This window comes from Heterodontus francisci, chromosome 13, assembly GCF_036365525.1.
Source record: "Heterodontus francisci isolate sHetFra1 chromosome 13, sHetFra1.hap1, whole genome shotgun sequence".
Classification (NCBI taxonomy): Eukaryota; Metazoa; Chordata; class Chondrichthyes; order Heterodontiformes; family Heterodontidae; genus Heterodontus; species Heterodontus francisci.
Window position 1 is genome coordinate 76,474,515 of NC_090383.1, and position 288,358 is coordinate 76,762,872.

Below are 288,358 nucleotides of genomic sequence, written 5' to 3' on the forward strand. Positions count from 1 at the left end.
GGACTTGATCTCCTGACACTGTTACTTTTAAGAACTTATGGGCGGTACAGTGGAGCAGTGGTTAGCACTGCAGCCTCACAGCTCCAGGGACCCAGGTTCGATTCTGGGTACTGCCTGTGTGGAGTTTGCAAGTTCTCCCTGTGACCGCGTGGGTTTTTGCCGGGTGCTCTGGTTTCCTCCCACCGCCAAAGACTTGCAGGTGATAGGTAAATTGGCTGTTGTACATTGCTCCTTGTGTAGGTAGGTGGTAGGGAATATGGGATTACTGTAGGGTTAGTATAAATGGGTGGTTGTTGGTCGGCACAGACTCGGTGGGCCGAAGGGCCTGTTTCAGTGCTGTATCTATAAATAAATAAAATTTAAAAAAAACTTACTGAATTTGCATTTTTTTTTATTATTCTGTCATTGGATGTGGGAATTGATGGCAAGGTCAGTATTTATTGCCCTAAGTGCCCTTGAGAAAGTGGTAGTGAGCCGCCTTGTTGAATCGCTGCAGTTTGCATGATATAGGTACACTCACAGTGCTGTTATGGCGGGAGTTCCTGGATTTTGGCAAGTGACAATGAAGGAACAATGATATAGTTCCAAGTCAGGATGGTGTGTGACTTGGAAGGGAACTTGCAAGTGGTGGTAATTGCCTATTTGGAGAAAGATAAGCCTGGAACTTAAAATCATGATGACATTTTTAACAACATGATGATTGTTAATTCAATGGCAATCAACCTCTTTGGTCCAGGAAGGTAACAATATAAACTGTTCAATCTCATTTCCACATGTAATAAATTCTTCTTAAAGATTTTATGAATGTCAAATTTAAAATTTTTAAATATTTTCTTATTTTTCCTGTTTCCTCTCTCTTAATCTAATCTTTATTTCCCTCTCTTCATTTCTCTTTCTGTACCTGATTTGACTTTAATTCACCCATTCTAATTCACACCCCCTTCTCCATTGTTCTTCTATTTCTTTCTCAGATCCTTAAATTTCATGAGTTAAAGAGATACACTGTTGGTCTTATCATTCACTAAGATCCCAGATGCCACGTTACTAGCACATGTCATTATAAACTTGCACTTCCAGCAAGTTACAGTGCAAAACATTTACAATCTTGAAGAGTGCAGGAAACAATGTAACACCACGAGATGCCTCACTCCAGCTCATTAACTCTGTTTCTCTCTCCACAGGTGCTTCCAGTGTTTTTCCAGCAATTTTTAAAGATAACTAGTTGGGTTCAAAATTCAACTTTTTTTTGAATATTGAACTAATATTAACAAAATGTCTCCCTCTCTCTTCCTCTCTCACTCTCAACTTAAAACACTTCTAAAAATTTATAGAACCAAAAACAAAAGGTGCATAATTGGAATGTGGTCATTTTTTCACTATCTCTCTCACACACAGAAACACAACAGGGAACTTAGAGGGTGGGAGAGGAGACAAGGGATATTCACTTCAAACGTGGCTGATGACGCATGTCAATGACCCACCAATAAAGCCCAACAGCGCTACAATTAATGCTATTGACCACCAGATGTGTGATTGAACAAGCCATTGGCATGCTGAAGATGTGCTTCAGGTGCCTAGACAGGAGGCACTCTTCAGTACTCACCAACCAGGGTCTCCAGAATGGTTGTGGTATGCTCTGCACAACATTCCACAGCAGTGACATTTGGACCTGCCGGAGAAACAAGGTGCAGAGCACAGATCCTCTGCAGACAATTCCAAGGAGAAGGAAAGTGATGAGGGCAAGGCAACACCAGCTGCTCACATTGCTGTCTGAGGTGCCAAGGATACCCTTATTATTGCAAGGTTCACTTAGGTAGCACCAGTGAACCAATGTCAGAACTACATGCACTGGCCACTCTTTCTGCCCCAGCCTTTGCCACCCCCCCCCCCCCCACTTCCCCCACCACCAATATGACTGAAACAAAGCAGTCTTGAAAACAATCAACCATCCACCGATTGCATATACCCCCATTGGTCCCTGTCAATTCAAGTCTTACTATTTATCATCAAGCGAGTTAAAATGCGACTTGCTACCCAGCAACCAAGAATGGGTATGATGGAAAAGCAGTGCAAAGTAATCAAATTTATGTGGTTCTACTAAAGAATGGAGATTTCATAATGTAACATTTTCTCACATGCCTATGTACATACTCTTACACAACTATAAAGCATTACTCCTCCTTTTCTTACCAGTCCTATGTAATGGAACCCTTGTGGCTTCAAGTTAAAGGCAGGCTGCTCTGATCCCTGCTCTGACTGCTGACATGCTGTTGCCTGCCGACAGCTGGGTTTTGGAGCTTGTAAGTGCCCTGCCAATGACTGCTCCACTTGCACCTGTGCAGGGAAAGACTCGGCCATTGGAACATGAGGTAGCATATTGGGTACATGTTAGGGGGATGGAAGCAATTCGAATTGAGTCTCCACTTCTATGACCCCTTTCGCCATTATCCCTTTCATGGACTAGCCACACTTCACTCATACGACTATCTGCAGATCAGTGAGGTGCTGTAAGGTATTCAAAAAGTGGCCCTTAAGTGTAAACATGGGCATTGGAATGATAATGAAAGAATGAGTTGGTGATGCAGAGGTTGTGGATAGGTACACAACTCCAGCAGTCTCTATCCATTCTCATTAATCCTTCCAATGCCATAGTGCCTGAGGCAGGAGGGCCATGAGTCATGGTCGGCCCCAACCCTGGCGTTAAAGTCCCCCAGCAGGAACAAATGTTCGGTATTAGGAATGCTACTAATGATATTATGGAGTTCCTCGAAGAACTGGTCTTTAACTTCAGGTGGGGAGCAGAGTGTTGGAGCATATATGCTAAGTAGGTGTACTGGGCCAGAGGCAGTGAGCAGTTGGATGGACAGGATGCGTTCCGAGCCATTTGAAGGTGGTTCTATCATGCTGAGCAAAGAGTTTCTGATGGCAAAGCCCACTCCCTGCTGTCTTGGTCCTTCAGGATCCCTACCCTGCCAGTAGAAGGTGTAGTCTTGCTCTCTTAGAGATCCGTTCGCAGGGAGGCATGTCTCCTGAATGTGCTGCAATGTCCACATTGAGTCTACTGAGCTCGATGTTAATGATGGCGGTCTTCTGAGAGTCGTTGATTTGTGTAAGGTCTTCCGACAGGCCAGGACACATAGTTCTGATGTTCCAGAAAAGGGTGCGAGGGAGGACGGGGTGGGGGGAGGGGGTGCGAAGGGGGAGGGGGTGGGGAGGGGTGTGAGGGGGGAGAGGGGAAGGGGGTGCAAGGGGGAAGGGGGTGCAAGGGGGGAGGGGTGGGGGGGGAAGGGAGTGCGAGGACGGCCTCCTCGATGTCGGCATCCTCCAGGCACTCCAGGCTGACGCAGCGCTTGTGGTCGCCATCCAGAGGTTTAGGGCCTAGGAAATGCACTCCGGCTGTGTCGGGATCCTGGCTCACAATCCGCCGCCTGGCGAGGAAAGCCAGTCCCTTGCCACCCTACGGGTCCATCCGATTAATGTAGAGTCTTAGCGATCAAGACAATTAAGGAGCAGTTAAATCACATAATTTCTAAATTGTAAGAAGTGCAGATCAGAGATTCATCTCATCTGCACTTTTTAAAAAGAATAAAATCATTTTGAAAAGGGAAAAAGGACTAGATAGAGGCCTAAGGAACGATTCAGCAATCTGGTATCTCCAGTAGGGAGCAGCACTGTCACTAAACCCTGTCACCAGCTTTCATGGAGACACCCAAGATCAAGTCGTTGGCACCAGTTGGACCTCATGGTCACAAGGTGAGCCTCTATAAACAGTGTCCAAATCACACGCAGCTTCCACAGTGTGGACTGTGACACCGACCACTCCCTGGTGTGCAGCAAAGTTAGCTACATCACTCCATGCAGAAGGGCCACCTGCGCATCAACACTAACAGAATTTCTTTTCCACAGCTGTTACATAAGTTTCTAAATTCACTTGAAAAAGCCCTTCAAAACACTCCTGCAGAGGATGCAGAGACGAAGTGGGCCCACATCAGAGACGCCATCTGTGACTCAGTAATGATCAACTTTAGCAAACGTGAGAAGCAGAATGCAGACTGGTTTCAATCTCACTTTGAAGAGCTGGAACCTGTCATAGTCGCTAAGTGCACTGCACTGTTGAACTACAAGAAAGCCCCCAGCGAGTTAACCTCTGTAGCACTTGAAGTAGCCAGAAGCGCTGCACAAAGAACAGCCAGGCGCTGTGCAAATGACTACTGGCAACACCTATGCAGTCATATTCAGCTGGCCTCAGACACCGGAAACATCAGAGGAATATACGATGGCATTAAGAGAGTTTTTGGGCCAACCATCAAGAAGATCGCCCCCCCCACTCAAGTCTAAATCAGGGGAAACGATCACTGACCAATGCAAGCAAGTGGACCGCTGGGTTGAGCACTACCTAGAACTGTACTCCAGGGAAAATGTTGTCACTGATACCGCCCTCAATGCAGCCCAGTCTCTGCCAGTCATGGATGAGCTGGACGAACAGCCAACAAAATCGGAACTCAGTGATGCCTTTGATTCTCTAGCCAGTGGAAAAGCCCCTGGGAAGGACAGCATTACCCCTGAAATAATCAAGAGTGCCAAGCCTACTATACTCTCAGCGCTCTATGAACCGCTTTGCCTGTGCTGGGATGAGGGAGCAGTAGTACAAGACATGCGCGATGCCAATATCATCACCCTCGATAAGAACAAGGGTGACCGTGTTGACTGCAACAACTACCGTGGAATCTCCCTGCTCAGCATAGCGGGGAATGTCTTCGCTCGAGTCGATTTAAACAGACTCCAGAAGCTGGTTGAGCGTGTCTACCCTGAGGCACAGTGCGGCTTTCAAGCAGAGAGATCCACTATTGACATGCTGTTCTCCCTTCACCAGCTACAGGAGAAATGCCATGAACAACAGATGCCCCTCTACGTTGCTTTCATAGATCTCACCAAAGTCTTTGACCTCGTCAGCAGACGTGGTCTCTTCAGACTACTAGCAAAGATCGGATGTCCACCAAAGCTACTAAGTATCATCACCTCATTCCATGACAATATGAAAGGCACAATTCAGCATAGCGGCGCCTCACCAGACCCCTTTCCTATCCTAAGTGGAGTGAAACAGGGCTGTGTTCTTGCACCTACACTGTTTGGGATCTTCTTCTCACTGCTGCTCTCACATGCGTTCAAGTCTTCAGAAGAAGGAATTTTCCTCCACACAAGATCAGATGGCAGGTTGTTCAACCTTGCCCGTCTTAGAGCGAAGACCAAAGTACGGAAAGTCCTCATCAGAGAACTCCTCTTTGCTCATCGACAGGATTGCCAACCTGCAACGAATTTGGCCTAGCCATCAGCCTCAAGAAAACGAACATCATGGGACAGGACGTCAGAAATGCTCCATCCATCAATATCAGTGACCACGCTCTGGAAGTGGTTCAAGAGTTCACCTACCTAGGCTGAACTATCACCAGTAACCTGTCTCTCGATGCAGAAATCAACAAGCGAATGGGAAAGGCGTCCGTTGCTATGTCCAGACTGGCCAAGAGGGTGTGGGAAAATGGCGCACTGACACGGAACACAAAAGTCCGAGTGTTTCAAGCTTGTGTCCTCAGTACCTTGCTCTACGGCAGCGAGGCCTGGAGAACGTATGTCAGCCAAGAGCGACGTCTCAACTCATTCCATCTTCGCTCTCTCCGAAGAATCCTTGGCATCAGGTGGCAGGACCATATCTCCAACGCAGAAGTCCTCGAGGCGGCCAACATCCCCAGCTTATACACCCTACAGAGCCTGAGATGGTTTGGCCATGTGAGCCGCATGGAAGATGGCAGGATCCCCAAGGACGCATTGTACAGCGAGCTCATCACTGGTATCAGACCCACAGGCCATCCATTAAAGACGTCTGCAAATGCGACATGAAGTCCTGTGACATTGACCACAAGTCATGGGAGTCAGTTGCCAGTGATCGCCAGAGCTGGCGGACAGCCATAAAGGCTGGGCTAAAGAGTGGCGAGTCGAAGAGACTTAGCAGTTGGCAGGAAAAAAGACAGAAGTGCAAGGAGAGAGCCAACTGTGTAACAGCCCCGGCAACCAATTTTATCTGCAGCGCCTGTGGAAGAGTCTGTCACTCTAGAATTGGCCTTTACTGCCACTCCAGGCGCTGCTCCACAAACCACTGACCACCTCTAGGCGCTCACCCATTGTCTCTTGAGACAAGGAGGCCAAAGAAGAAAAGAAGAGGAATGATAATAGGATTGTACAATACAAAGATGCAAGTAAGAAGATAATTCATTTATTTAACCAGGTTTCAGCATTTCCTGATGTTGTGTTGATATCAACTTTAGCTTGTATTTATTTAGAAGTACAGAACCTTGAAGATGTGCTTTCCATGGCACTGTTGTTAAGTATGGGAGCTGCCATTTATCTCCAGGAATGTAAATCAACTTCATTCATTTTTCTGATTCACCAGTGACCTTTACATTTTATAAATGTATATATGATACCCCTTGTTATTTATTATTATTTATTATGTCCCTCTTGGCTAGTTTTAACATAATCTTCCAAATAAAATGTTAAGCATAAAAGAAACTCTAGTGTGTGGTAATTTATTTGGTGGAATGGTATGCAAAACACATTTTATTGACATTTTAAACTGCATTGTAATTGCCACACCATTTAGCCCTACTTGTCGCTGTGCTGTCTCTAGGTCAGACAAACACTGGAAATTTTCTCAAAGCTTCTTCCGCTCTGCACATAAATGGGGTTTCTGCCAAATTTACAGATGTGGAGCAGAAAACGCTCCAAGGATGATGAAACTTATAGAATGGATTTGTGCTTGTCATGTCCTGTATCATATACTGCCTGGAAATTTGGTAATACTGCAGGTTGGCAAGAACTGCAGCAACATCTACATAGGAACGTAGGAACATAGGAGCAGGGGTAGGCCATTCAGCCCATCGAGCCAACTCCACCATTCAATTAGATCATGGCTGATCATCTACCTCAACACCACTTTTCCGTGCTACGATGGTCCACTAATTTTTTACATAACATTTTTATTAATATAGTAGTTAGGATATTATTAATAGTAACAATAAATGCATCATCATCTTTACCACATACTGATGTATTCTGAATGGAAACAAATATCACAGTGGAGTAATATTTGGTCCTCACTTGGGCTAGATCTTTTCTTTTAATGAAAAATGGCAAAATGCTCATTTTCCAACATAATGAAAGCCTGCTAATGAAATCGCAGAAAAATGCAGCTTTGGAACATGCAGTCTCTAAGAATGTGATCTTGATAGTCGGAATAAAAAATGAACTATTATGTATTTGCAGTAACCTTTTACTACTTCTTAAACGGAACCACTGCATTTATATAATTAAATGTGAGAAAGTTTGTTGATCCGGCTGTGGAGTGCACAATTTCTGGTGAAAGTATCTGAACACCAAGCTAAAAAAAAGTATCAATCAGGCTTTCCACATGCTAGAAACCTCTGGTACAGAAAAACAAACATTTTTAGTGGGAGAGGTCAGCCCCCGAAAATGCAAGGAGGCACCATGAGTGGCAAGGTCATTCACTGTAGTGTCAACCACTGAGAAGACTTGCCTAAAGAGAATGAAAGTAAGACAAGAATAACATTCAAGGCAAGTGATTTGTTACTGCCCAGTTCAGGTTAGCTAGAAGCATTTTCGCTGCCTTTGGGACTCCTTATGCTAAAGTGCAGTACTTGTGCATCAGATTGTGCCATGCACATTAAATGTAAACATTCATAGGATTTGTTCCAGCATTTCACAATGTGCTGAATTACTTGCCCTAAAGTGTTCAAAATGATGGGAGATTTTGATAAAGTAAATCAAGAACAGCTATTCCCACTGGTCAGTGAGTTGGTAACCAGAGGACATAACAATAACAACTTGCATTTATATAGCACCGTTAACATAGTAAAATGTCCCAAGGCACTTTACAGGAGTGTTATCAGACAAAAGTTTAAGATATCATCAAAAGACTGAAGAAAGTGACTAAGAGCAGATTTTTATGCGGAGGGTTGTTAGGATATGGAATGCCCCACCACATGATGGAAGCAGTTTTTAAAGGGAAAATGGATAAATATTTAAGCTTTTAAAAATGGGAATAGAGAAAGGGTAGCGGAATACGACTATATTTATAGCTCTTACATGAAGCAGGAACAGGTCTGATGAAGTGAATGGCCTCCTTCTGTCTTGTATGTGATGGAGCAACCATTGTCTACACTGTTGAGAAGATGGCAACACCAATGACATCTGCAGTGATGACTTCAGTTATGTATACCATAAACACAACAGGAGCATCTCTCATCAATGTTGCAATGAAGCCCTTGGATCCAAACACCACTGTGTAGCAACAGTTAGCTTTAACTTACATGGACAAGTTACAGGCAACTTTAAAGTAGGAATTCCAAGATGTAATTGATGACACCATAAGCATTATACTCACCAAAATTGCTGAACAGCAGCTGGGTGGGGATCCTAGTCATGGTTTAGCAACAACTAGTGATTTGAGATTCAGAGGGGAATATGTATCCCTTGTACAAGATGGAACATTTAAATGCTATATAACATATTCAGCACATCTATCATACACATTGACAATCTTTTCCAAGTTATTCTTCTATTAGGAGTATCCTAAAAGCATAAGAAATAGGAGCAGGAGTACGCTGTTTGGCCCTTCGAGCCTGCTGTGCCATTCAATATGATCATGGCTGAATTTCTACATCAATTCCATATTCCCGCACCATCCCCATGTTCCCTAACTCCCTTGGTTTCCAACAATCTATCAATCTCTGTCTCGAATATGTTCAAGGACCAAGTATCCACAGCTCTCTGGGATAAAGAATTCCAAATATCCACAACCCTTTGCATGAAGAAATTTCTCCTCATCCCAGTCCTAAATGGCTAACGCCTTATTCTGAGACTGTGACCCCATGTCCTAGACACCCCACTCAGGGAAACATCCTTCCAGCATCTACCCTATCAAGCTCTTTAAGATTTTTTTGTCTCAGTGTGATCACCTCTCATTCTTCTAAATTCCGGGGAATATAGTCTCAGTCTTCTCACTTTCTCCTCTTAGGGCAATCCCCTCATCCCAGGAATCAGTCTAGTGAACCTTTGTTGCACTTCCTCCAATGCTAATATACCCTTCCTTAGGTAAGGAGACCAAAACTGTGCACTTCAGATGTGGTCTCATCAAGGCCCAAGATAATTGCAGTAAGACTTCTTCACTCTAATCCTATTGTAATAAAGGCTAACATACCATTTGCTTTCCTAATTACATAAGAACATAAGAAATAGGAACAGTAGACCATTCGGCACCTCAAGACTGCTCCGCCATTCAATACGATCAAGGGTCATCCTCAGTCTCAACTCTTACTTTCCCACCCGCTCCCCATATCTCTCGATTCCCTGAGAGAAAAAAATCTGTCTATCTCAGCATTAAATATATTCAATGTGGAGCATCTGGGGCAGAGAATTCCAAAGATTCATAACCCTTTGAGTGGAGAAATTTCTTCTCATCTCAGTACTAAATGATCAGTTCCTCATCCTGAGACTGTGCTCCTGTGTTCTAGATTCCCCAGCCAGGGGAAACAACCTCTCAGTGTCTACCCTATCAAGCCCGTTCAGAACCTTGTATGTTTCAATGAGATTACCTCTCGTTCTTCTAAACTCTGGAGAGTTTCGACCCAATTTAGTCACCAATCACATGAGCCCTAATTTTCTGTAATAACCTCTTGTGTGGTACCTTAATGAATACTTTATGAAAATTCAAATATGCCACATCCACTGGTTTCCCCCTTCTCTGCCCTGCTCGTTACAATCGCCAACAGATTTGTCATACCTGATTTCCCTTGCATAAATCCATGTTGACAAAGCCCAATCATATAATTTTCTAAGGACGTGGAAGTTTGTCTGAACTCAACCCCATCAGCTGCTCATTAGTGCAAAACCTTCTTCGAAAATGTGCCTCACAACTTGTGCCATCTCTTGGAAATTAGCTCCGTGCCATTTTATTATGCAAATAGATTTCCTGTATGTTGCTCTTGTGAACTCTATTTTCCTGCATTAGTCTTCTGCTGAGATATCCCTTGGCGAAACATCTTATTGACTGGTGTAGGAAAGCATGGCCAGTGGAAAGCTCTGTATTCGAGGATCCTATCTGGCACCACTGTGAACCGAGACAGCAAAGTGCTACACGGACTGTAGCATTCAATCAGTACTTGAGCCGCTTTGTGGATGTCCTGTCCTGGCCACTTGCTTGCGGCCGGGTCAAAACAGTTCTCTGCAATATAAATGCTGTAGATCTAGATTGTGAACGATAAATATTTGTGCTGTAAATTTTAAAATCGGATATACCCAAATCAAAGCTGCGCGCTTGGTTAAGGGCGAGGAAAGGAGAATAGTGAAAATGAAATTAAACTGCCTTCTACAGGAAAGCACAGGCAGACCTCAGAACAGACGCACAGGAAGTCGGTGGCGGGGATAAGGGCATGAGGAAATGATGTAAAAAGAGTGTACTTTAGCGTAGGCGGTGCGGTTAGGGGTTGACAGATCATGTTACCACGGAAAAACAAAGGGGACTTGGCTCGTTTTTACACGATAACTGACCCGAAAATACACAGGAAAGGCTACACGGTTTATAAAGTGACGGCACGGGTGAGTTCATCGTGTGTGCATGGTAATTGATGAGGTTTCAAGTGCAGCCTGTTGGTGATGTGTGTCTGCGGGACGATGTTTGCAGCTGCCGTTCGCGGAGACAGAGCGGCGGGAGAGGCTGTGCTCGAGCCAAGCCCGAGCTTCCCCCGGGTTCTAAAAAAGAACGAGCCCGGGACATTGGAACGCGGACCCGGGGAGAGTCTGCAGACTGCAGGAAGAGGACAATAACCCAGCCACTCTCAATAGGCGAGCATGTCATATTACTGCCGCATTCTCTCAGAAAAAACTGTGAAGTCACCGGTGGAAGTTATGCGCGATCCATCTATGTATCATTTTAACAATTGTGAAATATGCTAGGAACTGATTGTAAAAAAAAAGCGTTTTTTCTAATGTGTATTTCAGATTATTGGTATAAGCACTTGGCGCTGCTGAGCATATTTATAGTTATTTTGTATTGACGTTTCCGTGTCGCTATGTTTTCAGCATTACGTCATTTACAATGCTTTGATCAATAATACTTGTTTAATTTCTGCAGCTGGTTTAATATTTTAATAATCTGTCTGTAATTATACAGGTTCACCCAGATGCGACATAAAAACAGAAAGTGCTGGAAATACTCAGCAGATCTGGCAGCATCTGTGGAGGAACAGAATTAATATTACAATTCAACGACCTATCATCATGCTTCCGTGTGTCTCTCCACAGATGCTGTTAGACCCGCTGAGTATTTCCAGCACTTTCTGTTTTTATTCCAGATTTCCAGCATCCACAGTATTTTGCTTTTATTTACCCAGATGAGGTTGTGCTGAAAGGCACCATCTGTGACTGATGTATTTTGAACAGACAAAATGTGTGGTTTGAAATTGGTTGTCCATAATTGATGGTATTTAGCAAGCTACTGGATGCATAGTGTTTTTCCGATTAATTAAGTATTTTTTTTTTTAAATAGGTTGTTTCAAGAAGCAATCCAGAGGAGGTCCAAGAGGTAATGAGCTATCACATATTGCCTATGCTGCTGAGTTAGATTTTGTGGTTGACAGTATTTTAAGTATCTGATGTAGCTTATTTTTTGTTATGGAGTGATTTTGCACAAAAGATTAGAAATAGCAATTGACGTGGATATTTAAGAAGACTAAAAATCATTTTGATCGCATTTAGAGATGGGACTAGGAAATTTAGTATTTTGTGTATGCAGCTGGAAGGAGGATAATAGCTGTCCCCTCCAGCTGCATGTACAAAAAGCCATAATTTAGTAGACAACAAAGGATTTCATGAGCTCTTCCCAAATTTGGTGCAGTAATTTTAGTTTCCTCTTGTCTGTGAAAACCAATTGTTCAAAATTATTATTTTCTAATGCATTTTCCCACTAAGAAGCAGTTGATGGTGTGATGGACCTCAGTAGCATGTCATGTACTGGCACAAACATGCAACAAATCATTCTGTGAGTACATACATTGCCAGTATGTATATGGCCCTGAATACATATTTTTGGATCATAAGATCATAAGAACTAAGAGCAGGAGTAGGCCGTCCGGCCCCTCGAGCCTGCTCCGCCATTCAATAAGATCATGGCTGATCTTTTCGTGGACTCAGATCCACTTAGACGCGCTCTCACCGTATCCCTTAATTCCTTTATTGTTCAAAAAGATATCTACCTTAGCTTTAAAAACGTTTACTGAAGAAGCGTCAACTACTTCACTGGGCAAGGAATTCCATAGATTAACAACCCTCTGGGTGAAGAAGTTTTAATTCAGTCCTAAATCTGCTCCCTCTAATCTTGAGGCTATGCCCTCTTGTCCTAGCTTCACCTGCCAGTGGAAACATCCTCTCTACTCTTGTATCTTATCTATTCCCTTCATAATTTTATATATTTCTATAAGATCCCCCCTCATTCTTCTGAATTCCAATGAATATAATCCCAATCTACTCAGTCTCTCCTCATAAGCCAACCCCCTCAACTCCGGAATCAACCTAGTGAACCTCCTCTGCACCCTCTCCAGTGCCAGTACATCCTTTCTCAAGTAAGGAGACCAAAACTGCACACAGTACTCCAGGTGCGGCCTCACCAGTACCTTATACAGCTGCAACATAACCTCTCTTCTTTTAAACTCAATCCCTTTAGCAATGAAGGACAAAATTCCATTTGCCTTCCTAATTACTTCCTGTACCTGCAGACCAACCTTCTGCGATTCATGCACAAGGACACCAGGTCCCTCTGCATAGCAGCATGCTGCAACTTTTTACCATTCAAGTAATAATCCTTTTTACTGTTACTCCTACCGAAATGAATGACTTCACATTTATTAACATTGTATTCCATCTGCCAGAACTTTGCCCTCTCACTCAATGTATCTATGTTCCTCTGCAAAGTTTCACAGTCATCTGCACACTTTGCTCTGCCACTCATCTTCGTGTCATCTGCAAACTTTGACACCCTACACGTGATCCCCAACTCCAAATCATCTATATAAATTGTAAATAATTGCGGTCCCAATACCGATCCCTGAGGCACACCACTAGTGACTGATTGCCAACCAGAATAGCATTCATTTATCCCCACTCTCTGCTTCCTGTCAGTCAACCAATCCTCTATCCATGCTAATACTTTACCCCTAATGCCATGCATCCTTATCTTATGCAGCAGCCTCTTGTGCGGCGCCTTGTCGAAGGCCTTTTGGAAATCTAGGTACACCACATCCACTGGGTCCCCATTGTCCACCTTGCTCGTAATGTCATCATAGAATTCCAAAAGATTTGTCAAGCATGACCTGCCCTTCACGAACCCATGCTGCGTCTGCCCAATGGGACAATTTCTATCGAGATGCCCTGCTATTTCTTCCTTGATAATAGACTCAAGCATCTTCCCCACTACAGAGGTTAAGCTAACTGGTCTGTAATTCCCCATCTTTTGTCTACCTCCCTTTTTAAACAGTGGCGTCACATCTGCTGTTTTCCAATCTGCGGGGACTACCCCAGAGTCTAGCGAATTTTGGAAAATTACCGCCAGTGCACCTGCTATTTCTCCCGCCATCTCTTTTAGTACCCTGGGATGCATTCCACCAGTGCCAGGAGACTTATCAATCCTTAGCTCCATTAGCTTGCCCAACACTACCTCTTCCGTAATAATGATTGTTTCCAGGTCCTCACCTACGTTCGTCTCTTTGTCAATTACTGGCATGTTATTAATGTCCTCCACTGTGAAGACCGATACAAAATACCTGTTCAATGCCTCGGCCATTTCATCTTATCCCATAACTAAATTCCCCTTCTCATCCTCTAAAGGACCAACGTTTACTTTAGCCACTCTTTTTCGTTTTATATATTTCTCGAAAATTTTGCTATCTGTCTTTATATTCTGTGCTAGTTTTTTCTCATGTTCTATCTTACTTTTCTTTATAGCTCTTTTTGTGGCTTTCTGTTGACCTTTAAAGTTTTCCCAATCTTCTAGTTTCATGCTGTTTTTGGCCACTTTGTATGCCTTCTCTTTCAATTTGATAGCCTCCCTTATTTCCTTAGACACCCGTGGCAGATTACCCATAATTTCTTCTTGCTGTAGCCTTCGATAAGAGCCCAGACTTCGTGGTCAGTGGTTAAGCAGTGACGCTTGACACTGACCTTGAAGAAACTTGCCCACAATGATCATCTCTGTGGCATGGATTCCCTTTTCCTAACGTTAGTTTGAATCTGGCACCAAGGGGATCTCCATGTGTCCAGCAACAGGGATGTTGTCAAGCAGGTTAGCAGCCAATCACATTGAAGTATTCTCACAGACAGCAAAGTAAAATGCACAGATTATCTTTCACCTTTAAGTAAATCTTGCAGAGAGCAAAATAAGTGGGACATACACATGGTATTAAGGTATAAGCTGAAACATCATAAACAAACTTTAACAAAAATATTATTTAAAATTGAGGAATTTTATCATAATGGAGAAATGTGATAGTGCACATATATCGAATTAGTTTTTCCGGGCCAGAGATCTTTTTCTGCAGTAATAAATTTAATATCCCATTAAAAACCTAGTTACAGCTCATTCAACAAGTTATAACGTTTTTAAGGTTTTTCACAGTGAGACAAATAGCATAAAAGGGCAAGTTCTCGTCAGTTCAGTGATTGCAGTCTGTGGGGCCTTCAACAGTGCGCACCCTCCGGAGAAGAATAGAATCACTGACGGCAGCTCTGGATTTCTGCATTTAACTGTGCATGCACAGACTTCAGAAGCTGCTGTCAGATTCAGAGGAGTAATAATGGCGAATGCTGACAATTTTGCCCTTGTTGCTACTGCAAAATCCAGGCCATTGCACCTGCTTCTGCTTTCCATAAGGAAAACTGCTTAAGAGAATACCAAAGTATGTATCTCAAATTTGTATTATCTACGTCAATGCTTCAACATTGCCCTCTCTTGGGTATTTCATTCTTGCCAGCCTTCTTGGGTATAATACTGGTACAATATATTCAGAGGAAATAATGAAATCGTTGTGTTGTTAGATAACTATGTTGCATTTTACTTAAATTGTGTAAATTCAGTTCTCAAATCGTCTTTCTATGTCCTCTGTACCCCTTATTTCAATATAGATGTATCAAACACCTTGTATACTTTTACTAAGAAATTAGAGTTTATTTACATATTTTCTTATAAAACTTTCCAGCTCTGAAGGGCTACCTACCTCTTCAAAGAAAAAAATCATTGTGCCCCTAATTTCTAGTTATTCATGAATTTATTTGTGATGGACGAAACACCTAATTACTTGCTGAAATTAATTATCACTAATCAACTTGTATTTATCCCTACAATCTCCGAGCTAGTTTACATTCTTTTTTTAAAAAATGTGACCAATTTATGATCAATTTGAATGTTAGCATTCTTCCAGAGTCAGACTTCCACTAGTTGGAGCAGATAGACACTCAGCGAGCCTTCCCATGATCTCAAGCATTGGTGCGAGAAACATCTCCATTTTGGGACTTCATCAGGGCCCTGAAGCACCAAATAAAATTCTGTATTCTGGCGGCATTTCCCTATCATAATTCCAGTGAGCTTATCTCAGTCCTTGGCATGTAGTCTCATCTTGTTGAGAAATATAATTTATCTGTTCAATAATATAGCTTTGTATTTCAAGATCTTCCTTGGCTCTGTTTGCCTGTAATTTAAGTCAGAGTCAGGAGTTATCCCCTTCCATAAAAAGTGTAAGTTTTATAAATCATTGAGTGTTAATCATCAGGAAAACTGTGTAAATCTCAATCTTTTGAGGACGCCACATGCATTTCTGCACCAAAACAGTATCTAAAGTAAACTGAAAGCATTAATTTCATTTGCCTAAAATTGCTCGCATCAAAAGTGCTTTTTTATTGGACTGATGTTTTCCAATATTGAGTACAAAAACATAGTGCAGTATTGTAGAGCATTGAAATTTGAATACAACACACCACAGATCTCAGCTGTATCATTGTGGAAAGTGGGATGAACAGGATAGTCAATCAGTCCAAGCAACTGCAGTAGTACACTTCCAATTGGCCAATGATAGAGGCGCATTGGCAGAGGGCTAGAAGCAGATCACCTGTTCACTCTTGGCCAGGAATGGGAGAAAAATAATGGATATTTTAAAAATAATGAACTATAGGTGAGGGGAATAATAATGCCATGTTAGGGAGAGGGAAAGGCTGAACATTGTGCCTAGGGTTTTTGTGTTGAAATCCTTATTGTTTCCAACTTGCGTTAACAACTCTGATTTAGAAGCTTAATGCAATCTGATCAATTAACAGATTATGGGCTGGATTTTATAGGGGCCTCGATGTCGGGATCCATGGCATAGGGGGCATGAAGATTGTTCCAGATGATGCCCGCCATTGACCTTGACTCCGGCAGGGCCTGTCCCGATCTTGCCGGCGACGGGACTATAATTTAAATACTCAAATTAATTTACTCATCTGCATTAATGAAGTTCCCATCACCTCCTGAAGTGCTGCCACAGTCTTCATCCTGGCTGCCGACACTGCTGTGCCTTCGAAACCCCGTCTGGGGAAACGAGGCACAACACCTGTGGGGAGGCGGGAGGAGGTAGGTTTCTTAGTGTGGGAGGGAGGGAGCAGGGTCACAGCATTCTGATTGGTGTAGGGGATGGTGGGAAGGGGCAAAGTTGAAAGTTTGTGAACTTTGGAGGGGGAAGGTCAGGTACACAAGGTGAATATTTTGTGGGGGGGGGAGAGTGCAAATGATGTGTAAGTTTATTGGAGAGGTGGGAGAGGGGCTGGGAACATTTATTTAATTATTTGTAATAAGTTTTAAATACATGTGTCTTTAAACATTTAAATTAAATGTAAGGACTTGAAGCCCTTTAAAAATGGTACCAGTGCCTGTGCAGTGGCGCTGGACGGCGTTGCCAGGGATGGCTTGCCCGCCCCTCCACGTTATTGGTGGGGGCAGTCTGCCCCGACCATGTTAATGAGCCGCCGCATATAAGATCACAGCGGCTCTGCAGAGTAAAACCTGTGTGTGCGGGTCGTCATCTTTTACGGCCGCTGCTGTAATCGGTGGCAGCGACAAAAATCCAGCCCTATATCAAGTGTTTGTGCATGGGGGGTGGATTAGGGTGTTGCGGGGATGGGGAGGAAGAACAGTTTAACCTAAGGAGGTGGCCAAAGATCTAAAAATACGTAGTTGGGTTACACGTGATAGATTAAATTTCACATGGAAAACTTAATGCACATCAGAAGAAAAAATGGGGTTGTACGTATTCCATCAATGGTGTCAAAATACCTAAAGGTGAAGTTAAGAGATTTAGACATATCAATTAATTCATTGTTTGATTCATGTGTCCGGTTACTGTGGGTACACCAGTCAACAAAGCTGATATGAATAGTGCTGAAAACAGTACAAGCCAGAGGAAATTTTCCTTAATCTGCAAAGTGCTTTGATTAAATAACACTTCTAGTACTGTATGCGTTCTGATCACCAAGAAACGAAAGAGAATGTCAAGTCCTGGAAGTTGTGTCATGAAGCTGACTCCCAGGATAAATTTAGGCCTTTAAGTTTTGAGAAAAGGTAACTTAGAGGAGATTGTTTTATAAGTATACACAGTAAAGATAAACCAAGCAGTTCTTTCAAAGACTGATGATCAATTTATGGAATGGACTTCTATGAGTGATAGTGGAATCCAAAACTTTTTAATTATTCAACAAACTGCTGGATTCTGTGATAGGTTGCCTGTAGATTCCTTCTGAATGGATGGGTTAGGATAGTCCTAATGGGATAACTCTACTGTTGTATTATTAACCTACAAGTTTTAGTTTTCCTAACAGTTCTTTGGTCGAGAGAATCTTTAGGTGATAGTTCCCCAGGCTTATGCAACTTTGTAACCAGCCAACAGGAGGTGATGGAAAGTGCACAGGCTCCATTGCATGCCAGTTTTCTGCATCTTCCCTGTGAGGAAGTGCTGGCTTATGTTTTGTTTCTTACCGATCTGGCTGATATCAAAACCCAGCTTGTAGGGAATGACAGGAAAAACCTAGCCCATTTTGGTTGCACTATGGTAGCAATGTACATATTTTATGCATGAAATTTAAGCAGTATTCCTGTTTTCAGTTGCAAAAGTTTAGGTTTCTTAAAATGTTTCCTGTAAAAATTACCCTTGAGATTCTATAAACAATATTTATTTGATTGTTTCAAAAGGACTGATGGCCAAGCAATATTTGCAATCCGCCCTATACTGATTCACCAGTCAATGCAATTGCCTTTGTACTTGTCTTCAAACTGTGGTGCACGAGGTTCATTTAATTAACTTTCTAAAAGTGAAAGTTGCATTACTTGCTTGTGTATATCTTGCGATCTAATCTATCGAATTTAAATACTTTGCTTACTTAAAAATTAAATATATAATACAAACAATTTTGGAGTTGAATTTTTTTCTGTATGCTTCATTTTTCCTATGCATTATTTACAAATCCTTGTTAATTCTGATATTTCCCATACACTAGATATTGCAGCTTTAAATCACTCGAGTATGTTGTTACAAGGTAAACACTGAGAATAAGCTTCAGTTTCTAGTTTTTAGTTAATGAGAACACCAAAGAAAAAGTATAGATTTGCATTAATGAGCCAACGCTTAGCTGATTGGGTAGTCAATATAACTCAATTTCTAAAATATGTGGTACAGTTCCAAGGGACATTTTTGCCATACAGAGGTTTATGAGCTGAAAACAGGATGTTTGGGAAAACAAACCGACTGTTTGCACTGAGGCTGATGTTCCGTTGGTTGCAGTTTTAATTTTTTGTAGTGCAGCTTTTTTTGAGTTTGATTTTCATTTTTATACCAATACCACAAAGATTGTTTTTAAGATCATTGCATCACTAGCTACAAAATGCTCCATTCACAGATTTGGGAAAAAATTCTTTTCTCAATTTTGTCACTTCTCTGAAGACATTAGTTCTTAGGCACTGAATACCACCAGGCTATTTGATCTTTGAGGGCGTCTCAGCCAAGTCCCATTCTGTGTTCGTAGGACTTCCCACTAACCAGTGCATGTGAGGGACACTGACAGCCAGAAGTCCTGGTTCTTTTGGCTAGTTCCTCCCCTACAGTCCAGGTCACTGAGGCCAATTGTAGTTGCTAGCTTGTTTGATTGACTTGACACAGAACCGGAATTAAACTTGTGGCCAGCTGGTTTGTATGGCTTAGTACCACATTGGTACATTTAGCCACTGTTAGAGCAGCTCCAGAACCTTGTATTAAGGTAATAATTCTTTTTTCTCTATCAATGTAGCTACTTTAATTTGCTATGTTAAAGTGCAAATAGTCATATTGGTTTGCTAATAACTGACTTCCCCCCCTTGTTTCAGATAGTAGTTTGGAAACGTTACAGTGATTTTAAGAAACTTCACAAAGAGCTCTGGCAGCTTCATAAAACTTTATACAGGCATCCAGAATTATTTCCACCTTTTGCTAAAGGAAAAGTTTTTGGTAAGGCAGTTATGTTTTATTTCTAACTGTTTACAAAACTGCAGTGCCAGAATTCTGTTTCTGCTTTTACTGCAAAACTTATAGTGTCAGCTGGAATGGACATTTCAGTTTATAATCATAGGGGAAAAAGTTGCTGTATTTGCATGAAGTACATTAATTTTGATCTAAAGATAAACCACTGCATGTGCTTTCAAGTTGGCAAAATTTGCTTTGTGTGCTATGGAAAAACAGTATGGTAAGATCAGAGGATGTGGAGTCAGGAGACAAAATAGCAGAATGGATAGAAAGCTGGCTACAAAATGGAGCGTATAGGTAGGGGCTAAAGGTACTTAGACTGGTGGAACATGGGAAGTGGTATTCAACAGGAATTGTTGCTGTTGTTTACCATTTAAAGAAATGATCTGAACTCTGGATTCAGAAGTACAATTTCAAAATTTGCAGATTATACCAAATTGGGGTGGGGTGGGGGGGTGGATGGTGGTATAGTTAATACTGAGGAAAACTGCAAATAATACAAGATGTTAATAAACTTACAGATTGGCTCTGTAACTGGAAAACACGTTTCAATATAGACAAGTGTAAGGTGGTGCATTTTGGGACGAAGAATAAGGAAGCCACAAACACTTTGGATAATAGTTTATGGGGTAGAGAACAAAGGGATTAAAGTGTACAGATGCACAAATCATTAAAAGTAGCAATGCAGGTTAGCAAAGCCATAAAAATTGGAAACAAAGCACTGTGGTTCATTCCTCGAGGAATAGAATTAAAAAGCATAAAAGTTATGCTAAACTTTTATAGAACCTTGGTTAGACCACCGTTGGAATACTGTGCACTGTTCTGGTCTTCATATTGCAAATAGGGTATTGAGACATTGGTGAAATTTCATAAAAGATTCCCAGGGATGATACCAGACCTGAGAGGTTATAAATAGTAGGAAAGACTGAACCAGATGGGACTCTTTTTTTTTTCTTCTTTAGGCTGAGGGTGACCTAATTGACGTCTTTATAATTATGAAGGGATTTGACAGCGTTGATGTAGGAAAGATGTTTCCACTTGTGGGGGCGTTCAAAACTAAGGGCCAGAAATATAAGGTAGTCACTAGTAAATCCAATGAAGAATTCAGGAGAAACATCTTTACCTGAAGAGTGGTTAGAATGTGGAACATGGACTAGTTGAGGCATGTAGCATAGATGCATTTAAGGGGAAGCTAGTTAAGTAAACAAGGGATAAAAGACTAGTGGGATATGCTGGCATGGTTAGATGAAATAGGGTGGGAGGAGGCTTAGGAGAAGTCTACGTACCGGCATAGACCAATTGGACCAAATAGCCTGCTTTAGTGCTGTGATTTCCATGTTCTTTTTTTTATGTAGTACACTGATACTTGAGCATGGAGTGACAGAAGTTGTAAAGTTGAATTTGTGTCCTGCATTCCTTACCTAGCAAGTTTCTTACCTCAGTTGTGCCATTGAGAGGAGGCATCAAATGCGGGATAGGCAGATATTACCAAGGAGGGGGAGGAAAAGTAAGAGGATGTCACCTTAGATTGCTCTCGTGCTACTCTTAGAGAGCAGCTGAAGGCTGGCCTAGCAGCAGGTTCCATTTGATCTGAAATAATGCATTGTTTAGGGCACCAAAAAAGGTGGAAAATTTAACTTTAAAACCATTCTACATGTTGCAAGTAACTTTATGGAAGGATTGATTTTAATTTCACTGACCCAACTTCTTGCTGAAATGCAGTGGAAATATCTAAACTTATGTCTCTTTAGAATTCTTACCAAGGTGAAATATATGAATGCTGGGAAACATGAGATTTTTCACTTTTTACAGCAGTGCAATGCCTAGTTCAGACAGGATTCAGATATAGCTTTGGTGTATGTTTCAAGCAAAACATTTCCTGTTGCACCGGTGTGATGCTTTTAATTTCTTGCACTACTCATTCTCTGGTAATAATGGCTTGTTTGGGTTTGCTTATTAGCACAGAATTGAAGTAGTTTTGTGTTGTAGCCTGTGCTCGCTAAGAACTAGGTTAAGACTGTTCAAACACAGTTCATATGGGACCCATTCACCATCAGAGAAGCTGATGTTTTTAACCCATTTGTTTGGTAGGATTTGGATCTAGAGTTGAAAGAACTGGGGAAAATCCATTTGTTTGCTCCAATCTCTCAGCTTTGTTTCTTTTAACTATTCATTTGATGACTTCAAGAAAAAAGCTGTGTGAATTTTACATAAAGTAGTTCAATTTCTAATGCTAATTCCTTCTCTGATTTTGATTTCCATTCAATTTTCCTTTCAAATGATTCTTAAATCTTCTTTTAAAATTCATAGGTAATGTTTGAGTGCTGTTCCAGGTTTTTCATTGCTACTTCTATCAAGAAGAAAGAGTATGCTGTTGCAGGTGTCTTGGAAGTTTTTTTTTTCTCCATTTAAAAACTTAAGGGGGTTTGTGTGCCTTTAAGACTGAGAGCAGTTTTTATATTCTCTGGGAACAATGTGTGATCTGCAGGCCTGTTTCCTAAGCAACAGCGAGAGAGAGAGAGATCACTTGCTGTTTTGTATCAGTTTGACTGTATGTAAAGATTGGCTAGAATCAGTTTAAATTGGCAGACCAGCGAAGCGTGCTCTTTTGAAGGAAGGAAGAATTTGTCTCTCTCAGCAGAAAATCTACATTGGCCTACAGGCTGTGTTTTGCTTAAAGAGGAAAAGACCCCGAAAAGGAAAATTTGCATTATTGGAGGTAGCAAATTCTTTGTTACTCCCGACTCTAAGAAGTCTTTGCCTCAGGTGTGACTCTCTGTTGTCTTTTTGTGTTTCTAGGAGTTTTGGAAACTCAGTAAAGTTTCTACTGATAGACTGCCAATTAAAATTCTAAATAGACCTGTTATATTCCTTGTTGAAAGATCTGTGTGACGCTGATGCCTACTGTAGCCGAAGTACCGTGAACGCCTATCCATTACAAAATGTTCATCAAACTTTGAGTGGCATCTGACTAATCGACTCTGGGCCACCACCGAATCGGGAATGTAACCCACCAAGATTTAGAACAAAGTTGTTTTATTATTGCTAAATTAAAACATCATTTTAGAACCAGTTAACCATTGGTTTTTGAATATATGGGCTGAATTTTACGAGTGTGAGTGATAAAGGGGAATGTAGCACTGGGTCAGAACCAATTCCCTCTTAGAGGGAAGGAGTGGGGAACCAAGGAAAGGAAGAGTTGGGGGAGAGGGGGCTAGTGGTGGTGAGGAAGGGTTGGATGGCTCTGGGCAAGAGTCAATGTGTGTCTTGATGGGAGGGAATGCTACACTGATCCAGGGCTCAATTTGATCTCTGTGGAGGAAGTGGAATGTGGGTGGTGGGATCGGGTAGCTTTTCTTTCTTGTCATGGGGTGGTGTAATAGAGCGTGGCTTTCTGGCTTAGGGTGGAGAGTAGTGCTGAGTTGCTTTTGTGTGAGGAGCTGAAATGGGTTTGGGGATCGCTGCAATATTTGCTAGGTGTAGGGAACATGATCCCTTTCGCAGTGGGGTGGGGGTTTATCTTTGTTCATTGGCGAGTTTGCAGTGTAGGGGTTTGAGGCAATTTCTGTTCAGTGGGAGAGATTCCTGCTCACTAGCTACGATCTCCGAGGTAGCATTGATAATTGAAGACAGACTATTGCAGCATTGCTTTAGGAAGGAGCAGTGAGTTCTGTTCAATGGAGGGGGAAGGGCTCTATATATTTGGGATTTCTGGGGGTTGACCTCAAACTGTATCTATTCAGTACAGTTGCTGAATTAAGTCTGAGTTTTCAGTGCTCAAAGATGGATTAAGTTTGTTGTCTTGCTTAGGTTATCAGGTTAGGAAGGCCCCTGGGATTTTTTTTCTTAGCCGGGGATGGGGGCGAGGTGGGGGGAGGGGACGTTGAGTGTTGGAAGGGGTGAGGTGTGCAAGAAATCTGTAGAGTTAATGGTAATTATTATCAAGAATTTCTGTCCCTTAATGTGTTTCCCTTTGTTCATGAGATCAATTTTATGTCTTTATTTTCTTATTTAGAAACTTTCCTCCATTGCTGTGGCTGGTAAGCATATGGTCTTGATGATTATGACTGCTTTGTCAGCGCTGTATCCTTCCTGTCGATGCCCCATGCATCATTTTGCTGTCTTGTTATCATAAAGGCTTTTGATTTGAGTAATTTTTCTACTTTAGGTGCACTCTATCTGGGCATTATACTCTTTCACTGACCTTTTCCCTTTTCATTGCAATGACTTCACTACAGATGAACATTGGTCAGGGGATATACATTAAACTTTAGAGAAGTGCTTACCTGAGCTTAGCACTATTGCTGTACATTGACAGGCACTTTCCAACCACTTTTTCATTCTGATACTCTGTTGTCATCACTTGCAAAGAACAAACTCACCTAAGAATGTGATTTGTTTTGTGATGGGGTACATTGGGAATTCTTCTGGCTGAGTAATGGGCTGTCACGTAACATTAAGTACTGCCGTTTTATACTAAATTCGTCATGTAGCATTATTTTCACATGGATGAACTTTTTTTTATCCTCTGATTAAAACAGTGTGCCTTTAAGACTGTCTAAAAACGGTGTACCTTTAAGACAGAGTGAGAAGATTCTTTTGAGAACAGTGCCGCAGCAGGAGAGTGAGGAGGTCACATGGTCAAATCAGCCTGGAGACTTCGAGTGGCATCTGATTATTTTTTATACTAGGATACCTCACCCACCAGGAATGTAACCCACAAAATCTAACAACCCAGTTATTTATTCTTAAACAGCTAATTTTTAAAGCATTTTTTAAAAATCGGTTAACCGTTAGTTTTTGAATGTATGCGTGTGAGCATGGGGGTTTAGGTTAAATAAGTTATAAGGTCTTTAGACATCTTCTTTGGCCTCCTTATCTCGAGAGACAATGGATAAGCGCCTGGAGGTGGTCAGTGTCTTTATGTCTTTAGACATAAATTTATCTTAATAGTGTTAACTATTTATTAATAAACTAAATCTTAATTTGTTGTTGTCTAAAGAGACCTGGTTTGGTGGTGTTTTTATTCTGGGGGTTAATCAAGTGTTTAATTTGGCTGTTTCCGGTTAGGTGGGAAAACTTTAATAACATGCTGCGACCTGTGGAGTGATGGGACTGAATTGACAGTGCATCACTCCTGCCTCAGTCGTAACATATTAATTGGAGGCTCATCCGGCATAACATATAAAGTGGGGTCTTGGGTCTGGGATCATATTAATTGGTCTCGCATCTGGGATCATATTAATTGGGGTGCTCGATTGTCAGGATCCAAATGTGAGGCCAATTACATGACTTATAAGGGCAGTAATAATTTGGAAAAAAAGGAACCGGGTTTCTTGTGTCGTAAGGTACAATCTGTACCATCGGAATGGCATTAGCAGTTGCTGCAGAGTTTCTGGGAAAGGAGAATGTGCCCCTCAGTGACTTGAAAACTTTAACTAAGAATAAACTAAAAGACTTGGCAACAAAATTGGGTTTAGAGTTGAAATCAGGTGCAAAAAAAGCAGAGATATTTGATGTAATAGTCCAAAATTTTAAAATTAGAAGTGGAACAGAAAGATAGTAAGTCAGACAGCGATGCGGTGGAATCGGCTAAGATTCAGTTAGAAACAATAAAACTTGAACAGGAAAAAGAAATAGCAATAAGAAAACTTAAGGCTGAAAAAATAATTATGAAAACTTGAACATGTAAAAGAGGAAAGGGATAAAGAGAGGGAATTTAGGTAAGAGAGATAGAACTAAGACAAAGGGGTGGTCTTGATTCCAGGAAACATTCGGGTCAGGAATAATCTGAATTCAGTCCAGGACCCAACGAAAAGCTCTTTAACTTTATATGAGCTCTTCCTAAGTTTGAAGAAAGGAATTATAGGCATTTTCATATCTTTTGAAATAATAGCCAATAGATGAAATGGCCGAAGGAAAGCTGGGTACTGCTTACACAAAGCACGTTGATAGGCAGAACTCATGAAGTTTATGCCATGCTTCCTGAAGGGGCTTCTGCAGATTATGAGATAGCAAAAGGCTACTCTCGCTGCAAATGAGTTAGTCCCTGAAGCTAACCATCAGAAGTTTTGGAACTTAATGAAGATTGGCTGGGCAGACATACGTAGAATTTGAGAGAGTGAAGCAAATTAATTTTGACCGTTGGATACGGGCATTAGAGATGGAAACCACATATGAGAACCTTTGTGAATTGATTCTCTTGGAAGAGTTTAAAAATTCCATTCCTTCGGTTGTGAGAACTCATGTAGATAACCTGAAAGTCTTGAAAGCTAGGCAAACAGCAGAAATTGCTGATGATTTTGAGCTTGTGAATAAGCCAAAACCTTTTGTCCGTCACCCCCATAAACCCGAGAAGGATAGAAAGTGGGAGAGTGAAAGGAAGGTAAGTAGCCGTGGACAAGAAGGGAATGCCCTAGGATCAGTTCCTCAGGCCAGAAAGGAAGGTGCTGAGGGTAGAAGTGAGATTCGCAAACCGAAGTTTTAGCATTGCCACAAAATGGGTCATCTGCATTCAGAATGTTGGAAATTGCGATGTAAACCCATAGGACTTGTTGGGGTACGCAAAGCTAATGCAGAGGAAAAGATTCTGACTGAGAGTGTAGCAGACCAGGCTATAACTTTAATGGCAGTTGTAAAACCAGATACAAAAACTAAAGTGAGTGTAGAGGTTAAGAATAAGATACCCAAAAGTTATAATGAATTGTTGTCAAAGGGGAATGTAACTCCATATCCTTTAAGATTAATATGATTGAATTTTACATTCAGTTTGAGGGAGAGAAGAGTGGGTCCAAGACTAGTATTTTAAACTTAAATAAGGGCAATTATGAGGGCATGAAAGCAGAGCTAGCTAAAGTGAACTGGCAAATCAGGTTAAGGGACAGGTCAATAGAGATGCAGTGGCAGACATTTAAGGGGATATTTCAGAATACACAGAATAGATGCATTTCAACAAGAAAGAAAAATTCTAAGGGTGGGACCCACCGTCCGTGGTTAACTAAAACAGTTAAAAATAGTATCAAACTTAAAGAAAAAGCCTATAATTGCGCATGGATGGGAGGCAGGTTAGAAGATTGATCAGAATATAAAAAAACAACAAAGAATGACTAAAAGATTAATAAGGAAGGTAAAATTAGAGTACGAGAGAAAGCTAGCTAGAAATATAAAGACAGATATTAAGGGTTTCTATCGAAATTTAAATAAGAAAAGAGTGAACAAAGTGAGCGATGGTCCTTTAAAAAAAAAATGAGTCTGGGGAATTAATAATGGATAATAAGGAGATGGCAGATGAGCAGATATTTTGCATCGGTTTTCACTATTGAGGATACAAGTAACATCCCAGTATTAGCTGTAAGTCAGGAAATGGAAGGGAGGAAGGAACTCAAGAAAATTACAATCACAAGGGAAGTGGTACCGAATAAATTGTGGAGCTGCGGGCTGATAAGTCCCCAGGTCCTAATGGACTTCATTCCTAGGGTGTTAAAAGAAGTAGCTAGTGAGATAGTTGATGCATTAGTTTTAATTTTCCAAAATTCCCTAGATTTGGGGAAGGTTCTGTTAGATTGGAAAATAGTGAATGTAACTCCTTTTATTCAAAAAGGGAGGAAGACAGAAAGCAGGAAACTACAAGCCAGTTAGAATAACATCTGTCTTAGGGTAAATGTTAGAAGCTATTGTTAAAGATGTTATAGCAGGACATTTAGAAAAATTCAAGGTAATCAGGTAGTCAACATAGTTTTGTGAAAGGGAAATAATGTTTAACCAATTTATTGGAGTTCTTTGAGGGAGTTCATGTGCTGTGGATAAAGGGGAACCGGTGGATATAATGTACTTAGATTTCCAGAAGGCATTAGATAAGATGCTACATCAAAGGTTATTGTAGAAAATAAAAGCTCATGGTGTAGGGAGTAACGTATTGACATGGATAGAAGATTGGTTAGCTAACAGGAAACAGAGAAGGCATAGATGGATAATTTTCTCATTGGCAAGATGTAATGAGTGGTGTGCCACAGGGATCTGTGCTGGGGCCTCAACTTTTTACAATTTATATAAATGAATTCAATGAAAGGACTGAAGGTATGGTTGCTAAATTTGCTGATGACACAAAGATAGGTAGGAAAGTAACTTGTGAAGAGGACAAAAGGAGGCTACAAAGGGATATAGATAGATTAAGTGAGTGGGCAAAGACCTGGCAAATGGAGTATAATGTGGGAAAGTGGGAAATTGTCCACTTTGGCAGGAAGAATAAAAAAGATCTAAATGGTGAGAGAATGCAGAGCTCTGAGATACAGAGGGATCTTGGTGTCCTAGTGCATGAATCGCAAAAGGTTGGTATGCAGGTACAGCATGTAATTAGGAAAGCTAATAGAATGTTATCGTTCATTGCGAGGGGAATTGAATACAAAAGTAGGGAGGTTATGCTTCATCTATACAGGGCATTGGTGAGATCACATCTGGAGTACTGTGTACAGTATTGGTCTTCTTATTTAAGGAAGGATGTAAGTGTGTTGGAGACAGTACAGAGAAGGTTTACTAGAGTAATACCTGGAATGGATGGGCTGTCTTATGAGGAAAAATTGGACAGGCTAGGCTTGTATCCGCTGCAAATTAGAAGAGTAAGAGGCGACCTGATTGAAACATATAAGATCCTGAGGGGTTTTGATAGGGTGGATGTGGAAAGGATGTTCCTCTTGTGGGAGAGTCTGGAACTAGGGGTCACTGTTTAAAAATAAGGGGTTGCCCATTTAAGACGGAGGTGAGGAGGAATTTTTTCTCTGAGGGTCATGAATCTTTGGAATTCTCTTCCTCAAAAGGCAGTGGAAGCAGAGTCTTTGAATATTTTTAAGGCAGAGGTAGATAGATTCTTGATAAGCAAGGGGGTGGAAGATCGTCAGGGGTAGGTGGAAATGTGGAGTAATCAGTTTAGCCATGAACTTGTTGAACAGCAGAGCAGGCTCGAAGGGCTGAGTGGCTTACTGCTGCTAATTCATATGTTTGTAAGTAAGTGAGGCAAGAAAACCTATCATTATACGCAGGAATACAGGAGCAACCCAAACACTTGCTGGGGAAAGATATAACGTTTCCACCAGGGAGCGCCTTGAATGCTAAAGTTTTAGTTAATGGAATTGGCGGGGAGTGTATACTCATACCTTTATGTAAAGCACACCTAGAGAATGACTTAATATCTGGGATGGTAACTGTAGGAGTTGTCCATAGTTTGCCAGTAGAGGGAATTTATCTACTCCAAGGAAATGATTTGGCCGGATCAAAAGTATCGGTTTTTGCGATAATTACAGAGGAACCAGGTGAAGTTAGGGAAACTGAGCAATTACAGGAACAAGTTCCAGGAATATTTCCTCTGTGTAGTTACCCGAGCTGTGGAAAACAGGATCCGTTGTTGGAGATAAAAGTGGCACCACAAACAGATAGCTGAGTATCTGAAACTTTATTTGGGGATTTAGATAATCCAAATGATATATTTTACAGATCTTCTATAATTGCAGCACAACACGCTGATCCAGAGTTATACCGAACAGTACAGATGGCTCTGACGGAAGCTGAGGTGAAAGGAGTTCCTGAAGGTTATTATATGGAAAACGGGGTTTTGAGGAGGAAATGGAGACCGCCTCATAGACCTGACGACGAAGACTGGACAGTTGTTAAACAGGTAGTGGTGCCATCTAAATATCGCCAGGGTTTATTAAGATTAGCACATCACTTTCCTTTTGCAGGACATAGGGGAATGCGGAAGACTAATTCACGTATAAGCCAGCATTATTACTGGCCAGGTCTTACAAAGGACGTAAAGCAGTTTTGTAGGGCTCAGGAACACCTTAAAGCATCCCAAGCCAATATGAAAAAATGGGCAGACAAGAATGCAAAAACCGGCAATTTTCAACCAGGGGAGGAAGTATTAGTGTTACCGTTACAGGGGGAACCATTAAAAGCACAGTTCAGTGGCCCATATAAAGTGATCAAAAGAGTGGGCAAGGTAAATTACTTGATTGACACTCCTGATTGCTGGAAGAAAAACCATCACTATGTTAAAGCAACATTATCACAGGGAGGAGGAAAAGCCAGTACAGGTATCTCAGGTAATGGGGACTTTTGAGAAGGAAAAGGATAGTGAGGATGAGGCAGAAGGAGGCCTAGACAATTCTCGGATTGAACCTCCAACTATCAGGTTAGCGAATACAGAATGGCTAGGAAAATTGGACAACATGCTTTTACACTTGGGCAAAACAACGTGAAGACTTAACCAGGCTTTTCACAATTTTTAAAAGAGTCTGTAGGGATAAACTGGGATATACAACTTTAGCCACACATGATGTGGATATAGGGGGAACCGTTCCTTTAAAACAGCATCCTTGGTGCTTGGGTCCAGCCAGATAGACCCAAGTAAAAGCAGAGATCCAATGCATGCTGGAGGGCAGCTTAGTTGAGCCTAGTCAGAGCAGCTGGAAATTGCCAGTGGTCTTGGTGCCGCAACCTGGTGGGTCAGCCCAAGTTTGTATAGAGTACAGAAAAGTCAATTCAATAATGAAGGCAGACTCCTACCCAAATCCGCGTTTAGAAGACTTTATCAACAGAGTGGACAGTGCTAGGTTTCTTCCCAAGATCTACTTGTTAAAGGGATAATGTCATTCCTTTGACGCCCCAAGATAAGGAAAAGTCAGTTTTTGTTACACTGGATGGAGTTTTTCAGTATCAAGTGATACCACACTGGTTAATGGGCACTCGAGAAACTTCTCAGAGAATAGTGGCCAGTGTTCCAAGCTATGCAGTTCACCTGGTTGAGGTGTTGGACTATAGGGACACTTGGAAGGAAAACATGAAACAACTGGGAGACTGGAAGGTTGCAATGGGCTGAATGGGACAACCTTTGTAAAAAATTTAAAGCCAAAATGTTTTGACCGAGTTTGTTGTTACAGCCTTATCATTTGAAAATTGCACATATTTCGGGGAAAAAAATGTTATTGCCGACACTTCGTCACCAATTTAACCATGTTAAGTTACATAGATGGCGATGGTACAAAGAAAATTCTGTAAATTATCAGTAGAGTGAATGGGGGCATGAATGGGAAAATTTTGTTTTTTTCCCAGTTTCTATTTTTTTTGCACTGTAATATGCATTTTAAGAATGGCGTTTCATTTTGCAAAGGGCGGAGGTATCACAGAACTTTTTTTTCTCCTGATTACAATAGTGTACCTTTAAAGGTACACTGTTTGTAGACAGTCTTAAGACAGAATGAGAAGATTCTTTGAGAACAGTGCCACAGCAGGCCTGTTCCTGAGGCAACAGCAGGAGAGTGAGGAGGTCACATGGTGTATTGTAACTTTTGACTGTGTGTAAAAACCAGCTTCAACCGGTTTGAACTAGAGAGTAGAGCGAAGCATGCTGAAGGAAGAAGCTGTCTATTTCTCTTAGCAGTAAACTACATTGAGTTACAGGCTGTGTTTGCCTATGTAGAGAGATAAATCCTGGAAAAGATCATTTGCGTTATTGAAGTAAAGTTTCAACTGAGATTGTCAGTTTTAAAATCCGAGTGGATCCGTTGCTCTCCTGCTTGTTTAAGGAACCGTGTGATGCCTACTGCAACCGAAGTGCTTTGAATGCCTATCAAGTAAAGACTGTTCATTAAATCCTCCTGGAGACTTCGAGTGGCATCTGATTAATTTTTTACACTAGGATACCTCGCCCATCAGGAATGTAACCCACGAAGACTTACAACTGATTTATTTATTTATTCTACAGAAACAGCGAAATTTTAAAAACATAATTTTTTAAAGAACGGTTAACAGTTTTTGAATGTATGTGTGTGAGCATGGGGGTCAGGTTAAATAAGAAATTATAAGGTCTTTAGACATAATTTTATCTTAATAGTGTTAATTTTGTTTTGTTGTCTAAAGATACCTGGTTTGGTGTATTTTTTTAATTCTGGGGGTTAATAAAGTGTTTAATTTGGCTATGTTCTGGTTAGGTGGGAAAACGTTAATAATATGCTGCGACCTGTGGAGTAATGGGACTGAATTGACAGTGCATTGCTCCCGCCTCAGTCGTAACAATGCCTATAGATGCAGTGCCTTTGGAATCTTGAGACCGCTTAACATTTTTAATATGTAATGGATAAAAGTCTAGGATTAGGAAAGCCCAGTCACCCTATTGCAGATTGTCCCATTAGTACTTCCAGCTCCCCCAGCCTGAAATCTTTGACTCCATTACCTTACATGGTAGATTATTCCAACCACTTATCACCATTTTAGTAAAGAAATGTTTTTCTAAGATCCGTTTTGTGTTTACTTTTTACTGATCTAAGTTTACATCCTCTCCATTTACTGAGTATGAAAGGTGCTACATTAAAAAAAAAAATCAAATTGTTTGTTGTCTTTCTCTTCCTTGCTCACTCTTCCTCGCTTTCAGTTCTATCTCATGCAGTGACCTCTGAGGTATTTGACTCAGCACCTCCTCTTAGTCTGTCAAAATTGCCTCCGGGGTCAGGAACCTGCTGTTGGAACCATTTTCGGGTCCCAACCCCGGTGGGGAGGAGGGGTAGTCACAGGCTGCAAATTTCCCCGCTATCTGCTGCTAAATGGCTGGAGGGTGGGTTTGGTGGCCAGTTGGCAGCAGAGGCAGGACTTGTAAAGTGTGGGTCTGATTTAAAGGCATCACAGCAGCCATTACTGTGACGGCCGTTTTGATTATATATGTAAGCTCCAGCTTACCAGGAGGAGAGGCAGAGGCCAGGCACTCGGGGCAGGGCTGCCCCATGCTTCATAAATGAGCTGCTGCTGGAGACTGAGAGTTAGGAGGGAGGTCTTGTTTCCAGAGGGTGACAGGAGAAGGCCACTCAGCCAAACAAAGCAGACCTGGCTGGAGGTCACAGAAGTAGTGAGCAGCCGAAGTGTTGTGTGGAAGAACTGGGTCCAATGCTGCAAGAGGTTTACTGACCACCTTCATTCTGACAAGGTGAGTGCAATGCAAGACCCAGATGACAGGCGTTCAGCTCTGCAGCCACCAGTAGACACAGCAGCTGAGCAGCCTGAGGCTTGATGATGCTCCTGAACATTGGAGAAATGTGTGCCTTGCATGATTACTGACCAATCAGCAAGGCTCAAAGTTTGAGCACTGATGCCTGTAGCTTCTTATGTAAATGATCCACTGGCATCGGTTAGAGAGGCCAGCAATGCTTTCTCTCTCTCTCTCTCTCTCTCTCTCTATCTCTCTGTCTCTCTCTCTGTCTCTCTCTCTCTTCAATGCAGGAGAAGAGGGCACATAATTTGAGGAACAGGGCTTGCACTCATCACTGCCATGGAAGAGGCAGTGGTGGAAGTTGCCAGGGTGGCCCTGCATGATCAAGTGGACAATCGAGAGATGGGAATACCTAGAGGAGAGGGTGCAAAGATATTGAGATCTATAGGTAAAAGGGATGGAGTGCACTCCTCCCTGTCTGACATAATGCCAAAGACTCCACTGCATTAGGAAGGATCAACACTGTAGAGGCATCTGTTCTCATTGGCTAGTCCTCATGATCTCCTTCTTATGTCTAACACAGGGTCTGTCATGGAGGGGGAGCACAAAAGTACAGCTGCATCACCGATGGCCCCTCAAGCATCCGAAACAGCAGACCAAACATTATCACGTTATTCAAGTGTACTCTCCACTAGCACAGATACACGGCGAGACCTTGCACACATTTAGAAAGGGTGGCGTTTGGTGAAGAGCATGGCACTAGTGAGCAGGAGGAGGTGAGAGAGGCAACTGTGGACAGTCTCCCTCGGAAGATGGAAGGCAGACACAGCCATGATCAGCTGGGTGCAGATGCAGGACCTCGGGAGTCGCAATAAAGGAGGCTCTACTTTTATCAGCAGCGGGAGATGTGTATCCACATGTCAGAGTTCCCTGAGGCAGTATGGAGTCATGGGCTGAGAATGGAGGAGTCCATTCAGCACCTGTGTACTGCCATGGCTCAGGGCTTTGAAAACATAAGCTCCTCCATTGAGAGAGTGGCCAACCTCATGGAGAGCCATATGTAACAGCACTCGGAGTAGATGTAAGGGCCATTTTGGTACCATGGTGGGGGCTGACACCTGATTTGGAGGGATTCAAACATGAAGTTCTGAGAAAGGTAGATTTGTGAGGCAGCAGTGTGCTCAAGGACTTTGGAGAGTAAAGGGAGATTGAAGATGGGGTGGTAGTTTGCAAGGACGGAGGGGTCAAGGGTAGGCTTTTTGAAGAGAGGGGTTATGATGGCAGATTTGAAGGAGAGGGGAACAGTACCTGAGGAGAGAGAACCGTTAATAATGTAGATAACATGGGAGCCAGGAAGGGAAGTTGGGTAGTCAACAGTTTATTAGAATAGGATCTAGAGAGCAAGAGATGGGTCTCATTGACAAGATGATCTCAGAGAGCACATGAAGGAAGTTAGGAGAAAAAGTACAGAATGATGCAAATTCAGGGTGAGGGCAGGGGGGAACCTTAGAGAAAGTTTGTCCCGCTGAGCTAGGGAAAGAGAGAGAAAGCAGCAGGGAAGCCTAACATAAAAGCAAAATACTACAGATGCTGGAAATCTGAAATAAAAACCAGAAATGCTGGAAATACTCAGCAGGTCTGGCAGCATCTGTGGAGAGAGAAGCAGAGTTAATGTTTCAGGTCAGTGACCCTTCATCAGAACTATTTGGGCAGCTTAGTAGATAGGCTTGATTTTTGTAGCAAAGAAGTCCATGAGCTCCTCACACTTAATGCTGGAGGAGGCAGAGGAGGGTGGTTAAGAAGATGGTTTGTGGCGAAGAGAAGCGGGTGTTATCTTTATATTCCTAGATAATCTGTGATTCATGGGTAGTTTTAACAATGGAGCGCGAGGTGAAAAGGACTCTGGAACATCACTGAATTGTAGTTCAAAAACGCTTGAAGTTAACACACAGGCTTTAGTGAAGCAGCACTACGCTTAAATGAATCATTCCAGACTTTTGCAATTCATATCAACATTTAATTCAATTAACAGTAATTCATTAAAGAGGGACAGTAGAAAAGGGATTTGTGCATGAAGATTGTATTCTCTTAAATGCTTTATTTTATTAGTTATTCATTTAAGTGGGCTTATTTATGTATGTGAAATTACACCCACCGCCCCCAAACCCCACCACATGGAGGCAGAATTTGGCATGATGAGCTGCCAGTGGCAGGAAGACATTGACAGACAGGTGGGACAAAGAGGTTTGTGCATAGATAGAATACTTCTGATTTCTGAGGCTTCAGCAGACAAAATGCACTCTCAGCCCACTGTGATTCTATTGCTGTCTGGAAGATTCAGGAGGACTTACTGGTGAAAGGCCTCATTCATTTCTGTTACTCTGCTTTCCATCCAGATAAAATGCCTCCAGATAAACCGATGACATGGAGGAAGGAGAGCCCTCCCACTGGCTGCTGCCCTGCTCTGTCATTCATTCATTCTCTCACTTCCAAATACTAACACAGAGATGAGCACCTGGGAGTTTCAGACTAGCAATAGGGAATGGAACGCAATGGGTGATGCACAGATCACGTGGCTGTGAGGATAGGGTGACAGAGGAAAGCTGATGATGATATGGAAGGGATCAAAGGCATCATGCATAGACTGTGGATCATTGGAATACATATCTCATGGGCCCTACATTCAATGAATAGTGCTAACAAAGCAATTAATCCCTGTTCAAGCACTGCAGAATGTTTCCCAAAATACACTGCATCTGTCTGGTTTACTAAAGGAGTCCATCATCTGCATGCGTAGGACCATTTGGGTGGTGTTCTCACTGCAGCAGTCCCTGGAGAGGGTGACCTCTCAAGCAAGATTAACAGAGGTTGTCCCATAAACAAACTTCTTGGACTGGTGTCTGCCTTCTGAGAGGCAGCTCCGACTGGAGGTCTTGGGTATCCACATTGAAAGGAGCATTGATGATATCTCAGCTCGGATTGGGACCATTTGGTCTGCCTTCCCACTGATCACTAGCTGCTGTTGGAATTGCTGTTGTTTATAACTTTTTTAAATGACAGAAGGTAGAATATTACCCAAGATCTCTTAGGTTTGCTGATGACCCCAAATTTGTGCCTTGGACAATGATGTTAATCAACCTGTGATAATCCATATTGGATCTTGTAGTATAAGGATGTAAAGGGTTAATGCTGAAGACAGTGAGAGCAGCCCCTCCCACTGTAGGAGTGATGATGTCATAGTCACGAAGTTAGGCTGGAGAGAAGAGAGCAGCATGTAGGATGTGAGCTTAGGAGGCTTGATGAGAGTGTATATAGTATTATGTAAATAATACAGTTCTTAGTTGACTTTATCCTGAGTCTGAAATGTTCTCCAGAACGTCCCTGTTATGCTACTAAATACAACAACACACAAGATCCAGACAAGGTTGGTAATTGAGCAGCAACTTTACATAAGTATCAAGTCGTAAGATTAGTAAAAAGAAGCAAGAATGCAAATTATGTATTAAATGGCTGTGCGTTTGAGGTAACAGAACTAGAAAGAGATCCAGAGGTTTTGATGGATATGTTAAAATTGCCAGTTTAGTGTTCATTGTGGTCAAGTAGCAAATAAAATGCTGGGATATGTAGCTAGGACTGTGACATTTCAGTTAAAGGAGGTGATTTTAAAAAGTTGTTTTTGGCCTTGGTGTTCAGTTTTGGTCTCCATATTCCGGGAAGGATGTAGAATTATTGGAAACAATCCAGAGGAGGGCTTTGAGGCTGATTTTTGAAGCTAAGAGGGCAGAATTTTCAGAAAAGTTGTTTACCCAGGCACTTTACTCAAGAAAAGGCAGATGGGAGAGGACCTATTAGAGGTCTTCAAAACTTTCAGTGAAATGGTAAAATTGAATCCTGCAAAGTTCTGGTATTGGACACAGGATTCAAGGACCAATGGACATAATTTAAAGTTAAAGATGTCAAAAGAAAATAAGAAATGTAGATACCTTTTCAATATCAGTGGTGGCAATGTAGATTGCCAGTGTAGTAATGGAACTGAAAACTATAGCGATTTTAAAAAGACTGGATGAATTCTTGCTGACCAATACAATTCAATACTATTAGTTTTAGAATCACAGTAAGGAGGTTTGCAAGTCTGGCTCTATGGACCAATTGTCTTCTTACATTATAATGCTACACTGTTACTATGTATATGGTTTTGATCACAATTTGCTTCCTGTGAGGATAAATATGAACTGATCACATTTTGAGTGGAAAACACCTTTCTGTTTCAATGATGACAGTGTTGTCACCAGCCTTATTTAGCAAATTAGATATAGAGGGCCGTATTCTTAATTCATCACTCAAATTCCTCCCAACAGGACCAGTATCAATGATAGATGTGTAATCATCAGTATCTTCCCATGATAACTTGGTCTACTCTACTTAGTTCCAAGATTCTTCATTAAAGTTATTTGATAATTCAGATTGTTTTTAGCATTAGTTTACTGTTTTATTTACATTGCTGAGCTCATTATTGATTAATTCAAACATTTTTGAGAGAAAAAAGTAACTGAGATAGTGGACATAGACAAGCAGTAATTACCCAGATTGCTTTCTTCAGATGCATCCTGTAGTGTTTTGAGAATTGCATTGTACATATTGTTCACCTTGAGGCTACCATGCACAGCAGCAGAGGGAACTGAAAGAGAAAGTAAAACAGAATAAAGACTCCATTATTCAGCAGCATGCTGCTGCTGCCTCAGTCTTTGCCTCATCTCTCTTGCTAAACTCAGCTAAACCTCACTCCAGTCCCAAGAACATCTCATAGCCCAATTTCAGAAGGACAACATTTGTAATTTGAGGTTTTCAGGTCAACTGTATACTGTATAAACCTTTTGCTCTGCACCATTACTGAAAACCTAGTGAGGAAAATGTGTACAGTGCAGCTGTATTTAAAAACTTTACTATTCCCTATATTATATTTAATTAAATTCCTTGAGATGTGGGATTCCTCTTTTCAGGTGAAATTATGGCAGGGCAGAACTTTTGGATGGCCCTCCTTATCTTCCCCCAGTGCTGATCCATTTTCATAGGTTGAGGCTAATTGCATATGCAAGGCAGGGTTACTGCCACAGAGAGGGGCTCTTCTAGTGTGAGTCAAGAAACTTCAGAAGAGTTGGAGAGACCTTTTAAAGAGTGTTATGACCAAGGCGGGAGGAATGCACTGTTAATTCAGTCCCACCATTCCACAGGTCATAGCATATTAGTAAAGTTTCCCACCTACCGGAAAATAGCCAAATTAAACACTCTATTTGTCCCCCCTGAATAGAGCACACCAAACCAGGTTTCTTTAAACAACAACACAATTAACTATTTATTAATAAACTAATTTTTAAACAATAATGAGGTAACTATATGTGAAAGGATTCTTTACAAACTTTTTATTCTTCCTAACCCTCTTGCACATACACATACATTCAAAAAATGGTTAACAGGGGAAAAAGGCTTTTCTCTTTACAACTGTTTCTTAGGAATAATAAAATAACTGCGTTGTAACGTTCCAGTAGGATATTTCCGGGGTGGTGAGGTGTCCCAGAGACGAATAGTCGGATACATTTGAAGTCTCTCCAGGTGAGGTTGATGAACAGTCTGTGATGGGTAGGCGTTCACGGCACTTCGTCTGCAGTAGGCGTCATATAGATCTTTCAGAAACGGGTGTTGCAACAAATCTACTTGTGTTTGACATAGCAGTCTATCGATTAGAAGTTTTCTTGAGCTTTCAGGATCTCCAAAAACATTAGAGGCAACAGGAATCACTCCTAAGGCAGAGATTTTTCAGAGACCGGAGGCAATAGCAATCTGCTATCTTTAAAATGCAGCAAATGAGCCTTTCTCCACAGAGAGCAGCAACTCTTTTCCTGGGTCTTTCCCTCTCTAGGGGTCTTTTTTCTCTCTCTAGGCAGGCCACAGCTACCACCTCAAACATAGAATTTGTTTTTACAAGAGTCGCAAAGCTTCTTTTTCAGGGAGAGGTCTTTTTCTCTGGTTTGCAAAAAAAAAAGTTCCCAGCCAGTTTGTTCTGCCTCCTACCTGTCCAGCTTACTGGTCTCCACAATGTAAAAATGAAACTGAAACTTGAATAATCAAGTCATGTGACCTGCCATTTCCCTTGCTGCTGTTTGGAACAGGTGTCTTGCATTCTGTCCCACTCAGTTCAAACACCAAATTTCAGCATTCAATATTCACAGAAAATCCTTTTTCTCAGTTTTTAAAAACACACAAATTCTTAACTTTCAATTAAAAAAAACCTCTTGTGACAAGAGGCAAAAGGGCCCCGAAATTCAGAAGGGAGACTCCCAAAAAGGCTTTGGCTGTGACTGCAGCCTTCAGTTGCTAAGTGTCTTGGGATGACTAGAAGAAGAGTAGACCACTCCAAAGTCCCCTCCCTCCAATAGATAAAGATAATCAAATGCTCGACAGGACATAATGTGCAGAAAGGGAAGGATGTTGGGGTTGAATAGTGCAGATGTTAATCTATATTCTGGAATATTATTTGATTATCCTTTGGAAATTGGCATTTGTTTTTTTTAAAACAAAACTTTTTTTAAGGAGGTAAATAAGTGAGTAGAACCTATGACAGTTAGATAGGCAATAGTAGATTATGTGGTTATGTTACTGGACTATTAATCCAGAGGCCTGGACTAGTAATTTAGAAAACGAGTTCAAATTCTGTTGAATGTGAGAATTTAAAAAATCTGGAAGTAATATCAATAAAAGTGATCGTGGAGCTGTCAGATTGTTGTAAAAATCAAACTCTTTCCCTTTTCGGGAAGGAAATCTATGCTTAACTGGTCTGACCTACATGTTAGAAGTGTCCTACAAAATCACTCCATTATAGGGATGGTGATAAATGCTGGCTTTGCTAATGATGCCCACATCTGAGAATGAATTTTTTTTTAAATTGTATTTTGTCTGTAAAAGAATCAGTAGATAAAATTACTAAATTTCTTATGCTTTTAAAAAGTACTCATCATCTCCCATCTTTAATTGGTTCATGGTAGAGCTGTGTTAATTTCTGGGCCTAAGATAAGTCATATTCTCTTTTTTATGTCTACTAATAAAATTTTCTTTACCTCTAACTTGTCTTTATTCCCTGCATTCCTTTGTGTTTCAGCTGCTTCTGTTGTTTGTGTTTGCCTCTTCCACTTCTCTGCCTCCAGCCTGCTTGCTATCTGCTGTGTTTCTCGCTGAGTAGTTTGGTATGTGGAAATTGTGGTGGTTGTTTTGGTCAGTCACAAAATGGTATAAGCAGCCTTATTCAAGGTGATCTTTAGTTCTTCAATTGCTCCTGCCATCAGCTTTCCTGTAATGACGGCTCATGCTTAAAATACAAAAATCAATACCTACTTACTTTATCTCAAAGTTTGAATTGTCAGATCAATGCGATATGGTAGTGTTCAAAAATAAACCAACAGAATGAATGAGGCTATAGTGCTCCATAACACTGTGGTGTATCCATTTAAAAAACAAATCTGTGCTTCAGTAAAGGATTGTGTAAATTCTACTGCTCAAAGGCACATTGTAATTTATTTCTTTTCTTCTCCATCTTTCTAGTTTAAGCAAAGATTTTTAAATGGCAGCGAATTGTTTCACACTTTTGACTTAAAACTGTTTTCCTAAATGAAAGGTAAAGTGTTGTAAGGTTAACATAGTTACAAATAACAATTTGAAGAAGTGCATGATTTTGCCACAATATTTTCTCTTATTATCCAATCTGCCCAATTAGTCTTTTCCACTTGAAGGTATAAATAATCATTGCTTGCACATTCAGCATTCTTTTCTTATTTCAAGTTGTCTGCCTATACATTGAGAGAACTGCATTTGAAAACTGCAATGCTGCATTCAGTCTATTGTCTTTCCACTGTGACCCAGTAGTCGGTATGCCTGAATTATTGTTAACCTGCACCCTACAATGCATCAAATCCCGGTATATTTTATTCAGTATTTTAAAGGTGTAGCAGCCCATTTTAGTGAGGTGATTTATGTTTTTGTCCTTTAAATAAATCAGCAGTAATTCTAATTATAAAAATAATCATTAGAAGACTTGCAAAGCAACTTTATTAATGAAAGGGGCAATTTATTACATTTCATCTTCTGTACTAAATCAAATGTATGGTTGCAGTGAAATTATAAGTTAAAATTGCATTACAGTATTTCTTTACCTGTTGCAGAGTGCTAAGCTTAAAAAAGGGTATGTTTCAGGTTTGTGTAAAAACTGGTTAACGTGATCTGCTGATGTTGATGAGCTTTGCTAAGTGGATGAAAAGCCCATTATTGGGATAAATTCATTACCCTTTTGATTTTCGTTTCTATAAAGCTCAGTGTGTGATATGCCTTGGTCTTACTAGAAGTGGCTACAGAGATACTGTTTGCATTCTTTGCAATCTTCAAAATTCCCTAGATTCTGGAAAGGTCCCAGCAGACTGGAAATGTAATGCCCATATTCAAGAAAGGAGGCAGAGAGAATGCAGGAAACTATAGGCCAGCTACCTTAACATCTGTCATTGGGAAAATGCTGGAATCCATCATTAAGGAAGTAGCAGGAGATTTAGAAAATCATAATACAATCAAGCAGAGTCAACATGGTTTTACGAAAGGGAAATCATGTTTGACAAATTTATTGAGTTCTTTGAGGATGTAACTAGCAAGATGGATAAAGGGGAACCAGTAAATGTAGTGTATTTGGATTTCCAAAAGGCATTCAGTAAGGTGCCACATAAAAGGTTACTACACAAAATAAGAGCTCATGGTGTTGGGAGTAGCATATTAGCATAGATGGAGGATTGGCTAACTAACAGGAACAGAGAGTTGGGATAAATGGGTCATTTTCAGGTAGGAAACTGTAATTAATCTGGTGCCACAGGGTTCAGTGCTGGGACCTCAGCTATTTACGATTTATATTAATGGCTTGGATGAAGGTAGCAAGTGTACTGTAGCCAGATTTACTGATAATACAAAGATAGGTAGGAAAGCAAGTTGTGAGGGGGACACAAAGTCTGCAAAGGGATATAGATGGGTTAAGTGAGTGAACAAAAATTTTACAGATGGAATTTAATGTGGGAAAATGTGAGATTGTCCACTTTGGCAAGATGAAGAGAAAAGCAGAATATTATCTAAATGGAGAAAAACTACAGAATGCTTCGGTGCAGAGGGATCTGGATGTCCTTGTACATGAATCACAAGGTTAGCATGCAGGTACAGCAAGTAGTTAGGAAGGCAAATGGAATGTTGGCCTTTTTATTGCAAGGGGGGTGGAGTATAAAAGTAGGGAAGTCTTGCTACAACTGTACAGAGCATTGGTGAGACCACACCTAGAGTACTGTGTACAGTTTTGGTCACCTTATTTAAGGAAGGATACATTTGTATTGGAGGCAGTTAAGAGAAGGTTCACCAGGTTGATTTCTGGGATGAAGGGGTTATCTTATGAGGAAAGATTGAGCAGGTTGGGCCTGTACTCATTGGAGTTTAGAAGAATGAGAGGTGATCTTACTGAAACATAAGATTCTGAGGGGCTTGACAGGGTAGATGTTGAGAGGATGTTTCCCTTCATGAGGGAATCTAGAACTGGAGGGCACAGTTTCAGAATTATGGTTTTCCCATTTAATATAGAGATGAGGAGGAATTTCTTCTGAGGGTTGTTAATCTTTGGAATTCTCTGTCCCAGAGAGCTGTGGAGGCTGGGTCATTGAAATATTCAAGGCTGAGTTAGACAGATCTTTGATCTACAAGGGAGTCGAGGATTATGGAGGTAGGCAGAAAAGTGGAGTTGAGGCCATAATTAGCCATGATCTTATTGAATAGCCTGCTTCTGCGCTTATTTCTTAAGTTCTTAGCATACAAACTACACATTCTTTTAAGGATAATGTCAACATTCAGTAAATGCTATTTGACCATGGTTTATATATCCAGCAGTCATGAGATCTGGGTGTAGTGATGCTTCGTACACAGTAAAATGTGGTAACCTGACTGAGAAAATGTTAAGGAGAATATTATGGATAAAACACAATCAGTTGTGACTAATTCTAAACCTTTTTTTAAACCAGTGCATTTTGCATTTGTAAACCAAATGCAGTCCTGCATAGGATTAAAGGAGCTGTAAATCATTGTTGAAATCAGTAATTGATTCCAGAACCTGTCTGAACAAATCAGTTTGTTTGTTGATTTGCAGTAATGATTTCATTGGGTTGGCTTCCCCTAATATTGCCAGCATTGCCTTTTTGGATTCTGAATTTCCAGCAGTCAGTTGTGCAGTTTGTAACCAAGATTTTTATTACAAGATCATAATTGACCATAGCTTATAAACCTTTTGAAGGGAAAAAATCTTGCTCCTGATGGAAACAGTTAGGAACTAAGCATTCAAACAATTCCTTCTTTACTGAATATGATTCATTTTACTCTTTATTTTTCCTTTCTCATTGGAGCATTTTGTGATTTGCATCACACGTAGAATTGAAACAAGATGAATGCCACTGCCAAATCAAATACAAATATTGAGCCATTTGCCATGAGATATCTAACTTATATAAATAATATGCTAGTTGCAAGAATCCAATTGTGTAAGGTGCCGATGGTGAGGTTTTCCTGAGAACAGGGGTTAAACGCTGGGCTGGATTTTGTGCTGGAGGCGGAGCTCCTGGCGCCGGGCTGAAAAGGCAGGGGATCCCCGTCTCTGTCTTTTCGCACCCCTGGAGCGACCCTCCAGTCTTTTTAAATCATAGTTTCAGGAGGTGGGATCCCCGTCCCTTTAAAGATGGGGATGCTGGCTCCATGAGCTGCCGGCCAATCAGAGGGCTGGAAGCTTAGCAGTATCGGCAATGCCACCAGAAGCGGTGGCCACTGCCGGTAACTGCAGAGGCCTTGGACCCAGGCCCAGCGCTGGAACCCCGGAGGAGGTAGGCGAGGTGTGGTCCGGGGCTAGTCCGGAAGGCTCTGGCGAGAGGGGGCTGGGGGGTGGTCTCGCAATCCAGGGGGTGGCTGGTCCCGAGGGGTGAATTGGATCCTGGTGGGGAACCTCCATGGGCCATAAATTGCCCACAGAGGAGGGACCACCCATTCAAGTCTGCATGGAGGGCGCATCATGTTACAAGTTTTCTTCGCCGTGTGGCGGAGGCCCCACCCCCACCAACAGTGGCAGGAAGAGGCCCTTAATTGGCTGTTAATAGGCCACTTAAGGGTCTCAATTGGCTTCTGGGTCGGCCTATCCCACCCCGCGAAGATTGCTGGGCGATGGGGATGCAATGGGCCCTCCTCCCCGCCACCCCGCTGCCACCCGTAGCAATACTCAGTCCCCTCCCCCCCGCCTCCAATGCCGCCTCATGGGGCCCACTGAGACCAGGTGCAAGACCAAGCAGGTATGTGAGAATTAATTCTTTTAATTTTAAACCAAGAGAAGAAATAAACTAAAGATTTAGAAATGACAAGACCAGGAGCTATTCTTATGATTTGTATGGCAAGTAAGGTTTGGAATAGCTTGAATCTGCAGAATTTCCAACGTGAATGTACGCACATGAAGCATCAGTACGTTGTGCTGTTTGAGCAAGGAAATAACTGAGCTTGAGGACCAGCTGGCTACAATTGAAACATATTTGTGGAGGAAAGGTTTCTTGAAGACACATTCCAGAAGATGTGCAACCCGCAAATAGAAATGAAGCAGAGGAAGAAAAGTGGGTGACTGCCTGGAGGATGAGGAGATAGGAGGAGCCTTAGAGAAAACACCTATCGGTTTGGAATTATCTAGTAGGTATACCCTCCTGTGTCTTTCCATCCTTGTTCTCTAGGATGAGAGCAAGGATGGAGGTATAGATGAGATTAACCAAGAGTAACACCATGGTATCATGGAGCAAAGGATTGCCCTTGAGGGAAAAATCGAGACAGTAGTTGATAGAATAGGAGAGATGCCGTTGAGTTCTTCTATAACTAGGGGAATAGATGAACTAATTTTCTGGCTATGACCAGGAGTCCCAAATGGTGTCTCCAAAGTCCTAGCATAAAGGATGAAAGGAGACTATTGAATAAGCTTCAGAAAAGAGAGGCGCACTAACACCCACCCTCCTCCTCTAACCAAAAAAAAAGGACTCTACTGTGGTGATAAGGTAAGCTTTTTATTTAAACAGTTCAGTCCGTCGGATTGCTAAGCGTACAAGTTTTGACTTTTTTTTTCGTTTGGTTTTTCAGTAGATTTATTGGGAATCTAGAATAGTGGGAATGGAGGTAAAGGCAGTTGTATGTTCCTCCTGCAGAATGTGGGAGGTAGGGGTCGCCAAGAGTGTCCCTGCTGACTGTATCTGCGGGAAGTGCACCCAACTCCAGCTCCTCGCAGACCGCGTTAGGGAACTGGAGCTGGAGCTGGATGAACTTCGGATCATTCGGGAGGCGGAGGGGATTATTGACAGGAGTTATAGGGAGGCAGTCACACCTCAGGTAAAAGAAGTAGGTAGATGGGTTACCGTCAGGGGAAGGAAAGGGAACCAGCAGGCAGTGCAGGGATCCCCTGTGGCCGTTTCCCTCAACAACAGGTATACCGTTTTGGATACTGTTGGGGGGGACGACTTACCAGGGGTAAACAATGGGGTGCAGGTCTCTGGCACAGAGTCTGTCCCTGTTGCTCAGAAGGGAAAAGGGAAGAGGAGCAGAGCATTAGTCATTGGGGACTCCATAGTTAGGGGAACAGATAGGAGGTTCTGTGGGAACGAGAGAGACTCACGGTTGGTGTGTTGCCTCCCAGGTGCCAGGGTACGTGATGTCTCCGATCGTGTTTTTGGGATCCTTAAGGGGGAGGGGGAGCACCCCCAAGTCGTGGTCCACATAGGCACCAACGACATAGGTAGGAAGAGAGATGGGGATTTAAGGCAGAAATTCAGGGAGCTAGGGTGGAAGCTTAGAGCGAGAACAACCAGAGTTGTTATCTCTCGGTTGTTGCCTGTTCCACGTGCTAGCGAAGAGAGGAATAGGGAGAGAGAGGAGTTGAACACGTGGCTGCAGGGATGGTGTAGGAGGGAGGGTTTTGGTTTCCTGGATAATTGGGGCTCTTTCTGGGGTAGGTGGGACCTCTACAAACAGGATGGTCTTCACCTGAACCAGAGGGGTACCAATATCCTGGGGGGGAGATTTGCTAGTGCTCTTCGGGGGGGTTTAAACTAATTCAGCAGGGGGATGGGAACCTAAATTGTAGTTCCAGTGGCAAACACGAGGGGACATAGCTTTAAGTTGAGGGGTGAAAGATATAGGACAGATGTCAGAGGTAGTTTCTTTACGCAGAGAGTAGTAGGGGCGTGGAACGCCCTGCCTGCAACAGTAGTAGACTCGCCAACTTTAAGGGCATTTAAGTGGTCATTGGATAGACATATGGATGTAAATGGAATAGTGTAGGTCAGATGATCGGCGCAACATCGAGGGCCGAAGGGCCTGTACTGCGCTGTAATATTCTAATTCTAATTCTAAAAAGCGCTTGGGAAGGAACCAATAAGGTAAGGAAGAGTTGGATGTAGGCTTTAGAGAGAGAGTTTGTGGAGTTAGGCTCTAGACTAAAGTGCAAGACTAGAAGGGTGTTAGTTTTATGATTAGTCTTGCTGCCATGTACTGGCTAAGTTAGAGAGAAATAAATTAGCCATGACAGCAAGTAAAAAAGTGAAATAATTTCCATTTATATGGGGATTTCATGACGTTAGGAGTTCCAAATGCTTTATAGCCATTGAAAGACTTTCTTGAAATGTAGTCACTGTTGGTATATAGGAAATGCAGGAGCCAATAGGTGCACAGCAAGCTCCCACAAACAGTAAGAGGTAATGAAAACAAGAAATGCTGGAAATACTCAGCAGTTCTGGCAGCATCCGTGGAGAGAGAAGCAGAGTGAACATTTCAGGTCAGTGACGTTTCATCAGAACTGGCAAAGGTTAGAAATGTAATAGGTTTTAAACAAATAAAGCAGGGCTGGGGCAAGAGATAACAAAAGGCAAGGTGTTGCTAGGACAGGGTCACAGAGCATAACTGATCAGAAGGTCGTGGAGCAAAGGCAAACAGTATGTTAATGGTGTACTGAACGATAAAGCGTTGGTGCAGAGAGGATGTTAATTGACAGAAAAATGAACAGCCCTGACCCTCCAAACCCCGCCTCTCGTAAGATCAACCGGAAGCAGGAACTCATCTGCCCACTGATCTGGTACACTCCCCCCATTCTATCTCCTTCCCGGTCCCACCTTCAAGCCCGCCTCCACCCGGAATCACTGCTATGTCGGCAAATGTAGCAGCTAGCTTTGTACAGCAAAGTCCCACAAACAGCATGTGATTAATGACTGGTTAGCCACCTTCTAAATGGTGTTGTTTGAGGGATGAATGTTGTCCAGGACACCATGAGAAATGTTCTTCAAGTCGTGCTGTGGGAAGAAGCAGACAGGGCCTCGATTTAGTGTCTCCTTTGAAAGACATGTACCTCCAACATTGCAGCACTCCCTCAGTATTGCACAAAGGTGGCAGCTTAAATTATGTGCTCATGACCTGGAGTCAGACTTGAACCCATGACTATTTGACTCAAATGCAATAAGAAATGGGAGCAGGAGTAGACCATATGGCCCCTTGAGCCTTCTCTGCTTTTCAGTATGATCATGGCTGATCTTCTGCCTCAATTCCACTTTCTCGTCTACTCCCCATATCCCTTGATTTCCTGAGATATCAAACATTCCCTGAGAAATCTCAGCCTTGAATATATTGGGGGTAGGCGGTGGCGTAGTGGTATTATCACTGGACTGGTAACCCAGAGACCCAGGGTATTTCTCTGGGGACATGGGTTCGAATCCCACCACAGCAGAAGGTGGAATTTGAAATTGGGACGCCGCAGTGGTTAGCACCGCAGCCTCACAGCTCCAGAGACCCGGGTTCAATTCTGGGTACTGCCTGTGCGGAGTTTGCAAGTTCTCCCTGTGACCATGTGGGTTTTCACCGAGTGCTCCGGTTTCCTCCCACCGCCAAAGACTTGCAGGTGATGGGTAAATTGGCCATTGTAAATTGCCCCTAGTATAGGTAGGTGGTAGGGAATATGGGATTACTGTAGGGTTAGTATAAATGGGTGGTTCTTGGTCGGCACAGACTCGGTGGGCCGAAGGGCCTGTTTCAGTGCTGTATCCCTAAATAAGTAAATAAAATAAATATTCAATAATGAAGTTAGGGACCTCTAAATGCAACTGTAAATAACTTAGAAACTTTAAAAAATTGGACATTGTTTCTATTTGTCAAAAGGATTTTATTCAAAGCCATAAATTGTCAAAATGCATTCGGACATTTGTCTAATGTGATGAAAATAACTGCTTTTCTGACAAAAATGGTTTATCAAGCATTTTTGTTTAAAATACTTTGTGACTTCCACATCAGGCACTGGGATGCTTTTGAAAATGAGTACAGTAGAACCTGTGTTTAGTTGGGAATTGAATAATAATTCTAGTTTGACTGTGTATTACAGTCTTGTTTACACTTCGCTAGTTGGTAGTGTCTTGTCTTGAGGCCCATCCAGGGAGCTAATGTCCCTGTCCTCAAAAGTGTTGGGGCATTCTATGTTGGGGTGGGGGTGATTGTGCTCTGGATTAATGAGGTGCAAAACTACTCTTCGATTTGCTTGCCCCAATGATGGATAAAGGCTTTCTGATCACTATTGTAAAGAGTAACTTCAGAGTTTTCCCATTTACCCCTTCTCAGAGAAACATTTCTTCAACAAACTTGTGCAACATCCTTGCAGGGTTCTGATGAGATGTGCAATCTAATTAGGGACCTGGTTATATGTTTCAATAAATAATAGTAATCTGCATGAAGAAAATATTGTAATCTAACTATTTTGATTTTTATCGTCACTATTTTATGCAGGTTGTAATAGTGATTTTTAGTTTTCTTTACTTCTACATTTGTGCAAAAAATTGTGATTTGTTGCTGTCTGCCAGCCACATTTTGCAGCCTGACTGCAACAATAGAATTAGTACTTGATGTGCTATTGAGTCCAGTGAACCAGTGATGTCCTTCAGGCCAAAATGGTGGTCTCTGTCTCATGGGTGATATACTATTTGCTTAAATTTGGCTGATGCTATTTTATGTTTGTGTTGTCTGGACTAAAGAACAGCAAGGTCTTTGACTGCAATAAATCTAGTCCACATAAAATCAGTGAATGGATTTGAATCATTTCACTGAAGTTTGCATTTGTCAAAGAGGATGTGTTTTGTCAAGTGTGTGCTGATATTTCTTTTTAAAAAAACCTCTGTTGAATGTTTACTCTCTGGAAATGTTAGGGCATTCTATGTTGGGGTGGGGGTGGGCACAGATTGTGCTCTGGATGAATGAGGTACAAAACCAGTCTTCCATTAGCTTGCCCCAATAATTGATTAATTAAATAATTAATTATTTAGCGTGTTTAATTTATAGGTGGAATAAAAGTAGGAAAAAAATATATAATTTCACATTCCTTTCTGATAACTACATATTTTGTTGCAGGTCGTTTTGATGAGACTGTGATTGAAGAGAGAAGACAATGCGCTGAAGATCTCTTGCAGTTCTCTGCTAATATCCCAGCCTTGTACAATAGTAAACAGCTTGAAGATTTCTTTAAGGTATATACCATTTATGCTGTATTTTTGCAAATGTAGTGTTGGACAAAGCAGTCTGAAACTTGATGTATATCGTAAAAATGCTGTTGATAATGAGAAATCTTGGAGGTGGGTTTTAAGGAGGGTCTCAAAGTAGAGAAACAAGGTGAAGAGGCAAGGGGTTTAGGGAGGAAATGTCAGAGAATGGGACCCAGGTAGCTGATGGCATAGTGGCCAGTGGTAAGTTAAAAGGTGGTGGGGGACAAGAAGGAGCACAAATGGCTAGAGTCAGAGAAAGAGCGTGTTGATGACTGTGGTTGTAGGACTGCAGTAATCAGTTGTAAGGATTACTAATGTGTACAATGTGATGACAGTCATTGAAAACCATCAGCTATATCTATCATGAAGGGCAGTTACTGAAATCACTTCACAGTTGTCTGAAATGACAGCTCTCTCCCTCATGATTGTTTTGTTGTGTTCAGTGTCAACTTGGAGAAATGAATGGCTTTAATGTTTGATCTTGATTTTAAAGTAGTCCATTTTCTTTCTCTGTTGATTACACTCCAACTTTTGATCACAATGTCAGTATGCAGCAAATCAGGACTGCAAACCATCTGTTCTTTTAGTGTGACTGCAGATCAAGTGTGCCCTCTGGTCCTGTAGGATGTTGCAGGCTGGTACTTAGCAACTGTGTGGTAACTTCAGTTTCAGCAAAGGTAAACAATGCTACTGATAATTTGAGCTGTAAAATGGTAGGGCCTTTTATTAATATTTAGCTGTCAATTGTGGCACTTAATGTCCTTTTTAGTGTTCTAGCAGTGACATCAACCAGAAAAGATCAGTTCAAGCCATGCAATTTTAGAACAACGTTTTATTCTGTTACCTTTTGTTCTTATAATGGGTCACTTTAAAGACCACACTAGATTTATGGGCTCAAGTGCATTTGGAATGCTTCCTCAATCTTAGACTGCAAGAAGCAAACTGGGAGCTGTTGTTTTGAAAAGAATGCCGATGCGATGTATTTTATCTGGTTTTTATGTCCTAATTGTCTTCTCTATTTTTAAATAGGAGAATCTGCAGCAGGTATTAATGCTTCTGTTTAAAGACCAACATTAATTTGGGTCTTATTTTGACCCCTGAAACTCCAACTTTGGAAATGTGAAAATCCAGGCATTGCCTGCTGAACCCCCAGTATTGATCTCCATGCCATTCCACCTTCTCGAATTTTAGAATAGTCTACTCCTGTTGTTGAAAAGATTCAATTGTTCAGTTCTATGAATTAAAGCAATTTTAATAAAAATTCACAGGCTTTTTTGTAAGATTTCAATTCCAGTGAGCAGAATTCAAATTAAGAAACTTTGAAATAAGAAATAAACTGCAAACAAGTAGGTGCAGAAGCATTTCAGCCAAGGCTATACCTTATTGGTTGACAATTTGCTAGCAGATCCAGGGGAAGGAATGCTGTAACATTTTGTTAGACTGGAGTCAAAAAGATTTTTGTTTGCTGCACATTGGGACTAAAGACTAGCTGTTCAGATTGTAATGGGTCCTTTGAAGTGAAGAAAGAATCCTATTTTATGAGGCAGGTGGCAGGGCACTGAAAACATAATATAATGAAAGTTCTTCCCCATTCTAGTTTGTATGCAGCCAGCAGCAGTGCTGTGGTTATGTCCTGCGTAGCCTACGTTTGAGTAAGAAAAAGTATTGTACTGAATCTGAAGTGTTTACGCGGGTGATGTATTGATAGTCTTTGTACTCCTAACTCTTGAAATTACTATTAAAACATACATTGTGCCAGATATACCCTGAGTTTTTTTTTGTGTATGTTTTAACCCTGTTTAAAAGGATTCACCACTATAACAGATAAGCTCAGGAATATTCAGAAATTTGCATTAGAATTGATCTTGGATGGATTTTATCCAAAGCTGCTTTACATTGTGGGGAGGAGGAGAATGTGTTCTACTCACTAAAATTAATGCTGTTGCACTCCAGCTGGAATATAAATAAGGTCCTAGCAGTGAAAGAACAGTGCTGTTTAACTCAGTAGCACTCGGTATTTCAAGGTACACATGGGGGTGAATTAGTTACATGCTTCATAATCTATTACGTTATAGTATAGGAAGTCGAACATTTGAGTCCGTTAATTTACAGCTGAGATGTCTAGTTCAAGTCTTGTACTAAGCATTGTGGTTGATCTGAAAGGTATGACTTAATTTTCATTTCATGTTGAGTACTAATTTGTGATTGTTTTGCTTATTGAATGCAGTACAGTATTTGTGCGTTATGTTGTAATCTTGGATTAGTATAATGATGTACAAGTTTAGTGGATAGAATGATACCATGCTGCATTTAAGAATTCTTTAATATATACTTGATGTGTGGTGAATGTTAAAGTTAAGTGGTCTGTTTAAAAGCATTCCTGTATGTCTTACCTGCAAATTGGAGAGGCTTGTCAGGGAACAGTTTCATAGTTATTGCGAAATTTAATTCCTGTGGAATGAGGTATAGGAACATAGGAAGATAGGAACAGGAGTAGGCCATTCAGCCCCTTGAGCCTGTCCCGCCATTCAATGAGATCATGGCTGATCCGTGGCTTAACTCCATATACCTGCCTTTGGCCCATATCCCTTAATATCTTTGCTTAACAAAAATCTCTCTATCTCAGATTTAAAATTAACAACTGTTCTAGCTTCAACTGCTGTTTGTGGGAGCGAGTTCCAAACCTCTACCACCCTTTGCGTGAAGAAGTGCTTCCTAACATCTCTCCTGAATGGTCTGGTCCTAATTTTTAGACTATGCCCCCTAGTTTTAGAATCTCCAACCAGTGGAAATAGTTTATCTTTATCTAGCCTGTCTTTTCCTGTTAATATCTTGAAGACCGATCAGATCACCCCTTAACCTTCTAAATTCTAGCGAAAACAGGCCTAATTTGTGTAATCTCTCCTCGTAACTTAACCCCTGTAGTCCAGGTATCATTCTTGTAAACCTACGTTGCACTCCCTCCCTCCAAGGCCAATATATCCTTCCTAAGGTGTGGTGCCCAGAACTACTCGCAGTACTCCAAGTGGGGTCTAACCAGGGTTTTGTACAGCTGCAGCATGACCTCTGTGTCTTTATACTCCAATCCTTTAGATATAAAGGCTAACATTCCATTAGCCTTTTTGATTATTTTCTGCACTTGCTCGTGACATTTATAAAGATCTATGCACCTGAACCCCCAAGTCTCTTTGGACATCCACTGTACTTTACCTCATCCCATTTAGAAAGTACCCTGCTCTATCCTTTTTTGGTCCAAAATGGATAATCTCACACTTGCCCGCATTGAAATCCTTCTGTCACAGTTTTGTCTACTCACCTAGTCTGTCAATATCTCTTTGCAATTTTATGCTATCATCTAGACTGTCTACAATGCCGCCTAACTTTGTATCATCAGCAAATTTGGATATATGACTTACTATGCCATCATCCAAGTCGTTAATGAATAATGTGAATAATTGAGCCCCAACACAGATCCCTGCAGGGGCACCACTAGTCACATCCTGCCAATCAGAGTACTTACCCATTATCCCCACACTCTGTCGCCTACCACTCAACCAACTTCCTAACCATGTCAATAATTTTCCCTCAACTCCATGGGCTTCTACCTTAGTTAACAGTCTCTTATGTGGGACTTTATCAAGTGCCTTCTGGAAGTCCATATAAATAACAACCATAGACATTCCCCTGTCCAGTACCTTAGTCACCGCTTCAAAAAACTCAGTGACATTTGTCAGGCATGACCTTCCCGTCATGAATCAATGCTGGCTGTCCCTGATTAACTGAAATTTTTCTATGTGTTCAGTCACCCTATCCTTGACTATAGTCTCCAGCAACTTGCCCACCACAGATGTCAGGCTAACTAGTTTGTTTTTTTCCTAACTGGTCTAATTGGTTCCCCCTTTCACCCTTCTTAAAAAGTGGAGTGACATGTGCAACTTTCCAATCCAGAGGGACCACTCCTGAATCTAGGGAACTCTGAAAGACTATAGTTAGGGCATCTACAATGTGCTCCCCTACTTCCTTTAACACCCTCGGATGGAAACCGTCAGGTCCTGGGGATTTCTCACTCTTTAGTTCCATTAATTTCCTTGTTACTGATGTTTTACTTAAGTTAATTGTATTAAGTCCCTGTCCCCTATCGGCTATTAATTTTTTTCGGGACTTCTGGCAAGTTATCCTCCTTTTCAACTGTAAATGCTGAGGCAAAGTAATTGTTCAACATGTCTGCCATTTCCCCATTACCAATGACAGTATCTCCATTTTCAGCTTTTAGTGGGCCGACATTGCTGTTGACCACCCGCTTTCCCTTTATGTAATTATAAAATTTCTTTTTATTGATTTTGATGTCCCTTGCAAGTTTCCTTTCATAATCTCTTTTAGTAGCTCTTATTAGCTGCTTTGTGACCCTTTGCTGGTCTTTGTATCGATCCCATTTGGCCAGATCTGTGCTGCGTTTTGCATTTTTCTAAGCCCTTTTTGTTTTATGCTATCCCTTATCTCTTTAGTTGTCCATGGCTGTTTTTTCTGTGAAGTGGAGCTTTTTCCTCTTGGGTATATACTCGCTCTGTATTTTGTTAAATGTTTCTTTAAATATTCTCCACTGTTCCTCAGTCGTTTGACCCATTAACAGATCTACCCAGTTTACCGTAGACAGTCTCTGTCTCATCCTGGTAAAGTCAGCCTTACCCAAGTCTAAAATTTCTAGTAGCTGATTCGTGCTTTTTACTTTCAAATGCTACCTTGAATTCGATCATGTTGTGATCACTATTTGATCACGCACAGTTAGGCTACTAATTAAATTTGGCTCATTACTCATAACTAAATCTAATATTGCCTGTCCCCTTGTTACATCTAGGACATATTGCTGTAGGAAACTATCCCGGACACATTCCAGAAATTTACTATCTTTCTGACAGGTGCTAGTCTGCCTCTCCCAGTCTATGTGTAAGTTAAAATCTCCCATTAATACTACTCTGCCTTTGTTACACACTTGCCTAATTTGTGCATTTATACAATCTAACACCTCAGAACTGCTACCAAGGGGTCTATACACAACACCTATTACAGTTTTAGATCCTTTTTCTGTTCCTCAGTTCCACCCATAAGGTCTCCACTGGATGCTTTTCCCTCATTGTATCCTTCCTCACCAATGAGGTGATATTATTTCTTATCAGTAAGGCTACTGCACTCCCTCTGCCATTTTCCCTGTCCCTCCTGTAAACTTTATAACCAGGTATATTTAGTCCCCAGTCCCGACCATCCTGCAGCCACGTCTCTGCAATGGCCACCACATCATAATCTTCTATTTGAATTTGCGTCTGCAGCTCATCTAGTTTATTCCTTACACTCTTATTTGGGCTATACCCCCTAACCTGTCTGTCAGCACTGATGCTTTGTTCACCTGTTTATTCTCTCTTCTGATTTAACCAGTATACTTCTTGCAGTTTGGTAACAATCAGCCTCATCACTAACCTGCACTCCTACCTTCTCCTTTAACTTCCTGTTTTTCCATGAATCTAGTCAAGTTGCTACACCACACAGGGCTCTCTGCATGCGAAACACCAGAAGCAGCAAGAGAACAAAGCAAATCTTTGTGGCCAGATCCCCATCCTCAACCATAGTGGAGCCCAGCACCTGAGTCCCAGAGACAAAAGTGAACCATTTGTAAGTGTCTTCAGCCATGAGAGCTCAGTGTGTGATCCTACTCGACTGCCTGCCAAGGTCCCCACCATCACAGATACCTGTGTCCAGCTACTGTGTACAGCAAAGGCTGTGGACCCTGGCAACATCCCATGCAAAATGCTGAAGACCTGTGCACCAGAACTAGCTGCATTCCTCGCCAACCTGCACAAGGGCTAAAATTTCTGAGGTGATGTGTGAATAACTGCTGTTGTTGTCAATGTAGTATTTCACTAAGTTTGGCACCAAGGAACCCTAGCAAAACAAGTTCAGAGAGAAAACCCTCAAGTCCTATCTGGTTTAAAAAAAAAAAGATGGCTCTGGTTCTTGGAAGCCAGTCATCACATCCTCAGGATATAAACATAAGTGCAAGAGTCTCTCAGATAAACATATTCAGCTTTTTTTATTCGTTCATGGGATGTGACCACTGCTGGCAAAGCCAGCATTTGTTGCCCATCTCTAATTGCCCTTGAGATGGTGGTGGTGAGCCGCCGCCTTGAACAGCTGCAATCCATGTAGTGTAGGTATACCCACAGTGCTGTTAGGGAGTGAGTTCCAGGTTTTGGACCCAGTGACAGTGAAGGAATGGTGATATAGTTCCAAGTCAGGATGGTATGTGGTTTGGAGGGGGACTTGGAGGTGGTGGTGTTCTAATGAGTCTGCTGCCCATCTCCGGGGGAGGCCGAGATGGATCATCCACTTGGTACTTCTGGTTGAAAATGGTCGAAAATATTTCAGCCTTGTCTTTTGCTCTGACATGCTCGGCTTTCCCATCATTGAGTAGGGGATGTTTGTGGAGCCTTCTCCTCCGCTTAATTGTTTAACTGTCCTCCACCATTCATGACTTGGTGGCAGAACTATAGAGCTTTGATCTGATCCGTTGGTTGTGGGATCACTTTGGTGTGTCTATTGGCTGCTGTTTCCATTGTTTAGCATGTATGTACTCCTGTGTTGTAGCTTCACCAGGTTGGCACCTCATTTTTAGGTGCCTGGTGCAACTGCTGCCAGGCTCTCGTGCATTCCTCATTGAACCAGAGTTGATCCCTAGCTTGATGGTAATGGTAGAATGAGGGATGTGCCAGGCCATGCAGTTACAAATTGTGGTTGAATACAATTCTGCTGATAATGATGGCCAACAACGCCTCAGGGATTCCCAATTTTGAGCTGCTAGATCTTTTCTGAATCTATCCCATTTAGCACAACAGGATGGAGGGTGTTCTCAGTGTGAAGACAGGACTTCATCTTCACAGAGACTGTGTGGTGGTCACTCCTACCAATCTGTCATGGACAGATGCATCTGTGACTGCTTGATTGGTGACGGCAAGGTCAAGCAGGTTTTCCCTCTTGTTGATTCTCTCACCACCTGTCGCAGGCCCAGTCTGGCAGATATGTCCTTCAGGTCTTGGCCAGCTCAATCAGTAGTGGTCCTGCTGAGCCACCGTTGGTGATGGACATTGAAGCTCCCCACCCAGAGTATATCCTGTGCCCTTGCTACCATCATTGCTTCTTCCAAGTGGTCAACATAGAGGAGTACAGATTCATCAGCTGAGGGAGGACAGTAGGTGGTAATTAGCAGGAGGTTTCTTTGCCCATGTTTGACATGATGCCCTGAGACTTTATAGGACCGGGAGTCAATGTTGAAGACTCTCAGGGCCTTTCCCTCCTGACTGTACACTACTGTGCCGCCACCTCTAGTGGGTCTGTTCTGTAGGTGGGACAGGCTGCAAGGTATGATTTGGTGAGTATGACTATGTCAGGCTGTTGCTTGACTAGTCTGTGAGACAGCTGTTCCAAATTTGGCATCAGGCCTCGGATATTAGTAAGGAGGACTTTTCAGGGTTGACTGGGGTGGGGGAGGTGTGCATTTGCCAATTCCGGTGCCTAGGTCGATGCTGGGTGGTCTGTCTGGTTTTATTTTTTGACTTTTCTGTAGTAGTTTGATCCAACTTTGTGGCTTGCTAGGCTGTTTCAGAGGGCAGTTAAGATTCAACCACATTGCTGTGGGTCTGGAGTTACATGTAGGCCGGACTGGGTAAGAACGGCAGATTTCCTTCCCTAAAGGACATCAATGAACCAGATGGGTTTTTACCACAATCTGGCAGTTTCATGGCCACCATTACTAAGACTAGCTTTTTATTCCAGATTTATTACTTAATTGAATTTAAATTTCCCCAGCTGTTGTGGTGGGATTTGAACTCATTTCTCTGGAACATTAAACTGGGTGTCTGGATTACTAGTCCAGTAACATTACCTCTATATTACCCCACCAACAACATCTTAACTGGGCCAACCATACCAACAAAGTGGTTGCAAGAATAGGGCAGCGACAAGTGCACTGTGACAAGTGGCTCACCTGACCCCTCAAGGCTCCTCTACCATTCATAAGGCTGAAGTCAGGATTACTCTCCACTCGCCTGGATGGTACAGCCACAATAACATTAAAGAAGCTTAAATTCATCCAGGACAGAACAGCTTGCTTGATTAGTGCCCCTGCCACTGGACTCAATATTCACCCCCTCTACCACTAGCACACTGTGGCTACAATCTGTAGGTTGCACTTCTGCAATTCACTGAGGTTACTTCAAGACTTACTTCCTCCCTGAACCACTGAGAAAAGCAAGAGCAGAAATGTTATGAGAATATGATTATCTCCAAATTCCCCTTCAAATCACAAGGACAGTAGTGGTTCAAGAAGTAGGCCCAGTATTGCCCTCTCGGCAACTAGAGATGAGCAATAAATGCAACCTTCACATTGTTGCCTGCATTTTTCAAAAACAATTATTTTAAAGTTCTGATGGCCCTCTATTTTAACAGCTCCATTCAAAAAGTTGCTGACCATGACTATTCCAGTCTAGCTACTTGTTGATGAAGAGAGGACATCAGTGCTAAGTATCAATTGCTAGATGATTCCTGATAAACTTTATTTTGTCTTTTGGGGGGGCAGGGGGGGTGGACGGAAGAAAGGGGGTGGTGAATTTAAAAAAAATCCAAATCTGAATTCACGTACATCATGAAGCTGTCCATTGTAAAGAAAGAACTTTTATTTACATAGCGTCTTTCACTACCTCGCACAGTTTCACAGGTGAGCTGTAATCGCTCTTGTAATGGGGGAAAAAATGTGACAGCCATTTTGTATATAGCATGATCCCACAAACATCAGTATAATAAATAACCAGATGATCTGTTTTTGGCAGTGGTGTTTGAGGGATAAATGTCAGCCAAGGTACTGAAAGAGTTCCCCTTCTCGTCTTCAGATAGTGTCGTGGAATCTTTTGCATCCACCTGCGAGGGCAGATGGAGCCTTAGTTTAACGAAGTTCACCAGGAATCACCCAGCAATTAGGTCTTAGTAATCCCAATAGTGACCCTTGTACTGACACTGGGGGAACTCCCCTGCTCTTCTTTGGATAATGAATGGAATCCTTTGTACCAAAGAAGTCCGACAGGGCCTCCGTTTAATATCAACAGTGTGACAATCCCTCAGCACTGCATTGAAATCAGCCTAGACTATGTGTTTATGTCTTTGGCTGAGCTAAGACTAACACCTTTGTAACATTCCTTTTAGCTACATCTAGCTAATTGCTAAAATTTCTTGAGGCACCAGATTGCTGCATCTTTGTCTCTCCATCATACTTCTTTGTATAATGCCACAGAAATCGAGGGAGTTATTTTGGCAAACATCTGTAAAGGTAATAAATTTTAGATTGTGAGAGTAATGAGGTGGTTTTTACAAGTGTGCTGTGCAAGTTGATAGCCTCATTGTAAGTTACTTGCTAACTGACATTGTGAGAACTGTACATCATATTCTGAGTGGAGGGCAGGACAAAGTCTCACTATGGCTAACTACTGTTTAAAAATACAACAGATGTAACTATTTTTAACATTTAACTTCTTTGTTCTTGTTAGATTGACTGACTTTCTTCCTTATAAATGAATGCATTTGTTTTTATTTGGAATGAGTTTTGACATTGGAATATGGTTGACAGCTCCTTAGCCTGATAAAATGAAAGAGTTGTATTAACACATACATGAATGACTAATGGGGGTAATTTTGACGGCAATTGTGTAAAATCGGCATGAGCTAATTAGCAACGCATTTTACATGCCCTAATTTCCATTTATGTTGACTTCAATGGAATTCAGTGAAAATGAAAATGGGAAGTGATGTGAAACAGGCTGCCGATTCCCTGTTGCCTGTTTTACACTATCGTTAAAGTGACGAAAGTCAAAATTGCCTGCATTGTATCTCAAGATGACAATTTAACTTCTTCATATGCTGGCAATTGAACTATCTTGCCATATGTAAGAATATATACTGAGAAACTCTTGTGTTTTCATATAGTTGATTGATCTTGTTGGTGAATAACTCATAACTTATAAGCCAATTGCTGTGCTTCTATCATCTCTGCCTGGTTGATGGAAAATACTTGGGTGCCACCAGGTGACTAGGAAAGTTATTACAGGCATTAAAGTTTAGTGATATTTTCTGAATGGTGTTCTAATACAGAGTAATAGTCAATCTATGCTGGAGGAAGGAGGATGGGAGTAATGTTTTTCACAGTTCTCCAATACAGTGGACATTCCCATTTATGTGGGAATCCAGCTCCATCTACAAGTTGCTCTCCAGAGGGAAGGGATAGATTTCCTTTTCTGATCCTCAGCTTCTCTTTCATAGTGCCAACAGTTCCAAAATTCTTACCATTATTAATGCTTTCTTTGCAAATATTAACATTTAAAGATTTGATCAAACAATTTGTGTTGCTGAAATTGGGGTAGAGAGTTACTGCAGACAGGATGCCGTTGTCACTGCACAGCATAATTGGGGATTTCCCCTGCAGGTCAGCTTGGTACTGAAGTTACAGTGGTTTCAATCTATCAGCTGCACTAGGGGGATTTCTTTTTAAATGAAACTAAAAAGTCTTGTCTGCCCTCTCAACTGGAAATAAAAGACCCCAAGATGTTAATTGAAGACAAGCAGGAGAGTTCTCCTGGTGTTTAAAACAGAAAATGGTGGAAATAAACGGGCAGCAACTAAGGAGAGAGAAACGAATGAAAGCTAACAGACCTGAAATGATGGGGGAAATTTTATGGTTTGGAGGTGGGGAGAGCATATAATCGGGCAGGATTGTGGTGGTGGGGGGGACTCTGTCTCCACCCAAATTAAATCTGGAGAGGGAAGGCCTGTGAATGGCCTTCCCGCCTCGCTGCCAATTGAGGCCCTTAAATGGGCAATCTGCCACCGCCAGAATTAGCCCAACAACTGGTCGGCCTGTCACCGCATGGGGAGCACACCAAGCAAACCTGTGCGGGTTGCTTGCCGGCTCTGTGGGGGGGGGGGGTGCGGATGGATGGATGTGGGGGAGGTCCCTTGTTAAGAGGGACCCAGCATCGGGAATGGAGGGTGCCTGCTGAGATCCCCCCACTGCCCTTGCTGCCGATCCCCCTACATCCTCTCCCCCGCGAAACCCCTCCCTCTGTGACTTTACCTGTGGCTTGGTTCCAGAGCCTCAAGGTAATTGCTTTACCGGCAGCAGCCACCATGGTGGCACTGCTCACTTAAAGAGCTGCCAGCCTCTGATTGGCCAACAGCTCTCAGCAGGTGGGACTTCTGTTCCTGGGGTCCTTGATGCCAGGGAAAGCCTGCTGCTATTTACTTAAGTGCCTAATTGTCACTTAATTTTGTGGGCCTTCTCCAGATGAGGCGACACAGATCTCTCCCTGGCACTTTTGCCAGTGGTCGAGATCCTCGCCGCCGAGACAAAATCTCGGCCAGTTAACTCTGTTTCTTTCTTCGTTGACTGCTTTGGGACATTGAGGTCATGAAAGATGCTATATAAATGCAAGTTCTTTCTTTATGTGGGGTGGGGGAAGTGAAGACAAAGAGAGAATTCTGGAGAAAGAAGGAAGAAGAGGTGGCAGAACATAGGAGCAGGAGTAGGCCATTCAATCCATTGAGCCTGTTCCGCCATTCAGTATGATCATGGCTGATCATCCACTTCAATACCTTTTTCCCACACTATCCCCGTATCCCTTTATGTCATTGGTATTTAGAAATCTGTCAATATCTGCTTTAAACATACTCAAGACTGAGCTTCCACAGCCCTCTCTAGTAGAGAATTCCAAAGATTCACAACCTTCTGAATAAAGAAATTTCTCAGAAGGATTGTGCCACATAAGCACAATGGGGAGGGTTTAAACTAATTTAGCAGGGGGATGGGGATCTGAGGGTAGAGTCAGTTGGGGCAAAATCAGAAATGAAAAAGGAAGGCAGAAATTTAATGGATGAGTTTGGAAGACAGAGGAAACAAAGGTTAGGAAATAAGAAAAAAAGGGTTTGGCAGTGCTCAAGGGTATCTATTTTCAATGCAAGGAGAATAGATGAGCTGAGGGCACAGATAGACACGTGGCAGTATGTTATAGCTATTACGGAAACATAACTTAAGGAGGGACAGGAATGGCAGCTCGACGTTCCTGGTTACAAGGTTTTCAGACAATAGGGAGAGGGATAAGAAAAGAGGGGGAGTGGCAATTTTGGTCAAGGAAACTATTACAACTGTGAGGAGGGACGATGTGTTGGAAGATTCATCAAATGAGGCCATATGGATTGAGCTAAGGAATAAAAAAGGGGCAATCACACTGCTGGGAGTGTACTACAGATCCCCAAACTGTCAGAGGGAGATAGAAGACCAGATATGTAGGCAAATCTCACAGTACTCCAAGAACAATAGGGCAGTAATAGTAGGGGATTTTAGCTACCCCAATATTAACTCGGATAGTTTTAGTGTGAAAGGAATCGAGGGACCAGAATTCTTGAGGTGCAACCAGGAGAACTTTTTTGCCCAGTATGTAGCAAGTCCAACAAGAGAGGGTGCAGTTTTAGACTTAGTTTTAGGAAATGAAGATGGGCAGATGGAAGGGGTGGCAGTGGGAGAGCATTTTGGTGGTAGTGATCATAATTCAGTCAGTTTTAACATAACTATGGAAAAGGACAGAGATAGAACAGGAATTAGAGTTCTCAATTGGGGCAAGGCCAATTTTACTAAACTGAGGAGTGATTTAGTGAAAGTGGACTGGAAATGGCTACTTGAAGGTAAATTGGTGTCAACAGTGGGAGACATTCAAGGGGTTCAGAGTATACATGTTCCCACAAAGAAAAAGGGTGAGGTGGCCAAATCTAGAGCCCCATGGATGTCAAGGAGCCTACAGGGTAAGATAAGGCAGAAAAGGAAAGCTTATGTCCGACACCGAGAACTCAATACTACAGAAAGCCGAGAGGAGTATAGAAAGTGGAGGGGTGAAATCAAAAAGGAAATTAGGAAAGCAAAGAGAGGGCATGAAAGAATATTGGAAAACAAAATCAAGGTGAACCCAAAGATGTTTTATCAATACATTGAGAGTAAGAGGATAACTAATGAGAGAGTAGGGCCCATAAAAGACCAAAAAGGTAACCTATGTGTAGGAGCAGAAGATGTTGGTATGGTTCTTAATGAATACTTTGTGTCTGTCTTCACAAAAGAGGGGGATGATGCAGATACTGTAGTTAAGGAGGAGGAGTGTGAAGTATTGGATGTGATAAACATAGGGAGAGAGGAAGTATTAATGGGATTAGCATCCTTGAAAGTTGATAAATCACCCGGGCCAGATGCAATGTACCCTATGCTGTTAAAAGAAGCAAGAGAGGAAATAGCAGAGGGTCTGACCATCATTTTCCAATCCTCACTAGATACAGGTGTGGTGCCGGAGGATTGGAGAACTGCAAACGTTTTACCTCTGTTTAAAAAGGGAACGAAGGATAGACCGAATAGTTACAGGCCAGTCAGTCTAACCTCAGTAGTGGGTAAATTATTGGAATCTATTCTGAGAGGCATGATAAATTGTCACTTAGAAAGGCACAGGTTATTCAAGGATAATCAGCGTGGATTTTTTAATGGAAAGATCTTGTCTGACCAACTTGATTGAATGTTTTGGAGAAGTAACAAGGAAGATAGATGAGGGTAGTGCGGTTGATGTGGTATACGTGGATTTTAGCAAGGCTTTTGACAAGCTCCCACATGGCAGACTGCTGAAAAAAATAAAATCCCATGGGATCCAGGGAAATGCAGCAAGGTGGATACAAAATTGGCTCAGTGGCAGGAAACAGGGTAATTGTTGATGGGTTTTTTAGCGACTGGATGGCTGTTTCCAGTGGCATTCCACAGGGCTCACTTCTGGGTCCCCTAATTTTGTGGTATATATTAATGATTTGGATGTAAATGTAGGGGACATGATGAAGAAGTTTGCAGATGACACAAAGATTGGCTGTATGGTAGATAGTGAGGAGGATAGTTGAAGGCTTCAGGAAGATATTGATGGTCTGGTCAGATGGGCAGAAGATTGGCAAGTGAAATTCAACCTGGAGAAGTGTGAGGTGATGCATTTGGGGAGGTCAAACAAGGCAAAGGAATTTGCAATAAATGGGAAAATACTGAGAGGTCTAGAGGAAGTGAGGGACCATAGAGTGAATTTCCACAGATCCCTGAAGGTAGCAGGACAGGTCAATAAGGTGGTTAAGAAGGCATATGGAATCCTTTCCTTTATTAGCTGAGGTATAGAATATAAGAGCAGGGAGGTTATACTGAAACTATATAACTCATTGGTTGGGCCATAACTTGAGTACTCGTGTGCAGTTCTGGTCACCTCAATGCAGAAAGGATATAATTGCACGAGAGAGGATAAAAGGAGATTTACGAGGATGTTGCCAGGACTGGAAAAGTGCAGCTATGAGGAAAGATTGGAGAGGCTGGAGTTGTTCTCCTTGGAACAGAGAAGGCTGAGGGGAGATCTGACTGAAATGTACAAAATATTGAGGCGCCTGGATAGAGTGGAGGTAAAGGGCCTATTCACCTTAGCAGAGAGGTCAGTGACAAGGGGGCATAGATTTAAAGTGATTGGTAGAAAAATTTGAAGAGAGACGAGGAAAAACTTTTTCACCCAGAGGGTGGGTGGGGTGGGGGGGGGTGCCTGGAACTCACTACCTGAAAGAATAGTTGAGGCACAGACCCATTCAAAAGGAGTCTGGATATGCACCTCAAGTGCCGTAATCTGCAGGGCTACATGCCAAATGCTGGAAGGTGGGATTAGAATAGGTGGATCGTTTTTCAGCCGGCACAGATATGATGGACCAAGTGGCCTCTTTCTATGCCTTAAACTTTCTAAGCAGACCATTAAACATGTGCAGGGGGTAGGGGGTGGGGTCAGCAACATTAGGGCAGATAAAGATTTTAGATGGATTGTCTGGGCACAGATATGGCTATATTGGGGAAGGTAAATGAAGTATTAGCAATTAGATGACACTTTTCCACGTCTTCAGGATGATTCAAAGTGCTCGCCAGCCAATGAATCACTTTTGAAGTAGAGACACTGTTTCTATGTAGGTGAAGATAGCCAATTTGTGCACTTCATGATCCCACAAACAGCAAATAAGATAATGTGTCATTAAAATGTTTTTGGTGGTGCTGGATGATGAATTGTTGTTGCCCAAGTTATAGTGAAAACTCCTCTGTTCTTTGTATAATGCCATAGGATTTCTTGTGTCTACCTGAACAGGCAGATGAGGCCTTTGTTTTGTAACATCTCATCTGAAAGATAATACAGCACTTCAGTATTGTACTGGAGTGTCAGCTGAGACTAAGCTTTCAAATCCTGGGGTGAGGCTGAACTCTCCCTGCCCCTATCTTCTACCTTTAGAAGCAATAATTGCTATAATTGAACCAAGTTGACTTAAGTGTTAAACTAGTTTATACGATTTCAGTTGAAACTAAGGGTTTGTGTTATTTGTGCAAATGGGCAGACAAATGAAAATGAATAATCAGTCAGAGAGAAAACGGCATCATGTGTTAAGCGAAGTACCCTTCTTCAGTGCTGAAAACTGGAAGTTTGTTGTGGCAATGTGCCATACAGGCCAGGTTGTACAGTGTCCCTGGCTCATCCCCAGTCTGTTCTGAATTAACTGATCTCGACCTGGATAGGCTGATGCTGCTGGAGGAGGGAGGTGGGGGGCGGTAAAATCTACCTGGATTCATGCTCATGAGTCATTATTTGAAGACCCAATTGGACTTGGTGTTCATGACTTATGGTGGAAGATCTCCCAGCACTCTGGGCTAGATTTTGAGCCCCCATTGTGGCCGGGAATGGAGGCAAGCGAGCACTGAAAAATAGTGCCGCTGGCTTGCTGGTTTCCTGGCTCCATCCTGTCCGTGGCACTTTTTTGGAGGCGGGATGGGGTTGGCAAGGCGTCCAGTTGGCCTCCAGGTTCCCGAAGATGGGAGACAGTTTAGCTATCTGGAAGCAGCTCCTCGGGTGGCAAACACCATTCTTACTTTAAACTTTAAAAAGGTTGGAGAGAGGGTGCCTCTGTTTTGAAGCATCCTCTCTCTCACTTACCTGCCATGACATCCTGCTGCTCCTTTAAAGCTGGAAGGCCTCTGATTGTTCCCTCCAGCTTCGAAAGCCCACGCGAGCCCGCCCTTTGGCCATTGATGGGCCGTTCCAAGAAAATCACATTGAGTAACTGTTTCCCATGCAATGCGGTCTTCTAACCTGATGGCAGGGTTCAGAAACCCGCAAGGAAAATCTTGCACTCTCTGTTGACGGTCAGCCGTGAACGTTTGCCATGTTATTTTAGATCCCTGCATACACTGCCCCTGACTGAAAGGGCAGGGTCTCCATCAGTGCCGTTCCTGAACTGGCTGGGAGGCCAGCATATCTTCAGAAAGGTGTAAAATCAAAAACCTGTATGGGATTGGGGGGGAACAATTTTGTGGGTTTGAACGGGGATAATCCTAAAACCTGTTTAAAAAAAAAAAGTTAACTATTTCACAATTACTAACATTGTTTGAAAAAAAGGTATTGAAGGACACTTTTTTTTTTTAGTGATACAGCACTGAAACAGGCTCTTCGGCCCACCGAGTCTGTGCCGACCATCAACCACCCATTTATACTAATCCTACACTAATCCCACATTCCCACCTGTCCCTATATTTCCCTACCACCTACCTATACTAGGGGCAATTTATAATGGCCAATTTACCTATCAACCTGCAAGTCTTTGGCATGTGGGAGGAAACCGGAGCACCCGGAGGAAACCCACGCAGACACAGGGAGAACTTGCAAACTCCACACAGGCAGTACCCAGAATTGAACCCGGGTCGCTGGAGCTGTGAGGCTGTGGTGCTAACCACTGCGCCACTGTGCCGCACTTGTGAACATAATGCAAGGTTGTGTCAGTACCTTCAGCAGAGGAGCTTTTTTAACAATATTTGTGAATAATTGTGAAATAGTTAAAAAAAAAAATTTTTTTTTTTTACAGGATTTAGGATTATTTCCGATCAAGCCCACAGAACTGCTTCCCCACCATACAGGTTTTTGATTTTACGCCATTCCGAAAATATGTTGGCCTTCGAGCCAGTTCAGGAAGGGCACTGATGGAGATCCTGACCTCCCAATCAGCGAGCATTGTATGCAGGGATCTAAATTAACTTCCTGGATGTTCTAAAAATCTTTTGTCTGTTGTGGATTTTTGTTTTGCCATATTACATTTTAAAGTTTACTTTTCAGGATGGTGAAGTTCACGATGGATCAGAGCTTATTGGGCCGGTGGATCCCTCGGCGGAGTCCCTGATTGATAATTTATCAGATGGCAGTACTGAAGGTAAGCACCCGCAAAAGCTAGGACAACGCAAGAATGTTTAAAAAGTAGAACTCTTGGTGGATTTATGTTGTGTTTAAAAAAAAAGTATAATTGATATCTAAAGTTGTAACTTCCTTCATTTCCTCAAAAATCACTTTTGCACCTGAAATGCACCTATTTTTGAGCAGCCTGTAACACTTCCTTTAAAGATGATATGTAAGGACCTTTTAAGGATTCAGTAAAGGAAATTAAACTTTTGAATTGGTACAGTATGGGTTAAGGTGCATATTGCAGCTGTGCAAAATGTTTCAATCTATGATATATCTGAACTAGGAATTCTTGACCTTGACACCTGATGCAATAATGGGGAAAAATCCCATCCTGTATTATTGCAATAAACTCACAAATTCACACTCTTACTTTAAAAAAAAAGGCTTTGCTGTACAAAAATGTAGATTTCTAGTGATTGTTTTTGTAGCTTTTCAGCTAGATTCACAGACAAAGAACTTTACTGCCCTCGTGTGGAAGGGAGAGAGAATTTTGCTGCAGCACTGTAAAGGTTGGCTTGATGTGGAATCAAGGGATGTTTATCCCTCCTGATGTAAGTTACAATAAAGCAAAGCAGTAATTTAGGCTTCATGTAATATTTTGCAATAGGCTGGGGGAGTTTGCAAACAAACTGGCTATCCACAAACATTTTCAAATGAAAATGACTGGCCTGCACTTATCCTGTTGCAAACTATTCTTAAAAAGTAAAGCTTACCTTTATGCCTCACCTTTTTCTTCTAATACTAATCTTGATCCTGGTAAACGGTCTTCCTCCATTTTTCCATTCTGCTGTTTTGAAATGATGAAAACAAAGTTTTATCCTGCCAAGCTTTTTGGGCTCTGGACACCACTAAATTGGCCTAATGGTATCGCTTCCATCATCATTATGCTTTTATGCCTTCTTCCATAACCTGTCTTGTACATTTCCTCTATGCCTCTTACTCCTAGCCCAAAGTTTTCTTGGAAATTTGCTTGTGTTAACTTTAACCTTAAGATAAATGATTGCTCCTTATCTTCACAGCTCTATGTAATTGCCCTTGTTTGGTACTTTTTAAAGTGATGGGTGCTACTTTTAACTCAATTTATGCGTCTCTGGGAAAGTTCTAGCCTAATCTATGATCTTGTGTGATTTTCAGCATATCTGTTCCATTGTGGATCTTGTTGCCTATGTATGTGTCTCTGGAAACCCACTGTTGAACACTTTGATGAATCTTTGTCTTGACTTTCAAAGTCTTTGTGACTTGGTACTATTCATTTCTAAAGACGTTGCCATTGTATGATTTCCCACCAAGTCTTTGTTTAATGGCTATTAAATGTCGTCTTATATTGTTTTATCGGAATCTTTTTTTCCTTTAATTCAGCGATTTCCCAGAAGTTTATTCTCTCTCCTACTTTGCTACTTATTCATTCCATTGACCTCCTCTGCTTATCATTCAACCTTATCCATTCACAATTCACAACACATTCATCAACTTCTTGAGTTTTAACACCCTCAGCACTCATACCCTTCAGTCCTCTCAGTGCAGTGGACGAAGCATTACAACCTGATATCCTCTATGCCCTTCATCCCTATGTGAATGTTATATTTTCCGTGTTCTTGTGGAGCTCTAGGGAACTGGAAAACTGTTCTTCTGTTTTGGGAACAGTAAATAAAATTTGTAGAATAATATAATTATTTTATGTGGGATTACGAACCTGGCTTTTTCAAGTCCATTTACACAGTAGCAAGGTGGCTGAGCAATCTGTTAAAAGACCTTCAACAATGTTAATTTAAACTGAACAGTCAGGCACACTTGAGAGTGAGCCAGTGTTAATTATCCCACCAGTTTTTTTTTCTCCTTCCTTGAGTGTGTTGGAGAGAGGAGGAATACCTTGCCCGACCCATATAGTGTTTTCCCATAGCAAGGCGGTTACTGACAATAGGCTTCCCTGACAATAGGCATGATTATCTGTGCAAATAAGTACTAGAAATGTGGAAACCAACCAAACTAAAGCTAGCCTTCCAGTTTTACTTCAAACCATTTTGCATAAAAGATTTACTGTCTGTTGCTGGTTAATTTTCTCTCCTCTTGCCACCCTACCCAAACTGTAATGCTGGGTACACCTTCACATAATAAATGGTCCACATCAAATTTCAGGCTTTAAAAAAATGCTATCAATAGCTTTATGTTTAGTTTAATATCTGGACTTTGCTTCTGAGTGAGTCCAGTTCCAGAGAGATTTTAGCACAGTGAACAAAATATGGATCCTGTATTTAACCTACTGCTCTTGCTTTATTGCTGCTACTTTCTAATCTGGTCCATATCACTTGCCCAATTGGAAGATGCAAGGTCCCAATTGGCTTGTGAAGGGGAGAAAAACCAGGAAAAAGAATAACAGGATGTCTTTCCTACTAGATATCATTACTCAGCTCAAGATGCTTTTCATATAATGAACATTTGCTCGCCAATACTTTGGAGTGGCAGAGGTCCCTAATTTCCTTAAGATTGGACTGCAGAGGCTTTGGTGATAATGACAGTAAATCACCAGCAGCCCACCATTGTAGACTGCTGGTTTATTAAAGCCTTGAACTGAAGAGTTGTGGAATTGTGTTTGAGATTTGTTTGTCTTATCACACAGTTGAAATCTCTTGATCATGTTTGGAGGATCATGGAAGTCTCATGTGGTAATAAGGTGACTGGTTCGAGAGTAGCAGAGGCCTGAGAACAGGCAGGTTATTTACCCATTGTAGGAGTGCAGAAGGTGGCATGAAAAGACCTTCCTTAAAAAAGGAGAGGGAAATGAGAAGAAATCATGAAATATTTATCTACTAATAGTCTTTATATTGAATTTCATGGTCAGTAAGATTTGTAGTTAAGAAAACTGACTGCCTCGTTTTGTATTCCTTCCAGCTCGAAGAGATGTGACTAGCATTGATGATGTCACTATCAGTAGTCAATCAGAATGTGGAGGTAAGATGCTAGAAATTGCTTTCCTTTTTCTGACAAGCTGCCAATCTGCAATATCCGTTAATTGATCTCAGAATGTGACAACACATCAATTAGACCTTGCGACTTTAGGAAATTACATAAAGCAGAATAACATATTGTATGTTATGTGGTATAATGCTCCTATCCCTATAAAACTGTACCCACTGATTTCATAAGAACAACTCCATGGGAGATCTGCTGAATTTTTTTTAAAAAACAGCATGACTAGAGACAGGAAGTAGTCTCCTAGAGTTCTAATTTGGCTTGTAGTTATACTTGAGTTAGTGACCTGATTGTAACCATTGGCAGTCATTTGTAATTAGCAGATCCTTAGTGGAGAATCGCCTTTGGCTGGTCAGCATCTAGGTGCAGTGACAACGGAGTTCTGTGTTTGTATGTTGTAGCACATGTGCAGAGCTCTGCTTCCTTGGCTGTATATTCTTAAAGCAGAAAGGTGGCATTGTTCTAATATTAAAAACATTCTATTCAAAGTTTTAAAAGGCCACCGGAGGTCTCTTGAAATGTTGATTTTATACTGTACTGGATTTCAACAGTGGCCAGAATGAACTTGAGAGTGTTGTGAGGCGCCCTCTTGGAGTGGATCTCTGTGCTTGGCTTTTGTGTGCTCAGGTGCCAAACTGAGATCTGTCGTATACAGTCAAAGCACAAACTCTGAAGACCAAATCCTACTCCAAACGTCCTTCACACTTGTATCTTTCTAATTGAAAGAGGAACCTCTTCCAACAAAAGAACTTGTATCTCAGTACTTGCTTATCACAGTTAAACATTGTGTGTACACCATTTTAAAAATATTTCTCTTATATGGAAGCCTTCAGTAGGAGAATTATGGAAGGATGAAGCTGTTCAACAGCAACATATATAGCACCTTTTAATGTGGCAAATCGTCTCAAAGTGCTTTATGGTCGGGAAGGTTTGCAAATGAACATTAAGCAAGAGTTAGGAGAGGAGCTGGGGGAGATGGCTGAAGGAAAAGTTGACAAGGTAGTTTTTGACCAAGTCTTTGAAGGTAAAGTAAGATTTAGCAAACTGAAGGGTTTTGAGAAGAGAATTACAGAGTGTTAAAATGTGATGGCTGAAGGTTCTGCCAACTATGATGGAGAGAATTGATGTCGCTGGGAGAATGGAGAATGCAAGCTGAGATTATAGATTTGGAAGGTTTCATGGACATGGTGGGAGAATGGCATGGGAAGTTTGTAATTGTGGACTTTGAAGTCTGTGCATTATGGGTGGGGAGCCAGTGGAAATTGGAAGATAAGAATGAGAGAGAAATAGGACTTGGTACTGGGTAGCATGGAGGTGACAGATTGGAGAAGTAGAGTGAAACTTGGGAGAGTGTTGTAGCTGTCTAGCCTGGATGTGACTAAGGAACCAAATTGCCTTTTTTTTGGTTGTCACTTGTATGCAACAGAGTTTAAAAAAAAATCCAGCTTATATTTATAACTCTTGAGTTGTTTTCTTGTCTTCGTGAATCTGAAACTGTTATTAGTAGCAGGCATTGTGCAATGAAAAGGTTACTGAGATTTGTCAGTGGAGATATGGAAGATTATTAGAAAAGGGCATTAGCAAGTATATCTGTGTAATACACGTATGTTTGTCTAATTGGTAGCATTTGCCCGTGGTGGCAGGGACATAATAAACAACCACTATCTAGGAAACATTGTTTTAGATCCTGCTTTTCCCATTACCCTGAAGTGTACAGTATGATATTGGAATGTTCTTCTCTTCCTATGGGCCTTTTATTGGTTTGTGATATCTGTAACATAAATCTGAATCATTGTAATGGTTATATTTTCTTGCTGTCCTTTCTGCTAATCTGGACCAATCTAGATGGTTAATGACATTGTCACATAATTGACATAATAATGATTAAAACCTAGTTATACCCATTTGATTGCAGTGTTGAAAAATGAAAGTGATGAAATAAAACCCTAATTATTGTGCATTTAACAAGCAAACTGTCCATCACAACCATTCACCCTGCGAATGTTAATGGTGTTTGGTTGCTTCTCCAAGTCATCAGTTTTGTTATATGAGCATCATAAAGAGCCATCTGGAATTCCTAAAATGTAATTTGGTTAAAGATAGGACAAGGCAGAAAAATGAGGCATTACCTGAAAGGATAAGGCGTATTTCATTTTTTAAAATATTTTAAATATTGTTAAAGCATATGTATTTTAACTGTTATGTTGCTGAACTGCTGGAAGAACAACTTGGGAGAGATTAAACATTTTTTAACTTTGTGTTCTGTATAATATTACGTAAAAATGACCGTGTAATTTTTAGCTTTTGAAAGAGTGCAGTGCCATGGTTAGTAATGTTGTTTCCATTTGCTCTTACTGACTTATAAATTTTATATTAATGGACTTGCTGGCAGTTCCACAAACCAAGCCTGCTCTGAACTCACTATTCTAGCAATAACACCATATTAAATTAGATCTGGCGCTAAAATAATATGAAAGTATAAAAAGTACTTAAGCAAGGACTGATGATGACTCATTTACAAGTATGATTACAAGGCATATCCAAAAATCTGGAGCATTAGTTTTGGAGCTTGGAAGGAAAATAAGCAATTAGATATGTTCAGGAGGAAACCGTAACAGCGGCAACAGTAGTAAAAGGCTTTAGTGAGATGATTGAGAACATGGTTTTGAGGAGGGGTTTTAAGGTGGGGGCAAGATCAATAGTTAGGCAGAAAGATTTAGAGAGAGATTTACAAAGAGCAAGACCACAATGGGTGTGGGAGGCTACAATTAGATATGGTGGCTCAAGGACATGGAGGGATTTCTAAAGGAAGGCAATGATTTTGAATTAATTGCAATGGGGGGCAAGGAGCCAGTTGAAGTCAGGGAGGACAAGGGTCTGGGCAAGCGGGTCCTGATGTAGGTTAGGATCGGGTCAGCAGAGGTTTTTAAAAAAGTTGAAGTTTGAAGGATGAATCTTGGGAGGCCAGTGAAGAACTAGAGTCTGGAGGTAACAAAAGCATGCATAAGGATTTCTATGATGAAAGGGATAAGGTAAGGGCAGAGGCAAGTGATATTATGGAGGTGGAAGTGAATGCCCCTTGTTATGGATTGTTTGAGGTTTGGAATTTAGCTCGAGATCAAGCTGGATAACGAAGTTACTCACCATTTGGTTCAGTATGAGGGGAATGAAGTCAGGATTTTGACAGGAAGTGATATATAAATGCATGACATTCTGTTTAAAACACCTTTCACAACCACGAGATGTCTTAAACCTCTTTATTGCTATTGAAGTACATTTGAAGTATAGTCACTGTGGTAATGTAGAAAATGGTGGTTTTATCTTCACAATGCTTAAATTGGAAGAAATTTTGACTCATCCAATGCTTATAAATTGGAAAATCCAAAATTGAAACAGTTCTAGAATTGAAGGTGCTGGTAGTGGTGAGGTGTAGAGATGGGTGTCATCAGTGGAAATAAATGGGAACTGACCTCATTCTATAGATAATGTTGCTGAGGGGCAATATATAAGCAAGGGAAAGGAGAGGACCAAGGATGAAACCCTCGGGGTATTTGGAAGGTGATCTTTAGGGGTAGAAGAAAAAGTATTTCTGCATGCATTGGGACAAGTAGAAGTATGATTACCTGAGGGCTGTTGATGACCACATTGGTGGAATGGTTGACAGTTAAATGCTGCAGAGAGCTCAGGGAGGATAGCAAGTCATGTTCACAATTGCAAAGGTTGTTATTGATGACTATGATAAAGGTGGTCTTAGTACTTTGGGCCAAATCGAAGACAGACTGAAGGAATTCCTTTGGAGAATTGAGATGGTGCTAGTGGCTCATTCAGCCATGAGAGTAATCACAAACCTAAGAGATCAAGAAGTCCCCAAGCTCCTTTATATTTGGCAAGATTAATGGTGGAGCTATAACTTGACTTTGTGCATTAACACATTTTTTTCTGAGTGATCTTCATTTTGTTATCAAGTGCAGCAACACGTTGAAGCATATTTTTGTGGAAATATGTGAAAATTAGGTATTCATAACTAATTTGTTTCTTATTCCATTTACTTTACATGCTGCCTCTGACAACAAACCCACTATTGGAAGCAGCCAGAAAAGTAAAAACTAGTACTGTAGATGGCATTCAAGACTCCTCTGAGTGGGGATTTTGCCTTTTATCTCTGGGTGCTACCAATGGCAAATATATAAATAGTGATTGGTGACAACAGAGCCATACTTAAGTTCACCGCCCTTTCAGAGACATTGAGGAAAATCCTGGTCAGACCATATATGTGCATTCATCTTTCAATGTCCGTGCAGTTATTGGTTGAGGCATCCAGTTACAATATAAATGGGGGAAATTCAGCAGCACGGAAAATAACCATATTACAGAACTAATTGCAGTAATGGTAGTTCTGTAATTATGTATGTTGGAAAAACTCTGACAAGTTTAAAAGTAGAAAACTGCACAAGGAAAAGATTGAATTTTAGAATATTTTCTGCGCTACTGAAGAAGAAAGTGAAGTATCACAATTAACAAAGAACTAACTGTTACTGGCAATTCAGAAAAACTAAATCTGCTCAAAAGCTGCAAATGGCAAAGCCACCCCTTTAACATGATCTTGAGTTTAGTTCAGTATGATTCTATTGCCAGAGCAGGCCAGGAAGAATGCTTTTTTAAAACTAAACAACTGCACATTAGGGTCAGGGACAAAGACATTTCAGTGTAGTTTCAGGAATCATTTGTAGAACAGAAATGCCATGCTCAGCTCTCATATCTGGAATGGCAATTGCTTTAAAGTCACCTTGTTCAGTCCTTTTCTCTGGCTAATGACTGTGTGATGTGTGCATCTGGCTTTTCCAGATGTGTCAAAACAGTTTCTAATTCAGGAAACATCAGTGTTTATTTATCTTAACCCGTGCAGTAAGTACAGCAGGACCAAATTAATTGTGCATCTCTTCAAATGAGTATACATCCAGCTGTAACTCTTAGCCATTCTTCCCTTCCTGTTTGCCAGAATATTGTAACTCGTGCTCTCAACATCAAGTAAATAATTTTTAAAAAAGCACTGCTGTTTTACTGCTAAATGTCAGAGTATTCTGCTGCTTACTGTTGCATCAATGTGCTTGAGAATACTGTGCAAGCATCTTCTCTGTATACTATTAATGAGCATATGGAGCAGAAGACCTTGACTCATAATTATAGTCCATCTAATTGAGAGAGCAGCGTGTTTCCATATTGATGGACTGAGCATGATTTGAGTAACTGATGACCAATTAGTCTGCATAAATTTGAGCTGAGCTTAAATCATTTACTGACTATCCTTAATGCGATATATTTAATATTGTTAGATTTTGAGGTCCTTTTTTATTTTAGTGCTCCCTCATTTTTCCGTAATTATTCTCTCCTCCAACTTCTCCTTCCCGCCCCATTCTTTATCCCACTTATCATCCTCAGGTGAGGTGTGCAGGGAACTAATCTTCTCATGCCTTCGTAACTAGCTGTTGGGAAGTGTTTGAGGGCAACTCTTTTCTGTGTCACAACGGGAAAGAACCTTGTTTTTAGTGGATTTCTTCATGGCCCTGACTCACCAGAAACTTGGTGCTTACAATGCAGGGAATCTTGTAGGAAGTAGACTTTTAAGCCCAAGACTATGCTGACCTAACAGAATGTATGATTACATGTACCTTTAAAAAAAAAATAGCCTTCGTTAATCATACCAATGGAACAGCAACTTCAGAGTAACACAGAGCCTCAGAAAAAGTATATGTGATTGTTCCAAAGAGCTTAGCTTTAAACCGAGGTGTCTTTCATAAAATCATACAGCACCAAAGGAGGCCATTTGGCTATCATGCTTATGCTGGCTCTTTGAAAGAGCTGTCCAATTGGTCCCAGTCCCTGCATTTTCCCCACAGCCCTGTAAAACTTTTTTTTCTTCTTCAAGCATATATCCAATTTTCTTTTAAAAAATGCTATTGAATCTGCTTCCAGTTAAAGGCTGGCTCGGGGCTGCAAATGAAACCAGACCTGAGCCCGACAGAACCACATCCAGCCCGAATCCTTTCATTTTTTCCCGCGCCCAACCCGACCTGACCATCAGTTAACCTAACTTCCATTTTTCACTTTGTTGCTTATCCGCACAAGCTTTAAAAAAAAACTAATTAAACTACCTTTCAAGTCCAAAAAGTACATTAACATTGGAGCCACGTACCGGAGTGTGTCCGATCTGGCCCAACCCAACTTGAGCCCGAATGCAGGACCTGGAAGAACAACCCGAACCGGAAACATGTCATCGGGTCCCATCTGGTTCGGGTCGTGTAGCCATGCACTACTTCCGGTATCATTTCGTGGTGGGCGAAAAAAACGGCGGCGACTTCCATGTGGCGGCTCATTTAAATAGCCAGGGCGGGCCGCCATAACCCCTGATCATGTGAAGGGGGTGGGCTGTCTGTCTTGGCATTGGCGTCAGCTGCCTGCGTGCAGGCACTGACGCCGTTTTTAAAGGGCTGTAAGCCCTACCGGGAAATGGAATTACAATAAATAAATACATCTCTTTTGCCCCTCTCCCACACCCCCATAACAATTAAATTAATTATTTTCCCTCCCCAAAACACTTACCTTTAACATCTGACCTCCCCCACCCACCCCCCTCCAAACTGCACATGTTTTCAACTACAGCCCTTCCCAACATCCCCACACCCATGATGCTGAATTGACACCGTTTTCTCCCCCCGCCCCCCCCCCCCTTCCTGCATTGATAAACTTATCTCCCCCACCTCCTCACAAGTGTTCCATCTCATTTCCCCGGACAGGAATCTGAAGGCACGTGAGTGCCGGCTGCCGGGCTCAAGATCACGGCGGTACATCAGGAGGTGATGTGAGATTAATTAATTCATATATTTTAATTTATATAAATATTTAAATTGCGGTCCCATTGTCGAACAGTGGTGGGGGTAGGCCACGGGGCCTCACTGCCGCCGGTAATAACGGGCCGGGCCCTCCTGGTGTCGGGGTGCGTGACGGCCCCCTCCCAGAGGCACTTTCCAGCCCCACCTCCCCCTCGGCCACGAAACCTGCCGACAGGAGGTCTGTAAAATACAGCCCTGTATTTCAGATCATAACAACTTGTTGCGTTTAAAAAAAAAAAAATTCTCATCTCTTCTCTGGTTCTTTTGCCAATTACATTACAGCTGTGTCATCTGGTTACCAACCATCCTGCTAATGAAAACAGTTTTTCTTTATTTTTTCTATCAGAATCCTTCATAATTTTGGACACCTCTATTAAATCTCCCCTAACCTTCTCTGCTCTAAGAAGAACAATCCCAGCTTCTCTACTCTCTTCCATTTCATTGAACAACATTGTTAAATCTTTAGTCCAGTAACAGGAGCGGTGGTGCAACGCCGCTAGTGCACAAGGCAAGTCTCTCTCGCTGATTGTCCTAAAAATTGCTGACCTCCATTGGACCACATCATTTTCTGCTGCATACAGGCAAATTAAACTTAAGGATTGATTAGTATCCCATAGATGGGTGGTTCATTTTTTCCAGTGGGCAAAGGGAAGGAGACTCTTGAGTGAGCTGAGAGTGCAAGCGATGGAAAAGGTTAGTTACAGTGAACTGTGGGAGTAAAGAGATGAGTGGTTAAAAGGTGAGAACACCCATTGCAAGGAAGAGGCACTGAAGGTGAGGCGGGGGATTCCGCAGATGAGGATAATATTAGCTAAATTTGAGGGAGGAGTGCAGGAGAAACCCTTAGTGGAGGGGGTGAGTTGCAGCATTTGGGGAGGGGTCTCAGTAGTGCTCAACATGTGTTTGTGTGTTGCTGACGTACAGATATGGATCCAATTACAATAATGATTTTTATTGCCACCCTCTGTTACTGGCCTTGAATTAGAGGACAGGTGCTGAATATTCCTAAGGCAAACGAAACATACAATGAATGCATTTAATTTTTCAGTAAAAGAGGGCTACTGGTCTTCAAACAAAATCCTCTTGCATGACTTCTGAAAAGACTAGAATAATATGGTTATGTTGATATACATGTATAAAAGGCAGAATTGTGGTGCACAGGGACACTGTTGCTCTGTGTGTGTGTGTGTGAATGTAAGCTTACTCAAAAGGCCACCATATTGTACCAGTACTTCTTTTTGAACTCCTATTATTGTGCGAGGACCTTTAACATTGTGAAGACGTTTTACAACACCCACTATAGGTGCAGCTGGATGCTGCAGGTAGAGTTTGATGTATTCCCTAATATAGCAATTTTTAATGTGGTTTGAGCTGGAATGTTGTGACTTGCTCATCAGTTTTAATACATAATATGATGACCAAGCATGCATGAGCAGAGTTTCTTTGAGTTGAGCTCAAAGTGAAGTGCAGTCAGTAGTATGACTTAGATCCACAAACCTGCACCCTAAGGCTACATTCAGTTGTATTTTGCTAACAAGTGACCATTTTTATTTCCAACCCTAATTTTCTTTTGCGGGCGTTGAATTAGAGGACAAGTACTGAATATTCCTAAGGCCCATGAAACATATAGTGAGTGCATTTAATTTTTCAGTGAAAGGGAGTGACTGGTCTTAAAACAAAGTCCTCTTGCATAACTTTCCATTTGCCAAATTAAAAAAAAAAAATCCTCAGCATGGTTGGCAGCAATAACATTATGACTGATGAACTTTTGAATCTATGTAGAGTTTGTGGTGTTTGTAATGAAATGACAACCTTTGTAATGTGACTTTTTTACACAGTAATTACTTAATTTTCAAAATACATGTAAACCACATGAAATATATAAACAGAATTATACAGCACAGGCCCATCGTGTCTGTGCCGAAAATGACTTTGAATTTAATGAGGCAATTAAACTTTGAGGATAGCGCAGAATGTTACTGAATGAGCCAGTCAGGCATTATAGATTTATAAGAATTATGGTTTTTTTTTCCTGAAAGAGGATTCAAAAGGAACTGTAGCTGACATTTGTTCTGGAATGATATTCAAGAGGAGGATGTTGACGAATGATGGTATTTGGAGAAAAGCATTGCACAGTAGAAAGACGTCACTTTTGTATTCAGTAGAAAGGTGCACAAGTGAAGTAAGAGGAAGCACTTAAAGAAGTGCAAAAACCTTCCTGCTTTGATGGGGATTGCAACCATTTTTAATGGTCTCTCCTGCCCAGCCATGTATAGTTGGCCCTTTTAAGTTGCGCTATTGTCAGTTTATTATGAATGCATATGCCTATTACACATGCTTCTTAAGCCTCAGAGCGTTTGGTTCCAACTTGCTGCAGTTTATGAAGGAGGCTGTGAAGAAACTGATTTTACCAGTGATTTGGCAAGCTTTCCAAATTTATGAGAAACTATTATATTAAATGTTGTACCCAAAACTGTACAGTTCTAATTTGTATTGTTCATCGTGCTGAAATAACAATCTTTTATGTGTAAGCCTAAACAGTGAATGCTGTTAGGCATTCAACTGTGGAGGGAACCAAAACCAAGCTCTATCCTGCCCTCACTTGATGCCCACATACATGCTTTACATCAGAAGTCACTGGGGGAGTGGGAACCCTTGCATTTTATTCCTTCACCCTAATAGAGAACTACTGAATTTAATCTTCTCCACAGTCACTCTGGCATTGAATGACTAACTCAGCATAGACCAGAGCTGGAATGTGGGCTGTTCCTGGATTGCGTGGCTCAGTACTATACTGTGCAGCTTTCAAAACTGATTTCAATAAAATTTACATTTTTAATAGCTTTCAAAAAATAATTTCTTTTATTTTAACAGTAACCTGCAACCCCTAACAAATGGTTACAATTTCGCAATGCATTCAGATTTTAAATTGCAGGGTTACTTTGGGAGCACTGAAGCACCCCTTGGGCATGGTTTGGCATCTGCCTTCTGAGGTAACTTGCGATTAGCAGCAAACGTAGATGGCTGTTGACAATGGCACTTGTACCTGAATGCTTATCTGCAGTAAAGCTATTTTACTACCATTAGAATTCATTTGATGCCCTTTTGATTTTACTAGGAATGCTTTTTTCTGAGGTTGTGGTAGTTCGAAGGTGTTTGAACTTGCATCTAACCAGTGATGTACCTGGAAATGCTGGATGCTGGTGCAAAAAGTGGAGAATCTATGGGGGGAAGGTGCATAACACAGCAGAGAGTGTGCTCCAAGGTTCTCAAACACCACTGGAGGACTTTGATGCATGAGGTGGACAGGAGGAGTGCAGCCCTCTATCTACAGGGGACTAGCAGGCCCTCCAGACAGACACTGCAAAGGCGGTGGGAGCAGATCGCCATTGTGGTCAAAGCACCGAGGACCTGAGTGTAGTGTCAACAAGATGTTCAATGATCTCACAGGAATGGTCAAGGTCAGTGAGTGCATCTTCAAACCCCATATCCTTACTGCTGAACCACTAACCTAACACACTGCTCAATTCACCAACACTCCCCCCTTCACTCACCTACCAACAATTTCTATCAACCGTGACTTATATTTCACATTCATAGTTTCACCTTACCCTGCTGCAAGCTTCACATACACATTTTAACACCTTGCACACACTGCCAACTATTCAACTGTGACAGGCACATCACCCAAACACATTGCACCACACTCAATGACACACTTCCCTGTCTCTTGCAGGACAAGGTAGCACAGAACTGCAGGCACCAGCAACCGGCGGGGACAGGCACAGTTGTATGTGCTCAGCCTGATGGAAGAGACAGTGTTCATCATCATTCGAGCGACCACAACTGAGGCCTTGGCCAACAGCAGAGCTGAAAGGATTGGAAGTGATGGTATTTTCCCGTCTAATCCTCCTCCTCGCATCCCGCTTCGCTCTCATCCCACAATTTATTCTAATTTACAAGCTACAGATGCTGTATGCTTGTTCCTCTTGCTTCCCACTTCCCTCACCACAATCTTAACCTTGTGCCTTTCTCCTTTCAGATACCCAAGAACTATGGTCTGGCCAGGCAGTGGTGCGGGAGCATAAAATGCAAGAGAAACAAGAGACTGATGATGAGGAAACACTTTCACTCAATCTCACACTCTCAGCTACCAGCTTAGATACTGGCACTGTGCCTACTTTAGAAGGTAGCGTAGAGATGGGTTCTGCATGTGGTGAGTCACTGGACATGAGTGACCTGCAGCCAGGGCAGGGGGAAAGGATAGCACTGGTGCTAGCTCACTGGAGGGCAAGGTTACCCACAAGTTCTGCTGCAGAGGGTTCCAATCAGGAATGATGGGATAGTGTACAGAATAAGGCTGATGGGCATGCACTATGAAATGCCTGGTGCATTCCAAACCTGCCAGAAAGCTTTCTGTCACTGTCAAGGAGCATGGAGGAGTTGGCACCAACTTGACACCTGGCTTTGCACAGAGCTTGGAGCCCATCCTGTCCAGTGTGGAAGCAGTGGCCAACTCCACAAGAACACTTGCAGGCCCACTCATGATTCAGCGTCTGATGGCTAATGTCTGAGCTTCCATTACAGCACAAGTAGAAGCCACCCAATGTCTGCGTGCTGAATCAAACTGGTCATATTATCTTAGCTTGTTTCTATGCAGGCTAAGACTGCTGCCGTCATGACTCTGGATACCAGTGCTCAAAGGGGCTTGCAGGGTCTCTCAGCAATCCAGCAATCTGTTCTCCAACAGATTACCACAATTGCTGAGGCACCGCCCTGGGGGAGTGGCAATGGTTCCATGGAGCATGACCCCACTGTCTTCCTTCAGGAGCATGACCCTACAACTGCCACTCCACCAGTGCCCCTGCTGTTGCTTGTCAGCCAGCCAGCCCAGACTGTTGCCATCCATGCCGAGATGATGCAATCTAAAGCCAGATCTTCTTCGGGCAGAAGCTTCTTGAGTGCAAGGCCATCTGCCATCTCTCGCACATGGAAGTCAGCAGCCATGCTGCAGCCACTGGGGTAGCAATGCGCAGGAGTATTCTGTCAGGCAAAGGCATTCGGAAGATGGTCACTAAGGGAATGCACAAGGGTGATTAGTTGACTTCGGTGTGGACTATTGGATAGTTTGATAAATTTGGTTTGAAATGGTTGTTTTGCGGTGGCTTTTATTTCAGCATTGTGTCCAAGAGGATGCGGTGATCTTTAGCGACAGAAGGTAGTCTGTGGGACTGTTGCTGAATGAGGAATTGGGGTTGCATTTACTGGCGCCGCATTCCGATGAGCCGATCATGGACAGCCCGGTCAGAAAGGAGTGTGGTGTCATCATCATTGTCGTCCTCCTTTCTCCTCCTCTTGTTCCTTTTTTTTCCCTCCTTTCCCTCCTGCTTCTCCTATTTTCCTCCTCTATTTGTTGTATACCTTGTGGCAATGGCTGTACCCTAATGGTGATGAATCGTGACACTTGCTCTGAGGAGTATTGCAGGGCTGCTCTAGAGTGGACCAGGCACCGGACCCCTTACTTGAGCACCCCAACAGTCTTCTTGATGTTTCTTGTGGCAGCATGGCTCTGGTTATATGTATGTGGTTGGGTTACGCAGTGGAATCATGAACCAGGTGGTCAATGGATAGTCATAGTTACCCAGTAGCCATACTCTGGTTTGATGTGGTCGCTCAAATACTGATGGTACAGCAGATTGTTGCAGAACAAAGGCATCATGACTGCTGCCAGGATACTGGGCTTTCACCTGCATGATATGCTACGTATGGTCGCACATCAACTGCACATTCAGGGAGTGGAACCTTTTGCGATTCCATACAACTCTGCATTTAAATGTGACTCGTGCAAAGCCATGTGTGCGCAGTCGATGGTACCTTTCCCCATGGGGAAGTTGGCTGTCCTGGGGAAGCCATGTGCGTGCTCCACCTGCTTCTCTCTGGCCAGATTGAAAGCTGTGAACTCCCCTTTCCTAATGTAAAGAGTGTCAGTCATCTCCCTTATATAGCAGTGAATGAAAAACTGAGAGATGGTGCAGATGTTGCCTGCTCCAACCTGGAAGGATACCGACACAAAGATGTTTATAGCCATGGTCACCTTCACAGCCATTGCAATGCTGTCCTCAACCTGCTTTGCAGCTACAGGTTTGCCTGCAAGAAGAGGCAGATTTCAATGGATACCTCCTTTGTAAAATGGAAATGGTGCACACCCTGTTCCACAGTGAGTTTGAGGTATGAGAAATGCTCCCTGAAGACTCTGGGTGGATACGGTTCCTACTGAGAGTCCTCCAGTTTCTTTTGCGAGCAGCTTGTCCCCCTCTGTGTTGCCTCTGCTCAACCTCCTTGGCATATCACAGGCCAAGGCGATGGTAACAAATAGTCTGACCAGAATGTGTGAAGTCAGAACCAAGGCCTTCGCGTGCAACACTAACTTCACTAACTTTAAATAGCAGTAGAAAGCTCACAGCACTTCTACAAACTCATAAAGAGCTAGTCGAAATCAATCAGTAACCAACCTGAAAGTAGTTGATGATCACCTTAAATAGTGCTGATGTGAGGTCCTTCCTACTGCTGAATGCATGTTCAGCTATGCAAAGTTAAGGGAGGATGTTAGCTGGAACTTTGAGGTCAAAAATGGCACAACTGGTGTCAAACCTGTGTTACATGCTGATTGACATCGCAATTTGCCTACTGTACATACTTCCGGTGCGCGCGCACACCGTCACCAAAATGTTGTTCAAAAATAGGGCGCTAAGGAGCTGAATTTTAAAATCAACTTTGAAAGAAAAAAATTGGCTCGTTTGACCATGGAATTTCTCAGAAATCAGCTATGTTATTTCATAAAATAGAAGCAAAATACTGTAGATGCTGGAAATCTGCAATAAAAACAGAAAATGCAGGAAATACTCAACAGGTCTGGCAGCATCTGTGGAGAGAGAAGCAGAGTTAACGTTTCAGATCTGTGACCTTTCATAACTTGCAGTAATCTTATCACAATTTTGAATCCATGACCATGAATGTTACCAGACATTGGTGACTTGCTGCCATTTTTAGGACAATATATGTAGCTTCTGTTAGTAATTGTAAGGAGAAAGTAACCGAGCAGTTGAGGGCAGCAAGGAACCTGACCATTTTAGGGAGAACCTGATTTTGAGACTCTTAAGGTTGCTTGAGAGAGAAGAAAAGGAACTTGCATTTACTAAGTATGTAATAGTGTCCTCGGAAACATCCCGAAGCACTTCACATACAATTAATTACTATGAAGTGGTGTTAACACAACTGTTTTGTGCACAAGACCGTCCATGTCAGCAGTTGGTCGAGAAGCAATGTTGGCCAGGACATCAGGAGAACACACTTTTTTGAATATTGCCATAAGATCTTTAACATCTGCATGAATCACTGGCAGAATGGGAGGCCCGTAGAATATGGGTCTGCAGTCAGTTGTGTGGAGGCTGGTAGTTTATATATGCCAGTACCATTGACTTCCCAAGACTTCAGCTACTGATGCTGATGACATTGGAGTAAAGTAAAAGGAGTTTCCTTTGGAATGCACCCTTGGAGCAAAGTGCCAGCTCTCTGTTTACATATTATGCCCTTCATTTGTAATGTTTCTGTCATAGACATTTAGAAGGCAAATACTTATCGAGTTTTTTGTAAAACTCACAACTCACCTTTGGATCTGGAATCCTTATGTGCAATCCTCCTGCATGTGCAACATTTTTTAAATGGAGGTTTTAGAATCTAATCCCAGCACTGAGAAAACTGGCAAAACCAGTGGGTGACAAACTGAGTGTAGAGGCAAGAAATGAGTCTTTGGGTATGTGTTTGAACAATGCCTGCATGGCAGCTGGTGTAATGTATGTGCTGCTGAATGAGGTGCATGCAAGGAGTGTTGTCCTACTTGGACAGCCTTCCCAAAGAACAGTGACATGGTCTTCCTGGCAGTAGGTAGCAATCAGGGTCAGTACTGTGTACACTGCCAGCAGGATTTGGGAACTGATGTAGAAAAAGATGGCACACCTTGAGGAACCAGCCAAGATGAGACTTTCCAACAGTACTTTTTTTCCATTTTGATAACCCAAATATGTATGATGCAAGCATCACCTCTCAACTTGTCTAGTGTTTATTTGTGATCCACTCCCAACCCTCACACAACCATGCAACACAACATTTTCATTGTTTTCCATGCATACTCTAGCAGGGCACACATTAGAGCAGCAACCCGCATATTGACCTCTTTAAAGGACTTTGTATGCAAAAATCATAGTAAGTGTGATGTCCCTCTGGACTTTACAGAAGTCTGACCAAGTTTAGAATAAGATGTGAGGCTTAGACTGAGACAGCATGATGAGACAGAGCAGCAGGCTGTTGAACATAATGGAATTGTCTTTATTTTGTTTTACTTTCGCTTTCCCTTTGCTAGCATGTGTGTTCTACAGCAGCCCCAAGTACACACAATGCACAATGCCATTGCAATTTCAAAACACTACAGTAAGATAGCATGGTCACTTACTAGCGCACAGCATAGGCTGCAGGTTGGGTATATACTCTTCTTCAACTTACAGCATGTCAAATGTCTTCTCTCTCTACCTAGCAGGATAGCACATAATGCAACGGAAAAAGCATAAACTGGAAGAAGGTTTAGAAATGATAGATTCTTGACTTTCTTGGACATTACCCCGGATGTCCTTGCCCATCAGCTTGGAAGGGGAATCTGCAGGCTTCTCCCGAACCCAGAGCTAATGCTGTCCTATTTTATTATTTTTTTCCCCTTTCATGCACTATTATAAACATACAAATTAATCACACAGTGGGCTGGATTTTACCAAGCCCATGACATCAGGTTTCGTGGGTGGGGGAGTGGGGGGGTGGTGGGTAGTGCATGGGGGGGGGGGTTCCGGAGGATGGTTCCGGCAGTGATCCGCCACGGAAGCCGATGCCGGGATGGCCCGGCCGATCCTCCCAGCTGCGGTGAGGCTCCGTGGTGCCCCCCCCACCCCCAGTCTCTGGGCGATGCGGGACCTGGATTTAAATATTTAAATGAATGACATGAATAAATTTAAATCAACGTACCTTGAATCTTCCGGGCCTGCTGCGATGCTCAGTGTGGCAGCCAGCATTCCCACGCCTTCAATTCCCTGTCTGTGGAAAGCTGGCATGACACTGTTGGGGAGGGGGTAGGAATTAAGATTTTCAGGGTGGGGTATGGGGTCAACTAAACGTAATGGGTGTAGGTGATGGTGGGAAGAGGTGCACTTTAAACTTTGTGCAGTCTGGGGGGCAAGGTCAGGTTTAAAAGGGGGGGGTGGGGTTAGGGCAAATAGTTAATGTAATTGTTACAGGGGAGGGAAAGGGGCATTAGAAATTTATTTGATAAATTTTTGGGGGGTGGGGGGGTGTACCTTTAAAAAAATTTAAATATGCCGGCAGGGCTGGCTGCCCTTTAAAAATGACACCAGCACATGCACACAGGCAGCTGACGCCATTGCTGGCGACGGGCAGCCCGCCCTCTCCATGTGATTGGGGGGTGTGGGCCACCCTGTCTATTTAAATGAGATGCTGTGCGGGAGATCGTGGGGGCTGTTTGGCGTGCGGGCTGCCATTTTTCGAGCTCGCCGCCAAGGTCTGCGTCGGGTGCTTAAAATCCAGGCCAGTATCTTTTAATGCAAGTTCTGCTTGAAGGGGTCTCTTGCAGTCAGCATTCCAACATTTGTTTTTTTTTTAATCAGTTGAAAGCTCAGAAGCGCTAAGGCCCATAACAAGATAATATCTCATTGCACCTTGTCCCTCTCCTGCAAACATTGCCAAGTGCCAGCAGAGCTGTACAGAACCCACAGAATGCAGTTTGTGAGTTTGTGGAGTTAGCATTGGGTGAACTACAATGCATCGGTAAGCAGGGGCGGAACCTGATGCCAGGTTGGCAATGTGATTTCCATCCATGACCTCCCTGTACTTTGGAAAATGCAACAGTGTAGTGACATAGGGAAGCTGTGCCGCACTGCTGTTGCTAATCAGTGGGAAAGAGATGAATGTATTGATGTTGCTGATTAATGGATCAGTTATCTGCTTGATTCATGAGTGGGAAGCACATTGGTTGATTCTGCGGATGATCCCTATGCCTGACTAGAAGAAGCAGAAAATTGGAGAGTGCAATGACCTTGTCTATCACTGGCCATGCCATTTCTCTGATGCAGTCAGCAGTAGATGATGAAGCTCTCCACCTGGCTCCATACTCATCTGTGGAGATGGTTGTCCTTGGTCATTAACACCCAAGTATAGCAGGGTCTGTAGATATGGTTTGTAGAAAAATGACATGTTCAGGCTGATTTTATTTTCATCTTGTCACCTCATAATCTTTTGAATCAAAAGATGGTGGGTTCATGCTTCATTCTAGGACTTGAGCGCATGATCTAGTTAACACTTCAGGAATGTTGTATTGTTGCAGATGCCCCCATCTTTCAGATGAAATACTAATTGAGATTTTTCTACTTATTTAAAGGTGCCGTGATTATTTGTAAAAAGAGCAGGCAGTTCTGACTGTGTCATGGCAAAAATTTCTCCCTCAACTAACACTACTAAAAACAGATGCACTAATTATTAATCTGAAATTCCACAACATTAATTTTAACAACTTAATGATTGCCACAGAGCTATATAGTATTGATGATATTGTGTCTTAAAATGGGTAACCCTTGGTAGTTTAAGGATATGCTTGCCGAGGAGTGGTCTGACGTCAGCAATTTTTGGATGGTGCAGGAAAATAGATGGAGCATACCATTGTCTGATGAAAACAGAATCTGGTTGCTTTTGGAATATGCTGTATAATGAGAACATCAAGCATTAGCTAAGAGGATAGAATGTGAACAAACAAAGAACAGTACAGCACAGGAACAGGCCATTCGGCCCTCCAAGCCTGCGCCGATCTTGATGCCTGCCTAAACTAACGCCTTCTGCACTTCCGGGGCCCATATCCCTCTATTCCCTTCCTATTCATGTATTTGTCAAGATGTCTCTTAAACGTCGCTATCGTATCTGCTTCCACCACCTCCCCTGGCAGCAAGTTCCAGGCATTCACCACCCTCTGTGTAAAAAAAACTTGCCTCGCACATCCCCTCTAAACTTTGCCCCTCGCACCTTAAACCTATGTCCCCTAGTAACTGACTCTTCCACCCTGGGAAAAAGCTTCTGACTATCCACTCTGTCCATGCCGCTCATAACTTTGTAAACCTCTATCATGTCGCCCCTCCACCTCCGTCGTTCCAGTGAAAACAATCCGAGTTTTTCCAACCTCTCCTCATAGCTAATGCCCTCCAGACCAGGCAACATCCTGGTAAACCTCCTATGTACCCTCTCCAAAGCCTCCACGTCCTTCTGGTAGTGTGGCGACCAGAATTGCTTGCAATATTCTAAGTGTGGCCTAACTAAGGTTCTGTACAGCTGCAACATGACTTGCCAATTTTTATACTCTATGCCCCGACCGATGAAGGCAAGCATGCCGTATGCCTTCTTGACTACCTTATCCACCTGCATTGCCACTTTCAGTGACCTGTGGACCTGTACGCCCAGATCTCTCTGCCTGTCAATACTCCTCAGTAGGGCAATTTTTTGCAATGTGACATCCGGTGACAAATCCTGCAGATTTCTATACTTGCCATGTGCAGCATGATTCCCTGTCTGAGTGATAAATCACTTGCCCTAAAGATAGAGTGGTTAGCATGTAGTGATTTATTTTGCTATCACAAGGAGTTTGAATTGGGCAGGACATGTATGACTAACTATTAGTACTATCAGATGATGGAATGAACTTGAGCTTTGAAAATGCCACTTGACAGGCCAAAGCTGTGATAGTCATATATTTCACAGGAAGAATGACAAAAGGAAGGCAGTTGGTGGAGGAGAGGACATGACAGTGAAGTCTTGAGTAATCTGCAGTCAGCCTGGTTATGAATGCTGACTGATACCAGTATTTTCATGACTGAGCAGACCATCTTAGCTATTGGAGAGAAGTTATTTTTTCAAATACATTTTTTTATGCGAGTCAATAAATTTCTTCAATAGAGGCATTACAATGTTGTTTTCTGAAATGGAGATTATGTGCTTTAGATAGCCTGACTCTTCAACCTTTATAAATTTGCCCGTACAGGCAGCATGTTAAGTTGAGAAGTAATGGAAAATGAATTAATGCTCCAGATTTTAGCCTTGCATCTTGTGGAAGTGACATTAAAAAAAGCCAAGGCAAGTGCTTTCCCATAAGGAGGGAGAAAATTAGAGGAAGAGTTATCTTCGTCTGCAAGTTGGTGTCTAATTTCAGTGCATTATTGGCAGAGGTCTAGGGTGAGCTCATCTATTTGGCTCTTGGTTAAAAATTGTGCAGAGCATGGAACAGAAAGAAGTACCTTAAAAGAGGAATTAGTGTGGGTGCATATTATCTATTGTTATATCTCTGTTGTTAAATTTCCCATGGCATTACCCAGAATCAATTGATGAATATACAAGAGCTTGGATTTTGCACTTTCGGTGTTCAGCATTATGGAGCAGATCGGACAGCGACTTCCACACATGCGCAGTTAAATGTGGAAATCAGGACGTTGCTGTATGAGTTGCCCTGCTCCTCCAGAAGCTTTGCTATGCTGGTATCTCACCAAGAGATTTGGTATTCAAAGACATGAAGGCTGTGAAGTGAAGCTGCTGTACTTACCCACTAGGTACTCACTAAACATGCCAAAAGATTTAGAGCTTGTCCATTCAAATGTGTGAATTTTTATCAGTGTGAAACGTCTTAACTACCAAAAACCTCTAACACTGATAATTTACTTCTACAAGTGCGTTGTCTCATTCCTTCATTTTAATTATTGTTGGAAATTTAATTAAAAAATATTTGTTTCCTTTCACGTTTTTCCCTCTCTTTTTCCTCTCTCAATGGCATTTTTCTTTCTGTACATGATTTTACATTGAACTAAGTATTCTGACTTACACTTCCTTGTTTAGCTTCTGCATGTCTCATTAATGATTCTTTAGTCTGATTAGTTGAAGCGACATAGTGTTGCTTTCCTTGTTCACACAGGTCTAGATGCCCTGTACGCAATGTTAACTAGGTTGCGAGAGAGATTTCAGAAGCTTAATCCACAGAGCAACCTAGTGGCCAGATACTTCAGACAGTTGACTTGGCAAAATTGAATCAGAAATGTTGACAGTAATTTATTATGAGAAATGTTGACACAAAAATGCAGGCAAAAATTGAGATAACAGAACACAAGGATGTGCACTGAAAGCGTATACCTGAAGCAAAATTTTTAATAGTACATAGATATATTGAGATGGTTAAAGAAGGACTTTAGAGAGCAAAATGCCTCCATTGTATACTGATGCTCCAAAGCAATGCAACAATGTATGTTGGAAAATGTACCCCCATATTTCTCTACATGACAAGTTATCAGCTCAGCTGTGCTGTTATGAGGATTTACTGAGAAGAAACCAGGCACCTTTAGAGAAGAAGGTCTCTCTGAGGGATGTTTAAGCACTTACTGGCTGCTAGTTGTACATCAGCATTTAACTGAGCTCCAGGAGCAGTTAGCTAAATACTATGCATGGTGCTGAGAGAGCATGAAATTGCCTTTAGAAATAACTGAAATGTCCCCAGTGGCTAAAGGCAGTTTGGAACTGAGCCATACAGATCTGAAGTCCCAGATTCAATTTCGTGCTGCAGGAGTGCTAAAAAATCAATGCTCCTGGCATAAGAGGGGAGAACCAGCCAGGATTTCTGATTTTGATCCCTATTTAGTGACATCTGTTGAAAGTGTATATGTTAGATGGTGACCAGATCAGGCTTACTGTAAGACATTCGCATTGTTGAATAGCTTCTGACACTCCTCGTTTTGGCTTACAGATGAAAACATGAACACCTGGCCCATGTGAAATCATACACTGTGATGGCACGGGGGAGTTTTAACTGCCAAGAATGGGCGGGGGCATAAATATTTTTTTTAAAAATGACATTCATTCCTAATTCCTCCACTTTTGGTATTAACGGACGTGGATTGGGTGAGATGGGCAACTAAGAAGCTCGCTGGAGGTAGATCTGTCCTTAAAATATTTTAATAAGACTGATTTAGTTTAACCTCTATTTCACATTTAATTCATAGGGGCTGGGTTTTTTGGGCTGGATGGACAAGTGCCTGTCCAGCACTACTTGTGGACCAAGAGGAGCATGAGTGTTTCTATTACGAACCCTCCACCCAACACCCCTACCAAGAAAACCTGTCAACTTCCCCCTCAAGCAGACCCCAGCAATTAGACTGCCAGAACCACCCCTCCCGCCATGCCCCACCCCGCCCACTGCACTTGGACACCCGATGGCTTACTGCCTTGCTGACCTCCCCGATGGTCATCTCCTTGGCAGCCAGCCTCACAATTTGGCTGGTTCTGGCTGGGAAACCCATTTGGCCGGATCTCCTGAGAAATGCACTTCTGGGTTTCCCGGCTGCTAAATCTCTGTCCCTCCCCTGCCCTCCCCCATCCCCCTAACCCCCTACACTCCCTTCCCACATCACAGTTATTATGGAGCCCATGTGTCCAGGGGGGAAAAGGAGAAAATTAAGACGAAAAATTGTTTTATAACATTGTTGTGACAGATATTGTACAGTGTATTATGGGGGCCATTGATTTATAGTGCATTGAGTTTATATTAACTAGTATTTTGGGAAATTTGGCAGTATTTTGGGATCATGCTACGTAGGGTTTACAGCAGAGAAACAGGCCATTCAGCCCAACAGCTCTATGTCAGTAATTCTCCAAGTGTGTATATTTTCCACAAAAAAAATAAATTAGTGGAATTGTTTTTATTTCATGAATAAAAACAAAGTGCTGGAAACACTCAGGAGGTTAGGCAGCATCTGTGGAGAGAGAAGCAGAGCCACCGCTTCAGGTCTGTGACCTTTTGTCAAAACTCAATGTTGAACTCAATGTTCTGATGTAAGGTCACAGACCCGATGCGTTGGACCTGCTTCTCTCTCTCCACAGATGCTGCCTGACCTGCTGAGTGTTTCCAGTACTTTCTGTTTTTATTTCGGATTTCCAGCATGTGCAGTATTTTGATTTTGATTTTTTATTTCATGTTGGTTTAGTTATCTGTATACTTTCTTGAAAGTGAAAGATAAATAAAGATGCTCGGCAAGATCATGTAGTGGTCCTGGCGACTGACTGGGTTAGGGAGCCCTGGAGGAGGTTGTGGGATTGTTAGAATTGGCCAAGGAGTTTGTGAGCTTTAAAGTACTTGCTGAGAATTTTGAGGATTGACAGCATTGTGAAATTTAGGACTACAAGAGGACCTGGAGTTTGGGAGTGCTGGTTTGGATGGCCCTACGATTTGGCAGAAATAGGGTCTACTGTGGTGCAGCAGAACTGTGGTTGAAAGTTGTGTGGACTGCAGACTAGGAGAGTGAGGGTCCTGGAGTTTGAGTCAGATGGTTCATTTGATAGAAGTTGGGAGTTGGTAAGTGTGTGAGCATTGGCCAATGCCGCCTGCTATGTTCGGGTTACTAACCTGCTTTCCTCTCCCCAGCAAGCCCATATAGCTTGAGAAGCTGTGCTTCTTACTAAATTCTTCAGTGTCAGCCAGCAACTGGCTTTAATTGACCAAAACTGCTTAATGCACCTTTAGTTTATTTGCTGACTGCTGCTGATTGACAGTCAAGAATTTGGGAGGGAGAGGGGGAGTAGAATGTGATCACTCAGGTGGAAATGGGTTGTACTGGCAATTGGAAGGATGCACCTGTGTTTGGGACAGGAGGTGGCATAAAGAAGAGTAAAGGCAGAAATGGCTGAATGTGTCATGAGAGGGTGCTCGGCCACAGTCCTGATCTTCTGAATTCTCTGTGGGGCGGTGCTGTGGAGAACAGCTGCCTAACTGTGCAAATGGAACTGGGAGGAGTACATGTAATGTGATGGCGGTAGCAAGTGTTACAATAAGTAAACGTGCCACATATGTGCGGAATTCTTTTTTTAAAAAAAGAAAAAGGATTATAGATGCTTAATATTTGTTTTTAATTGCTTGCATGAGGCTATCAGTTTGTGAAGTAAATGTATATTTCCAGGCCTCATTTCTCATTTGGGTATAATGCCAGTTGAAGAAGACTGGGAACAATAGTTAAAAATGTCCGGCAACTGCTTGATAAATGTTCTCATTTACACCAGTGTTAAGAAGCAGCCATGTTGTACTGGGATAGCTGAGATTGTTGCTCTCCTGTTCTCAAATTGAAGACAGTTAAGTGCTCAAGTTGGAAAACATGGAGTGGTGCACTAAACTGCTAACTTTGGACAAGCAGCACATGTTCTTTAGGTTATAATCACCTTGGCATGCAAAAGTGACTTGCCATGGTTACTTATTTTACGATTCAGCACTAGAGGTTCTTTGTACTTGATGTTACCAGACAATGGAAAGGAGTAACCCTGCTCATACTTCTTCCTACTGAGGTGCATCATTCCACTAATGGGAAGCTTCCAAGGAATTCTCGATAAATTTATTCAGACGAACTGAATCTGAATGGGGTGGCGCAGTGGTTAGCACCGCAGCCTCACTGCTCCAGCGACCCGGGTTCAATTCTGGGTACTGCCTGTGTGGAGTTTGCAAGTTCTCCCTGTGTCTGCGTGGGTTTCCTCCGGGTGCTCCGGTTTCCTCCCACAAGCCAAAAGACTTGCAGGTTGGTAGGTAAATTGGCCGTTAAAAATTGCCCCTAGTATAGGTAGGTGGTAGGGAAATATAGGGACAGGTGGGGATGTGGTAGGAATATGGGATTAGTGTAGGATTAGTATAAGTGGGTGGTTGATGGTCGGCACAGACTCGGTGGGCCGAAGGGCCTGTTTCAGTGCTGTATCTCTAAACTAAATTGTAATCGCCACTAGAATTCTGATTCTTTAAATCTCAGTTAAGTCCTTTGCTACTAAAACTAATGTGGGTCAATACCCATTTGAAATATTTTGAATATAATGTACTGTATTCCTCAAATGTATTTACTGAAACCTTTCTCTTTACCTTCATTTTCTCTCCTTTCACACTCTCCATAGAACACGATCAGCCAGGTTTATCCAGTGATAGTGACTTGCTGTCGCTGACAGTGGACACGGATTCTCTCACAGAATGTGATGATGGAATGGCATCAAATAGAAGTTCCCCAAGCAGATATACAAGACTTAATTCCTCCCCTGAACCTACTGCAAGATCTGCTACCTTTCCTCATCAGGAGAGGAGCAAAGATGGAGCAGAAGGAAGCAAAGGCTTGTGGTCGCAACCAATTGGAAGTCTGAAACATAGAATGGGAAGAGGTGACTACTTGACAAAGGCAGGAGAGCAGATAAAGCTGGCATTGCAAAAGGAGGCAGAACAGGATTATGAAGGTGCCTTCAAATTCTACAGGAATGGAGTTGACATGCTTCTTCAGGGAGTTCAAGGTATGTCTAACAAAGGTTATTAATGCCTTTTGGAGATTTTTTAAATTATAAAATATGTATATGCCGATAGTATATATAATCATTTTTATCAGAAGTGTTTGTGTTTTTGAAAAAGACGAAATTAATTCCATAGAGCTCTTAAATGCATTGAAATATTCAGAGGTTGACATTGCTTTTGTGTGAATATTTAAGTTCAGACAAGCAGGGAAGTTGAAACGCTGAGAATGGAGCACTTTCCATTTCTCCAATGGAGATTCTCTTATAATTATATACAGAGTAAAGCACCCTCTTCTCCAACAGATGCTTCAGCCCCAACTAGGAAAGAGTATCTCTAATTGCATTGGTCAGCATGTGGCCTGTTTGGGTGAGAATTTCAAGTCAGTGCCGAATCAGGCACATTTTACTTGTGTGTCATGCCCACGAAGAACACAATTGAGACTGCCCAGTGTTATTCCATATAGAACCCTTAGAGCTAAGAGAGATAAGATGATACAGAAGAACCTTTTATACCCTTTTTGCCTTCAACATCTTAGTCCCTTTTGACGCACTTTGGTTGTCAACCTTTTCCATTATGAATTCTTGTCGCCACTCTTTAATGGAAATTGCCTATGCAAACTTGCCATACTTTCCTTTTCACTCCCCTCTCCTCCCCTCCCCTGCACACACGTTTCCAACATGTGGGTTAGTACCAGTGCTGGACTAACAACCCTGTCTAATGCAAGGTTTTTGTTTGTCTCACATTAATTGTAACCTTGCAAAAGAAATTCCACAAGCAATATTAAAAATGTGTAATCTATGATTAGAGACCAAAGAGATCTATGATGCATCAGAGGCCCCTCTAGATTACCCTTGGCCATACCCTCAAAATGGTAGCCTGACTGCAGATTCACATTGTGTCAGATCAGTATATTGCAGCCAAATCAACCTTCCCCCATCTACCTCAACCTGCCCATCCTCATTCCTGATCCTTGTCCCTCTGCAGTTTTGCTCCTATCTCTCTTCCTCAACCCCCACCTTTGCTATCCTCTCTAAACTTATCATTTCCATGAAACCTACCTGGTGCTTCCTAATCCTCTTCCCACTCAAATACCTTAGTTTTTAGTTTTTAGTTTTAGTTTTAGAGATACAGCACTGAAACAGGCCCTTCGGCCCACCGAGTCTGTGCCGACCATCAACCACCCATTTATACTAATCCTACACTAATTTCATATTCCTACCACATCCTCACCTGTCCTTCTATTTCCCTACCACCTACCTATACTAGGGGCAATTGCTAATGGCCAATTTACCTATCAACCTGCAAGTCTTTGGCGTGTGGGAGGAAACCGGAGCACCCGGAGGAAACCCACGCAGACACAAGGAGAACTTGCAAACTCCACACAGGCAGTACCAGGAATTGAACCCGGGTCGCTGGAGCTGTGAGGCTGCGGTGCTAACCACTGAGCCACTGTGCCGCCGACCTCTCGAGGAGGCCCATGCTAGGAGGCATTGTTGATAGCTCCTTTTCCTCAGTCACTTTCAAAACATTTGTGGTCGCCACCATCCTCAAAAGAAATAACCTTCAACCTATCCATTCTCTTTAACTAACACAACACAAAAGCAAAATATTGCGGATGCTGAAAATCTGAAATAAAAACAGAAAATGCTGGAAATACTGAGGAGGTCTGGCAGCATCCCTTAGGCCTTAAACCATGAAACCTTTTTGTCATTTCATCTCTTCTGCCCATCACCCTATCACAAGCTTTCCCTTTTGTTCTTCTTCCTACCCACCCCCCCCCCCCCCCACTTTCACTTGCTCAAATCCTTTTACATTTCTAACATTCGGAATTCTGACCTGTTACAAGCAGAAAAGTAGGTAGTGTATAAATCACTTAAGTGTTAACAGGGCTGCATCAGATGTCCATTTTTGTAGGCCATAGACGAGTTAATAAGAAAATCAAATCAGAAGCATAAACTAATTTCTACCTGTCAAATATTATGACCCAGCAGTCTTTCAACAAAAGCAGTTAATGGTGTCTAGATTCATTCATTTAAAAGTTGAGCTAAGTAAATCTCAGTTTTTGAAAAATTTATAAAGGGGTAAATAATCAAATATCTCATGGAAAATGGTGGCTGCTTTGCTGCTGGGATCATGGAAATGCCTTGTGAATTGTATAGGTTTGCTTGACTGATCGAATTTGGGAAGAAATCTTGTAGAATTTTCCCTTGTCTGGTTCAATAAAGAGGGCAGATTTCATAATATGGTGGATTGTACATGCTGTACAGAAGACACTTCTTTGGTGCCTTGAACATCTTTTCTTGCTCAGTATTTCCTATGTTCTTACAAAATATTTTAAGAACTAATTTCTTCACACATATATAGTGGTTAACACTTTGTCCCTGAAGATTTATGTATTTGAAGTTGCTAAAATTTTCAAACCCTCCTCATATATATGAACCACAACTTGTTTGACATCAAAATTGATTTCTGAATGCAGTACAAAATAGCTTCTTGACTACATGCTGGTTAATGAGTGAGTGTTTTTATAGTTCCTGAAAATGGATCCTCCTGTGTTTGTTCCATTTAAGGGTGAGGCTTCCTCTTTTTAAAGTAGTTTCTCTTCTCCCTATTGTTGGGTGCCTGCCCTCAATACTCAACACAGTTCCTCATTTTAGTGATTTAGGACGCTGTTACTTTTTCTAATGCTGTTCTGGAACATCAACTGTCGGGAACTGTGTGGGAATAATCACAGGTTTTTCCCTTCCATTCAGAATTCTTTTGCACTCAGTGGGGAAGCACTGAGCTGCAGTTCAGTTCTTCACCACAGCACCTCAACTCTGATTGAAAGCTTAGGGTGTTGAGAATTTTTCATATCCCACCCCACATGAATGTTAGGTGAGAATAGAATTGGGTTCAGCAGTAATGCTCCCCCGCTCCATAGCACATCTAACATTTGGATAATCGTAACTCACCAATATTTTTTGTGTAATTAGAATACAGTACATTGAGAATTTAGTTCATTTATGGAGTAGTGCCATTGTAATGGGTTGTTTTCAGGCAGACTTTGGTTGCTCAGTTGGACTGCATATAAAAATGCAGCCACCTTGCTGCGAGGTTGGACGTGGCTATAAAAGAAAGCTTTGTTCCACAGCGTGGCAATGCACAATTACATAGCAACTTTAATATAAGCAGAATTTCTCAAGGCTTTTCACAAGAGTGAGGGGAAAAATTGGACACTGAGCAGGAGTTGAGAGAAGAGTTTAAGGGTGTGATTGAGGGGGTGGATTTTGAGGAGGCTTTGGAAGGTAGGGGGAATTAGCAGATTTGGAGAGCTTTGAGAGAAAATTCCAGGGCTGAATTTTTAGCCCCTGATAGGGGTTGGCACATAAGCAAGTGGGCATGGAATTTCGCGCCGCTGGACAGGGTGCCAATTCCCGAGCTCCATCCCGCCCCCAGCCCATTTTCCTGTGGGTGGGATTTGGGAGGGGGTGGGTGGGTGTGGCGGGACCACTTGTCTGCAAGTGATGGGTAGCCAGTCGAGGCATTTAAAGGCCTATTAAAACCTATTTCACTGAGGCCAACTGGGATTTCCCAGTCAGCCTCCAGATCACCGCAGGCAGTGAGGGCACAGTGCAGCTGCCTGGAGGTGGCCTCGTGATGGCAGACTAGGGGCCCAGCATTTCAGGCAGGCTCAGAGGCCCTCCCTTGCCTGGGTTCAGCTGGAGGACTCCCCTTGTACAATGGTGGCCTGGCTGCAAAGGCCTTTTTTATTTCAGATTTTTAAAAATTGGAGAGAGGGTGCCTCCATTTTGGGGCACCCTCTCCCTCAGTTACCTGCCATGGCATCCGCTGCTGCTTCTGTGGAAAATACTGTCCTAAATGGCTGAGTCTTGATGGCTGAAGGTTGTGCCAATGATGGTGGATCAGAGGGAGAGGTCATCTATAGTAGACTCAGAAGAACAGAGTGCAAGAGCTGCGATGTAGAGGCTGCAGAGGTAGAGTTGATTTAGGTAGTTTCATAATATGAATGTCGCATTTTCATGTTTGTGTTTATTTTTCAAGTAAATTTTAGTTGGATAAGTTTGCGGTGCTGTGGTGCAATAGTACAAGCCACACCATTTTCTATATGAGCAAACACAGCAAAATGTGATATGCAACACTGCCATAGGTACGGCACTCTTTAATAGACTGGTTCATAGAAAACAAAAATATTTATATCCTACGTTAATGTATTTTTGCATATCCAAGAAAAAATGACTTTTATTTCAATTGCAAATAGAATTTCTGATTATGGCTCCTGAAAGTTAATTTAAATATACTGTTGCAGTATGCAAATATGATCTTACTCTGCACATAAATTAACCAAATGAGTCAATTTTAGCAGGAGCACCAGGCAGTACAGTACATTTCGGAAAATGTTTTTCAATTAATAGACTAATTGTAATCATTAGTATAACTGCTTGGAAGTAAATGGGAACACTTTCATAGAATTTGCTGAAGCTTTTTGTAATTCTGCATGTAGTAATGACAGAGGGAAACATTGTTGTGTGCACTTTGTGAAACTTGAGTTGTGTGAGAACTGCATTAGTTGAACCATGGCAAGCAATGGCTGCCCTTTTTTTGTACTGACTACACAGAAAATCACTACTTGCACACTATATTATACATTAAGCTACAGTATCATCATTTAGAAGAAAACAGCTATAATTATGATCGCATGCATAGGCTTAGTATTAAATGCGTTAATTTGGTATGACACGTTAATTACCTGCTTCTCCAGATGTTTAGTTTATTGTTGTGCATGCAGTTTACAAAATAATTACAGTAAAGTTGAATGAAAATAAAATAAGCGGGTGGTTTCTTGCCTTAATATTTTCATTCAAGTGAAACCATATGAGTCGCAGCTGCACAGACGCTAATATAAGCGAATGGTTACAGAAACAACAAAGGTTGCCATGAGGAGGCTTTTGTCCAAATGTGTCCCCAGCTGATTTTATCCCATCATACATTTATTTCAATCCCACCATCACAGATACTCCCTGAGATGACTTCAAAGACCTTGTGTCTGCTTCGTCTGTGTTTGTAGTAAAATACTAGGTTTGTAGGGGGATAAAACAGCAAAGTTTGGAATGAGAATAATGCCTATTTATTTTGCTTTGTGAAATAAATTCTTAACAGCTTACAAGTCAGCCATCCCAAGACCTATGTTGATATTGGCTTCTGTACATTTCAGGTAGTGAATAGTTTTTAGAAAAGAAAGGTAGTTATACAAATCATCACCTAATCCTAGATTGTAGTGAATGTTTTTTTTTATTCATTCATGGGATGTGAACATCGCTTGCAAGGCCAGCATTTGTCGCCCATCCCTAAATGCTGTTCAGAAGGTGGTGGTGAACTGTCTTCTTGAACCGCTGCAGTCCATGTGGTGTAGGTACGCCCACAGTGCTGTTAGGAAGGGAGTTCCAGGTTTTTGATCCAGTGGAGGAATGGCGATTACTTCCAAGTCAGGCTGCTATGTGGCTTGGAGGGAATCTTTACTCTGTAAACAGCCAACAGCTCTCATGGCTCGCTATGTTAGTAGGTTATATAAGTTTTTTGCCTGAGTGGGTATTCTTGATGTCTGACCCTGAATGGTGAATGTTAGCATGCTATTCGACTATTGAATGAATCACAGCGAAGCTCAGCCCTGCCCTTATCCAACATACACAGTGGTTTTAGCAGTGGTCACTGGGAGGCGATTTGAAGTAGGCACCCTAGCTGATTCCTTTGCTAGTTAGCCTAAAGGTGCTAAGGTCAAGTCTAGTTCTTCAAATGATTTTCTAGCCAAGGTCAACCAGCTCAGCACAGATCGGGATTTGAATCTGGAGGTTCTAATCAGTATGACTTTGTACCATATGATATAGTGCATTATCCATGATGCCTTGAGCTATGTGTCTATAAATGCAACATAGGTGAACATTAATTTGCACTACAGTAACTTAGTTTGAATATACTAAGATGCTCGATCCTGCTAATTTTCTTATCAGAATCCTGTTTGCCTAGAATATCTGATGAGCTGGGCAAGGCACCTGCACACAAATAAACAAATACTATGTCAATGCTCCTGTGACATTTTTCTTTCGTGTACATTCTAAAGTTCAAATATGCCATTCTATAGGCTCTTTATGTTAAATGCTGTTTAAATGCTGTTTGAATGATGTTCAGAACATTCTCAACATTTTTCTGAGTATTTTATTCTATTTTTGGCTTCTGGTAAATTTTCTTTGCTTCAATAAAACTATGCAGCTGTGCAACAACATCCTGCATTTCTATAGCTCCTTTCATGTAGGAAAAACATCAGAGGCATCGGGGAAATGGACATTATGACAATGCAAGAGCTATTTAGGAGGGTGATGACCGAACGTTTGGTCAGAGAAGTGGATTTTAATGAGAGTTTTAAAGGAAGAGAGGGGTTAAGACTAGATGTCCACAGTGTGATGTCTAGGAGGCTGAAGGCACAGCTGCCATTGGCGGGTAAAGAGGAAATTGTATGAAGGACTGGAGGCAGAGAAATGGAGAGTTGTTTGGAGGGCAGTGGGAGGTGGGGTATTGTGGTGATGTAGAACTAGTTGCAGAGATGGGGAGGGATTATGCCATGAAGGGATTTAAAGATAAGAATGAGAATTTTAAGTTTGAGCAGTTTATAACTAAGCCTTAATGGATTCACATATATAATATAGGAAAAAGAGGAAAAAAAAAGACTGGCCTATTTCATATTATCCAGAAATTTTTGCTGTGATTACATGTGTATAGTAAGATAGATTAGGTACCTCAATCACTTGAGGGAAGGCTGAGTAACCTCGATTAGCTACAAGCAAAGTGTGAATTTTAATTGTAGGACTCAAATGTAAATATTGTTTATTTGATTTACACATTGTTTCAAAAATCATTGAAAGCTTTCTTTTTTACAGTTGATTTTAAAAAGGGAGAGTGTTGTAAACTGAAATACACAACTTTGGGTTTGTGGTATTGCTCAGAATTCTGCCCCCACCCCCCCAGCCCAAGCATTACATATGTTGGTGCTATTTGGGTCTTGATTTCTGTTCAACAGTTGCATAATGTTACTTAGTATGTACAACATTTTGTAAAATATTAATTGACTACCGAGTCGCGGTTTTGTAGTTTGTGTTCTTTACTCTGCCTCTACACTAACTTTTACTTTCCATCAGCAACTATATGTTCCTGAACCAGGAGAGGAGCTGCAGACATTCTTTAGGCAACGTACTAAGCATTAAATTACTCCACATTGATTTTATTTTTGATTTAAAGTTTCAAAGAATGACTTTTTCAGCAAAATCTGATATTTTAGTTCTTTGAAGTAACTTTAAATGATGCAGAATATCAGCTGTTTTTTTCCAACAGTTTAAAAACTTTGGAGGTAGGTGTTAAATCCCATGCAGAATCTTGAGAGCTATTTCTGTTAACCACTTGGTTTCCTCTCTTGGCAGTAATTATTGTTCCCCTTCCCTCATTGATTCTGAGCCTCTTGTGTTTGCTTAATCTTTGAGCATAGTGTGACCTCCTTTCAGAGAAGGGTTTAATTTGAAATTCCATTTGGCATCTGCAGCTCATTGGTAAAATTCAAACGAGGCTAGAACCTGAAAATGGGTTCAGGTCTCCCATCTGTGACCCTGAGCTGAAGTTTAATTTGTACCCCCCCCCCCCCCACAGCCCTTATTGTTACTCTGATGACATACTGGAAGATTTCAGCAGTTGCTGAGATAAGGCACTTGTCTCTCCAAAAGGCAATATACATGATGGATATGGTAATATTGAGAAAAGATCTTTGTTCCATTTAGTTCTGCAGTGATAGAAGTAGTGGTGGGGGGCGGGTGGAATTTTAATTAAAAAAGGGACGGGTTTGGGTAAAGTTGGGGCGGGTGGGTTAAAGTCTTAAAGGTCAGAATTCTAACCCAAACATTGTGGTTCTACTTTTCAAATTTAACTCTGGATGGCTGGGTTTTTAGAGCTTCCGTAAACCAGGCAAGGACTGCCAGATCCAGGAGATGAGTGCCTTTGCCTTTATACCTACCCGCTGGATCCACTGTGCCTGCCTGGGCAACTTCCATGAGGGCTCTGATCCAAACCCATTCCCTAAGGACAACGATCTGCAACCAGAAGACCTCCAAAATCTCCGCCCCCGCCCACCCTCCCCACCCCCCAACTGCTGCGGGCCTACTGTCCTGCGGCCTCCGCCAGTCTGTTCCTCGTTCCACTAAAGGCAAATCTATCAATCTGGCTGACTTCCAGACAGGGAACCAGCTTGCAGGGGAATCCCAACTTCTCTGTTCCCGGCACCTTAGCAACCACACACTCCACACTCCCCACTCCCCCCTCCCCCCACCACCCCTGCTTCTGGCAGTGTCAGGTAAGTTAAAATCCAGGCTAATGTGTCTCTCATATTTGGTTGGTTGGCAGATGTGTCAAAGTGCATAGCCTCACCTTGCCAGGTTACCTCAGTTTTGGTGCCAAATTAATAGGGAAGATTAAGTTATCAGACTTCCACTTCCTTATTATAAAGAGCCTCTAGTTGCATCCATCCTTTTCATAAAAAGGAATGCATCTTTGAGGCTGCATAAAGTAGTGAACTATTTATTCAGTGTGGATATTTACTTAGTAGTCTGTCAATGCTTTGGAAAACTGGTTATTCCTTTTAGGAATAGAGTTGCATGACTGTTAATGACATGTCGATCAGCTGGATAAGGTTGAGGGTGGTTTCAGTGTTGTAGCTAAACAACGTGTAAAATGTCATTACGTTTTGCCGCAGTGTAAAAAATGCTGATTATGTTTTCGTCTGTACTCTTGGGACTGAAATTTTCTTCACATGGAGGTTGAAGGATCTGTATGCTCATACATTAAATTTGAAATGATTAAGGTTCATTTTTACCTGGATTATAATTTGTTAGAATTGTTCACCCATTGCAGAACTGACCTGATTTTTATTGCAGATATCGCCCAAGGGGTGAAGGTCAAAATTATCTTATTAAATGGTGTTTTAATGAATGGTAGTTTCTAAGTATTATTAGCACTACATCTCCTGACACAAAGGAATTAACTTGGACTTCAAGTAGATATCCTTGTAGCAGTATTGATTGCTAGGTGCCGGGAATAAATTTGTGGGCTGTATTATGGAAAGTTGCGAATCCGTGGCAGAGGAAGCCTATGCTTTCCTTGTGGGTCCTGGAGGAGCAGACCTGCTCTTTTTGGTCTACAAGGAAAATCAAAAACCTTACATGTTTTGGGCCTCCTCTGACCTGGTAGGGAAAACTACAGCTGCCACGCTCAGGTCACAAGTTAAAATTGCAGTCGGATCCTGATTTCTTCATTGGGACCCTACGTACATAAAGATGGACCCGCTGGTTTGGGTGGGTGTCCTTGCTGCCTGTCCAGTAGAGCAGGTTAAAATTCAGAAAGGTTAAGTTCTGGTGAGTAAGTGACCTGGGCAGTTGGATAGGGTTAAAATCGTTTCCCCAAGTCTCTTTCCAAGGTGGTCTGTGTATGAAGTGCAGATGGTGAATTCTAAAAGCTAGGAAGGAAAGCAGATTAGAAAAAGGGACTGAGACATTGCTATTTAGCAGAGTAGTCTGCGGTGAAATTATTCCATTTTCTTTTAACTTTTGTCTTTCTCTGTTGGCTGCCTTTTGCTGCAGTCACAGAATCGTGTTTCTTCTTTGCCTCTTTTGCTGGTTTCTTCGCAGTACTTTCAGTGGTTAAACTGCAACAATTCAGGATCCTATTCTCTTTAACACTGTGATGTCTTTTGGAATAAATTGTATTGTAAAATGTGTTGCAGAAATGGCACAGGAAACTGTGGTTGTTATAGTTTGTATCCTTTACATCCATGTTTATGCATTAAATTTATTTTGTTTTCCCATAGCAAAGGTAAGTACCTGAATCAAGAGAAGGGTTTGAGATTCGAAATCATGAGTAATAATGTACTGAAAGTCACACCTTAACCACCATAAATGGAAAAGTGCTGTTGTTGGAAACCATGAGGTTCTGTAGAATAATGTTGCTTTTTGCCACATGTCTCACTGTTCAGAGATGTGTGAATTGAGTCACATATTCCTGAGGATGGCAGTAAAGTGCCCATAATCAGTGAGGTGTGTGTGTTTGGCCTTCTACTGTCAACCACAGAACAGGCTGATCTTTGTTTTCGGAATTCAAACAAGTAAAAGTGACTGCTGGAGCAAAGATAACTATATTGTTGCTGGTCATATTGTGTGATGCACATGCCGGGGAATCTGCAGTCTGTTCTTCAGATCCCACTGCTAATAGCCTGCCTCTTTTTTGAGTGGCATGCCAACCTACAAAATTGAAAAAACTCAAACAGTCTACAATTAAGTACAAAAAGCCTGAGTGAAGGCAAATGACCAAGACCAGTGCTTCAACATAACTGAATACGTTAAACTCTTTAATACAATGAGTTTCAGAATTTTTATTGGTGTTTGGGATAACATTCTACAATTTACTTCCTTTTCCTGTAAAAACTGAAACCTGATGGCCTTGTGTATCATTTATGAAAAGAATTAGTTATATTGGAAGCGAAGTGGGCCATGATCTTGCCGTAACTTTAAGCTGATGCAATGGCCTGGTATTACGTCAGATATATTATAGATTGAAATAAACACCAAAGTATATACAGATGGAATTTTTACAATGGTGGATTTAGGCATTTTTGACGATGCTGAATTTTTTTTTCCAGGTAGGTGAGATTGGATATATGATCTTCAGAAAATTTAGTTTTTTGTTTTTTTCCAGCAATTTGAAATGTATCGCGACTCTTGCATTGGGGCTGGGATTTTATGCTGGTGAGGGGGGGGGTCTTGATGTCTGGAAAAAAAGACGCCGAGGACCCAGTGTCGCCTCTTCTGTGGGAGGCCCGCCAGATCTAATGCCAATTAGGCACTTATGTGGACGGTGGCAGGCCTTCCATGGGATCAAGGGCGCTGGTGCCGGAAGTCCCACCCTCGGAGAGCTGCCGGCTAATCAGAGAACGGCAGCTCTTTTTTTTTTCCAAAATATACTTTATTCATAAAAATCTGTAAAAATTACATTGCCAAACAGTTTCCAAACAGCACCAAAAAATACAAACATTGCAAGGGAGATCAGTTTCCTTCAATACTGTCATGAGTTTCTTCCCAACCCTTCCGTTTCACAATTGTCATGTCAATTACAGTTTTACATTTACAGCAATTCAGAATATTAATGATACAGTTCGAGGGGGCAGCTCTTCCACTGAGCAGCGCCACTGCAGAGGCGGTGGCTGCTGTCGGTGGAGCAACTAGCCGAGTTGCTGGACCCAGGCCACAAGTAGGTCAGGGCGGGAAGGGACTCATGGGGCGGTGGGGGTCGCGGGGTGTTGTCGGGAGGTCGTTAGCAAGGGCAGGGGGCCTTCAGCGGCCCCCACCCCTCCTTTCTGATACTGGGTTCCTCATTCAGGCACTAAGTGCCTTTTAATGAGGCCCCACTCTGGCGCCGGGAAGTAGCCCGCACAGCTTTGCGTGCCGTACTTCCTGTGCGTATCAGAGCACGCTGCATGGCTAATTGCGGTGGGATAAGGCCCTTAGTTGGGCATTAATTGTCCAGTTAAAGGCCTCAATTAGTGGCGGGATGGAAGGCCATCCACAGGCCTTCCCGCCCTGGACTTGATTTTGGCAGAGGCGGGAAGGTGGTGGTGTCTTTTGTTTTCCTTCCCCACTCCCACTGCCACCATCCCACCTGATTTTATGCTCACCCCACCTCCAAGCCTGCCGCAGTTTCCCCTGGGTTTTTAAATATGGCAATGGTGGCAGCAATCCTATCTGCTGAACAATTGCCCCAGTCAAAACTTAGTTATATTTAAACTCCATTTAAAAAATTGAATATTTTAATTTAATTTTGATTTTAAATAGTTCGCCCAACGATTAATTTTGTGCTCCAAGACGATTGTGCTCCTTGTCTGTTGTCGTCAAGCACCCATTCTAGGAGGCCAGCTCCTGTCTCCATGTAGCACTGTACAATGAGCTTTCTCCATATGGAGCATTTGGTGATTGTTTGTTATTATTTGCTGCTGTGGTTATCTGGTGTCACCAAAGCATCACTTCCAGTTGCCCTGGAAACTCATTACAGCAAGTGAATTTCGATAGCATCACAATGCGCTGAGAGAGGAGATCCGTCCCCAAGCAGTGTATAATTCGAAGTATTTGGTTATAGTCAAAAATGGAAAATTCTGGATGCTCTTATTCTACCTTCAAATTCTCAACTCTACAGGAATCTGGGCCACAGAAGAGAACCAAAGGAAATTATCATTGCAATGCATTGCATTTAAGCCGACGAGTCACTTTATCAGTAGTTATCCTCCCATTTGCTCTTCTGCACAGCCTCTTCAAATTAGAACGCAACAGACTCCAACTTTCTTGCTGTTTCCATCTACTTTTGCTTAATTTCCCAATTTTTCTTCACTTAGAAATTGTTTGTCAGCTGAGAGCAGAGCAGAGTTTCAAGAGGCTGTAATTATTTCCCCGCACCTAATACTTGAGTGACAATCGACAGTCTGACTTCAAACCAGAAGGTGGAGTGTTGAATACCTAAAGCTGTTGATATTCATCAGCCCTCCCCGGAATGACTAGATGAAATGGAACATTCAAGTTTATGGCTTCATCTAACAAAGAAACAATGGTTTCATTTTAAAATCATGGTGGAAGGTTTTCTTCAGAGTTTTCTAACACATAGAAACATACACCACAAAAGGAAGGTATTCGGCCTGTCATGCTTTGCCAGCTCTTGGAGAGAGCTGTCCAATTTATTCCCACACCCCAGCTTTTTCCCCATAACCCTGAAAATTAATCATCTTCAAGTACACGTCCAATTCCAATGTTAATGCTTAAGTAATTAATATATTTCAAATACACTCTCAATTTATAAATAACACAAGTTACTTAGTGTAAAGTTTTAAGGTTTTTTGCCAAAACCTTGTAGGCTAGTTACATATGCTTGTAATCTAGAAGTGTATGCTATGTGCTCTGTATTGCACATATTGGGATACTGATTTATACAGCATAACTTACCCATTGTCTCTCGAGATAAGGAGGCCAAAGAAAGAACTTTAAAACAGTAAGGCAACATAGGAATGTGTTTTCAATATACTCTTCAGCCATTTAATTTAAGAAATTGCACAGCAGATAAAAGTTACCTCTCATTTCTCTCTATATCTGCCTCTTTTCCAATGTCTGCTAATTGGTACCAAATCTGTCTGCATATATGTATCCACTAATTGGTGCATTTGTTGCAAATGTAGTTAATTTTCTTTTCAAAGTGTACTCTTCTACATACCTTGGATTTTGGAATTATTTATTTATTTTATTTTATTTTATTTAGAGATACAGCACTGAAACAGTCCCTTCGGCCCACCGAGTCTGTGCCAACCATCAACCACCCATTTATACTAATCCTACACTAATCCCATATTCCTACCACATCCCCATCTTCCCTCAATTCCCCTACCACCTACCTATACTAGGGGCAATTTTTAATGGCCAATTTACCTATCAACCTGCAAGTCTTTGGCTGTGGGAGGAAACCGGAGCACCTGGCGAAAACCCACGTGGTCACAGGGAGAACTTGCAAACTCCGCACAGGCAGACTCTTTGAAATTTTTGCTTTCCCTGCAATAAGCCTCAAGACTCAGCAGCCAGGTGGCTGAGAGTGGGGAGAGGCTGCGTATAAACCTCCTGCACTTATTTTGCCAACAGCTCCAATCTTTATTTCTAAGAGTGTGTGGGGGAATTGCCCAAAACCCCTTGCAACATATACCTCCTGTGTATGTGCTGAGACAGCGCGTACTCAAAAAGCAGTTATATATTGCAAGGACCCGTGAGGTAGTTTGTGGCCCTGATGATCATTGAGCATTTAAAGCGGTGAGCAGGTCACATGAGCACTCCTTTGTGGATCGTTGGCAACAATGTATGTGACTAGTATGAAGCTCTAATTGTTTTTAAAATGTTATATCCTGTATATAATACAATGAATGTGGGCTAAATTCTCCTGTGGTACTGTTCATGTGATTCATCAAGGAAGCCTGTCCCCCAAGTATGGGGTAAATCTTGTTGTCCATTACTGTTCACCAACAGGAAGAAAACACATTTAAAATGGATTAAAACTGCTACAAATTCCACCACGCTGCATGTATTTTATATAAAATAAGCTGTAATGTACATAAAGGACTTAACATTCTCTGACCCTTCTGATGTGTTGATAAAGTGCTCAAATATTCTCCATGTTTACAGACATAATTTTATACCTTTGATGTGTTACTGCCTTATAAAATACCCAACCCAGGACTATGCCTCCCCCTCATCGCCCACACCACCCCCCACCGCCCATTTCCCTGGACTGTCGTCATTGCTTCCAAAACATTGGACTTTCCCCAATTACAGCTAAACTACATCTCTCCTCCCCACTTCTACCAGATGACTACCTCCAGTGGAACATCTTGGATATCATTTTGGAGCATGTTTTCTGCTTTGAGAATGATGAGGGATATAATAGCTGCTGTTTTACATTTTTCACAAATAAAATAATGTCTAGAGTTGTGGAATTCAGGTCCCATTCTATTTAATATGAATGACATTTGACATCACTGTAAATCAGTGGCCTTGCTCTTTCCCCTACATGGCATAAACATCCTTATGAAATAGTGTATACTCTGACTCACCATGAACAACATCTTGGACGATTTACTAGTACCCTTAACATTTTTTTTTAATCTCATTGTCTGGTTCAAATGATAACCCGCACAACATTCATTGATACAGTTTAGTATCAGAATTTCTCAATCAGGTTAGTAGGAGGTATACATTCTTCTATATATAATGGTTGTAAGTGATTTAAAATGAAGAGATTTTAATTGAGTACATGAACAGATTAGTTTATTTTGAGTCTTGCAATCAAAATTATAAGTTTTACAAACTAATCCAAAAATCATTTCTTGTGCCCAAGTCCAATTTGGCTTGTCAGTGGTCACAAAGTATTGATGCAGATCATTCAATATCTGAATAATGCCCCAAACACATGGCGCCTCACAGCCCAATCACTGTCAGAGTTGTGTGTGATATCACATCGCCATTATGACATCGTCAGAAGCACTGACAGCTAGGTCCAATTGACAGGTGAATTTCAGTATTCAAAGGATGTGCTTGGGCAGGAGCAGAATCATATCAAGCACATAGCATTGGAGGAGTAAAAATATGCAGAATGAAATGTATGCAATATACTTCTAGTTTGTTACTAGCTGCTGGACTATAAGTGGGCTCAGTAACATCATGTATGAGTAACATCAGCAAAAGTGAAGCCCAAGATGCAGTTGCAAAGTTGGTTTAGGGGTTGCTAACATTTTTTCTGATTCTTGGTAATCATTTAATAAACTCCCAATGATTTATATCAGTCATTCACTGTAAGTATCACCATGCATTTTCTCCTTTGTTATTCTTCCTTAGCTGTGCACTTTGTGTGTCCATGAATACAGGCTTGTGGTGCAGAAATGCATGAAAGCAGCCTGGTGAGGTTCACTATATAATCATTCCAGGAAATACCATGATTTTAAAAAGTCCTGTAAACCGGAGACTGTTTTAGAGCTTGATGATAATCCATCCACTATATATGATATAAGTAAAGTGTCATGTGACACCAATTAAACTTTATATATTGTATAATCTGTTTTTACTGATCTTGCCATCTAAAATCAACACCTGTGAAATTGGTCCTAATGAATGGCTAAATTTTCTATTGGGGCTGAAAAACAGATATGGGAGTCAATTTTCTCTTGGCCACCATGCAAGGGAAGGAAAATAGGGTCGCGTGATACCTTGTGTTGCTTGAAAATTTCTGGCATTTTCCTTGAGGGGCATTTACATGAGGAAGCGATGACTCCCGTCTCATTTTCCTGCTTCAGTGCTCTGGCAGCGCTCAGTTATATGGGTGCCCAAAAGATGTGAGTCTTAGTCAAGTGCACAGCCCTACTCAAGTAAGTGGACCTGTGCATGACTTGACTGTCTTTTCAACAACACCTGGGCAAGTATATAGGCTGGAGCCTCTTTGGTTCCTGTTTTTGGACAGTCCATTATTGATGGCTATTATTGCTGTTGCAGGCCTCTCACTGCTACGTCCTCGGCTCTTCAAGAGGGCATGCATGTACCCAGGGAATGTTTGGCCAATTTAGTTAAATTGAACTTGGCAATCCAGATGGTTCATATCTGGCAGAGTGTACTGAAATGACCCATGCAGAGGTTGAGGGAGAAATAAAATCAGCTACATAATCTTTCTTTACATAAGCTTTATGGGTGGAAATGGGAATTTAAATGCATCTTGCTCGCTGGGAGCCTAGAAAGTTACAAAGACAGAACTTGGCAGGAACAACAATGAAACATTTTTGTGAACACACTAGCATAGTAGCTAGTATATTATTTTATGTATTGCATAACAAAATAGAGTATTTTGGTCTTGCTCATGCCAGAAGTCACTAACTTTTTAGTCAAACATTAAATGTTGTGTTAAGATGGGTTAGGCTACAATTTTAACCTTTTAACTCACTATTTAGTTTCTGTTACTTAGTGTCATATAACATTTACCAAATTTTTAGACAAAATTGTTTACATTTTCATGTAAATTTCATAATTTTTTTGCTGTTTTTGGAGTGCCAGCCTCCGTCTGGGGTGTCATATATTTACATGCGATGTCACACCCAAGATATCTTACATAGATATCCTGTCGTCTTGGGGATTAAATCAGTTCTGCAACCCAATAGAATAAATATGTGTCTAAGAGAAATCAGTCAATGTTTCTCCATGCCCAGCCCCCATTGACTGAAGAGAGCAATTACAGTGTGACAAGTTTCCATTGTAAGTAGGGACATAGGAATTTATAGTGGGAAAAGTTAACAGGAGGTACTCAAAAATGTAATTTTAAAAATATATTGTATAGAAGTTACAACATTGAAAGAGACCATTCAGCCCAACCATGTAGTGTTTCGCCTCTACGTGAGCAAATAGTTCTAATTGCATGAATGCAAGACCAAGTGTAGTTTTCAGGTAAAGCAACAACAGCAACTTGTATTTATATGGCACCTTTCGAGTAATAAAACTTTCCAAGGTGCTTCACTAGGACATTGTCAAACAAAATATAACACTGAGCCACATAAGGAGATATCGAAGCAGATGACCAACAGCTTGGTTTAAAGAGGTCGGTTTTAAGCAGTGTCTTAAAGGAGAAAATTGAGTTAAAGAGACCGAGAGGTGTAGGGAGGAAATTCCAGTGCTTAGGGCCTAGCAAGCTGAAGGCATTGCCAACAATGGCAGAGCAAGTAAAATTGTGATGCTGAATAGGCCAGAATTAGAGGAGTGCAAGGTTGTGGGACTGGAAAGGATTATATAGCTAGGGAAAATCATCCCATGGAGGGATTTGAAAACAAGGGTGAGCATTTTAAAATCAAGGCATTGCTTAACGAGCAGCCAGTGTAGGTCAGCGAGCGCAGGGGTGATGGTTGGATGGGATTTGGTGAGAGTTTAGGACATGGGCAGCAGAGTGTTGAATGGCCTCAAGTTTATGAAATTTAGAACATAGTGCTGGCCAGGAGTGTTTTTGAATATTCAAGTCTAGAGGTAATAAAGAGTTTCAGCAGCTGATGAGCTGAGGCAGGAGAGGAATTGGCTGATAGGTAGAAATAGGTGCCTCGATTTTAAAATGTATGAGCTTACAAGACAACAGTCTTGCTTGTGCCGTGTCTTTATTGAACTGAGCTTGTGATGGCTGCCTGCAGTGAGTGCCTCATGGTAGAGGTCACATGACTACAGCAAGCCAAGCGGCACATTAGTACAGTATTGCATTTCTATCCCAAACATACCCCTTTCATACAAAAAAGATTGCATGCATTATCACTTGCACTGTGAGTTGCCCAAGTTACCCACTATGCAAGCAACTGTTCTCATGCGTTAGCACTTCGTTATTCTCTTCAGTCTCTGCACATATATTGCACACACAGTCTTTAAATCATGCCGGTCTCTTAATGGTGTGCGTGCGCGTTGTCGTTGGCTGTTCATCTGGTTGGTTTTCCTCCTTCGGGGAGTGTTGTTGCCGTGGTAATTGTTCTATTTCCACTGTGGATCTCTGGGTCTGATGGTTGGTCTGTACAGATGGTGAGTTCACATCATCTTCATTGGCCACCTGCAGTGACGGAAAACCCTTTGTGTGTATGTGCCTGCGGTTGCGACGGTATATCTGGTCGTTCACTTCCACCGCACACGATCGAGGTGACAATTGCTGTACGCAGGTTCCAAGTTGCCACTTGGGCTGACTCTTGTTGTGTGCGTTGAAGGTTTGTACCCTTATTGACTCTCCAGTTCTCAATTCTGGCAATAATTTGACAGTTTTGTCAAAATGAAATTTGGCTTTCTGTCGTTTCACCTTCATTTTGTCACTCACGCCTGTTACTACTTCTGGCTTCAGTAGCTTTTTGCTATTTGAAAAAGTGGTGACATTAGTCTTTGTACCGGACTACTTACCATGCCTTCAGTAGGTATGTTTCTCCACTTGAGGATTGTCTTGTTTACATCTGTACTGGATTTCTTTGATTTCTTTGGCGATTTTCACTGCCACCTCAGCCTTTCCATTTGACTGGGGATAGTGTAGAGATGATGTATGATGTTGAATTTCCCAATCCTTTATGAAGCGGCTGAATTCTTCGCTCGTGAACTGAGGGCCGTTGTAGGTCATCACAATGTCTGGAATGCCGTAACGACCAAAAAGTGTGCTTTCAGGCATTCTGCAATCTCACCGGTAGTCATTGAGAACCATTGGTCTACTTCCCAGTAGTCAGAATAGTAGTCTATGGTGCCAAGATAATCAGTTCCCGTGAGAATGAAGAGGTCTACTCCCAGCTTCATCCATGGTCTGTCTGGGATGTCATGTGTCATCAGTGGCTCTTTAGCTTGCTTAGTTTGGTACTCATTACTCGCACTGCACTGACTGATGTGGTCCTTGATTTCATTGCTCAGGTTTGGCCAGTAGGGTACTTCTCTTGCCTTCCTCAGACTTGACCTTGGTGGTTTGCATGGATGCGCTTTAGCATCTCTCCTCTTAACCCCTTAGGGATAATGACTCTATTTCAGTTGTACAAGATGCCATCTTGGGATGTCAATTCATCTCTGTGCCCAATATGCTCCTGTGACCACAGGGGTGTCCTTGATGCTTTCAGGCCATCCTTTCATCTCTATTTCTTGCAACACTTCTGAGTTGCAACTTATTAGGTAGTTCAGTTGATATGAGCAAGGCGCTTGTCAGTCAGATTCAACGTCTCTGTTGGGTTGATGACTTCCAGAGCACATTGAGCTGCAGCTTCACGTTGGATCTGTAAGATTTCACAGTCGGTCATGGGTGGCACAGTGGTTAGCACCGCAGCCTCACAGCTCCAGCGACCTGGGTTCAGTTCTGGGTACTGCCTGTGCGGAGTTTGTAAGTTCTCCCTGTGACCGCGTGGGTTTCCGCCAGGTGCTCCGGTTTCCTCCCGCAGCCAAAGACTTGCAGGTTGATAGGTGAATTGGCCATTGTAAATTGCCCCTAGTGTAGGTAGGTGTAGGAGAATGGTGGGGATGTGGTAGGGAATATAGGATTAATGTAGAATTAGTATAAATGGGTGGTTGTTGGTCGGCACGGACTCAGTGGGCCGAAGGGCCTGTTTCAGTGCTGTATCTCTGAATAAATTTAAAAAAAAAAATTGTCATAGCATCCTCTACTTTCTTCATAGGGAGTGCTGCTCTCGAGAGCATGTCAGTGATGTACATCTGTTTCCCTTGCTTGCATGTCACGTCGAGATGATATCTCTGTAACCGGAGTGACATTCTTTGTAGATACTTTGGAGTAGATAGTAGCAGCTTGAGGAAAATGCTTTGAAGTGGCTTGTGGTCGGACTCACTGTTACTTTGTCTCTTCCAACAAGGTATTGATGAAAATGTTCACAAGCAGAGACAATGGCCAGGCACTCTTTCTCGATCTGAGCTTAGCATCGTTCCGTTAGTGTTAACACCCTGGATACCAATGCAACTGGTTGTTCTTGCTGCATTAGGGTTGCTCCAAGTCCTGTCTCGTTGGCGTCACACTGCAGGATGACTTCATCATTTATGTCATAGTATTTCAGTATTGGCATTGCCATCAATAATTGCTTGATTTTAGTGAATGCTGCTTCTTGTTCTGTGCCCCAATATCACTGCATGTCCTTGGCAGTGAGTTGCCATAATGGTTCACACTCCGACGACAAATTGGGCAAGAATTTTGCTGAATAGTTGACGAATCCAACAAATCATTGCACTGCTTTTATATCTGTTGGTCGCCGCATTGCTGCTATCGCTCTCACCTTTTTGGGATCCGGGCAAAGATCTTTTGATAGTACATGACCTATGTACTTGACTTCGGGCATTTTTAATTGCAATTTTTTCTTCTTCAGCTTCAGATTTATCTGGCAAGCTCTGTCCAGCAGTCACATTAGATTTTGATCGTGGTCAGCAAGAGCTTCTTTCATTGTGTCTCCACATCCATAAACTGACAGATCATCCACTATCGCTTCCATTCCGGGAAGATCACTAGCTATTTCATGCTCTCTGCGTTGATACTTCTCTGGAGCTGTGGAAATGCCAAACGGCATGTGCAACCATCTGTATCTCCCGAACGGTGTCCAGAATGTGGTCAGAAAGCTGCTGCTTTCATCCATCCTTCACATCTAGGGTACTGAAGATTTTTGCCTTTGCAAGTTGCGGCAAAATTCCTTCGATGGTTGGCATGGGGTAGTGAGATCTCTTCAGAGCTTTATTTAGATCCTTTGGGTCGATGCATACTCTCAGCTTTCCAGGTTGTTACACTGCTACCCTGCTGCTCCATTCTGTGGGGGTTGTCACTTTCTTGATTACTGCCGCCTTTTCCCGGTCTTCTATCTTGTCTTTCAGGCTGGCCTTGAGGGCAGCTGGAACTTTCCTCGGCAGATGCTGAATTGGTTTTACCCGCTCAGCTATTTTGAGATCATATTCTCCAGGAAGACATCCTAAACCTGTAAATACATCATTATACTCCTCTTGGATCTGTTCCACAGTCAATGGTTTAGTGCGCTGCGACACGTTTCAAATCTCTTTTTGTGTGTTGAGGGTTACCAGTCCAAGCTTTAGACTTGCTTCATTTGGGATGAGGGGCTTTCGTTTGTCATTTATGATCTGGAACTCCAGTTCTTTGTTCTTGTCATTGCAATGGGGTTTCAGAGTAATTTGTCCTCTCAGCACTAGTATGGTGCCTTCATATAGCCTCAACCTAGCTTTCGAGGGCTTCATTTTTGGATCGCCATGTTGAGCCACTTTGCACAGGTCTGTGAAGGTCATGATGTTGCATGATGCACCGGTGTCTATCTAGCACTTTATGTTGACTTGATATTCTCCTTCTGCCAGCATCATTCCAACAGTCATAAACTATTTATCACCGATCAACCTGTCTGAACCAACCTGTTGTATGTGTATAGTGATTCGTCAGAATCTTGGGCTGATGTCTCTTCAGTGGCCATCTGTACCTGCTTGTTGTGCTTCCTTCTAGCCAAACACTTGTGTGCAGAATGATTCAGTTTCTTGCAGTGAGAACAGTGCTTTCTCCATGCTGGACATGCCGCCTTTTCCTTTGTCTGATCTCCTCCGCAGTATTTGCATCCTGCCCTTTGTCGGTGACCTTTCTGCCCTTTCGACCAGGAATGTCTATCAGCATAATGCTTGGTCTGTTCTGCCATGAATATACTGTAGCAGCTGATTTACAACCTCAGCGCTTCTGCACATGTCGATCGCTTTCCTGAGAGTAAGTTTCTCCCCTCTCAGTAAACATGTGCTCACTGCGGGTCTTTTTATGCCTAATAAAATCCTGTTTTTAATTAGATAATTTCTCAGTTGCACAAGTTCACAGGATTCTGCGAGCTGTTAATGCAGTCACATATTGATCAGTGGACTCTTTTTTTTTTACCTTGGGCCCTAATATTGAACACATACTCATAGGTTACGTTCACTTGGGGTTCGAAGCGTGCCTTCAAGGTGCAGGGATAGGAACATTTCAGCCATTTTGTCTTATCCAGTGCTTTCAGTTGTGGCTTTTTTTTTGTTCCTTTTCTGTGGCTTCCTGTGACTTTTAGCAGCTTTCGGCAGCTCTGAACATTCCTGTGTTCTTTCAGTAGCTGTGCTTCTATGCAACTCTTCAACACTCAATCTCAGCTCCACTCTAACACCATGGTTGGAATTTTCCGGCCCCCAAATGAGCGGGCTGGTGGTGGTGGGGGGGCGTAAAATTGAGTGAGGGGGGGGGTGGGGGGTGTGTTCCCAACCACCCCCACTGCAATTTTACACGGGGCAGCGGTGGTGGCAAGAAACAGCCCGCCCATCCCAGGCCAATCAAGGCCCTTAAGTAGCCAATTAACTGGCACTTAAGGGCCTACTCCTGCCGCTACGGGTATTTTACCCTCAGCGGCCAGACAGCAAAAGCCTCAAGAACCGTGCCTGGTAAAACCAGACAGCCGCCTTGCGGGCTGTGGGGGGCCCTCTTGATCGGGCACCCTGTGCCCCATAGAGGGCCACCCCTGAAGCCCCAACCACCCCCAGCACACAGTTTTCCCCCCGCTCCCCTAACTGACCTACCCCCCGCCCCCTTTTCCTCACCAGGGCCCGGCCGATTGTCCCCAGCGAGGGCCTAAAAACCTACCTGTCTTTCAGGGCAGTTCTTCACCTTGCTTGCGATGGCTAGGTGTCGTTCCAGCAGTGGCCACTGCTTCCCAGCGGAGGCAGGCTGGCCTCTGACTTTTCACCTGGTGGGCGGGGCCTCCCACCCAACGAAAAATTCTGGCCCATGTTACGAGCTCACAGGATAGTAGTCTTGCTTGTACTGTGTCTTTATTGAACTGAGCTTGTGATGGCTGCCTGCAATGAGTGCCTCATGGTAGAGTTTGCATGACTGCGGCAAGCCAGGAGGCACATTTCTATTCCAAACAGAAACTAACCTTGTGTTTTCAGATGACGTCAACAGGGACAGCATGTAGATGGGAAATAGGTAAGGGCAGAGGATAAATCCTTGGGGGAAACTGGAGTTAATTGTACGGGAGCGTGAAGAGAAACCATTGCAGGTAATTCTCTGGCTTCAATTAGATAGATAAGAATGGAACTGCATGCTGCAGTCCCACTCAGCTGGATGATGGTGGAGAAGCATTGGAGGAGGGTCGTGTGATCAACCATGTTAATGGCTGCAGACAGACTGAAGAAAGAGCAGGGCTAGCTTACCTTTGTCAGAGTCACGTAGCAGGTCATTTATGACTTGATAAGAGCCGTTTCATTGCTGTGACTGGATGGAAACCTGATTGGAGGGATTCAAACATGTATTTCCGGGAAAGATGTGCACGAATTTGGGAGGTAACAACAATTCAAGGACTTTGGAGGGGAAAGGGATATTGGAGATGGGGCAGTAAATTGCAAGCATGGTGGGGTCAAGGGTGATTATTTTGGGTGGGGGGGGGGGGGGGTGATGACAGCAGACTTGAAGGAGAGGGGGATGGTACCTGCAGAGAGTGAACTATTAACAATATCACCTAATATCAGAGCTAGGAAAGGAAGTTATATGGTCAGCAGATTCTTGGGAAAAGGGTTGAGAGAATAAGAGGTGGGTCTAATGGCCTTGTAGAACTCTGAGAGGGCATGAAGGGAGGTAGGAGAGAAACTAGAAAAAGATGTGAGTTCAGGGCTAGGGCAGCGGGAGGAAGTTTGGCCTGGTGGACTGGGAGAAGGAAGGGAAGTAGCAGAGGCAGCTGATCAGATGGTCTCAATCTTAGTGACAAAGAAATCCAGGAATTCCTTGCACTTGTTGGAGGTGATGGGAGAGGAGTTTAAGATGATGTTTTCCATAGAGAAAAGATTACCTTTGAATTCCAGGATGATCCTGGAATACTGCGCAGTTTTCGCAAACGAGAGCAGGACCAAATAGAGCTTTATGTAGTCCATTCAGATCTGGTGGTGAATAGCTAAACTAGTATTACCATATCCATTCAACTCTGCGTCCCTTGGACTTAAGGGAGCAGAGTTGAGGGCCATACTGTGGGGAGAGGCCAGGGTGAGAGAGAGATGGTTTTAATGGGGACAAGGCATTGATGATAGAGGTAAGGGTGCAGTTGAACAGATTGGTAGCTGCAGAAATGTTGTGGTGAAAGGAGGGCCAAAGGCTAGACAGTTGTAAGTGAATTGGGGTTTGTTTTTTCCAAGGGTGGACACAGAAGGAAGTGAAGTTTGGAGGGGGAAGCAGGATGTGGGTGAAGAGTGATACAAGGAAGTGATCAGAGATGGGTTTATCTGTGATTGATACAATGGGGTTAGCAAGACCACATGAGATGGCAAGTTCAAAGGGTGGCTGTGAATATGAGTTTGGGAGTTTACATTGAAGGAGAGATTAAGGAAGGATAGGAGGGCAGTGAACTCAGGAGAGAGAACATGACGAATGGAGATGGAGGTTGAAATCACCTAGGTTGATGAGAAATTGCTCGGTGGATAGGCTGAGGGAGGAAAGCAGTGAAGATAGTTCGGTCAGAAATTGGGAATGGTATTTGGGCAGTAGAGAACAAGAATTTTAAATAAGAGGTGAGAGGGGTAGAGCATGGTAAGATGCTCAAAGGAGGAGAAAGTGCGAGAGGAGTAAGGGGACAGACCAAGGTGTAATTTGGTGATGAGAGTGATGGTCTGGGTAAGGCAAGTGGAGGAAGGTGTTTCCAAGTGAGAAGGGTTCAGTTAGGGGGAAGATGTCACATCTCTCAGCCAGGTTTCCGTCAAGGCCATGATATTGATGCAATCATCCACGATAAACTCATGGATTGCAAGGGCTTTGCTCACAAGTGAGCAGACATTCTGGAGGAGGGAGATGAGCAGAGGGGTGGTGACAGCTGATCTTCTGGCTCAGTGCTGGGAAGGGTGAGTTGAACAGTGATTGGCAAGATCAGCCTTCAGTGGGTGCGCTGGCGGGAAGGTTAGCAAGAGAGTAGGATGGGGCAGTTGGGGTTGCTGCTCATAATGAGGCAGCACTGAGGGCCTCGATTGGCCCTTCAGAAGATGCCAAGAGAGGTACAAAGGGAAGCTATAGGCTTATCCAAGAGGGTATAGCTACACAGTAGAAAGGTCGAGGAGTACTGAAGGGTTGGGATCGGGATTTGGGAAGGCAGAGTAACTGAAATGGGAGAAATGAAAGGAGGCATGATTACAGGAGAGAAGGATCTAGGAGAGGTAATGAGAAAATAAGTAAAAGCGGGGAGGGCAAAAAAGTGGAAATGGAAATGATGGGCTCAGGTCTGGAGTGGCAGCCAAATGCGCACATGAATGGACATGAGGAAAACTCAAGCTACATGGGCCTGGTTACGTAACATTAATTAGGATGCATATATCCTAGTCGTGAACGAGGAATAGAGAGAAGACAATAGGAGAGAGTTCCGAGTTAGTTATTAGGCCTGTAGTTGGGTAAAATTGACATAGGTAGGTGGAGTCAATGGGGAGCATCAATGAACTGTTGTCCAAGTTTGGATACAGGAGACAACAATTAGAGACTGAGGAATAATTGGGCTCAGACACAATTCAGTCGAATGCATTGTCCTCATTTTTTTATATTGTATTAGCTATGGCTCAGTTGATAGCAGTCTGGCCTCTGAGTCAGGACATTGTAGGTTCCAGTCCCACTCCAGGGTTTGAGCACAAAAATCAAGGCGGACACTCCAGTGCACTACTGAGGGAGCGCTGCACTGATGGATGTGCTGTCTTTCAGATGAGACATTAAACTGAGGCCCCATCTGCCCTCTCAGATGTATGTAAAAGATCTCTCAGTATTTTTCGAAGAAGAGCAGGGGAGTTATCCCTAGTATAATAAAAATAGAAACAAGAAACGCTGGAAATACTCAGCGGCTCCGGCACCATCTGTAGAGAGAGGAGCAGAGTTAACGTTTCAGGTCAGTGACCCTTCTTCAGAATGGCAGATATAAGAAATGTAAATGATTTTCAGCAAGTAAAGCGGGGGTGGGGCAAGAGATAACAAAAGAGAAGGTGTTGATGGGACAAGGTCACAGAATAGCTGACCAGAAGGTCATGGAGCAAAGGCAAACAATATGTTAATGGTGAATTGAAAGACAAAGCATTAGTAATGGACTGGAAACTGAACAGCCACAAGCACAAACATGAAAAAAAAACAGTGGGTAGACACAGTAGAAACAAACTGAACAAACTAAAATAAAATAAACACAAAAAAGAAAAAAATAACTGAAAATAAAAGTAAAATGGGGGGCCCATCATGCTCTGAAATTATTGAACTCAGTGTTCAGTCCGACAGGCTGTAGCGTGCCTAATCAGTAAATGAGATGCTGTTCCTCGAGCTTGCGTTGATTACTGGAACACTGCAGCAATCCCAGGACAGAGATGTGAGCATGAGAGCAGGGGGCTGTGTTGAAATGGTCAGCAACCGGAAGCTATGGGTCATGCTTTCGGACTGAGCGGATGTTTTCCGCAAAGCGGTCACCCAGTCTGCGTTTGGTCTCCCCAGTGTAGAGGAGACCACGTTGTGAGCAGCGAATACAATATACTACATTGAAAGAAGTACAAGTAAATCGCTGCTTCACCTGAAAGGAGTGTTTGGGGCCTGGGATGGTGAGGAAAGAGGAGGTAAATGACCAGGTATTACACCTCCTGCGATTGCATGGGGTGACGAGATGGTGGGGGTAATAGAGGAGTGGACCAGGGTGTCGTGGAGGGAACGATCCCTTTGGAATGCTGACAAGGGAAGGGAGGGGTAGTGGCATCACGCTGGAGGTGGTGGAAATGGTGGAGGAACCTTTGGATATGGAGGCTGATGGGGTGGAAAGTGAGGACGAGGGGAACCCTGTCGCAGTTCTGGGAGGGAGGGGAAGGGGTGAGGGTAGAGGTGCGGGAAATGGGCCAGACACGGTTGAGGGCCCTGTCAACCACAGTGGGGGAGAATCCTCGGTTGAGGAAAAAGGAAGACATATCAGAAGCGCTGTCATGGAAGGTAGCATCATCAGAGCAGATACATCGGACACGGAGTTATCACTAGTGCTTGGACAATGTTTATCCCTCAATCAACATTATTAAAAAAAACAAATTATCTGGTCATTATAACATTGCTGTTTGTGAGAGCTTGCTGTGTGCAAATTGGTAGCCAGGTTTCCTACATTACAACAGTTCCTATACTTCAAAAAAGTAGTTTTTTGGCTTAAATTGCTTTGTGATGTCTGGTGGTCGTGAAAGGTGCTATATTAGTGCAAGTTTTTCTTTTCTTTATTTCTGTGTTTACATCTATAATGGAAACTACCTATATAAACTTGGTACACTGTAATTGCACTCTCCTGCTAGCAAAGAACCTAATTCTAGCAGGACTTATTTACATAAATAATGTGCTCCAAAGAAAGAACCCCTCTCCCTCTCCTCCTCTCTCTCTCTCTCTCTGTCTGTTTCTTGCACACACGCTTACATTCATTATAGATTTACTGTTTCGGATGATAATTTACAGTCACCAGGACATTCCTTTTGTGCTACATACTGTAAATTGTGCATAAATTTGGAGTCATTTATGGTGTTGCTGATCATACTGCATATATTGACTTAGCTTCAAAAAACTGCACTGCAGAGGTATTCAGAAAAAGAATGAATTGTGTCTAATGTCTTTTGACAAGTGCACATTTGGGGATGGTTTGAAATACTTAGTTGCAGAAGAAACAGTTGACATCTATACCAGTAGAGAACATAACTGAAAAGAGGCAGTGTGGCATTAAGAAAGTTCTACTCCAATGACTGACAGATGAAACCTTTGTATTTTGCATTAATAAACCTAAGTACTGTAGCCAATATGTGGTGATGTGGCCAAAAAGTATATTGTTTTCACAGATGGTAATTACTTGTGCCATTTGTGACATTAGCTTCAATTTGAAAACTGACTACCATATAATCCAGTGTATAAGGCACTCCGCTAACTTACAGTTGCTGTGTTAATTTAGAAACTCTTCTAGACATACTGGGTTATAAGTTGTAACTGTCAGTAAATTTAAGTGTTTCTTAACCCTTCATCTTTGCTGTTTCTAGATGAACCAAGCCTAAGTCGCCGAGAAGCGGTGAAAAGGAAGACTGCAGAGTATCTGATGCGTGCAGAACAGATCTCTCAGTGTCTCAGGACATCCATGGAAAATGGTTCAGTTCATTCAATGGTATGTCCACACTTTCATTGTATTAGGGAACAGTGCCAAAACACGTAGATAAGATGCATTTTTAAAGTCCATGAAAATCTATTCTACTCCTGACCAAGGTAATTTTCTTTCCACGGGAGTGTTCCCAGTGATCGTTTGTTTTATATGCTACTTAGACTACAGTTTATGTAGATAAAATGAAGCTTAGATATAAAGTGTTAACTATTAAAACAAATACTTGCTCAGTGATATCTATCTTTAAAACTTTAATTTCTCCATGTTTTCAGTTATTTACTCAGAACCTTTCTCAGGTTCTCAGCCTACTCCCTTCCATATTTATTGGCTGAGTGGCAGGCAGGCGACCTGTTTGTATGTCGATGCCAATGCTGTTCTGTATCTTGCTGTTGGGAAGGTGCCTGGATAATTTGCCCACTGAGAGTAAGCGCCAAACTACCATTTGCAGAATTTGCCATTTTATAATTAGTAATGCTGTGTTGCCAGTTTTCCATTATTATTTAGCATTTAAAACACTTAAAATATAGTCCTATAGTGGAATGCAATGAAAGTCATGATAGAACAAGTAGAATTGTAAGATGAAAAGGAAATGTTTTATAAAATAAGTAGGAAAGATCTTTGGGTTAGAGTTAAGGTAATATAATATGTAGACTACAAATTATTTGATGACCTCTTTTTAATTAAGGCTTCTTCAAGCAGATGCTTATATTTTAAGGTCTAAGGTTTATATTTTCAGAATCTATCATAAGGTACATTTAAATTAAATTTTAGTCACTTTTGAGAGGATGGAAAGAAAATATGTGCTAGAACGAACAATGTGCTCCTTTATGAAGTGCACCTGATCCTACAGGTCCATGTAAAATGATAATGTGAGTTTCATTCCCAACTGTGTCAGGAGATGGCGTCAAGGATCATTTCCTACAAGGAAACACATTTTCCTCCTATCTACTGCTCACAGTTGATGGGTTTAGATACAAAAATATTTCAGGAAACCTTCCTTTCATGATGATAAAAACATTACACAGTATTCTGAGAATTCAAGTTGATAAATTTCTGCTAATTTTTCAAAATGTAATTTAAATAAGATTTGCTTTAATCAACATCACCAGGGGGAGGCAGTGGTAATGTCACTGGACTAGCAATCCAGAGGCCTAGGCTAGTGCGCTGGAGATGTGGGTTCAGATCCCACCATGGCAGCTGATGGAATTTAAATTTGATTAATAAATCTGGAATTAAAAATGCTAGTCTCAGTAATGGTGGCCATGAAACCATTGTCAATTGTCATAAAAACCCATCTGGTTCACTAATATCCTTTACAGAAGGAATATATGCTTGGTCTGGCCTACATGTGACTTCAGACCCACAGTTATGTGTTTGATTCTTAAATACCCTCTGAAATGGCCTAGAATGCCAGATGTGTACAAAACAGCTAGAGAAAAGTCTAAAAGGAATGAAACCAGATGAACCACCTGGGATCGACATACTCATCGGAAATGACACCGGCATACCCAGTCCTGTCAACTCTGCAAAGCCCTCCTTACTCATGTCTGGGGGCTTGTGCCAAAATTGGGCGAGCTGTCCCACAGATTTGTCAAGAAACAACTTGACATCGTCGTACTCATGGAATCATACTTTACAAACAATGTCCCAAACAGTACCATCACCATCCATGGGTATGACCTGTCCCACCGACAAGAGAGACCCACCAGAGGTGGCAGCACAGTGGTATACAGTCTGGAGTGAGTTGCCCTGGGAGTCCTCAAAATTGACTCCAGACCCCATAAAGTCTCATGGCATCAGGTCAAACATGGGCATGGAAACCTCCTGCTGATTACCACCTACCGCCACCCCCCTCCTTCAGCTGATGAATCAGTACTCCTCCATGTTGAACACCATTTGGAAGAAGCACTGAGGGTGGCAAGGGTACAGAATGTACTCTGGGTGGGGGACTTCACTGTCCATCGCCAAGAGTGGCTCAGTATCGCCACTACTGACCGAGCTGGCCAAGTCCTAAAGGACATAGCTGCTAGACTGGATCTACAGCAGGTGGTGAGAGGGCCAACAAGAGGGAAAAACCTATTTAACCTCGTCCTCACCAATCTACCTGTTGCAGATGCTTCCGCCCATGACAGTATTAGTAGGAGTGATCACAGCACAGTCCTTGTGGAGATGAAGCAGTCCTGTCTTCACATTAAGAATACCCTCCTTCATATTGTGTGGCACTAACACCATGCTAAATAGGATAGATTTTGAACAGAACTAGCAACTCAAAACTGTGCATCCATGAGGCACTGTGGGTATTCAGCCACAATCTGTAACCTCTGCTGCCCACCTCCTAATTCGCACCAAATGTTGTTCACCTATCCCACCCCTGTCCTCGCTGACCTACACTGACTGCCGTTAAACAGCGCCATGATTTTAAAATACTCATCCTTATTTTCACGTCCCTCCATGACCTGGGTCCTCCCTATCTCTGTAATCTCCTCCAGCCCAACGACCTTCCAAAATATGCACTCCTCTAATTCTGGCCCTCTTGAGCATCCTCAATTTTAATTCCTCCACCATCAGTGGCCGCACCTTCAGTAGCCTAGGCTCTAAGCTCTGGAATACCTTCCTTAAGCCTCTCCATCTCTCTATCTCACTCTCCTCCATTAAGACACTCTTTAAAACCTACCCCTTTGATGACACTTTTAAGTATCTGTTTATGTGGCTCTGTGTCATATTTTGTTTTATAATGCCTCTGTAAAGTGCTTTGGGACATTTAGTTACGTTAAAGATGCTATATAGATACAAGTTGTTTTAAAATAAATCTAACAGAGATTAAACACAAAATAGAATATATTGTCCTATAAAATGTTCCTAAAGTAATTGCTAAGCTTTTGTAGCCTAACCTCTTTCGTCCTGGATTGTCTCCACTTTTTGCTCCTGTGCTGGGAGCGCCATGGGCTTTTTTATGTTGAAGATGCTACATAAATGGAAGTTGTTTTGTTTGTTTCTAAATACATCTCCAGTGTATTGTCATAAAAGTAAGTAGCTCTCCTAATGGCTTTGGACGTTTATCCAATGACTAACTGAGCCATGCAAACGAGGGAGATCCCAGCTTCTACCTTTGGTTTCTTCCTGTTGGCTATGTCAAGAAAATCCCATATGCCAAATGGGAAATATTAATTCATCAGTTGGAAATTTACATTAGACTTTTAATGGAAAGAATCCCACAGTAACTTTGTAAAAAAAAAACAGGCAGCCAAGATGGCCATCACAATTTGCATCTGAAACACCATTGCACATTCAAAGGCCCAACTGCAGACAGAGGAGCCCAGGACCCAGAACAATGGTTGCTCTAAGTATTTGAATTACCTAGCATTGTTTCATTAGCACAACAGTCAAGGCCATCCTGACACATTGCCTTTGAAAGAGAAAACCCCTCCGAGTGTAAATATTGGCATTCTGGAACCTGTCGAAGCAATTCTGAAGCTTGTATCTCATTAAAAACAAAGGGGACTGAGAGAACCATGTGACCGTCTGTCCATCTCTGAAAAAACAGAAGTTTTGTTACACAGATAGAAGACAAAGGGTAACTGAGTGTGCAGAGAAGGCTGCAGGCTTCTCGCTCACTCTTTCTCCAGAAAACATCATTTGAAAACCATCTGTGACTGTGGACCCTCCAAGCCTACAAATGGCTACAGCCAGCAACCAGGGGAAGAGAGCCAACTACAACTCCACCTTCAAGAAAACCCTGAGCAAAGCAGACTAATCACAATGTGCACTCTGACCAGCGAGGACTTCGAGAATACAATTTCAGCCAATGACTACCGGATCATTCCCTTCACAGGCTGTGTATTTAAGTTCCATTTATTCTGGACTTTTAATCCAAACACCAAATCTATTTTCCCTCTGTAATCTATTTGTGTGTGTGTGGAATGTGTAGCGTATTTGTTTTAGTATTTTTAAATTGGGGTTAGAGTGTTACGTATAATAAACATACTTCTTTCTTGTTTAAACTCAAGAAAACCTGTTCAATTGGTTCTTTCACGACCAGAGTAAAGGTAAAAAAGGTAAAATAATTACAGAGGTGGTAAGCACAATCACTGTTTAAAATGAATAAACCCTGTTGTGTCAAATAAGAGGAAGGGCAAGACCCTCCTCATCTGACTGTAACATCTGATAGCTGGAGAGCCAGTAGGTGTGTTGAATTCAATTGTAAAGTCCTAATTGATGCCCAAGCAGAGATCAGTTGAATTGATATATCTTTCATATATAAAGCATGATGTTTGCTGAAAGTATGTTAGAAAAACACCTTTTATTTATGAAGTATTTTATATCATTGTGGTATATATTTCTTTTCAGAAATAAGCTTTTGTTTAATATACAAAAATATAAAAAAGAAGGTTCATGTTGTGCAGTATCTTTCAGCTGGGAGGTAAGCTAATAAGGAGCAGACTTCTGCACTTCCTTCCCTTATCTGAGCAGATGAGCCTGGTGTTGGACAAGCTAGTCATGTCTTTGGTTTTTGCTTCCTTCTAAAAACTTTTTAAAGCCTATAAATTATCTTATAATGAACTATGATGAAATTAAACATTTACTCTCTATCCCGTTGTTGAAGTTTATCCTAGTACATTTTAAAGGTAAAAAGGAAACGGAAAATAAGTGACTATTTTCAAATAATATTTGTTTTTTGTTTGTTCATTGTGTTTATTTATTACAGTGTTTAACTCTAGTCTGTCCGAGTATTGTGCTGACTGCTTAACAATAAAACAAAGCAAGTAAAGGATATACACACATCTATCCATGTATGTGCATCCAACTCACTTACACAGGTTTTAAATTGATTGAAAATTCTGCTTACTTTTCACTTCACTTGGCTCAACCTAGGATTCCTCAGGGTAAATCTCTCAGTATTCAAAATTCATTTGAGCTAACTTTGCAAATTTTCAATCCTGTGATTGATCTTACAAGCTTTTACACATTTTCTATCCCATTCTCACTTTTTTCTTCTTGGTTCATGTTGTGCAGTATCTTTCAGCTGGGAGGTAAGCTAATAAGGAGCAGACTTCTGCACTTCCTTCCCTTATCTGAGCAGATGAGCCTGGTGTCAGGCAAGCTAGTAATGTCTTTGGATTTTGCTTCCTTCTGTTGTAAAATGTCCCAATTATCAGTTTACTTCAGAACTATTAAAATTCTTGCTGCTTCTTGAAGTTTTTGGTGGTCTGACTGGATTCATTCCCTACCATGACAGGGCTGAGCGCTGCTATACCATTGAACAAATAAATAAATGCATTTGTACTATCACATGCCATGGGTAAGGTATGTATTTTCAGTTAGGGAAATCATAATGATGTACTTTTTTGCCATCCAGAGCCCATGTAATCTTTGGTTACAGCAAAAATATTCCTTTCCATTATCACCTTCAGTCCCTTTCTCCTTCCGTCAGCATTAGTTGTAGTTGCATTTTGCTCTACTGAAAGGAGGTATAATTTTTGGAAAAATTGATTTTTACTTTTATTTTGTGATACTTTCTCACTATCTTTCTGTTTTTGGAGTTTTTCTGATTGATTTTATGCACACATCTGCTCTCATGGTCTGTTATCTAGTACAGCTGGCAATCTAGTACAGCTAATCAGATTAATTTTGTGTCTGTATTGCGTATTTTTTCCATTAACAAATTCTGCCAACTTTTTCCTGAAAATGCAACTAAGCAAGCATGTGAGAGATTGAGAAGTATTATTAAAAATAGTGCTGCAGCATCTGGGCACAGGAAGGACAAGACAAAGGTGAAGGGCAAGATACTCAAATCATCCACTTCCAAAGAGCACTCATCCTTGCCTTGTAACAAACTGAGTAGCAAGGACATTCCTAATGCGAGACCAGTATTACATTTAGGGATCTTCTTGAAGGACTGCAGCTACTGTTTCCTCAGTATTCACATTGTTAGATGAAACCATATTTCCAAAAATAACTGTCTTGAAATTTAACACCAGTATCTGGGAAGAGAATTGAAATGACTGTAATCTGACAGCCTTCTGCATTGTTTTCTTTCATTGTTCCAATTCGTAGTGGAGATTATATTGGTGCCAGACTTCTAATATAGAGCCTTAGCAGTTGCAAACAACTGCAGCCCCACCTTCCCCCTGCCATAGCTCAGAAAACTTCAGAGGACCCTTATGTTCCAGTATTGTCTGTATTTATGAGGAGGCATTGACAAAGACATTAGGTTTCCCAAATTCTGTCAACCAGAACAGTGTTGAAAATTCAAATGCATTCATGGCTAAAGTGTTTTCAGGCCTCATAATTTACCAATGATCCTTGTTGCATTCCACTTGTCTGATAATTATGTTGCCTGACAATATACAGTTTGGAAAAGATGCAAGTTACCCATATTGTCTGTAATGAAAAAGAAAAGAAAGACTTGCATTTATATAGCACCATTCACAATAACCGGACGTCTCAAAGTGCTTTACAGCCAATTAGGTACTTTTTTTTGAAGTGTAGTCACTGTAGTAATGTAGGAAATGTGGCAGCCAATTTGTGCAAGCACACACCCACAAACAGCAAAGTGATAATGACCTGATAACCTGTTTTTGTGATGTTGATTGAGGAATAAATATCGGTCAGGATACCAGGGATAATTCCCCTGCTCTTCTTTGAAATAGTGCTATCTTTTACATCCATTTGAGAGGGCAGACAGGGCCTGGGTTTAATGTCTCATCTGAAAAATGGCACCTCTGACAGTGGAGCACTCCCTCTGTACTGCACTGGAGTGTCAGCCTTGATTTATGCGCTGAAGTCCTGGAATGAGACTTGAACCTACAAACTTCTGATTCAGAGGTGAGAGTGCTACCAACTGATCCAACGCTGACATCTTAATAAAAGCAAAATACTGTGAATGCTGGAAAACCTCACAGCTCCAGCGACCCGGGTTCAGTTCTGGGTACTGCCTGTGCGGAGTTTGCAAGTTCTCCCTGTGTCTGCGTGGGTTTCCGTCGGGTGCTCTGGTTTCCTCCCACAGCCAAAGACTTGCAGGTTGATAGGTAAATTGGCCATTGAAAATTGCCCCTAGTGTAGGTAGGTGGTAGGAGAATGGTGGGGATGTGGTAGAGAATATGGGGTTAATGTAGGATTAGTATAAATGGGTGGTTGTTGGTCGGCACAGACTCGGGCTGAAGGGCTTGATTCAGTGCTGTATCTCTAAATAAATAAAAACCGAAAGTGCTGGAAATACTCAATAGTCCATACAGGACACTTGGTTGCAGGGCTGGGACCCAGTGTATCCATTTCTCAGCTGAATTACTAGCTGTTCCAGTGGCATTCCACTGAAGCTTTAGTAGGAGTTTGCTGAAATGCCTGCAAATTTTCAAGACCGTTGCTCTAATTCATTATAGTTAATTATCAGTTATTTTTATCTCTGGTACACATTGCATATTTAGGTCCTGAAGATTTTGTTGACTGGTGATATTGGGTTTTTTATACAACAGTAAACACATTTGTTAATATTGCATTGTTGATATTTGCGAACAGCTGTCATACTCTAAACTTAATAATGACAGTATCCTAACCAAATAAATATTTCTACGGGGATTCTCCTCCGTGCTAGACACAGATTTGAAGCGGAAAGAAATTACCTTTTGATCTTGTCTACAACTGTTCTGCGACAAATTTAGTTTTCTATAACTTGGCATTTGCTCCAGTAGGCCGTCTTCCTTTAAGTGTTACTGTGATTGATGTGATACCTTTGATATCTTCTATTAGCCTCCAGGACCACTAAGTTCAAGGTCTGCTTGGAACCTGAGGAATCCTGCAGAGGAGCTGAAGGCCTTCAGAGTCCTTGGGGTGATTGACAAGGTAATTCTTCAGCATCATTTCAAGGGTTTAACCATAAATCAGCCACCAGCTGAGGTTGTGGCTTTGAAGCTATTGGTTTTGACGGCTAGGAAACAAAAGAAAAATGACTTAGTTTATCTGCATTTTACTGAAACGGAGAGGAGAAAGGGAGTTTGTTTCAGTAGGGTTGTAAGATTCTGTAGGTATATTGCATGTTATAATGCTCTATATAGATATAAGTTGTCGTTGTAAACACTAATACTCTATTGTAACAGCAAAGAATATTTAAGCTTAAGCCACTCCATGTACATTTAATAGACTATTTGGCAAGTTGTGAATAAGGCAATAACAAAAACTGCAGAACTGAAGGTGCAAAGTATTGCTTAATAGAAGTATGTAAAACAAATATTTTATCCATACAAAACCAGAGGTTAAATGCTCGAAATGCCCCAAAAGTGAGGGACACCAACATCACCAAAAGTACTGTAGTAAAAATTAAAATCCTGCATACTAGGGCACTGCCACTGTGAAAAGGTAGCATGTGAGCTGTAGTGCAGTAAAATCAAAATGTAAGCAATATTTTTATTAGGGAGAAGAAAAATCTGTTAATATTAGCAGAATATAATGTTTTTTGCAGGTGCAAGACTTTTAGTTCAATGTTTAGAGGACTGTAGTAATGATACATCTATAGTTATATGATTGCCTCATTAAATGCCAGGAGACTCGTAGACTATTTTACAGTGACAGTTGTAGGTAGGATCACTTTTGTCCCACACGTTTTTATACTACTCCATGTTTACACAACGAGAGTGATGCAGAATAATAGGTAAATGCCAGTAATTCAGTCAAGTGTTATTGTGACATCATACCCCTTGGGAGCAAGACTCATGTAGTTTGTGGGGTCAACAGAAAATTAAAATTCAAGTAAAATTGCAATTTCAGTGCCAGATATTTATAATGTCTTCAGTTTGTTTAACTTTGTTTTATTTACTGCTTCCACACTGAACGTGGTAGAAGCAGAGTAATTGTAGTGTGGATCAAGGACTGTGAAGATGTAAGAGGTGAAAATACAAAGCACCATGTAACACTTTCACTCACTTCTTATCACAACATAATATAAACCGGTTTATATTTTTAAGAGTGAATTATTACTGTGATTGCTCATGTTCTCTCTCTCTCCCTCTCTCCCCCTCTCTCTCTTTCTCTATCTCTCATACATGCATAGATTAGTTTATCTTAATCCTTAGGTTCATATTTGTAAAGAAAACAGATATCCAGACAGAAATGAAATATTATACAGAGAATTAATGAGAACTTCTTGACATTCCAATCTTTTCTTCAAAGGAGACTTTATTTAGTGACCTTGTATTAAACAGATGTGGTTGAGTCAAACTATATTAATTTTCTTAAGCACTTTCACAAATTATGTTATTCTATAGAGACGAAGCAGAATCCTGAGGGGTCGTCTTAACTATCACAGTGAATCATTTTCAGCAGCTTCCTTTTCTAATCTAACACTAGGAGTACTGAGAGTAAATTACAAGGCAAAAACCTGATTAAATTAGAAGATGAATGTAGGTTTAGCTTTTTCCGTGTCCCTATTTGTTCTAATTTCCTCATTTTAATTTGAGGCCCAAGTTTAACAAAGTAGAAATTAAATTACAAAATATCTGTATTTCCTTTGCAAACAGGTCAATTTATGCATATCATTGTTGATTAAAAAGAAATTGTGGGAACTTAACAGGCCAGATTTTACGGAGAGGTGGGGGAGGTGGTGGGGGTGGTTGATGATTGATGGCAACATGTCAGCATTTGCCGTCATTACCCCTGTAACTTCAGAATGTCGGGAATGTGCAAATCAGCGTGGAAATCCTGAAGTTGTGGTCTGTCACTCAGGGCTGCAGCACAGGTTGCCTGTGCCTCCTCCCACAGCCAAGAATCATTTGAAATCGATGAGAATTTCAACTTTTTGGTCCCCATGTCACTGTTTGAACACGGTGTAACTTTAGGGGTTTTTATCAGGTGTAGCTGGGTTTTCAACAGCGATGTGATTAATAAAATTTGATGAATAACAGATCTGGCCCTGAGTGCTGTTAAAGGATTAAATAGTAGATTTTTAAACTAGTTTTTAAAAAATAATTGACCTAGCATTCGTAGCATTTTGAGGGGAAGAGTGCCAGATTTGTACTACCCTTTAAGTGAAAATGTGTTCCACTCCTAAAGGGCCTAGCTCTTATTTTAAGATTATGCCTCCTTGTTCTCGTCCCGTTCCCCCCCCCCCCCCCCCCCGCCCCAACTGCATCAGAAAGAGTTTCCCTGTATCTACTGTATTAAATTCATTTATCACTATAAACACCTCAATTAGATAACCCCTCAACCTTCTAAACTGAAGGAAATACACACCAAGGGCTGAATTTTACCAGCCCCTCAACGTCAGGGTCGTGGTGGGGGTGTTCGTAAAATACTTGCGGGACTGACCGACCATGATTCCCGATGCCGAGAAGGCCCCACTGAATTTTACCGGCAGCGGTGAGGCCTCAGTGCGCCCATCCCACCCCCCCCCCCCCCCATTCCCCCCGAGCTGGTTGGCAGTGGAGTCTTCATTTAAATATTACAATTAATGAAATAAACATGCAAATCAACTTACCTGGTCCCGGCAGTCGTCCCACACTGATATTACAGCCGCCCGTTGCAACTCGCACTCCTTCGGAACTCTGTTCGGAATTCCGAGGCGGGTCACGAGGGGGGAGGAGTGAGGTTAGCAGGGCGGAGTGGGGGAGGGAGCGGGGAAAACATTTCTTACCGGCTGTGTGGGTGGTGGGAAGGGGTTGAAGGGCAAATGTGACTAGGTTGGGGGGTAAAGTTCGGGGTGGGAATAAATTTATTGATCGTCATATAGGACAATAAAAAAAAATTGGGGAGGTTGGGAAAGGGCCTCCAGCTTTTGATTTTTTTTTTATTACAAATTTCAGATAATCGTTTAAAAATTACATTTTTGCTAAGGGCTTAAAGCCCTTTAAAATGGCACCTGCGCGGTGGCGCCGGATGCCATTGCCAGGGACGGAGTGGCCGCCCTCGTACGTCATTGGGGGCGGCCTCTCCGCCCCCTCCATTTAAATGAGCCCCAATTTCAAAGTGCGCTGCTGCAATGTGTGCGCGCTAATAAAATTCAGGCCCAAGTGTATGCAACCTGTCCTCATAATTTAATCCTTTCAGAACCAGTATCATTCTGGTGAACCTGTACTGTATTCCCTCCTCAGTCAATTTATCCTTCCTGAATTTCGGTGCCCAAAACTGAATGCAGTACTACAGATGGGGTATGATCAAGGCTCTATACAACTGAGGTATAACTTGCACCCCTTTGTATTCCAGCCCCCTTGAGATAAGGGCCAACATTCCATTAGCCTTTTGACTGCATTTTGTACCTGTGCATTAGCTTATAATATGTGCACATGGCCACCCAAACACCTTTGCTCCTCCACAGTTCCTAGTCTTTGACTTAGGAAAATATTCTGATTTGTCTTTCTAGGATCCAAAGTAGTCGACCACACACTTCCCAACATTGAACTCCATCTGTCACAGTTTTTTCCACTCACTGGGGAATTATATGCCAAAAATGGACAGGGTTGGGTCGGGGTCTGATCGCAGAGCATTGGTGAGGCAAGTACACTGGATCCAGCAGGTAAGTAGAAAGGCACTTACTTCTGGACGCAGCAGTCCTCGCCTTCCATTAGCCGGCAGGTTTCCCAAGGGCACGAAACCTAGCCAGCCAGAATGAGTGGGCTGGCATGAGGATTTCTAACTCTTTAACCTTTCACCCGACCTCCGAACATCCTTCCATCTTTTTTTTTTCTCTCCACCCTGCCCAAGGCCCGATTTTGATTGCCAGGAACCATTGCCAAGGTTCTACTTCTGCTGATTTTCCTACCCCCATTAACTGGCCAGTTTGTCAATTTGGAAGAAAAAAAATTATAATGAGGACCTGCCTTTAAATTCAGCAGGACCTCCGCATAGTTGGGGTTTCCCCTGCCTCCCTGTGCATATTAGGGTCTCAGTCTCTGATGATAGATTTCAATAACTTTCCCACAGCTGATGTTAACCTGACAAGTTTGTAGCTAAGTGTTTCTCCCTCCCTTCTTAGTAATGGTGTAACATTGCAATTTTCAAATCCATAGGTGCAATTCATGAATCTACAAAGCTTTGGAAAATTATGTCTAATGCATCTGCAATTTCCTAATCTATTTATTTTACTAGTATGGGATGAAAACCAGTAAGTCCAGAAGATTTGTCTTAACTTGAGTCCCATTATTGCGTTCATTACCTTTTCTTTAACTTACAGTAAATCCACTAAGTTCCTCTCCTTGGCTTTTTTTTTAGGTTCCTTTGTTACATTGGTATTTTGTCCTTTACCTCTGCTGTGAAAACAGATGCAAAGTCTTAATTTAACAAGTCTGCCATTTCTTAATTGTCTATTACAGTCTAATATTTATTTGCCTTTAATGGGCTAACATTCCCCCTACTACTCTCCTCTTAGCATATTACACAAACTTTAACTGTTAACTTTGCAGACTTTTTCTTATTCCTTTTGCTACTCTTATTTCCTTTTTTGTAATTTGTTGTTGTCTTTTATAGCTCTCCCAGTGTGCTAGATTTCTACTTTACCTCGCATTTGTGCAAGCCTTTTCTTTTAGTTTGATATTGTCTTTTAATAGTTGCTTAACTAAACAAATGGCACTGTGTGCTGGTTTTGCATTATACCAAAATACTTATTTGAATACTTACCACTGTGTCTGTAGGTTTACCCATCAATGATTCATCCCAATTTACTGTGGTTAAAATAATCTCTCATCCCTTCAAAGTATACCATACTTGCATTGAAAAGCTTGGTTTGAGACTGCCCCCTTCTCCCTCTCAAACCAAATATCAAATTCAATCATATTATGGTCACTGTATCCGTGCACCCTTACTGTTAGATTGTTAACGAAGTCTGGTTTGTTACTCATCACTAAATCTAGTATCTAATTGCAAGTCTGTTCTCTTATTGGTTCAAAATAATTTTTGCTACATGTTTCTCTGATCCCCGTTATTTATCCATTCACCCACTACATCACTACTGTCACAAGGTGTGTAGACATCTTCCACCAGAATGTTGTATCCTTTGCAGTTCTTTTCCACTACCTGATAAACCTGAGTGAAATTCCTTCTTTCTTTTGCTGTAATGTGTTTTAAACCAATATTACTACTTCCCCTCTTTTCCTAATTTCCTTGTCCTTTCTAAAGATCATATAACCTGGAATATTTAGCTCCCAATCATGCTAAGTTTATAGTCAGGTTCTTTGTTAATATATCTACGTCAAATATTTTGCATTTGAGCATTTACCTTTTTAGGATAAATGAATCTATTGATGAGCTTTTCTGTTTTCTTTCTCTGTCTTTATTGTTGTTCTTACTGTTCCCTGCCTGCTATAATATATAATGCAACTTGCATCCTAGTTGGTAACCTTCCTTAATCTTGTCCTTTTGTCTCTGAATATACATGATCAATTCTCCTCTACTGGAGTTCACTTTCTCCCTTTAGTCACTATGCCTCTTTACTCTGAGCACCAGTGCACTGAAGATACATGACAGGATTTTAGTTGACAGCAGATGGCAGACCCCTGGGGCAGTGACGTTGTACTGGTATTTGGTTAGGACATTGGATTTAAAATCAGTAGTACATATAAGAGAATTTACTCAACTGTAGTTATGCTGCATTTTTAAAAATGTGTCTTCTGACTATAACTTACAAAGGGAGTTAATTTATATTGGTAAACAATAGATGGCTGTCCACATGGGAAGAAGAACGTAACCTCTTCCAGTTGACCAGAGGCTCTGTTATTTTGTTGCAAGGATAATTATGCAACAGTGGCGCAGTGGTTAGCACCGCAGCCTCACAGCTCCAGCGACCCGGGTTCAATTCTGGGTACTGCCTGTGTGGAGTTTGTAAGTTCTCCCTGTGTCTGTGTGGGTTTCCTCCGGGTGCTCCAGTTTCCTCCCACATGCCAAAGACTTGCAGGTTGATAGGTAAATTGGCCATTAGCAATTGCACCTAGTATAGGTAGGTGGTAGGGAGATATAGGGACAGGTGGGGATGTGGTAGGAATATGGAATTAGTGTAGGATTAGTATAAATGGGTGGTTGATGGTCGGCACAGACTCGGTGGGCCGAAGGGCCTGTTTCAGTGCTGTATCTCTAAACTAAACTAAACTAAACTAAACAAGTGGTATAAGTAATGCTGCTGTCTTTGCAATCAAAACTGTATACATTTAAGCATCTTGGACTGTTTTACTACATTAATGGTGCAAGTTGTTGTAAGGCCCAGTTTGACTGCACTCAATCTGCCATTCTCTTTGCATTTAAAAATCTAATTTTCTCACCATTTCTTCCTCCTCTCCAGAAACTAGTACAGTACGGGTGTTGATAGCTCACTGTCCTCTGACACGTGCCCAAATGGCTCGTTTTCATGTCTGCCTGGACAGTGATTGTTAAGAGTGGAGAGTTTACAACTGAGTGTTTCTTTCCTCACATGTGCACACAAACCCTGTTCAACAGAGGCCACTGAATAGCCACAGAGCCCAACGTTGCTTTGTCGCAGTGACCCGAATCAGTTTTTGAAATGGCTCTGAACTGAGGCGACTGCAGTTCTGAGTTGAGGGTTTTAATCAACCATTATGCAGAGTTTTGCTTTTAGTGGAAGTGGGCACTAAATAAAAGGACAGCCAAAACAAATTGGAAAAATGCAGAGTTATGACCAGCATTTGAGTATTTGCCTGTTAAACCGGGCACAAGTTTGAACTGCTGACCACTCAAAACTGCTTATCTCAGTCATGGGGGCTCCACAGACATCTTTTTCAAAACACTACTTCACTATTATGCACCTAATTTTTACACCGGCCGTTGAATAATTCAATCAGAGTGCACATTCAAGGTACTTCTGTACAGACTTGGAAAACATTTCCATTGAGGACTGCTTGAATCAAAGATAACGCTGATTTTTCACTTATATTTTATATCCTAGTAATTTGCACTTGGGGCCAAAACTGGAAATGTTTGAAATGCAGGAAAATTAGTGAAATTTAGGGATGATCTTGTTACGACCTAGTAAGAAAGATGTCTAGGAGTCCCTCTCAGTCTTCACCTGGTCTTACCGTAACAGGGTTTAATTTTAAACACACCGTGTTTTTAGCTCCCCCTTGGAGAACCCTTGTTCACTGCTTTCCAATTATAAGGCAAAGAAACCAGCACAAACAGGCTTTCTTAGGTTTAAAGAAGAAAAGTTGAAATTTGTTAAACTTAAAACTCTAATTCGGATGGTGCCTATGGATACACGACGCGCCCACACTAACGTGCATAAGCGATACACATGCAAATAGAGACAGAAAAGAGCAGAAGAAATGAAGTGGAAAAGTTTGAGGCATTATCTGAAGAATTTTTGTTACGCGTCTTCGAGCTCACTGTAGATCCTGGATTGTAGGTAGATCTTGCTTTTTGTTGGGGCCCAGTATTCATCTTGAACCTTGTTCACTGTAGGAGACTTTTCTCTCTTGGGTTCATGTGTCTTCAGTGGATTCAGAGGCTTGTGAGAAAGAGATGGGAGCAGGCAGACAGGAGAGGCTGTGGCGAGCCAGTCAGGAGAGATCTTCTCAGTCCAGGAGCATTCTGCTTTCTGCCCCAACTTTTTGTACAAATTCAAAAAACTCGGGTTGCCCAGCAGGTTACTCATGTGACTAGCTGGTTTGACCATGTCCATTTGTGTATTCGGCCATCTTGGCAGTCAACCTGGAATGCGAGTTCCCCCACCTTCAACGTCTGGAGATCAAAAATCCATTATGGGTTGAATGTGTCAGGGAATGGCTGCTTTGTCCTTCCAAACACTGTTAATATGCAAATCTCTTTCCAGCCAAGATCTGGAATTTTTTTAAAGCAAGTCCTTTGTTCACTTCAACAACAGTTTGGAATTTAATATCCATGTGGCGAAATTAATATGCCTCATGCTTGGCAGGTGGGGGTCTGCCTGACAGTCTTCTAACTTGATCTGAGCTTTAGAGTATCCTTTAAAAGAATGAGATATAGTACCATCATTTAATTTTAATTTTTAAAGCCGGGATCGGTATCTCCATCTGAGTTGTCCACTGATGGTGTTATTCAAATTCGGTATTCACAAAAGGAAATTCAATGATCAACAGAAGTATGTAGAAAAAAAACTTGATATGAAAGCTAATCATAATTCTTATAATTATTTTAATATGCCCACAATCAACAGAAAAGGAAAATTAAACAAAAGATATTTAAAGCTTGTAACCATTTCATTCAAAAATGAAAGGTACCCAGGGTAGCTGTGGCTTCATAATCTTTCCAGTGCTACAGGTAACTATTCATTAATTGGAATGGAAACTTTGAGTCACTACTGCAGGAAATGCTGATGATATCAGGAGAATTGAAAAAGAAATTACTGAACCTAGATCTAAATGTAGACAGTTAAAATGCTAAGACTGCTGAAGAATCCTCAGTGAATGAGTATGACTGCTGATGTCTGCCTCATCGCCCATTTATATTGGAGAAGTACCTTCATAAGTATTTGTCTCCCAAGGTCTTCCAACCACTCTATAATAACTGAATCAATGACAGCTTGTTTAATTCTGAAACCAATATTTTCTTCAGGGCTAGTACCTTCATAAAACCTTTTAAAATTATGTCTTTGCCATTTGATGTTACAACTTGTTCTTCAGATCTGGTAGCAACCAAAGCTGGGAGACCAGCTACCAAAATGCTGCACGCATAAATAAGTGGTCTTCAGCGCTGTATATAAAATACCTACTATTGGAACATGAAGGTACATTGATAGAGGAAAAGAATCATTTTGACATCATGATAGGAAGAGAGGAGGGAGAGAACCCACTTGCAGTAAAATGTTAACAGGTTCTGTAAAGACGTTTGCCACCCCCTGTAGAAAGCATTTACTGTGGAAGATAAATAATTAAAATGCAAAATACTGCATTTCTGTTTACATCATAGACCACCAGTTGGGTCAGATACAACCCAGCTGTATTCCATGCTGTTGTAACGCTGCTACCACAGGACTTGGCAGCAAAAATATTCATGTTTTAGTAAGTAAGTTTATGAAAGCTCAATTGCTGCAGATTTAAAGAAGTAAAAGTGATTAAATATGACATTGAACAGATGGAGACTATCTACCCGCTTGATGTATCTGGCTCTAATTATATTATCATTGGTTTCGCCTGGCTTGGAGGAGGTGTTTCCAGGGGCTGATTTACAGTCATTTATAAAACACCTGTTTGGGAAAACTATCTGCCGATGGCCAATTTAAAAAAAAAAATCACAGATGTGCTTTCTTCGTGTCAGCACACTGTAAATATTCTCAAGCTTTAAGAGTAAAGGGGAATGTTTATCCAGAGTTTTTTGCCTTTCCTTTTTCAGGTGTTTCTCTAGGGGTCAGTTTTGGGTTCTACATGATTCCAGTAGCCGTTGCGTCCTGTTCTAACTGAAATGATTTTAAATGCAACTTTCAAATTGGTTTGACATTGGAATAAATATGTACAGAAATGCACTGCTTATTCAGTGTTGACAGAGACCTTATTTTAATGTGTGTTTGTATTTGTTTCTGAAGGTTTTACTTGTGTTGGATTCCAGATCGCAGGAGACCTTCATTTTAAAAGTAAGCAGTTCTTTAATATTTAAAATCATTACTATTTCATGGCTCAATTCTAAAAATGTAACTTTGATGTTTAGTTATTTTTAGTTCTATTAGTATCCCCAGTGCACCATTTTTCAAAAACCTTTGCAAAATTTTCATTCCTGGTCACGGTCCCGCCGTCAGGATGAAATGTGGGCCGGGAACCTGGAAATGCTGGCAGCGAGACCCCAGGGAGAGATGTTGGAGGAGGTGGTTAATGAAGCCACCTCCAGGAGCCCTGTTCCATTGAAGATGGTGGGCAGGCACCCCAGTCTGGATGGCCAATCAGAGGCTGCGCTGCACTGAAAGATCAGCAGCCCCACCGTCCGAGATGGGTGCTTCTAAAGTATGTAGGGAGGCACCAGGTGCCTGCATTCCCAGTTGCTGGTCACAAATGGGGGATATAAGAAGGGCCAAAAGGATTAGAGCAGTCAGACAGAAGGGGGAACCCACGCCCCCCCAAGTAATAGGCACTGCTGCGTCTGCGGCCATTGATTAGTGTGCACCTTCGTCATTGAATGGAGCCTCTGGCTCCGGTGGTACCCAGCCTGCTGCTAGGAGTTCGCCACCATTTCACAGTTGGCCTCCTGGCTCAATGGGTGTCCTGTATGCCGGCTGGATTAATTAAGCCCTGTCACACCACCTCCTGCAGAATCCCATGGAGGCAGAAACGTGTTATGGAGCCGTCCCGACGGGATTTCCTGCCTGTTCTCGGACCCCCCCGCCTCAGTACGCACCTCCACAGGTCCTTGAAAATTCTGCCTTTTGTTCCCCTCCTCGTCTCAGTTGTACAAATAATATTGGAGGGAAAAGAGAGTATCTGCACCAGTGCTTTCTCAAGCTGATTGCTAGTTTACCCAAAGACTGACAATCTTAAGGCCAGACTGTTTGTAACTTTTCCATGCTGTCGTCACTTGCTCCCTTAACAGCCTAGACGGTTTTGTGAGTTGGTTGTTTCAAGTTCCGCTCCAGAGACTTGAGCACATAATCTAGGCTGACACTTCAGTGCAGTACTGAGGGAGCGCTGCCATGTCAGAAGTGTAATCTTTCAGATGAGACATTGAACTGAGGCCCATCCGCCCCATCAGATGGATATAAAGATCCTGTGGCACTATTTCGAAGAGCAGGGGAGTTCTCCCAGTGTCCTACCAAATGTTCACCCCTCAACCAACATCACAAACAGATTATCTGATAATTTTCTTATTGCTGTTTGTGGGACTTAGCTGTGCACAAATTGGCTGCCATATTTCCATACATTACAACAGTGAATATGCTTCAAAAGTACTTCATTGTCTGTAAAATGCTTTGGGAAACTGAGACTGTGAAAGCAACTATATAAGAGTATGTTATTTAAGTGGTGTATGATGTGGGAAGTGGAATACGTTCTAAAACTGTTAAATTCTATTGGGTTATATTTTGCTTTGTTGGAAAAGTTAGAGAATTTTGTTTGCTGAACTGAGGAGGTTTATACTAAAGTTATTTCTCTTTAATTGTACAACCAAAACATTAGCCATTGTGTTTATAAGGAAGGAACCTGGGATAAACACTTAACTGAACCAAGCATAATTTGGATATTGTTTTGCATGAGTGAAGGAGGAAGTGAGGCCTGCTTGAAGTATTGGCCTTTCACCTGTAAAAGGCAAATTTAAATACAGCTCAGGCAGATGGGATAGAATCCTTGTTTCTATCTGTCTCTCTTTTCTTGACAGCTGTTATCCTAAGTGAAATCAGTTTGGGCACTCTCAACCCATTCCCAGCAGCACAAAACTGCCCATAATTCATCACCAATTGACACTAATTGGGCAATCTCACACAAAGATGCCTTAAGGATGACTGGCTTCAGCAGTGGCAATCTGATGCAAGTGAGGTAGGGGGTGATCTTCTGAATTTGGGAATAAGGTGTGTTATTGCAGCAAACTGTAGGGAGCTCTGTGCTCCATTCAAATTGTGCTGCACTGAATGCTCAGTGAGACTAAAATAAGTCTCCTGTCCCTGCTTATTCTTTGTCTTGGTAACTCATTTTGGATGGCATTTTTGTGCTTTTGCGAATTACCAATTTGTCTGTAGAAGAAATAATGGGCTGAATTTTACCAGCCCTCCGACGTCGGGGATCGTGGCGGTGTGGCCTGGAAAATACTTCCGGGAGAGGCCCACCATGACCCCCGATGCCAGGAAGACTCTGCCGCATTTTACTGGCGGTAGCGAGGCCGCGGTGCAGCCCCATGGGGCCTCCATTTAAATATTGAAATGAAATAAGTAAATGCAGCATAACTTACCTTGACCTGACAGCCATCTCACACCGATATTCCAGCCAGTGGACGGAACTCCCACACCGTCTGATCGCCCTTCGGAGATCTGAGGCATGACACTGGTGGCGGGGGGAGGAGTATAATTTGCAGTGCAGGGGTGGGTGAGGGGGTTGAGGGTCAAAGGTGCGGAAGGTGGGGGGGTGGGGGGAGGTGAAAGTTCAGCATATTAAGAAGTGGTTTTCCGGTATAGGTCATTTTATTTCAAAGTTTAAATAACATTTTATTTACAATTTTTGTGCAGTGGGACCTGTAAAAATGTAAATTTACCTAAAGGGCTTGAAGCCCTTTAAAAATGGCACCTGCATGGGGGCGCCAGACACCGTTGCCGGGTATGGAGCGTCTGCCCCCTCTACGTCTTTGGGGGCGGCCCTTCCAACCCCTCCATGCTAATGAGTCCCTGTGTGTAATATAGCGGGGGCTCAGCGACGGGCGATCCATACGGGCGGACCGCCAACTTCAAAGTGCACTGCTGCCATCGGCGAAGCACTCGTAAAATTCTGCCCAATAAATCACTTACTATAGATCACTCCTAATATGTAGTCAGTGGAAATTTCAATTAGTGCAGAGGTCTTGGTCAAAATGGTTGGGTTTGTTTCACCTGATTAAGTATTTAGGATAGTAGTAGATTTCCAGCTTGTTTCCATATTGGCTTCCTAAAGCCATAGTTATCTTTAAATGAAACCCCTCCATGTACATATGTAACTATGTATGTGTGTCTATAAATAGATATATCACCCCCACCATCTTTTGGTTCTCATCGGCCAAAGATGCCAGCCTAGAGTTTTCACATTGCCATTTTGCTGGCTGAAGTGCAGTTGGTTTGGCGTTTCACCAACTGTAGATTTTCAGGGGCCAGGTCACTACATATTTTTAGCATGTTCCCTGGCTTTTACTAGGGAGTTCATCTGGTGGGGTAGGGAGTGGAAAATGTCTGTGACCTCTGTGCTAGCCAAAAAAATTACCATTTTTACTGTTTGAAAAGAAATCACATTGTGCTGGATGACACATTTCTGTCATTTACATAGTTTGCACCATGGCTGTCCACATATGAGCAGATGTATAGTATGCCTCCCATAATTTCCACTGGTTGGAACTGGTGTAAATAGGAAAGGCTAGTCCACTGACTTGTTTAACATTGTTTAACAGGCCCCTGACACACTGGTACCTGGCTTAGGTTCCTTAAATGATAGTTTAGAGTGTGAATGTCTACAGGCTATATACAGGTGCTCACTTTTGAGCAGGAGTTACTAGATAGCGACCAAGATCAGAAACCCAACTGACTTGCTACTTTGCTTTCCATAGCTTTGGGCTAAAGATGCTCTTTGTAGTGACCCTATCAATGCTCCAGCTAAGATCAGCTATGGAAACATATAGCAGGGAGGAAAACTGGGCTTTTCTGATCAGTAGATAGATAATTAGTGAATAGGACTCCCCAGTGGCTGGGATGGCAAAGCACGGGGAATTGTATTCACCAATATTTTGCAAACGGCCCTAAAAACAATTATGGGGACTGGCTGATATTTACAAATATGGGGAGAACTTTGATTTGAAAATATTTTTGTTCTATTTAATTGACGTATTTGGTACTCTTATTTTTTTTAGACTACAATCTAGTTACAGCATTGCTTCATAGAAACGTGATCATTGTTTTCTCATCCCGCCTTGGCTGATCCTGATTGCCCACCCTCCCAGCCTTGGGCCCGACCCCCCCAATTGCTCACGACCCCTGATCGCGGCCACTGACTGCCTACCCTCTCAACCCCGACCCCTGATCATTCCCGCCCGCTATCTCTCTGCTTCCAAACGCGGACCCTGATCTTCCATGATCCCGATCACCCACGCTTCTGGCCTCAACCTGCCAATATCTTGCCTCCGCAACTCTGAGCCTCCCTTGCACCCAGCCCCCGTGAATCCAGGCTCCCTGACCCAGCCCCAACCCTTGTCTTCTGTGACCCCAGGCTCACCTACCCTACTGCCCTGCATTGCCTCACTCCCCCAAAACTAGTCCAACCATTGGTCCCAATTATCTGAGGGTTTGAGAGTAGATTTTACTCTCATTTTTGCTGGTGAGCAATTGTGCCACGTTAACTGCATTACAATGGGGTCCCAGACCGTATATCGAGGTTCCCTCAGAATTCACTGTTTGGGTGAAGGGTAAGTTCCCCCTGCACGCCCAAATATCTAGGCCATAAACTTGCCACATTAATTTGATTTTTAATTTAATTTTCTTTAAGTAAGAAACTAGTGATCAGTACTTCTATGCATTAATGAAACATAAATTAACAAAACTCAGAACATGCTTGCACAGTCTACAGCCTGAAAAATCTCACAATCCTATGATTAGCCTGTGTAGTTTTCTATATAATTTACTGTTGCATTTATCTGTGAGGAAAATAACCTAAGTATTATTCTGATGACTTATTTGAGAGAGAGACTAATAAAAATGTTGACCCATATAATTGATTTTAATGGCAGCTCAGTGCCATCCTCAGTGTGTTGGATAGCAGCCAAGTGCCATCAGTTAGGCCTTGGGGAGCTTGGGGCACTGAGCAGAAGATGAAGAGGACTAACTGGTTTTCCAAAGCACAGAATAGCACAAATAGATTAGTGTAGTGGATAAATGCGGAGCACAGCATGTTCTAAAGCAGCAGAGAGTACAACTGACCTTTCTGTTCTCTGTCAGAGTCTGAGGAAAAGCAGCGAGTGCAGCAGGAACAGAAAGACCATCATTCCCTACTGTGTGCCCAACATGGTACAACTGAAGAAGCAAATCATCTCTGAAGACTCCATCTTTCTTTTGCTGCAGTATGCAGAAGGTGTGTGCTGGTCTTCATTTTATTAAATTTAAGATTTAGCTAACTCACCTTTAACTTACCATTCAATTTAGTAGATTCCTTCCAGAAAAAATCTTCCAACTGTTTTGTATAGAAGAAACCAGGTTACATTACTGCAACATATACCATCAAGGGATGACGTTGCTTTTAGTCAGGCATCCCAAGCGAGATAATATCATTGCAGCTATTTTGTGTTCTGTAGGTGCAGTATGTAACTCAGTAAAGACAGATAAATAAAACAGATTTTTGAAATGTATGCAATTCGATCAATCTGCCCACAAAATGTTGTGGCTGCTGGGTCAATTGAAATTTTTAAGACTGAGATTGATATATTTTTGTTGGGTAAGGGCATCGAGGGATATGGAGCAAAAGCAGGTAAATGGGGTGGAGTTAAATTAGGAACATAGAAGCAGGAGTAGGCCATTCAGCCCTTTATCCTGCTCTGCCATTTGATAAAATCATGGCTGATCTGAATGTGGTCTCACCTGCACTTTCCTGTCTGCCCCCCATAACCCTTGACTCCGTTATCTATCAAAAATCTATTTATCTAATTAATTCAATGACCCAGCCTCTATTGTTTTCTGGGGAAGAGAATTCCATGGACTAACGACCCTCTAAAAGAAAAAATGTCTCCTCATTTCCATCTTCAAAGGGATACCTCTTATTTTTAAACTGTGTCCCTAGTTTTAGTCTCCCCCACAAGAGGAAACATCTTCCCAGTATCCACTCTATCAAGTCCCCTCAGGATCTTGTCTATTTTAATAAGATCACCTCTCATTCTTCTAAACTCCAATGGGTAAAGGGCAAACCTGTTCAACCTTTCTTCATAAGATAAGTCCTTCATCCCAGGAATGAGTTGAGTGAACCTTCTCTGAACTGCTTCTAATGCAGTTATATCCTTTTTCAAATAAGGAAACCAAAATTGTACACCGTACTCCAGATGTGGTCTTACCAATGCCCTGTACAGCTGCAGTAAAACTTCCCTACTTTTATATTCCATTTCCCTTGCAATAAACATGAACATTCCATTTGTCTTTCTAATTACTTGTTGTTCCTGCATAAAAACGTTTTGAGAGTCATGTAGCAGGACACCCAGATCTCTGTACCACCGATTTCTGCAATTTCTCTCCGTTTAAATAGTATGCTGCTTTTCTATTCTTTCTCACATTATACTCCATCGGCCAAATTTTTGCCCACTCGCTTAACCTATCTATATTCCTCTGCAGACTCTTACTCTGCTTACTTTCCTACCTATCTTTGTGTCATTGGCAAATTTAGCTACCATACATTAATTCCTTTTATCCAAGTCACTAATATAGCTTTAGTTTAGTTTAGAGATACAGCACTGAAACAGGCCCTTCGGCCCACCGAGTCTGTGCCGACGATCAACCACCCATTTATACTAAAAAAAAAGAAAAAAAAAAGAACACTATTTCCATATTCCTACCACATCCCCACCTGTCCCTATATTTCCCTACCACGTACCTATACTAGGGGCAATTGCTAATGGCCAATTTACCTATCAACCTGCAAGTCTTTGGCATGTGGGAGGAAACCGGAGCACCCGGAGGAAACCCACACAAACACAGGGAGAACTTGCAAACTCCACACAGGCAGTACCCAGAATTGAACCCGGGTCACGAGCTGTGAGGCTGTGGTGCTAACCACTGCGCCACTGTGCCGCCAGCACGGATCCCTGTGGCACTCTTACAGTTACTGTTACTCAAACTGTTACAGTTTGCCAACCCAAAAAGGACCCATTTATCCCTACTCTCTGCTTCCTGTTAGCTAAACCAGTACACTTGTCCTTTATCCATGCTTATATGTTACCCTCTACACCATCCGCTCTTATTTTGTGTAACCTTAGATATGGCACCTTATCAAATGCCTTTTGGAAATCTAAGTACACATCTTCAAGTTCCGCTTTATCCATCTTGTTTGTTACTTCTTCAAAGAACTCTAATAAATTAGTTAAACACAATTTCCCTTTCACAAAACCATGTTGATTTTGCCTGATCCCATTATGATTTTCTAAGTATCCTGATATTACTTCCTTAATAATGATTTCTAGCAATTTCCCTATGACAGATGTTAGGCTAACTGGCCTATAGTTTCCTGCTTTCTGTTCACCTCCTTTCTTGAATAAAGTTGTTACATTTGAATTTTCCAATCTCCTGGGACCCTTCCAGAATCTAAGGAATTTTGGAAGATTATAACCACGTTTCTACTATCTCTGCAGCCACTTCTTATAAGACCCGAGGATTCAAGCCATTGGATCTTGGGAACTTGTCAGCCTTTAGGTCTAGTAGTTTTCCCACTACCATTTGCCTGGTGTTGGTGATCGTTTTAAATTCCTCCCTTCCTTTTGCCTCTTGATTTTCAAGTGTCTTTGGGAAGTTTTCAAAGTCTTCTACACTGAAGACACACACAAAATACCCGCTCAACGTCTCCGCCATTTCCTTGTTTTCCATTTTCAATTCCCAAGACTCACTCTCTAGAGGACCGACACTTGCTTTAGTTACTCTTTTCCTTTTTAATTACTTATAGAAACTCTTACTATCTGTTTTTATATTTCTAGCTAGCTTTCTCTCATCCTCCAATTTCTCCCTCTTTTTTTTTTAGTATTTTTTTTTTTAGTAATCCTTTGCTGGTTCTTAAAATCTGTCCAATCTTCTGACTTGTCTTTAATCTTCGCAGAATTTTACAGCATTTCTTTCAATTTGATACCATCCTTAACTTCCTTATTTAGCCACGGGTGATGCATCCTTCTCAGAGTTTCTTTCTCACTGGGATAAATCTTTGTTGAGAGGTATTAAAATCTCCTGAAAAGTCCAGAACTTCACCTCTACTGTTTTACCTTTCAACTTAGTTTCCCAGTTCACTTTAGCCAACTCTGCCTTCATACCCTTATAATTACCTTTATTTAGGTTTAAAACACTAGTCTTACACCCTCACTTCTCACCTTCAAACTGAACGTGAAATTCCATCACATTATGATCGCTGTCGCCGAGAGGCTGCTTTACTGTGAGGTTATTGATTAATCCTGTCTCATTGCACATTACCAGGTCTAGAATAGTGCTAGAATGTACTGCTCTAAGAAATTGTCCTGAATGCACTCTATGAACTCATTTTCCAGGCTACCTTTGTCAATCTGATTCACCCAATCTATATGTGGATTAAAGTCACCCATGATTATTGCAACACCTTTCTTACACGCCCCATTTATTTATTTCTGTATACTCTGCCTTAACAGTGTAACTACTGTTAGGGGGTCTAGAAAGTATTCCCACAAGTGACCTCTTGCATTTCCTATTTCTTATCTCTGCCCAAACTGATTTGCATCTTGCTCTTTTGAGCTAAGGTCATCTCTCACTACCGTACTAATGTCATCCTTAATTAACAGACTTACCCCAATACCTTTTCCTAGCATCCTGTCTTTCCAAAATGTCAAATACCCTTCAAAATTCAGGTCCCAGCCTTTGTCACCTTGCAACCATGTCTCTGTAATGGCTATCAGGTGATACATATTTATTTTTATCTGTGCTAACAATTCATCCATTTTGTTACGAATGCTGCGCGCATTCAGATACAGAGCCTTTAACTCTGTCTTTTTACCATTTTTACAATATCTGGGCTTATCTGTTGGTGCATTCCTAAGTTTGTATGCTCTGCCCCTTCCTGCCACACTCTGTCGTTTCCCTTTAATTTACCACGTCTTGCCTCACATGATTCCTTTCTCCCCACTATTTAGTTTAAAGCCCTCTCTACCACCCTAGTTACACAACTCGCCATAACACTGGTCCTAGCACGGTTCAGGTGAAGACCATCCCAAAGGTACAGTTCCCACTTTTCCCAGTATTGGTGTCAGTGCCCCATGAATCGAAACCCATTTCTCCCACACCAGTCTTTGAATCGCACATTCATCTCTCTAATCTTATTTATCCTATGCCAAATTGCTCATGGCTCGGGTAATAATCCAGAGATCATTACGTTTTGAGGTTCTGCTTTTTAATTTAACCCCTAGCTGCTCATAATCCCCAAGCAGAACCTCTTTCCTAGTCCTATATATGTCGTTGGTACCCATGTGGCACACGACAACTGGATCCTCCCCCTCCCACTGCAAGTTCCTCTCCAGCCCTGAGCAGATTTCCAGAACCCTGGCACCGAACAGGCAACAGTCTTCTAGACTTTTGCTCTCGGCTACAAAGAACTGTGATATGTAGATCAGCTGTGGCTAACAGAATGATGGAACAGGCTCAAAGGACTAAATGGCCTCTTCCTGTCTTATGTTCAGTCATTCAATAAATCCCACCCTTGTGCAACAGTCAAATGCTTCAAAGTTCTGTAAAAGCTTTTAGTGGAACCAATTTTCCTTTGAAAGCTTTTCACAGCAAAGATGGATCCCACCTTGTGTATAAGGAATGCTCTACTAATCATTTGCTGATGCAGGCACTAAATAAACCATACTTAGAATGCAATGAAATTCCATCTAGATGTAACATATATTTTAATATTTTGCTTTCAAAAGATTTGAATTCTCTTTTACATGTGTATGTGTATTCAGCAGTTTCAGGAATGGTAACGAATACGATGAAAAGTATTTGAATTTATAAAGCATTTATATGGTAATGCTAGGGGACAAGAATATTTTGCATCTTCACTTCAGCTATAATTTCCCCTGCATTAACCTCAAAAAATTATACCAAAAACCAAACCCCCCAAAACTCAACCCAGTGAGAATGTGATTTATTCCACACAAGTAAACACATGCCTTATTCAAACGTATTGATAAAAGAACAAAATACTCCCTAAATTTGATAATTTGGAAAAATTAGACAGAAATCTCATTACTTAAGGATATTCCTAGATTTTTCTGTCTCACTCCCTCTGGTGACCTATAATTTTAGCTTTTTGCTCTCAGCAAGGGGGCCATCATCCGATTTCCATTACAGAACCATCAATGAGCAGTTACATTGTAAATCTTTTATTTAATCATTTATTACCAATATTCTGTATAGTATGCATGACTAAAATCTGACTTTCATAAAACACAAACTCCCTTCAACATCCTGTTTTCACATTTTGGAAGGGGAAATCAAAATGCACTTGCTGCGCAGTTACAATGTGTATGAAATAAGCAATCTGGTTGTAGATCCAGGCCATTTTCAGAAGAGTAGAACCTCCAATTTTAAGTGAGGCTAAAAATCTGTTCATTGATTTTTTTTTTCTTTGACTTTTTTTGTTCCTTGTCTTCTCTTTCCTCCCAAAGCCATTGACTCCTTGCTGGAGTGTGCTTCTGGTATTTCTCCAATTTCTATTATTTATGTATGAACCTTGGAATTACCACTGCAGTACAAGGAGCATCATAAACATGCTACATAAATGCAAGTAGTTGTTGTTGTTGATTCTGCCTTTAACTGTGTCCACACATGCCCTTCCAGCAGGGGTTGTTGGGTAGTATTAACAACCTTTTTAAGTGTGTAAATATGACTGAGTTCCATAATTACCAATTCCATGCGGCTCTGCTTTTTGGCAAGAGGAAAGCAAACTCATTAAAAAGGACCATATCTTACAAATGACACAATGCACATCTACAAGAATCAGATCTAATCTAGTTATTGCCATCTTATCTGATTATGTAGTATAAAACTCAATTTTGAACAAGATAAGAGAAGACTAGGTGAACCAGGGAATAGTGATTAGGTGATGCCATGCTTGGATTTTAAAAGCCTGAAGATATAGGAGGAAGGAACAGCTGAGGGAGGTAAGGAGGTCCTGAGAAAGAATGAACCAGGCTGGGAGATTGTCTAAGTTCTTGAATTTGTTTGGCAAATTCAGAAAATGTTTAAACGCTATTGTGTTAACACGAGCTTATTCCAAATGCATACATGCAGATATATTAGTTCTAATGAATGTTCAATGCAAGAGGCTCATTAAGCCTTTTGCCATTGATAAATGACCAAAGCACTGTATATGACTGAAATGCTAAGTAGAATTTGAAAGTCTAAACTCTGCTCTCAGCAGCAGTGTCATGATGACTCAGAAAGGTCTATTGCTAATCATTTTTTAAAATGTAGAGTAATTTTATCACCATATTGTACATCTTGTGTAAACTTTGGGTGATTCCAAAAGGAATTTTCCTGAAGCTCTATTACAACCCAGTATGTGAAACACAAAGTAAATAAGGATCTTTCTGTTGCTTTGTAGTTAACGGACCCATTTTAAAATTGTGCAGATGTCCTACAATACAAAAATACTTTGACGAATATCCACTTTACAGAAGTGCTTACTTGCCTTGTTAGGCAGTACATTTTCCTATGCTCTGGCTATATCATAAAAAAGAATAAAATTATTTGCTACGCTTGGTAGAGTAGTGGAGCACCATTCACAATGCAGATTTGAATTCTAGTCTTATTAACGTTCAGATACAAAGATACTCTAGAGCTAAATGTTACTAATGTAGTCTGATATGTTCAAACATGTTAGATATGGTAACAGTATCCTTTTGTGAGTGGAGGAAGAACTAATATAAAGTGCTGTCTTGTACTACAAAGCATATGGCCTGGAACTTGCTGGAGAAGGCCATCACGTGGCATACTCCGTTAATTGAACTTTTTTCTGTACCTTTCAGCTTATTGTTTTCACCATAACTTGCTGGAAGTACAACCTGATAATGGACTGACAAAGGCAACGGGGCACCTGGGACCTCATTAATTAGCGGGAGCAACTAATGGGATTTAAGGATTGAAAGATAAACGGAGGAATAATGGAGAAGGAGGATGAATTAGAGCCAAATTGCGTATAGAAAGAGAAATAAAGGGGAGAAAAGATTTGATTAAGGGAGCGAGAAAAGAGACAGAAAGGAAAAATAAAGAAATTTTTTAAAATGGCATTTTAAAAATCTTGAAAAACAATTTACTACCTGAAGAAATGAGACTGCACAGTTTAAATTGTTCAGTTTCTGGGCCAGAGAGGTTGATTGGCATTGAATTAATAATTTATGCTGTTAATAAGGTACTTACTCTTAATTGTCAGACTTAACTTTCTGTGGCAAATTTAATGGGCAATTAATGTGAAAATCCAGCAAGTTCTTAAAAATAATAGTAAAGTTAAAGGCGAGCTGTCATTTGTGTGAAGCAAATGCTGAAACGGTGTAAATCAACCACAAGATTCTGGAGATTCGCAACTCGTGCCATATCGCTTCCTCCGCTGAACCTGGTGATCGATTTGCACATAAATAAAGGCGTGCATCATTACCAAGCTGTTATTTTTCCAGCAAGATCCTGCCCATTGTATTTAATTATCGTCTGATACAGAAATTCTTCAATCGTACTCAGGAAAAGCTCTCAGCCTAGTATATGCTGCTCTCCCAGGAGAAGAATGTGGAGACAGAAAGGCTTTGAAGGAAAAATTGAAGGACAAAAAAAAAATGAAAACCAATGTCTCCTGTGATAAAACTACCAAATATTATATGCACTCTACACAAGAGGACCTGGACATTTGGAATGACATCTTTAGTTTTAACAAAACCTTATCACAAAGGCACTGTTTGATATGCTGGAAGCTGTGATGTGCACTTGGGTTTAAAGCAGTAATTAAATCATTACAATTCAAGCACTTAGAGGAGTATTAAGTAAAGGCTGCCAGTTTATACCTGCATTCCAATCTGGCACAGTAAACACAATCAATTGAACATGATAATAGCCCTAGATGTTCATGTGGGCTGCCATTATTTGTGCAGATGCTTAGTATGATTTTAGTACCTTGGTGAAGCAGATAATAATAGGCTTTATAGAACAAAATATTTTAGATACGTTAACAGGATAAAAGTAAGTACATTGCTTGCACTTATATTTTATGTATAAATTATTTTGATTTGTGTAAAGTTGTGATACTTTGGAACATTCCTGAGAACCAATCGATAGCTTGTAATGGACACGACGCAAAATATTTCTCAAAGATTGATTTCTTTTTAATGTTTGTTTTCTTACTCATTATTACAGGAACATTTTAAATGTTTATTGAAGTATTCAGATTGATTCTCTATGTAAAAATACAAGCTTATCCAATTGTGGATATTAAATGTTTGTTAAGCCTGTTACTTTTGATGTTGCTCATAAATTGAGAAAGTTGATAGGGCTGCAGTGAGAAAATAACTCATCGTTTAACACCCCTCGTGAAATATCCTGTTGCTTGTGCAGCTGCAGGATTTCCAGCATGCTATTTGCAATGATGTAATTATGCTAAGAAGCATTGCATGCAATGGCATTCCCTGCAGCTGTAAAATATTACAATGTTACAAACTACATTTCTACACATGATATGGTTAAGAATGCTTACATAGAATTGTACTAAGTTAATATTTTGTTTAATGGTATGAACAAGTAAGAAGGTCACTCGTTGAATGATAGTGAATCAAAAAAATCTAAAATAAATTGTCTGGAATTTTAAAAATTTTTTTACTAATTATTGTTTTCTTTGTGAACTTAGGGGGTAAACTGTGGTCCTATGTAAGCAAATTCCTCCAGAAGAGATCTGAGGAAAGTTTTGAATCTCTTGACTTGGACAAACATGGCCCCAAATCAGTACATGGTAATTTTACCATGGGCCAGTCGAGCACTGAAGGCATGGACAGCAGTGTAGGCTCGGTGGGAAGTGACCTTGGAAATATGCTTCAGGGTCTGCCTTTGAAGAGTAACCTGACTTCAAGTTCACAGGATGACAGCAGTGCCCCAGATGAAGATACTCAGGACAATTCACATGAACTGTTAGGGTTATCATCATCGGACTCTGAAGCAGTTGAAGAAGAATGTACTAGCAGCTATCTTACATTGTGCCATGAATATGAACAGGAGAAAAAAGAACCTGACAGTCTAACTTCTGAAACCTTTCCAACAGTTTGTGAAAATGTACCTAGAAGTTCCTCAGACATGCAAATGACCTCACGGTCACATTCTCTTCTTAGTAATGACAGTCTTTGTTCCCCTGCTACAAATCAAGAGCTTCGGTTCTTCACAGAGGATATTAACACTCAGCTTTTTAGCCCGACAGAAGCCTCTGAGTCTCTAAATCTTTCCAAAAATAGTCCAATGGAATTTTTCAGAATCGATAGCAAAGATAGTGCAAATGAATTGGTAAGTCTTGACCTAGCAGAAAAATTCCAAAATGTAAAATCAGAGTCAGCACCAATTTTTAATCTGGTATCTGAAGTGGACAATAACGAGAACAGTTTTGATACAAGTGACATTAAACTGGAGTCAGTTGTCTTTTTGGCCCCAGATACTTGCAGCAGAGGATCCTCAAATGATTCTGTACCAGTTATCTCCTTTCAGGATGCAGCAGGTGGAGATACAAGCAGCTGTGAGGAGGGAAGGCCTGATCTATTGGTGAATTTGCCAGGTGTTTTAGAGGATGGTGAGGCAGTTGGACTGGTGTTATCTGATAAATGCAGTGTGACTAACACTGATAATTCAGAGAATAGACTCTATGAAAAACCTGACGTTTTACAAATTAATTATAATGTCGCTCATTGCATGAATTCACAAGGAGCACTGGAACAGGTTTTGCTGGAGGAAGATGGCTCTTGTGAGGCAGGTGTAGATAATACCTCAACACAACAGTTACAACTTCCTGAGAATAGAAAGGAAGAAGATTCATATAAGCAAAATGTCAGCCTGCCTGTTGAGAAGGAAGAAGAACTTAATTCCTTGTTTGCCATCACCCATGCTGAAAATATGCCATCATTTATGACTGTTGCATCTTGCAGCACCTCAGACTTGGCATGCATTCATAGAATTCTGAGCCCTATTCCTCAAATACATGACCGAGTCAGCCCTTATGGTACAGATTCAGGTGAAGATAGCTCAATTTATTCTGATCACAAAGAAGCTTCCCTAACTATAAAAGAAAAATATACAAATGAAAAAGATATTTCAGATGAAGAGCAGACATACGGAGAACACACAGATAACTGTGACAAAGACAGTGTCCCACATTCTGAGGACATAGAGCAAAAGGCAGTGGCAGAAAGCCACATTGTCACAAGAGCAGATGGAGATAAGTTAGTATCACACATGTTTAAAGAGCTGGAAGAAAGTTTTGTGCAAGCTTCCAATGCTTACATTCCTGAGAGCTCCATTCAGTATTGGGCCGCCGAGATAGCTGCAGCTCTTGATGCACTTCATCGAGAAGGAATCATATGCCACGATTTAAACCCAAACAACATCTTGCTGAATGATAAAGGTCAGGAACTTTTGCAAATGCATTTTTTTCTAATATCTTTTGCTGTTGCTTACTTGCTTCCAATTAAGTGAGTAGGCGTTTTATCCTATAATTAGTATCTTCATTTCCTGTCTGAAGCCTCATTTCCAGTGCAGTGAATTCACCCACAGTAATAGCCTCTAGTGCTTAATGATGCCATTATTCTTAATGATACTGTTTTTTAGCTACAAAAGAATAATTACAGTTCACTTCTACAGAAAATGTCGGAAAAAAATTGTTTTGATTTCTCATGTCATTTTGTTTTTAGGACACATTCAACTAACGTATTTTAGCAGATGGAGTGAGGTTGACGATTCCTGTGACAGCAGTGCCATAGAGAAAATGTACTGTGCCCCAGGTTAGAACACTTAGTTGCATATAAAGTACTTGGTAAGCCTTCTCTTCTGTCCATTATGCAGCCCACATACCTTTCTTTATGTGTGTAGTCCATTTGGTATGCAAAGCATTTCTTTGCAATTAAAAAGTGTGACATGGGTAGAATTTATTATTTTTCCAAAAAAACCTTTGGTTCTTATGTAAATTTATATTGAATGGGGATTTTATAATTTAAAAAACTTTGGATACTCATAGCTTCCCTGAAAAGAAAATTGCAAGACTTGCAGGAGTAAAACAACTATATTCTCTGCTTAAAATTAAGTTTCAAACAAATCAAAGGGAGAAACAAAACAGCCATTTTTCATTAATCTCTTTGAGGCACTAATATACATTCCTTTTGCTGCCAAGAAGTTTTACCAATCTTTCCTTAAAAAGGTTAAGCCCAAATGAAGCTAATCTCATGATGCAAGCAGAGGCCAATCTGAAATCTAAGATAATCTTTTGGCGTTTTAGGGGGCGGCGCGGGGAGAGGGGAATGGTGATGGGGGGTTGCTTTGCATGGGAGATTAAGTGGGATAGAGGTAGCCTGTGAGGGGCAACATCAGCCAGTGGGGGTTAAAGGGAATGGAATTGGATGCCAGTGGATGGATTGGAATGGGAAAACAATTTTTATTTGGAGAGTTTGGTCAAAATGTTGCTCATTGGGGGATTGGGGAGCAATTTGCTCTGGGGGTGGCAGGGTGTCGGGAGGGTGGGCAAGTGTGGCAGGATCTTTCTGAATGGGAGCCATGGGGAGGTTTACCTAAGAGGTTGATGCTTGTGATTTCTGTGTGTTTGGTTTGGGGTTGACACAACTTTAAGTCTGTTGACCTTGTAATTAATAATCTTTTTTCAGTGCCACTTAGAGAATTTTGAGACTCACCACTGGGGTAATTTTGACTTTGGATGATAGTGTTGCCCTCCGGTTTTAATTTCTGTTGACTTGAGTAGAAAAGAAAATTGAGAGATATATTGGATGGCTGATTCAATATTGTCTGTTTTACACTGTCTAAAGACAAAATGGCCACCGTTGTTTTTCGTCTATAATTGATAGCTGAGGTGGAAAGAGAAATTGGCACACACAACTGTATATTAACAATTAAAATGGAGTGAATGCATGTTTCAGGATGTTGTGTGCAAATGTTTTGAAACAAGCTAAAATTTAAGAAGACATATGGGATCTTAGATATAATAAAAGAATAAGAGAAAATAAGAAAAGAATTAAGGGAAGGATGAGAAAGAGAGGATCTTGGAAAATGTTAGAACAGCAAGCACTTCTATAAATATCTTAGTAAAAAAAATTGTTAAATGTGAGTTGGTGCTTGAGAGGAAAGGATATTGAGTTAGTCAAGGATAAATGGAAACTAGTGGGGACGTTTAACACATACATTACAGCAGTGTTTACAGAAGAGGATATTGTAGAGGAGGTAAATCCTGAATTGATTAAATGTGAGATGAGAAGTATAATCAAAAGAAAACGATGGAGAAGTTAGTTATGCTAAAAGAGCAAAGTGCCAGGACCTGATGGATACACCCAAAGATGCTGAAAGAAATGGGGAACAAATAGTAGACAGCATAGAAATTATATTGCAGGCTTCTGTTGAGTGTGGTGTGTGCTGGGGGATTGGCAAGTAACTAATCCTTGCCATTTTCAAAAAACAAATAGTTTATTATCTGTGGTGGGTAAAACTTAGGAATCTTTAATTAAAATGATATGACTAAATATCTAACTGAGGAGAAAATAGAAGAAACCAACAGATATTTTAGCAAGAAAAGTTATATTTAACAAATCTGAGACAATGCCTTCAGGAGATGACCAATTTGATGGATGGGGAAATGTGGGGCTGGATTTTATGCGCTCGCTGCCGATCTCGGTGGTGAGCTCCAAAAATGGTGGCCCGCCCTTGCGGGTCACATGCCAAAGAGCCACCGCAATCTCAAGCACGGCGGCTCATTTAAATAGCCAGGGAGGGCCACCCTCCCACCCCCTCAATCACGTAGAGGGGGCAGGCTGTCTGGACCCAGCAATGGCGTCCGCTGCCTGTGCACAGGCGCTGACGCCATTTTTAAAGGGCTGTCAGCCCTACCGGCTTATTTAAATATTTTAAGACAGATTGAATAAAATAAAATAAATACATTTCATTTGCCCCTCTTCCAGCAACCCCCCCGCCCCCCCCCATAACAATTAAATTAAATATTTGCCCTTCCCCGACCAATACACTTACCCGTAACGTCAGACCTTCTCCCTCCAAATTGCATAAAGTTAAAGTTCAACCCTTACCACCATCCATTACACCCATGACGTTTATTTGAACCTCCAAATCATTGATATAGATTGTGAATAGCTGGGGCCCAAGCACTGATCCTTGCGGTACACCACTAGTGACAGCCTGCCAATGTGAAATTGACCCATTTATTCCTACTCTCTGTTTTCTGTCTGCTAACCAGTTCTCAATCCAACCCAGTTTCGCACCACCACCCCCCCCCCCCCCCACCCCCATGTGCTATAATTTTGTTTACCAACCTCTTGTGTGGGACTTTATCAAAAGCTTTCTGAAAATCTAAATATAGTACATTCACCGGTTCCCACTTATCTGTTCTGTTAGTTACATCCTCAAAAAACTCCAACAGGTTTGTTAAACATGATTTCCCTTTCATAAATCCATGTTGACTCTGCCCAATCCTACCATTATTTTCTAAGTGTCCTGTTACCAAATCCTTTTATTATAGATTCTAGCATTTGCCCTAAAACTGATAGGTTAACAGATCTGTAGTTCCCTGTTTTCTCTCTCCCTCCTTTCTTAAATAGTGGGTTACATTTTTCACCTTCCAATCTGTAGGAACCATTCCAGAGTCTACAGAATTTTGAAAGATGACCAACAATGCATCTACTATCTCTACAGCCACCTCTTTCAACACTCTGGGATGTAGTTCATCAGGTTCAGGCGATTTATCTACTTTAAGTCCCATTAATTTATCTAGTTTTTTTTTACTAATATTAATATCTTGCAGTTCCTCATTTACACTAGTCCCTTGATTCTCCATTATTTCTGGGAGGGTTTTTTAGTATTTTCCTCCGTGAAGACAGACACAATGTATTTGTTTAGTTTCTCTGCCACATCCTTATTCCCCACTATAAATTCTCCTGACTCTGCTTGTAATGAACCCACATCTGGCTTTGCTAATCTTTTCCTTTCTACGTATCTGTAGAAGCTTTTACAGTCCATTTTTATGTTTCTTGCTAGTTTACTCTCATATTCTATTTTCCCTTTCTTAATCTTTTTCTTGGTCTTCCTTTGCTGAACTCTAAAATGCTCCCAATCCTCAGGCTTACCTTTTTTTAAGCAACTTTATATACCTCTTCCTTTGCTCTAATACAATCCTTGATTTATTTCATTAGCCACAGCTGGAACACTTTCCTTGCTGGGTTTTTATGCATTAAAGGAATGTATTTTTGCTGTAAAACTATGTATTAGTTCTTTAAATGTTAGCCATTGCCTGTCAACCGTCATACCTTTTAACGTAGTTTTCCAATCCACCATAGCCAATCATAGTTTCCTTTGCTTAGATTTAAAACCCTAGTTTCTGATTGAACTACAACACTTACAAACTTAATGTAAAATTCTATCACATTATGCTCACTCTTTCCTAAAGGCTCCTTTACAATAAGATTATTAATTAGACCTTTTCATTGCGCAACACTAGATCTAAAATAGCCCGTTCCCCAGTTGCTTCCTCAACGTACTGCTCTAGAAAATCATCTCGCATACATTCCAAGAATTTGTCCTACACAAAATTAGTACTAATAAAGTTTACCCAGTCTATATGGAGATTGAAAGCCCCCATAATTATTGTATTACCTTTGTTACATGCACCTCTATTTCCTGATTTATACTGTGATTTACATGACCACTGCTGTTTGCTGGTCTGTAAACAACTCCAGCCCCTTGCTGTTTCTTAGTTCCACCCTAACTGATTCTATGTCTTGATCTTTAGAACTAAGGTAATCTCTTACTACAGTACAAATTCCCTCTTTAATTAACAGAACTACCCCACCGCCACGCAATCCATCAGAGTCAGCATGGTTTTATGAAGGGTAAATCGTGTTTGACTAATTTGCTAGAGTTCTTCGAAGCTGTAACAAGCAAAGTGGATAATGGGGATCCTGTAGATGTAGTTTATCTGGACTTCCAGAAGGCATTTGATAAGGTGCCGCACAAAAGGTTAATACACAAGGTAAGTTCACATGGGGTTAGGGGCAATTTATTAGCTTGGATAGAGGATTGGCTAAGCAACAGAAAACAGAGAGTCAGGATATATGGGTCTTTTTCTGGTTGGCAAGATGTAACTAGTGGAGTGCCACAGGGTTCGGTCCTCGGGCCCCAACTATTTATAATCTATATAAATGACTTGGATGCAGGGATAGAAGGTACTATAGCCAAATTTGCAGATGACACTAAAATAGGTGGGACAGTAAGTTGCAATAAAGAAATAAGAAATCTACAAATGGATATGGATAGGTTAGATAAATGGGTCAAAATTATCTAATAAGATGATTAAGAGGATTGACAAAGTAGACATAGAGAGGATGTTTCCTCTTGTGAGGCAATCTAGAATGAGGGGTCATAGTTTTAGGATAAGGGGTAGCAGATTGAAAACAGAGATGAGGAGAAATTACTTCTCTCAAAGGGTCATGAATCTGTGGAATTCACTACCCCAGAGTGCGGTGGATGTCGGGACATTGGGTAAATTTAAGGGGGAGATAGACAGATTTTTAATTAGAAATGGGTTGAAGGGTTATGGAGAACGGGCAGGAAAGTGGAGTTGAGGCCAAGATGAGATCAGCCATGATCGTATTGAATGGCAGAGCAGGCTCGAGGGACTGAATTGCCTACTCCTGCTCCTAGTTCTTATGTTCTTTTCCCAGCTTCCTGTCCTTCCTGAATGTCACATACCCTTGGATATTCAGGTCCCAGCTTTGGTTTCCTTGTAGCCACATCTCTGTAATGGCTAAAATAAAAGCAAAATACTGCGGAGGCTGGAAATCTGAAATAAAAACAAAGTGCTGAAAATAGCAGTTCTGGCAGCATCTATGGAGAGAGAAGCAGAGTTAATTTTTCAGGTCAGTGAGCCTTCATCAGAACCCTGTTGAAAGATCACTGACCTGAAACATTAACTCTGCTTCTCTCTCCACAGATGCTGCCAGACTTGCTGAGTATTTCTAGCACTTTCTGTTTCTATCTCTGTGATGGCTATCCGTTCATACCTATGAATTTCTATTTGAACTGTCAAATCATCTGTTTTATTGCGAATGCTGCGGGCATTCAGATACAGAGCCCTTAATTCATTTTTTTTCTAACTGTTCTTGTGTTGTCACACTCTTAAGTTGGCAATCACTGTCCCTTCCTGCCATACTCTGATCATCATAACCTTTATTGCTACCTTGATCTAATGCCTTGTCATTTCCCTTTAATTTACTCAATCTTCCCCTACATGATCCCTTCCCCCCACCTATTTAGCTTTAAGCCCTCTCTACTTCTGTAGTTATATGATTCACTAGAACACTGGTCCCAGCACGGTTCAGGAGAAAGCTATCCCAATGATGCATTCTGCACTGTCCCCAGTACTGGTGCCAGTGTCCCACGAACCAGAACCCACTTCTCCCACACCAATTTTTGAGCCACGCATTCATCTCTCTAATCTTACTTACTCTATGCTGATTTGCACGTGGCCTAGGTAATAATCCAGACATCATTACCTTTTGAGGTTCTTTTTAATTTAGCGTCTAGATCCTCATACTCCTTATGCAGCACCTCTTTCCTCGTCCTATCTATGTCGCTGGTACCTACCTGGACCACGACCACTGGATCCTCCCCCTCCCACTGCAAGTTCCTCTCCAGCCCTGAGCAGATGTCCTGAACCCTGGCACCGGGCAGGCAACACAGCCTTCTGGACTCTCACTCTCAGCTGCAGAGAACAGTGTCTGTCCTCTGTCTCCTTCTGTTCCATAAATGACTCTGTGACTCTATGCCTCCCCGAGTTCTTCACACCAAAATGTCATACTAATAAAATCTAATACTTTTCTTTAGACCTGTGTTAAGTTCAGAATGACTCTATTTTCGTATGTTTAGATTTAGCATTTAAAGCAAAACTCCCTCAAATTGTAAAAATATTTCACCAGATTAAGGTGTTATATGCATTAAAGTAATTTAATCTGTTCATTTTCTCATTGAATCTTTGAATTGAGGTGTTAATAAATAAACCCTAGAAAATGTGATACTGTTGTTCATTGCTACGATCATAAACTGTTCATCATGTAATTTGAAAAATTACAGAGTATGAATGGCTCCTCTGATCATTTCTTCATGTAGGTGCATTTGTACTGTAGCTAACTGGATAGCACTCTCGTGTTTGGTGTAACATTTTAGTTACTATGTGTAACCTGTAAAGCAAGCAGTTATATTTTGTTGCATTATTTTGCTGATGTGATTTCCTTTCCTTCCCTCCCAATTGATTATCTCTTATTCCTCTGACTTCTAAAAACCCTATCCTTACTTTGTGCTATTTTTATGCTGAAAGGTACCAAGGATTTTGTCCCAGCAGTTGGAAGGCCGAATAAAGTAATATGATCAGAAACAATGCAACACAGGACTACATGCATGTTGAACAGTGGAAGCAGCACTCCATAGACAGAGCAAAGCGATCCCACAACTAACGGATCAGAACTAAGCTCTGCACTCCTGCTACATCCAGTTGTGAATATTGGAGGGCAATTAAACAACTGACAGGAGGAGGAGGCTCCATAAACATCCCCATCCTAAATGATGGTGGAGCCCAGCACGTCAGTGCAAAAGACAAGGCTGAAACATTTGCAACCATCTTCAGCCAGAAATGCCGAGTAGATGATCCATCTCGGCCTCCTCCTAAGGTCCCCACATTCACAGATGCCAGTCTTTAGCCAATTCAATTCACTCCACGTGATATTAAGCAACAGCTGAAGGCACTGGATACTGCAAAGGCTATGGGCCCTGACATCATTCCGGCAATGGTACTGAAGACTTGTGCTCCAGAACTAGCTGTGTCCCTAGCCAAGCTGTTCCAGTACAACAACAGGTTAAGAAGGCATATGGAATTGGTTAAGAAGGCATCTGGAATGGTTAAGAAGGCAGATGGAATCCTTTCCTTTATTAGCTGAGGTATAGAATACAAGAGCAGGGAGGTTATGCTAGAATTGTATAACTCATTGGTTAGGCCACAACTTGTGTTCTGTGTGCAGTTCTGGTCACCTCATTACAGAAAGGATGTAATTGCACTAGAGAGGGTACAGAGGAGATTTACGAGGATGTTGCCAGCACTGGAAAAATGCAGCTATGAGGAAAGATTGGGTAGGCTGAGGTTGTTCTCTTTGGAACAGAGAAGGCTGAGGGGGGGATCTGATTGAAATGTACAGAATTTTGAGGCGCCTGGATAGAGTGGAGGTGAAGGGTCTGTTCACCTTAGCAGAAAGGTCAGTGATAAGGGGGCATAGATTTAAAGTGATTGATAGAAAAATTAGACGGGAGATGAGGAAAAATTTTTTCACCCAGAGGGTGGTGGGGGTCTGGACCTCACTGCCTGAAAGGGTAGTTGAGGCAGAAACCCTCAACTCATTCAAAAGGAGTCTGGATATGCACCTCAAATGCCGTAATCTGCAGGGCTACGAGCCAAATGCTGGAAGGTGGGATTAGAATAGGTGGATCATTTTTCAGCTGGCACAGACACGATGGGCCAAGTGGCCTCTTTCTGTGCCTTAAACTTTCTAAGATTCTATGAACAACACAGGCATCTGCCTGTGTGGAATATTGCCCAGGTATGTCCTATCCACGAAAAAAGCAGGACAAATCCAATCCGGCCAATTACCACCCTATTAGTATACTCTTGATCATTAGCAAAGTGATGGAAGGTGTCATTGACAGTGCTATCAATAACCTGCTCAACGATGCTCAGTTTGGGTTCTGCCAGGGCCTCTCAGCTCCACATCTCATTACAGCTTTGGTCCAAATATGGACAAAAGAGCTGAACTCCAGATGTAAAGTGAGGGTGACTGCCCTTGACCTGAGCCTGCATTTGACCAAGGGCAGGATTTTAACAAGCCCTCGATGTGGTGATCTGTGGCGGGGGGCCTGAAGATGGCTCTGCATGAGGCCTGCCATGGACCTCAAAGCCGGCAGGGCCTGACCTGATCCTCCCGGCAGCGTGAGGCTCCACGGCAGCACCCCCCACTCCCCGCTGCTGGGCGACGGGACCACAATTTAAATATGCAAATCAATAAAATTAATACATTTAAATACACTTGCCTCCAATCTTGAGGGCCCGCCACAATCTTCCGCGCAGCGGCCGGCACTCCCATGCCTTCAGATCCATGTTCGTGGAAACACGAAGCCACACTGGTGGAGAGGGAGGAGGTAAGTTTGTCAATGTGGGGCGGCTCTTTGGCGTGCAGCCCGTCCATTTTTTGAGCTCGGCAGCGGGCTCTTAAAATCTAGCCCCAAGTGTGGGATCAAGGAGCCCTAGCAAAATTTAAGTCAATAGGATTCAGGGAGAAAACTCTCCACTGTTTGGAGTCATACCTAGTACAAAGGAAGATGGTTGTAGTTGTTGGAGGCCAATCATCTCAGCCCCAGGACATTACTGCAGGAGTTCCTCAGGGTAGTGTCTTAAGCCCAACCATATTCAGCTGTTTCATCAATCACTTTCCCTGCATCATAAAGCGAAGAGGGGACATGAAAAAACACTGGCAGGAAAGATAAAGGAAAATCCTAAGGCGTTTTATAAGTATATTAAGGACAAGAGGATAACCAGGGAAAGTGTAGGGCCCATTAGGGACCAAAGTGGCAATCTGTATGTGGAGCCGGAGGACATAGGTGAGGTTTTAAATGATTACTTTTCATCTGTGTTCACTATGGAGAAGGACAATGTAGGTGTAGAGATCAGGGAGAAGGATTGTGATATACTTGAACATATTAGCATTGAAAGGGAGCAAGTATTAGCTGTTTTAGCATGCTTAAAAGTGAATAAATCCCCAGGCCCAGATGAGATGTATCCCAGGCTGCTATGTGAGGCAAGGCAGGAGATAGCACGGGCTCTGACACAAATTTTCAAATCATCTCTGGCCACAGGAGAGGTACCAGAGGATTGGAGGACAGCGAATGTGGTACCATTATTCAAGAAAGGTAGCAGGGATAAACCAGGTAATTACAGGCCAGTGAGTCTAACATCAGTGGTTGGGAAACTATTGGAAAAAGTTCTGAGGGACAGGATTAATTTCCACTTGGAGAGGCAGGGATTAATCAGGGATAGTCAGCATGGCTTTGTCAGGGGGAGATCGTGTCTAACTAACTTGTTTGAATTTTTCGAGGCGGTGACTAGATATGTAGATGAGGGTAAAGCAGTTGATGTAGTCTACATGGACTTCAGTAAGGCTTTTGATAAGGTCCTGCATGGGAGATTGGTTAAGAAGGTAAGAACCCAGGGGATCCAGGTCAATTTGGCAAATTGGATCTAAAATTGGCTTAGTGGCAGAGGTTGATGGTTGAGGGTTTTTTTTTTGCATGTGGAAGCCTGTGATCAGTGGCGTACCACAGGGATCGGTGCTGGGACGCTTGCTGTTTGTAGTGTACATTAATGATTTAGACGTGAATAGAGGAGGTATGATCAGTAAGTTTGCAGATGACACGAAAATTGGTGGTGTCGTAAATAGTAAGGAGGAAAGCCTTAGGTTACAGGACGATATAGATGGGCTGGTAAGATGGATGGAGCAGTGATAAATGGAATTTAATTCTGAGAAGTGTGAGGTGATGCATTTTGGGAGGACTAACAAGGCAAGGGAATATACAATGGATGGTAGGACCCTAGGAAGTACAGAGGGTCAGAGGGACCTTGGTGTCCTTGTCCATAGATCACTGAAGGCAGCAGCACAGGTAGATAAGGTGGTTAGGAAGGCAGATGGGATACTTGCCTTTATTAACCGAGGCATAGAATATGAGAGCAGGGAGGTTATGATGGAGCTGTATAAAACGTTAGTTAGGCCACAGCTGGAGTACTGTGTGCAGTTCTGGGCACCACACTTTTGGAAGGATGTGATTGCACTGGAGAGTGTGCAGAAGAGATTCAGCAGGATGTTGCCTGGGATGGAGCATTTCAGCTATGAAGAGAGACTGAAAAGGCTAGGGTTGTTTTCCTTAGAGTCAGAGAAGGCTGAGGGGGGACAGAATTATGAGGGGCATTGATAGGTTAGATAGGAAGTAACTTTTTCCCTTAGCGGAGGGCTCAGTAACCAGGAGGCATAGATTTAAGGTAAGGGGCAGGAGGTTTAGAGGGGATTTGAGGAATTTTTTTTCACTCAGAGGGTGGTTGGAATCTGGAGCACACTGCCTGAAGAGGTGGTAGAGGCAGGAACCCTCACAACATTTAAGTAGTATTTAGATGAGCACTTGAAACGCCATAGCATACAAGGCTATGGACCAAGTGCTGGAAAATGTGATTAGAATAGTTAGGTGCTTGGTGGCTGGCACAGACACGATGGGCCAAAGGGCCTGTTTCTGTGCTGTATAACTCTGACTCCTGACTATGACACTATAAGATCAGAAGTGGGGATGTTCGCTGATGATAACGCAGTGTTCAGTACCATTCTCAACTCCTCAGATACTGAAGCAGGCTGTGCTCGCTTACAGCAAGACCTGGACAACATTTAGGGCTGATAAGTGGCAAGTGACATTTCTGCTGTACAAGTGCCAGGCAATGTCCATCTCCAAGAAGTGAGAATCTAACCCTCTCCCCTTTATGTTCAATGGCATTACCATTGCTGAATCTCCCACTATCAAGATCCAGGGGGTTATGATTGACATAGAAATTAACTGGATTAGCCATGTACATACTGTGGCTACGAGCAGGTCAGAGGCTGGTAATTCTACAGTAAGTAACTCGCCTCCTGACTCCCCAAAGCCTGTCCATGATCTACAAGGCACAAGTCTGGAGTGTGTTGGAATATGCTCCACTTGCCTGGATGAGTGCAGCTTCAACACCACTCCAGAAGCTCAGTATTATTTAGGGTAAAGCAGCCTGCTTGATTGGCATCCCATCCACCACCTTAAACATTCACTCCCTCCACCACTGGCCCATAATGGCAGCAGTGTGTATGTGACATCTACAAGAAGCACGACAGCACCTTCCAAACTTGCGACTTCTACCACTTAGAAGGACAACAGCAGCAGATGCATAGGAACACCACCACCTGCAAGTTCCGCTCCAAGCCACACACCATTCTGATTTGGAACTATATGGTCATTCCTTGACTGTTGCTGGGTCAAAAACCTGGAACTCCCTTACTGCCCTGTTGGTGTACCTACACCTTATGGACTGCAACAGTTCAAGAAGGTGGCTCACCACCACCTTCTTGAGGGCAATTAGGGATGGGCAACAAAAGCCGGCCTCACCAGCGACGCTCACATCCCAGGAACTAATAAAATACACTGTAAAGTAATTCCAGAATAGATGCACTGACAGTTAATTTGAGTTGTATTAATTTACATAGCTAATAGGCTTATTAATCATATTTACTGTAGAATGTGTTATTCATCTGGCAGGTGCTATACTTCTGTCTTCTGTTCAACAATCCAATGTGATATCTGTTGTGATTTCATTTTAACCAACTGATTTGAATGTTAATAGTCCTATTTGTGGGCGCCACATCACTTTCACCTGTGCACGTGCAAGTGGATTGAAACTGATTTCGATAAGGAATTTTTTTTTCTCTGACACCTGGTGAGGACAGCTAAATGGGGTCTTGTTGTCAACCATGACAGTATGTTAGCATGAATCAGTTAGAGCATATTTTTATGGAAAGAGCTGTAATAAAAGCAAGCAACCTGCAGGAGATGTCATGCACTACTGATGAAATCCTTGTCGGCAAAGCATTACAAATGGTGTCCGCAGAAAAGCACAGTTGGCACAACAGCCTTAAGTAAATTATTGACTGGACAGAAGAAGTTACAAATTGACTCAGGATTAAGTACTTCAATGCAGAAGGCCCATTAGCTCTTTGATTTTCCCTGATATAAATATTGGAACGTCCCTGTGCAGTATTGATTCTGGTTGCTGCAAAACTATATTTTTAAAAATACAGATTCACTGAAACTTCAGGAAATGGTGTTCAAATCCAGCTTGTAGATTTATGTCATGAATTTCTTAATAAAGCTTTTATATATTGGATATACAAATGTCTGGAGAGGGGGAATAAGACCGTGTAAGAGAATAAAAGCTGAATTTTTTGTAAGACCAAGTAATCTCTACCTATGGATTCTGACACCAGCTTCTTGTTCTATGCAAGTTTCTAAATATGTTTTCCTCTCCTCCCCATTTAAATGATTATTTTTCAGATGACAGCACATCTCGATATCTAAGGTGACCTTGTGCCCTTTTGTCTTGTAGTCTGTACTATTAATAACTTGTAAATGACCCATATTCACGTTAACACACATCTGATTTTTTATCAGCTCGTTCATAAAACATGAGAACACATTGATGTGCCTCATTTCAGAGACATCTATCCTCATAACTAGGATTTTACCTGGTGAAGTGCTGTTCAGCTACTGAATAAATATGCTTTATTTATAAATCATTGTTTTACATATTTTCTTTAAGGGGACAGCATGCATCTATATTTTTCCATAATTAAAAAACCAACCATGTATTTTCACTCATCTAGAAGGTAGGATTCTGTTTCTTTTTTAAATGGTTTATCCGAAGCTCAGCCCAGTTATCCTGTTAACGTGCAGATCAGATGGAGTGACAGGCAGGATACTGTTAGTGAGCTGCCTGGGAAAAGGGCTCAGGTGGAAAGTAAGAAGAATTAATAACACAAGCTGATCACTCTACCAATATTCAAAATGGCAGGTATCAGGAGCATCATTTCACTTAAAATTAATGAAAAATATTATTTTAAAAAACGAATCTTAGAATTGAAATATTAGCAATTCCATCACAAACAACAGCTTGTGATTTCCCACTTGCTGAAAAACAAGTGTCGCAGAGCAACTTAATACATGAACCAAGCTTTGAGCAACTTAATAATGGTAAATTCTTGATAGCCGTATTGTTTCTTTTCTGATATGTATATACATTGAGTAAAATATTCGCCTCTCCGAACAAAGCAAACTCTATTCTTTAGCTTAAAGCCTTACCAACAACGAAAGTAAGTGGTTCCTTCTCTTCAAATTAAGACTGCTCCATATTTCACTACATTATTTTGACCGAATTGGTTTTGTTTTTACTAACTCCCACCTACACCATACCAATTGAAAATATAAGGGCCACTGTTGGCAATGTCATTGCCATATTTGTGCCTGAAAATGGAACAGTAATAGTTGGGAAATGGAGGAGGATTTGGTCCCACCCTTATCTCTCTGTTTTATGAGGCAATTTTCTGCCAGATGCATTTTGCAGGCACAGAGAGCTTCCATTCAAAGAAAGGAGTGAGGCACATTAACCTATGTAAATGAGAGCAGCAATGGGATGCAGACCATTTTACATCCTGCGGGTATTGTGTATGGCAAGTATCCAGTATGCCCATGAAAACCTGGCTGGAGGAGGCAAATTGTTTGAAAATGAAATTGTTAGAATTAGCAGCTTTATGTTTGGTGTGGCTAAAAGGTAGTGGAAGGGAGCTAAATTAAAAGGGAATTTTATCTGGTGGGGTGGAAGGGGAGAGAGTGCAAAGAGGTATCAACTAATTTGAATGTGTAGTAGCCTTTGAATTAAGAGAAATCTTCATCCTTTTTCCCATGCCTTCCATGTTGGGATTCAAAGCTGGAAGGGAGCTGCAGATCTATAGTCTGCTTTCTTGTCAGTACTGAATTTTTAATCGCTGAGAATAACAGCATTGGCAACAGGTCACTTGGAAGATCATAATATGATTGGACAGAGTCAACATGGATTAATGAAAGGAAAATTGTGTTTGGCAAATCTGTTAGTTTTTTTGAGGTTGTAAAGGGGAACTAGTGGATGTAGCATATTTAGATTTTTCATAAAGCATTCTATAAGATGCCACAAAAGAGGTTATTTTATTTGTTCATTGGTTGTGAATCAGCATTGCCCATCCCGAATTTCCCTAAGACGGTGGTGGTGAGCTGCCATCTTGAACTCCTGCAGTCCATTTGGGGTAGGTACACTTAGTGTTATTGGGTAGGGAGATCCAGGATTTTGACTCAACGACGATGAAGGAACTGCAATATATTTCCAAGTCAGGATAGTGTGCGACTTGGAGGGGTACTTCAGGTAGTGGTGTTGCCATGTTCTTGCTGCCCTAGTCCTTGGTGGTACAGATTGCAGGGTTGGAAGGTTCTGTCTAAGAAGCGTTGTAAATTGTATGCACTGCAGCCACAGTGCGCTGGTGGTGGAGGGAGTGAATGTTTAAGATGGTGGATGGAATGCCAATCAAGTAGACTGCTTTGTCCTGGATGGTATTGAGCATCTTGAGTGTTGCTCAAGCTGCAGTCATCCAGGTAAGTGGAGAATATTCCATCACAGTCCTGATTGAACTTTGTAGATGGCGGAAATGCTTTGGGGAGTCAGGAGGCGAGTTACCGCAGAAAACCTGCCCGGCTCTTGTAACTGCAGTAATTATGAGGCTGGTCCGGTTATGTTTCTGGTCAGTGGTGACTCCAGGATGTTGATGGTGGGGGATTCAGTGATGTTAATGCAGTTGAATGTCAAGGGGAGGTGGTTAGACACTTATTGGAGATGGTCATTGTCTGGCAGTTATGTGGCATGAGTGCTACTTGCCAAGCCCAAACCTGAATGTTTTCCAGGTCTTGCTGCAAGTGCTTCATTAGTTGAGGAGTTGCAAGTGGATCTGAAAGCTGTGGAACTTCTCCATTTCTCACCTGATGATGGAGGGAAGGTCATTGATGAAACAGCTGGTGCTTTGCAGTGGTTACTCTTACCAATACAGTCATGGACAGATGCATCTGCAACAGATAGATTGGTGAGGACAAGGTTAGTAGCTTTTCCCCCTTGTGTTGGTTCTCACACCACCAGCCACAAGCCCAGTTCTTCAGGTCTCTGCCAGCTCAGTCAGTAGTGGTGCTGAAAAAGTGAGCCACTCTTGGTGATAGACAGACATTGTACTCTATGCCCTTGTTACCCTCATTGCTGCTTCTAAGTGGTGTCCAACTTGGAGCAATACTAATTCATCAGTTGTGAGAGGGCAATAGGTGGTAACGAGCTGGGGTTTTCCTTGCCCATGTTTGACCTGATGCCATGAGACTTCCTGGGTTCTGGAGTCAATGGTGAGGACTCCCAGGATCATTCACTCTCAACTGTGTATCACTGTGCCACACCTCTGGGATGGTGATCGAGGAGTCTGGGTCATTGGCCAAAGGTATGATTCAGTGAGTATGACTATGTTAGGCATGAAACAGATCAGAGACACCAGCAGCAGTGGCAGAGAATAAAAGAGAGAGCGTGCGCGTGGGGTAACAGCATGGACTTGATTAGAATTAATTCGAAATGCCAGCAGCGGCAGTGGGAACAAAGAGAGAGAGAGTGGGGGAACAGTGTGGATTTGATTGGTGTATTTCCAAAAAAGCATGGAATGATGTCAGAGGATAGTTGTTATGATTGGTTGGTAAGTATTAGTTTTTTTTTAATAAACTGGGCAATGGAGGCGGTGGTGTAGTAGTATTGTCATGGAATAGTAATCCAGAGACCCAGGGTATTCCTTTGGGGACATGGATTTGAATCCCACCATGGCAGAAGGCAGAATTTATTTATTATTATTTATTTATTTTATTTCGAGATTCAGCACTGAAACAGGCCCTTCGGCCCACCGAGTCTGTGCCGACCAACAACCACCCATTTATACGAATTAACCCCATATTCCCTACCACATTCCCACCATTCTCCTACCTCTTACCTACACTAGGGGCAATTTACAATGGCCAATTTACCTATCAACCTGCAAGTCTTTGGCTGTGGGAGGAAACCAGAGCACCTAGCGGAAACCCACGCAGTCACAGGGAGAACTTGCAAACTCCGCACAGGCAGTACCCAGAACTGAACCCGGGTCGCTGGAGCTGTGAGGCTGCAGTGCTAACCACTGTGCCGCCCAACAATTAATCAATTAATTTGAATTCAATTAATAAAAAAATCTGGAATTTAAAAAAAAGCTAGTCGAATGATGGCCATGACACCAGTGTTGATTGTTGCAAAAACCCATTTGGTTCACTCATGTCCTTTAGGGAAGGAAATCTGCTGTCCTTACCTGATCTGGCCCTACATGTGACCCCAGACCCACAGCAATGTGGTTGACTCTTAAAATGCCCTCCAAAATGGCCTAGCAAGCCACTCAGGTGCACCTGACTGCTAAAAAGTCGATAAGGAATGAAACCGGATGGACCACCTGGCATCAACCTAGGCACTGGAAATGACAACGGCAAACCCAGCCCAGTCGACGCTGCAAAGACCTCCTTCCTAACATTTGGGGGCTTGTGCTAAAGTTGGGAAAGCTGTCCCACAGACTAGTCAAACACCAGCCTGATATAGTCATACTCACCGAATCATACCTTACAGACAATGTCCCAGACACAACCATCACCATCCCTGGGTATGTCCTGTCCCTCGGGCAGGACAGCCCCAGCAGAGGTGATGGCACAGTGGTATACAGTCGGGAGGGAGTTGCCCTTGGAGTCCTCAACTTCGACTCTGGACCCCATAAAGTCTCATGGCATCAGGTCAAACATGGGCAAGGAAACCTCCTGCTGATTACCACCTACCATCCCCACCTCAGCTGATGAATCGGTACACCTCCATGTTGAACACCACTTGGAGGAAGCACTGAGAGTGGAAAGGGCGCAGAATGTACTCTGGGTGGGGACTTCAATGTCCATCACCAAGAGTTGCTCAGTAGCACCACTACTGACCAAGCTGGAAGAGTCCTAAAGGACATAGCTGCTAGACTGGGTCTGCAGACGGTGGTGAGGGAACCAACAAGAGGGAAGAACATACTTGACATCATCCTCACCAATCAGCCTACTGCAAATGCATGAGTCCATGACAGTATTGGTAGAAATGACTACTGCACAGTCCTTGTGGAGGCAAAGTCCCGTCTTCATATTGAGCATTGAGGATATCCTCCATCGTGTTGTGTGGCACTACCACTATGCTAAATGGGATAGATTTCGAACAGATCTAGCAATGCAAAACTGGGCATCCATGAGGCACTGTGAGCCATCGGCAGCAGCAGAATTGTACTCAACCACAATCTGTAACCTCATGGCCCAGCATATCTCCCACTCTACCATTACCATCAAGCCGGGGGATCAATCCTGCTTCAATGAAGAGTGCAGGAGGGCATGCCAGGAGCAGCACCAGGCATACCTCAAAATGAGGTGTCAACCTGGTGAAGCTACAACACAGGACTACTTGCATGCCAAACAGCGTAGGCAGCATGCGATAGGCGATCCCATAACCAACAGATCCGATCTAAGCTCTGCAGTCCTGCCCTATCCAGTCGTGAATGGCGGTGGACAATTAAACAACTAACAGGAGGAGGTGGCTCCACAAATAACCCCATCCTCAATGATGGGGGAGCCCAGCACATCAGTTCAAAAGGTAAGGCTGAAGCATTTGCAACAATCTTCAGCCAGAACTGCCGAGTGGATGATCCATCTCGGCCTCCACCTGATGTCCCCAGCATCACAAATGCCGTCTTCAGCCAATTCTCTTCACTCCGCGTGATATCAAGAAACGACTGAAGGCATTAGATACTGCAAAGTCTACATGCCCTGAAATCATTCTGCCAATAGTACTGAAGACCTGTGCTCCAGAACTTGCTGTGCCCCTAGCCAAGCTGTTCCAGTACAGCTACAACACTGGCATCTACCTGGCAATGTGGAAAATTGCCCAGATATGGCCTGTACACAAAACGCAGGGCAAGTCCAACTTGTCCAATTACTGCCCCATCAGTCTGCTGTCGATCATCAGTAAAGTGATGGAAGGTGTAATTGACAGTGCTATCAAGCAGCACTTGCTGAGCAATAACCTGATCAGTGATGCTCAATTTGGGTTTGGTCAGGACCACTCAGCTCCTGACCTCATTACAGCCTTGGTTCAAACATGGACAAAAGAGCTGAATTCCAGAGGTGAGGTGAGAGTGACTGCCCTTGACATCAAGGCAGCATTTGACCGAGTATGGCATCAAGGAGCCATAACAAAACTGGAGTCAATGGGAATCAGGGGGAAAACTCTCCACTGGTTGGAATTGTACCTAACGCAATGGAAGATGGTTGTGGTTGTTGGAGGTCAATCATCTCAGCTGCAGGACATCACTGCAGGTGTTCCTCAGGGTAGTGTCCGAGGCCCAACCATCTTCAGCTGCTTCATCAATGACCTTCCTTCAATCGTAAGGCCAGAAGTGGAAATGTTCGTTGATGGTTGCACAACGTTCAGTACCACTCGCGACTCCTCAGATACTGAAGCAGATGTAGAAATGCAGCAAGAGCTGGACAATATCCAGGCTTGGGCTGATAAGTGGCAAGTAACATTCGTGCCACACAAGTGCCAGGCAATGACCATCTCCAACAAGAGAGAATCTAACCATCTCCCCTTGACATTCAACGGCATTACCATCGCTGAATCCCTCACTATCGACATCCTCGGGGTTACCATTGACCAGATACTGAACTGGAGTAGCCATATAAATACCATGGCTACAAGAGTAGGTTAGAGGCTAGGAATCCTGTGATGAGTAACTCCCCTCCTGACTCCCTGAAGCCTGTCCACCATCTACAAGGCAGGAGTGTGATGGAATACTCTCCCCTTGCCTGGATGGGTGCAGCTCCAACAACACTCAAGAAGCTCGATACCATCCAGGACAAAGCAGCCTGCTTGATTGGCACTCCATCTACAAACATTCACTCCCTCCACCACCGACGCACAGTGGCAGCAGTGTGTACCATCTACAAGATCCACTGCAGCAACGCACCAAGGCAGCACCTTCCAAACCCGTGACCTCTACCACCTAGAAAGATCAGGGCAGCAGATGCATGGGAACACCACCACTTGCAAGCTCCCTTCCAAGCCGCACACCATCCTGACCTTCCTTCACTGTCGCTGGGTCAAAATCCTGGAACTCCCTTCCTAATAGCAATATGGGTGTACCTACCCCATATGGACTGCAGTGGTTCAAGAAGGCAACTCACCACCACCTTCTCAAGAACAATTAGGGATGTGCAATAAATGCTGGCCTGGCCAGCGATGCCCACATCCCATGAAACGAATAAATTTAAAAAAAAAAATGGTTTAAACTAGGACTGGGAATCTATAAAGTACTGTATTAAATTTATAGTTTAATGAGTTAAACTAATTAATAAAATTTCAATTGGGTTAAGTATAACAGTAAGGGAATTAATAGTATTAGCACAGAGCAGGTCTAGAGGCAGTAATTAAAATTAATAGTTTAAATGAAGGTACTAACTAGATTCTAATAGAAGGAATAGAGTTTTTTAGATCATTGATGGGCAGCTGAGACCTGTTGCTTGCAATTTTTCTGTTATTTGGGAACTTCAGGACACTTCATGTGTCTTGGGGGACCGCGTGTGTAGGAAGTGTCCCTAGCTGCTTGAGCTTGAACTCAGAATTTCTGAGCTTGAGGGTAGCTAGAGTCACTGCGGAGTATCAGGGAGCTGAAGAGTTTCTTGGATCCTACATTCAGGAGGTGGTCACTCACAGGAAGTGAGAGTTCAGGATAGTAGATGGGTGGCTATCCAGAAGAGTAGGAAGAGGCAGGGGGTGCAGGAGTCTTTGGGGTGTGTGCCACTCTCAAACCTTTATTCAGCATTGGAGACTGCTGGGAGTGTTGATACCTTGAAGGAATGCAGTCCAGACCATGGCACCGATGGGCTAGGGACTACACAGGAGGGAACAGCACAGAGTAGATTTCAGTCGTTATAGGCGGTTCCACAATTAGGAGGACAGACAGGCATTTCTGTAACCGTCATCATGAGTCCCATGTGGTCTGTTGCCTCCCTGGTGCCAGGGTAAAGGACATCACGGGGAGGGTGCAAGATATTCTGCAGGGGCAAAAAAATTTGTACTCGTCGATGCCAATTACATAGAGAGAGCAGGTCTTGAGGTCCTATGGTCAGATTTTCAGGAGTTGGGAGGAAGTTTAAATTAATAAGTAGGAGCTCAAAGGTAATAATCTAATTACTTCAAGTGCCATGTGCTAGCAAGAGTAGAAATAGGAAGATAGGGAGGATCGATGTGTGGCTTGAGTCATGGTGTGAGAGGGAGGGCTTCAGGTTCTTGGGACATTGACACCAGTCTGGGGCAGAAGGCCACTATTCAAGAGCGATGGGTGGCACCTCAACAGGAGTGGGACCAATGTTTTAGTGGGAAGATTCACTTGTGTGGTTGGGGAGGGTTTAAACTAAATTGGCAGGGGGTTGGCAACCAGCATGTAGAAGAAAAGAGGAATAAGGTGCATAAAGGAGTGAGAATGTTGGATAGTACTAGGAAAGGAAGTAGTACCATATTAGATGGGAGCAGACTAAAAGGACTATGTGGAATACAAAGACAGGTTTACAGTGTATGTATGTAAACTCACGAAGTGTGGTGAATAAGGTTGGTGAGCTACAAGCACAAATAGCCATGTGGGAATATGATGTAGTGGCAATAACAAACATGGCTTTAAAATGGTGAGGACTGGGTACTGAATATTCAAGGGTACAAAGTGTTGAGAAAAGGTAGAAAAGGAAAAAAGGGAGGTGGGTGGCAGTACTGATGAGGGAAGACATTGTAGTGCTGGAAAGGGAGGATGTCCTTGATGGCGCAAGGACAGAATCCATTTTGTTAAGAGTTGTGAAGCAAAAAGGGTATGATCACGCTACTGAGGGTATTCTATAGGCCTCCAAATAGTGGGAGAGAGATAGAGAAGCATATGTGCAGGAACTATAGATGGTGATATTGGGGGACTTTACCCAAATAGCGATTGGGATAATGTTGAAGAGTAAGGAGGGGAGGAATTTCTTAAATGTGTTCAGGAGAACTTCCCTGATCAGTATGTTCTTGATCCAACTAGGAAGGAGGCATTGCTGGATCTGTCTGTGGAGGAGCACTTGGGTAAGAGTGATCATTGTATCATAAGGTTTAGATTAGTAATGGAGAAGAGCAAGAAACAATCTAAAGTAGTTCAAAATTTGAAGAGGGCAACTTCAATCAGATGAGTGGGGATCTAGCCAGGGTAAAGTGGAACCAAAGATTGACAGGAAAAACTGTAACAGAACAATGGTTGATCTTAAAGGAGGAGATGTTTCAGGTACAGGCTAGGTACATTCCAACAAGGGTGGAACATTCTATTTAGGTAACCAAAGCCAGAAGCTGGATTTTTAATACGGAACTCAACACCCGGATCATTTCCAATTCCCGACCCCATGCTGCGTCTGCATCGCTGACATGATGCAATCTTCAAATGCAGATCACCTAATTGGGTTGGAGGTGGGCTTGATGCCCAATTAGTGGCGCTGAGCATTGCCAGAAGGCGGGAACAGATTGCTGAATACAATCCTCAAAGGCAGACAGCAGCCATGACTGGACTTGCCACTGCCTTGCAAAGTAGAGGATGCTGCCAGCAGCCTCATGGCATAGAGAAGTGGCCAAATGGCCAATGAAAAGGTACTACACCCACTCTGACGCAATAACCCTTTTTACCAAAACATTTTCTTCACCATTTCTTCTTGTCTTGATGGCTCCTCCCATTACACCCGACAACTGTGCACTATCCTGCACCAGACTGTTTGGGTTCGCCAATCTGCGATTTCAAAGTTGGCTTCTGGCCCTCTGCAGCCTGTTAACAAGCTCCTCCAGGAGTTTAACAGGCAGTTAATTGGCAGTGAGCGGGCTCCCGACTCCCCCGCCTTCACTTTGAAAATAGCATTGCGTCCTGGAGGCGTTGTGACACTGACACGCCATCCAGGAGTGCTAACTTCAAAGCGCGCTTGCAGCGATCTCACCCCTATGGGCGATTGAAAATTCTGACCCAGGGCTCCTTGGATGACGAGCGTGCTAGAGAATAATGAAACAAAAAAAAGGGTGTATGAAGCAAGCAAGGTGAATTCCTCATGCGAGAGCCAGGCCAAACACAGTAAGTTGAAAGAGGAAGTGAAGAGGCAAATAAGATTGACAAAGAGCAAATATGAAAATAGAATGGCAGTTAACATAAAAAGGAACACAAAACTCTTCTATTGACATATAAATAGTAAGTGGGTATTAAGAGATGGGGTGGGACCTATTCAGGATGAAGAGGGTGATATATGCTTAGATTGCAACCACAATCCGTGACCTCATGGCCCAGCATATCCCCCACTTTACCATTACCATCAAGCCAGGAGACCAACCTTAGTTCAATGAAGAGAACAGGAGGGCATGCGAGGAGCAGCACCAGGCATACCTCAAAATGAGGTGTCAACCTGGTGAAGCTACAACACAGGACTATCTGCGTGCCAAATTGCGTAAGCAGCATGCGATAGACAACTATCCTGAGGAACTCCTGCAGTGATGTCCTGGAGCTCAGATGATTGACCTCCAACAACCACAACCATTTTCCTTTGCGCTAGGTATGACTCCAGCCAGCGGAGGGTTTTCCCCCTGATTCCCATTGACCGCAGTTTTGCTAGGGCTCCTTGATGCCATACTCTGTCAAATGCTGCCTTGATGTCTAGGGCAGTCACTCTCACCTCCCCTCACATCTTGAGTTCAGCCCTTTTGTCCATGTTTGAACCAAGGCTGTAATGAGGTCAGGAGTTGGGTGGCCCTGGCGGAACCCAAACTGAGCGTCACTGAGCAGGTTATTGCGAAGCAAGTGCTGCTTGATGGCACTGTTGATGACACCTTCCATCATTTTATTGATGATAGAGAGTAGGCTGATGGGGCGGTAATTGGCCGGGCTGGATTTGTCCTGCTTTTTGTGTACAAGACATACCTGGGCAATTTTCCACATTGCCGGGTAGATGCCAGTGTTGTAGCTGTACTGGAACAGCTTGGCTAGGGGCGCGGCAAGTTCTGGAGCACAGGTCTTCAGTACTGTTGCCGGAATATTGTCAGGGCCCATAGCTTTTGCAGTGTCCAGTGCCTTCAGTCGTTTCTTGATATCACACGGAGTGAATCCAATTGGCTGAAGTCTGGCTTCTGTGATGCTGGGGACTTCAGGAGGAGGCCGAGATGGATCATCAACTCGGCACTTCTGGCTGAAGATTGTTGCAAATGCTTCAGCCTTATCTTTTGCACTGATGTGCTGGGCTCCCCCATCATTGAGGATGGAGATACTTGTGGAGCCACCTCCTCCAGTTAGTTGTTTAATTGTCAACCACCATTCACGGCTGGATGTGGCAGGACTGCAGAGCTTAGATCTGATCCGTTGGTTATGGCATCGCTTAGCTCTGTCTATCGCATGCTGCTTATGCAGTTTGGCACGCAGATTGTCCTGTGTTGTTGCTTCACCAGGTTGACACCTCATTTTGAGGTATGCCTGGTGCTGCTCCTGGCATGCCCTCCTGCACTCTTCATTGAACCAGGGTTGGTCTCCTGGCTTGATGGTAATGGTAGAGTGGGGGATATGACGGGCCATGAGGTTACAGATTGTGGTTGAATACAATTCTGCTGCTGCTGATGGCCCACAGCGCTTAATGGATTCCCAGTTTTGCATTGCTAGATATGTTCGAAGTCTATCCCATTTAGCATGGTGATAGTGCCACACAACACAATGGACGGTATCCTCAACGTGAAGGTGGGACTTCGTCTCCACAAGGATTGTGCGGTGGTCACTCCTACCAATACAGTCATGGACAGAAGCATCTGCAGCAGGCGGATTGGTGAGGACGAGGTCAAGTATGTTTTTCCCTCGTGTTAGTTCCCTCACCACCTGCCGCAGACCCAGTCTAGCAGCTGTGTCCTTTAGGACTTGGCCAGCTCGGTCAGTAGTGGTGCTACTGAGCCACTCTTGGTGATGGACATTGAAGTCCCCCATCCAGAGTACATTTTGTGCCCTTGCCACCCTCAGTGCTTCCTCCAAGTGGTGTTCAACATGGTGGAGTACTGAGTCATCAGCTGAGTGAGGACGGTAGGTGGTAATCAGTAGGAGGTTACCTTGCCCATGTTTGACCTGATGCCATGAGACTTCATGGGGTCCGGAGTCGATGTTGAGTACTCCCAGGGCAACTCCCTCCCTACTGTATACCACTGTGCCACCACCTCTGCTGGGTCTGTCCTGCCGGTGGGACAGGCCATACCCAGGGATAGTGATTGCAGTGTCTGGGACATTGTCTGTAAGGTATGATTCCGTGAGTGTGACTATGTCAGGCTGTTGCTTGACTAGTCTGTGGGACAGCTCTCCCAACTTTGGCACAAGCCCCCAGATGTTAGTAAGGAGGACTTTGCAGGGTCGACTGGGCTGGGTTTGCCGTTGTCGTTTCTGGTGCCTAGGTCGATGCCGGGTGGTCCGTCCGGTTTCATCCCTTTTTATTAACTTCGTAGCGGTTAGGTACAACTGAGTGGCTTGCTAGGCCATTTCAGAGGGCATGTAAGAGTTAACCACATTGCTGTGGGTCTGGAGTCACATGTAGGCCAGACCAGGTAAGGACAGCAGATTTCCTTCTCTAAAGGACATTAGTGAACCAGATGGGTTTTTACAACAATCGACTAGCTTTTAATTCCACATTTATTAATTAAATTCAAATTCCACCTTCTGCTGTGGTGTGATTCGAACCCATGTCCCCAGAGAAATACCCTGGGTCTCTGGGTTACTCGTCCAGTGATAATACCACTACGCCACCGCCTACCCCTGTTCCCTGCGAGCTTGCTCTCGTACTCTATTTGCCACTTCTTAATCGATCCCTTGGTCCTCCTTTGCTGAATTCTAAACTGCTCCCAATCCTCAGGTCTGTTGTTTTTCCTGGCAAATTTATATGCCTGTTCCTTGGATCTAATGCTATCTCTAATTTCCCTTGTAAGCCATGGTTTGGCTACCTTTCCCTTGGAGTAAAGTAGATTGAGGGGAGATTTGATAGAGGTGTACAAGATTACAACAGCTTTAGATAAGGTAGACAGAAAAGCTGTTACCATTAGCTGATGGTACAAGGTCTAGGGGGCACAGATTTAAGGTTTTGGGCAAGAGGTGCAGGGGTGATGTGAGGAAGAACTTTTTACACCGTGAGTGGTAATGACCTGGAACTCACTACCTATGAGGGTGGTGGAAGTGGAGCCAATGAATGATTTCAGAAAGAAAATTGGATGGGCACTTGAAGGAAATAAACTTGCAGGGCTACAGGATAGAGCGGGGAATGGGACGGATTGGAATGCTTTACAGAGAGCCAGCGTGAACCGTAATGACTGAATGGCTGATGCTTGACTAGTCTGTGGGACAACTTTCCCCATTTTTGCACAATTCCCCAGATGTTAGTGAGTAGGACTTTGCAGGGTTGACTGGGCAGACTGTGCCTTTGTTGTGTCTGGTGCTTAGGTTGGTGCCAGGTGGTCTGTCTGGTTTTTGTCATATTTGACACTTTTTTTTTGTAGTGGTTTGATACAGCTGAGTGGCTTGCTAGGCCATTTCAGAGGGCAGTTAGGAGTCAACCACATTGCTTTGTGCCTGGAGTCACATATAGTTCAGACTGGATAAAGCTGGAAGATTTCCTTCCCTAAACAACATTATTGAACCAGGTGGGGTTTTATAACAATCTGGTAGTTTCCTAGTCACCATTGCAATTACTAGCTTTTTATTCCAGATTTTTATTTCATTAACTGCCAGCTGCCGTGGTGGTATTTGAACTCATGTCTCTGGATTATTAGTCCAGTGACATAACCACTATTCTCCTGTATTGAATATGTTGCATAAAATTAGGGCTCATGGGACTGGGGTACTTATTAATATATTAGCATGGATTGAGGACTGGTCCACGGACAGAAAACAGAGATTAAAAGTAATTGGGCTTTTTCAGGTTGGCAGGCTGTAACTAGTGGGGTACCTCAATGGATCAGTGCTTGGGCCTGAGATATTTACAATCTATGTCAATAACATAGATGAGGGTACCAAGTGTAATGTATTCAGGTTTGCTGACCATACAAAGATACTTGGGAAAGCAAGCTGTGAGGAGGACGCAAAGAGGTTGTAACAGGATATAGACAAGTTAACTGGGCTATAACATGGCAGATGGTATATAATGTGGAGAAGTGTGAAGTTATCGACTTTGGTAGGAAATATAGAAAAGCAGAATGTTTTCTAAATGATGAGAGACAGGAAAATGTTGGTATTCCGAGGGACATGGGTGTCCTTGTACACGAATCACAGAAAGCGAATATGCAGGTAGAGCAAGCAATTAGGAAAGCAAATGCTATGTTAGCCTTTATTACAAAGGGATTGGAGTATGAGTGTAAAGAAGTCTTAACTGCAATTCTAAAGGGCTTTGGTGAGACCACACCTGGAGTATTGTTTCGGGTTTTGGTCCCTTGCCCAAGGAAGTGCGATGAAAGTTCACTGGACTGATTTCTAGAATAAAGGAATTGTCCTATGAGGAGAAATTGAGTAGTCTAGGCTTATATTCTCTAGAGTTTAGAAGAATGAGAGGTGATCTCATTGAAACATACAAAGTTCTTAAGGGGCTTGGCAGGGTAGATGTTGGAAGGATTTTTCCCTGGCTGGGAAGTCTAGATCTTGGGGTCTCAGGATAATGGGTTGGCCATTCAGGACTGAGATGAAGAGAAATTTTGTCACTCAAAGGGTTGTGAATCTTTTGAATTCTCTACCCCAGTGAGCAGTGGATGCTTAGTCATTAAGTATATTCAAGGCATAGATTGATAAATGTTTGGATGCTGAAGGAATCAAAGGGTAGGGGGATAGTACAGGAAGGTGTAGTTGTGGTAGAAGATCAGCCATGATCTTATTGAATGGCAGAGCAGTCTTGAAGGGCTGAATAGCCTATTCCTGCTCTAATTTTTTGTGTTCTTGTATTGAATCATTTAACATCACTAATGAGAGAGATTCGCTCTAAAACTATCCATATACACCAACTGAAGTGCTGTTTTCTTCCTTCGAGGTCCAACTCAGTGGGTCTGCATTCAAGACGTCTGTTTCATTGGGATTGGAATCCTAGACAAGCCGAAAGAGCTTAAAACAAATACACATGTCCGGGTGTAGATGGTATTTATCTCAAAGTGTTGAGAGAGACGAGCAAGGAGATTTGTGAGGCATTGACACTCATTATGAGGATTTCAATGGACACTGGGAGACCAGTGGATTGCAAAAAGGCTCATGTCGTGCTCATACTCAAAGGTGTTGACAGAAGACACTGGGAACCACACACTCAGTAGTCTTACTTCAGTGTCATGTAAATTAAAGGAATAAAATTGAGAATTTTCTGCACAATAATAACCTAATAAGCAGCAGGTGACACACAACTTTAGATGGGGAAGAGTTAATGTTTCAGGTGAGCCGTTAACTCTGTTTCTCTCTCCACATATGCTGCCTGCTCTGCTGAGTATTTCCAGCACTTCCTGTTTATATTTCAGATTTCCAGCATCTGCAATATTTTGCTTTTACTGTAGATGGGGAAGGTCCTGCTTGACCAATATCCATTTCTTTGAGATGCTGGCAACTCCAGTCGACTTTTTTGTTTTATTCATTCACGAGATATGGGCATCACTGGCAAGGCCAGCATTTATTGCCTACCCCTAATTGCCCTTAGCTGAGTGGCTTGCTAGGCCATTTCCGAGGACGGTTAAGAGTCAACCACATTGCTGTGTCATGTATCAGCCAGACCAGATAAGGACAACAGATTTCCTTCCCTAAAGGACATGAGTGAATCAGGTGGGTTTGTTACAACAATCTGGTAGTTACATGGTCGCCATTATAGCAACTGGCTTTTTATTGCAGATTTATTAATTAACTGAATTTTAGTTCCGCACCTCCTGTGATGGAATTTGATCTCATGTCTTTGGGTCATTCGTCTGGGCCTTTGGATTACTAATCCAGTAGCATAACCGCTATGCCAAACCCCACAATGTTGTGTACTTCCAGAAGGTATTTAATAAACTTCCAAAAAAAATTTGATAAATTTTAATGTGCAAGATTACTAATTAAGCTGAAAGCTATGGGGTTTGAGAGCAAACCTTGGGTATGGATAATAAACTGACTGAAGGCTTTTAAAAAAATTCTTTCACTGGATGTGAGCATCACCTGCTAGGCCAGCATTTATTGCCCATCTCTAAAAGCCCTTGAGACGGTGGTGATGAGCCGCCTGCTTGAACTGCTGCAGTCCATGTGGGGTAAGTACACCCACAGTGCTGTTTGGAAGGGAATTCCTGGATTTTGACCCAGCGACAGTGAAGGAATGGTGATATAGTTCCAAGTCAGGATGGTGTGTGGTTTGGAGGGGAACTTGCAGGTGGTGTTGTTCCCATGCATCTGCTGCCCTTGTCCTTTTAGGGGTAGAGGTTGTAGGTTTGGAAGGTGCTGTCGAAGGAGCCTTGGTGATTTGCTGCAGTGCATCTTGTAGATGGTACACACTGCTGCCACCGTGCGTAGGTGGTGGAGGGAGTGAATGTTGAAGGTGGTGGATGTGGTGCCAATCAAGCAGGCTGCTTTGTCCTGGATAGCGTCAAGCTTTTTGAGTGTTGTTGGAGCTGCACTCATTCAGGCAAGTGGAGCGTATTCCATCACATTCCTGACTTGAGTCTTGTAGATGGTGAACAGGCTTTGGGGAGTCAGCAAGTGAGTTACTCGCTGCAGAATTCCCGGCCTCTCACCTGCTCTTGTAGCCACAGTATTTATATGTCTGGTCCGGTTCAGTTTCTGGTCAGTGATAACCACCAGGATGTTGATAGTGGGCGATTCAGCGATGGTAGTACCATTGAATGTCATGGGGAGATGATTTGATTCTCTCTTGCTGGAGATGGTCATTGCCTAGTCACTTGGGTCGTGAATGTAACTTGCCACTTATCAACTCAAGCCTGAATGTTGTCCAGGTCTTGCTGCATATGGACATGGACTGCTTCAGTATCTGAGGAGTTGCGAATGGTCCTTAACATTGTGCAATCATCAGCGAACATCTCCACTTCAGACCTTGTGGTGGAGGGAAGGTCATTGATGAAGCAGCTAAAGATGGTTGGGCCTAGGACACTGCCCTGCAGTGATGTCCTGGGACTGAGATGATTGACCTCCAACAACCACAACTATCTTCCTTTGCGCTAGGTATGACTCCAACCAGCGGAAAGTTTTCCCCCGATTCCCATTGACTCCAGTTTTGCTAGGGCTCCTTGATGCCACACTCGGTCAAATGCTGCCTTGATGTCAAGGGCAGTCACTCTCACCTCACCTCTGGAGTTCAGCTCTTTTGTCCATGTTTGAACCAAAGCTGTAATAAGGTCAGGAACTGAGTGACCTTGTGGAACCCAAACTGAGGGTCAGTGAGCAGGTTACTGCTGAGTAAGTGCCGCTTGATAGCACTGTTGACGACACCTTCCATCACTTTGCTGATGATCGAGAGTAGACTGATCGGGCGGTAATTGGCTGGATTGGATTTGTCTTGCTTTTTGTGTACAGGACATACCTGAGCAATTTTCCACATTGCCGGGTAGATGCTAGTGTTGTAGCAGTACTGGAACAGCTTGGCTAGGGTCACGGCAAGTTCTGGAGCACAGGTCTTCAGTACTATTTCCGGAATATTGTCAGGGCCTGTAGACTTTGCAGTATCCAATGCCTTCAGTCGTTTCTTGATATCACGTGGAGTGAAGGGAATTGGTTGAAGACTGGCATTTGTGATGCTGGGGACCTCAGGAGAAGGCCGAGGTGGATCATCCACGCGGCACTTCTGGCTGAAGATTGTTGCAAATGCTTCAGCCTTTTCTTTTGCACTGATGTGCTGGGCTCCCCATCATTGAGGATGGGGATATTTGTGGAGCCTCCTTCTCCTGTTAGTTGTTTAATTGTCCACCACCATTCACGACTGGATATGGCAGGACTGCAGAGCTTAGATCTGATCTGTTGGTTGTGGGATCGCTTAGTTCTGTCTATCGCATGCTGCTTCTGCTGTTTGGCATGCAAGTAGTCCTGTGTTGTAGCTTCACCAGGTTGACTACTCATTTTTAGTCATGCTTGGTGCTGCTCCTGGCATGCCCTCCTGCACTCTTTATTGAACTAGGGTTGAGCCTTGGCTTGATGGTAATGGTAGAGTGGGGGTTATGCTGGGCCATGAGATTCCATATTGTGGTTGAATACAATTCTGCTGCTGATGATAGCCCATAGCACCTCATGCATGCCCTATTTTGTGTTGCTAGATTTGTTCGAAATTTATGCCCCACAACACGATGGAGGGTATCCTCTGTGAAGGTGAGACTTTGACTCCATAATGACTGTGCTGTGTCACTCCTACCAATACTATCATGGATAGATGCATCTGTGACAGTTAGATTGGTGAGGATGTGGTCAAGTAAGTTTTTCCCTCTTGTTGGTTCCCTCACCACCTTCTGCAGACCAAGTCTAACAGCTATGTCCTTTAGGACTCGGCCAGCTTGGTCAGTAGTGGTGCTACTGAACCACTCTTGGTGATGGACATCGAAGTCCCCCAGCCAGAGTATATTCTGTGCCCTTGCCACCCTCAGTGCTTCTTCCAAGTGGTGTTCAACATGGAAGAGTACTGATTCATCAGCTGAGGTGGGGACGGTAGGTGGTAATCAGCAAGAGGTTACCATGCCCATGTTTGACCTGATGCCATGAGGACTTCATGGGGTCCAGAGTAAATGTTGAGGACTCCCTGGGCAGCTGCCTCCCCACTGTATATCACTGTTCCGCCACCTCTGGTGGGTCTGGTGATGATGATGGTCGTGTCTGGGGCATGGTAAGGTATGATTCGGTGAGTATGACTATGTCAGGCTGTTGCTTGACCTGTCTGTGGGACAGCTCTCCCAATTTTGGCACAAGCCCCCAGATGTTAGGAGGATTTTGCGGAGTCGACAGGGCTGGGTGTGCCATTGTCGTTTCCGGTGCCTAGTTCGATACCGGATCGTCCATCTGGTTTCACTCCTTTTAGAATTTTCTCAACTGGTTTGCTACAACTGAGTGGCTTGCTAGGTCATTTCAGAGGGCATTTTAAGAGTCAAACACATTACTGTGGGTCTGGAGTCACATGTAGGCCAGACCAGGTAAGGACAGCAGATTTCCTTCATTAAAGGACATTAGTGAACCAGATGGGTGTGTGCAGAGGGGAAATATTTAGTGGGATACTGCAGGGCTTAGTATTGGGACCACTGCTGTTTCTAATTTTATATCAATGACTTGGATCCAGAAACTCATTACAAATTACTTAACCTCAGAAGGACTGAACAATGGCAGATGAAATCTAATGCAGACAAGTGTAAAATATTGACTCTAGGAAGGAAAAATGGGAAAAACACACACTTCAAGATTTTTTTTTTTATTCGTTCATGGGATGTGAACATCGCGGACAAGGCCAGCATTTGTCCCACATCCCTAAATGCCCTTCAGAAGGTAGTGGTGAGCTTCTTTCTTGAATCGCTGCAGTCCATATGGGGTAGGTACACCCACAGTGCCGTTAGGAAGGGAGTTCCAGGATTTTGACTCAGCGACAGTGAAGGATCGGTGATATAGCTCCAAGTCAGGATGGTGTGTGGCTTGGAGGGGAACTAGCAGGTGGTGGTGTTCCCATGCATCTGCTGCCTTTGCCCTTCTGGGTGGTAGAGGCTGTGGGTTTGGAAGGTGCTGCCTAAGGGGCCTTGAAATAACTGAAGCTGAAAGAGTCCTAGGAACCTTAGTAAGTTAAATGTTTTTCATGTCTAGCCAATGTAGAGCAGCAATCAAGAAAATCAATAGAATGTTGAACTACATAACAGAAACAGTGGAATACAAGTTGGAGGAAGTTGTGATAAAATTGTATAGAGGCCTGACTGCATCCAAATTTTCGTTGCTGAAAAATGAGGGAGCCAATCAAGTATCAGAGGCAGTGCAGAGAAGAGCTGTGAGGTTGATCTCTAGAATCAAAGGTCTGAGTTATGCTGACAACACCCAGCTCTACCTCACCACCACCTCTCTCAATGCCTCTAATGTCTCTAAATTGTTAGACTGTTTGTCTGACATCCAGTATTGGATGAGAAGAAATTTCCACCAGTTAAATGTTGGGAAGACCAACGCATTGTCATTGATGCCTGTGACAAACTCCGTTCCCTAGCTACTGACTCCATCCCTCTCCCTGGCAATTGTCTAAGGCTGAAACAGACCATCTGCAATCTTTAGTCATATTTGATTCTGAGTTGAGCATCTGACCACATATCTGCTCAATCACCTAAGACTGCCTAATACCACTTCTGTAGCATTGTCCAACTTCACCCTGTCTCAATTCATCTGCTGCTGAAAGCTTCATCCGTGCCTTTGTTGCTTGTAGATGTGACTATTCCAACGCACTCCTGGCCGGCCTCCCACATTCTACCCTCTGTAAACTTGAGGTCATCCAACCCTGCTGCCTATGTTTTAACTCGCACCAGGTCCCGTTCATCCAGCAACCCTGTGGCTCCAGTTTAAGCAATGTCTCCATTTTAAAATTCTCATCTTTGTTTTCAAATCCATCATAGCCTCGCCCACCCTATCATTGTAATATCCTCCACCCCATAACCCTCTGAGGTATCTGTGCTCCTCTAATTCTGGCATCTTGAGCATCTCTGACTTTAATCGTCCTACTACTGGTAGGGATGCCTTCAGCTGCCCAGGCTTGAAGCACTGGAATTCCCTCCCTAAACCTCTCCACCTCTTTACTTCTCTTTCCTCCTCTAAGACGCTCCTTAAAACCCACCTCTTTGACTAAGCTATTGGTCATCTGCTTTATTATCTCCTTATGTAGCTCAGTTGGAATGTTTTTCTTTATAATGCTCCTGTGAAGCGCCTTGGGATGTTTTATTTGGTTAAAGGTGCTATATAAATATAAATTGCTGTTGTTGGATAGGAGGTAGAGGTATGTAAGATTGTAAATAGTACAGGAAAGGTTAAAATAAATTGTGGAATTAGGACAACGAACACAGTTTTAAACTCGTAAAGTGTAACTGTGATAGATATCAGATGGTTCTTCTTTACACAGAGTGATCAACACCTGGAATGGATGTCTGAGCAGAGTCGGGGAGCTGTAAACCCTGGAATCATTTAAGAAAAAGCAAAGTGGAGGGTGGGATTGTAGGGTGTTCTTAATGGATGAATTAAGATGGGCCAAATGGCCTTTCTCATCCATATGTGATTCAGTAGGCTTTACATAAGAGGAGAAAAGCAGAAATTTCTCCTTTAACAGTTCGATTGATACAATTGTTAGCAGTTTGTTTTCTTCATATTAAATGTCTTTCATTGCACAGTAATGGTTTCCCTTTAACATACATAGCTGAAATTACAATCATTGAAAACTGGGATTAATGGCCTTTGTATCTACTGTTTTAATTCATTTCCCTGTGGATGTGGGTGTTTAAGTAATGACACCAAACCAGCTTTTCTGATGATCAGCAATTGCCATTTAAAAAAAATACTTTAAAATAAGAGAAAATTGCAAGTAATGATAATTCCGTAATAGTTTGATCCTTGTTTAGATTGGATGGTGAGACTTGGCTGTATATTAAAAATTACAGGGAAGTTGCTGTGAAAGAAAGGATATTCTTTAAAACTTTTATGAACAATAGATTTGCTGCTTCTCTGAAATGAGTAGCTATTCTTCCTTTTAATTGAATTAGACAAAGTAGATTATTTGAGATGCATGCAGTGCAAAAGAAGTAATATAAATCTCGTTTAATCTCTGTGACCTCATTTGATATAGACACTTGGGGAAGCAACAATATCTTATTGGGAAGTGTGTAGTTTTTTCCTTTGCGTGAAAACATTTTTCTTAAAGGACAGGTGGAACTCCTTCATTTGAAAACGGAACCTTCCTCACCATGCCGGTAATTGCGAACTGTTTTACTTCAACAACAATCTTCCTCTTTCACAGTTGACATTGAATTATTTTTGGCTCCTACTCAAATTTTAATTTATATAATACACCCACTGGCAAATGTACTTCAATAATGAGACTGTTACTTAACCCACTCATGCCTAAGAATTTCTGGAATTTTCTAGAGTCTCCATGGGACCTTGCTTTTGGTGTTTCTTATTGTATTTTATGTGACTTCAATATTAATACATCAAAATGACAGTGCTGTAGGCAAGTGCTGTGCTGATCAGTTAATATTGTCATTGAGAATTCAATCGAAATCTGATTTCATGTTTATTAAATGATGTCTTGTCATCAGTACATTTCCAGAAATAAAAACAGTTCAAATATAAATGAAAAGAATTATAATTAAAGCCATTTTGTTAAAATCATTACTGAATTCTGATGATGATACCGAGGACACCTGACTTTGATAAGTTACTGAGTGTAGCAGTATGAAGGAACTGAATTAATACACACAGCTGAAGTAGCATGTTTACTAACATATCCTATGTTGATGACCTTTCTTAGATTTTGGTATTTACCTGAGTTTTTTTCATGCCTAGCGTAAAAGACATTGCTCCTTACGTGTGTAGGTATGACCTTATGCCCAAAGCATCTGATAGGGCAATGTGCCTGAGGTGCATAATAAACGCCTTATGCTGCTGGTAAACTCACTGCAATTAAAGCAAGATGCTTCATATTCTCCTGGTCTCTCCAATTGATTGTCAAGTAACACGGTGACAGACCTTATGGCCTCAATTTTAATCTGTTGCTTCCAACCTGTCACATTCCCAGCCACCGTAATATTTACGGTGGTAATTCAGTCCCTGGATGAAGCTCCATTAAAAGGATGGGGGGGGTCTACTTAAGATTCGAAAGTCGCTGAACAATAATGTAATTGACGCCACAACTTAATTTAAGCGTTCAGGCAGCAGAAACAATGGGGAGGGGGTGGGGGGGGGGGGGGGTGGGGGGGTGGTGGAGGAGCTGACTGGCCAAAGATGGCCACGGTAAGTTTCAAAGCCTACCTCCCTTTGAACCCTTTGGGTACCAGGAGGAGCAGGAATGCTCCCTCGATATCCCTGAAGGGCCCTTGGATCTTCCCAGCTGTGGCATCCCCCTGATCTTCTGGGAATCCTCAGCCCTATCATCCCCTCGACCGAGCATTGTGCAGAAGGAATCCCCAGCACTTGCTGATCTCCAATTCGATCACAAAGCTTGAATTGCTAGCCCTCCTGATGTTGAAGGAATTTCCAATCCACCGATTGCTGGGAACCTTTTCCAGTGCTCCTTGGCTACAGCCTCTTGTGGCCAGAATCCAGGTAGTGAACCTGGCTGGGTGTCAGGCAGAAGGCTGGGAAGTTTTATTTAAATTAAGTACTATCATTAAGATCAGCAGGCCCTCCAAGTCCCTGACTTGTCCGAGTGCGCTACCCCCTACCAGGCTCATGCGCAGCCTTAGTTTAACCAGAATCTTATTGAATGGTGGAGCAGGTTCAAGGGGCTGTATGGCCTACTGCTGCTCCTATTTTTATGTTCTTCCTGGCCCTACCATTAAAATAGAGGCCTATATCTCAGGTTACAAACTATGAATCAGGTATGTTAACAAAAACAAGTACAGTAGATTTCAGTGATTTGCAGAAGTGCATAAATTTTTGAGGAGTGTTTCTGAAACCTTTCACAGAGAGCAGGGTGTGGTGTTCAGGACATGCAGACCATAATATTCCATCCATCACGGGTGGGCAATCACGAATCTTTCATCCATTAATTTAAATGGGTTGAAAATCACAAGCTACACCCCGGCACTTTCCTATTCAGGTGCTTCTTGATGTCCACAGGGATGAAATCATCAGGGTAGCTAGCTGGGAGGAATTCCTGAGCCTAACGATATAGTGGAATTGAGTTAACATTAATTGATATGGTTGCCTCTATTAATGTTCCTCGTTTAAAATAGATTCTTTTCAAAAGTTCTATCAAGGTATTGTTACCTCCCTTTTGAATCAACACAACAACTTGCACTGACAGAGCCTTTAATGTAGTAAACCATTGTTTTACAGGAGTGTTATCAAACAAAGTTTGACATTGAGCCATTGCCCATGGAATAAAAGAGACAGTCTGGACATGAAGTTAGCTGAGTGACAGGAAACAGAGCAGTGGAGAATGATTGTTTTTCAGACTGGGGGACGATATGTAGTGGGGTTCCCCAGGGATCAGTATTAGGAACACTGTTTATCTTGATCTGTATTAGTGACTTAGACTTGGGTGTGCAGGGCACAATTTCAAAATTTGCAGATGACACAAAACTTGGAAGTAAAGCCTGGCTACCCGATCCTACATGTGTCGGGTTTGGGTCGGGTCTATATTCGGTGTCTAGCGTTCGGGCTCGGGCCGCGTTCGGGTTGGCTGTGGTCGGGTTTTGTTTCGTATGGTTTTTTTAATCTACGTTTTGACGCGCTTTTATTTTTCTGGTATTAATAACAAGTTTGATATTTTCACGTCGGTGTTGATATTTTCGGGTTGGGTCAGGCATGAAAAAAAATTGATGGACTTGGGGCCCAGGTCGGGTTCAGATTGGCTGTGGTTGGGTCGGGCTCGGGTCAGGTTTTAATTTTATACTCGAGCCAGGCTTTACTTGGAAGCATTGTGAACTGTGACGATGATAGTGATAGACTTCAAGAGGACATAGACCGGTGGAATGGGTGGACATGTAGTAGATGAAATTTAATGCAAAGCAATGTGAAGTGATACATTTTGGGAGAAAGAACAAGGAGAGGCAATATAAAATAAAGGATACAATTCTAAAGAGGGTGCAGGAGCAGATTGGCACAAATCATTGAAGGTGGCAAGGCAGATAGAGAAAGCAGTTAATAAAGTATAAGGGATCCTGGGCTTTAGAAATAGAGCCATTGAGCACAAAAGCAAGGAAGTTACAGTGAATCTTTATAAAACACTCAACTAGAGTATTGTGACCAATTCTGGTCACACTTTAGGAAGGATGTGAAGGCATTGGCGAGGGTGCAGAAAAGATTTAGAAGATTTTCAGGGATGAGAGACAATAACAACTCATATTTCTATAGCACCTTTAATGTATTAAAATATATCCAAACATAACATCAAGTCACATAAGGAGATAATAGGTCAGATGACCAAAAGCTTGGTCAAAAAGGTAGGTTTTAAGGATTATCTTAAAGGAGGAAAGTGAGGTGGAGAGGTGTAGGGAGGGTATTCCAGAGCTTAGGGCCTAGGCAACTGAGGGCGCGATCACAAACGGTGGAGCAATTAAAATCGGGGATGCTTAAAAGGCCAGGATTAGAGGAGTGCAGATATCTTGGAGGGTTATGGGGCTGGAGGAGATTACAGAGATAGAGAGGGGCCAGGCCGTGGCATGATTTGAAAACAAGGATGAGAATTTTAAAATCAAGACATTGCTTGACTGGGAGCCAATGTAGGTCAGTGAGCAGAGGGGTTATAGATGAGTGGGACTTGGTGCAAGTTAAGACACAGGCAGCAGAGTTTTGGATGACCTCAAGTTTATGGAGGATATAATGTGGGAGACCGGTCAGTTGTGCGTTGGAATAGTCAAATCTAGAGGTAACAAGGGCACAAATCAGAGTTTCAGAGATTTCAGTTACGTGGATAGATTGGTGAAGCTGGGACTGTTTTCCTTAGAGAAGAGAAGGTTGAGAGGTGATTTGATAGAGGTGTTCTAAATCATGAGGGGTCTGTACAGAGTAGATCGGGAGTAACTGTTCCCACTGGCAGAAGAGTCCAGAATTAGGGGACATAGATTTAAAGTGATTGGCAAAAGAACCATAGGTGACATAAGGAAAACATTTTTATGCAGCGAGTTCTTAGGATCTGGAATGCACTGCCTGAGAGTTAAGTGGAGGAAGATTCGATGGTTAGTTTCAAAAGGGAATTGGATAATTATTTGAAGAGAAAAGATTTGCAGGGCTATGGGGAAAAGGCAGAGGAGTGGGACTAGCTGAGTTGCTCCCACAGACAGCCTACATGGACACAGTGGGTCGAATGGTCTCCTATCCTGTAACCATTCGATGATTCTATGAAATAAGATATTAGGATAGATGACCAAAGGCTTGGTCAAAAAGGTAGATCTTAAGGAATGTCTTAAAGGAGGGCAGAGAGGTTTAGGAAGGGAATTTAAGAACTTGGGGCAAATGCAGCTGAAAGCACAGCTGCCAGTTTCTATACAGTTCCCATTAAAATGCATACCTCAAAAAATGAACAATTATTTTACTTGCAATAAACTACTTGCTAGTTTCAATGTCTTATGCTACCCTAGCAACTCTATTTGAAATGGAAGATATTACCACACAAACCAGTGAGTACAAACGAAAGTAGCTATTATCTATTTACAATTCCTAATTAATATACAAGGCATAAACATGAACAACTACTGAAAAGGCATTATATAGAAAGATTATTACATCGAAACTCTTTGAATTATGCGTTGGGGTTTCTGATAAATGGCAAACGAGGTTCTATTTTGAATGTTAAGTTCAGCCTATTTTGTCTTCTGGCATACTGAGTTTTTCCTGCCATATTGTGCTAGTACAGAGTGAAACCCAGAAAGCAACACATTTTAGAAAAACTCGGCCTGTTTCAGACACCTTGAGCTAAAAATTGGATTAATCCAGTTTTCAAGCATGGGGTCACAATTTGCAATTTCTCTGCGCCCGCCCCATTGAGGCCAGCAGCATGCAAACTTTGTGCTGCCTCCTCAGTTGAATGATTGTAGTGTTCAGCTGAGTGTGACCCATGCTGCTGGCTGGTTGGCTGAATGCTCAACAGGGGGCCCAGCAGCATGCATGACCAGCATGCATTTCAGCCTACCCCTCTTAAAGGGGTGCTACACTGATTACACAGAAGCTCCCCGCTGACTGCTCCATAGTGCAAGTGGCTGTAATTTGAAGAATAACCAAATGAAGCAACAGGCAAGAGAGAAGACTCCCTGGTTCTCTGATGTGTTGCTGGGGGCATTGTTCTGGAGGAGAGAGGCCATGTTTCATAGGGGCCAAGAGGCCCCCAAGGAACACCCTGAGAAGGGAATGGGAGCCTGTGGCCAGGGAGGTCAATTCCCAGAGTCTGGCATCCAGGAACTGCCAGCGTAGCCAGAAGTTCAATGACCTCACATGGGTGGTCATGGTCACTAAATGCATCTTCAAAGGACATCTCTTGCCTATCACACCACCAACCTCTTGCGCTATTCAATGCACCATACTTCCATCACATGCCCATCAGCAGTTCCTAGCAGTCGGGACTCAGGCCTAACATTCAGAGGTTCTTCGTGGTGGCCGGAAGACAGTGGTAATGGCAGACTGCCTCAGGATGAAGGAGTCGTGGCTCCTGCCAGGATAGCAGGCATTCACCGACATGATGGTCTGGGCATAATTGCACACCAACTGTACGTTAATGGAGTGGAACCCTTTGTAGCTATGGTACCTCTCCTCGTTTACTTGTGGGGCCTGTAGAGCCACGTGCATGGAGTCTATAGCTCCCTGTGCCATTAGCAATCCTACTATTCTGGAAAAGCCACATGCTTGCTCTTCCTGCTTCTGGTTAGAGAGAAGATAATGAACATGCTTCTTCTGGTGTATAGGGCCTCTGCCACACCTCCAATGCAACATTGGACATCGAACTGGAAAATGTTGGCAATGTTGCCTGCTCCCATCCAGAAGGATCCTGGTGCATAAAAGTTAAGAGTGATGGTAATCTTGACAGCCATTGGCAGCATTGTCCTCACCTTGCTATGAAGCTGCAGGTTACGTTGAAGGAGGTGGCACAGTTCTGTGACCAGCTCCTTGGTAAATGCAGGCACCTCAGGAATTGATCCTGGCTGAGGAGGAGGAAGGAGAATTAGAAGGGGAATTGCTCCCTGAAGACCCTTGGTAGGTAGGGTCTTCTTTGGAGAGCTCTCCTCTTCCTCCCTCTGGGCACAGCTTACCCTCTAAGCAGCCTCAGCTCCATCTCCCTGTTGTTTTGCTGATCAAGAGGGATGGCACCTACAGCCCCCATAACTAGTAACCTTTCTGTGAACAGGTCACAAAACTCCCCTTCCCTCCCAGTCAGGGTGCAGCAACACTCCCTTCCACCAACTTTAAGAGCAAAAGTAAATCAAAAGCTCCTCACCAGCAAGTTGGATGACTAACCCTTTAAATAAGACCAGAAGGGATCCCCCATGCAGCTGCATGCATGTTCAGCGAGGAGTGGTTAGCGCAAGGCATTCACTGGACTGTGCAGACCAGGTTTGCAGAACATGTACCGAATCAGTCTAAGAGGCTGTTTGAAGTCATGATTTGCCCACTGTGCATGCTTCTGATGCACGGCATGCCTGGACCAGCACCCTTCCAAGCACTGGAAGCGGCCAAAAGCTCTCCACTAGTCATTTTGAAGGCATCTGGCTTTGCTAGTCCAGCTTCAGCGGTGCTCCAAAGCCAAATTTTGTAGCCCGTATCATTTTCAATGCTAAAACCAATACTTCTAGCAACTCTTTGGAGATTCTCAGATACAAAACGGACCATAAATAGTGTTTTTCCTATGACCACTTTGCATGCCTCTGTGCTCTTCCTCTGTGCAATAGAGCAAAATAATCCTTTCACTTCAAAGAAACAATTCTGTTAACTAAATCAAGGACTAAGCCAATTTGATCAGACATATGTGAGCCTTGTTTGAATGAATCCAAGTATCTCAACTAATAGGGCAGCACTGCACAGTTTTTGGTGGTGTGAAATGGTTTCTTTTCCCTGACCAGAGTGAAATGCACTGCGAGAAAATAACTTGCATATACTCCTTAGAGCATTGTCCTGAATTAATGGTGTGCGTCTAAGAGGAGAAACCATTGCTGGAGATGTTTTACTATGTTCAGATAGGAAAGAGTTGAATCAAACAAAGGCAGTACCTTTAAGCTGGACAATCGAAAAGAGGTGTTAGAAGGGATTGGTGCGATTAAAGGCTGCGGAGAGGTTCAGGAAGATGAGGCAAGATAATGCACTACAATGCAGTCGTAGAGGATATCATTTGTGACTTGATTAGGGTCATTTTAATGCTGTAGCAGGGGCCGATGGATTCAAATATGGAGTTCCGGGAAAGCTGGGAACAATTTCAGAGTCAGCATTACATTCCAGGACTTGGAGAGGAAAGGTAGATTTGAGATGGGGTGGTAGTTTGCAAGAATAGAAATTTTAAGGATTTCTTCTTTGGAGGGGTATATTGATAGTTTTGAAAAAATGCCATTTACAATGTCAGCTAGTGTGAGGGTCACGAAGGGACATTGAGTGGATTGCGTCAAGAAAGCAGGAGATGGGTTGCATGGAGTAGATGAGCTTGGAAAGGGCATGATGGGGAGATAGAGAAACGCAAAAAATACGGCTTGAAGACTAGGGAGATGGGGGAACTCTGAGAATCAGGTCTAGCTAAGTGGTTAAAGGGAATTAGGGGTTATGACAAAGGCAGCTGAACAGGTGGTCTCAGTCTTTAGAGACAAAGAAGTCCATGTGATCTCACACTTGTTGGCTGTGAGGAAGGATGGGGCAGGGGAGGGAGGTAGCCAAATCGAGACATCAGGCAACATTATGGTGGAAAAATTATTTTATATGGGTAAAAGAGCCTTGTAACTGTACCTAATGGGGATTCAGGCAAGAACTGTATTAAAGCACTGCATATTAACGTTTAAATAAATTCTTTTCTACGTTTAGAGGTTGGTGGGATAGCAGAAGAAACTGAAGCTTGTGACTGGTGGAGTCTAGGTGCAATTTTGTTTGAACTCTTCACTGGAAAAGTGAGTATAGCAGGGTTGTAAGCTGCAGTGCATATTTAAATTTTTAAGTATGTCGAAATAATATTCAATGATGGCGACTGATTTTCTTTGTTACAGTCTCTGTTTCAGTGCCATCCAGCTGGAATAAATACACACACAGCTCTAAACCTGCCAGATCACATGTCTGAGGAAGCCAGATCAGTGGTGCAGCAGGTAATCTGCTATTACTGTATAATGAAATTCTGCAGAATAGAAATATTAAGGATTTGGGCTTTAAAGCGGCAGTGTCTTTTTTTTAATATATGTACATGGAGGAACTGAGGAAGGTTTCTGTTTTGGGGGAGTAAGAATTTTCCTTTCATTTCCATTGTGATTTTGTTTTATTTGCATTTTTTCTCCCTTCTCTGTCCTCCTGAAGGCAGTGAGTCATGCTGGGCTATGATGCACGGGTATCAGCAGACTCCCTGTACCTCATACAAGAGGCCATTCTTCATGTGTGCATCTAGATATGGAATATGAGCTAATTATTTGATGGTGAGGAAATCACAGCTGAGCCTGATCCTGACTTTACCCCAAGTCCACGTGTGCAGTTTCTGACAGGAGTTACTGGATAATAATCTGCAGTGACTTTTATTTCCCTCCACTTCCTAGCCCAGAATAATTAAGACCAATTGTAACACCCTTCTCAATGCCGCATTTGGGATCTGCGAATGCTCACAGGTGGAGATTGATTAGGGAAGACTAAATTCCACAGCGTCATATTATGAGGATTCTCAATTTGGGAAGGCGGAGTTTGTGCACTGGCAAGGCTGATTGGAACTTGATAGCAGAAGTGACCTGTTTTAATGTGTGTATGTATGTCCGTGTCGGGGAGAGACACTGACCAATATTATTAGTAATGAAATCAGACCCCTTCAGGGTATGTATCACTGTGGAATTCAGTCATCCTCATCAGACTCCAGCCTGTGAGAGTTAGCTGATTTCACTTGGCACAGTGAGGGGTGGGGGTGTGGTGGTGGTTGTTAGTGGTTGCAGTTGGTCTTAATTATTCTGGGACAAGCATTGCCTGTTGGGAAGGGGAATGAATGATTTACAGTTTAAATATTGATGGACTTCTATTTTGCACCTGAGATGGAGGAAGATTGGAGGATAAACTTTAATAATAATAGTTGGATTGTTTGCTTGAAGTTTCCTTCCCATGTGGAATAACCTGTTTAAAATAGAATCTAAGGCCATCCTTGACTGGTAGATTTTGTACTTTTTATACCCATTGAAAAGAAAGAAAGATATAGTGCCTTTCACAACTTCAGGATCCCAAACTGCTTTACAGCTAATGAAGTACGTTTGAAGTGTAGTCACTGTTGCAATGTAGGGAAATGAAGCAGCCAGTTAGTGCACAGCAAGTTACTACAAACATCAATCTGATAATGACCATATAATCGGTTGAGGAATATATATTGGCCAGGGGAGGACTCCCTTACTTTGCTTCGAAATAGTGCCATGGGATTTTTTTGTGCTTACCTGAAAGGGCATATGGGCCTCAGTTTAACATCTCTCATCCAATAGATTCCACCTCTGACAGTGCAGTGCTCCCTCAGTACTGGACTGAAGTGTTAACCTGGTTTATGTGTTCAAGTCTCTGGAGTGGGCTTAAACTCATGACTTTCTGACTTAGATGAGAGTGCTATCACTGAACCATAGCTGACGGTACGATGAAATTTCATTTGTCAATTTGAAAGCCTTAAGTACTGACATTCTCAATAAATTCCATTTTCCTCAGCTTACGAATACTTATAACTATTCGGTTCTGATTTTCTGTTATACTTTCTAAATTTCAATAGATGACCCGTATTCTTGTCAAAATGATTTTGGTGAACCCAAAGCGTTTGGGCTGGATTTTCATAATGGAGGCAGGAAACAGGAACCAGGTCTGGTTTTGGGTCTGAAACCTTCCTCCTGTGGGAAGCTGATTCAGATTGCAATTTTCAAATGGCTAAACCCTTAATTGGCATTGAGACGGGTTTCCTGTCCTCTTAGAGCCAGCGGGATTGAAAATGGCAGTGGGTCAGATCAAGTGTGGGGCCCATGTAGGCTTCCATGGCAGCCATCACTGAGGCTACTGGTTGTCCTGAGGGAGAGATCTGCCTTGCACAGCACCAGAGGGAAGCAAGATGTCAAAAGGGAGCTGGAGACCTGGCACAAGGGGCAGCGCAGACCCTCGCTTCATCGATGCCCACCTGGGGTTAATACTGGCGGCCATAAGGGAGAGGAGGGAGGTCCTCTTCCTGTAGGGTGGCAGGAGGAGGTCACCTCATCATGCAGCAGGGTCATTTTTTTTTTTTAGAGATACAGCACTGAAACAGGCTCTTCGGCCCACCGAGTCTGTGCCGACCAACAACCACCTATTTATACTAACCCTACAGTAATCCCATATTCCCTACCACCTACCTACACTATGGGCAATTTACAACAGCCAATTTACCTATAAACCTGCAAGTCTTTGGCGGTGGGAGGAAACCGGAGCACCCGGCGAAAACCCACGCGGTCACAGGGAGAACTTGCAAACTCCGCACAGGCAGTACCCAGAATCGAACCCAGGTCCCTGGAGCTGTGAGGCTGCGGTGCTAACCACTGCACCACTTCAGTGTTATTCCCCCCCTGCCCCTTCTTCCTGCTCCTTCCTGCTCCTCCTTTGCCTCCTGCTCCTCACCCAATGAGTTCTGTCATTTCAGGGCCTCACTGTTCTCAAGGTCCACACCTCTGGAGGGCCATGTTATGGAGAGCACAGCAGACCACCACAATGGCCAAGACCCTTGCAGGAGGGTATTGGAGGGCATCACCTGACCGATCTAGCCACTAGAATTGCATTTTCATAAACCCGTTGGCCTGCTAAGCAGGTGGTATTGGTTCTTTCGCCTCTGTGCCTCTGTCTGGGCCTCCTGTAGAGGGGTCAGTAGCCATCTCTTCAAGGGATTTCCCTTATCCCCTTGGAGCCAGCCATGAACTTTGGGAGATGGAGTGAACGGCCAAGGCACCCTGGACTGGGGGAGGATGAAGGAGTCTTGGCAGCTGCCAAGAAAGTGAGCCTGTTGGATATTGAAGGAGTTAAAGCCCCCTTCCTGTTGATGGATCTCACTGGCCGGTCACTGGGTGCCTTTATGGCCACATGGATGCAAACGATGATGCCTGTACCTGGGGGAATCCAGCAATGGAGGCTGAACCCAATGCCCTCTGTGCCAGCACAAGGTCATCTGTGACAAAGTGGATTAGTCCCTGCCCTCCTGAACCTGCATCCGTGACCTGAATGATGTACTAATGAGATGCCAACTGTGAGATGCTACTTGGGTCGACAGCTGATCCCTGGAGCAACTGGTTGCACAGAAATTCAGGGCAACAGAGATCTTAACGACTGCAGGTAAGGGATTGCCATGGGGGTTGTGAAGCCTGAGGTCATTGTGGATCAGAGCACACAGGACCGAGATCATCTACCTAAATAGGCACATCCTCCTATGGCACTGGCGCTCTGTCATTTACAGGTCACTGTCTCTTGGGCAGTAGACCCGATGTCAAGGGTAGCATTTTCTTTCTCTTGCAGCCCCTGCTGTGCTACTCTGGCCTCCTGTCCAGGAGGTTGTATCTGCTGCAACTCATCCTGGCTGCTCTGTCCAATTCCTGTTCCCATCTGAACTCCCTCAGCTGGGCTTTGTGCGTTCCCCTGCCGATCCCAGCTGCCCCAGTGATGCCAGCGGGCTCACATTCTTCTCTGGTTTCCTGCCACTTACCAATGAGAAATTCAACTCTTCCAGCTGCAGCAATAGCTACACTGAGGCACATCTGAAGCAGCTGAGCTTTGAAATAAAGCAGAGGCAGCAAATAATCAGCCCTTCCCATTGCCCTCATGGCTCCCCACACTGTCCACATCTTCACAACCCTGTTGTATTTACCCCACGGCATCTTCCCTGTTCCCAGCCTTCAGAAATTGCTCCCTGATACTGATAAGCATGTTAATGAGCTCTTTAATGAACTCTTTTTAGACAATTAAATGGAACCGTGAGCCCGACCCATTCCCCCGCCTCCGTCATCCCTTTAAAAATGGCGTTGCATTCCAGAGGCGGCGGATCCCAGTGCCTACCTATGTGAATGCAATCTTCAAATCATGCTTACCTCCGTACCTGCACTCATTGGCTTTGAAAATTCGTCCCTTTAAGTTTTCTTTTTTTGTATGTTTAAAGAAAATTAAAATTGTAACTCCTGCCCAGCGGTACTATGCCTTTAACATAAGGGTGACTGTTTGAACAAAGTTTCATCAGCATAATTTAGTGAGGCAGGAATGCTGCATATCTTCCATATACTTCATTCCAATAAATAATTTTACACACAATAAATGCAATTGGTTGATAGTTTCAGGTATTTGACAAATAAGGTATTCTGGGCTACTATCTTCTACTGATGGAATACTTTGACACACAAGTGACTGAACTGCTTTTTCCACACACTTTACAGCAAGAAAAACAAGTTGTACTTAACCCAGCTGCTAAAGGACAGTTATAAAGATACAGAATAAAAATTTGGATATGCCCCCTACTTTATTCTGTGCTTATGATTCTCTTTACAGACTACTCCACTTAAAATTGTCTTGTTTAATATATAGATTTAGTTCCATTAATTTCTGACTTTCATTTCCTATTCATAATAAGATGTTCTCCTTATAGATAGCTCTTAGTTGGAATGCACTGCTGTGGCCTCTAAATACTTAAGTGCGTATCAGCCGCATAGTAATGTTTGCTATTTTGTGAGTAAATTTTAAGAAAAGTAAATTAATTTACTACTATCTACATGATTTAGCATAATAGCAAGAGTGAAATGTCTAATCCAAGTGAAGGCTGGTTGTGTTAAGAGCACCCTTAGTGCTGTTGCAAATTCCTACTTGGTCTTAAGTGAAATTGGTTATAATTCGGTGCACAATGCATGGATAAACGATGAATCTTTTTATTTATAATATTGCATATAATTGAGTATTGAAGGTGGATTTAACGTGGCAGGGTTTGAAGTGTTGATAATTATAGTAATCAAAAGAGATGATATAACCTCAGATGTAGCGATGACTGGATTTATCTGCACTGAAACTTGATACCTGGGGAAAGAAGTGCCGATGAGAGTACAGAACAAAATGAGGCTAGAAGTGGAGAGTGCGACATTATAGAGATTTTTGCAAAAGTGCTTGGACACAGGGTTGATATCAAATGACTGGAAGATACTCAATGTGATTCCAGTCTTTTTAAATGGATCAAAAGTATAATCCTGGGAATTCTAGACCTGTAATTCTGATATCTATAATGTAGTCTGCTACAGGGGAAAGTGATCAAAAGCACTCAGCAGGAGTAAGGGCAACTAATCTAAGCCAATACTCATTTATGAAAGGCAGGTTATACCATACAAATTTATTGGAGCTATCAGACGCACCAACAGAATAGGTTGGTGATTATTGTATATCTTATCATTCAGAAAACATTTGATAGGATCTGATACAGGAATCTTCCTGGTAAGTGAAAGCCTATGGGATCAAGACGATAGATATAAATTGAATTATTAGTCACTAGATAAGAAGCATACTGTAAGTATCAATTGTAGTAATTTCATTTGGAGCAGTGACAAGTGAGGTGCCTGATGAATTGGTTTTGAAACCTCCCCATTCACTCATGTTTGTTAAGAATGACCTCAACAGCAGTATTTAAGCTGAATGTCTAGTTGAAGAAGGCTGTTCCAAGCAGATGGATGCAGCTCGGAGAAATCTACAGACACTTACTGGTTTGGACATAATGGCAAATAATGTTGCAAATGTGAATTAATCCATAAAATTAGTTTATTTTATCATATTTCATATCCTGCATAAAGTGCATTGAAAAATATTTGGCTCACCTAGTTGGTCAGTTGTGGAAAATATTTTCACTCAGACGTAAAAGAATCATATGTATAGGTAGACTATTAGAGGACAAGTCCAAAGATACTAAATTGGCACTATAAAGCATGAATACGATCACACTAGGGGCTGAATTTTATTCTCCTGCTGCCGGGAGCAGCAGCGGGCAAAAAAAATGGCTACCCGCATGTGCGGGCCATGCTGCCGCAATCTAGCGCACGGCAGCTCATTTCCATACACAGGGTGGTCTGCCACCCCCACCCCCCATCCACCCCCAATCACATAGCGGGGACAGGCTCTGTGACGCCGGCAATGGCATCAGCTGCCTCTGTGCAGGCGCTGGCACCATTTTTAAAGGGCTGCCAGACCTGCACAGAGTGTACCAAGTTCAACCCTGGAAAACCCTGCACTACACCATACATAAATGTGTGACTTGTTCACCCCCCCCCCCACCCCCCCATACACAGTAAATAAATGGTAGCCGCGTTTCCCCCTCCCCCCACCACCACTTAAAATGAATGTGACCTCCCCCTCCCAACTGCACAAAGTGCAGAGTTACCCCTTCCTCCACTGCCCCCTCCATACTGGAAATGCAGAGTTGACCCTGTTTCTCCCCCCCCCCCCCCTCCCCCAACTACACTAAAAATCCTAAGTTCCCCCCTTCCCCACCTCGGTGGTGCCAGCTTTCCCTGAACGGGAAAGTGAAGGCGTGTGAATGCCGGCCGTCGCACAGAAGATCGCAGACAGCCAATAAGATCACGGGCAATTGTATGTTAATGTATTCATGTCCTTTATTTTCAATATTTAAAGTTGTGTCCCATCCTTGGGGGGTGGGGAGAGGGGGTGGGTCTATGGAGCCTCACCACTGCTGGGAAGTTTGGGCCCCGCAATCCCGGCATTGGGATTCGTGACAGGCCGCTGCAACCTTCTGGCCCACACCCCCAGCCATGGAGACCAACGTCAGAAGCTCAACAAAATTCAGCCCTAGGAGTGTATTGCCCAGATTCTAATCAGTGATCGAGAGGAATTGACATGGATTCAAAGAAAAGGGATAAGTTGTTAGGTTTTAAATCAAAGAATTTTGGAGTTATTGGAGCTGGATGTTTATTCAGTGAAAGAAAGAAAGGAGTATGCTTTAGTTTTTTAAATCATGAAGGGGGCCAATATAAATATAGAATGCATATATTCAGCAGCATCTGTAACAATTATTTCCACTGCAGGATGTATATGATACTTTTTTTCTTCCCCATCTTTAGCTTTTGCAGTATAATCCCAGTGAGAGGCTTGGTGCTGGTGTGTCAGGTTTTGAAGATATCAAATCGCATCCATTCTTCTGCACAATGGACTGGTCCAGAGTAATGAGCTAAAGACTAATGCAAAGGAAGCATCTTCATTACTGCACTAATCAGGATTGTACTTCAGGGTGCGCACGCCCTGCCAAATCCCAGGCAATGAGACTGCCCTTCCACCAGCTATGTAGTGAACTGTATAACTGCTATTGGGCAAAAGGAACAACTTGAATTTTGAAGGATTATTTTGTTATGTTTGAGTCTGTAGTACAGGCACCTCAGGTGCTGTATTCTGGATCACATCGCAGAATCTGGAATGACTACATTTTGTGAATAAATGTATATAAGACAGGAAGGTACAGCAAGACTAGAAAAACATTGTATTCTTTATCTACACAATTCCTATTTATTTATAGAACATAGTTTGTGGTGCAATAACACATTGGATTTAGCCTGTCACTAATGAGGGTAATTTCTGCTGACTATTGTTACCAATTACTGTTCTTATTACATGAACCAATTAATTGCAGGGTATAGCTTAAAACCAACTAAATAAAATGGTTTACAGATTACCTACGATGGAAATTTGTGTTTTTCTGAAACAATGTAATGTATTTTTTCTGAAATAATGTAATTCAAGGATGGATTCATGATCAAAAAATGTTTTGAGGAATCAAATATCTGTATTATTCATACCAGACCAAAACAAGACAGAACTACTTTACATTTTCACACGCAAGTCATCAACCAAGTTGAGAAACCATGCTTGGAATTTCTGAAGCTGTAGAGCCTAAACCCACAACTATCTGTGGAGAGAGAAAAATAATTTTAATACATTATCAGCACCTCACTACTATTTTCAGAAGTTCTACTTCTGTAAAGTTTGCATAAAGCTAAGCTAGAATGAAATGTTGTAAGTTGGTCATTGAGGTCTCTTTGTTTTAATAAAATATTATTCATGTTTGATGCATGAATTTTATTTCCAAACAAACTTTTGTGTCCATTGAGGTGAGGGATATAAAACTCCTGCTCTGATCTAAAAATGTGCATTGGCCCCAACTCCTGAAAAGCATCACTGTGTCATTTCTTTGTTCAAAATCAGACATTCTGTGGCCTTTCTGAGTAAGATTACCAGTTAGTGCTGTCGCTAGGAACTTGATTAAAGTGCATATTCAGGACCTTTATAGCCAGTGTACAGCAAATACTCATCCCACCAGTATTGGATCCAAATCTCATGGATAAAAAGCTAGTGTCTTAACTTACTGCAGCACTGAACCCAGAACTATTAAAGGGCCTAATGAGAAATAGTTCCAATACTTACAAAAGTGACCGTGCAGCTCTTTAAAAAATTACATTGTCTTGTGAAAAGCTAAAAAGCAAATGTTTTGGCAAAAATTGAAAATCCCAAAGTCAATTGGAATAATACTGTCACACTACAAATGGTTTTAGCACTCCCCAATTAAAGATGGAAGTATCAGCCTTGGTTCCAGTTCCAGCTCTACAGGATAGGAATCCTTTACTTTGAGTCATTATCTCCCATGGCTGCAATTTGTTGGAGCTCCAGGCACCCATGATGCTTTGTGGATTAAGGTTTGTTTAAATGTGTAGGGACAGCTAAAGAAGACGCAACGTAAACTAATATTTCAATTTGGGTAACTTCAAAGAAAGAAAATTTTACTTGCAATACTGAAGAAAAAATCTTCTCTCACCAGTCTGATCATTACATTCTATTTCAAATGCTTTACCCCTTGACATTATCATTCACTTGCATACACCTGCATATGTAAACTAGAGAATAAGGGGCCATTTCTAAATGACTTTGAGCAGTTATTTATTTGCACAGAGGCAACGTATTCCCTTGGGAATTCTGCAGTTAAGGCTTGGATGTAAAGGCATGTCCAAGTGTAGATCATATTTGTATGTGGACGATTAACCCTTTCCTTGCCTGAATGTACAAGAGCATTCATGCATTTTTGACTACACTTTTTACAAATATAAATATCTTTGTTATCCTGTTATGAATAGAATATCTGCAAATGAATTTCATGATCGAGACTATTTTGCAATGCTGTTTAAAGATATTGGGAAAATGAAACATTGTTAATTTTAGTGCCAGCAATAATATTACAGTTCAGATATTGATTACTCAGAATTTGCCTTACCAGAACGGTAATAACTGAAACATTAAATGAATCAATTATTTGGAAAGTGAAATGCAGCTAAATAAATAATTCTGCATATTCCAATATTTCAAATGCTTTCTAAGCACCAATGCTGTTGTAATTTGACCAATGTTTTTTTTGTACCAAACAAACATAAAACCAGATCTCCATGAAAAGATGAAATTCCACATCCTATTCTTAGTTCTTTTCCAGTTACCTTACAATGCATTGAATTAACATCAAATGTAGTCCATTTGCAGATTAATTCCTCCTTCATTTCTATGTTGTTGATTTCAGCAAGCTGAGTCACTTAGGAACGTGTTGTTTTACCCCAATTTCATTATGCTCTGTGACCTTAGGTAGCCTTGCATTTTATGTTTCAGAGATAGCAGCACTAATTACCCTACTAATGACCCATAGTCAGACAACAATAATCTTAGAAGAGGCGAACATGTTAATTGTCCATATTTCAAAGTGATAACTGGCCAATGTGTAATTTTACACAGGCACTTCTGCCAATTAAATTATCTGGCTAACATAAGTAATTTACAAGCTAACTGTAATTAATTTTGCAAGTTTCATTAATTATAACCAAGCTAGTTAAGAGTGATTAACCACTATATTCACATTTTGATTTGGCAATCATGGAAATCAGGCGTAGGTTCCATAATAGGGGTTTACAAAGGGAAATCAAGGTGTCCAACCATGGTTCATCAGATTTCTTCCATCTGTTACCATTTCTTTTTTGATTAACTGGGACACTATTTTTGTTGCACTAATAACTTACAACAATAACTGAGTACATCAGGAAGTTCAGATGGATCTCTCAGGAGTCAAGTTGGGACTGAATTCTCGATTTACGCAGTAACGTTGGTTTTGGTTAGGGCCTGTTTTTGGGCCAGGTCGTAGGCTTCAGGTAAGGAGTGTGGTTGGGGCGGGGGGGCGGGGTTTAGAGCTGGCTGGAAAAGCTGTGGCACCTCCATTGGAACATTTGTTTTAAAAATAAATCACCCAGCTCTCGTTGGCGATGACAGGGGTTGCTGAGCAGTCCTGAACGGGTTTTTCTGTTTTTCTTTGGGAAACGGACCTTTTTCGAAAACTAGAATAGGTGGTTCCTGTGAGTGAGTTAATATTTGTAGGGAGTCCCCAACATGAAGTTCCCCACACAGAAAAGTTTTTAAAAAACAGGTGATGAGGGAAGTACCAGGATTTTGCAGACTGTTACTTTTCCCCCACATCCACAGGTTTGCTAAAACAGCAAGTAAACTATGGACGGGTAATGAGATGGTACAGTAGATTAACACACCTCCAGGGTCCACATATAATCAAGGCTAAATTGATGGGATAAAGGTTTATTTTCTTTGTGGGCTGTTCAGGTGCAACATCCATTGAGTTGGCAGTGCCAGTCTGTTCCTAGTGCATAGCACAGAACTGGTTAGCAATTAGTAATTTACTTCAGAGAAGACACAAGGGGCCAGATTTTATGGTCAGCTGTGAACACTGTTTGTTACAAATGCACCTACCTACAGACTTTCCATGGGCTTTTGCACTGGAACTTGCTGTGATTAGAAAGCCATTTTAGCATGGCACCCTCTTCAGGGAATCTGGGGCTGGTGTGAACAGGCCAAGCAACTGTGCATCTTCTTAACCAATCAGATTGAAAGATTATTAATGAGCACAACACAGTCTGAACCAGGAAGTGCCAGTTAGAATAGTTGATACAATGTCAAATCAAATACAGAAAGCAAAATAATGAGACGGAAAGAAAGTTGGGATTAAGAGGGAGAAAAGAAACAAAAATTTTTTTTTACTTAAAAAAAAATCTTCAACAATAATTAAAATCTAAGGAATGAGACTTCACAATTGTAAAATTAAATTTTCAGTGCTATGTTGTTAAAAAATCACTTACATTTAAATGGACAAGCCTGAGCTTTTTCTGGCACATTTAGCAACTTCACCCTGTTCCATGTGTTTCAATGCTGAGTCTCTCAGTGAGATACTGTTATCATACAGCTCCTGGAGGAGCAGGACAACTCGGACAGCAACTTCTTGATTTCCATGTTTAACTGTGTAAGTGCGATCGCTGGAAATTGATGTCCAATTTATTCATTAATAATGGGGAGTGCTGAAAGCCTCACTGTTACTTCTACAGCAAATTCAAACCAGTGGTACTAGGAGCAGGAAATGGAAAAAAAGTCATAATGGTGCAAAAGCGAGTACTCTTCTAAGTTTGAGGTTAAAGCAAATTACCAGGGCAAAGTAGAACAAGCTTTATGGCAAATTTGACATGAACTGGGAGTACATGATTCTGGCACTGAGAGGATCCAGTGCAAAAATAGTTAATTTTCCACCATCATCTTGCACCACGAAGACTAAAACATATTAATCTGCAGAAATTAAAGGAAATGATTCTATGGTTGCAATGGGAGCAGATACATCGTATTAACAGGAAGGGGATCCTATGATCTATGTCAACCTTCAACACTGAAATGGCTGAATGCAAGGCTTCATATAGAATAATAATACTTGAATTAATATAGCACCCTTCATGCTGAAACATTTCAAGATGCTTTATGAGAAGAATTGTTGCATTCTAAACAAAGATGGCCATCCTGAAGTAGTGACATTCCACAAACTCATAATTGTTCATGAGCTTCCATGAACAATACAACTGTCTCCTGGTGATATTGGTTGAGGGAAGATTATGTTGATCAGGAGACTGGGAGAACTCTAAATAGTGCTGTAGAACGTTTACAGTCTACCTGAGCCAGTGAAACAGACAGACCAGTTTCTGCTTTGCAGCAAAAGTAATTTGGATAGAAATTGGTATGCCACGTGGATGCCTAAAACAGGCATTTGAACCCTAAAATGTGCAAACTAGGGGCCTAATACCTATGGGAAAAACTACATGCAAAAACTTGTCAGCAATGAGCAGAGCAGGCATTGCGGCTAACCCGCTCAGGACTGTTCAGCAACCCCTGTGGCTGCCAACGAGAGCTGGGTGATCTTTTAAAACAAATGATCCAATGGAGGTGCCACAGTTTGCCCAGCCAGCTCTAAACCCCGCCCCAACCACGCTCCTTACCTGAAGCCTATGACCTGGCCCAAAAACAGGCCCAAACCAAAATCAACCTTACTGTGTAAATCAAGAATTCAGTCCCAACCTGACTCCTGAGAGATCCATCTGAATTCCTTGATGTACTCTGACACTGCTTTGGTTTGACAGAGCATCAACTCTAAATCCAGTGCAGTCTCAAATGTTTAAAAAGTGCCTGCAATTAATTTAAATGTTTAGACAGTACAGATGCTGCCTTCTACACTGTTCAAATATTTAATATTCAATTACCACAAGAGGAGCTGTCTGCGTCTGTATAAGTAAGCATATGTACAGCTGTCTCCTGAGCAGAAGAATCAGAGTTTCAGGCAGTGTAAATACAGTACTGTCTGCCTAAGATCACTACTAGTATTTCTAAAAATGCAACACTCCCTCATTACTGCATTGGAGTATCAGCCTAGATTATATAAAGCAGGCCTGTCATCTGGGATTTGTTTTAACAAATTCAAAAGACTCAAAAGAGTTACTTATGAATTGTATGGAAGTAAATACTTTTCATTCCTGGTGCTTCCCTCCTACACTTAAATCTTAAATTCCCCTTTAAGAATGATTTATTCCTATCAACCAGGCAAAACTTGAACAATAGCTTCACAAAAGCTGAAACATTCCGCAAAAAATTGGCAACTCAAAAACAGCCCTGAATATAGGCTCTAAGACGTAAAGTTGCACTGAACGTGCATTGAGTCAAAGTTTGCCAAAGTTTAAGTTGCAGGTATGTTCAACACTCCATTATTTGTATACTGGAATATTCTGTCAAAATTTGTAGACATTTTCTCTTTCTTGCAGAGAAATTGTAATTATGATGGATAATGGTTTCCTGCTGGTACCCTTGTTCTCCCTTACCCTGCTGCAGTTTATCCTGGCATTCCTCTTCCTTTCCAGAGTTGAGATCTGGAATGTGATGTCCGAAAGGGTGATTCAATAATAAAATTCAAAAGAGAATTGGTAGACTACTTGAAAGAAAAAACTTCAGGGCTACAGGGAAAGAACAGGTATGTGGTATTAATTGGATACCTTTAGCAAAGAGCAGGCAGAGGCACAATGGGCCAAATGGCCTCATTAAATGCTGTATCATTCTATGATTCTATCCATAATTCAAACTGCTTTCTTCACTGCTTCATCTTCAGTTCTTGCTAGCACTTCATCTCATCCCAGTTCATGCTAGCACCCCTCCCCACACCACCCCCCCCCCCACTATCTCCCCTGATTGATGTTTTTGACTTCTCCCCCTATCCCCTCTATTATCTACTTCTATTGTTCTATGGGGTTGAAAATCATTGAACATGTGAGAATTCCTGATTTTAGAAAATTGTCTTAAGGTAGCAGGTAAGAGCTGGAGTGGTACTATGTGACAGGATTGGAGCAGTGCTGAGGGATTGATTCAGGCACATTGCTGAGGGACAGAGTTGGGAGTGTCATTTAGGAACTGAGCTAGAAATGGTGTCAGGAACAGTTCTGAGGGAAATTGTTGAGAGTGGTATTAGGGACGGAACCAAGCGTTGAACTGAGGATGGAGCTGGGAGTAGAACATGGGGGCAAAGCTGGGAGAGGAACTGGGGGACAGAGCTGGGAGTGGAATGGGGAAATTAAGCTGGGAGAGGAACTGAGGGACAAAGCTGGGAGTGATACTGGGAGACGGAGCAGGATTGTACTGGGAGCGGAGGTGGGAATGGATGTGAGGAATGTAGCTGGAGCAGTGCGTTGGAAGTCTGGCATATATGTAATTCCAATCCCGCACTAGCATGATTGACGCTTAACTGCCCTCTAAAGTGGAATAACAGACCCACTCATTTGTACCAACCTGCTATTAAAGAATTCTTAACAGCATATTTGGAACAATGTCACCGGCAGACTGCAGCAGTCCAAGAAGGCCCATCACCACTTTCTCAGGGCAACTGAGGATGGGTAATACGTGAATCCCACATCCTGAAAATGAACTTAAAAAAATGTTTGACATAAACGTTTTATTGTTGGACAATCCTACTTGCTGTTGGGACTGTCCATCAAGTTGAATGAATTGTGACTAGTAACAATGTTATTGAAAATGTGTTTGAAAATTAAAAGCTACTCCAAAGCTTATCTTGTCAGGAGGAGTGAAATTGCTTTGTGCAAGTATAGAGTTTTAGTCCAGCACATCCCATTGCTTGTTGTTCGGGTATACAGTCAGAGCAGGTTGCTGCCAGGCTCAGTATCAGTTCAGTGAACAGGAATCCACAACAAAATCCGCACCAAATGTTTGCCAATTTCAGTGCCAGATGGTCATGGTTGATAATGGAAATAATGTGCTGCAGCATCAGGATGACCCTTTCTCCTTTGTTTTTAGAGTTTAATATTGAGATGATAAAGAAAACACATGGCAGCATTGCCAGCAAGCTTAACACTGACTTAAAATTTCTAATCAATGAAATGTTAACAGTTTATTTGCCATCGATTTCACTTCAGTGAGCACCAGAGCCCGGTTTAACCCAGAAGATAAAGGGAAAATTATCCAACAATGTGGCAAGCAAGACATTGTTTCACGGCAATGTGCAGAGAATTTTATTCCTGTGGCAATTTGCGCTCCAACCTCTGTAGCTATATATCTGATTATCTTACACCTTCTGTTTGAGAATGCAGCATAGGGAACATTGATATTTAGTCTGTGCTATCATGTCGAAATACACTTCTTCTTCACTCCCTCAAACTATGGTGCAGTCCACATAGTGTGTCACTCTAAGTGGAATGCAAAGGATACAGGTTTACACATGAGAAAATAAATTAGATGAAATAAAATGCAACAGAGATGAAAACCAGAAATTTTCTAAAAAGCAACACGTTGCATTTTAACTTAAAAAAGATCAGTCAGTTTTAATAAAATCAATAAAGAGCTTTTATTTATTTTAACCAAAGCTGACATGACTATTCTGTGTAATTCAGGCTCTACTGATTTTCAACATCATGTTCATATAGTTGCTTGGCCTGTGATGCTATTTGTCATGTGATAGCTTCCACCACAATGTTTTAAACCAATCAGAACATACTTTAGTCTGGAAAGTGAAATTGAAAACATAGGTTATTGAGCACACCCCAAATTAAATAGAAAATCGAAAAATGACAGTCGTTGACATTTTCAGGTTCAATTTATGTGACTATCACTGGGAATTTCCTCTGGATTTTCCTTGCTGCACCAGTTCAGTGGACGAGGTTTCTGCTAAACTTCTGCCAAAGTTATGGTGGTGAAGAGGGACAAACCACGAGGAAATTCCCAACAAATGTCCATATTTTCAAAGAGCATTTAGGCTATTGGGTCTTGATTATAATATATTAGTTATGGATGTATTAAATTATATGTCCTTTTTCTAAAGTGTAGAATGCAGAGGAAAGTAAGAGAGAAGGTGTTCCAGTTAGATAGAAGATGTGTAACGTGATGGAGGAAGAGGGGAGATTATGCTAGCATTAGCAAGGTGTTAGTGTGGGATGAGCGATTTGGAAGGAAATGCTGTAAAGCTCAACAGTATTGTTTAAGAAAAGATTATATTTCACCTTGGGTATTATAGGAATATATTGCAGTGTTGGGCAGCTCAGATACTCAGTAAAATATTTCATACCAAATTTTTTAATTAAAGGTTTTATTTGTTTTTTTGAAATACAGAAGGTTTGAGCACATCATGAAAACTGTAGTCTGTTAGTGCCACTAGTGCATATATTCATGGCTTCCAGTGAAAACAAGTGGGAATTATTTGTTGTCCAGCAATTTGTAAAGTTAAATCTGACATAGATTTTCTGTTTGATCATACCAAAGCCGGCATCTTCCAAAATATAACCGTAAATTTATTTTGAAGAATTGCTTTTAACTTAAACAGCCTTTCAGGGAATAGTACGAGGTCAAAATACAAATAAAATTATTAACAAGTGAAAATATGCAGCATCGTAGATTGCTCATATTTATGAGAACCTGCAACGCCGCTTTTTTATACCATTTTCAGTAATCAAGAAGAAATTTAGTGTCTTCCGTCTCTTACTTTAATGTAATATCACTTATCGTTCCAATATCTCTGCAGCTGTGATGATACTTCAAGATCTTCCCTCTTAGTTAAGCATTAACGCCACGTCTGACCAGTTCTGTTATGCCTCCCCCATGTAATTCAGCACAAAACAAAAACAGAAAATGCTGGAAACATTCAGTGAGTCAGGAACAGCAGCTGTGGAGAAGTGACCAGTTAACGTTTCAGGCATAACCCTTCATCTGGTTGCTTCTTTCCACAGATGCTCTGCCTGACATGCTGAGCGTTTCCAGTTTTTTCTGTTCTTGTTTCAAATTTCCAACATCTACAGCATTTTGTTTTTAATTCAGTACAAATTATTCTTGATTATCACTTAAGAAGGATCTAACATTTTTTTTATTTTGCCCTAATTCTCCTAGATCTATATTCCTGTAATTGTAATTTATGTAATTGAATAATCCTAAAAAGGGACAATTGGCCATTAGAGCTTTCTACTGTAAGGCATCATTTTTTACGCTACCACCTTACCCATTAAGATTCTCGGAGAGAGAAAAATTTAGCTCCCCATGGACATAACTGGCTGATGCTTTTGCTGATAAATTTACCAGGATGAAATTGGCACTTTCAATATTGTATTACATTGCCTGCCTCATGACTTTAGTTCTTGAAAATACAGGAAAATGTTAATTTTGTATAGATTTTTATTGAAGTAAATTTTACTGTACATTGTTTATTAATATATGTTTAATCTATATCATGTAATTATGTATGTAAACGGACTGTAATAGCAAAGCGTAATGACTCCCGACTCTGAGAATGAAGCAATTGGTAATTAGTAGTCATGGCATATTTTCTCTATTGGGTTAATTTGAAGTGCGTTTAGATGGTAATACAAACTCTTGAAAGAAAACAGTGTGATTGTAAAGAACGTTCAACAGCTTGGAGGTGAAAGAAAAGAAAGAAAAAAAGCTTGCATTTATATAGTGCCTTAGGATGTCCCAAAGCGCTTTGCAACCAACAAACCAATGCAATGCAGTCACTGTTGTAATGGGATGATGATTTTTTTCAGCATTTCAGGAAAATATCAGCTACGTGGATGTGGATTACCTTACTGTTGCGCAAGCCCATGTCTGTGGACAATCTCAAGCTAGATAATAACTGGAACCAATCCTGTAGCAGCTTTAGGCCTAGACTTTTCTGTGTGCTGACTCTGAAGAAGATTGCACTTATTCTTTGACTCCAAAGCACTTTGCTGTGGGCACTCAGCCCTTTCAGTACTCTGAACGAACAAACAATTTGATTTCACAATTGCACATGCAATTGGGTATACTGGTTTTCAATCGCAATGTGCCTGCCACTGTATATTTGACTCACAAATAAAGGGACACATACCAGGTGAATCAGTGAAGATGCAAATGCAATTTTTTCCCAGATCTTTGCTTCAGATGTTGGAAAATCTAGGTATTCTCACAGTGAAGATTGATTCTGCCAGATGATATTCAAGTTTCATAGACGCATAGGGCGTTTAAGGCATAGAAAGAGGCCACTTGGCCCATTGTGTCTGTGCTAGCCGAAAAACAATCCACCTATTCTAATCCCACCTTCCAGCATTTGGTCCGTAGCCCTGCAGCTTACAGCACTTGAGGTGCATATCCAGACTTTTTCTGAATGAATTGCGGGTCTTTGCCTCAACTACCCTTTCAGGCAGTGAGTTCCAGACCCTCACCACCCTCTGGATGAAAATATTTTTCCTCATCTCCTCTCTAATATTTCTATCAATCACTTTAAATCTATGCCCCTCGTCACTGACCTCTCTGCTAAGGTGAATATACCCTTCACCTCCACTCTATCCAGGCACCTCAAAATTTTGTACATTTCAATCAGATCTCACCTCAGCCTTCTCTGTTCCAAGGAGAACAACCGCAGCCTATCAAATCTTTCCTCATAGCTGCATCTTTCCAGTCCTGGCAACATCCTCGTAAATCTCCTCTGTACCCTCTCTAGTGCAATTACATCCTTTCTGTCATGAGGTGACCAGAACTGCACACAGTACTCAAGTTGTGGCCTAACCAATGAGTTATACAGTTCCAGCATAACCTCCCTGCTCTTGTATTCTATACCTCAGCTAATAAAGGAAAGGATTCCATATGCCTTCTTAACCACCTTATTGACCTGTCCTGCTACCTTCTGGGATCTGTGGACATTCACTCCAAGGTCCCTTACTTCCTTTACACTTCTCAGTATTTTCCCATTAATCGTGTATTCCTTTGCCTTGTTCGACCTCCCCCCCCAAATGCATCACCTCAGACTTCTCCAAGTTGAATTCCATTTGCCAGTTTTCTGCCCATCTGACCAGAACATCAATATCTTCCTGCAGCCTTCAGCTATCCTCCTCGTTATCTACCACACGGCCAATCTTTGTGTTGTTCACAAACTTCTTGATCATGCCCCCTACATTTCCATTCAAATGGTTAATATACACTACAAAAAGCAGGAAACCAGTACTGAGCCCTGTGGAATGCCACTGGAAACAGACCTCCAGTCGCTAAAACAGCCGTCAACAATTACCCTTTGTTTCCTGCCACTGAGCCAATTTTGTATCCACCTTGCTGCATTTCCCTGGATCCCATGGGATTTTATTTTTTTAACCAGTCTTCCACGTGGGACCTTGTCAAAAGCCTTGCTAAAATCCATGTAGACAACATCAGCTGCACTACCCTCATCTATCTTCCTTGGTACTTCAAAAAATTCCATCAAGTTGGTCAAACAAGATCTTCCCTTAACAAATTCATGCTGACTATCCTTGATTAATCTATGCCTTTCTAAGTGACAGTTTATCCTGTCTCAGAATAAATTCCAATAATTTGCCCACTACTGAGGTTAGACTGACTGGCCTGTAATTATTCGGTCTATCCTTCGCTCCCTTTTTAAACAGAGGTACAATGTTAGCAATTCTCCAATCCTCCGGCACCACACCTGTATCCAGTGAGGACTGGAAAAAGATGGTCAGACCCTCTGCTATTTCCTCTCTTGCTTCTTTTAACAGCCCAGCACACATTTCATCTGGCCCTGGTGATTTATCAGCTTTCAAGGATGCTAATCCCATTAATACTTCCTCTCTCCCTATGTTTATCACATCCAATACTTCACACTTTTCCTTCTTAACTACAATATCTGCATTGTCCCCCTCTTTTGTGAAGACAGATTCAAAGAACCATACCAATATAGAAACATAGCAAAATAGGAGCATGAGTAGGCCATTTCGCCCTTCGAGCCTGCACCGCCATTCAATACGATCATGGCTGATCATGCAAACTCTGTACCCTGTTTCCGCTTTCTCCCCGTATCCCTTGATCCCTTTAGTCCTAAGAAATATATTTAACTCTTTCTTGAATATATTTAATGATTTGGCCTCAACTGCTTTCTGTGGGAGAGAATTCCACAGGTTCACCACTCTCTGGGTGAAGAAATCCCTCCTCATCTCAGTCCTAAATGGCTTACCCCTTATCCCTTGACTGTGACCCCTGGTCCTGGATTCCACCGCCATCGGGAACATCCTTCCTGCATCTAGTCTGTCCAGTCCTGTTAGAACTTTGTAGGTTTCTATGAGATCCCCTCTCATTCTTCTAAACTCTAGCGAATACAAACCTAATCGACCCAATCTCTCTTCATACGTCAGTCCTGCCATCCCAGGAATCAGTCTGGTGAACCTTCGCTGCACTCTCTCCATAGCAAGAACATCCTTCCTCAGATAAGTAGACCAAAACTGCACACACTACTCCAGATGTGGTCTCACGAAGGCCTTGTATAATTGCAGCAAGACATCCTTGCTCCTGTACTCGAATCCTCTTGCTATGAAGGCCAACATGCCATTTGCCTTCTTAACTGCCTGCTGCACCTGCATGCTTACTTTCAGCGACTGGTGCACAAGGACACCTAGGTGTCGCTGCACCTCCCCTTTCCCAATCTATCGCCGTTTAGATAATCTGCCTTTCTGTTTTTGCCTCCAAAGTGGATAACCTCACATTTATCCACGTTATACTGCATCTGCCATCTATTTGTCCACACACTCAACCTGTCCAAATCACACTGGAGCTTCTCTGCATCCTCCTCACAGCTCACAGTCCCACCCAGCTTTGTGTCGTCTGCTCCTACACGTGGGTTACCTTTTTGGTCTTTTATGGGCCCTACTCTCTCCTTAGTTATCCTCTTACTCTTAATGTATTGATAAAACATCTTTGGGCTCACCTTGATTTTGCTTGCCAATATTCTTTCATGCCCTCTCTTTGTTTTCCTAATTTCCTTTTTGATTTCACCCCTCCACTCTCTATACTCCTCTCGGCTTTCTGTAGTATTGAGTTCTCGTTGTCGGACATAAGCTTTCCTTTTCTGCCTTATCTTACCCTGTAGGCTCCTTGACATCCATGGGGCTCCAGATTTGGCCACCTCACCCTTTTTCTTTGTGGGAACATATTTGCCCTGAACCCTTTGAATCTCCCCTTTGAATGCCTTCCACTGTTCTGACACCAATTTACCTTCAAGTAGCTGTTTCCTGGCCACTTTCGCTAAATCACTCCTCAGTTTAGTAAAATTGGCCTTGTCCCAGTTGAGAACTCTAACTCCTGTTCTATCTCTGTCCTTTTCCATAATTAGGTTAAAACTGACTGAATTATGATCACTACCACCAAAATGCTCTCCCACTGCCACTCCTTCCACCTGCCCAGCTTCATTTCCTAAACTAAGTCTAAAACTGCGCCCTCTCTTGTTGGACTTGCTACATACTGGCCAAAAAAGTTCTCCTGATTACACCTCAAGAATTCTGCTCCCTCAATTCCTTTCACACTAAAACTATCCCAGTTAATATTGGGGTAATTAAAATCTCCTACAATTACTACCCTATTGTTCTTGCACTTCTCAGAGATTTGCCTATATATCTGTTCTTCTATCTCCCTCGGACTGTTTGGGAGTCTATCAGCAACAAGGGAACATGGATGTATCTCTTTACTGTACTGCTAGGGAAATGGAAGCATATTTACTGACACACTAACAGTTATTAGATGTAAACTCAGCTTTCCTCAGACTTATCAGCCCTTTAGATTATCAAGGGAAATGAACATATATTTTGTAAGATATTCCCTCTCCATTAAACTGGGCAAATACAAATTCTGTACATACATTTTTTTGTCACATTTTTAATAATTCTTTCATGGGATGTGAGCATCGCTGGCAAGACTAACATTTGTTGCCCATTCCTAACTGCCATTGAGAAGGTGGTGGTGAATTGCCTTCTTGAACCCTTGCAGTCCTTGGGGTGTAGATACACCAACAGTGCTGTTAGGGAGGGAGTTCCAGGTGACAGTGAAGGGAACGGCGATATAGTTCCAAGTCAGGATGGTGTGTTGTTCAGAAGGGAACTTGCAGGTGGTGGTGTTCCCATGCATCTGCTGCCCTTGTTCTTCTAGGTGGTAGAGGTCGCATGTTTGGCAGTGCACTTTTTATGATTTTGGAATGGAGCCATGTCTTTATGCACGTGAGCTCTTATTTTTAAATAGATATGGCAATCCTAATTCAAAAGTGGCAAAAATTGTTGCAGAATTACCTGAAATCTCTCATTTTGGATTACTTCCAAGTTTTAACTTAAAATTTTCTCTCGTCGTAAGACAGCAGTGCAAACACAATACTGAACCGAATTTTTGTGCTGAACTGGAAGAAAATCTGCCTCCAGGGCTCCTATTTCATTGACCAGGCCAAATTCACTAATCCAGTGTTGAGATCATAGAACCAATAAAAATCTTGGCTTGAGCAAATATTGACGCCACCATTTCTATTTTTCACCTCGGGATCTGTAATTATAAAAACATAAAGTATGAAACAAGGTTACTTAGCCAATAGAGTCTATTCCTCCCATGGCCTGTGAATAATTTGCCTTATCATCAACAACAACTTTGTATAGAATGTTTAATAGGAATTCCAGATTAGGACCCAGGTGGCTGAACATTCTGCCACCAATCATGGGGCCAAGAGAGGGGAATGCATGAGAAACTGGAGTCTGATGAACACAATGTTCTAGTGGGGGGATATGTAGGGCAGATGGAGGTTGTAGAGAAAGGGATTTAAAGACAAGGATAAGGCTTTTAAATTTAATGTGTTTTGGGGACATGATGGAGGCCAACATAAATCAGAGAATGCTGAGTGGGACAGAATAGAAGTTGAAGTTCATTGAGTGTAGAGGATGGGAGCGTCAGTAACAAGAGCATTGGAGTACTTAAGTCTGGATTCTACCTAATTTATTTAAAATGTTGAGGATGGTTGTTCAGGATAAGTAAAACTTCCACGAAGATAATGCTCAATCAGATGTTTTCCTTACTTCCAAGGTGAATATCAGGCCATACCGCCATCTACACTTTTCACTCTTAACTACTTGCATTTCACAGATGGCATTTTCATGGTCTGGTCTCAGAAAAAACTTATTCCATGGAGGATTTGATCATCTATTCTATACTTATCCTTATCCCATCCCTAGCCACATATTTGTCCTGCTGAAAGGATGTTTCCCCTTTTAGGAGAGACTAGAACTAGGGAAAACAGTTTCAAAATGAGGGGTTTCCCATTTAAGACAGAGATGTGGAGAAATGTTTTCTCTTAGAGGATCATTAGTCTGTGGAATTCTCTTCCCCAGAGAGCAGTGGAGGCTGGGTCATTGAATATTTTTAAGGCTGAGTTAAATAGATTCTTATTGACGAGGGAATTAAAGTTTATAGCAGGTAGACAGGAAAGTGGAGTTGAGGCCACAATCAGATCAGCCATGATCTTATCACATGGAGGAGCAGGCTCAAAAGGGTCAAATGGCCATTCGTATATTTGTATGTTTATAGAAATATATTCCAAACATCTATACACTGTGAAAAGGAGATATCTTGCACTACAGCCTTGGCTGGGACTTGTTAGCATTGTATTTGCACCCTCTAGTCCTGCAATCATCATAGTATAAATAAATTGCTAACATCAGTCATGTCTTTCATTCTGTGACTTATATCTATATGAACTGGAGATATCATAATTGCTCTTCTTTGAATGCTTCCTAAAGTGCCAGTGTCTTATCAAGCCTTGGTGCCAAAATTAATCACTGTATTCTGAATGTGCCTTACCAATGAGTTATATTGGGAACCAAGTACTCTGTCAATTTACAATTAAATGCTGAAAAAGTAAATACCTGTACCTGATTAATATGGTTAATAGATTATCATTGAGTTGGATATTTTTAGTGAACAACCAAGAATCACACACCAAGAATTAAATCTCTTCTGCCTTTACTAATGGACAACTATTCATTAAGCAAACATTTCATGTTTTCTCTGTCAGTATGCATTACTCCATACTTAATCACACAACATCCACTTGCTATTCCTTAGTCCTTAGTTTGTCCTGATCCCTTTGAGTGCTATAACTGCCCTCTATATCCCATTGCTTGGCCATGTTGGCTGCAGTCAGCATAGCATTTTATAAGTATACTTCTTCCATTTGTTTTTGAGTAGTGTGAGTAGAAAAGGGCCCAGGACTAATAGTTATTGACCACCAGTGTCAGTAGGAAGCTGCTAACTCAAAATGGCTCCTGGGTTGACAGCTCCCTTTTGAGTTCCTCTCCTTTGCAAATCCATCCATTACTATCCCTCCTCCCTCCCACTCTTCTCTCCCCCACTGATTAAGGTGCCCTATTCCTAATCATGGGTATATTTTAGCTCAATCTACAAGTTCAACTTAGCTGTACAGAGTGCACTGTGCATCCTCTTGACTCAGTTTCTTATGTGTTTATATCTGTGCTCTTTACTATTGCTGGCACTCTGCTCACATTTGATTTTGTTGTACTTCTCTGCCAATAGGACAATGCTGCTCAGCTGGGCTACACTGAATGCTTGGCTGTTGTGGCTCTGCGGTGCCATTCAATCTCTTCAAGTTTAAAGCGACCTATAGTGCCCACCCCGCCACATGTTGCTGTTACCTACTGAGCTTCTGCACGGTATTCCAGTGCACTACTGGCTTCTCAGGTGTACTCTCCTGCTGTTCTGGGTCTTGTGCAGAATTCTACCTTCTTTGGGGTTAAATCCCATTTCTCCACTGGCTTCTGCTGTTCTGCCGTTTCACTGTCATTTCCCACTGAAATTGCACTCCTGGATGAGCTCCTTCCATTTCTCTACCTGGCCTGCTTTATGCTGGACTAGCTGTGATCACTCCCGGTGGTTCCATCCTGCTCTGGATACTGCTAAATGATCTCTGCATTGCTGTTATCTGTTGCTTCCCAAGCTACTGATTGATGTGCTCCACTTGTCCTTCAGAACGCCATCACCACCACTCTTCACTGGATTGGGTTTAATCAGCTCAAGCTCCTCATCCTGTTTGCTCCTTGTCGATGTACAGCTTTTGCTGCAGCCATCCATGTAAGTGAAAACATTTCATCATACTCCTGACACGAGTCTTGTGATTGTGGAGAGGCTTTAAGGTGCTGGCAGCTGAGCTTCCTGTCTCATCGTATCCAATCTCTGCCCTACCCTTGCAGCTTTCTTTGGCATTCTTTGATGTACCCATTGCTGCCTCCTTATAAGCAGCAACCCAACTGCCTCATCCTTCTCTCTCACAAACATTCCCACTCAGCATACAAAAGTGACTTTGCAAACCTTCCCATGGCTGGTCCAGTTTATCTTCTGGTTAATGGTGTCATGCCAACGTGCTTTGTTAAATGATAATTTTCTTTAATCCACTGACTGGAGACCTGAATATATTTTTAAAAGAAATTTAAAAAGGAACAGATAAACGTTGACTTTGCTAGCAGCTTAAGATGGCCACCTAATTTGCAACACTGTATCCTACATTGCAAGGCCTGTGAGGTGGAGACAAAATGTCTGCTCATCCCAACAAGAACCAAAACCCAGGAAATTTAAGGGAACTAACTGTTCTTTTTAGCAAGACGAAATACACTGCTAACTACTATGCTTGAATTACTGGATGACTTTCATGTGACAAGCCCCCCCCCACAACCATCTGAGGTTTTAAGCTGGTGTTTTTCTGCAGCAGCAAGGAGAAGCATCTGAACTCTGACACGTGTAAACCCAAGTTGGGGGGAGGGGGGGGGGGGGTCCCTTCTCTCTCTCTCTCCATTCCAGTTTGTAAGTTTTAAACCCTGCCTGCTGACTGACCACCTCTGCATACACCAGCTAAAACCAGAAACCCCTTTGGAGGAAATCATCTGCATCATTGTCTCCAAGAGACTCACAAAATCAGCCATCTTTTTCTTCAAACTAAAATCTTCAGCACCACCGAATTCAGCTAGAAGCCAGCTGAATCACCAAACTCCACAGACTGTATACCTCTTTTTTCTATGGACCCTAACTCGACCAATCTACCTTTCCCCATTTTGTAACCTATATGTATGTGTGTGTGAACTTCTAATGTGTGAGTGTGTGAGTGAAAGTTGGTGCATGGTTTATTATTTTACTTAGCTTGGTTTAAGTACAATAAAGTTAGCCTCTTTGTTAAACTCAAGAAAATTTGTCCGATTGGTTCTTGTTATGTTCAAGGCAAGTAAGTAATCAAACACCTACTGAATTGGCCAGTACACCCACTTTGAAAAAAGAATTAAACCTGTTGTGGTCAAACAACGAGAGGGAAAAGAGGGAAGCCCTTTGACCCCTCCTCACCTGACCGTAACAATGGTAACCCTTAGATGTTGATGGTGCACTGATCATGTGGATTTATCTTTCACCTTCCTCTGGCTACCTGATTATCACTGCCCCAGATCTTTATGTTTCACTTCCACTGCTTACTCTCCACTCCCTCTGCTGATCTGTTCATGTGCACTGCTGACACCTGAAGCCATTAAAACTCTTCTGAGCTCCAGAATCAACCACCTCTGGCTTATGGTTCACCTTCTGCTCTTCTTCATCTCTCTTATTTTACTGGATAATGTCTTAGTGTCTCAGCTGATTTGTGTCCCTCAAATGAGTCCTGGATCTACCCCTTCTCCACAAATAAATGGAGATGTCAGTTCATGGATGTTCCAAACTGATTCCACATTAATTATGAATCAACCATTCCACCGCAGGTCATCAGATTTTAATGTTATCTCCTCCCTCTCCTCTGTTTGCATCCATGATGTGTCTTTCCTAATCTGTGCCATGTATGTAACTCAAATTCTGTGTGTATTCAGGTTAGCTAGTGGAAAGTGGGGTGAGTGGCATGGGAAGGTTTACAAGGTCACCATTAATGAGCATTCTGGGTGGGAATGTTTCCGAGAGAGGAGAATGAGGCAGTTGGGGTTGCTGCTCATAAGGAGGCAGCAATGGGTGCCTCAAAGGATGTCATTTTGTTGTCTCTCCAGGACCAGGACCAAGACCACTACTTCTATTTCCCTTCTTTTACTTTTGACCTGTCTTGGGCCCATCTGTCCCCTCATCCCCTTTGTGTAACCCAGCCATTCCACCTTTCATTTCTCCCATCTCAGGTACTTTTCCCTCACCGTCATGACTCCAACCTACACTATTGCTCTACATTCCTACTGTTCTGCTGCCAGCCTAGGCTTGATTTCCCTTTGAATAAATCCACAGCAACTCCCTGCATACCTCTTGATGTTCTTTGAGGAACAAATTACTGCCTCTTTATGAACAGCAATCTCAACTACTCCACCTTTGGCTCTCATTTCCCTTCTCACTTATCATATCCACTGGGGATAAATTCACCAATTTGCTTCCCATCCTGGTCACCCCACCTTCCACTGGTTGATCTGCTAGCGGATTGACACCCCTCTGAATTTTCCTCTCTAATGCCTGTTCATTTGTCATCCCAATCTTTGGATGATTTCATTGACATCCTCATTTTGACTGAAACTTGGTTTATGGGTGGCAACATTTTGCTTCTTGCCTGACTGTACTTTCCATCACCTGCCCTGCCCAAACTACTCCAGTGGTAGCGTGGCCCTTTCCACCAAGTCACACCTTGGTCTCTCCCCCTACTCTTGCACTTTCTCCTTTGATCACTTCACCCTATTCCAACCCTCTTGCCTCTCCTTTAAAATCCTCATTCCACTCTGACAAATCCAATTGTAAATAGAGTGTTTCTATCAATGGCTTCTCTTTCCACCCTGCACAGACAAGTCTGGAATTCCCAACGATCTACACTTGCCCTTCTGTTCCTCATCTGCCTGCTGCCCTCTCGCAACATCACTCGCAGACATCAGGTCACCTTTAACCTGCACACTACTAACACCCAGCAGTATCTCTCCACCACCCCTGCCTATCCCTGCATTGTCCCTGTGCTGTCAGACAGATTGCCTGGCACCCAGTTTTGGATGAGTGCTGGGAAGACCAAAGCCGTGGGCATAAACTTTATATCATTAACTCCATTCCTCCTCCCAGCCATTATTATCAGGACGAACCAGGCATCCTATTTGATTTTGAGCTGACTTTTTGTTTTCTTGTCCTCCCTGAACCAAAGATTGCCAACTTTCCCCTCCTTAAAGTAACCTTACTCCACCTATGAAGCCCATCTTCCACTGAAACTCTCATTATTATGCACTTATCACTCACAGATTCAATTATTCCAAAGCTTTCCTGGTCATCGTCACCCTACATAAACTTCAGGTCACCCCAAATTCTGCTGCCCCTAACCTATCTCACAAGAAGTCCCACTTATCCATCACTCCTGCCCTCACTGACCTATATGGCCTCTGAGTCCTCCAATGTCTCAAATGTAAAATTCTCATATTCTCATAATCTCATTTTTGAATCCTTCCATGGCTTCATCCCTCCCTATCTATATAACTTCCCCTACAACAACAACTCCTACTGCCTCAACTCTCCGTTCCTCTGACTCTGACCTTTTGTGCGTTCCCTCTCCTTTCATTCCACTATTGGCACTCGCGCTTTAAATGCTTAACTACCATGGTCTGGCATTCTCTTCCTGAGCTCTCCTCCACATCCTTCCTCCTTTATGCCCATGTTTAGAAATCTATCTCTTTGTACCAAGCTTTGGTCACCTCTCCTACTATCTCTTTTACCTGGACATTCATTTTATTCCTTTGATGTTTATCCAACACAAAAGGTGCTATATAAATAGAAATTGCTACTGTTTCTCATTTCCTATGATCATGTTTTTTCCCTACAGCTGAGAGGGCTTGATAAAGTTCGACAAGGTTATGAAGAGCTTTGACAAAATAAATAATTATGAACCATTGAAAGGGGAAGGCATGAATTTAAGATAATCAGAAAAAGTGTTGAAGGGGAGGCTAGCATGTGGAATTCACTGCCGCAAGATATTCCTAAAACAGAGTTCATAAATTCTATTAAAAGAGAATTAGATGGTACTTTGATGAAAAGAATATGTGATGTCTAGGGAATGAGCAGGAGTCTGGGATCAAACTAAGGGGCTCAAGGAGAAGGACAGTGGTGCAGACTTGTTGGATTGAATGTTTCTACACTGAAACATTCTATGATTCTGTGAAATCTATGCTGATTACTCCTTATGGCCCTGTGCCCTTTAGATGAACGTCGATAGCATCCTATAAAATGATATCTATATTATGTTGAAATGTTCACAGCAATCATCTAAAAAGGGTGTTATGTTGTTCACTTTGCTATTCAGAAAAGTTCTTTGTAAATAGCAGTTTCTGTTCTGCATTGCACTGTGTGTGTCAGATATGCCTGAGGCTTCTAATGCCTTTAAAAAGCTGTCACTGAGAACAGTGGATTAATTCATGTCCTCTGAGGTTTCACATTTTGGCGCAGAGAAAACATTGCAACAGCTTGCTCAAAAGGTGACATTTCACAGTATGCAAAGTACTAAAAAGTCTTTTGGGATTGGAGAACTTACAAAAAGCCTCATGCCTCTTGACTTTGTTGCCAGTGGTAAGACAGATGCAGCTTACAGACTCAATTCAATGAAGAGTGAGAAATCTTTTAAAAGGAATATTTCATGCAAAAGCAATGGAACCCATTTGAACGACAAACAACAATCTGCTTAATATTTGTCCAAATTAAATCACACATCCAATCATGTGGGAAAAAAACCTTTTGGACAGTATTAAAAGGCACAAGTAACATAATATTACAATCAATGTTAGGTAGCCAAAAAGTGTGCGTTCCTTTATAAAGTTGCTATTTTTCCTTTGTTCAGCGCAGATGCAAAATCGAGGACAAAGGCGATATGACTCATGCCGGTATGCAAAGTAGCCATTTCCATGACGGTGGCTGCACTATTCAGTTTTGTCATTCTGATTACACTGCAGTGAGTATATTGCAGCTGTGGTATCATCGTTCTGCTGACTCTTGCTATCAACCATAGGGTCAATATTGAAAAGGTCAGTGACCTAATCTGCACCAGCTATTTTTTATTTTTAAAAATGTATGCTTTATATCCTAAGCAGATACTGCTCTATAGTAACTTGTATTTTAACATTACAAGTTGCACAGCGGATGCCTATTTCTTGAAGGAGTAAGCCTTTTGCAATAATGAGAAAATATTATGATTTGGAATTTGTTGTGGTCACCTCCCCTGATCTCAACAGTAGCTTTCATTTATTTAGCACTTTTACGGTAGTAAAATGTTCCAAGGCACTTCACAGAAACATTAAATCCACCATCTCTAAAGCCTCTGCAAGCTAATAAGGCCAAAAATTACAAAATATCTTTGTCCTTGGACTTTGCATCAGCACTGTGTAGCATTTTAACTAGTGATTTTTTTTCTTGGGGTCAGATAACACCGGGACCAATTTGTGTGGAATATGTCAATTCAATTTTTCAAAATGTTTCTTAATTATTTGATTTACTATGCCCTCTTTCTTTCCTTTATGAATGCTCCCATCCGTAGATCTTCCTTTAGTTGGGAGGGCGATGAGTGAACAGATTGTGGAGGGCTGTAGCTCCATAGACAATGGTAACTCAGATTTCAGGAGCTGTACTGGATATGCGGTATTCATTCTCCACAGGCAAGTGCTCATCTGGCCTCAACTGAACAAGAGCTTATCATATAGTTGGCTTGTGGATCTAAGTGGCAACACCCAAAAGTTAAAGGGTAACATTTACTCTATAGCATCAACATAAACATGTATAATTTTTGAGGACAGTGAATTTGTCAGGTTGACATATTGTAGAGTTGACCACTGAGATTAGTTAGAGCCTTTGTCAGAACCATTTTCTGATTTCTCATAAGACACAAGTAAATATATATATAAAATTCATGTTGGTTGTTTTGAGATTGTTTATACCTGAAAAAAATAAAAATTTTAACAACAAAAAAAATTCACCCAACAAATTAGTTTCTTTCTGATTGATGTAAACCTCACTTATCTACTTACTCACCATTTCCCTCAAACTGTTGCCTCCAGAAGTGCAATTTATTGCCTCTTGAGCTTATTTTATCATTCTCTTCAATGGCTTTTTCCGATAATTTATTCCAAAGTTTATTTTGTATGAGAAGGTTCCCTTTTGATTCCTTGGGATGGGGGTGGGGGGTTGAAATTCAAATTTGTAGGGGCACAAAGCATTGATTTCAATGGAAATGTAAATCAGGAGAGATGTACAATGGGCAGCTGATACGATAATGTCCGCTTTACACAATCGCACAACTCAAAATTACCCCTATTCCTCTGTTGTCAGGCACTGCAGTCTCTAGCCTGACTGCCACTGACTGCATGGAGTTACACTTTCCAGTCAGAATGCTGGGTGAGCAGTGTCATATAACACTCCCAGCCATCTAGTAGACCTCTACATTACAGGACACAGACATTACTATATTCAGTGCATCAATATCTTCTAACAGGGACCCCCCAAAAAACAATCATACCAGTACCAACTATGCCATTAATATGTTTGGAGAAGTAGTGTGATATATCAGTTTTCCTTGTGGTAGCATACATACCTCACAGGCAGGAAATGACAAACTTAGCACCTTCCTAAGTGTTGGGTTAGACTCTCAAAACACTGTATAAGGAGAAACCACACAGAATGTAAAAAAAAAAATCAGTTAATATCATAATGAACAAAAATGACTCAATGCATCGCATTTTATTGTTCAAAAAAGCTATCATGGTATGCTAAAACTGTAAGATGGAATTAAGTCTTGGAATTACCTAAGTGAGTAGATTTTAAAACTGGAGATTTATCATTGAGATCCCATCTCAATCCATTTTCATTCCTCCAAATCCTGAACTGGTTTCTCTTGCTGACTGCCATTTTTATTCAAAAGATGGCTAAAGCCTTGAGACTTCACTGTCCTTCAGTAACAACTCTTGAATATTCAGAAGTCTGCTGCATTGTGCCCTTAGCAAAACTATTAATAAATATCTCCCTTCTTGTCTATCTTTTCTATGTGCATGTTAATTATGCAACACTGAACACTAGTAGGTCACTATTTATCCCTTATGAAAAATACTAAGCTCATCTTTAAATTTAACCATTTATTAGGCATTGGATGTATTTAAGGGATCACAATTTGGCAAATGCTATACTCTTAATATATTTCGAGGAAATAAATAAAACAAGGAAGAATTACAACTATTGTTAATTCTGCATTCGCACTGTACAGAAGTAGCAGCAGGTGAGTTTTGTGTCTTCCAGACTTCTCTAGGTTTAAGCAAGTTTTATTGCCAATCATAAGTAAGTTCCATATTTTGATTCAAACTGCACCTTTGTCTTTTATTCACTGTGTGCTTCCACTTCCTTTTATTGTATTAAAGATGCTGTCTTCATGACAAAAATGGGAAGGAAGCTGAATCAAAGAGGATACATTAGATTACATGGAATTAAGTTATTTCTGTAACAATAGGATTGCATGCAACTGACACAAGAAAGAGAACTTGCGTTGCTATAACGCCTTTAATGAGCTCAGGACCACCCAAAGCATTTCACAGACAATGAATCACTGTTATAATGTAGGAAAGCAGAGCAGGAAATTTGTGCTCAGTAAGGTCCCACAAAAAGAAATGAGATAAAATGAAACAATATGGCGAAATTGGACTTGTGCTCAAAACAAGTGGCAGGTCTCCTCTACATTGGGGAGACCAAGCGCAGACTGGGTGACCGCTTTGCGGAACATCTCCGCTCAGTCCGCAAGCAGGACCCTGAGCTTCCGGTTGCTTGCCATTTCAACACTCCCCCCTGCTCTCATGCTCACATCTCTGTCCTGGGATTGCTGCAGTGTTCCAGTGAACATCAACGCAAGCTCGAGGAACAGCATCTCATCTACCGATTAGGCACACTACAGCCTGCCGGACTGAACATTGAGTTCAATAATTTCAGAGCATGACAGCCCCCCACTTTACTTTCATTTTTAGTCATTTTTAGTTATTTTTTCTTCCTTTTTTTTTTGCATTCCTTTTTACATTTTTTGCATTTATTTCATTTCATCTTAGTTTGTACAGTTTGCTTACCCACTGTTTTTTTCAGGTTGTTTTTCTTCAGGTTTGCACTTGCTGATGTTCTATATTCAGTATATTCACACCTAATCTGTACTAATGCTTTGTCTTTCAAAACACCATTAACATATTGTTTGCCTTTGCTCCGTGACCTTTTGGTCAGCTATGTGGCCTGGTCCAATCTGCACCTTCTCCTTTGTTATCTCTTGCCCAACCCCCACCTCACTTGTTTATAATCTGTGACTTTTCTAATATTTGTCAGTTCCGAAGAAGGGTCACTGACCCGAAACGTTAACTCTGCTTCTCTTTCCACAGATGCTGCCAGACCTGCTGAGTGAATCCAGCATTTCTTGTTTTTGTGGCAGGTCAGTGAACTGATTTGTACACACGCTGATCTGTGCCATCCTGAGGCCTGAGACAAACTCAGCATTGGCTCTCATTTGAATAAACCTAGTGAGTGGCGGGTGCCAATCTATCATGGCAATGAAGCCTGCCAGTCAGGACTTGATGAATTCTGATCAAGCCAGCCCACTGGCAGAACCTCGGAAGACAGAACATGAAGTGAAGCCACTGCCCTTCCTGGCTTCACAGAAATGCAGTTTACAAAAAGTTTTGTTGCCATTTCTTAAGAGGTCTCCAGCCTTCCCTTTATCAGTCATTTCGGAAAAATTCTCCAAGTCATTCTCTAAGACAACATCTCAACTAGCTGAAAAACAGTCTGCACATGAACCAACACTGCAAACATTTTTTTAATATACAAAGGTGTGTTCCTAGTCTTTGATTCCACTGTGTTTCCTCTTGTATGTCTTTTCAATCTTAATTTAGTTCTTCTCAACACTCCCAGATGGACCTGCTGCAGTCTATGTCTTGTCTGCTGCTGCAAGGGCAACGTTGTCCTGGCTATTTTCTGTCACGAGCACAAGGATTTTAAGGGGTGGGAGTGGGATGGGGGGAGGGAGTGCAGGGGGAAGAGCACACATGTACCACAGTCCTGATTGATTGGCATTATCATTGCAAGTGCATATCTGCCAGGCCGCTGGTACCAGGCCTTGACCTCAGTGGCTTACTGAGCAGCCAGAAAGCTATCAACATGGTACTGCTGCTGAAGCCCTGAAAAATACTTGACTGTATCCCAGCCTTAGTGACTTGGAAGCCAGAAGAGACAACCTTCTGAATTCATCCATCATTTATGGCCTTTGGTCGTGGTTATTCTTTTAAATGTAGGGCTCCTGAGTCAAGGGCAGATGTCTCTCCCCTGACTCTGCCAAGTCAACAAGGACTACCTACATCTTCCACCCCAGATGCACTGCTCATTCTCTGTACATCACGTTGCACATCCATCCTGCTCATTGACTACTCACCCCCATTAGGAGAGTGTCTCTGAGCTAGTACTTGATTAGGAGAGAGTGAATTAGTGGGAAAGGTGTTGTGGAGAGGAGCTCAACTGACCAGTAGCAGAGGGACCAGGTTCCTCCACTGCTGTTCTGCTTGTTGCTAAGACACATCTGGGAGAGCAGAAAAGGGAGAGGTAAACTGCGGTAGATAAGCAATAAAATAGCCACAGCCCGCTGAATTTAGTGAGGCTGTTTGGAGCGGGAATCGAAGTGTGGGGTGGGGTGGGGGTGGGGGGGGGGGGGGGACGGAGAATAGCGTCAGATGTGTCCGCCCGGAAATCCAACATCGTGACATTGGTTTCGGATTTGGTCAGCGGTGGGAGAGCTCCGCAAGGCAGTGTCACCGTCCCAATGCGCTGGGAGTGTAATTTAAATTGCTGAATAGATAGTTATAATATATTTGCATTTAGTTGAAAGCAATTCAATGGGGGGCTTGGAATTAAGTGGATGATGAGCGGTCCTTATGTGCCTTCAAATTCCCAGTCTTTGAAAGGTAACGGCACCGAAGCGAGGCCTCAGTCCTGCGATGGGAAGGCAGCCATGACCAGCACTGCATAGGGGAAGAGGGGGGAGCGGAGGCCATTGTCAGCTTGCAGTGCTATACAGTCTTTTATGCTGGGTGGGTTTCTGGGCGGCAATAGTGGGTGAGCATGTTGCTGGGTGGCATTAGCGGGTGGGTGTGTTGTCGGGTGACATTGTTGGTTGGCACACGGCTGGGTGATCTGCACGGGTGGCCACACTATCGGGTGAGAGGTTGACTTTCAGCAAGGGCCATTAGTGAGGAAGCCGAGAGGAGTAGCAAAGGGAAAGCTGCCAAGGTTACTTCATCTCTGCAAGGACAGTGCTCTGGGAGCCTACTGATCACCTGGCATGCATCCTGGCATACACCCTGTCTTTGTGGACCTCCGTGGGGTAATGCAGCTTCTCTGACTGAGAGAGGGCCAGAAGGCAGCTGTGCCTGTTTCTGAAGCTCTATGACAAGAGCAGCAGCAGCTGGCCATGGCAAGAAGGGCCCACCTGCAGCAGAGAGCGTACCGGACTCGAATCTGCTACCTCCAAATGTCCGAGCGGTATTGTCAGCAAAGACTGGGTCTTCAGGGAAGCCATCACCAACTTATGCACCATGCTGCAGGACGAGTTGCTATTGGATTCAATGGTCACCCTTTGCCCGTGACCTTGAAGATCACCATGGCACTTAACTTTTACGCATCTGGATCTTTCCAGGGATCCACTGGGGACATGTGTGGGGTCTCCCAGGCAGCAGCCCACCATTGCATCAAGGAGGTGATGAATGCGCTGTTCAAGAGGGCTGACGAATATGTGCACTACTGGACTGACCCTGACAGTCAGGCTGAGCCAACCATCGGATTCGGGGCCATCACTGGATTCGCCCAGGTTCAAGGTGTGATTGGCCATCAAAGATCCAATGGACCTGCCAGCCACCTTCATCAATAAGGAAGGGCTTTAATTCCATCAACGTTCAACTGGTCTGTGACTACTGAAAGCGTTTCCTTCAGGTGTGTGCCCACTTCCTGGGAAGCAGCCATGATGCCTACATACTTCGACAGTCCCAGGTGTCTCAGTTTTTCAGCACCCCTCCGCTTGCCTTCAGGGATGGATTTTTGGGCTACCCATTGACGACATGGCTACTGACGCCTGTGAGGAACCCTCGCATTACAGCAGTGGAGAGGTACAACACTTGCCACAGCTCCACCCGAGCGACCATTGAGTAGGCCTTTGGACTGCTAAAGATGAGATTCCAGTGCTTGGATCAATCTGGTGGAGCCCAACGGTATGCCCCAGTGAGGATCTAGCATATCACCGTGGTCTGCTGTACTCTGCACATTCCAGCCGTGCAGAGGGGGGAAGTCTTGCATGAAGGGGACATGATTGATCACCACTCCTCAACTGTGGAGGATATGGAGGAGGCTAATGAACAGGCAGCACTGGATCTTAAACCTCTTGCACGTGAGACCAGGCACATTGAGTGAAGGGCCAGGCAGGCCAGAGACAGTCCCATCCTTAATCACTTTGATTAAGGGGCGGCACAGTGGCGCAGTGGTTAGCACCGCAGCCTCACAGCTCCAGCGACCCGGGTTCAATTCTGGGTACTGCCTGTGTGGAGTTTGCAAGTTCTCCCTGTGTCTGCGTGGGTTTCCTCCGGGTGCTCCGGTTTCCTCCCACAGCCAAAAGACTTGCAGGTTGATAGGTTAATTGGCCATTATAAATTGCCCCTAGTATAGGTAGGTGGTAGGGGAATATAGGGACAGGTGAGGATGTGGTAGGAATATGGGATTAGTGTAGGATTAGTATAAAAGGGTGGTTATTGGTCGGCGCAGACTCGGTGGGCCGATGGGTCTGTTTCAGTGCTGTATCTCTAAATCAAAAAATCAAACTTTGAGCCACCATGATGGCCTCTCAGAGTGCAAGCAATAAAGACTCACCTAAATGCATTCAGCCTGTTGCCTCTTTTCTATTTTGGTTCCACGCCTAATGCTCAGTTTAAGAACATGCTGGGGCCCATATGAGATGCTTACCAAAGGAGGGTTGTGCTTACACTGCCCGCCCAATAAGGGAGAAGGGTGAAGTCAGCATCTCACAATTAAGGCGTGAAAGAATAAGCATTTTCCACAATGAATGTTAACTTCAATAATGAAAAATCTTTATAATACAAGACAAATGGCAAATGTTAAACACCTGTGAAACCCCAGGTGCATCTAGGTGGTTTTCTTTATATGTTTTCGAGTGCTGCTATGAGTTGTGACCTCTATGCTGGCCGCTGGGCTGGAGGCAGGCTGCTGATTATGCTGCCCCTTGGCCTGGGATGACTTCGTCAGGCATTCTTTGGCTGCCTGAGGCCTCAAGGTTTCCTGCACAGGTGCAGGACTCTCCACAGGTGTTGTGGCTACTGGATCTGGGCTCACTGGCGGACGTACTGAGGAGCTGCTGTACATACTCAGAGTTCCCTGAGGGGAGCCCCCAGATGTGGAGGTCAGCCTGTTTTCTCCCTTTTGGCACTCACAAAGGGAACAGTGATGAAATATGAAATGGACTGGAGGAATTATGAAATAAGCGTTAACTGTTGAACTAAGCTACAGGAAAATGGACACTTTGCTACCTGGTAACATGGAGGGAGAGTTCAAGAGATCCCCTCCAGTACTGCCAATCAACATATTTGTCTGTTGAAGATGGGACTATTATTAATGTGTGGAATCGCCTTGAGGAGGTGTATTGACATGTAAAACAGCCCATTCCTTGCTAACAACTTCTATCATCAAAAATTGGGCAAGCAAAGGCTTTCTCAGACAGACGGACTCCGAAGCCAAAGCCAAGAAAATAGGAGTGAAATAACACATTGTTAACAAAATGGACCACATTCAGACACCATTATGTAACAATTGTCCCCACATCCTGGGATATTGTATGACTGTGGGAGGTCCGTGACGCTTCCAGCATTCCGGGTGACTACATCTGCAGCAAGTGTACCCAGTTGCAGCTCCTCACAGACCGCAATGGATCGGTTGGAGCGGCAACTGGATGCACTTAGGAGCATGCAGGTGGCGGAAAGCGTCATAGACAGGAGTTTTAGAGAAGTGGTTACACCCAAGGTGTAGGCAGATAGATGGATGACCACTAGAAGGGGCAGGCAGTCAGTGCAGGAATCCCCTGTGGCTATCCCCCTCTCTAACAAGTATACCATTTTGGATACTGTTGAGGGGGATGGCCTATCAGGGGAAAACAGCAGCAGCCAGATCAGTGGCACCACGGCTGGCACTGTTGTTCAGCAGGGAGGGACAAAGTGCAGAAGAGCAATAGTTATAGGGGATTCTATAGTCAGGGGCACAGATAGGCGCTTCTGTGGACGTGAAAGAGACTCCAGGAAGGTATGTTGCCTCCCTGGTGCCAGGGTCAAGGATGTCTCTGAACAGACAGAGGGCATTCTGAATGGGGAGGGTGAACAGCCAGAGGTTGTGGTACACATCGGTACCAATGACATAGGCAGGAAGAGTGATGAGGTCCTGCAGGGGGAGTTTAGGGAGTTAGGTAGTAAGTTAAAAAACAGGACCTCTAGGGTTGTAATCTCTGGATTACTCCCTGTGCCAGATGCCAGTGAGGCTAGAAATAGGAAGATAGTGCAGCTAAACATGTGGCTGAGCAGCTGGTGTAGAAGGGAGGGTTTCAGATATCTGGACCATTGGGCTCTCTTCAGGGACAGATGGGACCTGTACAAGAAGGACAGGTTGCATCTAAACTGGAAGGGCACTAATATCCTGGCTGCAAGGTTTGCTTGCGTCACTCGGGAGGGTTTAAACTAGTGTGGCAGGGGGGTGGGAACCGGAGCAGTAGGACAGCTAGTGAAGTAAATGAGGAGGACATAGTAAATAAGGCCAGTAGGACTAAGAGGAAGAGCAGGCAGGGAGATGTTGCTGAGCACAGCGGGACTGGTGGTCTGAAGTGCATTTGTTTCAATGCGAGAAGTATAACAGGTAAGGCAGATGAACTTAGAGCTTGGATTAGTACTTGGAAATATGATGTTGTTGCTATTACAGAGACTTGGTTGAGGGAAGGGCAGGATTGGCAGCTAAATGTTCCAGGCTTTAGAAGCTTCAGGCGGGATAGAGGGGGATGTAAAAGGGGTGGGGGAGTTGCATTACTGGTTAAGGAGAATATCACAGCTGTACTGTGGGAGGACACCTCAGAGAGGTTATGCAGTGAGGCAATATGGGTGGAGCTCAGGAATAGGAAGGGTGCAGTCACGATGTTGGGGGTTTACTACAGGCCTCCCAACAGCTAGCGGGAGGTAGAGGAGCAGATATGTAGACAGATTTTGGAAAGATGTGAAGGTAACAGGGTTGTAGTGGTGGGTGATTTTAACTTCCCCAATATTGACTGGGACTCACTGAGTGCTAGGGGCTTGGATGGGGCAGAATTTGTGAGGAGCATCCAGGAGAGCTTCTTGAAATAGTATGTAGATAGTCCAACTAGGGATGGAGCCATTCTGGACCTGGTATTGGGGAATGAGCCTGGCCAGGTGGTCGAAGTTTCAGTGGGGGAGCATTTCGGGAGCGGTTAGCATAATTCCATAAGTTTTAAGGTACTTGTGGATAAGGATAAGAGTAGTCCTCGGGTGAAGGTGCTAAATTGGGGGAAGGCTAATTATAACAATATTAGGCAGGAACTGAAGAATTTAGATTGGGGGCGGCTGTTTGAGGGTAAATCAACATCTGACATGTGGGAGTCTTTCAAACGTCAGCTGATTAGATTCCAGGACCAGCATGTTCCTGTGAGGAAGAAAGACAAGTTTGGCAAATTTTGGGAAGCTTGGATAACACGGGATATTGTGAGCCTAGTCAAAAAGAAAAAGGAAGCATTTGTAAGGACTGGAAGGCTAGGAACAGATGAAGCACTTGAGGAATATAAAGACAGTAGGAAGGAACTTAAGCAAGGAGTTAGGAGGGCTAAAAGGGGTCATGAAAAGTCATTCGCAAACAGGATTAAGGAAAATCCCAAGGCTTTTATACATATATAAAGGGCAAGAGGGTAACCAGGGAAAGGGTTGGCCCACTCAAGGACAGAGATGGAAATCTATGCGTGGAGCCAGAGGAAATGGGTGAGGTGTTAAATGAGTACTTTGCATCAGTATTCACCAAGGAGAAGGACTAGGTGGATGATGAGCCTAGGGAAGGGAGTGCAGATAGTCTCAGTCATCTCATTTTCAAAAAGGAGGAGGTGTTGGGTGTCTTGCAAAGCATTAAGGTAGATATGTCCCCAGGGCCTGATGGGATCTACCCCAGAATACTGAGGGAGGCAAGGGAAGAAATTGCTGGGGCCTTGACAGAAATCTTTGCATCCTCATTGGCTACGGGTGAGGTCCCAGAGGACTGGTGAATAGCCAATGTTGTTCCTTTGTTTAAGAAGGGTGGTAAGGATAATCCAGGAAATTATAGGCCGGTGAGCCTTACGTCAGTGGTAGGGAAACTATTAGAGAAGATTCTTCGGGACAGGATTTACTCCCATTTGGAAACAAACGAACTTATTAGCGAGAGACAGCATGGTTTTGTGAAGGGGAGGTCGTGTCTTACTAATTTGATTGAGTTTTTTGAGGAAGTGACGAAGATGATTGATGAGGGAAGGGCGGTGGATGTTGTCTATATGGACTTTAGTAAAGCCTTTGACAAGGTTCCGCATGGCAGACTGGTGCAAAAGGTGAAGTCACACGGGATCAGAGGTGAGCTGGCAAGATGGATACAGAACTGGCTCAGTCACAGAAGACAGAGGGTAACAGTGGATGGGTGTTTTTCTGAATGGAGGGATGTGACTAGTGGTGTTCCGCAGGGATCAGTGCTGGGACCTTTGCTGTTTGTAGTATATATAAATGATTTGGAGGAAAATGTAGCTGGTCTGATTAGTAAGTTTGCGGACGACACAAAGGTTGGTGGAGTTGCGGATAATGATGAGGATTGTCAGAGGATACAGCAGGATATAGATCGGTTGGAGACTTGGGCGGAGAAATGGCAGATGGAGTTTAATCCGGACAAATATGAGGTAATGCATTTTGGAAGGTCTAATGCAGGTGGGAGGTACACAGTAAATGGCAGAACCCTTAGGAGTATTGACAGGCAGAGAGATCTGGGCGTACAGGTCCACAGGTCACTGAAAGTGGCAACGCAGGTGGATAAGGTAGTCAAGAAGGCGTACGGCATGCTTGCCTTCATCGGTCGGGGCATAGAGTATAAAAATTGGCAAGTCATGTTGCAGCTGTACAGAACCTTAGTTAGGCCACACTTAGAATATTGCGTGCAATTCTGGTCACCACACTACCAGAAGGACGTGGAGGCTTTGGAGAGGGTGCAGAAGAGGTTTACCAGGATGTTGCCTGGTCCGGAGGGCATTAGCTATGAGGAGAGGTTGGAAAAACTCGGATTGTTTTCACTGGAACAACGGAGGTGGAGGGGCGACATGATAGAGGTTTACAAAGTTATGAGCGGCATGGACAGAGTGGATAGTCAGAAGCTTTTTCCAGGGTGGAAGAGTCAGTTACTAGGGGACATAGGTTTAAGGTGCGAGGGGCAAAGTTTAGAGGGGATGTGCGAGGCAAGTTTTTTACACAGAGGGTGGTGAGTGCCTGGAACTTTCTCCAGGGGAGGTGGTGGAAGCAGATATGATAGCGACGTTTAAGAGACATCTTGACAAATATATGAATAGGAAGGGAATAGAGGGATATGGGCCCCGGAAGTGCAGAAGGTGTTCGTTTAGGCAGGCATCAAGATCGGCGCAGGCTTGAAGGGCCGAATGGCCTGTTCCTGTGCTGTACTGTTCTTTGTTCTTTTGTTCTTTGTACCCCAGGGGAGAGCATCTTGAGTCACCTGACTGAAATCAAATAAAAGCAAAATACTGCAGATGCTGGAAATCTGAAATAAAAACAAGAAATGCTGGAAATACTCAACAGGTCTGGCAGCATCTGTGGAGAGCAAAGCAGAGTTAACATTTCAGGTCAGTGACCCTTCATTAGAACTGACTGAAATCAAAACCTGTTAAGTTTTTTCCTTAAAAGAAGTAATTTCTTTGAGAGAGGGGGAGAGACAGAAAGCCATTTCAGCCAGAGAAGCTGTGAATTCGATCCAGCTAAGCAAGGAGCCCTGCCAGCGCCATCTTTAAATAACTGAGGCACAGAGATTGCAAGGTGACATTGAAAACTCCACATCTGAGTAATTGAACCAGGACTTCCAGCACTAACTTCAGATTAGCTTTTAACATAAGGAGTGAGACACTTCATCAATTCCATGATAAGGAATATTCAGGCTTGCAACACTGTTAGAAATTCCTCCTGGAAAACCAAGGATGTTTCAAAGTGAACTCTCTTTACAAGAATCGGACTCTAATTGCATGCTGCCCTCTACTTTTCTTGTGTGTGTGTGTGTGTGTGTGTGTGTGTGTGTGTGTGTGTGTGTGTGTGTGTGTGTGTGTGTGTGAATGCATGAGTGGGTGAGGTTGCTAACATTTTTGGGTATTGTTTTAATAAATAGTTATCTTTCTTTTTAAACCTAAGAGAAAACTTGTCATTTGTCTGTTTATTTGACCCTTAAACACTCAGGGACTATCTCTGGTCCGTTGAGAGGTGAAATGTCGAAGCCACCCCCCACATTTTTTCCCACCTGAATTGAGAGAGAACTGAAACCCCAGTTCTTTTCCCTTTACTGTTCGCAATCAGTGTTTTTGACAGGGAAGATGTGTGTGCTTCTTACCCCTGAGTGTATGGCCAAATGAATAAGCAGCAGCACGCTTTTCGTGGGTTTAAATAAAGAGGATTATTTTTATTCACACATTCAGCTCAGAAGCCTAACTCTATGTCACTCACTCACCATTCACACACACACTTGATAAAGAAAGCTGTTAAAAATCAGAAACAAAGGAGTAGTTCATAAGTCATGTGATTTGGCTCATCTTGGGGAAAAGGTATGTAATGCAGGCATGGTGAAGAAGGCATTTTCACTCTTGAAGTGTAGTTAGGTGGATTCAATAGCCGGAGTCGTATATTGAAGGCGTTGCAAGATTCTCTCAAAGAGGTGGATTTTCAGCAGGTCATAAAGTTAGGAGGTTGGTTTTCTGTACTGGTAGACTTGAAAAGGAACAGGCTTGAAGACCTTAAGATGTTACAGCCTCCAGTTCTTTTAATGCATGGTGGTACTGCCTTGTCTGCTTGCCCTCTTGCCTTTTTCTGCAGTCTGTATTTTAAAGATTTTTAAAAGGAGACCAACATGGCTGCTTCATCATGTGACTGCTCACAGTTCCTTTTCCAAATATGGTTGGGGTCTAGGTTGATGAGCCCTAACCTAGTTTATTGTTGTAAGACATTCATCCTGAGGAGGGTTGTTTCAGGAAAAACTCATTAAATTCAGGAATGTCTCCTGATGGTTTCAGGATGGACAGTGATGGCACCTCTTAGTCTGGAAGGTATCATTTTGTCATTTTGAGACAGTGAGGCAGTTTTTGAATACACAGGCTGAAGGACAGCTGAGCTTCGGCAGCCATCTTTGCAGCCCGTGTCCATTTCTAATGTCCCTTGTGGTTCATTTAAAACAAAAGGAAATTTCAGTTCCAGAAGATGCTATGCTGAATATTGTCAAAGTTTAAAGTTATGAATAGGGCATGACTCTACTGGGCAGGACATTTTCAAGGCTTACTTGAACCTCCCTGCTGACCAGAGAAGGACGAGGAGCTGGAGAAGACCTCTGTTGCCTTGCCCGTCTCTTGCCTTGCCACTACTGTGCCGAGCTCATGGCCAAGGTGATAGTGTGCAGGTCTGTGCGCATCTGTGGGGTCTGGCTCTCCATGAGGGTCGCCAACCTCTTGATGGAGGAAGCCATGTACTCACACTCCTGAGATATGGCAGCAGTCATGGCATGGATGGGCTCCTTCATTGTCCGTTCATGGCTCTGCATGGCCTCTGGCATCTCTGCCAGATGTTGCTTTACCTCTCTCTGCAACTCCAGCATGCCCTGTGCTGTCGACACCAAAGGCTCATCATCAGCCTGGGGCTCAGCATGGGCCTTGTCACCCACTATCCAACTGTCAGAGGCCTCAGCCTCAACCAGCTTCTCGGGTCATGTGCGGTGCTCTCACCATCTTGCGACCCTAATTCGAAAGCCGAGCGTAAACCCATGGAGCTGTTGAGAGAGGCTGTTTGTCTGCAATTCCTCCACCAGTCCGCAAGGTCTCCATGTTGTTATGGAACTGCTTGTCCTGCAAGTGGAAAGAGGGAGATAATAAGACTTTGCAGGAAGAGCAACGGGACAGTTATGCTAGTGGCAGCCCCTCGTCCCCTGCTGGCTTATACTCATGTCAGCTCATGGAGATGTAATGGAGATGAGCTTTGTAAGATAGTGGCCCGTGGCTGAGCAGCCAAGCATCTCGCAGGATGCGACGATGCCTTACCCCCTTTACCAGTGCCTTTGTGGTGCCTCCCTCCCCATGTCCCACTTTCCCCATATAGCCACATGTAATCCCCAAAAATGAGAGTGGAATGCAACACTCACCTTGGCAAATCGAAGGAGGTTGTTGACGCTCTTCGCGCACTGTACCCATGCTTGGGGGTGGTGCCATATCTGCTTACCTCCTCTGTGATCTCCATCCAGGCTCAAGTTTGCTTAGTCAGGTGGGAGGATCTCTTCTTGCCATCCCAGGGAAGAGGTCCTCCCACCTTTCCCTTGCAGCATGGAGGAGAGTCTCCAGGGAAGCATCGCCAAACCCTGAGGTCACCCCATCTCTGCCATCCTGTGGCTTCCTTCTCCAGGGGTGGAGGTTCAGTATTTACTCCATCAGCAGTTAGCAGCAAATGAGTCGAAGTCAGCAATGCAAGCAGGACTGATAGGGCATTAAATATGGTGCCAGCGCCTGCTCCAGAGTCATCTGACACTACATTCGGCGTTTGGAGGGTCTCCGTGCCTCCATTATTATAATTGCCCGCCTGCTGTGCGATTGTAGTGGGCATGCCACACACGTGACGAGCGGCGACAGCGCCCACTTCCGGGTCCACTGCCTGAAGCCGCGACGGGAACACTAAATCCAGCCCAGCATTTTCAGTACAAGGTATGAACTCAAGCATCCACAGTGTGTTATGATGACAGATACATCTGCACTGCAGAACAAGTAGAGACATGGGACTATGAATTTTAGGCGACTCTTTAGCTGGTACCCGCTATCCGCCTTTCCTTGTTTCCCACTGCTTCGTCAATCCAAGAATTTCAGGTCTTCCTTCTCATGTGGGGTGAGAGGGCAGACGATGGGAGGACCCCACCTTTGGCTTTTCTCTGGCAAGAGGCTACTTGTCTACTGCGAATAAACTAGACAACATGAAGATTTTCTATTCAACCCAGATATCTATGAACCATTCCTTAATTGCATGTGAGAACAGGTACAGGAAATAAGCAACGAAATATTGGCCTTTAAATTCCATGTGGCGAGTTGCACCGTTTTGATACCAATAGAAAATGAGCTTCACCACTGGTGTGGAGAATAAGTTACATCAGAATTATGTGAGTCAGGCTATTTGCACATTGACTGTAAAATGGTAATAATCTGCTGGGGTACTTGAGATTTAGAGTGCAGCCTTTAAAAAGCCAGTTCTGGCTGAAGATCGCAGCAACAGGCTGGGGGAGCAGCAGGTAAGTGAGGAACAGGGCTTGGCTCACTCACTTGACTGTCAGCCAGATGGAGTGGATGTCCCATGACTGTTTTTGTGTGACTACAAGAATGTGTAACACAGGAGAATCTGGCAGAGGCAGGCAATGAAGGCAGCAGGGTTTGACAGAGGCAAAAAGAAGTTGCCACAATTTCACTGACTCCGACCTGCAAACTCTGCTGGATGAAATAGAACACAGAAAAGATCAAGTGCTGGCTGTTTGTAGTAGGAAACCTGCCAAAGAGGTCACTTATGCCATGTGGCGAGAGGTGACTGTCAGAACACCGGGATTAATACCCTGAATATTGATCTAGGCCACCACAAAAATCCATTACCTCTTCACCTTGACTCCTTGTCAACGAACTATCCAGGGTTTACAACCCAGTTTATGCCCAGGAGTTGATAATATCTAAAATTGGCTGGCTGAACTGTCTTACATGAAACAGGTCAGGTTATATTAGCATTTACAATACCAATCTCCCATCAGGATCTGCATATGCACTGAGTGAATTAATTAACCTTTTTGCCAATTATCAAAGAGGTCAGACAAATAAGTCATAAATTAACAATATATGATTAACCTTAGAATCATAGCAGCACTTAAATTTAGACATTGAGTATGTAAATAATTAGTAGATAGTGTTAATTGATGGCATAGTAATGGAAGTTACAAAGGCAGTTCAGTTAAGTCACAGTAATTCAGTATTAACAGCTTGCTCAACATAGATTTGCAGTTGAGTTCAGTGTGTGAGATTGATGAGATTAATTTAGGGATAGACTCCTTAGATAGCTGACAAGTTAACAACAGAAGAGTACCACAGACCAGTAGTAGAGACAGTTCAATGTCCTGATCAGAGCAGGCAAGACAACACACTAACCCTTTCTTTTCTTCCTTGCCACCCTAAGCACAAAAATACTCTAAAAGTGATAGCTTTTAGAGTAACCCCTTACAATCTATTACCTAACTTCCTTCCCATCAATTACTTGTATACACAACTATAAAGTTGCTTCATTTTAACAGGGGAAATACCACTGCATTTCTTCCTTCAGCTTTCCCAGGCTACTTAGCACACACACCTCAGTTGCTAGCTTTTACCCTTACTCAAACTTGTTGCAGGAGAAAATGGCTCACAATGCCCCTGAGAGGCAGGACACTGCAGGGATCATCCCTAACAAGAAAAACCTCATACCCTACCAGGAGCAGGCCATGGAGCCCATGGGAAGGCTGTCTGTTCTTGCTGTGGGAGATGATGAGGTCAGGGGCATAGTGTGCGCATCATATTAATAACTAAGCAGTTATCTTGTGATCGTAGCATCTCTCAGAAGAAGCTTCTAGCCATAAACTTCCACTCCCTTCTCTCTCTCCATAAACCCAAGGGGGCAATGATCACTAATCTTACTTTGTATCCTCCTTTCCTGCAGATACACCACTGTAATGGGATGTGCAGGAGGAGGCAGATGAAGATGATGAGGAGAAATCGAGACATTACCACTTCCCTATGAATTATGAGGATGGTTATAGAGTACAGTTACTCAGGTGATACTAACGCACTGCAATTGATAATGAGGATATTGAGAGACATTCAAAACCTCACTGAACAGACATGCGTCCATTGAATTGGGTGAGCTTCCACATTTTGATATTAAGCATGACCCCAACCCCCTCCCCCTGCTCCACACAGTGTTCAAAGGTGGACACAGTGGATTAGAATCTTCCCAGATATGAATCCAATCAGATTAGATGCCAAAGATGATACCCCAGCTTTTTTATAAAGTGTGTTGGTAAGGAAGGTTAGGTGCAGCTTCCTAGGAGAAGGTAAAATTGAATGTAGCTATTGATAATTTTAAAGATGCCTTGTGGTTAAATGGACATATGTGGTAACCACATGATTCACAGAAAGTGTGAATGGGCTGACCATGTACAATGTGCCATCCATACTTTGTTATCAGTGAATGTAGTGAGAGGTTCTTGGATCTATCTTCTGAGGAATTTAAACGTCTTTTAGACTTACAATCATATTTTAATTGGTGCTGCTGTCACCATTTACATTTTAGGCTTTTTGCAGTACATTTCTGTGAGACCTGTGCCCTTGTATTCCAAATATTGCTGACTTTTATTTGCTTCAGAAGCACATTCAGATAATCATCTAAAACCCTATGGACCCTCTTGTTATTCCTCTGGTTTCTTCCATTAAATGTCTTTCTGTCAGATGAAGCAAAAATTGCTTTTATCGACATCCTGGGCTTTAAGATCCAACTTCAGGCTTAGAAAGTTTGCAGCACTTCAGATCTTCCACCCACAAATCAATGAATTCCCAATTCAGGCATTATGCATGTAGAGAGCTCACTTGATTCATGTTAATAATGTAGGCTTTGGAAGCCTGAATGTGGCTGTCTCCACAGAACATCCCAAAGCGCTTCATGGCCAATGTACTGCATTGGGAAGCACTTTGGGACATCCTCAGGATGTGAAAGTAAGGCAAGTTCTTTCTTTCTTTCTCTAGTCAAATCAATGTGAAGCATCTTGCTTCTCCCGAATCCGCACCAGACCAGAAATCTATCCCTGTATGTTGTACAATCACAGTGTTGTATCAAACCAGGTTTATAAAGCATTCAGAGTGTTAGTATGATACCTTAGGGGCAATTTTATGAACTGGCATCGAGCTTTACGCAACAGGAGCACATATCAGGAATTCAGGCCTGTGCCAGGAAAGCAGATTCATAAAATTTATCTTTTATAATCTTACATAGAGTGCAGACACTCCTGCCAACAGTGTCAATGTATTTAAATTTTTAAACAGTTGGGAGTGAAGTTTTGCACATATGTATAAACACGCATGTGCAGAACTCCACTCTGGATCTGATAGTCAGAATTGCAGCCAAGCAATGGGAATAAGGCACTGCTGGCTGTAAATGGAATTGTAGATACTGATCCTAGATCTGGAGCTACCTTATAATAGCTACCTCATTCTTTCTGTTTCCCTCTTTGACTTCCACTCTCTCTCACTCTCTCACAGTATGACTCTCATATCATCTCTGAGGAGTGGGAACTTTGGCCTGAATTTTGCAGTCAGCGGTGAAGTTGGGGTGCTTGCCCCTAACCTTGAAGAAGGCCTCACTGAGAGATCTAGCAACCTCTGTGGCAAGAACTTTAACTGTCTCGACATGCAATTGATTGTAGTGTACTTTAATGAAGGTTCCCATTGTCAAGCTGCAGTGATGTCATCAAGCTGTCTAAACAGCCAATCACACTAAAGAATTTTCACAGACAGCCAAGCAGGAAATTTAAAGCACTAATAATCAAATCACTTTTTCAACATTTTACAGAGAGAAATAAAGATTGGGACAAACAGGCAGAAGCTGAAATATCATGAAAAAACTTAATTATGTAAATTATATAAAAAAACTAGTCTAAAAAATCTAGTAATTAATCATAATGGAAGCATTTAATAACATTCCACAAATATAAATTATTTTTTCAGGGTCAGATCGGTTGTTCAGCAGTAGTTATTACTCAGATTGCCATTAGAAACCCAGCTATACCTCAATGAACAAGATTTAACTTTTTATGTGGTTTCTAACAGCAATATGAGGGTGGAAAAGGGGAAGTTCAGACCAAATCAATTAATTTTACTGACTGCCAGTTCAGGAGTGGGTCCACAATGTGGAGCAATGAATGACAGACTGCAGCTTCAGGATTTTTGTGTTAATCTGCACTTACACTAAATCTTGAAGCTGCACTCATATTCAGAGGGGTAATGATGGTGAACATTGACAGCTCCATGCCAAAAGCCCTGCAAATTCTGGGCTTGTGTCTTATTTTATCTTTGCAGCACTTGGCTAGATTTTACGACATTGACAGACTGCAACAGAGAAAGAGGCTAATGAAGGGTCACTGACCTGAAATGTTAACTCTGCTTCTCTCTCCACAGATGCTGCCAGACCTGCTGAGTATTTCCAGCACTTATTTTTATTTCAGATTTCCAGCATCTGCAGTATTTTGCTCTTATTATGGAGAAAGAGGCTATTTGGACTCCAGTAGTTTCTGATCTGTTTCTCTGAGCTGAATATTATGCTACCCCAAAGAGCAGGATGGTGGTGGGGGGAGGGGATGGGGGGGTGGCGTAAAATGGTGCGGGAGGTTCCGGGAGCCCTAGCCGATCCGCTGCTGCCTCCACCGCCCCCTTACGCAGGTCGGTGGTGGCGGAAAATGGCCCGTCCACCCCGGGCCAATCAAGGCCCTTAAGTGGCCACTTAACGGCTGCTTAAGGGCCTTCGCCTGCCTCCACGTGGATTTTCCGGATGGCAAGTGGGACCGAAGAGAAAAGCAAGCAGCTCTCAAACGTCCCGGGGGGGGGGGGGGGGTGGGCCTCATGATCGGGCACCCTGTGCCTGATGGAGGGCTACCTCCACTACCCCAACCACCCACAACACCCAATACTCCCCCCTTCCCCCCAACCAACCACCCTTGCCTCACCAGGGCCTGATCGATTACCCCCGCAAGGCAACCAAAATTTATCTTTGCTCCAGGCTCCCTGACATCGCTTCAAACTAGGCTGTAGTCCCAGCAGTGGCCACCACTCCCAGTGGCGCTGCTGAGACTATGAGCTGCTGGCCTGCTGATTGGCCGGCAGCTCTATTAGGTGGGATTTCCTACCTCAAGCGGGTGGAAGTCCCACCTTACACCAATTGAAGCCTGGCAACCTGCAAAATATGGGTTGGATCCCCAGGCAATGTGGAAGCGGGTTCACCTCCGACTTTTTAGTCGGTGGCCGGCTCCCGTCCACCTGGAGTAAAATCCCGGCCTTTGTTTTGTATGGTTTAATTTATTTTATTGTATTTTATTCTTTTACCTTTTTTTCAATTTCCAAAATATACTTTATTCATAAAAATCTGTAAAAAATACATTACCAAACAGTTTCAAACAGCACCAAGTCAAAAAATACAAACAGTGCAAAGGTGATCAGTTTCCTTCAATACAATCATAAGTTGCCTCACAACCCTTCCATTTCATTTGTCATGCCATATCCATTTTTACATTTTACAGCAAACGAAAATTTTCCCGATACAGTTCGAGGGGTTTCCCATGGATCCAGCCCCTCAGTTCAGCTTGGTGGGGGGACCTTACACTGTGGTCTTTTGCCATTGAGCCTTTGCTGCGGCTGCCCCAAGCTTTAGTGCGTCCCTCAGCACATACTCCTGGACCTTGGAATGTGCCAGTCTGCAACATTCGGTCATGGACAACTCTTTGCGCTGGAAGACCAGCAAGTTTCGGGCAGACCAAAGGGCGTCTTTCACCGAATTGATAGTCCTCCGGCAGCAGTTGATGTGCGTCTCGGTGTGCGTCCCTGGAAACAGCCCGTACAGCACAGACTCCTGTGTTACAGAGCTGCTTGGGATGAACCTCGGCAAAAACCACTGCATCTCTTTCCACACCTGCTTTGCAAAGACACATTCCAGAAGGAGGTGGACAACCGTCTCTTCCCCACCACAGCCACCGCGAGGGCATTGTGCGGAGGGGGTGAGACTTCAGGCATGCAGGAAGGATCTGACGGGGAGGGCTCTTCTCACCACCAGCCAAGCTACATCTTGGTGCTTGTTTGAAAATTCTGGTGATGAGGCATTCCACCAAATGACTTTGAAGGTCTGCTCGGGGAACCATCCGACAGGATCCACCCTTTCCATTTCCCGTAGGGCCTTGAGGACATTCCGTGCAGACCACTGCCTGATGGATCGGTGGTCAAATGTGTTTTCCCGCAGAAACTGCTCCACGAAGGATAGGTGGTACGACACAGTCCAACAGGATGGAGCGTTCAGCGGCAATGTGACCAGGCCCATCCTTCGCAACACCAGGGACAGATAGAATCTCAGCACGTAGTGACACTTGGAGTTTGCTTACTGGAGGTCTACACACAGCTTGATGCAGCCGCACACGAAGGTGGTCATCAGGATGAGGGCGATGTTGGGTACATTCTTCCCGCCCTTATCCAGAGGTTTGAACATCGTGTCCCTCCGGACCTGGTCCATTTTGGATCCCCAGATGAAGCGGAAAATGGCTCGGGTGACCGCCACAGTGCAGGAGTGGGGTATGGGCCAGACCTGCGCCACGTACAGCAACAATGTGAGCGCCTTGCACCTGATGACCAGGTTCTTACCCACAATGGAGAGAGATCGCTGCCCCCACATGCTCAGCTTGTGTTGTACCTTGGCTACTCGCTCCTCCCAGGTTTTGGTGCACGCCCCAGCCCTTCCGAACCATATCCCCAGCACCTTCAGGTAGTTTGACCTGACGGTGAAGGGGACAAAGGATCGGTCAGCCCAGTTCCCAAAGAACATGGCCTCACTCTTGCTGTGGTTAACTTTGGCTCCCGAGGCCAGTTCGAACTGGTTGCAGATGCTCATCAGTCTGCGAATGGACCGCAGATCCCAGCAGAAGACGGCTACGTCATCCATGTACAGGGAGGTTTTAACCTGAGTGCCTCCACTGCCTGGGATTGTCACCCCTCTTATGCACGCATCCTTCCTAATAGACTCAGCAAAGGGTTCAATACAGCAAACAAACAAGACCGGGGCGAGAGGACAGCCCTGTCTGACTCCAGATTGGATGGGGAAAGTTTCCGATTCCCACCCATTGATTGAGACTGCGCTACTGATGTTTGTGTGGAGCAGTTTGATCCAATTGCAGATTCCCTCCCCAACCCCATTTTGGAAAGCACATCCATCATGTAGGTGTGCAATATCCTGTCAAAAACCTTCTCCTGGTCTAGGTTGATGAGGCAGGTGTCCACCCTCCTGTCCCGTACGTAGGCGATCGTATCCCTGAGTAGCGCAAGGCTATTGGAGATCTTCCTGCTGGGTACTGTACAGGTCTGATCAGGGTGGATCACCAACTCCAGAGCAGACTTGACTCGACTGGCTATGACTTTGGACAGAATCTTGCAGTCAACATTTTATTCTTTTACTGATTGTCTGGAGCAGGATAGTGAGTGCTGTTGTTCCTGTGGATCCACATATTTTTTTTGACCAGGGATTGGCAAATCTCTTTCTTAGTCATAGTTAGAGGCAGGCTGGGTCTTTGATACTCAAAGTTACAGGCCTTAGGTGTGGGAACCAGAGCAGAGGGAAGAGCATGCAACAGTGGCATGGGGGGCAAACAGAAGTGATGGGGGGCAAACAGAAGTATGAAGGGCAGCCAAAGCAAACATCATGCAGAGAACAAGCAGAAGAACATAGAGCTGGCACTTCAGTTCATGGAGGTCATGCCTTTAGTCTGTAACTGGTGTGCACATATTTCTCATGTTAAGTTTTAGGACATTGGAAGTGAGTACAATGGGTTCTAAAGAACAGGAGCGTGGCGCCAGCTGCTAGCAGGGGATGGTGTATCCTGGGCTGAGACTGTTGATTTTGTTGTGTTGTGCAGAAGAGATGTTGGAGTGATTGGCGGATGAAAATATCAAAGAAATGTACAATAGTAGATCAAGGACAAGCAAAATAAACACATTATACTTAATCCATAGATATTTCAGAAAGATGTACTGGCTAAAAGCTGTAAATAGTCACAGTAAAACTATTAAGGGCTGCAATACTCGCAAAATTCCTCCATGGTAAGAGAAGGATAGAGACATGTGGCAAAAACACATTTGCTAAAATTGCCAGAGTGCACTCTTTTGTCAGTGAAGTGCAATACATTGCAGTAGAAAACTTGGCATCCTCTGCGACTGAGACCCAACAATGTCATGAGGACACCGTTAACTCCAAGTCACCATCCTGACATGAACATGTATCACTATTCCATTATTGTCACTGAGTTATCTTGGAATTTCCATACTAACACCATTGTGGGAGCACCATCACCATAAGTACTGCAGTGGTTCAAAGAGAAGACTCACCATCATCTTCTCAGGACTGCTTGTAATAGGCAAGAAATGTGGCCTTTCCCACATCATCCAAATTGCAAAAAGGAATGTAAAAAAAATCCAGACAGTTTTCCCTGTAAATTTTCTCCCGCTCCCAATACTGGCATCAAACAATTTCCGAATGGAAATCCCTCGAATTGTGGTTTTGGGAAGAAGAAAAGAAGGATCACCAAAGAGATCTCAGGCAGGTAGGGTTGCTCTGTGCCCACCACTCAGTAACTGCACGCCAATGTCTGCAGCCGAGATCACCTGGCTCAGTTTGGCTGACAATTTGTGAATGTAGAGACTCCAACTCTGAAGATAGATTATGACAGGAATCTGTGGCAGATGTGTGTGCCAGTTTAGTTAACTGGTGGACTGGTTTTTCAGAAGTGCCCCAATCACAACATGTCCTGCTTTAGGTGGTACTGCATGATGCCAGGGTGATCAGCAGCCAGGAAAGACTGATTCACTACACTCACCAAGATGCCAGCAACCATATGTGAAGGCATTGTTACACCTATCTGGGAACACCTGTGGGAAGAGTCTTCACAAGCTCTGAGTAGCAGAGAACCAGTTACAGAGCTGTGCCATCTGCTATCATGACACTTGTTTAAAAGAGATGTGCACACCTAAAGGTAAGTGCCTGCATTTGAGAACAATTTTTTATCAAGCTTCACCAAACAAGTTCAGATATCTGTACCATAGGGCTGACACAGCCAATGGCACTAGAATTCAGTTATAGCCTCAAGTCTGCACATGATCAAATATCAGGAAAGATTGAGTAGGCGGAGGCTCTTTGCTCAGGAAATGGGAAGACCTGAGCGAGATCTTTAAAGTTATGAAGGGGTTTGATAGGATGGACATGGAAAAACTTTCCATTTGTGACCCAGAACAAGGAGGCTTTAATGTAAGATAGCCATTAACCAATTGCATGAAGAATTTAGGAGGAATTTTTTTATGCCGAGTGGGGAGAATTGAACTTGGAGTGGTTAAAGCAGACGGAATTGACACATTAAAGGGGAGGCATGATACAAATATGGGGGAGAAGGAAACAGATAAAGATTGGAGGAGGAAATTAGAGTGGGCGGATGCTCGTGTGGAGTATAAACTCTGGCATAGACCAACTTGCAGTGATGCACAGAAAGGGTGCTGAGGTACTTAGTGTAGCAAATAATCCCCTTCTAGCATTGGGGAGCAAGGTCAAACTACCTCTGTGGGACCCAAGTATAAACTTTAACTTTCATCTCATTTCAAATGGATGGGCTGCATGGAGTTTAGCAATTCTAAGAATACAATTTAAAGGGTCAAATTTTTAATACCAGTGCATTGAGGTTTTTTTGTCTCATTGCTGGAACAAAGCTAAACACTGGAACAGTCAACAAATAGCTCAAATGTTTTGCTTCAGTTCATTTGAATAATTATTCATAGCTGCCAATGCAACTTTATCCTGGTGCTGGGAGAAAGTCCAATGGGGAAAGTAGAAAAGCAGGTCCAAATAAAAGAGGCGTGCACACTTAAAAGTAGAGCCTGCGGGTGAGAACAATTTTTATCAAGCTTCACCGAACAAGTTCAGATCTGTCAGCCTGGGAGCAAGGTTGAGGGAGAGAAGTTGCAGCCATATCTGGTGAAAAGGAACATGTGTGAAGGCACAAAACAGATTCTGTGGTCAAATAAAGGAATGGTACAGCACTTCGCCCACTGTTTGAAGGATGCTTAAATGCACATGCTTCTGCATGTGGTGGGTGTGAGGATTATTGTAGGGCACCCTCCCCAGAGGGAAGCAGTTTACTCTACTGTTCTTTGTTGACATACCATATGGCTTGTTCTCCATCTGAATGATGAGTAGTGATCCAATCACAGTAATAAACATACTGGATATTGAGGAGAAAAATGATGAGCTGTCTTCAGTGCTAGTAGGACTAAGGCAAAGATTCTATCAATGCAGGATTGATAATTCTTAGCAGGATTTATAGAGGGATAAGCAAACAGTGAAGCTGGTTGAAAATATTGTTAGGTATTGGCAATCTTCAAGATAGGCCAGACCACTTGTCACTGTTGGCAACCTTAGTGCTCCACGAAGAAAAATCGCATCTCCTACTCTGGACTCAGTAAATTATAAAGACTTGTGGATTTAATGAGGATAGTTACGAGGCAGGTCTGGCTCTTCTCTGCCATATTGGAGAGATGTGATTATGCTGTCAATCTGGTTGGAATAGTAAACCTTTAAGCCGACTTCCATATTTATGTCAGAGCGACCTATTTCAACTGCACTTCAGCATTCAGTCAATTCAGAATTACAGTATAGAGTATCAACAATGAAACATTACACATAATTTACATTATCCATGGAGATCCCAATGCCCACAGCCAGTTTTTTTGATGACAACCGCATCCCTTTTTGCAATTTTCAAATGCTTAGTGAACCGCCACTTACTGAATTGCATATTATATCGAGTTTGGACTTTTTTGGGTATTTTGTTAATTGGATCTTGTTAACTGAATGTCACTGAACAGTGTGTGCCTTTAAGACTCAGTTTAAAAACAGTGTGCCTTTAAAAAAAAACTAAGAGGCACAGTGTGCCAGCAGCTGCACTTGTCCTGAGGCCACAGCAGGAGAGAGAGGTCACATGGTGTACTATAACAATTTGACTGTGTAAAAAACGGCTGAAACCAGTTTTGAGAGACTCCAGCGAAGCATGCTTACTGTAGAAAGGAGCTGTCTATTTCTCTCAGCGGAAATTCTACAAGGAGCCATTGGCCCTGTTGATTGCCTAAGCAGGAAAAAAATCCTATGAAGAAACCATTTGTATTGCAAGAGGCAGCAAAATTCTTTTTCTTTACTTCCAATCTAAGAGTCTTTGCTTCAAGATTGACTCTCTCTTGACTGATTATATTTTCTGGAATTCGCAGTAAAGTTGTTACCAAAAGACTGGTGATTTTTAAAAATTCAAGTACACCTATTGCTGTGCTCATCGTTGAAAGAACTATGTGACGCCTGCTGCAGCCAAAGTGTTTGAATGCCTATCAATTGAAGGACTGTTTCATCAAATCTGCATGCAGACGTGGAGTGGAATTTGATTATTTTTACACTAGGATAACTGACCCATCAGTAACGTAACCCACAACAAATTAAAACCCAATTATTTATTTATTGTTATGAAACAGCTAATTTTTAAAATATCTTTTTTTTTTAAGAAACCGGTTAACCATTAGTTTTTGAGTGTATGTGTGTGAATGGGGGAGTTAGGTTAAAATAAGAAGTTATAAGGTCTTTTGACATAAGTTTATCTTAATAGTGTTTAAGATTTAGTTTTAATAAACAGTCAATTTGTTGTTGTCTAAAGATGCCTGGTTTGGTCTGTTTTATTCTGGGGGTTACTAGAGTGTTTAATTTGACTGTTTTCCGGTTGGGTGGGAAAAGTTTAATAATATGTTGCAACCTGTGGAGTGATGGGACTGAATTGATGGTGCCTTGCTCCTGCCTCAGTCGTAACACTGAGCTGCAAACAACTGTAGCAAAAATAGTTGTTTCATAAATTTAATTCTGACTGCTGAAAATACATTTCTTTTTACTATTGCACAAATCACAGATTTTCGATTACTTATAGTGTATAGATTACTTATAGGCACACACTGTTCAGTGACATTCAGTTAACAGGATTCAATTAACAAAACACCCAAAAAAGTCCAAACTCGATATAATATGCAGAACATGCAATGGATAGCATCCTGATATCTAGGGGAATAACATGTATTTGGCAACATCTTCAAACAGAAAATGCTGGGGTACACATGTACTGGTCCTAACCTAAAGCTACCACATCTAAGAGAGAACTCACATTTAAACTTATATTTTAACTGCCATTGAATAATGATTTAACCAGTTCAAGTGTAAACCCTATTTTAAAAGTCAATCCTTTAATATTGTCTTTTACCTATATACATTTAATTAATACTAATTATTTACAATCAATTTCAATCTTCTAATATGCTAATTAACATGTATTTGTTTTGTAGTATTTTTGAAGCTGCTGCTTTTTGCTTATTTTTCATATATCCACAATATGTTTTATTTTCAAAATTATTTTTAAGTTGTTCTTGCTTCACTATTTGAAGAACTCATTTGATATTGTAACTAGATCATAAGTGGCTGTAAAATTGTGTGTGTTTGTAATCAGGCTACAAGGTGTACGTTATAAATTTTGTCAGTACTCAGTTTGGGCTTCTAGGTAAGGTATTCCATTGGAGACAAACTGATAAGTAATCCTTCTTATCCCATGGAAACATGCTATCAATATTTACAGCAGGGCCATGAGAAGAGAACCATTTGGCTCCAACGAGAGTAAAGAAATTGGTTTGGGACCAAGCTGCATGGATATAGCTGTAGACAGATGGTATAGGTTGTAGCCTCACCTTGTGGATCAACACTGGTTTAGAGTGGAAGAAATATGTGAAAGTGATTGGCCATGAGGGAAGAGGCAAAACAAATGGAAAGTAGCAGCTAAATTAAAAACAAATCCATTGGTAAACATCTCTTTATTTAAATTTGTAACTGCATGTCAGACAATCTAGCCATTGTGCTCTCTTAGGTCCAAACATTGAGCAATGATGTGTAGCTTGATTGGAGGAGCCTATGTATATTCTTATCTTCCTGCAAGGAAATAATGAAGCAATCAAATCAAATAATGCCTCTAGCCTGATCTCAATGCTGGTGAGGATAGTCAAATGTGGTTGGTGGTAATAACAGTGGAATAGTTAACAAGTTTCTATAACTTAAAATGTTTCCTTTAACTCATTTCTGCCATTCTTTGCATAATGGAGGTAACATCAGATCTTAATTACCATAGAAAATATAGGGTTTGTGGTAATTACTGCTTGAATATTAATTGGTATAGAACTGGGCACAACCTAGATTAGCCTTTTTATGACAAGGTATAACTTTCTTGTGAATCCTGACAATAATTAATGCGTAATTTGAAAGCAGTTATCTGCCAGTTGATACCTACATATTTGTCTTGCATTCATTAGAATTCACTGAAAGAAAGCAGGACGATTTTTTTAACTATATTTTTTGTTCTCTTTTTGTTAATGTTGGATGCATTCCAGAAAGTATTTGTTGGAAATTATTGCATTTAATAAGACATAATCACTTAACTCTTCTTAGCACAAAATAATAGATATGCAGCAATAAAAATTCCTTTGCAAGCCAGTGCAATGAATAGGATTGAAACAGTGCAGTAAAGGCACCATGACCATGAAATTAGACACCGCTGGTGGCAGTGCTATGGAAGTCCTGAACTTTGTGAACAGGGTCACTTCTGGTTATGTCAGGTGCAGCCTACGCAGCACACCCTGAATGACAGGGTGCTGGTGTGGGTGTGCCATGCATACTGTTACGACCAGGTGAGAAAGAGGTCTAGGGGTCCCTTTTGGCCTTCACCTGGTCTTACTGTAACAGGGTTTTAATTTTAAACACACTGTGTTTTTAGTTCCCCCTTGGTGGATCCTTGTTCACCGCTTTCCAATTATAAGGCAAAGAAAGAAGCACAAACAGGCTTTCTCCGGGTTAAAGAACAAAGGTAAAATTTTATTAAACTTAAAACAAACTCTAATTTGGTTGAAGCCTACAGATACATTGTGCACCCATGCTAGCATACATACGTGATACACACATGCAAATAGAGACAGAAAAGAACAGACGAAAAATTAAAGTGGAAAGGTTTGAGGCAATATCTGAAGACTTGTTGTTACGGTTCTTCGAGCTCACTGTAGAGTCTTTTGTAGGTAGATCTTGCTTTTCATTGGGGCCCAGTATTCTTCTTAAACCTTGTTCACTGTAGGAGACTTTTCTCTCTTGGGGTTCATGTGTCTTCAGTTGGTTTTTGGAATTCAGTGAGAAGGAGAAGGGAGCAGACAGGAGAGGCCGTGGTGAGCCAGCCAGTAGAAGTCTTTTCAATCCACGAGCAAAGAGCTTTATTGCTCAAACTGTTTGTACAAATTCAAAAAAACTCAGGTAGCCCAGCAGGTTAGTCATGTGACTAGCTGGTTTGACCATGTCTGTTTGTGTATTCGGCCATCTTAGCAGACAAACTGGAATGCGAGCTCCCCCACCTTCAACGTCTGGTGATCAAAAGTCCATTGTGGGTTGAATGTCAGGGAATGGCTGCTTTGTCCTTTCCAAACACTGTCTGTTAATAGACAAATGTCCTTTTTTCCAGCCAAGGTTTGGCAGTCCTTGTAACAGGCCTTCTCTTTCCAGCAACAATTTGAAATTTAATTTCCATGTGGTGAAATTAATGCACCTCATTCTTGGCAGGTGGGGGGGCCTGCATGACAATACGCAGGAAGCATGCAGAGTGGATAAATAATGACATCAAATCATCTCTAACACTGATTTGACCCACCTTCTCCAATTTGGACTGCACAGACCCAGTTAACTCTCGCATTATTACTCCCAGCTGAACATTTGTTCAGCTGCATGGGCACCCACGCACCCCACCCCGCACTCCACACTAGAGTTATTTAAAGAGGTGTTTTTGACTTACTTTTGCTCTTGTCGAGTTTGTGGAAGTACTGAAAAGTTTTCTTGGAGGAGTTTTGGTGACTTGTTGGATTTTGAAGGGAGTGTTGTTGCATCCCGATGGGAAGGTCAGAGGAGTTCTCTGTCCTGTCAGCAGAAAGCCTGCTAGAGTTATGAGGGCTATAGTTGCATCTCTCAGGGGTTGCAATATGGCAAGAACATGGAGCACAGGCTGCAGAAAGGGGAAGCTGTGCCAAAGGGAGAAGGAAGAGGTCTCTGTACAAAAGGCCCCACTCAGCAAGGGTCTTCAGGGGGAGCACTTCTTGCAGTAGTCTGAGAGCTTGGTGATGTGGAGGGTAGGAGATATCATGTGAAGATGCATTCACTGACTTTAACCACCGTGCAATGCCATTCAACCTCTTCCAGCACTTCCAGACTACGAGAATTGACCAAAAACAAAAATTGCTGGAAATACTTAGCAGGTCTGTGGAGAGGGAAACAGAGTTAACGTTTCAGGTCAGTGACCTTTCATCAGAAACCGTTCTGATGAAAGATCACTGCCCTGAAACATTAACTCTGCTTCTCTCTCTGCAGATGCTGCCAGACTGGCTGAGTATTTCCAGCAATTTTTGTTTTTATTTCAGATTTCCAGCATCTGTAGTATTTTGCTTTTATTATATACGAGAATTGACCTCCGTGGCCACCTGCTCCAATTTCCTTCTCAGGGTGTACCTTCATTGCCTCCTGGCAGCCTGTGGAAACATGACCTCACTCCTCCTGTTGCCCTCCTCTACCTTCAGCATCCAAAAACCTGGGAGGCCTCTCTCTTGTCTGATGCACCATTTGGTGTGCTTTTCCTTGTAGCCAATTTCTCCACAGTCAGCAGCAGCTTTGGTATAATGAGTACAGCTCTCCTTTAAGAGGGGCAGGCTGCCTTTAAGGTGCGTAGTCTAGCTGAAACATACATTAGCCACGCACTCTGCTGGGATCCTTTCCAGTGTTCAGCCACTCAGCAGCTCATTACATGCTTGGCTGAACACTGCAAGCATTGAATTGAGGAGGCATCACAAGTTTGCGTGCTGTCTGTCTCAACAGGACCAGATCCGGGGTAATTGCGCATCATGATTTCCATGCCCGAAAACAGGCCTAATCCAATTTTTCCTCCTGTAGCTGAAAATCACAGGCTATCTAGTACTCAAATTTACGAGCCACAGTTATGATGGGGTTCATTGGTTTTCAGATGAATTATAAAATGGGATTGTTTTTGGCAGCATAACAGGCTTGAATAAATGGGGGGAAAAGTGTTAAAAGAATAAAGTCATCGTAACAACAATGAAAGAGTTATTCTGAAATTGTTTCCTTGGCTCCAGATTCATAACAACAACTTTCTCCTGATTTGTTTATTTGCTAACTACATAGAGCACAGTGGCGCAGTGGTTAGCACCACAGCCTCACAGCTCCAGCGACCCGGGTTCAATGCTAGGTACTGCCTGTGTGGAGTTTGCAAGTTCTCCCTGTGTCTGCGCGGGTTTCCTCCAGGTGTTCCGGTTTCCTCCCACATGCCAAAGACTTGCAGGTTGATAGGTAAATTGGCCATTAGCAATTGCCCCTAGTATAGGTAGGTGGTAGGGAAATATAGGGACAGGTGGGGATGTGGTAGGAATATGGAATTAGTGTAGGATTAGGGTGGTTGATGGTCGGCACTGACTCAGTGGGCCGAAGGGCCTGTTTCAGTGCTGTATCTCTAAACTAAACTAAAAACAAGAAACAGAAGTTGAGGAGATTAAGATAATGGTATAGAAGAAAGATTTTGTGTAAATTCAGTTTCCTCTTCCATTGTGATTTTTTACATTTGTTTATGCAGGTAAAGAAAAAAATCATTGTTAAGTGCACAGGTGCTCAGTTCCTTGTAAACTGAATGCGTGTCATTTTCACCTTGGATAATAGTCAATGGAAATGAAAATCGAGAGTGGTTTTTATTGGGTGTTTGAGCCTATATTGTGCAAGTTATTCTCCAATAGGATCATAAGATCATAAGAACTAGGAGCAGGAGTAGGCCGTCCGGCCCCTCGAGCCTGCTCCGCCATTCAATAAGATCATGGCTGATCTTTTCGTGGACTCAGATCCACTTACCTGCGCTCCCACCATATCCCTTAATTCCTTTATTGTTCAAAAAGATATCTACCTTAGCTTTAAAAACGTTTACTGAAGAAGCGTAAACTACTTCACTAGGCAAGGAATTCCATAGATTAATAACCCTCTGAGTGAAGAATTTCCTTCTTAATTCAGTCCTAAATCTGCTCCCTATAATCTTGAGGCTATGCCCTCTTGTCCTAGCTTCACCTGCCAGTGGAAACATCCTCTCTACTTGTATCTTATCTAGCCCCTTCATGATTGTATATGTTTCTATAAGATCCCCCCTCATTCTTCTGAACTCCAATGAATATAATCCCAATCTACTCAGTCTCTCCTCATAAGCCAACCCCCTCAACTCCGGAATCAACCTAGTGAACCTCCTCTGCACCGTCTCCAGTGCCAGTATATCCTTTCTCTAGTAAGGAGACCAAAACTGCACACAGTACTCCAGGTGCGGCCTCACCAGTACCTTATACAGCTGCAACATAACCTCTCTTCTTTTAAACTCAATCCCTTTAGCAATGAAGGACAAAATTTCAATTGCCTTCCTAATTACTTGCTGTACCTGCAGACCAACCTTCTGCGATTCATGCACAAGGACACCCAGGTCCCTCTGCATAGGAGCATGCTGCAACTTTTTACCATTCAAGTAATAATCCTTTTTACTGTTACTCCTACCGAAATGAATGACTTCACATTTATTAACATTGTATTCCATCTGCCAGACCTTTGCCCACTCACTCAATGTATCTATGTTCCTCTGCAAAGTTTCAGTCATCTGCACACTTTGCTCTGCCACTCATCTTAGTGTCATCTGCAAACTTTGACACCCTACAAGTGGTCCCGAACTCCAAATCATCTATATAAATTGTAAATACTTTTATGGGTTTAAAAGACAAACATTTATCAAAGAAATTTTTGTTACAAAGTAAGTGCATATATTCTGTACAGTCACACTTGGAGGAATATTTTGTTGCATTGGGGAGATTTTCTACATTAAAAGTGCTATATAAATTCAAGGTATTAGCGTCACTATGCTGTGCACATGGTGAAAACAGTTCATGTTTATGCATCAAGATAATTTGATGAGGATCCCTGGTATTTGACTGGCTCAGGTGTGCATCAGTTTTGCATATATGGTGATGGGCTTTGTAGATTTGGTATATTGTTCTTTATGTAATACTCGGGGGGTAGGGACAGGGTGTGGGTGGCTTTTGGTTTACATTCCCATTCTAATGTTATGACTCTAATATCCTTCCTATAATAAGGTACCCAGAACTGCATGCAATATTCCAAATGTAGCCTAATCAATATCTTGTACAAATTTGTTATAGTAGTTATAATGGAGATGTGACTTAGACTTGGACAGAAGTAGAAAAGGAAATGACAATGGAGATGGAAATCTGAAGACAGCTCAGAGAGATATCAAAGAGCAGCAGAGAAATAACATTGTACGTTTTTAACTATCCCAAGATAGACTGGCAACGCACATTATTAAAGCTGTAAACGCTTTTCAGAATGCATCCAGTTTCGCTTCCTAGATCAAAGAGCTTCCAATCCAATAGGGAAAGAAACATTTCTTGATTTAGTTCTCAGAAATGAAGTAGAACATGTAACAGATGTGAGAATTGGAGAACAATTGACTATGCATAGTTAAAATGTTTCAACATTGTTGGAGTCATATAAAAATACAAAAGCCAAAGAAGAATCAAAGATAAGGGTGCTGGTTTGACAAAAGGCAAAGTTCTGGCCTAAAGTAACTGCTCTGTAAAGTTAGCAAACTGGATGAAAGATCAGCAAATGCATAGAGTACAAATAAATATATTTCTATAAACTGAAAATAGAATGCATTTTTGGGGAGTGAAGGTAAGGTTTTTCTGGGGGTTAGCTCCTGGTGGGAGCTTTGGAGCAGGGCTGGGAATAGTTAATTTGAGGTAGTTGCACCTGCATCTCCAAATTTATGCAAACAGGGAAGAAACCATGAATATGAGTCAGATGCTGGAAGCTCCCCCAGTTTGGAGGCGAGCTCAACCTCAAGCATTACTATTTGGGCTACCCAACTCCAGGTAACAAAGGGCTGGAAGCTGGTTTGCTCCACAACCCTTGGCTGGGCCACTCAACCAATCCCCTTGTAAAACCTACCACTCATTGACTTCTTTCCCCTAGAAAAGACTGTGGGCCCAGAAACACCTGATAATGATGACAGGATTAGCCTGGAGAGTAGTTTGCATTTTCCAGAAAATCACTTAGGGTTCATCCGTCCTTTATTCTCAGCCCTTTCCTCAATCTGGCACAATTTCTGATGCCTTCTCGAAACTCACTTCATTTTCTGTTCTGTATTGTGGGCATTGAGCCTTCACATCAGTTCCTTAATTTAAGAAAGGGAGATTTGAGGCATCTTTAGACTGATTGCATAAATTTAGTATGAAACTAGTCTCCCCAGATCTTTATCCTCTCTCAGGTTTGAAAACATATTTTTCTTGTGTTCTTAAGGAAGCTGTGTTCAGAAATCTAGTTCATTATAATCAGCTGTCCGTGTAGTTCCTTTCTTTGCCTATTCTCCATTAGTACTTCCCATATTTAAATTATTTTTTTCTTAACCTTTATGCAAATTAAGTTTTTCCTATCTAGCGACTAAGAAGGTAATGGGAACTGGCGAGTTCAGTTATCATGCGCCATATGACTGGCACTGCCAAAGCTTGTAATGGTTTGCTGCACCAATTAGTCCTCTTCCTGCATCTGTCTTATGGTATGGAAAGTATGGCCATCTACCTCACTACCAACCTCAGTCAGAATCATTTGCTACTTTCCGGCCGTTAAATATCTAGTTGGAGTGCTGTTCTGCTCCATTGGTTGGCCACAGGTTTGTTTTTGCTGCCTCCACATATATTCTGCCAGACATTTTTTGCCAGGCATTTTATTACCTAAACACTCTTTGCAAAGGCTGAAAGATATATTAACATATTAATGGCCTTTGCAATTGCTACCAATATTTTAATCCTTATATGCATTCATGAAATTTTCCCATTAACCCTTGCAATTAGCTCTTTAAAGGTGGATTTTACATGATTACCTGCTTCCCTCTCTGGATTGAGCCTAGGGCTGTAGCCTTGTTGATTTTTGGGGATTTTGTGCTAGAGTAGCTGTTAGCAAAGCCAAACAGCTTGTGATGAAACAAGCTGCAGTTTAAAGGAAGTAATTATGGAATATAGATGCTTTTACTGTAGATCTGCTCCTTTTGAAGATGCTACACTCAAAGTGTTTTTTGAACGAGTGTAGCAAAGGACTCTCTGTCCTTTTTGGGGCTTAGAGTATAATGCTTGCCATACAATAGTCTACACTGCATGGGAGAATTTGGTTAAAATAGTTAATGCTGTCTCTGTGCCACAAGTTATGGAGGAAGGCGCAACCTTACCCAACTACATATGTGTAAAGATTAAGCACACCTAATCTGACATGTCAGAGGAGATCTGCCTTAGTAGGCTCGGATTCATGAGGGAGGCAGTAACAGAAGTGTGTCACCTCCTGGAGGTTCCAGGCCAGTTCCAGTTCCAGGACTCCATCAGTGGCTGTCAAGGTGACCAATGCTTTGAAATTTTATGCCACTGGTTCCTTCAAAATAATAGCAGCAAAGATTTGCCAAATCCCATAAGCAGCAGTCAGATTCTACTCAATTCAAATTCAGGTAATTGTGACTACAGTTATAGAATCATTTCAGACAATCTCCACCTTCTTGATCGCAGCCATGATTTTTGTTATCAACATTAGTTGAAAGTCAAGGAAGAGTGAAAATGATCGTTTGAGAACCAAAGTTATTCTCGAGCCCACGATCCTTTTGAGGAAGCCTTAAACAAGAGCAGATGAGTGATATAATGAGGCCCAGGCCACCTCCTGGATTAAGATAGAGCAGATTATTGTAATATGGAAGCAAAGATTTTAATGCCTTAACAGATCATAGGAATTTACAGGCAGAAAAAATTATGATAGGCTCTCACTGTCCAAATATTCATATGTACTGAAAGAAGTAGAACAATATAATACCTTAACTATTGTCCATAACCTTACCTTCAGTATTCTTGGAATATTCATAGAGAAACTAATCATTTTCACTTTGATAATGCTGCACATTATTTGCTTAAGGCTTCTAGATATTTTAGAAAACTATCTATCAGAGCAGTTTAGGATCCCAGTGAGAATAAACATCTTTCTGGTGATATCAAAACAGCCAAATTAATCAATAGAAGAGTTTCCTGAAGTGATTCTTGTTGTGTGATTGCCTTTAAAAGAACTGTCCCTTTAAGATCTTAGTGTGCTAATGAGCCAAGTACCAGGACATAGTCATCTGACTAGGTAACAGCAACTATAATATGATTGAATTTTACATACAGTTTGAGGGAGAGAAGTGTGGGCCCAAGACTAGTATTTTAAACTTAAATAAGGGCAATTATGAGGACATGAAAGCAGAGCTAGCTAAAGTGAGCTGGCAAATCAGGTTAAGGGATAGGTAAATAGAGATGCCGTGGCAGACATTTAAGGGGATATTTCAGAATACACAGAATAGATACATTTCAACGAGAAAGAAAAATTCCAAGGGTGGGACCCACCACCTGTGATTAGCTAAAACAGTTAAAGATAATATCAAACTTAAAGACAAAGCCTATAATTGCACAAAGATGAGAGGTAGGTCAGAAGATTGGACAGAATATAAAAAACAGCAAAGAATGACTAAAAGATTGATAAGGAAGATAAAATTAGAGTATGAGAGAATGCTAGCTAGAAATATAAAGACAGATAGTAAGAGTTTCTATAGATATTTAAAAAAGAAAAGAGTTAACAAAGTGAGTGTTGGTCCTATAGAAAGTGAGTCTGGGGAATTAATAATGGATAATGAGATGGCAGATCAGATTGATCAGATATTTTGCAGTGGTCTTCACTCTTGAGGATACAAGTAACATCGCAGGATTAGCTGTAAGTCAAGAAATGGACTGGAGGGAGGAACGCAAGAAAATTACAATCACCAGGGAAGTGTTACTGAACAAATTGTTGGAGCAGTGGGCTGACAAGTCCCCGGGTCCTGATGGACTTCATCCAAGGGTGTTAAAAGAAGTAGCTAGTGAGATAGTTGATGCATTAGTTTTAATTTTCCAAAATTCCCTAGATTCGGGGAAGGTTCCATAAGATTGGAAAATAGTGAATGTAACTCCTTTATTCAAGAAGGGAGGGAAACAGAAAGCAGGAAACTACAGGCCAGTTAGCTTTACATCTGTCTTAGGGAAAATGTTAGAAGCTATTATTAAAGATGTTATAGCAGGGCATTTAGAAAAATTCAAGGTAATCAGGCAGAGTCAACATAGTTTTGTGGAAGGGAAATCATGTTTAACCAATTTATTGGAGTTCTTTGAGGGAGTTACATGTGCTGTGAATAAAGGGGAACCGGTGGATGTATTGTACTTAGATTTCCAGAAGGCATTTGATAAGGTGCCACATCAAAGATTATTGCAGAAAATAAAAGCTCATGGTGTAGGGGGTAACATATTGGCATGGATAGAAGATTGGCTAGCTAACAGGAAACAGACAGTAGGCATAAATGGGTCATTTTCTCGTTGGCAAGATGTAATGAGTGGTGTGCCACAGGGATCTGTGCTGGGGCCTCAACTTTTTATAATTTATATAAATGACTTAGATGAAGGGATGGAAGGTATGGTTGCTAAATTTGCTGATGACACAAAGATAGGTAGGAAAGTAACTTGTGAAGAGGACATAAAGGGGCTACAAAGGGATATAGATAGGTTAAGTGAGTGGGCATAGACCTGGCAAATGGAGTATAATGTGGGAAAGTGGGAAATTGTCCACTTTGGCAGGAAGAATAAAGAAGAAGCATATTATCTAAATAGTGAGAGATTGCAGAGCTCTGAGATGCAGAGGGATCTGGGTGTCTTAGTGCATGAATCGCAAAAGGTTAGTACGCAGGTACAGCATGTAAATAGGAAAGCTAATAGAATGTTATTGTTTATTGCGAGGGGAATTGAATACAAAAGTAGGGAGGTTATGCTTCAGCTATACAGGGCATTGGTGAGACCACATTTGGAGTACTGTGTACAATACTGGTCTCCTTATTTAAGGGAGCGTGTAAATGTGTTGGAGGTAGTACAGAGAAGGTTTACTAGACTAATATCTGGATTGGCTGGGCTGTCTTATGAGGAAAGATTGGACAGTCTAGGCTTGTATCTGCTGGAATTTAGAAGAGTAAGAGGTGACTTGATTGAAACATATAAGATCCTGAGGGGTCTTGACAGGGTGGATGTGGAAAGGATGTTTCCCCTTGTGGAAGAATCTAGAGCTAGGAGGTCACTGTTTAAAAATAAGGGGTCGCCCATTTAAGACAAAGATGAGGAGAAATTTTTTCTCTCAGAGGGTCGTGAATCTTTGGAATTCTCTTCCTCAAAAGACCGTGGAAGCAGAGTCTTTGAATATTTTTAAGGCAGAGGTAGATAAATTCTTCATAAGCAAGGGGGTGGGAGGTCATCGGGGGTAGGTGGAAATGTGGAGTAATCAGTTCAGCCATGAACTTATTGAATGGCGGAGCAGGCTCGAAGGGCTGAGTGGCCTACTGCTGCTCCTAATTCATATGTTCGTATGTTCATATGACTACATGCCAGTCTCACTCCGCTACTGTAACACCAAGAGGCAAGTCCTGAAATAATTAGCTCTGTACTGTATATAGTTGTTAGCTGTTAACAAACCTGTTTGAGATCTTCATTCAACCTGAACTCCGCACATCTTATTTCTGTTGCATCAGACATAATAATAAAAGCTTCTCATTGCTTGGTGGCAACTGTGGATTAAAAAAAAGCTTCTCATTGCATGGTGGCAGTTGTGGTGAGAAGTATACAATCCAAGTTTGAAGACCACAGGAAAAAAGGTTTTAAAAACAACCTCGCTGTAGCTGGAAGAGAGAAAGTTGAAGAAAATACTGCCCCAAACAGGAAAAGAAGAAAACATTTACCTCAAGCTATAGAAGACAGAGCTGGATGACAGGCTGCAAGGAAATCGGGTGACACATTCTGCCGACGGGCGAGGGATACTGCTTTAATAAAAAGCTTTGAAGTCCTTCAGCAGATCGATTTTTTCCCTAAAAAGCAGTGAAGTGCTTAAAAATTGATCTTTTTCAAAGCCTCTGTTAAAAAAAATGGAACCACCCGACTCCCCTCCCAGGCTGAATGGTGGTCAGTGCCATTACAGGAGGCGCTCGACAGCAAAAAGCGTAGGAATCCTCCATTCATGGACTTTGCATCTAGAGCTATTAAAAGAAAACCCCATTAAATCACTCAAGCGTGAAGGACTTTCTTTCATTCAGCAAGTTTTAAAAAAACTCATAAAACCACTCAAGTGTTAAGAATTGCCTCTTGAATGGCTGTATAAACAAACTAGCAAAAAAGGCACTTGAAATACCTATTGCACTGCTGTATAAACAAACAGGCTTAGTGCTGGAAGCTAGACAAACAGACAAGCTGCTGCTGTTAATCAAATCAGCCAAGAGAGTTTCTTAAAAGGGAAACAAATAAAGTCATAAAGCAAGTACTTAAAGCAAATTTTAGCGCAAAAGAGCAGCAGAAAGATGGATTCCAATTTTCCCAACATGAACTGGAATGCCATGGATATCCTATCTGAGTTTCAACTATTTAAATAGAATGCAGTTATGCTTCACAGACCAAGTGACGGTAGAACCAGAGAAGCAAGCTCTAAAAATAAAGATAGCAATTGGGAATGAGGGATTGTATAGAATCAATACCTCTGGATTATCTGAACAGGACCAGAAAGATCCCGCCAGGATGTGGAAAGTGCTGGATGATCAGCTCTGATTATGAGTGAATTTCAGAATTCACTGCCTGGAATTAATGTCCTACAGGCCACAGCCACAGGAATCAATAGACCAGTTTGTAAGCAGATGCCGTAGTAAGGGCAACAAATGCGACTTATCAGAAGCTGAGCTGTCAGACCGAATAGTGGAGCTGGTGATCGTATCAACACCCATTGAAGCATTTCAGAAAGATCTGTTGGGGAGAAAAGATCACAGCATTGATGCACTGCTGGAAGATGGTAGAAAATAGGAAGCCATTGTAGCTGGACAACAGAACCTGCAAGTACTATGTGCAGTCAATTGTATTGGCACCATATCCAGGTCGAACAGCGCAAGCAAGCTGTGTGCTAAGTGTGGTTGGTCCCTCTCACGGCAAAATTGCCCCGCATTTAGAGGCCTGTGCAAGACGTGCGGTGCAAAAGGATACTGGGCCCGCCTATGCAGGAAGTCTGGCAGTCAGAAGCCACGGTAGAACACAAACCAACAAAAGACAGGCACAGCAGCACTGCAACAGCAGCAAGGAAAGCGCCAGATATCTGTATAATTGCAAGTCGATACATGAGGTCCACAGCAAAACAGACCTGAGACAAGACCCAGAGAGAAATAAGTCTCAATCAGAAGATGAGCAAGCATTCCACATTGTAAATTTGACACATCATGTTGATGAAGTCAAGCAACTGGAAGCTTTTGCCACCATCAACATCACATGCCCAAAGAAAGCTGACAAACATATACTCAAGATCAAGACAGACACCGGTGCTAGTGCAAATATCCTACCAGTCCAAATCGTCAAAGATATGTACCGGAGTCGCTGGAAGTCTATGATACAACTGAAAATTCCCAAACTATCTGCATACAACGGATCATCCATCCCTTGCAGTGGCACGACAACAATGCAATGCAGATACAACAAGTTGGCTTGGAAACCACAAACGTTCTACCTAGTAGACACAAGTCGACCAGCAGTGGCAGGACTACTAGTGTGTAAGGATCTCAACATCATAACTATTCACGACAGCATTGCCAAGGGGAAATCTCCAAGAATGGAAACCCGTTTGCAGACTCCGACCAGCATCAAATGGTCCAGTCTGGAAACCCAGCAACAGCACAATTATGCCGTGCCTTCACTTCTGGTCTCCAGAGAACCGCCAGCACCACAACGAGCCAGAACGGATAGGTATCTCCATGAGACCAAGTACTCTTCCCCCAACAAGTCCTTGACTTTGAGCCCCAAGCCTTCAGACGCAGAGTATCAGGAGAGGCAAAGATCACGCAATGTCCTGAAGAGGCAGAGGAGGAATGAGTTGAAGGAATGTTGATTGGCTCTTCGAGAACTTTCCAAGAATGACGAGACCCCAAAAGTAGTCATCTTGAGAAAAGAAACAGAGTATGTTAGCAGGTTGAAGGCAGAGCAACAGAAAATGAATGCAGAGAGGGAGAAACTGCAGAAAGAACAGCAACAGATGAGGCGATGAGGTGCAAAATCCCCGAGCATGAGCTGTCAAACCATCAAGACCACCTATGGACGCTTGAGCCTCTACATAATCTCTAGCCATGTGTAAATAATTTTGATGTTATCTAATGTTACGTGTTTCTTACTTTTAGCATACCAGACTTATCTTTGGAAAGAAGGGGAATGTTGTGTTTTTTTAAGAGTAATGTCTCTTTAAGATCATAGTATGCTAATGAGCCAAGTACCAGGATATAGTCATGTGACTACATGCCATTCTCACTCTGCTACTATAACACCGAGAGGCAAGTCCTGTAAATAATTAGCTCTGTACTGTATATAGTTGTTAGCTGTTAATAAACCTGTTTGAGATGTTCAAACAACCTGAACTCCACGCATCTCATTAATGTTGCATCAGACAACATAAAAAAAGCTTCTCATTGCAATTCTGGCACAATCCCAAGGAGTCTTCTCTGTATTTTTAAGATTGTGATATTCTAAATATTTGACATGTAATTTATACATATTGCATAGAATTACATGGAATAAACAGTACAGAAACAAGACATTTGGTCCAGCCAGTCCATGCTGTGGTTATGCTCCACTCGAGCCTCCTCCCATCCTTCCTCATCTAACTGTATCAGCATAACCTTCTATTCCTTTCTCCTTTATATACTTATTTAGCTTCCCCTTAAATGCATCTACACTGTTTGCCTCAACTACTCCTTGTGGTAGCGAGTTCCACATTCTCACCACTCTTCGGGGAAAGCAGTCAATTGATCCATACAAATCCAAGCTCACTTAATCAATGCACTTTTATACTTTTGGACAGTTGATAGTCGGAGAGCTTGCAGTTAATTTTTATGCAAGTGTGAAGTTAATCACAGTCAAAAATTGTGCATTATTTTGTTGTTCTGATTATGGCAGTTCCTGCAGCCATACTGGTGCCAAACGTCGTGTCCTGCACTCCTTTGGACCCCACCAGAAAGGCCGAGAGGGGGGTTTTGACGACTGGGCAACTCTCAACCTCCATAAATTTGCCCAGGCATGCGCCATGGAGAGGTCACTCCATAATCACTGACCACCTCCAGGCGCGTATCCATTGTCTCTCGAGATAAGGAGGCCCAAAAGAAGAAGAAGAAAAGAAGATTATGCCCACCTGCATAACATTAGTGTACAGACTTTTTTTCCCGTGCAATTACATGCTGAAAAGGTGCCTTGGCAGCCTTTAAATTTCTTAATTAAGATTTCCCCTGCTGGGAGAAGGAAAAACAAATAACAAAAGAAAGAATGGAGTGATTAAAGATAAGTTCAGCTCATCAAACTAGTTCTTTCTACAGAAAATGTATTGCATTTATTGTATCATGGACTCCACCCTCCATTTAATCTCCTGAAGTAAATGCTCTTTGATCTTGAAATATAATTAAGCAAATCTGTCTCTCAATCTCCCCACCATATCTGCAATATTTAACCCTGGCTGACTGCCCTTCATAGGCAGCAAGTAACTCCCTGATGGCTGCAGCAAATCCTATTGGAATCTCTAGTCTTACTTGAAGCATGTTCATTCTGATCCTAGGTTCTCGAGTTCTACGATCCCAGTCAAAGTTAAATGTCCTGCTTTTATTTACATCGTTCATGCCTGTCAGTATTTTAAAGACCAGAATTTTGCCTCCCCATCATCTCCTTCCTTCCGGTGAATACAAGTTCAGCCTGTGGACTCCAACCCCATAGTTCCGCTCTCAGCCTATCACCATGAAGTCTGTTTTAAAATTTTGAATAAACATAAGAAATGACTGCTTATCTTATCTGCTTGTCCTTAGCCCCTTGCCTTGTGTAGCCATTTTCCTAAAATAAGTACAATCGGTGCTATTGTGTGCCATACTCATTATAATATATTATATATGTGCATATGGGGGAAGGAATGAACCAATTTATAGACGTGAACAGTCACTCAGAGCTTGCACGTGATTTTACACACTGGAGATGCAAATTTTCCACCTCCCATGCTGCAGTATCAGATTCCTTATTTAAATTTGTACATCTGCTAGATACAGCTGCATCCAACAACTCCTGAATAATTTTATTGTTCATGCTTTCTCCATGACAATTTTTGCTCAGCTGTCTATGGCTTCTGTGTATCCATCAAAATCAATTTATCTATGTTTCTTCTACATACATTTTTAACTAACTTTCAAACATACATATTAAGTATTAATCATAAACTTGACAATAGTGAAAAATTCCTTCATGTCTAACATTACTGTTGTATGACAGATGTCAGTCTGAGATGGCTATCTGTAAAATGCAAAGTGAAGCTAGCTGACTTGAGGTATACTGCTGGCTGCTGCCTATTGTGGGTTCCATCGAGCTCAGCAACAAAGACGCGCTGCATGCATGTGTTTGGATGCTAGCACAGCGGTCTTGATCAGTTAAATTTTAATGTTAGGAGGGTGCAGACAGGTATATCACTTCTGGTAAAACATTAAAAAGAGTTTAACATAAGATAATATAAAGTTCTCATAGACCAATGTGGTTTTGTATTGACCTGTAGTTTGTGTCAAAGTCCAAGCAATATGACACTACCTGCTACCTGACAGGGTGCATTGATTGAAAGTCATGGGGACAGTTTTGATTTGCTGTGGTAATGATCAGTTTCTGACTGCACTACCTGTTCAGTTGCAGCAGCAAAACCCCCAAACCACCTTGGTGGTTTGGCCTTATAAGCATGTGACCAACAAGCTGCAAGTGCCAAATGGGTGGTCTGAGGGAGCTTGTTGGTTGGGCAAAGCAAGAAATCAGATGGCCTAGAATATGGACCTAAGTTGTGGAGGGGAGGGTGGGGGGTGGTGTTGGTGGGGGATCTTTGGGCATTGGGGAGAGGAGGTGCATGCAGGACCTGGCAGTAGGTCCCACAAAAATGCCAGAAAACATATATTCTGCCATTTTAGATGTGGCCCTTCACAAAAAACACCAACAGAAAGAATCATGTCAGGGTCCTACCACGGATTTCGGACTGTGATTTAAATATACAAATAAGGTTCTTGTCTAATTTGGGCGGGATTGCTGGCAGCCCATTTCAAGGCCAGCTCAAAAATCAAGTCAGGTTGGACAGCCAGTGGACGGGGCCTTTCTTTCATCAAATTATCCGTTTCTGACATAAGTGGAGCAGTTGGCAAATGAAAAGCAAACCCCATGGTTTCAGACCTTTCTTTATCATGTTCGGGAATCAGTTGAGCAACTGCAGCCCAAATTTTGCTGGTATTTCCATTTTGAAGTGCACTGGTAGAATGGTAGTCTTCACTTGAAAGTGACAATGAGACCAAAGGTGGACTGAACAGCTGGAACCAAAAGTCTAACTTAATCCATTTATTCTGCATCCTAAGAAGTCAACAATGTGATTGTCAAAATATATCATTGAAAATGTGTGCAGCTCTTAAATTTTGAAAGTTTGCCATAACCCCTTAAAAAAATTAAACTCAATTTGCAGGAATTCTAATGACCTTTATTAATAATAAAAATGTCTGCAATTGGTCTAGTATTACCACTTACAATACAATAGGTTGTCCTGTGATTATTTTTTGATATGGAAATGAAAACAAAGTGATTTTTGATTTACTCCAGGATCCAATAGACTTGCATCCTTAGTGTCATATCTTTCAAAGGTGCTTCACCTGTTTATGTTTGCTGAGAAACATCACACCACAAAAGTGTCACATCCTAGGGCATCATACCTAATATCTGTAGATAAAAAATATTATTGTCTTTTTTTAACAAGTTGTTCAATCAAGTATCCAACTGACAAAATGTGAACCAATCAAATATAATACAAGTGAGGAACTAGTAACCAGCAGAGAACTAAATAAGCAAGTGTCTCTTTTTTCGAAGCTATCACTCAAAAATCAGCAACTAACACAAGACAGACCAATCAAATAATTCTAATAATTTCTTCACACTGTCTTTAGCTACCATTTTCCTTTTCACCCAGGGCAGGATATACAGCCAGAAAGAACACACAACATAACAAAAATGTAAGAAATTATACAATTCTGTAAAACATGTCAATAAACCTACCTATAATATTGGTTACTTAATGTTAGGAATACTTACAAGAAGTTTCCTTCACAGAGGCCTTGCCTGCCTTTCTGTCCAGAACAAGGACATGAAGAGAAATTTCACTTGGCCTTGGGTACTTGGATTTCCAGCTGCAATTAGAAAATGCAATGCGTGTGACAGAGATATACATCTGGGAATTATTATTTTTACTCTAGTCCTATAGGTAAAAGTCCCCCCAAAACAACCCATGTCACACTTACAACCAGATTTTGTAACCATCTAAATAACTGAGAAAACAGATGTTTCTGGGTGCAAGCAGGGAAGAATGAACAAATAAAGTACTGGAATCTTAGACAAATATTGTAAATCCACTATGGGAGGTAAATAACTGGGAGTAAGAAAGTTTGGAGTGCAAAGAACAAAGTTTCTTGCATCTTAAGCAGGTTTTGTACAGTGATGGGTAAATAACATTACCAGGATTGGCCTGACATTCTGTAAGGCTTTTCTGGTGACCCCTCCTGATAATAGCCTTTCACAGAGTCATAGAGTCATACAGTTATACAGCACAGAAATAGGTCCTTCAGCCCATTGTGTCTGTGCCGGCCATCAAGCACCTATCTATTCTAATCCCATTTTCCAGCACTTGGCCCGGAGCCTTGTATGCTATGGCGTTTCAAGTGCTCATCTAAATACTTCTTAAATGTTGTGAGGGTTTCTGCCTCTACCACCCCTTCAGGCAGTGTGTTCCAGATTCCCACCACCCTCTGGGTGAACAAATTTTTCCTCAAATCCCCTCTAAACCTCTTGCCCTTTACCTTAAATCTGTGCCCCCTGGTTATTGACACCTCTGCTAAGGGAAAAAATTTCTTCTTATCTACCCTGTCTATGCCCCTCATAATTTTGCATACCTCAATCAGGTCCCCCCTCAGCCTTCTCTGCTCTAAGGAAAACAACCCTAAGCCTATTCAGTCTCACTTCATAGCTGAAATGTTCCAGCCCAGGCAACATCCTGGTGAATCTCCTCTGCACCCTCTCCAGTGTAATCACATCCTTCCTATAGTGTGGCAACCAGAACTGTACACAATACTCCAGCTGTGGCCGAACTAGCGTTTTATACAGCTCCATCATAACCTCCCTGCTCTTATATTTTATGCCTCGGCTAATAAAGGAAAGTATCCCATATGCCTTCCTAACCACATTATCTATCTGTGCTGCTGCCTTCAGTGATCTATGGACAAGGACACCAAGGTCCCTCTGACCCTCTGTACTTCCTAGGGTCCTACCATCCATTGTATATTCCCTTGCCTTGTTAGTCGTCCCAAAATGCATCACCTCACACTTCTCAGGATTAAATTCCATTTGCCATTGCTCCGCCCATCTTACCAGCCCATCTATATCGTCCTGTAATCTAAGGCTTTCCTCCTCACTATTTACAACACCACCAATTTTCAGGTCATCTCGAACTTACTGATCATACCTCTGATATTCACGCCTAAATCATTAATGTATGCTTCAAACAGCAAGGGTCCCAGCACCGATCCCTGCGGTACCCCACTGGTCACAGGCTTCCAATCGCAAAAACAACCCTCGACCATCACACTCTGCCTCCTGCCACTAAGCCAATTTTGGATTCACTTTGCCAAATTGGCCTGGATCCCCTGGGCTCTTACCTTCTTAACCAATCTCCCACGCGGGACCTTAGAAAAGCCTTACCGAAATCCACTTACGCTACATCAACTGCTTTACCCTCATCTACACATCTAGTCACCTCCTCAAAAAATTCAGTCAAGTTTGTTGGACATGGTCTCCCCCTGACAAAGCCATGCTATCTTTGATTAATCCCTGCCTCTCCCAGTGGAGATTAATCCTGCCCCTCAGAATTGTTTCCAATAGTTTCCCTACCACTGATGTTAGACTCACTGGCCTGTAATTACCTAGTTTATCCCTGCTACCCTTCTTGAATAATGGTACCACATTCGCTGTCCTCCAGTCCTCTGGCACCTCTCCTGTGGCCAGCAAGGTGCATAACATTTTTTACTAGAAACCAGTCATGGGATGTGTTGCTTCGGCAAACTTACTGTAATGCAATGATTATAGAACTGCTGCACTTAGTTTGCAATGCGCATCAGAAACCAAACTGCAGGGGCTGAATTTTTGGGGCCATCCAAATTCGGGAACGGAGGTTGGGGGGAATGGGGGGTGGGCTTGGCCCTAAAAATGCCGGCACTGGCTGCGTTTCAACTGCAGGATGCTGTTCCTGGTGTCAGCAATGATAACCAGGGCATGGGTGGCAGGGGGTGTGGTGTGTTGGGGACAGGAATTGCACTCTCCTCCCAATTAAGGCCAATTAAGTTTGTTAAAAGGCTGGTTAGGAACTTGTTGGAGGGGGAGGGTGGAATATTTAATGGGTTGCATGGGTTTCAGAAGCTGTCACTTTCTAATCAGCTGAGAGGAGGTGGATACACAATGGGGAGCCAGTCAAGGTTGCTGACATCACCACGACCCCGTAAGATGGTCAGTGGGGCAAAGGGGTCTCAGCACTTGGTAAGGAGGTACCCTTGGCACTGTGCTGATGGCAGGGAGATTAGCCACTCAGCGCTAAGGCATTCAATGGGGTCGTCACCCTCCCAGGCATTGTGAGGGCAGAGGAGCAGGGGGCAAGGCTGCCAAGGACAATCGGGCAACTACCTGTCAAAAAGGAAGGCTGAAGCTGGCTATGGGGACACAACTGTCAGATTTGGGGCCCTATGACAATGAGGGCAAAACGTCTGCAGGAAGCGCAGAACCCCGGGCATCAGGAAGGCACGGGACAGGAAAGAGGGGCAGGAAGGCAATGGAGGTCATACTTTCAATATGGGATCTACCGCCATAGACAGAGCTACCTGGAGATGACTGAGACCCAATGCCACAGGAGTCTGCGACTCTTCAGGTAGATGGTCTCTGACATTTGTGTCCTCATCACAGAGGACCTGGCTGCCATGCCCTGCCAGTAACCACCAAAGTCACTGTGACCTTGAACTTCTTTGTTTCTGGCTCCTTCCAATGATTAGCTGTGGATCGTCGTGCCATCTCGCAAATGGCTGCACACCGCTGCATCTTGCAGGTCTCTGATGCCCTCTTTGCTAGAGCTGGACAGCACATTCATTTCATGATAGACACAACCTCAAAGGGACAGAGGGCAGTGGATTTCACCTCCATCGCTGGATTCTCCCAGCTGCAGGGCATCATTGATTGTGCGCATGTGGCCATCAAGGCACCCAGTGACTGGCCAGTGAGATCCATCAACATGAAAGGCTTCCACTCTCTCAATGTCCAACTGGCCTGTGACCACAACAAGAGCTTCCTCTATGTGTGCACTCGCTTTCTTGGTGGCTGCAATGACTCCTTCATCCTCTGCCAGTCCAGGCTGCCTCAGATCTTCACTCTAACCCCCAAAGTGCGTAGATGGATCCTAGGGGACAAGGGATATCCCTTAAAGATATGGCTACTCACCCCTCTACTGGAACCCCAGAAAGAGGTGCAGAGGTGATAAAACCAATGCCACCTGCTCAGTAGGACAACCATTGAGCAGGCCATCGGGTTTCTGAAGATGCCATTCATGTGCCTGGACCGGTCGGCTGGCGCTGTCCAATACCCTCCTGCAGGGGTCTTGGTCATTGTGGTGGTTTGTTGTGCTCTCCACTACATGGTCTTCCAGAGAGTTGTGTACCTTGACGACAATAAAGCCCTGGAAGGAGACAGTTCATCGGGGGGAGGAGGAAGAGGAGGTGGAGTGAGATGTTGCTAAACAGAGAGTTGCCCCGGCTGCACGATGAGGTGGCCTCCTCCTGCCACTCTCTGGGAAGAGGACCTCCCTCCTCTCCCTCACGGCCTCCAACATTAGATCCAGGTTGACATCAATGAAGTGAGGGGCTGTCCTGCCCTGGGTGCCAGGCTCTGGCTCCCCTGTGACATCTCAGTTCCCTCTAGTGAAGTGGCAGGCTTTGGCACAAACTGCAGACCTGTCCCTCAGGACAAATAGTGATGGCTGCTGTGAGAGTCTAAATGAGTCCCACACTTCAACAAACCCACCTCTACTTCTACCCCCACTGGCTCTAAATGGACAGTAAACCCATCTCCATACCAATTAAGGGCTTTCCTACGTGCAAATCTTAACTTTAATCAGTTTCCCACTGCAGGCAGGTTTCTGACCCAAAAACAAATCCGACTCCTGTTTCCCACCTCCATGGCGAAAATTCAGCTCTGGTTTTGGACGATGAGCAGTATTGTGGGAGATCAGATTGTGTAATGTCAAATCAGGTCCACTGTAATGCTATAGTCACTGCTCCTTTTTTGCCTCGAATTTGAATGGTATCAAGTTTGCTGTAAATCTTCATCTGTTTCTCTATCATTCATTGTTTGAGGCCAGACCAGTCACACAGTAACAGTGGACTAGCATGAGTATTGTCATCTTAATGCAAACTTTTGAGAGTTATTATCAAAGATTTGGCACTTTGCTGACACTATAAAGCTCTGAAATGCAATACACAATCTTGATTTTCCACAGAATGTCGATTTTCCTAACCACAGGATAAAACATTGATTACACTTTTCAATGTGACAAGTTGCTTACCTTTAACTATAAAAAAATGGATTTCCTAAAATTGCTTTTCATACTGTTGCACTAAATCTAAAGGAAGTAACTGGCAGTAATGTGAGTTTCTTAGGTACTGTAGTCATGATTGTCCATAAGTGCTGGCTTATTAGTAGTAGTAATGGACACCATTTAGCTATTAACAGCTATTACACCATCCATCAGGATGCTTTTGCTACATTATAGCCATTTGTGCCCTTTTGTAAACAAAAATCTGAAGAGTGGAAAGACGGATACAATGATGATGATGAATAAAACGAAAGCTTGGAGTGTCCAGTTCATTTTGGCACCAACTTTCTTAATCTGACACAGAACGACACCAATTTCCCCCGAAGTGGGTCCCTTTTTCCAGAACAGCTTTGAGTTTTTGGAATAATTTGCTTTTCTATAACTCAACCTGACACTTTACCAGTTTAGAGTATGTACTGACAGGTTAATAACTCCCAATTTTGACACACTTCACATCCATTAGTCATAATTACTTCTTTTCTCTTGTATTTTCAATAGTTTTAATATGACAGTCTTTATATAAGAGGTAATTATAGTAATAATACATTTATCCAATGTTTAAGTCTTTTTTCAGGCTCAGTGACTACTCACATTGCAATTCTGGTTTTTAAGTCATATAATTTTCCTCAGTTTTGACTTTTATATTTCACAATAGTCAGTTTTTTTGAATATAAATGAAAGGATTAAGTCAGGATATCTTAGTATTCAAAGTAGAGCCTGAGAACATTTAAAATATGCAAATAGCAATTAATTATGAGCCACAAAAAACAAATGATGGACATTGTTTTTATTTATTTAGCTTTTCTCTTTAACAACAGAAAATAGGATACTTCTGAGGGACTAACTTACTGTAAAATGTAAATAGCTCCGGTCCACTCTCAGGGTTGGTGTGTGGGGTGGTTTCATTATTAATGAAGCAAATTTCGATTCTGTACTCTAAATGATTGCCAGGTATTTAATGAACTGCCAAAACTGTGAATAGCAACAGGCTTATTAATCAATTAGTTAACCCTATTAGTGTCAGGGCCCGTAGCTTCTAAAGTTGACTAACACTAATGAAGTTAAATAATGGCTAATTATTATATAGTATCTTTTATTTTACTAATAATGATTTAGACAGTAATTTAAAGTGACCACCACTTCTTTTACACTCTAGAGTCCTTCAAATATAATTTTGGAACATATTAGGGAAACTTTGGCCAGACCAACATTTTTCAGCTGTTGCATTTTTCACTTCATTGTTACAATGACAATATCATTCAATAGTATAACTTTCGTTCATTAATCCATTGTGTGATGCAATGATAGTGATCAGGGCTAAAGACGCTGAGTTACATCGAGATCTTGTGGATAATTTAAAAGAGAATGCATTATGAAATAGCTTCTTTCATCTTAAACTGTAATGGGTAAAATTGATCAATTTTTCAGCTTAACCTGTAATGGGTAAAATTGATTAATTTTTCAGCTCAGTCAGACTTAACATTAGTTTAATAAAAGCAAAATGCCACGCATGCTGGGAATCTGAAATATAAACAGAAACTGCTGGAAACAATCGGCAAGTCTGGCAGCATCTGTGGAGAGAGAAACATAGAGTTACCATTTCGGGCTAATGACCTTTAATCAGAACTGGAAAATATTGGTGATGAACAGTTTTTAAGTAAGTCCAGGGCCAGGGAAAAAGGGGCAGAGTGGGCCTATTACAGACCTTGCCATTTTGTTATTTTCCTGTCACCTTTTAGTTTTAATTTATTAAATGAAATATTACCAGAATAAGAAACCATTACATAATATTAGTTGAGATGACATTAATGACTTCTGTTCCTTATGTAAATTAGAGTATACTTTTTCCATTTTTATAAAGATATTTTTGAGTGTTTCAGTGAGGTGCAAATATAAGAATATGATCATGGAGAGAAAAATGTTATTTAAGATTATCTTTAATTTGAGAAAAGTATTAAGTTAAATTTTCTCAATAGCAATAATTTGTTTTGGGAAAAAAATTGGTATATATTCCTAATTCTGAGGGTTTATGACATTTTGTAAAGTTCAATTGATAGTTTTACTGGCATTCTGTGACATTTGAAATCACTGAAACAAGCTCAATAAGCTAATTTCTATTAATTTTTTTGTTAATTTGTCCGATAGGTATTACATTTTTTTCAGATATTTGGGGAAGAAGAGATGACAATGATTTAATGTAAATAAAATACACATTCCATTTATATCAGCGAGCAAAAAATTAATAAGGTGGGGTAAATATTTTTAAAGCTGTTCTTCAAAAAAATGCTTTTGGGGTTCTTCTTGTTAAATAAGACAATTTTTCATCTCTAGAAAGCTTAGTTTTTTTTAAAACAACAATTTCTGGCCGCAAACATTTGGTGCTTTGCGGCCGTTTCTTCAGCTCTGCAGGTGCCATTTTGCCTCAAAAATGGGGCTGAATTTTCGCGCGGGGTGGGATTGTTTCTAGGTCCCAAATCCATCCCTGGAGGATACTAGTCACCACATCCCCATCATTTACCCATTAGCAATCCCTAGCAGTTAGAACTCAGGCCAAAGAGTCAGAGGCTCCACCTCATCCTCACACATTTTCCAATGATGCATGAGTAATGTGGTACATGCAGAAGGACTCCGTTCTGATTTCAAGGATTCTACCATTTTCTCCGAATTATGGGGGGGAGGGGAGAATTTTACGATCTCCCCTGCAGCAGGTTTGGAGGCAGGAGCATAAAATTGGGTGGGATGGTGGCGGAGGGGCTAGCGCCACCATCCCACCTCTGCCAAAATTTATTCCGTGGTGGGCTGCCACCAATGGAGGCCCTTAACTGGGCAATTAACCCCAATTAAGGGCCTCTTCCCACCACAGCCGCAATTAGCTGTGCAACGGGCAGCCCTGTCAGCTCCCAGGCGGGTGGGGGTGGGGGGAGGGGGGTTTGTCCCTCGTTAAAAGGCACTTCATGCCTGAATGAGGGACCTGGCATCGGGAAGCAGGGCCCCTGTGAGCCACCCCCTGCCCTTGTTAATGGGCCCTGTTCCCCGTGACCCTCACCCCGTGTGACACTTCCCATCCTTGACATACTTCTGGCCTGGGTTCAGCGACACTCCTCGGCCTCCAGTAGGTGCTCCTCCAGCAGCAGCCACTGCCTCCGTGGTGCAATCAGCCTCTGATTGGCTGGTAGCTCTTCAAGGGTGGGACCTCTGGCGACCGGGTCCTCGATCCTGTGTCAGGCCTGCCACTGTCCGCTTAAGTGCCTGATTGGCACTAGATTCAGCAGGCCTTGCGGAGAAGAGGCATCATGGGGATCTTGGCGTCACCTGTTCCAGACTTTGAGACACCCATCGCCAGAATAAAATCCCGGCCCTGTGTACAGAAATTTACTTCCCCCTTGGTCTCCAGCGTGATAGCATTGAAACATATAAGATCCTGAGGGGTCTTGACAGGGTGGATGTGGAAAGGATGTTTCCCCTTGTGGGAGAATCTAGAACTAGGGGTCACTGTTTAAAAATAAAGGATCGCCCATTAAGACAGAGATGAGGAGAAATTTTTTCTCTCAGAGGGTTGTGAGTCTTTGGAACTCTCTTCCTCAAAAGGCGGTGAAAGCAGAGTCTTTGAATATTTTTAAGGCAGAGGAAGATAGATTCTTGATAAGCAAGGGGGTGTAAGATTATCGGGGGCAGGTGGAAATGTGGAGTAATCAGTTCAGCCATGAACTTATTGAATGGCGGAGCAGGCCCAAGGGGCTGTGTTGTCTACTCCTGCTCCTAATTCTTATGTTTGTATAGGGCGAATGAACAGAGGTGATACAGAGCAAGAGAAGCTGCTGGAAGAGGGAGGAGGAGGAGTGGGGTGGGGGGGGGGGAGGGGGAGAGAAGTGCTCTCAGCTGGAGGTCATACTACCCAGAGTGTTCAGGAACTGGCAAGGTCTCAAAGTCAGTGATTACATCTTCAAAGGACATCTCCTAGCTACCGCACCACCAACCTCTCACACTGTTTAATGCACCACATCCCCATCACTTACCCATTAGCAGTCCCTAGCAGTTAGGATTCAGGCCAAAGAGTCAGAAGCTCCACTTCATCCTCACACATTTTCCAATGATGCCAGCTTCACACCCACCTTTCACAGCCACCACATATGTGCAGATGTGACAGGCACATCACACAAACACTGTGCAACATAATCACTGACATTCTTCCCTCTCTCTTGCAGGAGAAGATCGCAAACAATTTCAGCAAGCACGTCAGAACTGGTGATGGACCAACCCACTCGCATCTCCTGAGCCCCACGGAGGAAATGGTGCTTTGTCTCATGGGGTTGGGATCAGAGAAGGATCACAGTATGTTCCTGCCTTCTGCCCTTTCTCAAATCCCACCTCACCCTCATTTTGCTATCTAGCATGAAGCACAAGCTGATGATGGTGTGACCATGGGCCTCTTGCTTTCCGCCCCACCCCTATTCCCTCACCCCAACCCTCCCCTCTGATTTTCTGCTTTCAGACACATAAGAACTGCTACCCGCCCAGTCACAGCAGCCTCATGATGAAGGGTGAGAGCAACACTACACCACTGATGAAGAGACCAGTCACTTGATCTGTCAATCACAGCCATCAGCTCAGATACTGGCACTGCGTGAAATTTGAGAGGGTAGTATAGAGTCGGGATTTGCATGTGGTGAGTCATCAGACACAAGTTGCAGCCAGGCCAGGGGCAAAGAATAGCTGATGTGCCAGCTCACCAGAGAATGAGGTTGCGTACAACTTCTACTACAGGGAACTCAGATGAGGATGTCGGTGGGGTAGCCCACAAGAGAATTGCTGATGAGCATCACACCGAGATGCTTGATGCATCGGCAGGCCTGCCAGACAGCCTCTTGTCACTGCCCAGGAGCATGGAGGAGTCCAGCTCCAACTTGGCGCAGAGCTTGGAGCCCATCCTTTCCACCATGGAAGTGGTGGCCAATTGCATGACAGCACATATGGATCCCGCAGTGCTGCAGCGTCTGGTAGCCACCATCTCAGCTTCCACTGTAGCACAGGTGGAAGCCACTCAATGTCTTAGTGCTGTAGGGTAGCTCAGACAAAGGTCATGAGGTCCATGCTTGGTGCCATGCAGGCTCTTCTGTCTTTGCAGGAGAGAGCTCAGACTGGTGCAGGGGTGCCCTACCTTCAAATCATCACAGCTCTGGAGGAGGGAGCAATGGAAATAGCCAAGATCGCAGACCATGAGGAATTCAGCCATGGTGAGGTGGGTACTCATGGTGGAGATGGTGATTAGATACAGCAATGTGCCCATTAAGGGGGAGACTTGCACTCCAGCCTGTCCGACAGTATACAGAACATTGAGTTGCATTAGGAAGCCTCAGCACTGCAGAGGCATCTGCTCTCCAAGGCTATCTCTCATGATCTCTTCAAGTGTCTCCCACAGGTGTATACGTTGAGCCAAGGAGACCATCTCCCTCACCATCACCGGGCCATGAGCAGCAGCAGCCAAGCTGCGAAGAGGCGCCGTCACACCTTACAATCGCACCATCCATCAGCGCAGGCACTGTCATCTCAGTGGGTCCTCGTGCGTATTTAGAGGGTGGCACTGGGTGAGAAGTACAGCACTAATGGCCAGGAGGAGGTGACAGAGGCAGAGGCAGCTGTGGGCCATCCTCACAGAGGATGGGCACAGATGCAGGGCCTCGGGAGTCACTGGAAAGGAGGCTCTACCTGGGCCAGCAGTGGCAGATGTGCTCTCATATGTCAGATTTCCTTGAGGCAGTGCAGGGTCATGGGCTGAGAATGAAGGAATCCATCCAGTACATGTGCACCACAATACTTCAGAGCTTTGAGTGTGTGAGCTCCTCCATTTAGAGAGTGCCCAACCTCATAACCAGCCATAATAGGCAGCACTTGGACTGTGTGCAGGAACTGCACAATGGTGTCCACAGGATGCATGCCATACTATGTAGCATGTTAGTGGCACTGATGGTGCAGAGATGTTTGGAGGGGCTGCCAGTTGTGCCCCAGCTGGTGCTTCCCGCCAACCATCTGGAGCACCATCCAAGGGCTGAGGATGTCACAGAGGAGGATGAGGATGCCACCCCTCATGGGGCACATCATCATTTTTGCCCTCCTTGCCCCCTTTGACAGGGCCCATTGACAGAGGCTGCCACCTCAATGATTCAGGTGCAGCAGCCTCTGGAGATGCTCCCACAGGCACCTCTACAATGAGGATAACCACCACATGTATTTCAGCTGCAGGAGGAGACAAGTGATTATGCTGCCTCCACCTCCTCTGAGGCCACAAGGGGAGCACCACATAGAAGTGGCTGAGCACGGAGGCCATCGCGTGGTACAGAGCACTGAGTGGGTCACTGCGGTCTCATCTTCCTGTAACTATGCACTGTTTTTCTTTATGAGCGCAATGTTAATAATGACACTTTAAACCCAGATGTGCCAGCCTCCTTTTATTAATGGTGGGACAAAGAAAGAGGTATGAAGTGGTGAAGGAGAGCAAGGGTTTGTCAATGGTGACATTGAAACCTCGGGGAAGATGTGCATCCTTCATTGGCAGTAAGAGTTTATATGTTCCAGGCTACGTCTTCAATGTAAGTGTTTGAACAGGTAGCTCAGGAAGCGTTCCATACCATGCCTTTCATCCTGGGTCAGAGCGGCTCAGTCGAAATGTTGATAAATCAGATGATCTCTCACATTGATGGCATCCTGATGAGACCCTCGAGCCCTGCATCGTGCCCAACCACCTCCCAGTGTAGCTGGGGCACCTCAGTGTTCTGCATCTCCCTCCTCAGTCTCCTCTTCCTCCTCCTCTTCCACATCCTGTTCCTCCTCTTCCTCCATGGAGCTGTGTTCTTCCAGGGTCCCACTGCCCTCAAGGTCCACACCTCTCTGGAGGGCCATATTATAGAAGGCACAGCAGACCCACCACAATGAATGAGACCCTTGCAGGAGTGTATTTTAGGACACCACCCGACTGGTCTAGGCATCCGAACTGCATCTTCAGAAGCACAATGGTCTGCTCAATAGTTGTCCTGATGTGCAGATGGCTCTGGTTGTATTGCCTCTGTGCCTCTGTCAGGGGATCTCTTCGAGGGATAAGTAGCCATCTCTTCAAGAGCTATCCCTTGTCCCTTGTCCCTATTATCGACAGGTGGTAAATGGTGTGGGGGGCGTCTACTTTTCACCTCCCAACTGACCACAGATCGTGTTTTGTTAAAAATGGTGTGTCAGTCTCTGAGTATTTGTTAGGGTCAAATAAACAGACAACCAACAGATTTTCCACTAGCTTAAAAAAAGGAAGGTTAAATTTTTATTTAACAGCAAAACCCGAATTGTTCGCAACATTCACCCAGTCATACATTCACACACATGCACACATAAAGGTAGATAGATAGAAGGGAAAGGGTAAGATGCAATTAAAGTCCCAAGTTATGTAAGAGTTCATGGTTCACAGAAACATGTTGAATCTTCTTGGAAGGAAAGTCTTTTCAAAGGTGCAGGCCTGGATGTTTGCAGTCGTGAACTTGCTGAGGTGTTGTATATTTCTGTTGGTTAAAACTTTGTCCGGAGGCGGTGGCCACCTTTTAAATTCTCTGCTGCAGCAAATTAAAGTATTGTATCAGCAGCACAGCTTCTTCCATTGGTGGACAGATCTCATAGCAGTTAGCTGGAACTGGCTTTCTGTGGTCTTTTCTTGATCGCCCCTATTTCTCCAGAGGGCTACCTTTTAAGGTAAAAATTCATCACCTTTGAGTTTCTGTCAGGTGACACAGGGCCCTCTCCCCTCGTGTGACCACACAATAGTCCAGGAAACTATTGCTGTCTGTTGGCATCTGGATAGGGACCATTCTGTTACAATGGTGCTACTTCACACCTATTCATCCTAATTTGGGCTATGGAGTCAGTTTGCCTACAGAACCTTTGTTAGCTCATTCCTGTAGATAGGAGTCATCAACATATAATGGGCTCCTTTCAATTTCAATGAGTTTTCCCCAGAGCTAATTCAGAGGCAGTTAATAAGTTTCATCTTTGCAGACAGGCTTGTTTATTGACAGTACAGGAGGGGTCACCCGACCTCTACTATATTTTGTCTGTGGTACAAATGTGCACATTTTCTTGTGGTTCAGTTTAACAGTTGACTTTTTATTGTCAAAATTCCTCCAGTTCATTGTCTATTTCATCACAGCTCCTTCTAAGCATGACATTCCCTAGAATCCAATCACGGAGTTTGGGGGCAGTGCGGGGGAGCGGCTGCCGGTGGAGTAAAGAGCTGTGGCAGCTTGGACTGGCAGAGGATGAAGGAGTCATGGCAGAAAAGCAAGTGCACGCATGGAGGAAACTCACAGACTAGCTGAATGTTGAGGGAGTGGAAGCCCTTCCTGTTGATGAATCTGACTGGCAGGTCAGTGGGTGCTTTGATGGCCACATGGGTGTAGTCGATGATGCCCTGTACCTGGGGTAATATAGTGATGGTGGCAAAACCCACTGTCCTCTGTGCCTGTGAGGCCACATCCATCTGGAAGTGAATGTACTGTCCAAATCTGGCAAAGAGGGTATCAGTGACCTGCGAGAAGGAACGGTATGTAGTCTTTTGCAAGATGCCACCAAGGTCCGCATCTGATCCTTGGAAGGAGCCATAAGCCTGAAGGGGTGGTAGAGGCAGGAACCCTCACAACATTTAAGAAGTATTTAAATGAGCACTTGAAATGCCATAGCATACAAGGCTACGGGTCAGGTGCTGGAAAATGGGATTAGAATAGATAGGTGCTTGATGGCCGGCACAGACATGATGGGCTGAAGGGCCTGTTTCTGTGCTGTATAACTCTATGACTCTAAGTAAAGAAGTTCAAGGTCACAGTAACTTTTATGACCACTGGCAGGGCAAGGCGACCAGTGCTGTGAGTTGTGGGATCCTCTGCAATGAGAGCACGGATGTCTGTGACCATCTGCCTGGAGAGTCGCTGTCTCCTGCAGCACTGGTTCTCGGTCATCTCCAGGTGGCTCTGTCTTTGATGGTAGATCCTATGCTGAGGGTATGGCCTCCGTGTCCTTCCTTCCCCTTATCCCTTTCCTCTGCCCTCCTGATGCCCAGAGCTCTGCCCTTCCTGCTAATTGTGTTGCTCCTCATTGCCACTGGGCTGAAAATCTGAGAGCCTTGCCCACATTGCGAGCTGTTGCGTTCCTTGTGCTCAGGTGGCCTCAGTTGGATTTGGCAGCCTTGCCCCCTCCTCTTTTGCCGCTGCAATGCCAGGAGAGCGATGATGCCCTGCACTCCTTGAGCACTTACTGCCCACTCTCCCCAACACCTGTGATGAGCTGATGCAACATGTCTCTTTATAGCCAAGCCCCCTCTGCACTGTTCACTCTTTTATGTGTGCCATGGGGTGACCAGAAAGGAATGCCTCCCCCCCGGGAAGTCACTGGCAGGCCACCTCGATATACCTGGCGGTCTCCCCACATGGCGGGGTCCCATCAGGATGCTGGTAAAATGCCAGTGGGGGCATAAAGTGGCTGTCAATTGGCCAGTTAATTGAATTAATTGGTTGCCCGCCTCTGGTTGGCGGGTGACTGTGCTGTTAGAGAAACCTCCAAGCCTGTTTGTGAGGAAGACACTGGGACTAGGATGCTTTGGTGGAGACTGTTTTTTGCTTGCCACAGAGCTTATTTCTTTACTTCTAACAACACCCAGCCAGTGCTGGCTGGCTCTTTATATGTACATTTGAGTACAATTAACTAATCAACACCCAACACATGTTCACCCTATTACCTTCAACTACTAGGTAATTAACATCCATTAACAGAACTTATTAGACACTAACACATGCCATTGCCATTCCCTCTTCTGGGAATATTCTGTGGTAGTGGGAAGACGTGGGCTTCTCTCCCGATGCGTTCCACCGCCATTTTACGAGCCCTCCCGCCTCCCAGCCCATCTCCAGAGGGCTGGTAAAATTCTAACCGTTAACTCTCTTTCTCCACAGATGCTGCCTGACCTGCTGAGTATTTCCAGCATTTTCTGTTTTTATTTCAGATTTCCAGCATCCGCAGTATTTTGCTTTTGTATTAGAGTCTACGTTTGGTTTTCATGTACCTCATGAAGGATAGTTTACAGGTTGCTTGAGTTGTGGTTGCATAATCTTTTGCTGTGCCATTCAATAAGCCTAGTTATAATGAGGTCAATGGGCCAGCTTTGTACTCCTCTATAATACATACCCTGTTGTTTAAATTGGTTAATAACATTAGCTCCTAGGCATTCACAGGTTATGTTAGTGCTGGTCTGGGCCAGGACACATGCTTTTAATAGTGATTTCATAATATGTATTAACAGTTAAAAGGAATATTTTGCTCACCACAGGGTGTTCCCGTTAAGAAGTGTCTATTGTATTATTAGAACAACAATATCATTGAGAAGGCTTATTAAAGCCTGATGGTTTTTGGAGTTCATTGCTCGAGAGTAACAAAGTCATTAACAAAAGAACAAAACTAAGAGCTCTAGTCTGTCATTTTGTTCTACTCAGTTGATACCATTGTCATTACTCCTATTATGGACTTTCTAATAACTGTTGATTTTAATAAGGTAGCTGTAGATTTGATTTTTGATCCTCTTACACAGCGTAACGATGACAATTGTGATGAATATGACTTTTTGTTTGCAAAAGAGAGACATGATGTACAGTTGGCAAAGAAAATGCACATATGAATTTTAATTCACTGCTTTATATTGTGACACTGCACCAAGTTTCAAGAATTAAGTGCATCAGTTTATGTCAGAAATAAGAAATTCTTATCATTATAATCGATTTGTAAGATCAAATGATTATTAGGATGGAGGCTAATAAACAAAATAGGGTCATTTTAAAATAATAATATTTTGCTCCTTTCTGGAAAGATAATTAGTGTATCCACTTGTGTGACTAAATGATGATGTGACCCAGTCATAACAAAACAAATCATAAAGCAACGATGTTATATTCAAAACTTGTA

General features: G+C 42.5%; 1 protein-coding gene across 4 annotated transcripts; it reads left to right on the plus strand.

Annotated features, from left to right (window-relative positions):
• The first annotated feature begins 10,482 nt into the window (after positions 1–10,482).
• rps6kc1 (ribosomal protein S6 kinase polypeptide 1) lies at positions 10,483–205,547 on the plus strand. 4 transcript variants are annotated; one of them, XM_068045016.1, is made up of 16 exons: positions 10,484–10,668; positions 11,618–11,653; positions 19,502–19,622; positions 49,114–49,229; positions 66,518–66,611; positions 69,530–69,589; positions 93,559–93,942; positions 122,110–122,231; positions 129,972–130,064; positions 139,711–139,758; positions 144,769–144,901; positions 153,410–155,161; positions 155,448–155,537; positions 197,313–197,395; positions 197,492–197,587; positions 204,551–205,547. In XM_068045016.1, exons 1-16 carry the CDS (start codon positions 10,567–10,569, stop codon positions 204,659–204,661), a joined length of 3,441 nt encoding a protein of 1,146 aa, XP_067901117.1. In that variant the 5' UTR covers positions 10,484–10,566; the 3' UTR covers positions 204,662–205,547. The 4 variants fall into 4 exon arrangements, with proteins under 4 accessions (XP_067901119.1, XP_067901117.1, XP_067901118.1 ...); XM_068045017.1 differs by lacking the exons at positions 10,484–10,668; positions 19,502–19,622 and adding an exon at positions 10,678–10,914; XM_068045018.1 differs by lacking the exons at positions 197,313–197,395; positions 197,492–197,587; positions 204,551–205,547 and adding an exon at positions 162,134–168,168 and having other exon boundaries at positions 10,483–10,668.
• Positions 205,548–288,358: the final 82,811 nt, after the last annotated feature.

Excerpts from the sequence above, each read along its gene's own strand:
- rps6kc1 (XM_068045016.1), top strand. The coding sequence starts at position 10,567 with ATGTTACCACGGAAAAACAAAGGGGACTTGGCTCGTTTTTACACGATA. Across the intron at positions 155,162-155,447 it reads CATCTTGCTGAATGATAAAG|GACACATTCAACTAACGTAT; the intron begins GTCAGGAACTTT and ends TTTTGTTTTTAG. Across the intron at positions 197,588-204,550 it reads CCAGATCAGTGGTGCAGCAG|CTTTTGCAGTATAATCCCAG; the intron begins GTAATCTGCTAT and ends CCCCATCTTTAG.